The 243,793-nt window shown below is 42.5% G+C and overlaps 1 protein-coding gene across 2 annotated transcripts; it reads right to left on the bottom strand.

The window, feature by feature from the left end:
• Positions 1–8,296: 8,296 nt before the first annotated feature.
• stk10 (serine/threonine kinase 10) lies at positions 8,297–120,885 on the bottom strand. Of its 2 annotated transcripts, XM_068043407.1 has the most exons (19): positions 120,398–120,885; positions 84,793–84,957; positions 72,927–72,975; positions 71,328–71,477; positions 59,341–59,413; positions 57,204–57,398; positions 50,738–50,819; positions 46,137–46,271; positions 43,255–43,917; positions 40,822–40,952; positions 40,296–40,419; positions 38,495–38,674; positions 35,605–35,697; positions 27,503–27,632; positions 25,759–25,883; positions 23,820–24,008; positions 14,131–14,256; positions 12,203–12,316; positions 8,297–8,940 (listed from the first exon to the last, which is right to left on the bottom strand). In XM_068043407.1, exons 1-19 carry the CDS (start codon positions 120,551–120,553, stop codon positions 8,803–8,805), a joined length of 3,018 nt encoding a protein of 1,005 aa, XP_067899508.1. In that variant the 5' UTR covers positions 120,554–120,885; the 3' UTR covers positions 8,297–8,802. The 2 variants fall into 2 exon arrangements, with proteins under 2 accessions (XP_067899508.1, XP_067899509.1); XM_068043408.1 differs by lacking the exon at positions 35,605–35,697.
• Between the last annotated feature and the right edge of the window lie 122,908 nt (positions 120,886–243,793).

Genomic DNA, 243,793 nt, shown 5'->3' with positions numbered 1-243,793 from the left:
AGCTAAAATCACCCCATTTCGTCATCTAATTATTTCTTAAATTACTCCAGGGTTTTCTTTTGGCTCCACTGCTCTCTCTGGAAGTCCATTCCATACATTGATCACTTGGTTAAGAATTTCCTGACATCAATTTATTTTTTGTAACTGAGAACCAGTGCCCATTGTTCTGTCCTCACTGTTTAAAGTAATATTCTGGATTTTACAATTTTAACTCTCTTCAATATTAGAAGCCTCGAAGATTATCTTGTCAGAGCAGCAGTGGGGTCAATTAGGGCCAAATTGGAGATGTAGTGGTGGAGGTAGAAGGCTTGGCTGAGGTACTAATGATTATTTTGCCATCAGTGTTTACCAAGGGTGAGGAATTTGCCAAAGCTACAATAAAAGAGGAGGTTTGTCTGGATACTGGATGAGAAAAAGAACAGATGATACGAGAAAGGCTGGCAGAACTTAATGGATAAGTCACCTGATTCAGATGGGATGCATCCAAGGTTGCTGAGGGAAATCACAGGATTGTTACAGCACAGAAGGAGGCCATTCGGCCTCTCATGTCTGTGCTGGCTCTCCGAAGGAGCAATTTACCTAGTGCCACGCCCCACCTTCTCCTCTTAGTCCTGCACATTCTTCCTTATCAGATAACAATCCAATTCGCTCTTGAATGCTTCATTTTAACCTGCCTTCATCACACTCTCAGGCAGTGCATTCCAGATCCTAACCACTCACTGTGTGAAAAAGATTTTCCTCATTTCGTCATTGCTTCTTTTGCCTTAAATCTTGTTCTCGATCCTTCCCCCGATGGGAACAGTTTTTCCCTGGCTAATCTGTCCAGACCCTTCATGATTTTGAATACCTCTATCAAATCTCCTCTGAACCATCTCTTCTCCAAGGAAAAAAGCCTCAACTTCTCCAATTTATCTACCTAACTGAAGTTCCCCACCCCTGGAGACATTCTCTTTTCTGCACTCTCTCTAATGCCTTAACATCTTTCCCAAAGTATGGCACCCAGAACTGAACGCAATACTCCAGCTCAGGCCGAACTAGTGTTCAATACAAGTTTAACATAACTTCCTTGCTTTTGTGCTCTATGCCCCTATTAACGAAGGCTAGGATGCCGAATGCTCTCAACTGTCCTGCCACCTTCAATGATTTATGCACATATATATCCAGGTCCCTCTGCTCTTGCACCCTTTATTTTACATTATCTATCCTTATTCTTCGTACCAAAATGAATCATTGCACACCTTTCTGCATTAAATTTCAGCTGCCATTTGTCCACCAACTTGTCTATGTCCTCTAGAAGTTCTACACTATCCTCCTTACAGTTCACAATGCTTCCAAGTTTCGTATCATCTGATAATTTTAATTGTGCCCTGTACACCAAGGTCTGGGTCATTAATATACATCATGAAGAGCAAGGGTCCCAACAGTGACCCCTGGGGAACTCCAATACAAACCCTTCTCGAATCCAAAAAACATCCATTAACCACAACTGCCTGCTTCCTGTCACTCAACCAATTTCACATCCACGTTGCTATTGTCCCTTTTATTCCATGAGCTATAACTTTGCTCAAGTTGTACGGCACTTTATCAAATGCCTTGAGGATATCCAAGTACACCGCATCAACATTACCCTCATCACCTGCTCTGTTACCTCATCAAAAAACTCTAGCAAGTTAGTTAAACATGATTTGCCTTTAACATATCTGTGCTGAATTTCCTTAATTATCCCACATTTGCCCAAGTGATTATTAATCTTGTCCCAAATTATCATTTCTAGAAGCTGCCCCACCTCTGAGGTTAAACTGGTGGGGGAGAAATTAGAGGTGCTGGCCAAAATCTTCCTTAGATACAGGGGTGAAGCCAGACAACTAGAAAATTGCAAATGTTATACCCTTGTTCAAAAAAAGAGAAACCTGGAAAATACAGGCCAGTCAATACATCAGTGGTGGGGAAGTTTTTCGAAAATAATGAAAGAGAAAATTAACAGCCATTTGGACAAGCATGGACTAATCGAGTGCCAGAACAGATTTATTAAGGGCAAATCGTGTTTGACCAACATGATGAGTTTTTTGATGAGGTAGCATGGATGGTGAATGAGAGAAGTGCAGTTGATGTTGTATAAATGGATTTTTAAAAGGCGTTTGATAAAGTAGAATATATTAGACTGGTTAGCAAAATTGAAGCCCATGAGATAAAGGGAACATACAAAATTGGCTAAGGGATAGAAAACAAGAGATGCTGGCTTTTCAGACTGGAGGGCGGTATATGGTGGAGTTCCCCAAGGTTCCGTACTAAAAACACTGCTGTTTTTGATTTGTACTTGGGGGTGCAGGGCACCATTTCAAAATTTACAGCTGAGACAAAACTTGGAAGTGTAGTAATCAGTGAGGAACATAGTAATAATCTTCAAGATGGGATACAGGCTGGGAGAAGAGGTGGACCCATGGCAGATGAAATTCAATGCAGAAAAGTATATTTTGGTAGGAAGAATGAGACGACACTACAAGCTAAATGGTACAATTTTAAAGGGGGTGCAAGGACAGAGAGACCTGGTGATGTTCGTGCGTAACTGTCGAAGGTGGCAGAGGAGGTTAATAAAGTACATGGGATTCCAGGCTTTATAAAGAGAGGCATATCGTAATAAAAGCCAGGAAGTTGTTATATGAAAGACTAGATTGGCCACAGCTGGAACAGTGTGTCCAATTCTAGGTATCACACTTCAGGAAGGATGTGAAATTTATTAGAATGGTTTCAGGAATGAGGGATGTTATGTGGCTAACAACTTATATTTATATAGCACCTTCAATGTCATAAAATATCCCAAGGCGCTTCAGAGGAACATTATAAAACAATATGACACCGAGCCAGATAAAGAGATACGAGGTCAGATGACCAAAAACATTGGTCAAAGAGGTCGGTTTTAAGGACTATATTAAAAAGAGGAAAGCAAGGTAGAGAGGCAAAAGGAAGAAAATGAGGTAGAAAGGCAGGGAGGGTGTATGAAGGGTATCCCAGAGCTTAGGCCTTAATCAACTGAAGGTGTGGTCACCAATGGTGGAGAAATTAAAATCAGAGATGCACAAGAGGCCCAAATTAGAGCAACGCAGATATCTTGGGAGGTTTTGAGGCTGGAGGAGATTACAGAGATAGGGACGGGCAAGGCCATGGAAGGATTTGCAAACAAGGATGACAATTTTAAACTCAAGACATTGCTTGACCTGGAGCCAATTTAGGTCGGCAACCACAGGGGTGATAGAGGAACAGGACTTGGTGCGAGTTAAGACATGGGCTGCAGAGCTTTGGATGATGTCAAGTTTACGGACGTTGTAATGTGAGACCAGGAATGCATTGTTCATTGGAAGAGTCAAGTCTAGCAGTAATGAAGACATGAATGAGGGTTTCAGCAGCTGATGAACTGAGGCAGGGGTGAAGCCAGGCGATGCTACAGAAGTGGAAATAGGCGGTCTTAGTGATGGCGTGAATATGAAATCAGAAAATTATCTTGGGGTCAAATGTGACAAAATGGATTAATTTTTTTGAAACAGCCATAGAGACCTAGAGAGTCAGAGTTATACAGCACAGAAATAGGCCCTTCGGCCCATTGTGTCTGTGCCAGCCATCAAGCGCCTAACTATTCTAATCCCACTTTCCAGCCCTTGGCCCGTAGCCTGGTACACGATGGCATTTCAAGTGTTCATCTCAATACTACTTAAATGTTGAGGGCTCCTGCCTCTACCACCCCTTCAGGCAGTGTGTTCCAGATTCCAACTACCCTCTGAGTGAAACATTTTTTCCTCAAATGCCCTCTAAACCTCCTGCCCTTTACCTTAAAACTATGCCCCCTGGTTATTGACACCTCGGCTAAGGGAAAAAGTTTCTTCCTATCTATCCTATCAATGCCCTCAATTTTGCATACCTCAATCAGGTCCCCGCTCAGACTTCTCTGCTCTCAGAAAAACAATCCTAGCCTACCCAGTCTTTCTTCTTGGCTGAAATGCAACAACCCAGGCAACAAGCTTGTGAATCTCCTCTGCACCCTCTCCAGTGCAATCACATCCTTCCTATAGTGTGGCGACCAGAACTGTGGCCTAACTAGCGTTTTATACAGCTCCATCATAACCTCCCTGCTCTTCCATTCTATGCCGCGGCTAATAAAGGGAAGTATCCCATATGCCTTCCTAACCACTGTATCTACTTATGCTGCTGCCTTCAGCGATCCATGGACAAGTACACCAAGGTCCCTCTAACCCCCTGTACTTCCTATGGTCCGACCATCCATTGTACATTCCCTTGCCTTGATAGTCCTTCCAAAATGAATCACCTCACACTTCTTAGGATTAAATTCCTTTTGCCACTGCTCTGCCCATCTTACCAGCCCATCTATAATCACCCTGCAATCCAAGGCTTTCCTCCCCACTATTTATGACACCACCAATTTTCATGTCATCTGCAAACTTACTGATCATGCCTCCTAGATTCACATCTAAATCATTAATGTACACTACAAACAGCGAGGGTCCCAGCACTGATCCCTGCAGTACACCACTGGTCACAGATTTCCAATCGCAAAAACAACCCTTGACCATCACCCTCTGCCTCCTGCAATTAAGCCAATTTTGGACCCAATTTGTCAAATTGCCCTGGATCCCATGGGCTCTTACCTTCTTGACCAATCTCCCATGCAGGACCTTATCAAAAGCCTTATTGAAGTCCATGTAGACTACATCAACTGCTTTATCCTCATCTACACAACTAGTCACCTCCTTGAAAAATTCAATCAAATTTGTTAGACATAATCTCCCCTGACAAAGCCTTGCTGACTATCCCTGACTAATCCCTGCCAAGTGGAGAAGAATCCTGCCCCTCAGAATTTTTTCCAATAGCTTCCCAACCACTGATGTTAGACTCACCGACCTGTAATTACTTGGTTTATCGCTGCTACCCTTCTTGAATAACGGTACCACATTCGCTGTCCTCCAGTCCTCTGGCACCTCTCCTGTGGCCAGAGAGGATTTGAAAATTTGTGCCAGCACAGATTCAATGATTCAAATAGCCTCTTTCTGTGCTGTACCATTCTATGACTACCTGTTAAACACCTTTCCAGGTGGAAAAACCCAAGCTTCTCCAATTCTTAGGCTTTGTCACGAGGGACAGAATTCCTGCACTTAGAAAATTTGAGCACGGGACCATTTCTGGTCCGAATCCTGCTCATTACAACAGTGACTCGCCAGTGAAACCTTATGGGAGGCAGCCAATTAGCAGGCCATCTCCACGTTTGCTGCCTAATTAGGGATGGTGGGCAGGTTCTGGAGGCTGGAGTTTGACACATCACAGACAATTGTTAGGGCAGCCTGCAGCCTTCAAGTATCTCATAAGTGAGAGTGCTGCTGAGGCTCAAGCAGGAGTCGCAGGAACTCATTCTTTACCGGGTAGCAGCTGCCACTGCATCAGTCCCAGCACTGTAGGAGACATCAATCTCCAAGAGATCCTGGCACAATAGTAAGCCTCTGACCTGGGAAGACAGCACCTTTGCCATTTTTTGTAGGTGCATATTTAAAATCCTTCCAACCAATGGCATCTCCAACCTCCAGCTGTGCACCTACCTCCTTCGAGTTGCTGGGGTGCTGACATAGTTCTGGGGATGGGGGGCAGGAGCCATGAGACACTCGGAAGATTATATTGCTTTGGTAAAATCTGTACTAATTGGCTCAAATACCTTAATTGGAGTTCTGCCACTGCTGGGCAGGTTGCCATCACTGCTGCTAACACGCCTCTAGGAATAGCATGGGGAGGTGAGGACATGTTGCGGAACTGGCCTCATGCTTTTTTTTCTTTATTTTCTCATCCTGCCCAGTCTCCAAAGTCACCTCCACGGGCTGGGAAAATTCTGCTTCAGGGGGCAGCCTCATAGCTCTTCTCTGCATTGTCTCAAGCATTTTAATTTTTCCTTTTTTTCTATTAATTCATGGGATGTGGGCATCGCTGGCCAGGCCAGCATTTATTGCCCATCCCCAATTGCCCTTGAGAAAGTGGTGATGAGCTACCTTCTTGAACCACTGCAGTCCATGTAGGGTAGGTACACCCACAGTGCTGTTACGGAGTTCCAGGATTTTGACCCAGCGACAGTGAAGGAATGGCGATATAGTTCCAAGTCAGGATGGTGTGTGACTTGGACGGGAACTTGCATGTGCTGGTGTTCCCATGCATTTGCTGCCCTCGTCCTTCTAGTTGGTAGAGGTCGTGGGTTTGGAAGGTGCTAAGGAGCCTTGGTGCGTTGCTGCAGTGCATCTTGTAGATGGTACACACTGCTGCCACGGTGCATCGATGGTGGAGGGAGTGAATGTTTGTAGATGGGTGCCAAACAAGCAGGCTGCTTTGTCCTGGATGGTGTCGAGCTTCTTGAGTGTTGTTGGAGCTGCACCCATCCAGGCAAGTGGAGAGTATTCCATCACACTCCTGACTTGTGCCTTGTAGATGGTGGACAGGCTTTGGGGGAGTCAGGAGGCGAGTTACTCGCCACAGGATTCCTAGCCTCTGACCTGCTCTTGTAGCCATGGTATTTATATGGCTACTCCAGTTCAGTTTCTGGTCAATGGTAGCCCCTAGGATGTTGATAGTGGGGGATTCAGCGATGACAATGCCATTGAATGTCAAGGGGAGATGGTTAGATTATCTCTTGTTGGAGATGGTCATTGCCTGGCACTTAAGTAGCAAGTAACATTTGCGCCACACATCAGCCCAAGCCTGGATATTGTCCACGTCTTGCTGCATTTCTACACGGACTGCTTCAGTATCTGATGAGTCACGAATGGTGCTGAACATTGTGCAATCAGCGAACATCCCCACTTCTGACCTTATGATTGAAGGTCATTGATGAAGCAGCTGAAGATGGTTGGGCCTGGGACACTACCCTGAGGAACTCCTGCAGTGATGTCCTGGAGCTCAGATGATTGACCTCCAACAACCACAACCATCTTCCTTTGCGAAGGTATGACTTCAACCAGCGGAGGGTTTTCCCCCCGATTCCCATTGACTCCAATTTTTCTAGGGCTCTTTGATGCCATACTCGGTCAAATGCTACCTTGATGTCAAGGGCAGTCACTCTCACCTCACCTCGAGTTCAGCTCTTTTGTCCATGTTTGAAGCAAGGCTGTAATGAAGTCAGGAGCTGAGTGGCCCTGGCGGAACCCAAACTGAGCATCACTCAGCAGGTTATTGCTAAGCAAGTGCTGCTTGATGGCACTGTTGATGACAGCTTCCATCACTTTACTGATGATTGAGTGTAGGCTGATGGGGCAGTAATTGGCCAGGTCAGACTTGTCTTGCTTTTTGTGTACAGAACATACCAGTGCAATTTTGCACAATGCCGGGTAGATGCCAGTGTTGTAGCGGTCCTGGAACAGCTTGACTAGGGGCACGGCGAGCTCTGGAGCACAGGTTTTCAGTACTATTGCCGGAATATTGTCAGGGCCCATTGCCTTTGCCCTTCAGTCGTTTCTTGATATCACGCGGAGTGAATCAAATTGGCTGAAGTCTGGCATCTGTGATGCTGGGGACTTCAGGAGCTGGCAGAGATGGATCATTAACTCGGCACTTCTGGTTGAAGATTGTTGCAAATGCTTCAGCCTCATCTTTTGCACTGATGTACTGGGCTCCCCCATCATTGAGGATGGGGATATTTGTGGACCCACCTCCTCCAGTTAGTTGTTTAATTATCCACCACCATTCACTGCTGGATGCGACAGTACTGCAGAGCTTGGATCTGATCCGTTGGTTATGGGATCGCTTAGCTCTGTCTATTGCATGCTGCTTAGTGTCTTGGCAACCAGATGCAGTGCTCAATGTGTGACCTGACCACAGCATAATTTAGCACAACTTTCCTCCTACTAGTATGCTTCAGTTTTGGATATGTTGTTCAATATTCTACTGGTTTTGTTGATTATTCCTTTGCATTGGTTGGATAGCAAGTCTATTTGGAGTCCTCTGTCATTCTGAACTCCGATCATAAACATTTGAGCTGTCCTTAGGCTATTCAAATGTAAAGGATGCATAAAAGGCCTAGGTGAGATAGCTCCACTTGTAATTGTTAAAACTCATCCTCCGAGGCAACCTCTGAAAATAACAATAAAGGCAAGGAATGAAACTAACGGCCTTCAGCTGCCAATAAGATATTCCAGTTGAGCTTGGGACTAATAGTGAAAGACTGAAGGGAAGTCTTCATTGCATCAGATTGTTGATATGGGTAGGAAGAGCCTTTGAACAATAGTATAATAAAAGTTTAAAAAAAAGCAACCAACGATGCAGATTATAATTTTTATTGGCAGTTTTTTTTTTTTAAACACAGTGGTACATTTGAACAGGATTTTTTTTGCTTGAACCCAGTTCTTCATTAACTCACTAGGTATTAAGAATATTTAGTAAAAATTTGATATATGAACTAAATAACATTAAAAAAAAAACTTGCTTTATAATCTTGAATTATCTTACTTGGTTAGCTGGTCATGTACAAACAAGGAAGCTCTGAAAAACAAGCAAAGAATTTAGAAGTAGGCACAGAAAACCATCCCTCAACTAAATACTTTTGGAACATCTACATGTGCAGATTTTTTTTTCATAGCAAGGTCCTTAGATGAACACAGTATCAAACAGTTCATATTCTTTGAGATATCAGTAGTAAATACAGCATTTCTCTCTCGTCTATCAGAAAACATTAATACAATTTAAGTTTAGAAAATATAAATTAAAGATTTGTTCATATCTCTGTAATCCTGAGTTCCTGGAGAAGTAATGGAGTCCTGATCTTCTTTAGGATGATTCTGAAGTAAAAGGGAAAAATTTGGCAACCTTGTTTGGAGAACTTGGACTCTGACACTCTGCTTCTTCACTAATTTTAAAGAAGATCTCCTGATCTTTTTTTTTCTGGGTCAGTTCTTCTTCCAAAGCCTGCAGCAAACACATCGCTATTAAAACTGACAAAAACATTCAAACACCAAAATCAAAAGAAACTCTTGATGAATCAGGTTCTACTAATCTTTTCATGAGTAACCTTTTACAATATCACTAGCGTCTGATGATGTCAAAAAGGTGAACTAAAATCCGTGAAATCAGACTGAATTTCAGGAGTAGCACAAAATTATTTTGACCCACTGGTCGTAGTTGCAAATTCTTAACTTCAAATCAACTTGTTGGCATCTGAAAATGCGATGTTTTGATACATTTCAACTCTAATAAATGTAGCTAAATAAATGCAGATATTATAAAATCATAGTTATTTGTATAATCTAATCACCTATCACTTACTATATACAAAATCAAGTACTTCATAGCATACAGACTGGTGTTGGGAACTTGTTTTTAGTGGAAGTTCAGTCCACTTATGCATGTAAAGGGGGTTTCTGATGATATACCAGTGGTGGAATGGGAGGACTCTCAAGGAAATTCCTGGGGCTGGAAATACATTTCCTAACATTTCCATTCCTGATCAATGTTCAAATCATACTAGGAATGTATTTACTTTTAAGCATGAAAGCACTCACCATTAAACATTATTCGAAGCATAGTATTTTGAATGGACAGAGTAAATTAATATCCACAATATCTTGAAGAAAAAACATTAAATTCAGGGAAAGATAGCAAAGTAAAAAGCCAAATGAGATTGCAGTTTCAAAAAAAGTTGTAACTTTTACTCAAGATTTCAGAATGCTGATGACCCAAGTTGATGTTTGTATTTCAAAAATAATTAAATATTTGTGCCATGTCATTGTTCTTCAATGCAATGCTAGTTAGGAGAGACCTGAATTTTTAACTCCTGAAAAGGTTCTGAACTTGTAAGATCAGTGCACTTCAGAAAGAATCCTGAAGGCTGTTTAAGTATTTATTTCCTTCAAGCCAAATCAAGAGTTTGACCTGTTAAACATGGACATGAAACAAATTACATTCATGCCTTTGTTCTTGTGTACATCTGGTAATATTGCTCTGTCTACAAAACAGCCTCTAAATTGTAAGTTGCTCACTGGAAATGACAAACATTCACGTGTCCCCGCTTCGGATAGTGAAGAGTAAGTACTATACTGTGTGTGTTTGTGTCTTTGACGATAATCTTTGATCTGCAGTCTGTAAATGATTAATTGGACAGATTTCACTAGATTATCACAGTAAGGTTCACAAAAGAAAAGACTTCACATTTCACTATCTATTCCAGTAGGCCCACATCCACAAGGCTAACTACTCCATTGAGGCTTCATTTTTGTATTGACAGAAAAAAAAACTGAATTGCCCAAAAAGTCGCTGAATACATTTCTCTGGCTGGACAAGGGATTGTCAATTAATCCCAGATACACCCCATGGAATATCCCTTATTATGAGAATTGGGTCACTTGAATTCAGGTTTTCAGGCATTCAATGTCATCACACAATCAAAAAAATGGCATTTGGTTGGCCTGACAGCCTCTTAATAGCTGCTGGACACAAATCCATTTATAACTGATTCTAAGTACCTATGTTTACTTGAATTGACTATTTTCAAAATAAAACAAACAGGTGAACAATGTGATCAAAATATTAGATTAAGGATAATGTTTCACTTCAGCATTCTATAGCTGATTTGGTTTCAAGAACACTTGGTTCAATTAAAGTGCAGTTTCCAGATGGATTGTGGCATTTATTTAACACTACAGTATGAGTTTAAAATGGGTAAAGAAAAAATGGACAATATTCCATTTTTGTCACATGGGGTATTAGTAAACAATCTATACTCAGCTTCACTCAGTAGTGGCACTCATGTCAGAAGCAGATGATCATGGATTCAAGTTCTAATGCAGCACTTCAACAAATAACCTAGGCTGACACTTCAGAGTAGTACTGCATTGTTGAAGGTACTAGCTTTTGTATCAAATTTTAAACCAAGGCCCATCGGCCTTTTCAGGGGAGCAGAAAAAAAAAATCACAAGGTACATTGTGAAGAGGAGCGGGGGAGTTCTCCTATTGTCCTGGACGACATTCATCTCTTAATTAACTCAAAACAAATCAGAGTGACTGATCATTTATTGCACTGCTGTTTGTGGAATCTGTTTGTGCACAAATTGGTTTCTTTGTTTGCCTACATTACAGTAACTATATTTCAATAAGTAGTTCATTGGCTGTGAAGTGATTTGAGACATCTGGAGGATATAAAAGATGCTACATAAATGCAAGCTTTTTTCCCTTTATTCTAGTGTAATGACACCTTAGATGCTGCCAAAACACCTTTGTAATGTTGGAATATGTATCATCTTCATTAACAGTTCTAAACTCTACTTTTACACCATCTGCAGGGAGGAGTGTGAGGGATGATCTGCTGTATGCTTTTAAATTGCACCATTACAGATTTGTAAAATATTTTCCTTATTTTTAGCCAATAAAAGCTGTAGAACCCAAAGCCCTTAAGCAATCCAGTTGTTTCCTAGCATGTTTTGTTGACACGATCATTATTTTCTGAGTCTGCTACTATTGTTCTCCTCAGATTGCTTGTCTACCAGAGCCTAGGGTGTCAGCAACCTGCTCTCTGGACTCTATTGCTGTATCAGGCACTTAATGGTGCATGAAAGTAGACCAGTAGCTACTCTTCCTCAAATCCTCCCTCCCTGGCCTCTGATTAGTAATCTCTCTCAGTATTGTGGCTGGACTCAAAACAAAAGGTTAGCCTCTCATTTTAAGTCCATGTCCCATTCCCAACCAGAGTGATGAATAGACTAACTTCTCTTGGGGGCCCCTTGCACTCCCAATATAGGTGCCTAATGATCTAGGTAGGTCCAATGAGACCTTCAACTGGAAGGAAAAGGGTGATCCTTTTTGGAATTAATTTGGGTTCAGCTGCAAAGACTCCCACAGTTAAACAGACGGAATATTGACTAAGACTTCTGGCACCACCCACAAAACTAACTTTACTCCCCGACTCCACCTCAATCCAACCTCCACAGGAATGTCCATATATGGAAGAGAACTTACTGAAGAAATAATCAGAAGTCAGACACAAGACCCTTTTTTTTCCCTAAAACAATGCAATGCTTAATGAATATGGACTTGTTTTATAAGGATAACAGGTACAGATGAATAGGAGCAGTTTGAAACTTCCCCTTTTTAAGAAACAATATAGCAATGAAAAGGGCTTTAGCACGATAAAACATTAAATTCTTTATTTTATCTCTGACTGTTCACAACAACTTACTATTTTTCTTGGCCTCAGTTTCTCTTGCCATTCCTTGAGTTGCTGGTTATGGTTTTCATCAAGTGCTTTTAACTTTTCAGTCTCGTGTTCAATGAGAAGATGGCACTTTTCATTCTAAAGAATTAGGGATAAATTACTGTAGCCAATCATGTGCTACATATGTTGCCGAAGCAACACTAAATATCAAAATTTACTGTTACGTGATCTCATTTACAGTTATTGACAATTTACAACAAGTAGTCAAAGTAAACCCATAATGTAGACAACATTTACACACTTGACATTCCACATTTTAGCATACAAATACAATAATGAAAAATAGTATTCCTTTTAACTCAAGGAGCAACCACACATTAGCTTCATAATGTTGGCTATACTTGCTTGTAATTACTTTAGAGGTGTACTATGAGAATACTTGGGGAATTGCTGACAAGTTTAATTAATATTTATACAAACTGGATCACTGTTCATAATAGCTCAACAGAATATTATTGTTTATTGCGAGGGGAATTGAATACAAAAGTAGGGAGGTTATGCTTCAGCTACACAGGGCATTGGTGAGACCACATCTGGAGTACTGTGGACAGTACTGGTCTCCTTATTTAAGGAAGAATGTAAATGCGCTGGAGGCAGTACAGAGAAGTTTTATTAGACAAATACCTGGAATGGGTGGGCTGTCTTACGAGGAAAAATTGGATAGGCTAGGCTTGTATCCGTTGGAATTTAGAAGAGTAAGAGGCGACTTGCTTGAAACATACAAGATCCTGAGGGGTCTTGACAGGATGGATGTGGAAAGGATATTTCCCCATGTGGGAGAATCTAGAACTAGGGGTCACTGTTTAAAAATAAGGGGTCAGAGATGAGGAGAATTATTTTCTGAGGGTCGTGAGTCTTTGGAATTCTCTTCCTCAAAAGGCAGTGGAAGCAGAATCTTTGAATATTTTTAAGGCAGAGGTAGATAGATTCTTGATAAGCAAGGGGGTGGAAGGTTATCGGGGGTAGGTGGAAATGTGGAGTAATCAGTTCAGTCATGAACTTACTGAATGGCGGAGTAGGCTCGAAGGGCCGAGTGGCCTACTCCTGCTCCTAATTCGTATGTTCATATTAGACTTCTTTCTAAACTTACTTCTTTTGAAAATATTTACATAAAGGTATAATAGTGTTCAAGTTGTGCTTTGAATCAAATCTTTACAGAGACTATTTACAGGAATCTTTAAACAGAAATTAGAGGGTTCAGTTGTTTTATACATTACATACTATCTCCATTACAGTACACATTTCTTAGCCTGTTTGATTAATTTGGCTCCCATGTTATGTTTTATGCATTTAGATGGCTTACACTGCTGTGATATGTTTCTAGAGAATGAGGTACAATGTTGTAATTATCGCATCAAATTTACTAAACTGCCAAAAAAACAGCTGAATTTCACCTGTGGAGATGGGTTGACATTAAAAGAAGTTAGCCTCATTTTTTAAGTTGCACCCAAGAGCAGACCAAAGTAGATGGCACATAATGATACCAATAAAAATTAATTACAGTACAAAAATGATCTAATGAGCTTGTTGCCAGGATGCACAGCCAGTTTATCGTCACTGCACAAAATGAACATCCCATTTTTCCCTGAAACAGCAAGAGGAAAATGTACCAGAGTTTTGCAGCAACTGCAACCTCGCCTGGACAAATGAGCATGTTATAATGTATTTAAGTCTCAGCTCCTGGATACTACCCAAAACCACAATCAAACAACCAGGAGATTAATGAAAGGTCATCAACCTGAAAAATTAACTCTGATTCTCTCTCTACAGATGCTGCCAGACCAACTGAATATTTCCAGCATTTACTATTTTTATTTCAGATTACAGTTTGCTATCAACAGAAAAACTGAGAAGTGTACCTGCAAAGACATAACAAATGCTAACTTGGTTACCTGTAGCTGCTGGAGTTCCTGGATATTATTGTCACATGTATGTTGCATGTCTCTCATTTGGGTTTCATGCTTTATTTGCTGATTTTGCTTTTCCATCTTTTGCCTTTTCTCTTCTTGCTGTCCAAACTATTTTTGCAAGTAACAGCATGCCATTAGTTAATGAGAAGGAAGTTACATGAATATAATCCACAATATAATCATTTTGAGTCACTTGAGCACCTAAAAGTGCAACGTCTAGAGAATGGAAGTAGATGTGGATTATCTAGTTTTGTTGGGGCACCTTTACACTTCGAACAAAATTCTCCACATACCACAGGCCCTGATGGGTTTCATATACTATATATATTGGAATTTTAAAATAATCAAATTACGATGGTGTGTGGAGAATATAGAAGTTTGAGCAATTGCCCTTCTTGACCCATGACAATATATCAAATTGCAAGCTGAGTAATGAGTAGCCTGGAATCTATTACCTTTGTAAAAAAAAAGTGGTAAAAATGCAAAAACCCATTTTCACCAAACTTGGATTTGCATTCAACAGATCAAATATAAAATTCATCTAAAAATTCCAGAGTGGGGGAAAAAACATTCCCAGCCTGATAAATTTTCAGTTGCTCAGAGACAGCCAGCATGGATTTGTCATACATGCAAAGGTTATGGGCCCTGGTAACATTCCAGCAACAGTACTGAAAACATGTGATTCAGAACTAGCCACACCCCTAGCCCTAGCCAAGCTGTTCCAGTACAGCTACAACACTGGCATCCACCTGGTAATGTGGAAAATTGCCCAGTTACGTCCTGTGCAGAGAAAGCAGGAAAAGCCCGAGCCGGCCAACTGCTGTCCTATCAGTCAACTCCCAATCATCAGCGAAGTGATGGAAGGGGTCGTCAACAGTGCTATCAAGCATAATTTGCTCAGCAATAAGCTGCTCACTGACGCTCAGTTTAGGTTCCGCCAGGGCCACTCAGCTCCTGACCTCATTACAGCCTTGGTCCAAACATGGACAATATGTAGCAGCGATAATATGATTGAAATTTACATTCGGTTTGAGGGAAAGAGTGGATCTAAGATTAGTATTTTAAACTTAAATAAGGGCAATTATGAGGGCATGAAAGCAGAGCTAGCTAAAGTGAACTTGCAAATCAGGTTAAGGGATAGGTCAATAGAGATGCAGTGGCAGACATTTAAGGGAATATTTCAGAATACACAGAATAGATACATTTCAATGAAAAAGAAAAATTCCAAGGGTGGGACCCACCATTCGTGGTAACTAAGACAGTCAAAGATAGTATCAAACTTAAAGAAAAAGCCTATAATTGTGCAAAGATGGGAGGCAGGTCAGAAGATTGGACAGAATATAAAAAGCAAAGAATTACTAAAATATTGATAAGGAAGGTAAAATTGGAGTACGAGAGAAAGCTAGCTAGAAATATAATGACAGATAGTAAGAGTTTCTATAAATATTTGAAAAAGAAAAGAATTAACAAAGTGAGCGTTGGTCCGATAGAAAGTGAGTCTGGGGAATTAATAATGGATAATAAGGAGATGGCAGATGAATTGAACAGATATTTTGCATCTGTCTTCACTATTGAGGATACAAGGAACTTCCCAGTATTAGCTGCAAGTTAAAAAATGGAAGGGAGGGAGGAACTCAAGAAAATTACAATCACCAGGGAAGTAGTACTGAACTGTAGTGGGGAATGGTGCAAGACGATGTTTACTGTAACAATAGCAGTAGTGTTGCTATGAGACCGGATGCCCATCCTGCATTTCAACTAAGACAAACTCAGTCACAATAAGGGATCGATTTGTAGGCTTCGTGAAGGATGATAATGCAAATAAAGATATTCAGAGATCATTCAAAACTGGAATGTTGATGGGGACAGCAAACATTCGCCATTGTGTGACAATGACTTGGGCCATCAAGTTGTCTGCAAAAACAATGTAATATCCACTGTAATCTGATTACTATAAACTAATCAAAAAGGGACAACGTGCAGAAGGTGTCATACCTGACCAAAGGGTTAAGGTAGTCTATAACCTAATATGGAAGGAATGAATCCTCGGAGGGGGCCATAAATAGCAGGTGCTGGGACAACTTGGAGCACACTGATTTTTTCAAGAAGAAACCAACATACAGTCAACGGAACATCTCAAGAAAGATGACAACACCACAGCAGCTCAGAAGGCAAGAACCGAGGACACCATATATCCTGCTGTATAACGGCTGCCGTTAGTAAAGTATTGTTTGTATATTCTTGCTGTACTTAATAAAATCCATCTTGATTAAGAAACCAGTTTGTATCTTGTGGGTCAACATCCCACCTAAACACAAAAAAATGTTACAAGAATGCCCTTGACATCAAGGCAGCATTTGACCGGGTTTGACATCAAGGAGCCCTAGCAAACCTGGAGTCAATGGAAATCAGGAGGAAAATCTCCACTGGTTGGAGTCATACCCAGCACAAAGGAAGATGGCTGTGGTTGTTGGAAGTCAATCATCTCAGTCCCAGCACATTACTGCAGGAGTTCCTCAGGGTAGTGTCTTAGGCCCCAACCACCGTCAGCTGCTTAATCAATGACCTTCCCTCCATCATAAGATCAGAAGTGGGGATGCTCGCTGATGATTGCACAATGTTCAGTACCATTCGCAACTCCTCAAAATACTGAAGCAGTCTGTGTAGAAATGCAGCAAGACCGGGACAATATCCAGGCTTGGGCTGATAAGTGACAAGTAACATTTGCACCACACAAGTGCCAGGCAATGATGATCTCCAACAAGAGAGAATCTAAGCATCTCCCCATGGCATTCAATGACATTACCATTGCTAAATCCCCACTATCAACATCCTAGGGGCTACCATTGACCAGAAACTGAACTGGAGTAGTTATATAAATACAGTGGCTACAAGAGCAGGTCAGAGGCTAGGAATCCTGCAGTGAGTAACTCACCTCCTGACTCCCCAAAACCTGTACACCTGCAAGTCAGAAGTGTGATGGAATACTCTCCACTTGCCTGGATGGGTGCAGCTCCAGCAATACTCAAGAAGCTTGACATCATCCAGAACAAAGCAGCCCACTTGATTGGCACACCATCCACAAACATTCACATCCTCCACCACCAACGCACAGTGGCAGCAGTGTGTACCATCTACAAGATGCACTGCAGCAACACACCAAGGCTTCTTAGACAGCACCTTCAAAACCCCCCACAATCTCTACCAACTAGAAGGACAAGGGCAGCAGATGCATGGGAACACCACCATCTGCAAATTCCCCTCCAAGTCACACACCATCCTGACTTGGAACTATATTGCTGTTCCTGCACTGTCGCTGCGTCAAAATCCCAGAACTCCCTTCCTAACAGCACTGTGGGTACACCTATTCCACAGGGACTGCAGCGGTACAAGGCGGCAGCTCACCACCAAGGGCAATTAGGGATGTGCAATAATTTTTTTTTTTTTTCTACTCAGTCCATGGTCTTGCTGCATTTCTACACAGACTGCTTCAGTATTTGAGCAGTTGCAAATGGTGCTGAACATTGTGCAATCATCAGCAAACATCCCCACTTCTGACCTTATGATTGAAGGAAGGTCATTGATGAAGCAGCTGAAGATGGTTGGGCCTAGGATACTACCCTGAGGAACTCCTGCAGTGATGTCCTGGAGCTCAGATGATTGACCCCCAACAACCATCTTCCTTTGTGCTAGGTATGACTCCAACCAGCAGAGAGTTTTTCCCCCCCAATTCCATTTACTCCAGTTTGGCTAGGGCTCCTGGACGCCATACTCCGTCAAATGCTGCCTTGATGTCAAGGACAGTCACTCTCACCTCACCTCTTGAGTTCAGCTCTTTTGTCCATGTTTGAAGCAAGGCTGTAATGAACTCAGGAGCTGAGTGGCCCTGGCGGAACTCAAACTGAGCATCACTGAGCAGGTTATTGCTAAGCAAGTGCTGCTTGATGGCACTGTTGATGATACCTTCCATCATTCTACTGATGATTTGGAGAGTAGATTGATGGGGCAGTAATTGGCTGGGTTGGACTTGTTCTGCTTTTTTGTGTACAGGACATGCCAGTGCAGTTTTCCACATTGCCGGGTAGATGCCAGTGTTGTAGCTAGACTGGAACAGCTTGGCTAGGGGTGCGGCAAGTTCTGGAGCACAGGTTTTCAGTACTATTGCCGGAATATTGTCAGGACCCATAGCATTTGCAGTATCCAGTGCCTTCAGTCGTTTCTTGATATCACGCGGAGTGAATTGAATTGGCTGAAGTTTGGCATCTGTAATGCTGGGGACTTCAGGAGGGGGCTGAGATGGATCATCAACTCAGCATTTCTGGCTGAAGATTGTTGCAAATACATCTGCCTAATCTTTCGCACTGATGTGCTGGGCTCCCCCATCATTGAGGAGGGGGATATTTGTGGAGCCAGTTAGTTGTTTAATTGTCCAGCACCATTCACGGCTGGATGCAGCAGGACTGCAAAGCTTAGATCTGATCCACTGGTTATAGGATCGCTTAGCTGTCTATTGCATGCTGCTTATGCAGTTTGGCATGCAAGTAGTCCTGGGTTGTAGCTTCACCAGGTTGACACCTCATTTTGAGGTATGCCTGGTGCTGCTCCTGGCATGCCCTCCTGCACTCTTCATTGAACCAGGGTTGGTCTCCTGGCTTGATGGCAATGGTAGAGTGGGGGATATGCCGGGCCATGAGGTTACAGATTGCAGTGGAGTACAATTCTGCTGTTGCTGATGGCCCACAGCGCCTCATGGATCGCCAGTTTTGCATTGCTAGATCTGTTCAAAATCTATCCCATTTAGCACGGTGATAGTGCCACACAACACGATGGATGGTATCCTCAATGTGAAAGCGGGACTTCGTCTCCACAAGGACTGTGCGGTGGTCACTCCTACCAATACAGTCATGGACAGAAGCATCTACGACAGGCAGATTGGTGAGGACAAGGTCAAGTATGTTTTTCCCTCGCGTTGGTTTCCCCTCCACCTACTGCAGACCCAGACTAGCAGTTATGTCCTTTAGAATTCGGCCAGCTCGGTCAGTAGTGGTGCTACCGAGCCACTCTTGGTGATGGACATTGAAGTCCCCCACCCAGAGTACATTTTGTGCCCTTGCCACCCTCAGTGCTTCCTCCAAGTGGTGTTCAACATGGAGGAATACTGACTCATCAGCTGAGGGAGGGCAGTAGGTGGTAATCAGTAGGAGGTTACCTTTCTCATGTTTGACCTGATGCCATGAGACTTCATGGGGTCCAGAATCAATGTTGAGGACTCCCAAGGCAACTCCCTCCCAACCGTAGACCACTGTCCCGCCACCTCTGGTGGGTCTGTCCTGCTGGTGGGACAGGACATACCCAGGGATAGTGATTGCAGTGTCTGGGACATTGTCTGTCAGGTATGATTCCGTGAGTATGACTGTGTCAGGCTGTTGCTTGACTAGTCTGTGGGACAGCTCTCCCAACTTTGGCACAAGCCCCCAGATGTTAGTAAGGAGGACTTTGCACGGTCGACAGGGCTGGGTTTGATGTTGTCGTTTCCGGTTCCTAGGTCGATGTCAGGTGGTCCGTCCAGTTTCATTCCTTTTTATTGACTTTGTAGCAGCTAGGTACAACTGAGTGGCTTGCTGGGCCATTTCAGAGGGCATGTAAGAGTTAATCACATTGCTGTGGGTCTGGAGTCACATGTAGGCAAGACCAGGTAAGGACAGCAGATTTCCTTCCCTAAAGGACATTAGTGAACCAGATGGGTTTTTACAACAATCGACATCGGTTGCATGGCCATCATTAGACTAGCTTTTAATTCCAGATTTTATTAATTAAATTCAAATTCCACCTTCTGCTTTGGTGGGATTCGAACCCATGTCTCCAGATCAATACTCTGGGTCACTAGTCCAGTGATAATACCACTAAGCCACCGCCTCCCCCTGCGCCACCGCCAGCGATGCCCACATTCCATGAACAAATAAAAAACAATTCCTTGGAATTTAGAAGGTTAAGGGGTGATTGGACAGAAGTTTTCCCAAGTATTAAGGGGAACAGATACAATTGATTGGGAAAAACTATTTCCATTGGTTGGAGTGTCTAGGACTAGGGGACAAAGACTAAAAATGAAAGCCAGACCTTTCAGGAGTGAAACAGGAAAAACTGCTACATGCAAAGGGTGGCAGAAGTTAGGAACTCTCTTCCACTAACAGCAACTGATGCTAGAACAATTGTTAATTTTACAATGGAGATGGATCAATTTCTGTGAACCAAAAGTTTAAAGGGATATTCTGCAAAGGCGGGTATATGGAGTTAGGTCACAGATAAGCCATGATCTCATTGAATAGCGCAGAACAGGCTCGAGGGGCTAACTGGCCCATTCCAGTTCCTATATTATTCAGATTATGTTCAGCCTTTAAAAGGCTAACCATAACATAAAAGAATATTGCTTGGTATCAAACTTGGCTCAGTAGTATTATTCTTGCTTCAGAGTCAGAAGGTCTTGGGATCAAGACCCACTCCAGAGACTCGAACACATTATCTAGGCTGACACTTCAGTATAGTACTGAGGTAGTATTACAGCTGTCTTTTGGATAAATGTTAAATTGAAGAATCATCTGATCACTCAGATGGATAAAGATTTCATGAAATTGTTTGAAGAACAGCAGGTGAGTCCACTCGGTCTGCTGACTGACATTTATCCCTCAACTAACACAAAAGGGATTATTTGGTCATTTATCTCATCGCTGTTTTTGGGACCTTGTCTTACACAATGGCCAGAAATTTACAGAACTCCTAACTTCAGGGGTCGTGGCGGGGAGACCGGAAAATGCCTCCAGGAGAGGCCCGCCACGGACCTTGACGCCAGGAAGGCCCGACCCCATATTGTCAGCGGCAGCGAGGCCTTGTGGCGGCCCACCTGCCACTCAATGACAGGAGCCAAATTTAAGTATGTTAATTAATATAAATAAATGAATTGATTACCGTCGTGCTCCTGCCGTGTGTCCTGGAGTGATATTGGTACCAGTGGCCGGCACTCCCGTGGCTTTGGATCATGGGGATCCGAGGTGGAAAACTGGTGGAGAGAGGTGCAGCAGGTATGTTTTTCAGTGCCGGGGTGGGGGACAGGGGGAGGAAATGGCATCAGTCATATCATTTGTATTGGGGATGGTGGGAAAGGGTAAAGTTTAATGTTTATGAACTTTGGGCTGGGGGGGGTGGGTGGGGAGGAGAAGAGAGGTTGTCAGATGCACAAGCCAAGTACTTTGGGTGGGGGGAGGAAAGAGGGAAAGAAATTAAATCTATGGCTGTTGGCGGGGGTGGTGAGAAATGTCAATTAATTTATGTTTTTAAATCCATTCTCCTTTAAACACTTAAATTGACACGTAGGGCGCGAAGCCCTTTAAAAATGGCATCAGCACCTGTGCAAAGGCAGCTGACGCCATTGCTGGGGATGGACTGCCTGCCCGCTCCACGTCATCGGGGTGGAGAGGGGGACAGTCCGCTCTGGCCATTTAAATAAGCCATGTTTAATATCGTGGGGGGACCGCAAAAATCTGGTCTGACCGCAAACTGTGGTCCGCCCAGGGGGACCGCCATTGTTTACGTCCGCCACCAATTTCAGCTGCAGGAATGTAAAATGCAGCCCAATATGTCTGCCACATTTTTCTAAATAACAGCGAACTGCATCGCAAAAGTACTTCGCTGACTGAAGTGCTTCATGATTTCTTTTGTATATAAAATTATGTAAATGCAATTTCTTTCAAGATTAAAAAAAAAAAATTGCAACCATTCCCAAATGCAAATAATTGAGAGAAGTGTAGCAGATTACTTCTTTTGTTGAACAAAAATTTTATAAAATGGGCTGGATTTTATTTTCTGGTGGAAAAAGTGACGGCCCACATGTGCAGGGTAGGTGCTATCCACCCCAATCATGTGGTGGGGCGGCCTCGGTGATGCCATCAACGGCGTCAACTGCCTCTGCGCAGGCACTGGCGCTATTTCTAAAAAGCTGCCAGGTCTGTGTTGACAGATGAAAGTTGACCACCCCACCTCCCCGACCACTGTAACAAAAATTAAAGTTTGACCCGCCCTCCCCAACTACACCGGAAAAGCCTCGATTACCCCTTTTCCATCGCAGCACAGATTTGACCCCTTTCACCCACCCCCAACAGACCTAGGTGCAGACTTCAAATCTTCCCCCACCCACATCACTGACCACGCAGAGTTGATCCCTTCACTCCCCCCGCCCCACTTCACTACAAATGCAGAGCTCCCCCATTCCCCACCTCAGTGGCGCCAGCTTTCCTCGCAGGAAAAAGTGAAGGCGCAGGAGTGCCACACGTCGCTCAGAAGATCCAGAACCGCTGGTAAGATCACTCTGGCTTCCATTTAAATAGATAATTTTAATATTGATACCAGAGACCTGCTGCGGAGTGGCGGATATGGCGCCACGGAGCTTGCCCGCCATTCCTGCCGTCAGATTCTGTGGGGGCCACTGCTGCTCCGATCTTCCGGCCCCTCCCATCACGGAGCCCGTCGCCAGGAGCCCAACAAAATCCAGCCCGATGTGTGCAACACATACCATGCAGAGTTTGTTGGTAATGTTCATAATACAAGGAGTATTAATTAGGCAAATAAAATATTTTCCCTCAGACCTCATTAACTGGGCACGTGTAAGTTGGGCAAGTCCCAAATTTGAATGTTATAGTATTGATGCAAGTGGTAGCACCAGAATTAGATGCCACTGGAAAACACAGAAATGATGATTTCAATACCATGGATCCCATTTTCCTCACAAACTTGAATTTTCAATGGCTAAGTGAAGGAATCATTTTGACAATAGCTTTTCAGTCTGAACTGCAGACCATCAAGAGTGAAAGATAAACTGAGGAATGATAAATTAGAATTAAAAATATTCCTTAAAATTCCCTCCAATTTAATGCAATCAAAAATGACCAGCAAGTTCACAGAGCAAACTAATTGCATGCACGTTGGAATGGGGGGGCTTGATGAATTTTAAAATGGGTGAGTGCATAGGATTGGGTACAGGTGGGGGGTAAAATTGGGAAAAATTCCGAGTGCGTTACCAAGCTAGCACCAACCCACCAATTTCCAAAGTTTTAGAGATGGAACAAGGGGTGGGCAGCTAACCTGGTTCCAGTTGACATTTTAAATATTTCAATGAAAATGGCAGCCTCTGATTTACAGGTTTTACAGTGAACGGCTGGGTTTCCCAGGGCCTGGAAGCTGAAGTGAGGCGAGGGCAACTATGGGGAGAGGGCAATCGTCTTCAAAACGCTGCTTGTAGGCCAGGTGGAACAGGACTGCTCCTCCTGGGCCCCCAAGCTCCCCCATATCAAAAGGTCTCCAGGGTCAGGGAATAGACCTACCTGGTCCCATGGCCTCCTCAGGACGTTCCCCATCTGACTGGAAGCCAAGCCCGTCAATGATGACGACGTCCTGACGGGGAAATTGTCAGGGCCAAAAGTCACGCGCTGTGGAGTTAAAATGTCTCCCATCTGAAACTCCATTTCCTCCCCCTAAATTCTAAACTTGAAAGGAATAAATCTGTTTTGCATATTTTTGAAGCTTTGGTTTTCTTTTGGCTTTTGTGTATTTATAATGGTAGCCTGGTGGGAATCAGAAAATAGCATTTACTGAAATTATGGAAATTGGGTCACACAAACTACCTGCTTGATTTTCTCTCTGTCTTCTGTGTGACTCCCTGAAGAGTTAATGCGCAGACTCTTCTTGTACATCACCATTCTAGTCTTCCCTTCGCTTCTTTGGATTTTGGGAAGTCTGTTCTTTTCCTGTTGCTGTCTGATCTTTAGCTGCTCAATCATTCGCTGATTATAACGCTGCATCTGTTCCAACTCCTTTGGGGGTTAACCATGCAAAGTAAATAAAGAGAGATAGTACATATGTGAAATGCAATATCGCCAAACTCCACTGCATAGAGCTGAACATACCATTGATCACATAACTACAGATGAATGAGATTACCTCACAACAACCATGAATTGGCTTTCCTGTCCTGTGTAACTTATTGCATATTTTCCATTTTCTTCTCCAGGTGCTATACCCATCCTACGGCACTACTCATTAACAGCTTTCCAGTATTTCATCCAAGTGGTCCCACTTCACACAGATCCATGATAAATTATTCAACCCATAGGAGCATCACGGCCAAGATCAGTCATGTCCTCACTGGATGCCCAAATGTGTACCTTCTAGAAAGGGTCTACAGCTAGCTAAATTGAGCTGGATAATTCTTTTCTCTTCAGACCCTAGGCCATTCGGAACTTCATGACATCTCCTTACACAGCATAAACGAAGACGTTTCTCGGTCTATAGGGCTCATTTATCCACACATCCAAACTGCACTCCAGCAAGTTAGCCAGAAAGCAGTGATGACGAAGGTTGTGGTTATGATTCTGGTCACTTGCCCATCCTCTAAGCCAGAGACTGGGGCAGATAAATTCATAGATGGGTGCAACCATTGCTCCAGTCATTTACTCAAGTAAAAGCTATCAGATGATATACATTTGTAGAACACGTGCCAATTTATGTATTGAAAGTCCATGTTTGATTTAAATTGTATACCTTGTCCTTATATAATATAAAATCCTATGTAATAACAATAAGACCAATTTATTCATTTCTAACAGGGACAATGTACAATTTTGTAAAGGCAATTAAGTATTACTAAATAGTTAAAGAAAGTCCTCATTTAGCATTACGTAAAGATTATATCTACTGAAAATGGATTGATGAACACAACACTTAACACTGCAAAAGGGTAATTTGTCAAAATAAGATAAAGCAATTCAAAAATATAACGATTAAGCCAATAGTTGTTCTCCCAAGTAATAGAGATGGTACCTCGTAAGGCCACTTTGAACACTTAATTTCTTTTAACCTGCAGAAAGTGTTTTCTCACAGCACCTGGCAATACTTTTTACAAATTTCTGCTTTTGACTATTGTGGGAAATAATTTGAGATATACAGAAACATTGACATTTTATGATTAGAGATCTCAGAACCAAATAATCTGGTTAGAACTCCTACTTTCATGCAAAAAAGTCTGCCGTAATTCACAGGTTAATTAGACTGTAAATGTCCATTTCTACATGGTACATAGACACGGGAGCAATGGGAACTAAAAATGCTAATTTGAGTTGGCAGGATTTAAAATGCATATTCTTTTCAGGAGCTGACTACAGCAATTTTTCTAGTGCGTTTAGTTCAGAACAAGGAAATGAGTCAGCTTCCACTGATCTAGTCCGCCAAACAATTTTAAATTCTAAACAATGAACTGCCCAAACTGGAATGCATTCCTCAGTTACCAGCTTTTCTCCTGTTAAAAATACTGCAATTAACTTGCTTGAGAATAATTGTCAAACCCCTTCAGAAACAGTTTTTTAAAAAAAAAACATTTAGCATTATTGTTGATATTCAAAAAAGATGTAAAAGATACAAAACTCGGCCAAAACTAGCACATTAGCGAATTTCATGGATCACTGAGAATAAAACTGTCCCATCTTTGCAGACAAACAAAAAATATACAGTCCTTAAGGGTCATACTGATATTTCTGCTTTCCTACATTGAGCCAGTTTTTTTTTTACCTTCTCATGTTTCTTAAGCAACTGATGCCTTTGCAGAAAGTATTGATCCTTCAACTGCTGCTTGAGGAACTGATGTTTCTCCTGCAGATGGTGCTCTTCCAGCTCCCAGATAGCAGCCTCCCTATCTGCAAGAAAAAAAGAGCAGGTTCAGAAAGTCTTACAGCTATACAAGCTGAACTGAATGAGGTCAACCTGATAGCAAACATTTTCGATCATACTGATATCAGTAACCCATTATATACTAGTTCTAATGTAATTAAGATGGTACAAAAACATTTATGTTGGTCTATTCACCCCTTTGCCATTTTCTACCCCTCCTCTCCACCACCCCCCAGCCCACTTGAAAGCATTGACTCAGTTGCGCAGGCAGTGGGGGTCTTCCACCTTGCTTAACTGGCCTTTATTCATGTGACTGCATGGATGAGTGCACTTTTTAAAATTTGCCTTGAGATGTGAAAGCACAGGCAAGGCAGCATTTCTTGCTCATCCCTAGTTGGTCTGGCTTGCTTATCCATTTTAGAGGGTATTATTAAACCCCTAAGCCTTGATTTTAAGCTGTGGGTGGAAAAGGAGGCAGGGGAGAGCCGAGCATGTGACTACTGAGGCAAACTTGCCCAGACGTGCCAGAGTGATACTTGGGTCATTTTAACTCCTTGTGAACACAGTGCAGACCTGACTTCCAGAGAGGAATGTCACATGAGAGGGGTGAGCACGAAAGGAGGCTGCCTCCACGGACACAGGAATGTGCCCCATCAGTTAGATGAGTGGCAGGGTGTGGGGGGCACGATGCTACCAGATTCAGAAAGGGAGAAAGCTCGATGTTGTATTGTGGGGCCCAAAGTATTCCTGCTCCTCTTGGCTCACAAAGAAACAATCAAAATATAATTTTCTGGCCTTACCTCAAGCCTCATCAGGCCAGCCTCCCCCAGGTGTATTGGCATTTGCACAAATCATGCAGACCAAGGTTAAAGTAAAGCTGGAGTCTGAGTGACATCATCAATACCTGGTTTGTGAATGTTTTTGAAGCCCTCGCCTGGCTGGGTTAATTATAATAACCCCGCTGCCCAAAATTCACCCATTAAACTGGGACATGGTGTGAGTGCAGCATGAACAAATTGAGTACTACGCCACCCTGCACATTCCATTCTTGTCAGGCACAGGGGATTAAAACTGGGCTTATTACGTGGAACTGGAGCTATTTGTAGGCCTGACTGATGAGCAGGTTCTATTCCTTGAAGTTTTTAAGAATAATGCAGCAGTTTTCTTAGTAATTTTTCTGATAACTCAGGTTTCTTGAATTCAACTGCACAAACTGTTGTGGAATACAAACTCAGAACCTCTTGTTATTTGTCCAGTACCATAAGTGGTGGTAATCTATTTAACAGCAGGTGGCATTGCAGCCAAAGACTAAATGGCACATATCAAGGTCTGGGGATTGAACTGGAGAAGTTGCTGATCTGTACAGCTCAGTCACTCATTTGGTAACCTCATTAAAAATAACAACTCCACTGCACCAGTGATTCAATGTAAAGCCCTGTGGACTCAGGGGATTTTTAAACAGTCCAGCAATTCTAACTTTTATATATATATATTTTACTCAATGTGCTAATTTGAAATATTTGTTGGGGTGCATAGTAAATCTGAAGTCATTCATTCTATAACTATATTTCAAGCTAAAAAAAATAAATAATTTTTGCTGTTACAATACTATATGACAAAACATGACTCCAAGAAAGCCTCGTACCTCTCATTAGCTGCTGCTTCTTTGCAAGACACACCCTTTCCTGGTCAGAAATTTCCTTCTTATTCTGTGCAATTATTTTTTTCAGTGCCATATCCAGTTCTTGGTGCTGTTTTGATTGAAACTCCTGCCCCTAGACAGTTGCACAAATGTTTTAGTGGATTTAAATAAGAGTTTCAGGCCACCACCTTAATGAGCCACTGGTAACTTCATTAAGATACCTCGATCTCACCGCATTGGTTTTTAAGCCAATTATTTTGCAGAGTAATGGATAATACACCACTTGAAATTCCTAACAAATAGTTTTAATTCTTCTACTCAAAGAAAAAGGATGTTACCATTCCATTCAACGCAATATCTTTACAATGACTTATCAACATTATATTGCAGCTGCTAACAAAATGACTTGAACAGTCACTTTGAATGAGCACAACAGATATTTAAGGTCATAAAGAGGTTTCAAGAAAAAAAAGAGGGCATCAGTTTCCCCCAAGACCCAAGGCGTTGTTTCAAAATCATTCAAGAACTGTGGGAATTATTCAAAAAAATGAATTTTTGCCCATTAAATTAAATCCAAGCAAACAATTTAAAACGTTGCAATATTAGTATTGCATTAGTTAAGCAAGAAAATCATAAGATGTTTTGCTTCTTGAATTTTATGTAAAACAATATTTTGACTGAAATGTTCAGATATAAATATTAGACAGTAGAGGGGAAAACAGAATTGGGCCCCAGCAAGAGTTTGAAAGTTGAATGTGCATCCCCAAGCCATAAAACATAAAGACTTCATTACAGCAATAATCACTAAATAAAACTCAATATTCAAGAGAAAACAAATTCATTGAATGTTGAAGAATGCATACAACTGCTGCTGATGTATGACGGCAGGAATGTAGCTAGTGAATATAAATTTATTTATAGCAAGGGTTACTGTGACCTTGGCATGTCAAAAATGAAGTTCGGGTCATAACTGGAAAATGATTGAGCATGATTTAAATCTTTAAAATAATGTGAAGTACTGTCAACTCTGGAGAAATTCTGGGCAAGTGAGTTTAAGAATGGAATTGAAGAGTAAGGTTGAGGAAATCGATCAAATTCTACAATGAACATGATTATTCACGCACAGATGGCATTTATCAAAAGTGACCGCTCAAAGTATTTCTGTTCATTAAACCTCGGAGTTTAAAGAGTCTAATATTTTCCCAAGTTTAGTTCCCTCTATCAAGATGTTGAGTGGACTGGACTGAGTCCATAAGAGGACAAATGGGACATGGTCTGCTGAGCAAACGGGTTTGATGAGCCAAATGGACAGCTCTCATTCAATATGATTTAAAGACACTAGGGGCTGGATTTTACAGGCTCCCCCCTTAAGGTGAGGTCGGAGGCAAGGGGGCCCATAGAATTGCGACGGGAGGTGGAGGGCCTGTTGCTGCCCCATTGGCAAATAGTTTTGTCGGGGTATGATGGACTGACGATGGCCTTCCTACCCAGAGGCCAACTGCAGCCCCTAAATTGCCTGTTAAGGGCCTCTTCTCACCACCGCTGGGATTCAACCAGTGGCAGGGGCTGCCTCCGCCACGTCGGGAGGGCGCCTTGCAAAATGAGGCACCCTGTCTGCGGGCTTTGGGGAGGGGTCTCTTCATCGTGGGCAACCCGTGTCCCATGGAGGACACCCGCTGGCAAAACCTCCACCTCCCTGGATCTCCCTCCCCCTGGACTTCATAGCCACCACACACCCCCACCCCTTGCTAGGGCCTTCCAGACCTGCCTCCGCGACACCGCTTCACTTACCGGAGGGGCTGGATTTTAATGAGCCCATGGCATCGGGATCCGTGGCGGGGGTGGGGTCCTGAAAATGGCCTGCCATGGACCTAGGTGCCGGCAGGGCCTGGCCTAATCCTCCTGGCCTCAGCGAGGCATTGTGGTGGCCTCCCTGCCGCTGAGCAACGCGATCACAATTTGAATATTTAGATCAATTAAAATAATTAATTTAAATAAACTTGCATCACCTCCTGACGTCCCACTGCGATTTTCAGCCCGGTGGCCAGCATTTCTGTGCCTTCGGATCCCCGTCCGGGGAAATGAGGCGCAACATTGGTGGGCAGGGAGGAGGAATTAACTTTTATTAGTGTAGGAGGCGGGGGTCAAATTAACGTCATGGACGTAGGGGATGGCGGAAAGGATGGTAGTTTAAAGTTTATGCAGCTTGGGGTTTGGGGGGGGGGGGGGGGGGGGGGAAAAGGTGGTCAGATGGTAAAGGTATGTGTTTTTGGGTGAGAAAGGGCAGATAATTAATCTAATTGTGATTGGGTGGGGGGCAGGGGTGGGAGAGGGGCAAACAATGTTTTTACTTAATTTAATTCATTCTATCTTTAAATATCTAGGTTTCCTGGTAGGGCTGACAGCCCCTTAAAAATGACGCCATTGCCGGGGACGGACAGCCCGCCCCCAGCTATTTAAATGAGCCGCCGCGCTTGAAATTGCAGCGGCTTTTTGGCGTGCGGTCCGCATGGACGAGCTGCCATTTTGAAGCTCACCACCACTAATCCAGCCCAATGTCTGGGTCTCCAGCGCTGGGCCCAGGTCCAAGGCCTCTGCAGTACCGGCAGTGGCCACCACTCCCAATGGCACTGCCCATACTGCTGAGCTGTCAGCTCTTGGAGGCAGTAACCCATTTTTAAAAGGGATGGGATTCCCAGCGCCGGACACTTAGGCAGAAAAACGATGTAGGATTTCTCCGGGTTGGTGGGGCTGGGGGCAAATAAAGGCAGAGTTGGAGTTCCTCCTGCCTTTTTGGCCTGGCATTGGGAGCCCCACCTCCTCCACAAAATCCAGCCCTAAATTTGCAAATAGATCATATGCCTGCCAAAACATTTCCACACTGAAGCAAAGCTTCAGTGGGGTTATAATTACATGTTAATTCATTGCATAAAGTCTATCTCCCATTTACTATTACTGTGAATGAAAGTTTCATATGATAAATGGCTCAGATCTTTCTGGATTGCATTTACCCAGAAAAAATGCCAAAATTTACCCTGGTTTCTGTAACAATTTTTCCTGATAAGAATTTATGTCCAACTTTCCTGTGGAGCTTATTTGCCTATGTCTGAATGTAAAAACTGGCATAAAAGGAGTACAAATTCAGCAATATCATCTTGCTGCCTAAACTTTATATTCTAGATGGCAGGACAGTGGCTTAAATTAGTGGTTGCATAGGCCATTTTTAATAGTTATTCAAAACTTTGCCACTTTATTAATTCTCAATAAGTGCAACTAATTCAGGAATCCCAAATGTGAATTTTTAGAAAACCTGATTTAAGTGATAGCTACAACTAGATTATAGGTTTCATACAACCTTTATAATTGTATGACTGAATTGGTCCAGTATTTATAGACCATTACAGCGCAGTACAGGCCCTTCGGCCCTCGATGTTGCGCCGACCTGTGAAACCATCATCCATATGTCTATCCAATGACCACTTAAATGCCCTTAAAGTTGGCGAGTCTACTACTGTAAATTTATCATTTGGATAAACACTGCAATTTCTATTTAGCGGTTAAACTTATTTACATATTTAGAAATAAAACTGGCACTTTTGATCAGTAATTATAAAAGTGTCTCCCTCCCCTTAAAAATGCATCAAATCTGAGAAATGCAGTTAATTTTCCAGTTATGCTGATATAAGGTGACTTGGGCCCTGATGCACCTACATTTTGATGGGTAAATCTGCACCAGCGCATTACCTGCGTAAAGGCAGTTAAATTGTGAGCTAGTTTTTCGCATGGTAAGGTGGGGGTGAGGGAAGCTGTATAAATGATTGGCAGAAAGTTTCAGCAGATGCTCCTTGGAAGGAGCACAAACGATCCAGGAAATATGTGGTGAGTGACAATTTGGTGTTAAACCAAAGATTAGTTACTCGTTCCTTGATAAAAAGCAGCACAATTCCGCTTTCATGTTGCAGATATGCTGATAACTTCCAGGCTAATATTCTAAACAATGTGGCAGAGAAAACGGTCTTCTTGCTTACCTATAACTCTCTGGTGCTAATTTTTGGTTAATCTTGACATTTATACAAAGGCATTAACAATTGGCACTTTCAAAACAATTTGTTCCTGAAGGAATCTGATGGGGTATTCAGCTAAGGTGGCAAAACACACTTTTCAGAAAGGAAATAAGCACATCGTTGAGAAAAACAGAGATCAGTAAATTTATTAGCCATTTAGTTTTTACGGTTAAACGGAAATCCTAGCAGAAATAAACTTTGTGCTCCTAAGTTCAAAGTTGTAGCTCATTTTGAAAAGAAAATTGGTTAAAAATACAACAGAAGCACAGAAATATATGAAAACTTCAGTTATTTTATCAGCACCTTCACCCAAGAATGTTTGTCAAAAAGGTACGATCACGGAGGTCGAGCTCCAATTAGCACAACAAAGATAAAAAGAGCAGTGTCCACCCGTGTGTCAGGCATCTAAGATTAAATGCATAATAAGGGTGCATCCATATTACACAGGCATCATGAACCATAAACACGATCAGAAACGGAGGTAGAAAAAGTTTTGAATAGTAATGGAAATGTTGAAAGCCTGATCAAGATCTTACAATAAAAACTGGAAAGGTAGAGGCAGTGAGATTTGACTGCATAAACTGTGTGGACCATGAAGCTGGGTTTCAAGCAGGTGACGATACATGTAAGAAAATACATTGCAACTACCAAAAGCAGATTATCCCAAGACAACAGATTTAAGATGAACTATGTTCCTTGAAAGCAAAGCGGCTCATACGTTAAATCAGCTGGAAACTGCTGGAGCAACCTGCTGGGAGAAATATCTTATTTCAGCTTTAAGATAATATGTTTAGGTAGTTGGGATAACTTTCAAAGTATAATGGATGAAGTTTTTTTTTTTAAAAAAAAGGGAAAAATCTTAAATGAGTATCGAAACAAAACAATATTGTTATAGGAACAGAGGAGGAGTAGGCCATTCAGCCCATTGAGCCTGTTCCACCATTCAATTCGATCATGGCTGATCATCTAGCTCAATGCCACTTTCCCACGCTATTCCCATATCCCTGGATGTCATCAGTATCCAGACAGCTATTGATTTCTGTCTTGAACATGCTCAATGATTGAACTTCCACAGTCCTCTGGGGTAGAGAATTTCAAAGATTCACCACTCTGAGTGAAGGAATTACTCCTTAACTCAGTCTTAAAATAGCCTACCCCTTATCCTGAGACTATGTCCCCTGGTTCTGGACTCACCAGCCAGGAGAAACATCCTATCTATATCCACCCTGTAAGAATTTTGTAAGTTTCAATGAGATCACCGCTCATTCGTCAAACGCTAGCGAATACAGGCCCACTTTCCTCCAACTCTCCTCATAATACAATCCTGCCATCCATGGGATTAGTCTGATGAACCTCCGTTGCACTCCCTCTACGGCAAGTATATCCTTCCTTAGATGAGAAAACAAAAGCTGTACACAATACTCCAGATGCAGCCTAACCAAGGCTCTACACAATTGCAGCAAGGCATCTTTATTCCTGAACTCAAATCCTCTTGCAATAAAGCCAACATACCATTTACCTTCCTAATTGCTTGCTGCACCTGCATGCTAGTTTTTAGTGACTCATGAACAAGGACACCCAGTTCGCTTTGGGCATCAACACTTCCCAAGCTCTCACCACTTAAGAAATACTCTTTTTCTACCAAAGTAGATAACTTGACACTTATTCACAATATACACATTGTATTCTATCTGCTCTTGAGATGTGGACAATACTGTTCAGTTACTTTCTTGCTTCATAGTCATTATTTTTACAACTTGCTACTTCAGAAGGTGTTAATGAGTCAACCACATGTGGGACTGGTGTTGTTCGTACACCACACTGGATTGCGACGACAGGCCCCCTTCCTGAAGCCCATATATGATCAGATTTCTTGAAGGTAACTTCACAACTTACCAGTTGGAACTGAACATGTGCTCCGGAGTTGCTATTTCACAATATTACCAAGTGAAAACACCCTTTAAAAAGGAACAGGTTAAAGCTCTTCCTCAGCATCAGAGTATGTAAAAGGTTGGCATTTACTTAGTGGAAAAGTGGAAACTCTTTCCAATAATCAAAAATTTAATTAAAAATTACTGAAAAGATCAGATTTATGTCCCTAATTTACTTATGTTAATACCAACATATACAACTTATGCATCCTAATCAGGGCAGAAATCTTTACCACATGTTCAAGGCATGGCATTGAAACAGAATGTGTTTCAGCTAGACCTGGCACATAATAACCAATCTTACCCTGCCTCCCACACTTTCACAATCAAAAATGTGATTTTCACTGCCTTCAGAATATTATGGGCTGAATTTTACTAAGATGGCAGCCCGCACGCGCAACTTTTACTCCGCAGAGCTGGGATATTAGAAGCGGCGGCTTATTTAGATGGACAGGGTGGACCGGACCACACCACCACCTACCCCCCCGCGGCCTGATGGCGTGGAGGGTGCGGGCACTCTGACCCCGGCAATGGCGTCAGTATGCAGGCGCCAGCACCATTTTTAAAGGGCTTCAAGCTCTTGCATTGCATTTGAATTTTTAAGTTATATACATGATAAAATTAAAGTAAAAAATTTAATAAAAGAATCAGGGCCCTCCCCAATGACTAAATAATTTATTAATTGCCCTCTCCTCCCTAAAAAAATAACTTACCTTGTGATCCTGACCTTGCACCCCACCCCCCAAAGTTTATTAACTTTTACCTTCAACCCCTTCCCATCATCCCCTCCACCAATCGCAATAGTTTTCCCTGCTCCCCCTCCCAACCAGTATGCTTCGGAGAACCGAAGATGTGGGAATCCCAGCAACCTACCTGAATATCGCAGCAGGATGGACAACGGGAGCAGGTAGGTCATTAATTTAAATAGTTAGAGCCTGCTCCAGTCGCCGAGTGGCGGGGAGCCACCGAGCGAGGCCTTCCCACTGTTGAGAGCCATGGTGCGCCTCCCCCAGAGGCATTTTCTGGGCCCCCCATCACACCACCCCCCCACCAACATCAGGGGTCCAGTAAAATTCAGCCCTAGGTTTCAAAATCTTTTCAGACCATCTATACGCTCTGTGAAAAATGCTTAAATGTACAAAAGTTTTCTTGCTGGTTTCATTAAATGATTCTTTAAAAACTCTAGTTCAGCCTGGATGTTTCTCATAATAAAGGCTACATGAAATTAAATGGATGGGCAATGGGTTATACATATAAAGGTGCATCATTTTTATACATACCTCCAAACTCAAGGTTGTCCATTGTAGAAATGTATCTGCAATACATCAGTTCCCCAAATGCAATTAAACATTCAAGTGCACACAGATACATGATCCCCAATACTGATTTCTTACAGGACAGTTTGTCCTAAACCAATTGGGTTATTAGTTGCAAAGTTGGCATGGCATTTTAATACTCTAAAGAACCCCGCCCGCAGATGCCACCATTGTTGTGAACCCAACAATACATATATACCACAGGAAAAGCAGGAGCAAGGTGGCTATGGACAGCAGGATTCAAACTTAGGTCTTCGAGCCAAGAATCCAAAATTCCAGTGTTATCATTAGTGGCTGCTTCTAATTCATTTAATTGCACTGAGTCCAGGTCTTCCACGCGACTAAAGTAAAAGACAGATTTCATAAGATATTTCACTGGACCAAGAACTGAATCCCGAATTCAAGCCCAACCAAACTTCAGCAGCGAAAGCTGGGTTAGAACCGAACTCAACCAATAAACAGGTAGTTCTGGTTTCTTTACAAAAAACTAGAGTATTTGAAACATCAAGGGAGATCAATTTTTCAAGACTGCAATAACAAGACTTTTTGGGGGGGTCAAGAAGGATTAAGTTAGGAAAGAATATCCAGGTCTGTAGTGTGGGGTTAGATTTGGTGCAGAATTAGTTACCAACAAATGGTGTAAAGGAAATGAAAAGTTTTAAGCGGAGGATGGGACAAAGAGATAAAAAGAGTCCAATGGGTTTTGGCCAGTTCAACTCAAGAATTGCTGGAAACAGCTTACTTATTCAATTTTAGGCCCATTCTAATTCATTGTTGCTATTTACTGCTGCTACCTGTGTCTGTTTCTTCTGTGCAAATTCTCCCATTTTTTGTTTCATGCTGTCTCTGCGTTGGTTTCTGGGAAGTTTTTCAACCTCACTCTTTACCTAATGTACAACAAAAAAGTACATATTTTAACAGTTAATCTAATAATCTGCATCAAATGCAGAGATTTCAGGATCAAGAAGAGGAGTGCTCAAGCTATGCATGAAGCAGAAGTGTACTTATTTTATGCTATTTAGTCATGGCTAAGTAAAATAAACTGCAAAATTAATTTTGATTTTCAATTGCTTTATAGATGTTCTATTGTACAGAATCAGTTCACAATCAACACCCGAATTTGCACTGCCTAGATGGAATTGCACTCTCGCAGCCAAGATAAGTTTAGTATGGACTTCCTGAGCCCACAAGACCACTGAAGATTTTCTAAACCTCGTCTGACCACCACCACCCCCCCCCCCCTCAGTAGATTCATACTCCACATGCTGCAAAGTTGGGACGGTGAAAGGTGCCCACCCCCAGAAGCAATCACACGTCTGTGTTCCTGAGTCAGATCCAACCTATATTTGTAGTGATGCACAAGTGGCAGTAAAATGGAACCCATGGTAACCTACATAAAGATACAGTACAAGTGTTTTTTTTGTAGGGATGTGGGTCATGTCGAGAAGCCATGCTTCAAAAAGATACTTGGAATGCTCCTACAATTGAAGCATTTCACCACCCCATGGTTCTCTTACAAAATATATTCCCCAATTGACAGTTTTTTTCAATGTACGTTCAGCTGCAATTCATTTTAAAAATGCTTCATAACAATTTTCAGCCAACTAAAGAAAATGTTCTGAATGCTATCAAAGGTCGAATAAAGTTCCTGATAATCATCTTTTAAAAAAATTGTTTCATTGATACTTGAGCCATCATATGGATATTTTTTACAAAAAAAAAATCAGAAACCTAGATGAAGAGCCAAAGCCCATAGTGCATCATAGTTGGAGAGAGTTGAAGAGAAATCTAGTAGTAATTAGGCAATGCCAATGTCGAAGCTGTCAGAAGAACAGATGAAGGGAGGCAAGGAATTCCACAGTTTCAAAGTTGTTGGAAAGATGAAGCAGGAGATGGTGTGACAAGTCTCAACTTCCAACATTAAGGATGCAGGGACGAGGAAGAGTGTAGAGGACAGCATATTTGTAGCTTAAGAGGAATAAGTGAAAAAGTCACATGTAGGAAAAAGAGAGAGAGAGAGAGAGAGAGAGAGAGAGAGATAGAGATTGATTCTAGGCAAGAAATGAATCAGCAATCACAGAACAAACTTGTATCCTGTCCTGAAGAAAAAAAAAGGTTAAAAGAGCCCATTCAGGTGTGAGAACCACCTCTGCTACAATTATTTCTTTACTTACGAGTGGTCAATATGCAGACTTCGCCATCATATATAGCATTGGCATATTTAGGGAAATGTTTGATGCATACGAGAAGGGAATAGAGGAATACAGGCCAGGGTGAAGAGCTAATTACAGTGGGAGTAGGCTCGTGTGCAGCATAAATAATTGCATAAAACAATTGGCCCAAATGGCTTGTTTCTGTGCTGTATATTCCATATATTTTTATTCATGGCTGTAGTATTAAAGATAGGTAGAAGTAGAATATTGCTAATATGTGCGCATGACTTGGAAAAAAGTTGGAATCTGAATAATTGGATGAGTTATTTTTCTCACTTTGCATCCAAAGAGCTTCCCACCTTTCTACCATACCCAAGCCCGAGTTCTCAGCAGACAATATTAAATTCAGTCTCAGGCAGTATACTTTTGCATGATGTAAGGATGACTGGACACGAGAAATCAGGAGTGAATGGTTCTACAGGACTGTATTATCGGTGCTCTCTTTTTTTCCCCCGCAAGAATCCCCAAGAATCTTGCATCCTTTCAGGGGAACCATTCTTGGAGATGAAACCTTTGCGAACACAGAATCAAGTATAGTTACAATAACCACATTATTAAGGGGATGACAATAATTAATTTGCATATCTGCTGAATAATTTCTCAATTAAACAAGATCTAAATAGCTACTGGCATAATGCACTTGCAGGAGGGTGTTGCAGTTACTACCCTCACACTGATGTCCCACAACCTACATAGAAGTCATGCTATAACAAGTCGAGGTCAGGTACTCTCAAGGAATGATGGAAAATCATAGGAGTATCCCTCCCCCCTGGCTGCTCCTACACTAAAATAGCCCAGTTACAGTGAGGCACTGCCAGAGGCACAGGGCAAATAGTTGGTCTACTCTTATGTCTTTGGTGCAGGGCACCCAGCAAAGAGAAAAATCCAAGAATTGTGAACAGATTACAAAAATACTAACTGTAGTCTCTAAACGACTAAACTGTATATGTGATTCCAATCACCATGTAAAAAAGTTACAGTATTTTTCAGGTACAAAGATCAGGACCATATATTACATTAAAATCTTTCGACAGGAAACCTCACATCCTGTGCACGTTAACATTTTATTTGTTTTAACTGAATGGAGGTTAGAACACAATGAAATCAGAAAAGTATCAGAAACAAAGTAACCCAAGCAGGACAAGTTATCTAGCAAAGAATAGTTTCAGTACACTGTTAATCAGATTTTCAAACCATACACAAGAATTTAAACCCAAAGTCCAATGCTCATGGGTTATGCACTCTTCCTGCACTTGAGCTTTAAGTAACTTGCAGGCCTTGTTTATCATGGACAGATTAGAGGTCCTATTGTCCTATTCTAAATAATTGCTATCAATAGTCATCTCAGACATACACGTTGAAAATGCAGCTCATTTTGATCGCATTTCAAGCTTTCACAACATTTCCATGCACATTTAATGGAAGCTTTCAACTTGACAATATACTTTTATTGTACTTTATTAATCTTTACCTCTTTCTTCTGAGCTTTCAACTGATCAATGAATTTGGTATATTCCCTTTCTTGCTCAGCTTTGATTCGTTTGGCCTCATCACGTAGACGGTTTGTATGTTCCTGTTCCATTTTCTCAATCAGCTGCTTCTGCTGTCTTTCCAGATTCTCCAACTCTGTATCAAAGAACTTCTTCTTTGCCTGTGGACACAAGCAGTCCACTGTTCACAGTGCATTCATTAGAAATTGTCATGCTCATGAAACGGACAGTTATGAACTAAAGTGAACTGGAGCAATTATGAACTGTAAAAATGAACTGATGAACTAAAGTCCAAAAAAATGGACATACTTTTGCTGCAGACAAGATGGAGTAAGAGGTCAGGTGACCTCTCCTGTACTGCAAGTATACATAGGGACTGTTGGAGACTAAACCCATCATCACATCTGGACCAGCTGTGGGGAAGGGACATTAAAATGCTAAACAGCCCATCTCCAAGAAATGGGTTGACAAAGGCCTTCACAATCAGGGAGACTCCGGATCCAAAGCCAAGACAATAGATAAAACATAACACCACTTTATCAGGTTAAGCCACATTCAAAACCCCATTGATAGCAATGGCCCCACGTTCAAAGACACTACATGAACACACCGGGGTAGAGTATCTATGGTCATCTCACTGAAACCAAACACGATAAGGTTTTTTTCTTCAAAATAAAACTTCTCTGATAAGAAAGCCAGCCAGTCAGGAAGCAGAAGATCCATTCCAGCCGAGAAGACGACCCTACTTACAACATCTTTAAACAACAGAGATAGAGACACTGCAAGGCGACCTTGAAAACTCCCCACCTGAGAAATCATCACAGGCTTCTCGCCACTGACTTTGACATCTTAACCAAAGGAGTCTGCAATACTTCAGTGAACTAAGAAAAGGAACAGCAGGCCTGCACCGCTGTTAAAGAATCCTCCCAGAAAAATCGAGAAGGTTTCAAAGTGAACTCTTTTTACAACAATCAGACTTAAATGCACACTATCCTCTAATCTCTATCTCTTCTTGAGTGTGCAAGTGTGAGTGGGTGAGGTTGTGGATATTTTCCGGTATTGTTTAAATAATTTTTTTTTAAATCTTATGAGAAAATCTGTTGTTTATTTGACCTCTTGAGCCCTATGGGACTAAAACGGAATTTTCTTTTTTAAAAACATTGTCTACGGTCAGTTGAGGGGTGAAAAGTGGAAGTCATCCACACCATCTCCCCTCTGTCCACAACAAAATGGACTACTGAAAAAACATAGCTAACTCTCAAAAGAAACAGAAGTTTATAACCAAATATCCATTTCCCAAATCATTTCTGAAGAAGTTTTCATAAAGAATATACTAGAAAGAGCTATACAGTGGAACTAAACCTCAACTATTTCTCCTAAAATGCCCTCAGTTCAGGAAACTGAGTTTAAAAACAGTATGCTGCGACAAGACTGGCATCCTAAGCATCTTTGCCACTTTTCATAGAGATTTGCCGAAAAGTGTGATGTTCTGTCACAAAATTTCAACTGCTAGCAGTACACACCTCCCCCCACCCTCCCAACTCATACTGAAAAGTATCTGAGGGTGCTGTAAGCTGAAGTGTGGGCTTCCATATTTGCACACTCAACCCTTGGACAGATCATGAAAATGATTACCCTAATCAGGTGGTTAGCATCTCTCATGGGCAGTTGGCTTTATCCACAAAAACAATTATCCAAGAGTACCACAATTTTGAGCCTCATCATAAAAATGACAAATACAAAGTGCTTAAAAAGAAAATGAGACAGTTCAACAAATCATACATTCATCTCCTGCTCAAAACGGCGAAGCATTTGTTCTAACTGCTGTTGAGATTTGAAATTGAGTTGAGTTTGAGCCCGATGTTCCTCCTTCTGAAGTAACCGTAACTCCCGCAGCTCCTGCCGCCTGTTAATTTAAAAAAAAATCAACGATCATGCAAAGCTTTCAAGTGATGTACTGCAGATCGGGCAATTTCCACATAAGCCTCATTTTTCCAAATTTCACAGCTCTCCTTTGCCACAAAAATGAAAACCACAGCTAATTTTAAAAAAAACACAAAAATATCAGGTAAAAATTTAAAATCATGCAATATTTTTTCGACTTAGCTTCATCAGGCAAAAATTGTGCCAATGACCTATGATTAGAAACTACAGTTTCCATTATATTACGTAAAATTAGAAATTTGCTCAAGGCAAAAGACAAAGCCTGTGAAGTGAAATAAAATGTTTCAAGTAGACTATGAAGTTAATAGAAGCTATTTGTTCAATAGATTCAAAACTTTATAGATAAAAACAAAAATTCTCATGCCTTAGGAATCGCATTTCCTCAGCTTTCTTCTCATCCTCGCCAATAATCTTCGATGTAGTGACACTCACTTCCACTCCATCTACAACAAATTTTCTTGTTCGCTTTAGAGTTTTGTTGTACGCCTTGTTACCCTACACAAAAACACAAACAGATCTATTAATCTTAAGTTGCACAAAGTGATTCACACGTGACTGATTCATTGCATTCTCTCGTTAGTAATCAAGGAAGATCTATTTTTACAGCACTTGAAGCTATTCAGTTTATTCAAACTCTATCACCAATTTTACAGAATTTCCTTAACAGAATACACTGAGTCCTGGTTATTCACATGTTATCATGTTTGCCCATGGGTTCATTTCTCTTACACTGCCCCAATAAGCACTGGGACCAGAAGCCAGCATAGTTGGAGTTTTGAGTATTTTAATATCCGTGGACAATTATCTCAATGTTTCTGCCAAGTCGTCTTTGCTTACTGAAAACTATTGATTCAAATTACTGGACAACAGTGAAAATAGTTATCATTCACTTTGAAAGGTCAGAAAAATCAACAGTAAATGCCTGAATTTCCAATATGGGCTATCGCTGAGCATGGCTCACCACAGCCAGCTGAAATTTGTAAAATTACTCTTCAGCCCCATCCCCGCATCAAAATGATATGCCTTTCATGAAGGATAAACTTCCAGAGGCATGAGGTCAAGACATTCTCTGTGTTACAAATTATTAAAAGGCCTTTTGTCTCGCACATTTTATGGCCATGAGATTGTATTGTACTGGAGAAAATTACTTGTGATGAAACATTTTTGACCAGTTTGCATACCCTATATTTAGCATTTAAAATTGAGAGCAAACCTATCTAAAAATACATTCCACTCACTATTAAAATGGCGAAGGGACCCCCATTAAAATATGTTAATGCCTACTTATCATGCAGGCTGTAGTGATTCAGCCCCCATGTTGCAATCTTTATTCTGGCGGCCAGCAATGCCACGCCTTCGAAACTCCATTCAGGGAAACATGGCGCAACACCCGTTTTGGGGGGTGGGGTGGGATGATTTTCTCTGTACGGCAGGTTGGGGTGGGGTGGGGGGAGAGCTGGGTTAGAACGTTGCAGATTGGCTGGGGTGGTGATGATGGGAAGGGGTAAAGGACAAAGGTTCCGAAATTTGGCAGGGGTGGTGGGGGCGGGAAACAGGTCAAATTTAAAAACACATGTATTCTGGGGGAGCGGGAAGAAGGGCAGGAACGTTGTGATATGCCATGGGGGGGGTGGGGGTTGGGTGAGTGCATTGAAAGGTAATTTTATTCATTTTTGCAGAACTTTACTTTAGCTGGTCGTTTAAATTTTACATGTACATTAAGGGCTGTAAGCCCTTTAAAAATGGCGCCTGCGCATTGGCACCAGACGCTGTTGCTGGCTCGCTCACCCTTCCACGTCATCGCGGCCATGCAAATGAGCTGCCACATTTGAAATTGCGGCGACTTCCTATGTGGCCCCCGTGCAGCATTTCTTTTGCCCACCACTTATTTTGGCAGCAGAGTCTTAAAATGCAGCCCATTAAGTTTTGGGGTGCTTAGAATGCAGGTAATGCTACTTTTCCTTCTTATTAGCATTCCATGCAGCTTAGCTCATATGTTGCAGTATTATTTGACTATGCCATTATTCATTGCATCATTATTGATTGATACATCTATCTGCAAAAGAACTCAAGGTATAAAAACGTGAGAATCTTTCAGTATTCAGCCATTCTGGCTTTGTGGTCGATAAACATTCCACCAGCACTTAGGGCTCTTGCTTTCTATATGCAAAACAAGACTGCATTTGGTTTACTATGGGCAAGAAATTCTTCTACTTTACTCAAAGAAACTACTCAATTTCAAGAAATTATAGGAAAAGCTGGCAGAAGCTTTTCTTGACTATTCATTGGTACCTGGAGAAAGCTTACAACTAGAAAGGATTAATTAATCCACAGCACTCAACATCCAGATCTTTCATATCTTACACAGGTTGAAATAGGAGTGGAAATAAACTTGCTCGTTTATTATAGCTACACGATGAGTTCCAGCATTTAAAGCTTTCTGCCTTCTTGGTTTACAGAAGATGTAATGACAATATAACAATGCCAATATACAATGTTATGCTAAATAAGGTAATATTAGCCCTGTGATAAGAAATCCAAAAATGATACTCCCAGCTTGAGTCTGGTTCACTTGAGGGAATCTGCTGGAAGTGATGAGTAAAAAAAAAACTAACCCTAATGGGATTTTTTGAAGTAATCTGCTGCAAATATATGTTGTGTGCGTGCGTGTGCACGCAGCATTGTGTTAGAGGAACAATACTTTTCAAAAATAGAGGACACATAAGCATATACTTTACTAGGTCACGAAGACAGTGAATTTAACAATATTAAACATTTTGTCAAGAACATTTCTTACCCGTATTGATAGAGAGCCACTCCCCTTGTTTAAAGAGAGATCACCTGAAAGAGAAATGTTCAAGTCAATGCTATCGGAAACAGATACGCTACCCGAATCTGAATCTCTCCTGGACTGTGTGTTGGTAGAATCGACTGTTCCATTGACAGTCAATGAATCTGGAAGCAAAGTGATTGGTTTATCAGATCTACTTTCTTTTTCATTCTTTGAATCAGCAGTGCTCTCAGAAATCTGCATGTCTGTAGGCTGGAGAGTCTCAGAATTGTTGATCAAACTTTGCTCCTGTTGTTTAATGGAATTCTGTTCTGATACTTTGTTCTCTTCTGAAGTTTGTACAGAAGAATTCATGCCCTCATTTGAATTTCCATCATTAGTCTGCAAGTCCATTTTAGACTTGTCTTTTGCACATGGGCTGACCTTACTATCATCAGTTCCAGAGTCTGAGCTGATAGTCTTCACTGAGTTCTCGCTCTCCGCTTTGTCACTGTCACTGCTGCATATGCCCTCATCCAATTGTCCTTCACTGGACTTATCAGCTTGACCTTTCGTAACTTCAGAACCAGTATTGTTGAGTTCTAAAGGCTCTAGGATCTTGGGAAGTTTTTCTGCTTCCAGACTGATTTGGCTCAGTTCAGAGGGACCACGTGCGTGACCTGGAAGGGGCTAAAGAACAACATTTTATTTTAATTAGGTCAGATTTCAGCCCATTAGTACTATTAGTTTTAGAAAGTCTGGTCATAGGTTTACCGCATTTGGGTTGCAAGATGAGTGTAAAGTTTTGTCATACAATGTTAAGCATTTTTGTACAAACACAGTTTCTACTTCACATTATACAACGACAGCCCTAAAATATAACCCACTCATGCAAAATTTTCTGCATCTGCACAAGGACTTTCAATACTCTAGAAGTTACATTCACATAATAATTTAGAAAATTGTAGAACAAAATTAAATATGCATAGAACTAAGGAACTCGGGTGGAGCATTTATTTGGCTAAACTAATTTGGTGGAAAACCACACTGAAGACAAACAAGACAAAAATTACAGAATGAGACAGCACAGAAAGAGGCTATTCAGCCCATCTAATTAATCCTACTGCCCTGCAAATTTTTTCCTTTTCAAGTATATACCCATTTCCTTTTGAAAGTTACTATTGAGTCGGCTTCCACCACCCTTTCAGGCAGTGGATTCCAGATATTAACAACTCAATCGGTTGGATTTTAAAGCCTCTCTGACGCCGGGGGCGGTGGCGGGTTGGGGTGGTGCAATGACGATAGGATTGGACGGGGCTGCCACCGACCCCAATGCCGGCAGACCTCGTACTGATCTCCGTGGCGGTGTCAGTGAGGACTCGTGGCGGCCGCTCCACTGCTCAGCGATGGGACCCGCATTTAAATATGTTAGTGGCTACCTACCTTGTAGGCCACAGCGATTCTGCCAACAGTTGGTATCTTCATTCGGGCGGCTGGCAATGCCGCACCTTCGAAACCCCATTTGGGGAAATGAGGCGGAGCGGGGTTACAAGGTTTCGGATTGGTTAGGAGGGTGATGGAAAGGGGTAAAGGACAAAGGTTCCAAACTTCAGTGGGGGGAGGGCAGGAAAATGCTATTGGAGGGTGGAAGAGGGCATGGAAAAGTTATTTTATTCATTTTTATAATCTTTAATGTAACTGTCCCTTTAAAATTTAAATGCTCAGTTAGGGCTCTAAGCCCTTTAAAAATGGCGCCAGCGCCTGCGCATTAGCAGCGGACGCTATTGCCGGCAATGGCTCGCCCACCCCCTGCACATCGGGGGAGGCTGCCCCTGACATGGTAATGAGCCACTGTGTTTGGAATTACGGTGACTCTGCGACGTGGGCCCCATGCTTGCGGGCTGCACATTTCTATGCCCGCAGCCTACTTCGGTGGCAGGCTTTTAAAATGTAGCCCAATGTGTTAAAAAAAAACTCACTTCCTCTCTGGTTCTTTAACCAATTAGCTTTGTCAGTTTTTTTTTTTTTAATACATTCATGGGATGTGGGCATCACTGGCCAGGCCAGCATTTATTGCCCGTCCCTAATTGCCCTTGAGAAGGTGGTGGTGAGCTGCCTTCTTGAACGACTGCAGTCCATGTGGGGTCAATACACCCACAGTGCTGTTACGAAGGGAGTTCCAGGATTTTGACCCCAGTGACAGCGAAGGAACGGCGATATAGTTCTAAGTCAGGATGGTGTGTGACTTGGTGGAGAACATGCAGGTGGTGGTGTTCCCATGCATGTGCTGCCCTTGTCTTTCTCGTTGGTAGAGGTCGCAGGTTGAGAAGGTGCTGTCAAAGGAGCCTTGGTGTGATGCTGCAGTGCATCTTGTAGATGGTACACACTGCTGCCAGCAGAAACAGTTTCTCCTTATCTAGTCTATCAAAAACCCCTAACAATTTTGAACACCTCTATTAAATCTCCCCTTAACTTTCTCTGCTCTGAGAACAATCCCAGCTTCTCTAGTCTCTCCACATAACTGAATTATTTTATCTCTGGTTATCAAATCTCCTTCGCACCCTCTCCCAGGCCTTGAAATCCGTCCTGAATTGTGGTATCCAGAATTCGACACAATACCCCAAACCTCCTAACCTGTGATAAAAGGTTTAGAACAACTTATTTGCTTTTTTGAAATCATTATAAACACTTTTAAAATGGCAGTCTCTGAAAGATGTAAAGCTAGGTATATCAAATTTATTTTGAAATAGTAAAAGCGGTTTACAAACGTACTCCAAAGATTGCTTTATATTCACACATACAGACCCTTATACAAGCATGTCAGACTACATCACTGCAGCTTTGTCTTAGCCTGGGCCATAATTAACACCACCATTCTGAAAGTAAATGTTATTTCAATTTGCACTTACCGATAATGGTTCTGATGAGTCGTCATCTTCTGCTTCCTCTCTGTTGTCTTCAATTTCCTCCATTACTTCAGCTTTTGCTTCTGCCACCAATTCCCTGAGTGGTTTATTACTACTGACACTGCTCACAAAATTATGCTGTTAAACAAAAAAGATTATATTGGCTATATTAATTCAGCTGCCACTGTGCACAACTGTGTCTACTGAAATCTTGGACCCCACTGAATTGCAATTTTCACTCAGTTCTAGATTATATGTATTCTGCTCATTTTTTTTTCTGGGGGTGTATTTTTAAGAATAATGTGAACTATCGCAATATGTTATTCCATCATTGAGCATCACAAAAGGGAATACTTTCAAGCTTAGATTAAAAGGCCACTGCAGGACAGCCATCCTGTACCCTTGCCCATAAAATGAGAGATCAAAATCACGAGTTATGCTATTAAAAAGATACAATGGCTTTATAAAATGAGTGTATGAATGACCTTTCTTGAGAATTCAGTAAAACGCACATTCACAATATCTAACATATTCTCATTCTTCTAGTGTGATCAAAGATTAAAGACAGGCACTTTAGATTACCTTAACAAGCAGTTAAACAGTAAAATACACAGTCATGACACAACAAAGGGGACAGACATTTAGTATCAACATGACTCATTCTATTAACATTAACCATTATCCAAAAAGGGATTTCAATCTTGATGTCCAGTATGATTTAGCAGGGTCTGAATACATAACATTTCAACAATCCAGCTAACTGCACTAGACGGCGGAGTGAGCCTCTGGCCTAGTGCTGGCAATCCTGCCTCTAGAGTGAGGTGCAGGGTACAAACCCTGCTTCAGACAAAACCTTGTCCCTCGTGATAGAGACTGTTACAAGATCTTTCCTCCCATTAGCTCCTTACTTATCTGATAACTGTGGGATTTTTATAATATCCACCAGCATGAAGACCGATGCAAAATATTGGTTTAAATTATCTGCCATTCCCCGTTATCAGTTCTCCAGTCGCATCCTCCAAGGGTCCCATGCTCACTTTAGCTACTCTCTTTTTATATACCCATAAAAGTTGTTTGTTTTTATATTTCTTGCCAATTTACTTTCGTAATCAATTTTCTCCCTCTTTATTAGCTTTTGAGTCATCCGCTGCTGGTTCCTAAAAAAACTCCCAATCCTTTGGCCTACCACTAGTTTTCACTGCTTTGTATTACTTGGTTTTTCATTGGATACTCTCCTTGACCACCTTTGGTAACCACAAGTGATTCATCCTTCTCAGAGTCCTTCTTTATTTCCGGGATAATTTTTTGCTGAGCATTATGAAATATCTGCTTAAATGTCTGCCACTGCTCATCCGCTGACCTTCCCCTTAGTTTATTTTCCCAGCCATCAGATGAAGTGGAGTAAGAGGACAGGGGTCACATGGATCAGGTGCATATTTGCAATTCATTCTATATTTTAAAGTAATATTTAATTATTTTCACAATAAATTCCTATGGCCACATTAATGATGGACACTGCCCATGTAAACTCAGAGTGCAGCACTGTCCTGGGGGTTGCAAGGTTTTTTTTGGGGGAGGGTGCTTTGGGGGGGGGGGGGGAGGGGAAAAAAGAGGGGGAAAATGATGTAATTACATTGTGACAAGTTTATATAGGCAGCATTCATTATAAATGTGAACATAATTAATAATGGCAAACATTAACAGGAGGTATATGGATACTGAAGATTTTTTGCTACATTGATATAGAAAATTAAAATATAATTCTACAGTAACAGATTCTTTTATTACTATTTACATAACATTTTGCTATGACAATAGAGGAAATAATGCCATCAAAAAGAACTTTTTTTTTTTAAAACATGTTCAGCAGGCTACCAAATCATGGACTGTTATAAAGTTGAACATTTTTAATGACAATGTAATAATTTATATACCAGAACTGCACATGACACAAGAGTGTGCAAGCTTTGAACTTTCAGCTTGGTTAGTAATGCCGGCATAAAGCATTCCTAAAGTGAGCACCTGAAATCTGAAATAAACTAAACACCAACAGTAAGACATTCTGCGCATATTTAACTATTCTGCCTTCCCACACAGGAAGGCCAACAATTACTTGATTTACTGACAGCCATATTTAAAGGCAGTGCTTTACAGGAAGATATATTCCTATTCAATGGAAAAGCTCCAGTTTTTCTCTTCTCTTATCTCGTCACTGCCAGCTAATACAAATCTGCCCTTGTATAACTGCTGTCGTCACGTTGCCACAGATTTGTTCTAATTTGGAATAAGGAAGAGCCACACAGGAAGTATAAGCCTCCCTTCAAGGATCATCAGTAAGCACTCATAAGCTGCTCACTATATGGTGTTCATTTTGCCATTTGCGTTGCCATCTTACCAAGCTGCAAAAAAGTATTGAAGCAACCATAATTTAATAAGAATGCTACGCTCACTGATTTTCATAAAGTTATTAATTTGCTTAACAGAGTCTACAATCAGAAAGCATCTTTCTAAAAACAATTTTCTGGTTCGCGTTCAATTTAAAAATCTTGCAGTGGGAAATAACAATACTTGGCACAGGATTGGGGAGACAAAAAAAAATTGATGTGTTCAAAGTACAGTTGGATGCAAAGATGGGAGGAAAGCTAGGGCATCAGAGGGACATTCTTACATTGAAACATTGTTCCCATAAAAAATTCACACCTGACTTGAAGGGAAATATTAAGCTAAAGAACAAAACCAAAAAATGTATACAACCAGATAATTCACATTAAGGTACAGTTCTGATCCCTAATAAGACAAATGAAGGACAAAAATTAAACCTGTCCCAAGACACAAAAATCAGTGACTATTATAGCAATATCTGTTCAAGTTTGAAGTTGACACCTGTGCCATCACTAATTTCACCTCCGTAACGTTGCCTGATTTTGCTCCCGTCTCAGCTCATCTGCTGCTGAAACCCTCATTCATGCCTTCATTACTTCTAGACTATTTCAACACACTCCTGGTCTTTCACATTCTACCCTCTGTAAACTTTAGGTCATGCGAAATTCTGCTGCCTGTGTCTTTGTTTGCACTAAGCCCCATTCACCCATCACTCCTATGCTCACTGACCTACCAATATTGGCTCCCGGTCAAGAAACACCTTGATTTTAAAATTCTCATCCTTGCATTTAAATCCTTTCATGGTCTCGCCCCCTCCCCATCTCCTCCAGTCCCACAGCCCTCCAAGATATCGTACTCATCTAATTCTGGCCTCTTGAGCATCCCTAATTTTAAATCGCTCCACCATTGGTGGTCTCCAGCTGCCTAGGCCCAAGGCTCTGCAATTCTCTTTACATCTCTCCACCTCATTTTGCTCCTTTAAGACAGTCCTTAAAATCTACCTTGTTGACCAAGCTTCTGGTCATCTGACCCATTATCACCTTATGTGGCTTGGCGTTGTACTTTGTTTAATATAGCTCCTGTGAAGCGCCTTGGGATGTTTTATTACCTTTAAATCGCACTTTTAATGTAAATTGTTATTGTGCATGCCAGTTTTTAATGAAGCTCTACAAGCTTTGAACACAAAAGATAAAAGCCACAAAAGTGCAAACCCATCTGGGTTAAGTGCTTCCTGTTAAGTTTTAGGGTTGTATTCTAGATAGTTTGCTCTTGTACACCACATCATTGAGATCCTACTCCGTAGGATAAGGAGTGTGCTTTTTCCTGCCTAACATTTAGATATGTAGTAAGACCTCAATACTATAATTTAGCCGACAGTTAAACCATGTATCCTCATATGATCTTCCTCAACATAAGACAGTAGAGTGGTGCACTAGATCAAGATTTATGCTATAAATTACAATTTAAATTATTACACAGTAAATTAATAAGATTTGATCGTTACAGCATCAGCTATCCATTCTCAAAAGATGGAAAATAAACAGAACATCCCTGCGGGTTCCCTAATTTCTTGCTCCCATTTATGTTTCTCCGAGATTTCCTACCCAAGATATGATGGATGATTAGGTGACTTCCTGTGGAGATTGTGAATGTCTAGATTTTGGAACCAGTGCATCAAGACCGACAGGGATATTTTCTCTGAGTGAATCTAGTTTTTAAACTGGATATGTACAGTGACAGATACACCACAATACATCACAGACACATCTTTTGCAATACTGGCCCCAACAAATATCTTATCATGTTCAATTTCAGCTGTTTTTCCATCTTTTCCAAACCTATTGATTGTAACTCAATGTGTCACTACAGAAGAATGAAAAATTGAATCAATAGCCATTATAGACTGGATAGCTAGTTGAGAATTTAAGCTTGAAATTTAATCTCAGCATTCTTCTAACATTGAAGACAGAATGGCAACTGCATTTAATAAAAGTCAATAAAATGTCTCAACTTTCCATTAACCAACGCTTTTGTGGGTAGTAATGAACTACAGTAGTACATTTTCATCAATTTAATATGGATAGAAATGTTACAAATAATCCCAAGACATTTATAAAAATGTAATTTTAACTAGTATGATGCATAAAAATAGACAAATACTTAGAATATGCCAAAGGCACAATCAGTGATATGAAACAAGAATACGTTTCTCAAGTTCTTACCTGTAATAGCTGAGCAGCACTTAGACGGGTATCCGGATTCTTATCCAGTGCTTTCTTAAGGAAATCTTTAAAATCTTTAGACCTGAAGAGATGACAGTTCCAAGATGCTTCAAATAATAGTTTCATTTAATATGCACCACTTAACTAGATCAGGCTCAAATCATATTTTTATTGAAAATGGTGCCCAAGTTTTAAATTCAACAGTACTTTATATTAAAAGAGTAGCATGTTGTTAAACCCCTTAAAACTCCTCCCATTAGCAACAAGGTTCCAATCAGGTTCATACTCACTCACCTGGGTGGATGCAGATGAAAAATAAAAGTTGGACATCATCTAGGGCAGACAACTTTGCTTGATTAGCAACTGTACTCAAAAGCCACTCCCTCCATCACTGCCACACTGACTATAATATGTGGTATCTACAGGATGCAGTGCATCAACTCACCTTAACAGCAATTACCTTAGTAGCATCTTCCCACCGTCCCCATTCCTGCAATATATCCCGAGAATGACCGGTGCAAGAATATTGTGGTAACAATCACTTCCAAGTTTCCCTCTAAATCATGCATCCTCCTGACTTGAGCATATATTCCATCACTATCCAACACAAATGTGGGATCATTGTCACAAGGACTGGAGTGTTTCAAGAAGTCTCAAAAGCACTTTCCTAGGGCAAGAAAATGTGGCTTTGCTGGTATCACCCACATCCCAAGTATAATTTTTTTTTAAACTCAAAACAAGCCAAATCATTTCTGAAGCAAAACATCCCCTTTTGCAGTTCAACTGCATTGTTGAACATATGCAGATATGTGTGAGAGAGATATGGTCAATGCTCAGTTAGGTGTGAGACATGCAGAGAAACTCTTCATGTTAGACAGCCTTCAAACCAAGTTACCGAGAAATCCACATGGACAGAGCCTCATAAAATGGACATAATCTCCCTAATGAGACATAACCACTTAACCAAGTTCAAAGAGCTTAGGCTCAAGTTTGCACAGCTAAGGCTTAGCAAATCCCAAGTGTGCACAGGGGTATGGTTGGTGTTTAATCTGATGAAGTAATGCAGCCTAGCAGCAAAACACTGGCATAAACTTCCCATTGTTCGACTAGCCAGGGTCACCCTACTTCTTGGGGCATTGGCTTGCGGGACTACCCAAAGCAGATTGAAAAGAACCTCACTCCCAGTGACAACGATATCCTTTTAGGTTCCACTACTGAACCAGTCTGGGTGACCAATCATTAGAAGTACCCTGCACTAGGGCACAGGCACAGTTTTCACACCCAATACTGCCTTCCAGCAGCTGCCAAAATAATTCTCCATTTCATCAGCTACACAAGTGCCTTTAGTGGTGCAAGGACCTACAGAGAGCAGCTTAACCATCCATCTTGATGTTCTTCATACACAGTTGAATGCCACCCAGTCACGTTAATCATAAATGAGACGCTCATAAATGGCTTTTGACAACAAAAAAAAAATCCAAGCTGCAAGACCTCGAGTCTTCTCCCCTAAGTTGTTGGTAACGGATCAAAGAATTCTCCCTCCCTTTGGCCATTTCCCCTCTTTGCCCCTAATCCACTGGATCTCTGGCATGAACTGGACAAAGCTGTTCTGTTGCATGTTTCATAACCATGCAAGACATGTCACCGTTAGCGATCGCCAACTATTTATTACATTTTCCTGGAAAATATTGCCAGACTAAAAGGTGTCCAAAGGCTTTATTCATCATGGGGAAAGCGGGGTTGTGGAAAAGAGAAAGGAAAAGTTTGAATTAGTTGAGGTGAGGATGTCAGTGACTGGAAAAAAATTCCAGTCCTACTTTTTCAGCCAGTGCCAAATTAATCCTAGATTTACTACACATTGCAGCCACCCTTATAGAATTTGGGGGGGGCGAAGAGAGTGGGTGGGAGAGAAGATTTGTTCGATTACAACTGAACTGTCAACAGCTTTATCCCTCAGATGTACATCAAATTGAAGTGGATAATGTATGAAAAAGCGCATTAGGTTTAAGAATTTCATGGCCAATCAATTAAGAAAAATACAATCTTTTTCCCCCCCCCACAGAAAGTCAAAATTTATGAAAGTTTTTTAGTATACAGTGCAAGTCAAACATCAGCAAACAATAATGCTGCTTCAATAAAAAAAAAGGATTGAGAATGGTCTGGCTATTGGAGCCTTTCCTTTGACACATAGCGAACATTTCTCACCTTAGCCCCTGCTGGGAACAGTGGCACCATTTTCAGGTCTGGAACTCTGCTCTGAACAGCGAGCCTACCAGTTACTCTTTACCAGAGCAATCCAATTGTCATCCTGGCTCTGGGCTCCCCAGCCAATTAGGGAAGAAAGGCAGGCAGGATGACGTGTCAATTTTGTCAAAGGAAGGATTTTTAATGAAAAGGGCCATGGCATGTGTCCGAAAAGCTCACCAGCACTTGGATTTTATGGCAGCAGCAACCACTGGAATGGAGACCTGGGAAGTTGAGCCTCCAGGTGCTTCTCTCTGACCTGGAGGTCCTGCTGAGAGGCAAGTTCTCCCAAGGGTAGAAAGACGAGGACAACCTCTGCAACCAAGAAGGCGTAGCCAAGGAAGTCAGCATCAGGGTGTGCTCCTTGGAGAAAGTGCACCAAGATCATCTAGGATCTCAAGGGCAGGATAAGCGAGTGGAACATAGAAAATAGGAGGAGTAGGCCATTCAGCCCTTCGAGCCTGCTCCGCCATTCATTACGATCATGGCTGATCATCCAACTCAGGAACCTGTTCCCGCTTTCGCACCATACCCTTTGATCCCTTTAAACCCACACTATATCAAACTCCTTCTTGAAAACATACAATGTTTTGGCCTCAACTGCTTAGTGGTAGTGAATTCCACAGGCTCACCACTCTCTGGGTGAAGAAATTTCTTATTTCATTGCTGAAAGGTTTACCCCGTATCCTTAGACTATGACCCCTGGTTCTGGACTCCCCCACCATCAGGAACATCCTTCCTGCATCTACCCTGTCAAGTCCTGTTAGAATTTTATCGGTTTCTATGATTTCTCCACCACTCTTCTAAACATAGTGAATATAATCCTAACCAACTCAATCTCTCCTCATACGTCAATCCCGGCATCCAGGAATCAGTCTGGTAAACCTTCGCTGCACTCCTTCTATAGCAAGAACATCCTTCCTCAGATAAGGAGACCAAAACTGCACACAATATTCCAGGTGTGGTCTCACCAAGGTCCTGTATAATTGCAGCAAGACATCCCTGCTCCTGTACTTGAATCCTCTCGCTATGAAGGCCAACATACCATTTGCCTTTTTTACCGCCTGTTGCACCTGCATGCTTACCTTCAGCAACTAGTGTACGAGAACACCCAGGTCTCGCTGCATATTTCCCTCTCAGTTTATGGCTGTTCAGATAATAATCTGCCTTCCTGTTTTTGCTACCAAAGTGGATAACCTCACATTTATCCACATTATACTGCATCTGCCATGCATTTGCCCACTCACTCAACTTGTCCAAATCACCTTGAAGCCTCTCTGCACCCTCCTAACAACTCACCCACTCTCCCACCCAGTTTTGTCTCATCTGCAAATTTGGAGATATTACATTTCGTTCCCTCATCTAAATCATTATATATTGTGCATAGCTGGGGTCCTAGCACCAATCCCTGCGGTATCCCACTAGTCACTGCCTGCCATTTGGAAAAAGATCCATTTATCCCTACTCTGTTTCCTGTCTGCCAGCCAATTTTCTATTCATCACAATACACTACCCCCAATCCCATGCGCTTTAATTTTACATGCTAATCTCTTATGTGGGACTTTGTCAAAAGCCTTCTGGAAGTCCAAATAAACCACATCCACTGGCTCCCCCTCATCAACTCTACTAGTTACATCCTCGAAGAATTCTAGTAGATTTGTCAAGCATGATTTCCCTTTTGTAAATCCATGCTGACTCTGCCCGATTCTACCACTGTTCTCCAAGTGCTCTACTATAAAATCTTTGATAATGAACTCTAGACTTTTCCCCACTACCGACGTCAGGCTGACTGGTCTATAATTCCCTGCTTTCTCTCTACCTCCCTTTTTAAATAGTGGGGTTACATTAGCTACCCTCCAATCTGTAGGAACTGTTCCAGAGTCTAGAATCTTGGAAGATGACCACCAATGTATCCACTATTTCTAGGGCCACTTCCTTAAGTACTCTGGGATGCATACCATCAGGCCCTGGGGATTTATCTGCCTTCAATCTCAATTTCCCAACACCATTTCTCTACTAACATTGATTTCCTTCAGTTCCTCTCCCTCACTAAGCCCAGTGTTCCCCAACATTTCGGTTATGATTGGCATTACACTTTCAGGAGCCAAGCCTCACACTGACTTGGTCAGCATTCTCCTGCACAGCATGCCTCAGGTGGACACACCTTGTAGCTCCACTCAATACCTTCTCTGCAAGCACCTCACAGCCCCATCCGAGCAACACACACAGCACTCCCCCTCGGCCTATTGCACCCATACCTCATGGCCAGCCTCCACAAATGTTGCCCTTTCCTCCTCTCTACACAAGTCATTATAAGCACTCACACCTCTCTGCTTTCTCTTTGCAGATAAAGCAAGCACACAACTTGGCAAGAGACAGACAGTCCTGTGGCAGGGAAAGGGGGTGGCCCTCCAGTGACAGGCAGCTTGCTGGCTACTGACAATGTGTGCCCACGTCATCTACAGGGGAAAAAAAAAGGTCTTCCGTGAGAGCCTGAGCCTCCTCAGACACTGGTGCTCAGATGTGTCGAGAGGGCTGATAGTCTGTCTATAGACCCTGTGTTAGGGTCCTTCCAAATAAATCTCAAAGTCCATCCCATTTGCCATGTGGCTGAGGAGGGCAGCTGGTGCTGCTGTTAGAGCAGTTGAGTGGTGTGGCTTCTGCCCTGGATCCTCAGCAGAGTTAGGTCAAACTGCAAAAGCTGCTGCCATGCAGTACTGAAGGCTGACAGGAGGGAAATGTAGCTGAAGGTGAGTGAAGTGCCTTCAAGGAAGTTGGCAATCACTTGTCAAGCACTGAAAACACTCTCAGATGAAGTGCTTTGAACAGCAGTCTTGTAATGGACGTCAGTCTTGCCCTCCCACCTTGGCAGTTTCAATGAAAAGGTTCGTCCTGCTGTGCACTTGCCTCAATGACCCTGGCAAGTTGCTGAGAGGTCAGGAAGCAGATTTCATGGCTGGGAAATCTAGGATTCAGGGTGATATCAATTCATAATTGGTCTAACAGCCTGAAGAACTTCTTAATTACATACCTGAAATATCAAGGGTGTTCCCCTGCTCACCTTTCATGCTGCCCTGGGGAAAGCTGGAAGGAGGTGGAATCATGTTGGGATACCGACCGGACATAAATTTCCAGGACTTGCCCACCCTGCTCGCCCCCGAACCCACCTCCAACAGACTGGGAAATTCTGCCCTTTTTAGCAGAATCTTCCCGTTACAAACCAATAGTGCAATCTTTCAGACCTGATTGCATTGAACTGATCACACAACACCAAGGAGCTCAGGAGACCAATTTGTTGAGAAGGTTTACACTATACAGTCTTTCTGAAGGCAGACTGCATTCCAAGGAATCATTTTTCTCTTAAGAGTTAACTTTTTCCTCAACACCTCATATACTTAGTTTTCTCAGTTTGTCATTACATCAAACAAAATACAATGGAGTCAACATGTTGAAGTTCAAGGTAACTGTCAAGTCCAAGATAGCTTTATTAATCTAATCGGATCTCTCTAGCTAGCGTCCCACCTGCTGCACAGACTACTGTGTTTAAGATTCGCCTGGCTTGCCACACTGTAAATCCTAACATAGTTAAACTGGAACAGTCAGTCCTATTCTTACCTTTGCCAGTAGGTTCATTTGTTTGAACTTGGCGAGTGCTGCTCTCTGTGGTGGGTTTTTCCTCTTGGGCTTAACGAATATTGTTTAGTCTTAGCCACCATGAGGTGCCAGTGACTCTAGAACTGAGTGGTACTGGTGTGCTCAGTGATACCTTACTGACTGGGTTTTTCTAAATAATGTGGCCAGCATATGCAACAACTTCTTATGGGTGCTACTGACAGATTAGAGAAATTTGACAGATCAGTGTGTCACCTTTTGTTAACAAATATGATATATAATCATCAGGAATGGCAGAAATCATGAATATACTATTATGCATTGAAATGTTTAACCCTCTAGTAGATACTGGTGCAGACATGCTGATCCAGGTCCTGGTGCTTTCTATGGAAAGAGAACAGGACACAACTTACAGCATCACCCATCTGCAAAAGTCATGTACTGGCTTAGCATGTGACCTTCCTAGAACCTCTCATGGTTATATTGTTATGTATGTGGAGATGGGGGAAAATGAATTAGAATTTTTGTTAAAAAACATTTTTTTCCAAAAATAGGTTTTAGGGTGGGGTGGGGAAAGAGGAGGAAGTGAACTTGTGCAACAAATTATTACCATTTTGATGGATTGTCCAGCGTTGGAGGATCTCCCTTAGCAATTTTCAACAAAACTCTCATTGGATTTAACTCATGATGAGGCGGCTCTATCTGAGCCATTTCAATCAATGTTATACCCAAGGACCAGATGTCTGCTTTATAATCATATGGAGTATCCTTCATGGTCTCACACATCACCACTTCTGGGGCCATCCTAAAAATCAAATCAAGCAATCAATAACAGAGAAAACACAATTTAACAAGATTGCAGAATTCCATTAATTAGGAAATTCTCAATGGTCAAATACAGTCATGTTTAAACACAATTTTGAATACATTTATAGTATATAGTTTTATATATGCAGCATATGTATACAGGTTAATTGTGTATCAATTGTTTAATTATATGCAGGTGGAGAGTGTTAACTGGGGTCTTATGGTTACTTATAAGGATAGTCTTCGGAGACTGGCAGAAGGTTTGAGTGAGGAACTACAGGTTTGTAATCCTTTACTCTGTACAATAAATGTGAAACAGAGTAAAAAGAGAGGCTCTAGCATTATCCTTCCACAATAAGCTTTCTGGAATTTAACATTCTGTATTTTAATTTTAAAAATAGGTGCATCAAACAAGGACAAAACAATTTTTGGACTGCAGTCAAATTAATGGGAGGTGATTTAGAGAGAAAGTAGGAATAATAAACAGAGCAGTTTATGCATGCACCCAAGTTAAAACTGATGGCATATTTACAAACACATAAATGTTACAATTTTGTTTATAGTATATATTACATATACAGCATATATACACAATGCATATTTTTTGTTCTGATAAAAGATCACTGACCTGAAATATTAACTCTGCTTCTCTCTCCACAGATGCTGCCTAACCAGCTGAGTGTTTCCAGCATTGTTACTATTTTACATTTTTATTTGGTTTGGACTGGCAAACATTTTGACAATCTACTAATAGGCAATGTACATATCAGCAAATAAGGCTTTTGTTAAGGCAAAGTCTTAATAAATTACAGATATGTATACATAGAGCACTTAAAGTCTATTGGGTCTAATATGTCAATGCTATTCCACTTAATTTAAAAACTGCATGCCAGCTGAGTCACTCAAAGTCACATCTCCAAGCAAAACAGTCTTAAGTTTTGCAACAAGTTCCATATTAAAAGCAGCTGAGCATATGCTCAAAGTTCTTTCTAAAAGTCCATCAGTAGAGGTTGTGCATGGAAAGTATAGAATGATTTTTTCTACACGTGTCTTGGGACCACAGTTTCTAACCACTCCCCCGTCCCTCCCTTATTACTGTAGGAAGATCGAACCTCATGGGTTTCCTGCCTCTCCCCAGAGATTACATCGCTGTAGGGATGGGTGCAAGTGAAGTGTTTTGTCATTGTGATCCAGTTATCATGGTGTTAGACTTTATGGAGTAGCTGGTCTTTTTCTGCCATCAATTTTGTATGTTCATACATTCAGAGAGTTGTCATATCCAAAGCACAAGATATGGCATAAAAGATGACACCCATGCATTATTGGTAGTACACCATTAGAAATTACATGGCCACAGCAGCTTATAGGGCAATTAAACAATTTGTTTTGCACGATAATCATTCAAATATTTTGCACCAATTTAATTTTAAAATCCAGTTCATTAACAACTTGCATTTGTATAGTGCTTTTAATGCAATAGTATCCCGAGGCACTTCATACAAGAGACATGACTGAGCGTAAAGGCTTTAGAAGAGTCAACCAAAGGCACAGTTGAACGTAGATCTTAGACTTTTTAAAAAAAAAGTTAGGTGGTAAGAATGAAGCCAAAGAGGCTCATGGAGGAACTTCCAGAGGATGAGGGTAAGCAAAAACTAGATTAGTTTGCAATGCTTAGGAAAATCTACCAATAAAACAGACAGCAAATGATTTCCAAACTATTTTATCACAATGCCCCAAATATAAAAAATAGAAAGCATTCAAAGCAAAGAGTTTACTCTTAAAAAGCAAACTCCTCCACTTTATGCAGCATGTACAGATTAAAAACAGATTCTTAGAGAAATGAAAATTAGAGAGTTAAATTAACCACAATGGACTGACAGTACAGTGGGAAGGCAGCACAATGTTTGTACTAGGAAAAGGCCATCTTCATTAGTACTTACCAATAGGGTGTTCCAATGAAAGTTTCTCTCTTTTGTACCGTTTTTGTGTTTTTTGCTGAAACACCAAAATCAGCTGTGAAGGAAGGAACGCAATTGCAGTTTTAATAACTATTGGGAATTTGGCAACAATTCCTGTATTCCAATTGAACACCATATGGATTTAATAGTATAAAGCATTGGTACCGAATATCCGTTTAGCAACGGAGCTGTAACCAATCCTGTAAAACTAACCTCGTGCTTACATAACATTGAACAGTTTCTATCCAGTTGAGATGTTCTTAAAAGAAAGCTCTGTAGTAAAAAGAATTGCATTTATTCAGCGCCTTTCACGACCACTGGATATCACAAAGCGCTTTACAGCCAATGAAGCACTCTGTGAAGTGTTACCACTGTGGTAATGTAAGAAATGCAGCAGCCAATTTGCACACAGCAAGCTCCCACAAACAGCAATGTGATAATGACTAGATAATTTGTTTTATGTGCTGTTGATTGAGGGATAAATATTGACACCGGGGAGAACGCCCCTGCTCCACTTCAGAACAGTGCCATGGGATCTTTTACATCCACCTTAAAGTGCAGGCAAGACCTTGGTTTATTTTATTCATTTAGAGATACAGCACTGAAACAAGCCCTTCGGCCCACCGAGTCTGTACCGACCATCAACCACCCATTTATACTAATCCTACATTAATCCCATATTCCTACCACATCCCCACCTTCCCACAATTCCCCTACCACCTACCTATACTAGGGGCAATTTACAATGGCCAATTTACCTATCAACCTGCAAGTCTTTGGCTGTGGGAGGAAACCGGAGCACCCGGCGAAAACCCACGCAGACACAGGGAGAACTTGCAAACTCCGCACAGGCAGTACCCAGAATCGAACCCGGGTCGCTGGAGCGGTGAGGCTGCGGTGCTAACCACTGCGCCACTGTACCGCCCCGCATCTGAAAGATGGCACCTCTGACAGTGCAGCACTGGAGTGTCAGGTTAGATTTTGCGCTCAACTCTTGGCAGTGGTACTTGAACCACAACCTTCTTATTTAGAGGTGTGAGTACTACCCACTTGAGCTACAGCTGTCACACAAGACACAAGAATGATAGTAGAACAGTCAAAGTTCATCAGTGATAGTTATCATTTACAGTTGTAAGTGTTCAAAATAATAACGGGTACCATTCTAATTAAATAGGTTATCCATCTACGGTGGGTGAATACGGAAAAGGAAAAACGTTTGAAAAGTAGGTATTTAATTGCCAAACCATGATCATTTATGGGCTGAGTTGAAAGCAAAAAGGGATTCAGCAACATTTTTAAAGCCTTAGAGATAATTAAGTGCAGGATACCTTTAGTTTATCAACATAAAGTCACAGTTTAAATTAATTGGGAAGTAGGGGAGCAATTCACTTTTCACCATTTATTAAATTAGAAAATTTTATACTTTGTCACATTGTCATGCCCGTCAAATGTCAAGTTTTAAAAAAAAAATCTTGAATACCCATTCTGTTTTACACCTACAATGAAGGCTTAACTGCTTATGGAATCTCACAAAATGCTACAAATTTATTATGAAACAGGAAACTCCCAGAAAATTGTAGAAGATTCAAAATTTTAAAAAAATGCAGCACGGTGATCCAGAATTCTAAACTGTAACTAAGTTGCTAAAAACCAAACCTAAAACACTATATGCAACACATTCAAAGATTTGCCATCCTCCAATATAAGTCAGCCATTAAAGTGGTTGCACTTAGAGTCCTGCAATTTCCTGTAATATCTTGGTATACAGTTTTAACCTCTTGTAAAATTGTTCTGTACTAAGTTGCACAAGAGTAGACACTGTCCTCTATGATGCAACAACTCTATCTTACGCAAATAACCTGCCCTTCAGAGTTGTACAACAAAAAGAACAACTAAGTGCTGTAATGATCCACTCATTGGATCAAACAAAACCTTGTGCTGCAGTAACACATACACAACAGACTAGTCAAAAGTAGGCAGAGAGATCAGTCGTGTATTTATTTACAATTGAACTGAAGTGTGAAGCACAGAACATTTGGCAAAAATACTAATGAATACAACACAAAACAAATCCATGAAGAAAGGTTTGTAATTGGTTAATTATGTTTTGTAAGAAATATCTTAAACTTTCAGAACAGTAAAGCTTGGGTACCGTTTCCACATGTATGGTATCAACCCCAGATCTACTTCTCCACACTTCTCCCGGCCCATCCACTGCTCCTGTTGTCAGACTGCTTGTCCAATATTTAATGTTGGCTGAGCCACAATTTCTTCCAGTTGAACACTGGAAAATAATTTTCAGCTGTATCCTTTCCCCTGAATCTATCCTTCTCTCCTGTATTGTCTCCAACCCTAGTGCTTTCAATTTAAATTTCTCATCCATGTTCTTAAATCCACTGATCTCACTCGCACGACCACCACCACCACCACCCACGCACCCCACCCCCCCCCACCCCACCACCTCCAATGTCCTCCAGCCTTACAACCAACCCTGCCCAAATCTCTTTCTCTCACTGCCCTCTTTCGTATTCCTCTTCCCTTTCCCCCACCATTAGTGGACGTGCCTTCACCCTCTTTTTTTTTTAAATTCATTCATGGGATGTGGGAGTCACTGGCTAGGCCAGCATTTATTGCCCATCCCTAATTGCCCTCGAGAAGGTGGCGGTGAGCTCTTAGGTTATATGCTCAGGAATTTCCTCCCGCTGTTCCTTTAAAAAGAACCACCTCTTTAAAATTCGGCTCTTTGAGCAAACTTTTGGTCACCTTCTTTGGTTCAGTGTCCATTTTCTGATTACATCTGTATGATGTGCTTTGGGACTTTTTTTTCTACCTTAGAAATACCATATAAATACACGTTGCTGGCAAGGTTCAACAGCTTCAGTCTTCTCATGCTACTTTTTATCAGTAAGGTGTTGAAAGTAAACTTTTCATCTGATTTCACTCTGGAATTTACAAATGTACTACACTTTTTTCCCCAGTGTTGTGCTTTCAACAATGTGAAGTTATCAGACAATTAAGCAATATTACATTTAATACAAATAACTATGATTATATAAACATGGAAATGTGATGTATGGCACAATTTACACCATCCCATCAGGAACATCAAATTTTACCAAGTTCAGTTAAATCAGCAGGTTACCAGACAATCACAACTGATCAACACTGTTTATTCATCTCCCATGCAATAAATTGTTAATGCTTATGTCAATGTTAAGTCACCCAATTACTATGCTCTCAGATCGGTCACCTTGGCTCAGTTGGTAACAGTCCAGCCCGAGTCAGAGGTGATCAATTCAAACCCACTCCAGGCTTTGAACACAATCTTGGCTGATACTTCAGTGCCTTAATTTGAGAGATCTTGACGTATTCAAATGGCTGCCATGTTTACCTATTTAACAGTGAAGATCTTTAAAAGACTACAAAGTGCTTCAAAATGCCCTGGAGACAGGAAGTGCTTTCAAAAAGCAAATTCTTCCTTTCTGAACTCCCAACAACCATTTTCTTGGCTTGAATTGAAAATTAAAAGATCCAAACATCTCTCCAACATCTGATCTGGCTGAAAACAACCACCTATATTTATATAGTGTCTTTAGTGTAATAAAACATTCCAAGACACTTCACAGGAGCATTATAAAATATGACATCGAACCACATAAGGAGATACTAGGTCAGATAAATAAAAGCTTGGTGAAAGACAGTTTTTAAAAAGAGTGTCTTAAAGGCAGAGGGGTTTAGGGAAGGAATTCCAGAGCTTAGGACTTAGGCAACTGAAGGTGGTGCCATCAACAGGATGCTCAGAGGCCAGAATTGGAGGAGCTCAAATATCTCGGAGGGTTATGGGGCTGGAGGAGATTAAGAGAGGCGAGCCCATGGAGGAATCTGAAAACAAAGACGAGGATTTTAAAATCAAGAAACACAATTACTCAAGACATGAGCATTTCTGGAAATCCCTTAAATCTTGAGCGTGTGTGGGCTTAGTTTTTAACTAAATATTTAACTAAAATGTAGTGGGTAATTCTCATGAGTAAACATTGGACCTACACACATCAAACCCATTTTCCCTTTCAGTTTCATCAATTAGTCTTTAACTATGATATAGTGTTACCAATTAATTTAATTTCCCAAAAGAAATTCTAGATCAAAAACTTTGAAGAACATGGATCCAGATACGAATTATTAGACTTGGGACACATTCAACAGATTTAAGTGCTATTTAAGAACACTGCTGGCCATGTGCACTGGAAGGTTCAGCTGCAGAGTTCACGACAGGGCCAGATAGCTTGGGCGGTGCCGTTTTACACTTCTTGTGTCTGCAAAACACCCATGTTATCAACTCAAACAGAAACTATAAAATGCTATTAATAAACTTAAAACTGGCAAATCTGTGCCAACTTGCAAAGCACTGACATTACACTACTTTTTAAAAAAAATAATCTTTTGCTAACATAGAAAGAAATCCTTACTGCAGATTCCAAAGTTACTGGCTCACAAAAATGACCTACACCTACTCTAGTACATGCATTTTAAGTAGATAAACTGCATCACCAACTCGTTCTTTCACACTAAACCCTGTCACCAGGTTTCATGGAGGCACCCAAGATCGCGTCGTTGGCACCAGCTAGACCCCATTGCCACAAGGCGAGCCGCCTTAAACAGTGTTCAAATTACACGCAGCTTCCACAGTGCGGACTGCGACACCGACCACTCCCTGGTGTGCAGCAAGGTTAGACTCAGACCAAAGAAGTTGCATCATTCCAAGCAGAAGGGCCACCCGCGCATCAACACGAGCAGAATTTCTCACCCACAGCTGTTACAAAAATTTCTAAATTCACTTGCAACAGCCCTTCAAAACACTCCCACAGGGGATGCTGAGACCAAGTGGGCCCACATCAGAGACGCCATCTATGAGTCAGCTTTGACCACCTACGGCAAAAGTGCAAAGAGAAATGCAGACTGGTTTCAATCTCATAATGAAGAGCTGGAACCTGTCATAGCCGCTAAGCGCATTGCACTGTTGAACTACAAGAAAGCCCCCAGCGATTTAACATCCGCAACACTTAAAGCAGCCAGAAGTACTGCACAAAGAACAGCTAGGCGTTGCGCAAACGACTACTGGCAACACCTATGCAGTCATATTTAGCTGGCCTCAGACACCGGAAACATCAGAGGAATGTATGATGGCATGAAGAGAGCTCTTGGGCCAACCATCAAGAAGATCGCCCCCCTCAAATCTAAATCGGGGGACATAATCACTGACCAACGCAAGCAGATGGACCGCTGGGTTGAGCACTACCTAGAACTGTACTCCAGGGAGAATGCTGTCACTGAGACTGCCCTCAATGCAGCCCAGCCTCTACCAGTCATGGATGAGCTGGACATACAGCCAACCAAATCGGAACTCAGTGATGCCATTGATTCTCTAGCCAGCGGAAAAGCCCCTGGGAAGGACAGCATTACCCCTGAAATAATCAAGAGTGCCAAGCCTGCTATACTCTCAGCACTACATGAACTGCTATGCCTGTGCTGGGACGAGGGAGCAGTACCCCAGGACATGCGCGATGCCAATATCATCACCCTCTATAAAAACAAAGGTGACCGCGGCGACTGCAACAACTACCGTGGAATCTCCCTGCTCAGCATAGTGGGGAAAGTCTTTGCTCGAGTCGCTCTGAGCAGGCTCCAGAAGCTGGCAGAGCGCGTCTACCCTGAGGCACAGTGTGGCTTTCGTGCAGAGAGATCGACCGTTGACATGCTGTTCTCCCTTCGTCAGATACGGCATTTCTCCTGTGAACAACAGATGCCCCTCTACATTGCTTTCATTGATCTCACCAAACCCTTTGACCTCGTCAGCAGAAGTGGTCTCTTCAGACTACTAGAAAAGATCGGATGTCCACCAAAGCTACTAAGTATCATCACCTCATTCCATGACAATATGAAAGGCACAATTCAACATGGTGGCTCCTCATCAGAGCCCTTTCCTATCCTGAGTGGTGTGAAACAGGGCTGTGTTCTCGCACCCACACTTTTTGGGATTTTCTTCTCCCTGCTGCTTTCACATGCGTTCAAATCCTCTGAAGGAGGAATTTTCCTCCACACAAGATCAGGGGGCAGGTTGTTCAACCTTGCCCGTCTAAGAGCGAAGTCCAAAGTACGGAAAGTCCTCATCAGAGAACTCCTCTTTGCTGACGATGCTGCTTTAACATCTCACACTGAAGAGCGCCTGCAGAGTCTCATCGACAGGTTTGCGGCTGCCTGCAATGAATTTGGCCTAACCATCAGCCTCAAGAAAACGAACATCATGGGGCAGGACGTCAGAAATGCTCCATCCATCAATATTGGCGACCACGCTCTGGAAGTGGTTCAAGAGTTCACCTACCTAGGCTCAACTATCACCAGTAACCTGTCTCTAGATGCAGAAATCAACAAGCGCATGGATAAGACTTCCACTGCTATGTCCAGATTGGCCAAGAGAATGTGGGAAAATGGCGCACTGACACGGAACACAAAAGTCCGAGTGTATCAGGCCTGTGTCCTCAGTACCTTGCTCTACGGCAGCGAGGCCTGGACAACGTATGCCAGCCAAGAGCGACGTCTCAATTCATTCCATCTTCGCTGCCTTCGGAGAATACTTGGCATCAGGTGGCAGGACTATATCTCCAACACAGAAGTCCTTGAAGCGGCCTACACCCCCAGCTTATACACACTACTGAGTCAGCAGTGCTTGAGATGGCTTGGCCATGTGAGCCGCATGGAAGATGGCAGGATCCCCAAAGACACATTGTACAGCGAGCTCGCCACTGGTATCAGACCCACCGGCCGTCCATGTCTCCGCTATAAAGACGTCTGCAAACGCGACATGAAATCGTGCGACATTGATCACAAGTCGTGGGAGTCAGTTGCCAGCATTCGCCAGAGCTGGCGGGCAGCCATAAAGACAGGGCTAAATTGTGGCGAGTCGAAGAGACTTAGCAGTTGGCAGGAAAAAAGACAGAGGCGCAAGGGGAGAGCCAACTGTGCAACAGCCCCGACAAACAAATTTCTCTGCAGCACCTGTGGAAGAGCCTGTCACTCCAGAATTGGCCTTTATAGCCACTCCAGGCGCTGCTTCACAAACCACTGACCACCTCCAGGCGCGTATCCATTGTCTCTCGAGATAAGGAGGCCCAAAGAAAGAAGAAACTTACTTCAAATTGGATTAAAATATTTTCTGACTAACCATAGTAAATTACTTTTTGCACATTCAGAACTTAAGAACATAAGAAATAGGAGCAGGAGTAGGCCATTCGGCCCCTCGAACCTGCTCCACCATTTGATAAGATCTGAATGTGGCCTCAACTCCACTTTCCTGTCTGTCCCCCATAACACTTGACAGACACGAGAATCAAGAATCTATCCAACACAAACTTGAATATATTCAATGACCCAACCTCTACTGCTCTGGGGAAGCAAATTCCACAGACTAACTACCCTCAGAGAAAAAAACTTCTCATCTGTTTTAAATGGGAGCCCCCTTATTTTTAAACAACGTCCCCTAGTTCTAGTCGCACCCATAAGTAGAAATTTTCTTCTCGCATCCACCCTTTCAATTCCCCTTAGGATCTTATATATTGCAATAAGATCACCTCTCTAAACTCTAATGGATACAGGCCCAAACAGTCCAACCTTTCCTCATAAGATAACATCTTCATTCCAGGAATCAGTCGAGTGATCCTTCTCTGGACTGTTTCTAATGCAATTTTATGCTTTAAGTAAGGAAACAAAAACTGTACACAGTACTCCAGATTTGGTCTCACCAAGGCCCTGTACAGCTGTAGCAAAACCTCCCTACTTTTATACTCAATTCCCCTTGCAATAAACGACAACATTGCATTTGCCTTTCTAATCACTTGCTGTACCTGCAAATTAATTTTTTGTGATTCATGTACCAGGCGCCCTGATCCCTCTCTACTTGAGTTCTGCAGTCTCTCTCCATTTAAATATTCTGCTTTTCCATTTTTCCTACCAAAGTGGACAAGTTCACATTTTCCCATGTTATACTCCATCTGTCACATTTTTGCCCACTCACTTAACCTATCTATATCCCTTTGTAGACTATGTCCTCTTGACAACTTACCTTCCTACCTATCTTTGTCTCATCTGAAAATTTAGCAACTATACATTCTGCCCCTTCATCCAATTCATTGATCTAGATTGTAAATAGTTGAGGCCCCAGAAATGATCCCTGGTCACTGCCAGCCTGAAAAATGACCCATTTATCCCTACTCGCTACTTCCTGTTAGCTAACCAATCCTCTATCCATGCTAATATGTTACCCCCTACACGATGAACCCTTATTCTGTGTAGTAACCGTTGATGTGGCACCTTACTGAATGCCTTCTGGAAATCCAAGTACGCCACATCTACAAGTTCCCCTTTAACGACGTTGCTTGTTACTTCCTCAAAGAACTTAAATAAATTAGTCAAACACAATTTCCTTTTTAGAAAACTATGCTGACTCTACCTGATCCCAAGATGATTTTTTAAAATGTCCAGCTATAACCTCCTTAATAATGAATTCCAGCATTTTCCCATGAAAGATGTTAGGCTAACTGGCCTGTAGTTCCCTGCTTTCTTGAAGGGAGGTGTTACATTTGCTATCTTCCAATCCGCTGGGACCTTTCTGGAATCCACACAATTTTGGAAGATCACAACTAATGCATCTACTATCGCTGCAGCCACTTATTTTGGGACCCCAGGATGCAGGCCATCAGGTCCTAGGGACTTGTCATCCTTTAGCTCTAATAGTTTTCCCAGTATCTTTTCCCTGGTGATTGTTTTAAGTTCTTCGCTCCCTTTCACCTCTCGTTTTTCAAATATCTTTGGAATGCTTTTTGCGTCTTCTACAGTGAAGACTGACACAAAACACATGTTCAATGCTTCTGCCATATCCTTGTTACCCATTAATTCCCCAGATTCTCTCTCTAGAGGACCAACGTTCACTCTTTTCTATTTTAAATATTTGTAGAAAATCTTACTATCTGTTTTTATATTTCTAGCTAGCTTTCTCTCATTCTCTAATTTCTCATTTCTGCATCCAAGATCCACACAGGCTTCCAGCACCAGTGGATAGTGATCAGGACTAGACACCCAGGCTTTTACCTTCCCCAACACAGCATTGCCCACTCTCTTGTACAAGTACTGCTTTTTAAAATTTTCCTTCTGATTCTGCAAATCAAGTTCAGAATACTGTAAACAGATGTGATCAGTAGTTCAGCCTATACAAAGTGGTCGAGTGTAATATTTCCTTATTCTGGAAGTGTAGTGGGTTCTCCAGTAAGCAATTTACTGTGATTGGTCTACTCCTCCATGTACCTTTCAGTCCCTCAAGCCTATCCCAATTAGATCACAGCTGATCAGTACCTCCACTTTGCTTTGTATCCCTTGATACCCTTAACAAAAAACTGCTCAGTTTTGAAAATGTTAATCGACCCAGCATTCACAGCCTTTTGGGAGAAGAAAGTTCCAGATTTCCATTACCCTGGGTGTGAAAAAGTACTTCCTGATCAGGGTTAATTGTTAAATAATAAAAGATAGAGCTTTTAGTTTGTAAGAGATACAGGCTAATTATGTCACTGTCAGGCCAGTCATACAGGAAAAATAGGTACCGGATTAAAGCTGAACTGTGAAGTTGGGCACCAAACCTAGAAATTAGGCTCACTAACACAGCAATGAAGAGGATGGAGGAACCAGCTGCAGCCCAGTCACGATGATGGCACATTGTCAGCATCATTGCAATACATATTGCAATCATGAAAAGCTCAATTTGGCAGACACAGTACTCAGTCAGAGCTGCCTCAGCCAAGAAGTGACCTATTTTGAACTGGAAACCTCCTTCAATGATTAAACATTTCTCACACAAAAAGCAATATGATGCAGAAAACAAGGCAGTTCCTTAAACCACATCCTTGCCACGTGGGGCCCCAAAAGAGGAAGTATTGTACAGGGCTTTGGTGAGACCGCACCAGGAATACGGTGTGCAGTTTTGGTCTCCACATTTAAGAAAAGGTATACCTGCACTGGAGGCTGTACAGCAAAGATTTACTAAATTGGTCCCTGGGACGAGGGGGCTGTCCTATGATGAAAAGCTGAGTAAATTGGGCCCATATTCTCTGGAGTTCAGAAGAATGAAAGGTGACCTAATTGAGACATACAAGATTCTGAAAGGGTTTGCTAGGGTAGAAGCTGAGAGATTGTTTTTATTGGTTGGGGAATCTAGAACGCGGAGGCACATCTCAGGATAAGGGGACAATCATTCAGGACTGAGGATGAGGAGAAATTACTACACTCAGTTGTGAATCTTTGGTATTCTCTACCCGAGTGTTGTGGACGCTCCATCATTAGTCATATTTAAAGGCTGGGATAGATAGTTTTTTGGTCTCACAGGGAATCAAGGGACATGGGGAGCGGGCAGGAAAGTGGGATTGAAGCCCAAGATCAGCCACCATCGTACTGAATGGCAGAGCAGGTTCAAATGGGCCATTTGGTCTACTTTTGCTCCTATTTCTTGTGTTCTTATGTATTTCAATAGGAGAGATAGCATTCAATAATTTTTCAGGCAATAACACCTAACCTCATCAGATGCTTGGCTAAAGGAGACCATGGAAGAAGATTGCGCTGTGCATTTACAAGGTCCTTTGTAAAATTTGCAGAAGTGGTTGCTGTTTGAGGACACACAGGTGTTAAACACGACAGAAAAACAAAGACTTGCATTTATATAGCGCTTTACAAAATCTCAATGTCCCAAAGTGCTTTACAGGCAATGGAACACTTCTGAAGTGCTCTCATTGTACTGTAAGGAATGCAGCAGCAAATTTGCATACTGAAAGCTCCCACAAACACATTGCAATAATGACCAGATAATCCATTTCATTGATGCTGGTTGAGGGATAAATATTGGTCAGGACACTGAGGAGAACTTCCCTGTTCTTCCTCGGATCAGTGCCACAGAACCTATTACGTCGGCCTGATACAGTAGACAAAGCTACGACTGGTGTCTCATCTGAAAAGATAACACCTCTGACAGTGAAGCACTTCCTCAGTACTGCACTGCAGTGTCAGCCTAGATTTCATGTTCGAGTTTGCCACTAGGCTGTGGTTAACACTTATCTGAAGCAGCTAAAAAATGTTAGAACAGTTTGTTAATAAAGTGCTTTGTCCCCTTTCATGTGAGGAGGCATCTCAGAAATTGGGTACAGAACATCTCATTCAGAGCACATAAACAAACTTGACATTTTGAAAGTAGTAACTACTTGTTGAAAGTGCAATGATGGGCACTGGCCTCCTCTTGTGTTGTTTCATTCTCTGACTCTAAAACAGAAGAATTTTTTTTTTAAAAAAGGGAACCAAAATCTATTTTTCCGTATTAAGGTCCTGCCCAACCTCATATTCCCTGTGGCTGAGTGGGTAGGAGATCTACTTCAAAGTATTTTAAATATGTTGCATGAAGGCATTCAGTTCAGGTTCTTTTGAAGAGGAATTTCCCTGACTTGGGAGAAACACTTCCTCTCCCAACAGCAGTACAGCTGAAACTGAGAAAGCCAACAACTTTCTACTAATCATCTCAGGTACTTTGAAGAAAAGTTACTCCTGCATATGGGAGCATTTTTACAGAACCTCCCTTTAAAACTGGTTACTGCTGAATACACATAATCTGTGACCACAAAAGGTTGTTTGTGTAAACTTTAGATGCTTATTTTTGGTGCTCTGAAAATGTGTACGCCTCTTTCACAGGAGGATAGATTTAAAAGGCCATGAATGACCATTCAGAATTTATGTAGTTTGATGCCTGCATGTTACAGAAAATCTGAATGTTTTACTGTATTTTGCACTTGGTTTAAAAAAAGTTTAATTGTTTTCTTCCTTTAGACTTTACAAATGTGCAGACTAACTTTTCATGGAAACCTATCTGAAACGAGCAAATGCCTTACCAAGTTTAACATTGCCATCCTGGGAGAGTAGAACATTCCCTGCCTTCAAGTCTCGATGGATGATTTTCTGGCTGTGAAGGTAATCTACAGCTTCCAGCATCTGACGCGCAACAACACGGATCTGTGGTTCAGTCAGTCCACGATCCAATTCTGTGGAAGAAAATGCCACACAACAAATAAGAAAATTACAACTGAGGGGGGAGAATACCCACGAGCAAGTTGGAGCAGGTGGGGTCAGTTAAAAGAGGAAGAAGGAGTTGGGAGAAAAATAAATGAGTGATACGATCTTTGGCTTTTTGAGATGGATTCTTTACAGGAGAACCCTAACTTAAGGCTGGGGGACAACAGCAGCAGAGTGTTGATGCTGTTTAGCTTCTATCACAATACACCTCAAGATCCTGCACAATGGTGGTGGCAGTAGAAATATTTCTAACTTTAGAAGCACACAGCTGCTTTGAAGTTGGGACGAGAGGCGTAGAAAGACTTGTACAGCGGCTAGCGGGGTGTTGACATTGCGCGGTCATGAAGGAAGCTCCAGTGCTGAACAATTACAAAAATGATCGACTGTTTCACAAGATTGTGAATGCAGGTGATGTTCAATTAACTATGACCATTTCACTAAAATAAAAGCAAAATACTGCGGATGCTGGAAATCTGAAATAAATAAATGCTGGAAATACTCAGCAGGTCTGGCAGCATCTGTGGAGAGAGAAGCAGAGTTAACGTTTCAAGTCAGCGACCCTTCTTCAGAACTGGCAAATATTAGAAATGTGAAAGATTATAAGCTTATAAGCTTTCACATTTCTAATATTTGCCAGTTCTGAAGAAGGGTCACTGACCTGAAACGTTTACTCTGCTTCTCTCTCCACAGATGCTGCCAGACCTGCTGAGTATTTCCAACATTTCTTGTATTTATGACTATTTCACCTTAGTTTCAGGTTTTGGGGAGCCAATACAGTTTAAAGAGTTAGTCATTAGCCAACAGAAGCAGTAAAACTATTAAAATGTATATCTATTTTGACTTTAAATGGCTATCTGAATGCTTGGTTTTTAGAAACAGCAGCTGATATGCAAATTCAAAGTTTTGTTAATATTTAAAAGCTCAACATTTTATTCAGTGCTGCTATGTGATGCACAAGACTGAGTGTATGCGACAGGCAAGTTGCGACACACTTGACATCAAAAGCCATCATAGCACCACTTACAGATATAATTGGTTCTGGGTTATGGGAAAGGCTACCATGAAACTTAATAAAATGCATGTACCAAATTAAATATATGCTAGGGTATTGATTTTATATTGGTGGCATATTTGGGAACAGTTTCCGCCATTAAATCCCACTGTGCAGAGGCTTTAGAAGCTGATGTCAGCATTGGGAGGAAGCGACAAGTCTGGGGCCGGGGAGGCAGAAAGGCTCTTTGCAAGGCTTTGGGGGCCAGGAAGGGGGGGAGGGGCGATGGCACTGTTGCTCCAAGGATTCCAGAAAAACTTTTTTTTCGGAATTACATAACTACCAAATTTTCAAGCAACTAATTTTTCAAATATTGAAAGCACAAAATAGCAGTTTGCTTTTTAAATCTTAGACACAGAAAGCCTACCCAACATTGTTGCATCCACTGCGCCGCCAGGACAGAACTCAATCATAATCTTTAAAAGGAGAAAAGAAAACAAGATGGATGAACATTTTGGGTCAAAGGGAAGTTTCTGACAATGATATTTTATGCAAAGTTATTCCAGAAAACCAATTATATTCCTATTGGTGCTTCTCCTGCAGATAGTTTTATCAATCCAACAAACCATATCAGTAACCTTTCACTTGGGTGAGGTATAGTGCAACTCGAAAGCATCAGCTTCCTGATGATGCTATGCAAATTGATGGTCCTGTGTAAGGAAGGCCCATGATGCAAATTCACTTATTTGGTCTCCATTAGACTCTTTGTGAAAAGGATGAGTGTCAGGTTAATAATGTAATTCTAGCTTACACACCCGTGGCTGAGTAAACTGTTGTAAATTGTGCTAAAAAGCGCGAGTCAGAACCATGTTCCACAGCACAAAGAATCCTCTCTCAACAACTGAAGTAGGGGTCAGGAAAAAGGGTGGCTTAGAAAAGTTAACATTTAAAGACCATGCAACATTGCGCTTTGAAGAAATTCCTATCCAGGTGGCAAGGCTAAAAAAAAAAAGCATGGAATATTCCAGATGCAGAAGTGTGTAATAGCTGAAAGAGCAGCCAACTATTGTGGAGTGGAAAGAAGGGGGGCAAGGAAAAACCTGATTCTAGAAAAAAAGTGGGTTTGCGCTGCAAGAAATACTAATTATTAAAAACGTGAATTTTGAATCAGCTCATTGGAACAGGAGAAAGCAGTGGAATTTGGAGAGACAAGAGGCCTAGCGCTGGACGACGACTTGGACTTCAGCATTTGGAATGTGCTGAAGCCTGGAGGCAACCTAAAGAAATCAAGCCCAGAGATGGAGGAATGATGGGACAGAGGCTCGTCGTCAGAACTTGATAAATAACAGTGCAGGTAAGCAAGGCTGGGAAAGAGAAACAAGCAATCTTAGTAATGGAGTTGATAATAGGAGGAAGCAGCACTCAGGATTGAACAGAACTCAGCAAAATGTTAGCGGGAAACCAGTAAAACAGAAGTTTATACCTTAGCACCCAGAGAAATTTACAAGTCTCCATATACCCAATCTTTCTGGATGTTGTCTTTAGCAAATCCAACAAGATCAGAGTGGGGTGTCTGCTAGGTACATAAGGCCCATATTTGTGAAGTACCAGCGCAAACAGACAAACTGATACAAATATAAAAGCATCTAATGATGCTGGAAAACAGAAAATACTGCAAAAAATTTAAAAACATCATGGAAAGAAAACCTACAAAATACACCAGTCAACCAAGATCTGCGGAGAGTATTAACAATCTATGTTTTAGGTAGCTTACTTTTTATGGATATTGTTACGACCAGGTGAGAAAAGTGTCTAGGGTTCCCTTTCAGCCTGCACCTGGTCTTACTGTAACAGGGTTTAATTTTAACCATATTTTGAGCTCCCACTTGGTGAATCTTTGTTCACCGCTTTCCAATTATAAGAAAGAAATAAGCACAAACAGGCTTTCTTAGTTTTAAAGAAGAAAAGTGAAATTTATTAAAACTTAAGCTCTAATTCGGTTAACGCCTACAGATACAAGACACGCTAGCATGCATTTGCGACACACATGCAGATAGGGACAGAAAAGAGAAAAAAATAAAGTGGAGTGTTTTGAGGCAATATCAGAAGAGTTTCTTGTAGAATCCTTTTGTAGGTAGTTTTGGCTTGTAAGTAATTCTTGCTTTTCATTTGGGGCCCAGTATCCTTCTTAAACCTGGTTCACTGTAGGAGACTTTTCTCTCCTGGGGTTCATGTGTCTTCAATGGATTCCAAAGCTGGAGAGAAAGAGATGGGAGCAGACAGGAGAGAGATGTTCTCAATCCAGGAGCTTTCAGTCTTCAAACACACGGTTTCTCCAATTTAAAACTCAGTTCAAAACTCTGCAGCAGCCAGTTCGTCATGTGACTAAACTGGTCTGACCACGTCCGTTCTGTATATTGGGAGCAGGGACTGCTTCCTTTGTTCCAACACTATCTGCTAGTATGCAAAAATGTCTTACTGGATAGGGGCCTGGCCATTCCTTGTAATAGGCCCTCTTTTCTTCCCAGCAACAATTTGAAGTGTAATGTCCATGTGGCGAAATTAATGTGCCTCATTCTTGGCAGGCAGGGGTCTGCATGACAATATGTTTCCTATTGTTGGTGACTGACCCATTATGTTTCTAGCATTTATTGGTTTTCTATTGATGAGACTACATCAATTTCAGATAGGCTACGTGATGTTCAGTGGCTTGACTGCAGTTTGAAAAAGTAAATGCACATTGGTTCAAAAACAGGCATTTCCCACGATGAGAACTTCCTTGTATCAAAGCAGCAGCAAAGACCACAGTTCTGTGCTGATAAAAAAGGTTCTTTTTCCTTGCTAGTGCTAACAGAGCATGCCAAACATCCTGTTTTGTCAGTACACAGCAGCTACCAAACTAGTTACTGAAAGTGAAATTAGCATGCTGTAGTCCTAAATCATGAACAAAAAAAAAATCTCAATTATTGCATGCAAATCATAGTTATGAACTGGGCAAGATAGCTTGCAAATGCAGACTCTCTTTCCTGATGCTTTGCATAAAGGCAATTTAAAAAAAAAATACAGCATAACATATCAGTTCATTATAATTAGATTTTAGATGGTTTAAATCTTGACATGTCACCACAAAGGCTTGGCCTGCTGCCTACAGACAAAGGCAATTAAAGACTCATTCCAGTAAACAGGTTCCTACCTGGTTTACATCTAGTATGACAGTATGGCAAGCCCTTACACATACATTCCTGAAGATCAAACTTGATGCTGAGTTTACTCTGGTACTACTTAGTAAAATAGGTAAAATTTAATGACTATTTTGAACCTGGAAGTCAAGTTGTCAGTTACATCTACTTAACTAGAACCTTCACAACTTAAAACATTGCTCAATACAGCCCAAAGCCACGAGTAACTCAACTCTTTCCTCACTTGCGGCATTCAGTCGTACAGACATACTATTCCTTACATTTCTCAGCCTCCAAACACAACCCAATTCTGGGATACTGCTGGAAATAAAATATTCAATTTTCTTTGTTTGGAAGAAGAAATATTTGAAAATATTGGGATGAGGCATGCTTATGAGTACCAGACTACAGACATGCCACTGAGCTCCCTGGAAACAAGCCTCCTTCATCAATCACTTTTCTAACTGGTATCTTACCTAGAATGAACAATGAATCCAAAACAGATAAGCAAGCGGGGTTTATCACAGCCACATAACTGCAGAGATATTATTTCATTGGGAAGACTCTGCGAAGCAGTGGTAACCTTCACATTTCAGTCACCTGAAGTACATGCAATACAATATATTGATTAGTTGGGACTGCAGGTGACTGGCATTTGTGGACCAGCTTCCTCAATTTACATAGTTAAAACCAGAACTCTTTCCCCAATGTCATAACAATGAAACCAGCCAAATATGGATCTGCAATTCTGCCACTGGGACAATGGGATCAACCGTAGCAATATAAGTATAGCGCGCCAGCATACAGACACCATTTTCCCACAATCCAAACTTTTAAAAAAAAGTGACCATGTAGAAGCCACTTAAGAGCATTTTCAGATATTGGGGTAGGCAGCTACATAGGTGTCTGAAAATTACCAGCGTAGAAGCTGGCCAAAATTGGGTTGAGGGTCATCAAAACATGGATTTACTTCACTCAAAGCCAAGCCTGCAGCAAAGGAAAAACATAGTTCCTCTTAACAGAAGGATGGCTATCTTCCCTTGCTCTCCTTTTAACACCAAAATTATCCAGTGGCAACTTTAGATTTTTTACATTTTGAGGCTAGCTGATGGCACACTCAAGAGTAAGGTGCAGAAAACTCTCTCCTCATTTGACTTAGTCAGCTGCCCAAGGTCTGTGCTTGGGATACTGAACGCAGACAAAAAGCACTTTCAAATCCATTACCAGTGGTTTTCACCATCTTAGCATCCCAATAAAAACTGCCACAGTACTCCAAACCAGATACTGTGGAGAGTTGAATGCAGATAATGATGGGAACTTGACCCTTCAGCTTATTGACAGTAAGTGGAGTTACAGCAATCAGAAAGGGCTCCATGCTGTGCCCTCAAGCATTAATCAATCTTCCAGAAAAGTCAGAAACAAAAAAAAAAATCAGCTGAATTCCTGGACATAAATACAGACAGTATAGAAATGAGCACTGGAATCTCCCACACAAGCAACAGCACAGATGTCCTAGGTATCATACACAGAAAGGCTACAAATGTAAGCCAGCTGGTACTTGCTAGCTTATGGTGCTTATTAATAGAACTCCAATGCAGTAAAATTCAAACAACCTTGTCAGATACTGTACTTATTTCTGCGGGAAATGAACTATATAATCTTTGCAGCAACTTTAACGCAACACATAGAATTCAAAGCAATGCAAGGAATCGAACACAGTTTATTGCAGGTAAATGTACACCACAGTTATATATGCAAATTGGGCCATCATCTAAGTATTGATGGCCTGCAAATCTGAGGATTTGACTTGCATAAAAATATAGGCTGTCTTTTTATGGTACCTCATCATTTAAAATAAGATTAAACTTCACATACTGAAGTAATACTGAAAGCAGTACCAAAATTATGGCAATGGAGAAACTGAGCAGCTATATCTTTCCAACAGCTTGGAACACTACAAGACCAAAGTGCTCACTGGATTCAGCTGTCGAGAAAACATTGAGAAAGTATGCAAGCTTCTGCTGATTCCTTGCAGATGGTGTCCAGAAGACAGCTGCATGTTAGCCCAGTAAGTGGCCCCTGCACAAATCGGCAACTTATATTTTCCCCTCAAGTTCCTGCCCCTCCAGGCAGGGAGGTTTATAATTCCAATTTTATTTGCTATCATTACATGTGTTATTTGTCTGTCGATTTTTTTTCCCACGTCCCTTCTTTCCACAGAGAAGTAATCTTTTACTCCCCATCGCTGGGATACCAGACATACAATCCCAACTGAAAACAGAGAATGCTACAATTCAGCCTTCTGTTCAAAATTCACATCTGTAGATCCCCAGGAACTGTGGAAGGGGTGGGGGAAATAAGCAGAGGCAATACATATTTCTATTCATGAGAGCCTTATTCATTGATAATGTACATAGAACAAGAGATGGTATTGGCTGCTGCCTTTATTCCAAGATATTAAGATGGCAGAAAAAGATTTATCAATATGAATGTGGAAAACATCTGTCGTAGACTTGGGTTTGCTTAAAATAAGTGGTCAAAAGTATTAAGCAGATTTAGGAAAACACAAATCAGTTTGAGATCTAAAAATATCAATTTATGCAATATACTGGTTTTAAGTCCAGTAAGTTCTGTGACAGAAAATGTCTAAACATCAACTTGAAAAACCTCAAAGATGCTTTGAAATAATTAATTTATACAACTGGAATAATGTAGCTCATCTGTTAGACACCCATCATAGCTCATACTGAGAAGTATTGATTTTCAATGTGAACCTCATTTTAAACAAAATTTAACTACTGCAAATTTGGGAATGTGATTTGTATAGGATTTTACAGTACTTCACAAAATAAGTCAAAGAGAATGGACAGGTGAAGGGGCTGGGAAAAAAAAAACTTGCATTTATATAGTGCCTTTCAAGACCGCTGGACAGCCCAAAGTGTTTTACAGGCAATGAAGCACTTTTGAAGTGTAGTGACTGTTGTAATATAGGAAACAGAGTAATCAATCTGCAAACCACAAGCTCCCACAAACAGCAACGTGATAATGGCCAGATAATCCAGCGAAAGAGAAAGAACGGCAATATAGTTCGAAGTCAGGATGATGTTGATGAAGTGGAGGGGAACTTGCAGGTGGTGGTGTTCCCATGCATTTACTGCCCTGGTCCTTCTAGTTGGTAGAGGTCACGGGTTTGGAAGGTGCTGTCTAAGGAGATCTTGCAGATGGTACACACTGCTGCCACTGTGTGTCAGCGGTGGAGGGAGTGAATGTTTGTAGATGGGGTGCAAATCAAGTGGACTGCTTTGTCCTGGATGGTGCAGAGCTTCTAGAGTGTTGTTGGTGCTGCACCCATCTAGGCAAGTGGAGAGTATTCCATCACACTCTTGACTCGCGCCTTGTAGATGGTGGACAGGCTTTGGGGAGTCAGGAGGTGAGTTACATGCCGCATGCTCGTGCAGCCACGGTATTTATATGGCTACTCTAGTTCAGTTTCTGGTCAATGGTAACCAGCAGGATGTTGATAGTGGGGAATTCAGCAATCATAATGCCATTGAATGTCATGGGGAGATGGTTCAATTCTCTCTTGTTGGAGATGGTCATTGCCTGACACTTGTGTGGCGTGAATGTTACTTGCCACTTATCAACCCAAGCCTGGATATTGTCCAGGTCTTGCTGCATTTCTACACAGACTGCTTCAGTATCTGAGTTGTCGTGAATGGTGCTGAACATTGTGCAATCAGCGAAAATCCCCACTTCTGACCTTATGATTGAAGGAAGGTCATTGATGAAGCAACTGAAGATGGTTGGTCCTAGGACACTACCCTGAGGAACTCCTGCAGTGATCTCCTGGAGCTGAGATGATTGACCTCCAACAACCAGAACCATTTTCCTTTTTGCTCGGTATTAGAGGCCTGCTCAGGTCGGAAAAAAGGAACCCAACCGAACCACAGCAGACCAGAGCCTGACCCAGCCAGAGTCCCTCCGATTTAGCCCCGGGCCCGACCATCCCTTTACTTACCTTCCTGACACAAAACCTACAAGAAGCTGCAGCGCATGTGTGATGACGTCATAGTGACGTCACTCGCTCAGAGCACAGACTTAGTTTGGTCCCAGACTCCCAACTCAGGTTAAGTTTTTTAAAAATTTCAATACTTACTAGCAGAGCACTTCGTGTGTGTCTGGCCCAACCCGACCTGGACTCGGCCTGACCGGAGCCCAAATGCCGGACCCTACCCGACGACATGTGTCTGGCTCGGGTCCCGTTGGGTTCGGGTCAGGTAGCAGGCCTCTACTAGGTATGACTCCAGCCAGCGGAGAGTTTTCCCCGATTCCCATTGACTTCACTTTTGTCACGCAATATATTTAATATATAATTAATATATTTCAATTAAAATCAACAATACCATTGCGAAGCATCCAAGCCAATAAGTTTAATATCCATGAGGTGGAATTCACTTTTACTGAATGAGAATCTAATAACTCTTCCCCCACATCACTGATAAGAAAATTTAAATCCATTACTTCTTGTATCACATTAAGGCAGTGTGGAGAAGAAATGAGCCCTTACAGAATTCAAATATTCACAGCAGATTTTGAATAAAACTGCATAATGAGAAATATGCAATACCGTCCTATGAATCCATATCAAATACAAAATGGCAGGAATGCCCACTAAACTTATGACTACATTTTACTGTTTCCATCCTAAGAACATTCCTGAAACTTGTTAATCATTTGTTCACACATACATTACTGCTTATGAACTTCACGGTGTGCTACTGCAGGTTCATTGTTTAAACATGGTTTTTTCAGGGAGGTTATAAATAATTTCAGTCACTGGCCCATGCTTTTTTTTAAAAAAAAAAACAATGTAACCTGAAGATAAAAGTTTGATGAAACCTGCAAATCAGAAAACACCTCTTCTTTCCAAAGATAAAAACATATGCACAGTACACAGTGATGTTGTGCTTTTTAAAAAAATTTGTTCATGGGATGTGGGTGTCGCTGGCTGGCCAACATTTCTTGCCCATCCCTAATTGTCCTCAAGAAGGTGGTGAGCTGCAGTCCATGTGGGGTAGGTACACCCACAGTGCTGTTCGGAAGGGAGCTCCAGGATTTTGACCCAGCGATAGCGAGGGAACAGCGATATAGTTCCAAGTCAGGATGGTATGTGGCTTGGAGGGGAACTGTTGAAGGAGCCTTGGTGAGTTGCTGCAGTGCATCTTGTAGATGGTACACACTGCTGCCACAGTGTCCCAGTAGCGGAGAGTGAGAATGTTGAAGGTGGTGGCTGGGGTGCCTGGATGGTGTCAGCTTCTCGAGTGTTGTTGGAGCTGCATGCATCCAAGCAAGTGGAGATTATTCCGTCATACTCCTGACTTGTGCCTTGTAGATAGTGGACAGGCATTGGGGAGACAGGAGGCGAGTTACTCGCCGCAGAATTCCTAGCCTCTGACCTGCTCTTGTAGCCACTGTATTTATGTAGCTGGTCCAGTTCAGTTTCTGGTCAATGGTGACCCCCAGGGTGTTGATAGTGGGGAATTCAGCAATGGCAATTCCATTGAACATTAATGGGCGAAGGCGAGATTCTCTCTTGTTTGAGTTAGTCATTGTCTGGCACTTATGTGGTGTGAATGTTACTTGCCACTTATCAGCCCAAGCCTGGATATTGTCCAGGTCTTTCTGCATCTGAAAACTGATTGCTTCAGTATCTGAGGGGTTGCAAATGGTGAACACTGTGCAATCATCTGCGAACATCCCCACTTCTGGCCTTATGATGGAGGGGAGGTCATTGATGAAACAGCTGAAGAGGGTTGGGCCTAGGACACTACCCTGAGGAACTCCTGGGACTGAGATGATTGACCTCCAACAACCACAACCATCTTCCTTTGTGCTAGGTATGATTCCAACCATTCATTCCCATTGACTCCAGTTTTGCTAGAGGCTCCTTGATGCCATACTCGGTCAAATGCTGCCTTGATGTCAATGACAGTCACTCTCACGTCACAGAGTTCAGCTCCTTTGCCCATATTTGGACTAAGGCTGGAATGAGGTCAGGAACTGAGTGGCCATGGCGGAACCCAAACTGAGTGCCAGTGAGTAGGTTATTGTCGAGCAAGTGCTGCTTGATAGCACTGTTGACAACCCTTTGACAATCACTTTGCTGATGATCAAGAGTAGACTGATAGGGTGCTAATTGGCTGGGTGGGCCTTGTCCTGCTTTTAGTGGACAGGACATACCTGGACCATTTTCCACATCCCCGGGTAGATGCCAGTGTTGTAGCTGTGCTGAAACAGCTTGGCTAGGGGCGCGGGTACTTTTGGAGCACAAGTCTGCACACAGTACTATGCTGTCAGGGCCATAGCCTTGCATGAACTGTAAATAATTAAAACAGAATGTTATTTACAGGTAACCAAATTTAGCACTCTCTAAAATGTAGAGGTGGTTTGCTTATTCATCCCAATCTGATTATCGTGAATCTCTTCCCAGAGTTGAGCTCGTCTTGATGGCTCCTCTGAGATTCTGATGACTCAGAACTCTGGTTAGCATGTTCTTCCTCTGTGCTCGTAACCTCTGTACATTCATCTTCAGATTTTGTCTTTTACTGCATCCGCGATGCCACAGGGTTGTCACATGTACTGTTGTCGTCATGTATCTTTCTAAGCTGGCTCCAGTTTCATCAGAGAATCACACCATTAGATGTCTGGACCTCATATGATCTAGGCTGGTCGCATATTCTCACAACCTCTGCAGGATACCTAGTTCCTGACGCATGATTAAGGACTCTGACCTTCTTCCCGATCCGCAATCGAGCTAATTCTGGTCCTGCTTGCCTATCATATGACGCCTTGTTTAGACAGAAGTATATCCTTTACTGTGGAAAATTGAGAGATGATTATTGGGCAAGGTAGTTCTTAACTGCCTTCCAAACATCACCTCTGCAGGCAACAGTAAGCCCACATCTGATGGAGTAGCCCAGGAGGTGCAGCATTGCAACCTTGAGATTATGACCAGTCTGCCTACACCTTAAAATACGCGATTTGCCTGCTGTACTCAGAGTACTGTCTGTATCCTGGCTCGCTGCAGTGTTGTGGAGTCTCTTATTGGATCTTCAGCCACTCAGGTAGGCAGCTGCTTTCCTTTGTTCTCTCACTTGATGTGTTCTTCAGGAAAAATCAAACGTTGCACGACGTGATATTTGGTGGTCTTCAGAAAACATAAATCCCAGATGCTGCCACCATATGTTACTTGTCTCTTTGGTGTGTGATCTGCTGTAAGACTCACAGGACTGCAAGTAATATCCCAATAAAACACAAGTTTTATTAGAACAGAACTGAAATGTATCTATACAAATAGTTACTGCACGAGCTAGATTTGAATACCTCTCACTTTGTTGGGCTCCACCCACAACTGCCTGGTCATGTGTGACATCACTTCCTTTGGTAGCTTCATTTGCAGCATGAGATGGTCCATTCTTAAGTTAGTCCTTTCTTAAGGACATCCCACAACAGAGGGCAGTGACATCCGACAAGAGATGGCAAGTTATGACAGAGGCTGTTACGACCAAGGTGGGAGGAGTGCACTGTTTATTCTAGTCCCAACATATATTTTAAATTTTCCTCACTTACTGATATGGTCAATCATATACTCTATTTTTCTCAGAATAGGACACACTAACCAGGTTTCTTTAATGAACAACAAAATTAAAACACTATAGAACAAGTCTTAACTAGTATTGATGTAAAGCATAAACACACACATTAAAATTTTCAAGTCCCAACATTAAATTTTAAAGTTCCCTTTTTTAAACACACACACACGCACACTCTAGCCTCAGAGTACACCTAGGCAGGTCACTAGAATCTTCCAGAACAGTTATTTTCAGGCAGCGTTGAGAATTATTTTTAGCGGGCTTTCTTCAAAGACAGAAGAGATGAATTGACACAGTGGACTTCTCAAGGTTTTTGTGATGTTGGAAAATGAAGTTGGGTTGTGGTCCTCTCTCCTTCCTTCACTTCTTTAACAGCAGGCTAACATTTTCAGCCACTCACTCCAGAAGGTAAAACACATACACGGACTCTACAACCAAAAGCTTGAGGGTTTTCTGCCCTCTCAGGTGCGCGTTGCTGCTGCCCGACTTGTCCAATGAAGAAAAGTAAGACTTTTCTGCCCACACCTTTCCTGTTACCAGGGTTTCTGTTCTATTTTTAACTGGAGTCATGTGACAACCAAAAATTATCAATCTCGTTCTTTCAGTGCCCTCTTGAAAAAGAAACTGGTCCAACATTTATTCAACTTAACGATGAATTCCTCAAAAAAATGTTCACAAAAAAAATCTTTCATAACAGACTGAAAGCACTAAGGGCGAGTGGAGGTCACTCGATGCAGCAGCTGAGGGAGGGAGATGGTAGATAACAAGGATTTTAAACAAAAGGCAAAGGGGTGGAACGAGGCAAGGAGCTCAAAGTAGGAAGAGGAAGTATCAGAGGAGTAGGGTGAATACATTTCTAAATGCTGGCCAAGAAGGCCTCTTACCGCAAAGATGAATCATTGGAATGTGGAGTTAACGATGCCAACAATTATGCCAAGTTTTGAGCATGAAAGAACTAAAATTAGCAAAGAAAACTGCATACAACTGACCATTTATTACCTATTCTCACAGAAGAGTGTTCAAACATTACTTTTCCAAACACTAGTAAAACATCAATTGTGTTTCCAAATCTACTCCAAAAGAGATACTGATGAGGCTCTGAAACAATTCTGACTGGCATGTCTGAGAGGGGGAATTAAATTTGTTTTTCTCTTTATAGATCTGATTGTTTGTTCAGTTTTAATAACATACTACTCTAGCCAGCTCCATGATCGACATTCTGGAGTATGGGGTGAAAATCCACAATCATTTACTCAAAATCTGGCCATAACCGCTGTGGAAAGCAATCCAGGAAGGAAAAAGGTGGACCAATGCATTCAAGACAACACCCATACATCTCCCTGCAGCCTTCATTAGAACACTAAAGTGACTGACAGTAGGTTCCCCACCTTCTCAGCCATAATTTATCACCTGCGAGTCTTACTCTCCAGCAAAATAAAAAGGAATATGTGCTCTTTCTTACCCATAACTTATTCTCATAAAAGAAAGCATCCAGCTGTTTAACAATGTAAATATGGTCACAGGAGGCCAGAATCTCAATTTCCACCATGTAATCTTCAAGTTCTTCTTCACTCTTCACCTCGATAACTTTTGCAGCAGCTAAGACTCCAGTCTCTTTGTTTATGGCCTGTAATACATAAATGTAAAATATTTTCATACACAGCACAGGATTATATTGAAACTTGGCAAATAACAAAAGAAAGTAATCACCATTTAATTTGTCAACCCCAGTTTACCATTCCTACGTTGAAGCTGTTAACTATTTAACACCTATAACAAGATTTTCTAGCTTATAGAATGACACCATATGCCATGAATTCTGTTGCATGGTTTCTAATAGCAGCACTAAAATCAGTGGCAGTGTGTAAATACACTGGACCAGATTTACTGTAAATGGCAAACAAATGGCACCTGCCTTGCCCACAAAGTTTCCATGAGCTTTCGCACTGAAAGCTGCTGTAAGTTAGAGATCCAAATAGTGTGGTGCCATCTGGGACCTAGGTGAATAGGGTAAGCAACTGTGTGCATCCTTAAGCAATCAGACTGAAGAATCATGATTAAAAAGTGTAGTGTCTGAAGCAGGAAGTGCCAGTTGGAATAGTGAAATCAATGTCAAATCAGGGGGAAAAGTGAGGGAAAGATAGATTGAATTAGAAGTTTAGTAGTACAGAACTTGGGAATTGCTGAAAATGGAGACATGCTGTCGAAGGTTTTCGTCTTGCACTCATCAGAACAATACACAAGAATAACCAATGTCGAGGAAAACAAAAACTTTTTCAGCAAAAATTGAAGAAAAAGTTTTAAAAATTGCAATTAAAAAAAAAATCACCAACGTTAAATGAAGAAATTACACTCCATAAGAGTAAAGGGTAATTTTCAGTGCCAGAGAGGTTATATGGCAATAATTAAGATTCAGCGTGTTGTTAAAAAGGGTACTTAGTCTGAAAAGGGCAAGTCCTAACTTTTTATGGAACACCCTAAACTTGCCACAGAAAGTTAGGAACTTCATGTCACTCAATATATTTGAAAGGGGAACCAGGCAGCAAGATACCATTTTTGTGAAGCTGGCAGAAGAGCAGTACATCTTTGCTAGCAACTTTGGATTTTCACATTTAAACTACGCATCTGCACTTGCTGCAATTGCTAACCCATTTGTAAAACGTTCATGAAACACTGGTTAGGCCCCAGCTGTAGCACTGCGTCCAATTCTGGATGCCATACTTCAGGAGCTACGTCAAGGCCTCAGAGACAGTGCAAAAGAGATTTACTAGTACGATACCAGGAATAAAAGACTTCACTTATGTGGAGAGACTAGAGAAATTCTGATTGCTCTCCTTAAAGCAGAGAAGGTCAATGGGACATTTGATAGAGGTGATTAAAATATGAAGGGTTTCAATAGAGTATGAAAAGACTAACTGTTCCGGCGGTTGGTCAGTAACCAGACACAGACTTGGTGATAGGCAAGAGAGCAAGAGGCAACATGCAGAAATTTTCTCTTTAAAAAAAAAAGTTGTTACAATTTGAAATGCATTGCCTGAAAGGGTAGTGAAGCAGATTCAATAGCAACTTTCAAAATTGGATTTGATAAATACTTGAAAGGGAAAAATTTGCAGGACTATGGGGAAAGAGCAGGGGAGTACGAATAATTGGATAGCTCTTTCAAAGAGCTGGCAGATGCAATGGGCCGAATGGCCTCCTGTGCTGTATCACTGATTTCCTGATAAATAATGGAATGTGCTATTCGCTTTATAGTTACTTTGACAGTAGAAATAGGAGCACAAGATGAGTAGGCCATTCAGCCCATCGAGTCTGCCCACCATTCAATATGATCATGGCTGATCTTCCACTTCAATGCCTTTTTCCCACATTATCTTCACATCCCCTTAGGTCATTTGTATTTAGAAATTTGTCAATCTCTGCTTTAACCATACTCAAATGACTGAGCATCCACAGTCCTCTGGGGTAGAGAATTCAAATTATTCACAACCCTCTCAATAAAGAAATTTCTCTTCATCTCTGTCCTAGGTGGCTTCCCCTTATTTCGAAATTGCGTCCCCTGGTTCTAGACTCCCCAACCAGGGGAAACGTCTTACCTGCATCTACCCTGTCTATCCCTTTAAATATTTTGTAGGTTTCAATGAGATCACCTCTCATTCTTCGAAACTCTCGAGAATATAGGCCCACTTTCCCCAACCACTCTTCATAGGACAGTCCTGGGAACAAGTCTGATGAACCTTCGTTGCACTCCCTCCATGGCAATAATATCCTTCCTAAGGTAAGGGGATCAAAACTGCACACAGTAATCCAGGTGTGGTCAAACCAAGGTTCTATACAATTGATGCAAGACTTCATTACTTCTTTGCTCAAATCCTCTTGCAATAAAGTCCAGCATACCATTGGCCTTCTTAATTTCTTGCTGAATCTCCATGTTAGCTTTCAGTAACTTAGTGATGAGGAAACCCAGGTCCCTTTCTACATCTACACTTTCTGATCCCTTAGCATTTAAGAAAAACTCTGCACATCTGTTCCTCCTAACAAAGTGGATAACCTCACATTTTTCCACTTACATTCCATCTGACACGTTCTTGTCCACTCACTAAGTCTTTCCAAATCCCCTTGAAGCCACTTTGCATCTTCCTCACAACACACATTCCCACCTAATTTTGTGTCATCCGCAAACTTGGAAATACTACATTTGGTCCCCACGTCCAAATCATTGAGATGTATTGTGAACAGCTGGGGCCCAAGCACTGATCCCTCTGGTACCCCACTAGTCACAGCCTGCCAACGCAAGAATAATCCGTTTATTCCTACACTCTGTTTTCTGCCTGTTAGCCAATCCTTAATCAACGCCAGTATATTACTGACCTGCTAACCAACCTCCTGTGGGAGACTTTATCAAAGGCCTTTTGAAATTCCAAGTATACCACGTCCACCGACTCCCCTTTATCAATTCTGTGAGTAACATCCTCAAAAAACTCCAACAGGTTCGTCAAACATGATTTCCTGTTCATGAATCCATGTTGACTATGCCCAATCAGATCATTATTATCCAAGTGTTCATTTATCACATCCTTTAGAATAGATTCGCACATTTTCCCTACTACTGATCTAAGACAAACAGGTCTGTAATTCCCTGCTTTCTCCCTCCCTCCCTTCTTAAATAAATTCTGTCCTACAGCCTAGATCAGCAGTGCCACATTCTCCGCTGTACATCTAAAAGGAAGTCTCTGGATGGACAGACTACAACTTGTGTTGACTAACAGAAGGCACAAAACATGGCTCAAGCATAAAAGTTGGCAAACTCAGTTTGCATTCACTATACAGACTTTTCCCCGCTGAAGAATGTCTGCCAGGCAGAAAACGAAAGCCAAAAATTGAGGTTTAAAAGCAACTGTGTAAGTATATGAAGACACAAATGTTCACTTGTTGCTCCAATACATTTAGCCACCTCCCCTAATGTTACTGCAGCTCTGTGTCCGATCTTCCTTCCCCTCTTCCGCCTCCCCTCCCCCCCGACTCACCCTTTGACATTTTGCTATATTAAACAAGTGCAAGGATAAACTGTGCACAGCCGAAGCCAACATTTCAAGACAGTACTGAAACCATACTCTGTTGTCAGAGGTACTGTCCTTTTGATGAAATATTAAACCCAGGTGCTGCCTACCTGCCCTACAAAATTCCCCTTCTGTACTGACCAACATTCGTGTCTCAACTACCACCACCAAACGATCACCTGGTCACTTGATGTTTGTGGGACCTTGCTATATTAATTTGACTAACATTGTTGCATACGTAACAAGGACAGTAATTCACTGGCTGTAAGGGCCTTTAGGATGTCTTAAGGACATCAAAGAAACCATATAAGTGCAAGTTCGTTACCAAGACAAGCTGCTAGTCCTGAAGTGAAGCTGTAATTATGAGGAAGGCATTGAATTACAATTCATTGTACCTGCAACTGGACCAGTGAGCAGAATAGTTAAGATCATGTGAAACAGATCACACTTCAGCTTTTTATTCTTGACTGTAATGCTACCTCACAGCTGCAAATTTGAAGCCTTTAGCCTATATAGTGAAATAGAAAACTTGCTCCTTTGCAGTTGTTTCTGTCTGAATGGTTTAGCAGCACTTGCAGCAGTGTTCCCATTCTAGACAGCTATATCTTCCAACTAAAAGGAGAACATGGCAGCACAGGTGCAACATAACAGTGGGAAGGGACAAATGAGAAATTAGAAAAAAGGTAGGTAATGCTTTGATGCTCTGGCATCACCTGGTTTGGAACCACTCCCATTTTGGGAGATAAACAGCATCATTCCATCTGCAACTTTCAGGAACAGAATGAAGTTCGCACCCAACTATTTAGAATGATACAAGCTCACAGTTCACATCAACAGTTTCAGTGCTTTCAATCAACAACTTCCATTTATATAGAATCTTCAACATAAAAAAAACCCAAAGTGCTTCACAGAAGTCAAAAAGAGTCAGAACCAAAAAAGCTTTGTCAAAGAGGGTCTTAAAGAGAGAGGGAGGTGCAGAGGGATTTCCAGAGCATCCAGACTAGGTGACTGAAGGCATGGCCCCATCAAGGTTAGGACAATGTTGCAGGGCAAAAGTCAGAATAGTAACTTGGAGGTGGGTAGGGGCAGGGTTGTAGGGCTAGAGAAGGTTGAAGAGTTAAGAAGGGCACAAAGGGATTTGGACATGAGGCACTGGGGACCAGAAATAGATGTAGGCCAGCAAGAAAGTGGAGAAAACCAAGCTGCACTTGCTGTGAGAGGGGATACAAAGTCAGAATGAAAATAGAGCCCTTCTTTCTTGTTGCCTATAAATACAATTTTTGGAATATGAAACTCAGACTACAGAATGTCTATGTATATATGTATAGCTGAAAGACACAAACTGTCATCCAAAAAACACAGGAAACGCCATGGTAAAAACAAGCGAATTGGCACACAGGCAAAGCAATGCCTGTATACGGTACAGATGTGCAAGAATATAGGATTTGAAAAGAAACTTGGAATCCAGACATTAAATAGCAATATGCAGAGTTACACTAAAAATACCATTTCACACCAGCAGGCTTTCACAAGCTCATATTACCAACTATGACACCAGCTCCAATGTTTGAATAATTAGGCCAGCCTCTTAATTTTTCCTCTCATTTTTAATATGTCCCAACTGGAAACTGTAGAATGCTACACTAGCAAAGATTTGGCATGGACTTTCTGGTAACAGAGCCTATTAGATCAGATCCGGTTTATCTAATACATGTACATGTAAAAGCATGTAAACTTTTGGGTGGATAGTTTCTGTAGCACGAGCAAGGCACGATCTACAGCACTGATCAGCATAATGCATCAGCAACAAGACACGAAGCAAAAGAGAAGTGTCGACAGAACTCAGACACTGCATACATTGCTCCTGGTATGAGCTGAGCAACTGGTTAAAATAATCACTTTTCAGCCAATGGACCACTTTGTGTTAGTGACTAGCTCTACAATTAATCCTTAGCTGCTCTGTAGATGAGATTGGTTTCAATTTTTCAGCATTACTGAAAGTAAACTGTCAACGTACAATTAAAAACATCTTCAGAAGCAGCAGTTTCCTGTTTCAAATCAGAAGAATGTTTATATGTGCACAAAATGAGCCTGTAATGAGCGCTGTGCTTGTTGTTGCTGATTCATTTCCTGTTTAAAGCTCCACCTTGTTACAAAGCATGAAATATATTAGATCAAGCAACATTTGTTTTTTTGAGAAAAAGTCTAAGGAATTGGTTGGTACTAAAGCAGTAATGAAACCTACAACTTCTGCTGATAAAAAGCTTGTAGTCTTACATGGTAGTGCAGGAAATAGCTAAAGCAAAAAAAAACACACGATCAATGAAGAGTCGATAATGCTGTGCGCCATTGAAATCGTAAGGAAAATATTTGGACAGTAAAAGCCCAAGGAACTGGGAAAAAAAATACCAATGTCAAATGACACTGCCAAACAATGGATTGATTTAATGTAAGAAGGCATAGCTTTGCAGTACACTGAAAGGCTACATGATAATGCCTTTGCTATACAACTTGATGAATCCACAGACATTTCTAAGATGTCCCATTTACTCGCCTATATTCGGTATGTGTGGAATAAAGAAATAAAAAGATTTTTTGTTTCGTAAAGAACTCAATACAACAAAGTCAGACGATATTTTTGAAACATTGGATGAGTTCATAATTTCAGCAGAAATCAGATGGACAAATTACATTGGGGTCTGCACTGATGGGGCTGCAACAATGACTGGAAAGCACTCTGACGTTGTGCAAAAAAAGCCACTGCGTCTCGTGCCATTTGCACACATTGCTTTTTACACCAAGACATGTTTGCTGCAAAAAATATTCAACCAGGTCTTCATGGCGTTCTCAACATAGCGGTAACTCATTAATTTTATTAAATCTGGAGTAACAAACTCCAGATGTTTTGCTGCACTTGAGAGATAGTGAACCCAGAGCACAATTCCGAGCTCGTGCATACAGACATGAGATGGCTATCTCCATGCAGAATGCTTACCTGTATATTTAATCTCAAGGGACAGGTATATACTTTTTTAGCTGATGAGAAACCTGAACTTGCCAAGATGCTGAATGATGCGTGGCTGGCTAAACTGGGTTACCTTGCACATATTCAGTGAAACGAACAAGTTGAATAAAACTATGCAAGGTGGGAGAACTTTTTTTTTTGCCCAGCATGAAAGAATTGATGCATTCAAATGGAAACTGCAAATCTGGAACATTCCGATCTCTTACATTCTTTCATTCAAGAAATAAAAAGTTGATTTTGATGTAATCAAACCACACCTGGTAGTGCATCTTTATGGTCACCACAACCAATTTAATGCTTACTCTCTGGAACTTAACGGAATAATCTGCTACTAACCCCTTTAAGCGAGAATGCTGAAGCTACACGGTCATCCTTTGCCCAATGAAAGCTAATAGAAGACCAGTGACATTTCATCACACAGCTCACACAGAACAAGTTCAGTGAATGCTGTTCCATTGAATACTGATTCTTCTGCAACACTGGAAAGTGTTGGCCCCATTTAGTACAACTTATGAGTGTAAAGCTGCATTTTTAGCAACACCACCAATAAATACAAAGTACCAAGTCAGGATGAACATCAACCATGACATGCTTCTTGAAGATACCTCCATGTTTTGACAGAATTGTGCTCAGCACCAGCAACAATTTCCACACTAAGAAAATTATATATGCTTAATTGTATAACTAATTTTCATACAGAAAAATAGTCATGTTGTGTTACAGGGTGTGTTCGCAGAATTGTTAGAACATGGAAGGGGGCCCAGAAGCAAAAGGGTTGAGAACCCCTGATGTACGGTACCTGCACATTATTGAATGAAGAGCAGAATGAATAGAAGTCTTATCTTCATTAGGAAAAGCAGAAAGTAAGAATTGTGGTGAGGGGATGTTACCATTTCGCTTCCTGATAAATGCTGACCAGAAGTCTTCAGAATGAAGCTTGGGTCAATCCAAGACAGCAAGTAGGCAGCAAGCTGCCAGGACTCTCCAATGCCATTCAGAACTGCATACACACTAATTACAGAAAACTTTCCCTCAAATTTTCTCTCCAATGTGGCAGATGTATGGTAACCAAATTGAAATTCTGTGCATATGATAGGTACACAAACTAAACTGAGAATCACACTATTTAAGCATGTATCCAGGATGCATTCAGAATATCAATTATTTGCTTCAATATCTGAAAATTCATATGTTAACCTTAGTGAAAGTGACAATATGGATATAGAATTGCTTCAGTGACAGGGAACAGAGGGTGGTAATGGATGGGCATTTTTCAGACTGGGAGGTGATCTGCAGTGGTGTTCGCCAAGGATCCATTTTGGGTCCATAACGCTCTTCAAATTTTATTCATCGACCTAGACTCAGGTGCAGTGAACAGCATTATAAATGTTTGCAGATATGATGAAACTTGACAACGTGGTTAATAAGGATAGTTGTAGACTTCAGGATGATATAAACTGGATGGTGAAATGGGCAGAGGTATGCCAGATGGAGTTCACTGCGAAATAGTGTGAAGTGGTGCGCATTGGAATGACAGCATACTATAATAGCACAATAGATGAGCAGAAACACCCTGATGTCCATTTTCTTTTTATTCGTTTGGGGGATGTGGACATCGCCGACGAGACCAGCATTTAATGCCCATCCCTAATTACTCTCGAGAAGGTGGTGGTGAGCTGCCTTCTTGAACCACAGCAGTCCTTGGGATGTAGGTATACCCACAGTGCTGTTAGTAAGAGTGTACCAGGATTTTGGCCCAGTGACAGTGAAGGAATGGCAATATAGTTCCAAGTCAGGTTAGTGTGTGGCTTGGAACTTGCAGGTGGTGGTGTTCCCATGCATCAGCTGCTCTGGTCCTTCTCGGTGGTAGAGGTCGTGGGTTTGGAAGGTGCTGTACGCAAATCCTTAAAGGTAGCAAGGCAAGTTGATGGTGGTTAAAAAAGCATATTTATAATTTGAATATAAAAGCAAATAGACCATGCTACAATTTTGTAAAACTGGTCAGGTTTCAGTTGGAGTACTGTGGACAATTCTAGACACCACACTTTAGGAAAGATATAAAGCCCTTAAAAAAGGTACAGAGAAGGTTCACCACAACGTTACCATGGATGAATGACTTCAGTTATGAGGAGTAATTGGAAAGGTTAGGACCATTCTTCAAAGAGAGAAGATTAAGAAGTGACCAAATAGATGGTGAGAGGTGCTAATAGATCGGGAAATAACAGTTCCTCTGGCAGGTACTCTTTCCAATGCCCTCACGTCTTTCCTAAAGTGTGGCACGCAGAACTGTGGGCAAGGCGGTGGCGTAGTGGAAATGTCACTGGACTGGTAACCCTGAAACCCAGGCTCCTGCTCCGGGGACGTGGGTTCGGATCCCACCTTGGCAGCTGGTGAAATTTGAATTCAGTTAATCTGGGAATTAAAAAGCTGGTCTAATGGTGACCATGAAACCACAGTCTTTTGATGCAAAAAAACCCATCTAGCTCACTAATGTTCTTTAAGGAAAGAAACCTGCCATCCTTACCTGGTTGGGCCTACATGTGACTCCAGACCCACAGCAATGTGGTTGTCTCTTTAAAAAAAAAATGCCCTCTGAAATGGTCTAGCAAGCCACTCAGTTCAAGGGCAACTCAGGATGGGCAATAAATGCTGGCCTAGCCAGTGATGCCCACATCTCAAAGCAATAAAAAAAACAGATGGGCCAATAACCAAAGGTCATAGATTTAAAATCACTGGCAAAAGATCTAGAGGGCGAAAATTGTTGGGATGTGAAAAGTTCTACTTGACAAGGTGATAGAAGCAGATTCCATGAATAATTTTAAAAAGAGAGTTGGTCAGGTACTTGAGGATGAGTAAGTTAAAGGGCTACAACAAAAAGCGGGATGTGGGACTAAGCACAACTACTCTTTCAAAGAGCTGCAACCTGCCAAATAGTCTCTTTCTGCGCTACAAGTGTATGAAGCAAAGTGCCAAGTTTTAGTGGCGTGGAATGGGACAGCTTTTACTCAGAAACTTTAACTTAGTTTTATATTTAGAGAAAATTGAAGTGTTGCAACTAAAGTGTACTTGTGGTTTGAATGCACTTGTGATTTTCCCTGAACAGGACCACACTGAAGCTCATTTGTTTTATTGAAATCACAGAGATCACTTTCCAATGACATTGTCTACTGCCTTTGTTACAAGCCGGTGAGAAAGGTACCTAGGGGTCCCTCTCAGCCTTCCCTGGTCTTACCGTAACACGGTTTAATTTTTTAAGAACACCGTGTTTTTAGCTCCCCCCTGGTGAATCCTTGTTCACCGCTTTCCAATTATAAGGCAAAGAAACCAGCACAAACCAGTTTTAGTTTAGTTTAGAGATACAGCACTGAAACAGGCCCTTCGGCCCACCGAGTCTGTGCTGACCATCAACCACCCATTTATACTAATCCTACACTAATCCCATATTCCTACCACATCCCCACCTGTCCCTATATTTTCCCTACCACCTACCTATACTAGGGGCAATTTATAATGGCCAATTTACCTACCAACCTGCAAGTCTTTTGGCTTGTGGGAGGAAACCAGAGCACCCAGAGAAAACCCACGCAGACACAGGGAGAACTTGCAAACTCCACACAGGCAGTACCCAGATTGAACCCGGGTCGCTGGAGCTGTGAGGCTGCAGTGCTAACCACTGCACCACTGTGTTTAAAGAAGAAAGGTTGAAATTTATTAAACTTAAACTCTAATTCAGTTAATGCCTATGGATACATGACGCGCCCAAGCTAGCATGCAAACACGATAGGCACATGGAGATAGAGACAGAATAGAGCAGAAGAAATAAAATGGAAAAGTTTGAGGCAATCTCTGAAGACAGTTTTTGTTATGGATCTTCGAGTTCACTGTACAGTCCTTGATTGCTTTTCGTTGGAGCCCAGTATTATTCTTAAACCCTGCTCGCTGTAGGAGACTTTTCTCTCTTGGGGTTCATGTGTCTTCAGTGGATTTGGAGTTCCGTGAAAGAGAGATGGGAGCAGACAGGAGAGGTCTCTTCAGTCCAGGAGCAAACAGACACGCTCAGTTCAAACTGTTTATACAATTCAGAAAAACCCAGATTGCCAAGCAGGTTAGTCATGTGACTAGCTGGTCTGACCACGTCTGTTTGTGGATTCTCTGGTCTTAGCTGACGCTGGAATGTCTCCTCTTACACACAATACCTCGCGCTCAAAGTCCATTGTGGGTTAAATTAGAGCAGGGAATAACCCCTTTGTCCTCCCAAACACTGGCTGTTGGCATGCAAAATTGTTTTCCAGCCATGGGCCTGGTGATTTTTTTTTTTTAAAACAAGTCTTTTCTTCACTTCAGCAACAGTTTGAAATTTAATGTCCATCTAATTTGCCTCATTCTTGGCAGGTGGCGGTCTGGCATGACACATAACACTCCAACCTCACCCAAAATTCCAGTTCTGTAATACTAAGTTAACTCACATATGCATTGTGTGGAATTATCTATCCTGAGTATAACCAGATTCCACCCAATCCCTATCCAAAGCTTACCCCACGACTAGATGTTGCTTTGTTCAGATAACTGCTAATGGTTTCAGTTTCTGAAGCTCACTGGTAACCACACACCAGTGTATGCAGCGAAGTGGTGAAAGTTCCCATTATGCCTAGGCAGCTCCAAGTCAAATGCACTTATGACATTTGCATAGTTGTCACCAGATTCATTGAAATTGTTTAAACAATTTTCACTTAACATCTCGCAGAGGAAATGGTCTACTGTTTGTTTTGCATCAAATAGTTCCCTCTTTCAAATTGCCTTATCAAGATGAAACTTTACACATGCTTGCAACAGTTTACTCACTCGCTTTTTCAGTCAGACATCACAGACCTCAAAACTGAAGGGGAGGTTGAAAGCTTTCTTTTTAAAAAAACTTCAGTGTATAACAGATACTCAAATAATACTATGGCTGCGCAAGTTTTACTGGATGCTAATCACAATACGATTATTTGTAACCACAAACGCAGCTACATTCTTAAGACAACGGACCTATATTAAACACTTGCAATAATCCTGAACATAAGAAATAGGAGCAGGAGTAGGTCATTCAGTCCCTCAAGCCTGCCCCACCATTCAATAAGAACATGGCTGCTCTGTCCCAGACCTCAACTCCTCTTTCGTGCCAGTTCCTCATACCCCTCAACTCCCCGATATTTCAAAAACCTATCTACCTCATCTTTAAATACTTTCAGTGATCTAGCCTCCACAACTCTCTGGGGTAGAGAATCCCAGACATTCACAACCCTCAGAAAAAATTCCTTCGCATCTCAGTTTGAAATGAGTGTCCCTTATTCTGTAACTATGTCCCCTAGTTCGAGATTCCCCCATTAGTGGGAACATCTTCTCAACAACTACCCTGTCAAGCCCCCTCAGAATCTTGTCTGTTTAGTGAGTGACCAGGTCAGGTTACCGATGATTTATTTGTGATCATCTGACTGAGTCTTTGAATCTGGTTCCACTTTCTGCTCCATTGGTGCTTCTCTGACTTAAGAACTCAGGAAAAAATACTTCTTTAGTTGGAATAAATCCTGACTTATCAAAAGAGGGAACTAAGTATCTTCTCCAACTGAATGATTTTTTAGCCAAATTTGAAGTGAAAAATTCAAAATATTCATGCCAGAGTCATTTTGCCAGTTATATGGAAATTCTAATCGTGCAAATTTTTAGTGAAACAAGAATTGTTGGAGGTGGGGGAGGGAGGTGGAAATCACACATACACGGGACATCAGAATTGTGCACCATACTGGATCTCCAACCTGCAGGGATTGCCGAGGCACAGTTTCCTATCTGCATTTCCGACATGGACTCCCTCATCCTCAGGGATTCTGGCACCATATAGAGGTGAACACACAACTTCAGACTCAAACAATCCATATAAAGTTATCACATTCAAACAGACTTGGAATGAATTGGTCATTTGTCCATATTACATAGTTACAAGGATCATTTTCTGGGCACTGCAGCATGTTGATAAATTGAAAGCCTTTATGACAGATGAAAAACACTGGATTGGCTGCCATCATTCATATCTCCATTCTCCTGTGCATGCAATCAATCTCACCCAATATTCTACCACCTAAGCAGCCTCAACATCTGGTCTGGTTGGTACATGACAGTAACAATGTTATAAAATTGATGCTAGGAATGACCTACCAGTCATACGAACGGTTGCTATGACTCTCAAATATACAGCAGCTGGAATCATTAATAGTTATATTCAATTCCAGCACTGCACATACTTGGGGCAATGTACACTCCATATATACTCCTCTGCCAACAGGGCTAAACATAAAATGCAAGACTCTCCAATTAGGCAAGACTTCTTCCTCATAACCTGCCTTGTTTGTCTTCACCTTCCATTCTCCCCACTCCCCATACAAAGTTATGAGTAGCATTACAAAGTTATGAGCGGCATGGACAGAGTGGATAGTCAGAAGCTTTTTCCCAGGGTGGAAGAGTCAGTTACTAGGGGACATAGGTTTAAGGTGCGAGGGGCAAAGTTTAGAGGGGCTTGTGCAAGGCAAGTTCTTTACACAGAGGGTGGGGAGTGCCTGGAACTTGCTGCCAGGGGAGGTGGTGGAAGCAGGTACGATAGCGACGTTTAAGAGGCATCTTGACAAATACATGAATAGAATGGGAATAGAGGGATACGGTCCCCAGAAGTGCAGAAGGTTTTAGTTTAGACAGGCATCAAGATCGGCACAGGCTTGGAGGGCCGAATGGCCTGTTCCTGTGCTGTACTGTTCTTTGTTCTAACAGTATTATTGTAGCTAGTGATGCAAACACCTTACTTGGTGTTCAACGTGTGCACATACATTTGTTTGTTCAAGTCTCGTCAGAAACACAAGAACTTGGATCAAGCCTAATAACATGTAAATTTTAGTCCACCAGCACAAACAACTTGCATTTATATAACACCTTTAACGTAGTAAAACGTCTCAAGATGCTTCACAGGAAATATTGCAGACATGTTAAACCTACAAACAAATATGCAAACTTAGATAGAACCATCTATGGTCAGGAGGAAAAAAGACACGATACACTGAACATCGAGGGGCAACTCAGTGATGTTTTCCTTCAAAATATGATCATACTGTACAGATATTTTCCAACACTAAATCCTCAGTTTGGGATATCAAAATTGCTCCATGTACCAAAGATTTAATAAGGAACTTAATTAAACTGACATGATTCACTGATGCATCTAATTAAAATACTTGTTGGTATTATTCATTGAAGATGTGCAGGGTAAATCTAAAACATTATTTTTAAATTTTCCTTGTATTCACATTACGACACAAGGCTGAATTTTTAGGCTCCACTGCGGTGGGGGTGGGGGGGGGAAAAAAGAGACAGAAAATTTCAGCAGGTAGCCAAATGACCCTTTTAATTGCCTATTAAGGCCTATTGTCGGAGGCCACCTGCAATATTTCAGTCGGCCTCCAGGTCCCATCGAGGAATAGTTTAGCTGCCTGGAGGCAGATCAGGGAGGGGTCAGTGCTCCAGGCAGGTTTAGAGGCTCCCCCTTGCCTGCCTGGCTTCAGCTGCAGGCAGCCCTGTGGAGGGGATTCCCCCCAACACCCCACAGTGGTGGCCTGGCAGCTAAGGCCGTTTTTTATTTTAAACTTTATCAGCCCTCCAGCTTTGGGCAGTTACCACCCCCGCCCACTGTTCTTAATTGGGCAGTGAGCCCACCCTCTGGCCACTGTTTAAAAATAAGGGGTCGCCCATTTAAGACAGAGATGAGGAAAAAAATTTTCTCTGAGGGGCGAGAGTTTTTGGAATTTGCTTCCACTGCCTTTTGAGGAAGAGAAGACTTTGAATATTTTTAAGGCAGAGATAGACAGATTCTTGATAAGCAAGGGGGTGAAAGGTTATTGGGGGTCATAGAATCATAGAAAGTTTAAGGCACAGAAAGAAGCCACTTGACCCATCGTGTCTGTGCCGGCTGAAAAACAATCCACCTATTCTAATCCCACCTTCCAGCATTTGGTCCGTAGCCCTGCAGCTTACGGCACTTGAGGTGCATATCCAGACTCCTTTTGAATGAGTTGAGGGTTTCTGCCTCAACTACCCTTTCAGGCAGTGCGTTCCAGACCATCACCACCCTCTGGGGTGAAAAACTTTTTCCTCATCTCCCCACTATTCTTTCTACCAATCGCTTTAAGTTTCTGCCCCCTCGTCACTGACCTTTCTGCTAAAGTGGAGACCCTTCACCTCCAGTCTACCCAGGCCTCTCAAAATTTTCTACATTTCAATCAGATCTCCCCTCAGCCTTCTCTGTTCCAAGGAAAACAACCCCAGCCTATCCAATCTTTCCTCATAGCTGCATTTTTCTGGTCCTGACAACATCCTCATAAATATCCTCTTTACCCTCTCCAGTGCAATTACTTCCTTTCTGTAATGAGGTGACCAGAACTGCACACAGTACTCAAGTTGTGACCGAACCAATGAGTTATACAGTTCCAGCATAACCACCCTGCTCTTTATTCTATACCTCAGTTAATAAAGGAAAGGATTCCATATGCCTTCTTAACCACCTTATCAAACTGTCCTGCTACCTTCAGGGATCTGTGGACATTCACTCCAAGGTCCCTTACTTACTCGACACTTCTCAGTATTTTCCTATTGATCGAGTATTCCTTTGTCTTGTTTGACCTCCCCAAATGCATCACCTCACACTTCTCCAAGTTGAATTCCATTTGCCACTTTTCTACCCATCTGACCAGACTATCAATATCTTCCTGCAGCCTACAGCTATCCTCCTCGCTATCTACCACACAGCCAATCTACGTTGTCTGCAAACTTCTTGATCATGCCCCCTACATTTACGTCCAAATCGTTAATATACACCCCAAAAAGCAGGGGACCCAGTACTGAGCCCTGCAGTACGCCACTGGAAACAGCCTTCCAGTCACTAAAAGTCACCAACAATTATCCTTTCCTGCCACTGAGCCAATTTTGCATGCACCTTGCTGCATTTCTCTGGGTAGGTGGAAATGTGGAGTAATCAGTTCAGCCATGAACTTATTGAATGGTGGAGCAGGCTCAAGGGGCAGAGTGGCCTACTCCTGCTCCTAGTTCGTATGTATTAATGTGTCAATTCGGGGAAAATCACAGAAGAGTGACTGTTGCCCACACAGTTCAGGCTTCTGACCGCCATTTGAGCCTGACAGCCGTCCTGAAGCACACAGGGAAAATCTTGCCCACAAGGTCCAAACAATGCTGCAAGATAAACATCAGAAGGACTCAACTGCAAGTTAAATGTATTTCGCAATACACGCATTGTAAAACAGGAATTTCCCTTACCCCTCCCTTAATTGCCGCATATTTGTTTAGTAGCCAACACTTGAGATGCTGTGCACAGCGGTTTGTTACAATTGTGCTGCAACCACCTTCCCACAAAAAGCATTCCATGTTCAAAATTAAAACTCCAGTGGAAGGAAGCCACAGGATTTGTTTGCACATTAACCTACTGGATACCACTAGTTTAAACAAAATCTGCAAAAGCAATCTCAAGTATCAACACAAAGACCTGCAACAAAGTGTGAACACATTTACACGTCCACTGGACCCATCATAAGCCCATTTGCCCTACGCCCTCTAAAAACAAGTTACTTTATTTAATTGGATAGAACGCTAAGCATTTTATGAGTTCAGTGATAAATATTTAATGGAATACCTCAAATTTTCTGTTTATATCGAAAGATTGTTACACACTCCATGCCCACATGTTCTTTCCTAAATGGACAAAGTTGAATAGGCCACTTGGTCTATACTGAAAAATAAGTAGATAGGTGCAGCATAGTGACACATAACTAGAAGGGCCCAGGTGGCACCACTGACCTGCGCTGAGTTAACAGACTGGGAAAAGTGGGAACTACACTGTTCTGGTGAGCAGCCCTAGATTAGGCGAGAGAGATGGTGGGGGGGTGGAATGTGGGCTGGAGAGACAGGGAGAGAGCAACCGAACAAGGACATTATGCAGGCCACAAAGACATAAAGCTAGGTCATCTCTGGTCTATAAATTTCTAAATTATATAACTGGCTGCTAGGAAATGGTGTTCAAACAGCAATCCACTGCCTCCAAGTGCCTTTCTCCATTTGCTTTTCTTTCTCTTTCCACTTCAAATCAAGACTGAACAGCTGCAGTGGCCATAGCTGAGAGGGAATCTATTCCCAGGAAATGGCACTGCAAGACAGATGGAAATGTAAAGTCTTCTTTTATGCTAGGAAGCCTAATTATGCTCCTCTCCCATATTTACCTTTATGCAGTGCAGCTGACCTCACCATTAACTGACTTCTAATTTATTCCAGGTGTTTCTGCAAAGCATGGTGCTAGTATTTTGTGTTAAACAGGCAGATGTCCATTCACCAAAATGAGGAAGCCAATGACAGTCTCTGATCCACAACTATTTTATTCTCAATTCATAGTTCAGTCCAAGTATCAGTTCCCACTCTTCCCTTCTGGACTAACTTTGTCCAGATGCAACGCCCCCACTGGGCGAAAACTCAGCCCTTAAATGCAAAACTATAGTGAGCATCACCTGCTTTCTATTAACACTGAAATGACACCCGTTTAATTAAAGGGACCAGCATTTTCAATATTGTTATTTTAAACATGCACACAGACCTAATAGTCTTCATGGTGATATCCAACGTTCTAAAGTTCCAAGGAAGCGTTAAATTGGATTAATTTGGCTTTATAACATGCAATCCCAAAATCATAGGTTACGGTAGCATACCGCTTATGTTACTGGACCAGTAATTCAAAGGACTAGACTAATCTAGAGAAGAGTTCAAATCCCACTATTGCAGCTGGGGAACTTAAACTCAATTAATTAAATCAATCTGGAAATTTAAAAAAAGATAGCATCTGTAATGGTGACCATGAAACTACCAAAAGGCTCCAAGAACCCATCTGGTTCACTCATGTTCTACATTTAATTCCATTCCCACAGCAGTGTGGTGTACTTCTTAACTACCCTCTGAAATGACTTCACCACCCTCTCAATTGCAAGTAGGGATGTGCAATAAATACTGGCCTGGCCAGGGATGCCCACATACCACAAATTAATTTTTAAAAAGTGCATGCATCAAAATTTCAGCCAAACATTATTAAACTGCACTTTAACAATTTAAAATATCAAACTACTACTTATCATTTGTGTGACTGCATTTAAGATGTAAACAGTTTCAGCTGGAAAATTGAGTTGGCTTCATTTTCTGTTTTTCACAATTCTTCCTCTAATCTGCCTTCTTTCTCACCAGTTATAGAGAACCAGGTTTAGAAAGATTAAATGAGGGTCAGATTGAATCACCATTTTGAATCACGAAATTAAACATCATAATCAAAAGCCAATTAAATGAGTGAACACAAAAAAGAGCCAAGGAAGATCCAACAGAAACTTGTTAAAAGATATGACAAAATTAAAAGAGATTTTATAATAGCACTACAGTACAGACTGGCCAAGAGAGTGTGGGAAAATGGCGCACTGACAGGGAACACAAAAGTCCGAGTGTATCAAGCCTGTGTCCTCAGTACCTTGCTCTATGGCAGCGAGGCCTGGACAACATACGTCAGCCAAGAGCGACGTCTCAATTCATTCCATCTTCGCTGCCTCCGGAGAATACTTGGCATCAGGTGGCAGGACCATATCTCCAACACAGAAGTCCTCGAGGTGGCCAACATCCCCAGCTTATACACACTACTGAGTCAGCGGCGCTTGAGGTGGCTTGGCCATGTGAGCAGCATGGAAGATGGCAGGATCCCCAAAGACACATTGTACAGCGAGCTTGCCACTGGTATCAGACCCACCGGCCGTCCATGTCTCCACTTTAAAGACGTCTGCAAACGTGACATGAAGTCCTGTGACATTGATCACAAGTCGTGGGAGTCAGTTGCCAGCGATCACCAGAGCTGGCGGGCAGCCATAAAGGCGGGACTAAAGTGTGGTGAGTCCAAGAGACTTAGCAGTTGGCAGGAAAAAAGACAAAAGCGCAAGGGGAGAGCCAACTGTGCAACAGCCCCGACAAAAAAATATTTCTGCAGCACCTGTGAAAGGGCCTGTCACTCTAGAATTGGCCTTTATGGCCACTCCAGGCGCTGCTCCACACACCACTGACCACCTCCAGGTGCTTACCCATTGTCTCTCGAGATAAGTTTAGTTTAGTTTAGAGATACAGCACTGAAACAGGCCCTTCGGCCCACCGAGTCTGTGCCGACACTCAACCACCCATATATACTAATCCTACACTAATCCCATATTCCTACCACATCCCCACCTGTCACTATATTTCCCCATCACCTACCTATACTAGGGGCAATTTATAATGGCCAATTTACCTACCAAACTGCAAATCTTTTGGCTTGTGGGAGGAAACCGGAGCACCCGGAGAAAATCCACGCAGACACAGGGAGAACTTGCAAACTCCACACAGGCAGTACCCAGAATTGAACCCGGGTCGCTGGAGCTGTTAGGCTGCGGTGCTAACCACTGCGCCGCCCTAAGAGGCCAAAGAAGACAGTACAATAAATCCCACAGTTGGGAGAGACAATTCATACCAGCAGTTACGGACGTGCAAGGTAGTTTAGAAAATTTGTTACTACTGTTCTCCAACACTGAAATTCTAAACTTTAACTTTTTCTTCAAATTTTGAGTATCAAGAGGTCTCCATGTAGTGAATTCACTGATTTGTCACAGTCAGATCTTCACACTAGATCAGCTAAATTTAGAAATAGCTTCATTTTTAACAATGAAGCATCTGTTTGGCAGAAGATTTCCAGTTAGAATTCATACAAATATTGCCCCAGACAGTCCATGCTATACATATTCTGACCTCTAAACAATCAGAGCTACTTTAAATACAGGCACTGAATGCAGGCAAAAACAAGTACCATATCTGACATCCTCAAAGCCCAAATTTGGGGGCACGGGACAGAGAGGGACATAGAATTATAGGGCTGGAGGAGGTTACACATAAAAATGATGGTTTTGTTATTTCCAATGTTAAACTAAAGGAAATTGCAGCTTATTCAAGACTGCATGTTGGACAAACAGTTTGACAACAGAGACAGTGGAAGGATCGAGAGAGTTAGCGGAGAGGTAAAGTTGGGTGTTATTAGCGTACCAGTGGAAATTGATCCACGTCTGTAGACGATGTAGCCAAGGGACAGCATATAGATAAGGAAAAGGAGGGAGCCAAAGGTTGTTGGGGAACTTCAGAGATAATGGCAAGAAAAGAAGCCATTCCTGGAGATGCCCCAGCTATAATTTAATAGGTAAGAGTCCACTATGATGGGCAATGGAATAGGAGATTCAAAGAGGGAAAGTGTGGTCCACAGTGCCAAGATAACAGAGGATGAGGAGGGAAAATGCACTATGGTCACAGAGGATGACACCTTCAATTTGGAGAGACAGGATAAACTGCCACTTAGAAAGGCACAGATTAATCAGGAATAGTCAGCATGGATTTGTTAAGGTAAGGTCATGTCTTACTAACTTGATTGAGTTTTTTGAGGAAGTAACAAGGAAGATTGATAAGGGAAGTGCAGTGGATGTGGTCTACATGGATTCTAGTAAGATATCTGACAAGGTCCCAGATGGCAGACTGGTCAGTAAAATGAAAGCCCATGGGATACAGGGAAATGTGGCAGGTTGGATCCAAAACTGGCTCAGTGACAGGAAACAAAGGGCAATAGTCGACAGATGTTTTTGCGAATGAAAAGCGGTTTCCAATGGCATTCCACAGGGCTGTGTTGGGTCTCTTGCTGTTTGTGGCATATACTAATGATTTGGACTTAAATGTGGAAGGCACGATTGGGAAATTTGCTGATGACACAAAAGTTGGCCATGTAGTTGATAGTGAAGAAGATAGCTGTAGACTCCAGAATGATATCAATGGTTTGGTTAAGTGGGTGAAGAAGTGGCAAATGGAATTCAATCCAGAGAAGTGTGAGGTAATGCATTCGGGGAGGGCAAACAAAGTGAAGGAATACACAATAAACGGGAGGATATTGAGATGGGTAGAAGCAGTGAGAGCCCTTGGAGTGCATGTCCACAGGTCCCTGAAGGTGGCAGGACAGGTAGACAGAGTGGCGAAGGTGGTATATGGAATGCTTTCCTTTATTGGCCGAGGTATAGGATACAAAAGCAGGGATGTAATGCTGGAACTGTATCAAATGCTGGTTAGGCCACAGTTGGAGTACTGCGTACAGTTCTGGTCACCACATTACAGAAAGGATTGTTCTGGAGAGAGTACAGAGGAGATTTACAGGAATGTTGCCAGGGATTGAAAGTTGCAGCTATGAGGAAAGATTGGATAGGCTAGGGTTGTTTTCCTTAGAACAGAGGAAGCTGAAGAGTGACTTAATTAAGGGGCCTAGTTAGAGTAGACAGGAAAGACCTGCTTCCCCTAGCGGAGGGGGCAATTACCGGAGGCACAGATTTAAGGTGATTGGTAGAAGGATTAGAGGAGACATGAGGAAAAACTTTTTAACCCAGAGGATGTTGGGTGTCTGGAATTCACTATCAGGAACAGGGGTCGAGGCAGAAACCCTCAATTCTTTTAAAAGGTACCTGGATATGCACCTGAAGTGCTGTAACCTGCAAGGTTACAGATCAGGTGCTGGAAGGTGGGATTCAATTAGGCGGTTAGTTTTTTCGGACGGCGCAGACACGATGGGCTGAATGGCCTCCTTGTGTGCTGTAATTTTTCTATGATTCTATGGTTGTGACTTGGATTAGGGCTGTTTCAGTGTGGAAACCTGATTAGGGAGAGATTCAAACATGGAACTGCAGGAAAGATCAGAAAAGATTTGAGACACAACACATTCAAGGACTGGAGAGGAAAGGGAGATTGCAGATAGGGCTGCAGTTTGCAAAGCCAAAGGGGTTGCGATGGTCAGCAATTCAGGGCCTGGGATCAAAGACGCAGAAGTTGAGTTTAATGGAGAAGAGGAGCCTGGAGGTTTAAACTTATTTTTTTTTTGTATAAAGCAATTCCCTTAAGAAAACTCAAAAATGGGCACAACAGCTGATCAATACAATGCTGATTAAGACAGTGCTCTCTAAGAATATCTCAGAGCATAATGGATGTAGTACATTCCCCAAGGCAGACTCAAGGTTAAAAATTGCTTCCAATTACCTTATAAGCCCATGAACTCCATCAACTAATGACTCATAACATGAGAACTTGTTTTATGGGTCCATAACCAAAATAAATAGAAATGCAGCATCTTAGAACATTTGGAGCAGCTTTTATCAATTGTAAAACATAGAAGATTTTTCATATTCAGATAAAAGTAATGTTATTTGAGACAGTTTGCAGAAATTATACAATTTAGGTTTCAGAGTAATTAGACTGAACTACTCTCACCACCTTCCCCTACAATCGCAGGAGGTGTAATACCTGCCCATTTACCTCCTCTCTCCTCACTATCCCAGGCCCCAAACACTCCTTTCAGGTGAAGCAGCGATTTACTTGTACTTCTTTCAATGTAGTATACTGTATTCGCTGCTCACAGTGTGGTCTCCTCTACATTGGGGAGACCAAGCGCAGACTGGGTGACCGCTTTGCGGAACATCTCCGCTCAGTCCACAAGCAGGACCCTGAGCTTCCGGTTGCTTGCCATTTCAACACTCCCCCCTGCTCTCATGCTCACATCTCTGTCCTGGGATTGCTGCAGTGTTCCAGTGAACATCAACGCAAGCTCGAGGAACAGCATCTCATCTACCGATTAGGCACACTACAGCCTGCCGGACTGAACATTGAGTTCAATAATTTCAGAGCATGACAGCCCCCCATTTTACTTTCATTTTTAGTTATTTTTTCTTCCTTTTTTTTTTAACATTCTTTTTTACAATCTTTTTTTTTTGCATTTATTTCATTTCATCTTAGTTTGTTCAGTTTGCTTACCCACCGTTTTTTTTCAGGTTTGCACTTGCTGTTCAATATTCAGTGTATTAACACCTAATCTGTACTAATGCTTTGTCTTTCAACACATCATTAACATATTGTTTGCCTTTGCTCCGTGACCTTTTGGTCAGCTATGTGGTCTGGTCCAATCTAGACCTCCTTTGTTATCTCTTGCCCCACCCCCACCTCACTTGCTTATAATCTGTGACTTTTCTAATATTTGTCAGTTCCGAAGAAGGGTCACTGACCCGAAACGTTAACTCTGCTTCTCTTTTCACAGATGCTGCCAGACCTGCTGAGTGATTCCAGCATTTCTTGTTTTTATTTCAGATTTCCAGCATCTGCAGTATTTTGCTTTTATTCTCACCACCTCATTGGTGAGCAAGAGAAATATCAACAGTGGAGTGGGATCGGGTGATCCCGCTATTGAGCCTGAGCCAATATTATGAGGTACTTCAGCCTAAGAGGAATCACTAGATGAAAATGGATCAACAGCAACAGCACAGAATACAAGAATGCAATCCTAACTGCGCCTATCATTTCCCCCATACAACAAATTCACAACCATACCATTGGGAGAAAAGGGGAAAAGTCAGGTGCTGCCCAACAAGGAAACAACCAGCAATATCCAGACTGAAACATTTTAGACCCGATCAATGCTAAGACCATTTATATTAAATGGGCTATACAGTAAGACATCCCGACATACTTTACAGGAGCGTTACAAAGCAAAATTTGACACCGAGTCACTTAAGGAGGTATTAGAGGTAGATGGCCAAAAACCTAGTTAAGAGGTAGGCATTAAGAAGCATCTTAAAGAAGGGAACAGAGGCAGAGAAGCTTAGGGAGGGAATTCCAGAGCTTAGGTCTTGGCAGATAAAGGCACAGCCAGCAACTGTAGAACAATTAAAACTGGGGATACTCAAGAGTTCAGAATTAGAAGAGTGCAGATATATGGGGCTGGAGGAGATTGCAGAAATTGGAAGGGGCAAGGTTATGGAAGACCGGAAGACAAGGCTGAGAATTTAAAATTGAAGAATTGCTCAACCAGGAGCCAACATTGGACAGAAGAGCAGTGATGGATAAGTCGGACTTGGTGCGAGTAGTGACATGGACAGATGAATTTTGCATCACCTCAAGTTTAGAGAGGGTAGAATGTGGGAGGTCGTCCAGGATTGCGCTGGAATAGACAAGGCAAACTTGGATTAACAGGACAAGTGTATTATATTCAAAATGAATGCAAAGATAAAACTGTACACATGTAGTCCTGATAATTAGCAATAAACATCCATCACAGGTATTTGGAACCGAAACTTAGAATAGCCCAGAATAATGTGAAATGTACAAAAAAATACAACCTTACAAGTGAAACAAGGTAACGTGGCTTCCCAATTAGGAATCTGTCTTCACCGTATTTCCGATGTTTGATAGGTCTCTGACTTACCTACCCCAGCTTCGAAGACCATTTCCCAGACCCCATCCCACCCCCATCAAACAAGTTGAGGTTCTCATTGATAAATAAGATGGGAGAAAGACATTTTCTTTCCCAATGACACATTTAAAATTAGGGAAAATAAATTTGTTAATCATTTTAAATCCTCAACATGTTTACTTCTAATAATTGCATAGTTATGAAAAACACTTGTCAAGCTTAAGCACCGGATACCCGCTCACCATGCAAACATGTACTTGACTAGTGGGCACAACCATGTCAATCAAACAATATTTTTTAAAAAAGGTCAGTTGCCTTAATTCTCATCGTGTACAGTGTCTTCGTAATATTTTCCAAACCTACAGCTCAACTGGGCACTTATAATTGGTTTTAGGAAAAATTTTGGAAGAGATCCTTTGCTTCAGCCTATAACTGACAAATTAAACAAGCTACTGGAAGACCACCATTTCACATATGAAGTGTTGAATACTTGCTGAGGACTGGTTCCACAAGACTCAGGACTGGATTTTAAAAGCCCGCAGTCCGTCCCAGATTTTTAAATGGCAGCCAGCCCTGCCGCCTAATTTACATTTTTAAAGACAAAATCCCCCAAAATTAAATAAATAAATTTCTAACGCCCCTTTCCCATCCCCCCAATAACAATTATTTTAACTATTTGCCCGCCCCCCCCACACCTCCAAAACACTTCTTTAACATCTGACCTTCCCCTCCAAACTGCACAAAGTTTACAGTTCAACACTTCTCACCATCCCCTGCATCCATTACAGTTATTTGACCCAGCCACCCCCACCCCCAGCACCGAAAGTCGTACCTCCTCGCCCCGCCCCACCAGTGCTGTCACCTTTCCCCAGATGGGGATTTAAAGGCGCGGGAGCGCCAGTCACTGCGCCGAAAATCATGGCAGCCCTCAAGGTTCATTTAAATCTGAGTATTGATAAACACATTAGTATAAGAAGTTTCTGTAAGATTCATTTTATTGATTTGAATTTTTTAATTGTGGTCCCATCACCCACTGGCAGGGGGGCCACCACAGAGCCTTGCTGCCGCTGGGAGGATCGGACTGGGCCTTCACGGCGTCGGGCTCTGTGGCGGGCCTCATCCAGAGCCATCTTCAGGTCCCCCACCCCCGCCACGGAACCAGACGCCTGGGGGACAACAAGATCCAGCCCTCAGTTTCTCTTTGGTACCTCACGAAAATGGCAATTTTTCATTGGCAAACCCAGACTATGAACATCAGCAAGCTTCTACTCCATGGAGGGAGTGCTTCCAACAGGGGTTTTTAGATACCAATCCATATCCAAATCCATAAACACTCCACAAACCCTCGCACTACACCAAACCCCCACCCCCTGTCTCAGGACTACAGAAGTCAATCAGTTAACTGAGCAAATAATCAAACTTGGGAGCTTCCCAGTCTCTACGGCTCAGTAACTCACCAAACGAACCACGAGAAGAACAATTAATTACTTATTTAATATGGATTGCGCAGATTATTGCAGCATTACTGGACACTAGGCAGGAGACCAATAAATGTGCTTTTGAAATGTTAAACCAAAGCACAATGTCTTTGAAGATTTTAAACTTGAAAGCACTTCCAACTATCAGTTTAGCTACTAATTAACAGGGATTGAAGAAGTTAGTCTTTCTACACTGACCTACAGTTAATTCAAACACATGAGCGATGTGCAAAGCACATCATTTGTTATTCGGCATTCTGTCTGACCTTACAGAAACTCCTTATACTAATGTGTTTATCAATACTCAGATTTAAATGGCAACTGTTCAGGTAGCATTTGTTTCACTTAAGGCACTGGCAGGATGCAATTATATTGATATTCTCTTTGATAGAAGTGATTCTGACAGTTTAAATACTGTACTTTAAACCCACAATCTCTTATTACAGATGCAAACGGAGGACTAATTGTGAATGGATAATCTGTGATGCAGACGCACATTCAATGTTCATCCGCCACACAGAGCAAACAGAATGGTCTCTCAACATGCATCCTCGATAACAGCTGTCGGGTTGAAAAAGGTAAGAATTTTTTTGAGAAAATCCTTTTGTAGTTACATTTATAGCCAGCATGAGAATTAAGCTGCACACATTAGAAACAGAGAATAATACAGCACAGAAGGAGACCATTCAGCCCATGCTGGTTCTTTCGTAGGGCAAACCAGTTAGTCCCACTACCCCGCTTTTCCCCATATTCCTGCTTTTTTTTTCCTCCAATTATTTTTATCCAATTCTCTTTTGAAGGTTACTGGTAAATCTGTATCCACCACCCTATCAGGCAGTGCATTCCAGATCCTAACCACTCAGTGCATAAAAAAGCTCTTCATGTCGCCTCTGGTTCTTTTGCCAATTATCTTAAATCTGCAGGCCACTGGAAATAGTTTCTCTAAAATCATAAACGGTTTAGATGGAGTAAATAAATCTGTCAAATCTCTCCTTAGCCTTTGCTGCTCTAAAGAGAACCACCCCAGCTTCTCCAGTCTATCCATGTAACTGCAATCCCTCTTCTGTGGAACCAATCTACATATTGCTAAACAAGGTGGTGTAATAAATCATACTAAATTATGTATTAAACCTACAAAGAATCACTGCTGCCTCTATTTAAAATTATCAGTTCGAAGTTCAATTTCGTATGGGGTGCATATACTGCAACCCAGCATTGCCAGTGATGCAGAATAACCAGGTCAGAAGTCAACAGGATGAAAGAATGACAGACAATAGTCTTCTAGCTATTCAAACTGGAAGTTCTGTTTTATACTAAACTCAATCAAATTCAACCAAACTGCCTTTGCAATCTGTCTCACTTAATTGGCAACCAACTTGTCTCATTCAAAGGTATTAGGTTACTGTTGAACTCTCAAAAATGAAGGGAAGCGTTTTCTGTTACACCCACCTCAATAGAAACACTGATACTCCAACAAAATGCAAGAGAACTTAAGATAGCGTGGATACGCTGTGAAATGTACTTTATTCTTTCAACCACCTACCTAACCTATTCTTAAATGTTGGCATGACCTCCGCTTCATCACTAACTCCAGTATTTTATTCTACAGCTTCATTACCTTCTGTGTAACAACAAATTTTCCTGCCTGTCCTAAATCTTTTATATTCAATCTTATTCTAGACCTCTCAATCACTGAAAGTAGTCTTCCCATCTATGCTGTTCCATCAGTTCATGATTTTAAATGCCTCTAACAAATCACCCGTAATCCCCTCTGCTCTAACAAAAACAGCCCCAATTTTCCAAGTCTTTCTTCATATTTGTATTCCCTCAAAGCAGGCACCTTAACTGAATCATCACCATACCCTCTCTATTCCATCAACATCCTTTCTGTAATGTGGATCCCAAAACTGCACACAGTACTCCAACAATTGGTCTATAGGCAAGTGTTAACTTTAAAAAAAAACTTTAAACTTGAAATGGGGAGAAACACAGTCACTGCAGTAGGAACCTCAGAGTTAACTTAAGCTCACAATTCTTTCTTTTTTTTCTTCTTTTCTTTTGGGCCTCCTTATCTCGAGAGACAATGGATACGCGCCTGGAGGTGGTCAGTGGTTTGTGAAGCAGCGCCTGGAGTGGCTATAAAGGCCAATTCTGGAGTGACAGGCTCTTCCACAGGTGCTGCAGAGAAATTTGTCTGTTGGGGCTGTTGCACAGTTGGCTCTCCCCTTGCGCCTCTGTCTTTTTTCCTGCCAACTACTAAGTCTCTTCGACTCGCCACAATTTAGCCCTGTCTTTATGGCTGCCCGCCAGCTCTGGCGAATGCTGGCAACTGACTCCCACGACTTGTGATCAATGTCACACGATTTCATGTCGCGTTTGCAGACGTCTTTATAACGGAGACATGGACGGCCGGTGGGTCTGATACCAGTGTCTGATACCAGCTCACAATAGAGCTAGGAATAATCTGCACTGTATACTCAGCCACAAAGTGAAATATTGCTTGTTTCGATAACTGCATTTCTTGCTGCACAAGGTATAGTACGGAACTATTTTGATGGAGTAGGAGCGTTTAACAAACACTCAAAATCTCTATTTACAGATGAGGAAGACCATTTAGTAAGTTTTAATTCGTCCAGCATCCATTCATGCCTTAAATGGTTCCAGTGTTTTTACTTGCATTACTCTGAAGAATTTCCTGAAACCAGTCTTAAAATTACTTTTTATTAGTTTGAACTTGTGTCTCCCAGTTCTACATAATCAACATGAATTTATGAATGGGAAATCATGTTTGATGAACCTGTTGGAGTATCTTTTGAGGATGTTACTAACGGAATTGATAAAAGGGAGTTGGTGGACGTAGTATACTTGGATTTCCAGAAGGCTTTCGATAAAGTCCCCCACAAGAGGTTGGTTAGCAAAATTAAAGCACATGGGATAGGAGGCAATATACTGGCATGGATTAAAGATTGGTTAACAGGCAGAAAACAGAGTAGGAATAAACAGGTCATTCTCGCGTTGTCAGGCTGTGACTCGTGCAGTACCGCAAGGATCAGTACTTGAGGCCCAGCTATTCACAATATCTATCAAGGATTTGGATGTGGGGACCAAATGTAATATTTCCAAGTTCGCAGATGACACAAAACTAGGTGGGAATAAGAATTGTGAGGAAGCTGCAAAGCGGCTTCAAGGGGATTTGGACAGGCTTAGTGAGTAGGCAAGAACGTGCCAGATGGAATATGTGTGGAAAAATATGAGGTTATCCACTTTGGTAGGAGGAACAGACGTGCAGAGTATTTCTTAAATGGCAAGAGATTAGAAAAAGTGTAGATGTACAAAGGGATCTGGCTGTCCTTGTCAATAAGTCACTGAAAGCCAACATGCAGGTGCAGCAAACAATTAGGAAGGCTAATGGTATGTTGGCCTTTATCACAAGAGGATTGGAGTACAGGAATAGCGCAGTCTTGCTTCAAACGTATAGAACTGTGGTTAGACCGCACCTGGAGTAGTGTGTGCAGTTTTGGTCCCCTTACCTTAGAAAGGATACTAATGCCAGAGGGAGTGCAACAAAGGTTCACCAGACTTATTCCCAGGATGGCAGGACTGTCCTATGAAGAGAGATTGGGGAAACTGGGCCTGTATTCTCGAGAGTTTCAAAGTATGAGAGGTGATCTCATTGAAACCTACAAAATACTTAAAGGGATAGACTAGGTAGATGCAGCTAAGATGTTTCCGCTGGTTGGGGAGTCTAGAATCAGGGGACACAGCTTAGGACAGAGATAAGTAGAAATTTCTTTACTCAGGGGGTTATGAATCTTTGGAATTCTCTACCCCAGAGGGCTCTGGAAGCTCAGTCATAGAGTATGTTTAAAGCAGAGATTGACAGATTTCTAAATACCAATGACATAAAGGGAAATGGGGATAATGTGGGGAAAAGGCATTGAAGTGGATAATCAGCCATGATGGTATTGAATGGCAGAGTAGGCTCAATGGGCTGAATGGCCTACTCCTGCTCCTATGTTCCTATGTACACACTCAGTTTAGATATATTCTGGGCTAATATTTTCTATACCCTTAACAATCCTACACCTCTATATTAATCTCATGGCTATTCTCTGTACTGCCTTCAGCACTAGTATCTTTCTTGTTTCAAAGCAACCACATTGGATGCACTATTTAAGGCGTGGCCTGACCGACTACTCTAAAGTATGATAACTTCCTCCTTTAACTTGTACTTCTATTGTTTTGACAATGACGTTCAAATTACCATTAGCTTCGCTGATTATTTTTTGGAAAATGCATAGCACGAAACTGGTTATGAAACTTATTTGCTGCTCCCTAGGATTCCATGCACAATCCAGTGAGTACATGCACCACATGCTGCCGTGACCCATACAGACCAGTTCAGTCACAAGTTCAAACACTGCACTGTGCTGAATTGACTGATCTCTGCCAATGCAACAATGAGGTTGCACTATCTCTATGCTTGGGATGGGGTGGGGGGTGCCCGGGGGCAGAGTGGGGAGGAATGAGAAAACACCAGCATTTCTGCTACTGATCATCCAGTTACCTGCTGGAAAGTCCATGCATCGACATGATTCAGAGTTCAATGTGTCTGTAGTACCTCCCCCAGTCAAATAGCTCACCAACACTCAAATGAAAAATGGTCTCTTGGGTCATGACGTACTTTGGAGGTTTGATATGACTGGTGACACAGAATCATACACTTTTAATGAAGGAAAGAAAAAGGAAACTGACCACACCTCCACACTTATTGGACATTCAACATTAACAAATGCGGGAATAGTTAATTGACAGCTTCTTTATGGAGATCAACTGAAGTAAGGAAAATGTACTAATAGTCCTAGTAAGCACTCTTAGATACAACTGGCCATATCTTAGGCAAAAATATGCTCCAGGGAAGGCTCAGTAAAACAGCATCTCTGAAACTTCAGTTATGATATGCAAATACCAAGCTTAATTATTTAAACTTTAATATACCAACATCTGTTGTCCCATATACTCACCACCACTATCTTTTCCATGCTTCAAGCGATGAAATAGTACAATGAACAGGTGATTGTTAACAAACCCTCAACTTGAAATGAAACTTCATTTCAATAGCATGCGGCCTTATGAGCATGTTCAGGGCTCATAATACTTCAACATCATAACATGCCACTTCAAGCAGAGGCATAGCCCCAACCATCCCAACAGATAATCTCAAACCATTCTATGTTTTATAAGCATGTTAAAACTTATCTAGCAAACGTTCCCATTTTGTGTTCACTTAAGTTCACGTGGTCATTCCATTCTTAAGTGAACATGCGACAGGCAGTTTTTAAATAAATTTACTCTTAGTTACAACAGACAATTAAATTTCCAATTACTATAGAAGCCGCCTTGCTTGCAGGTTAATTTACATATAGCAATACACATGTGCTAAAGCCAACATAACTTTAATCAGCCATTGGCACAGTAAGAATAGTTTACAGCAACAAAACTCACACTATTGCTCTCAACTAAAAAGCGTCTACACCCTAAAAACAGTACATTGCACGTAGTGACTTGACATTTTTTCCTTTCCACCAATCCAGATATATGTACATATCATTCCACAGCTAGGTCAAGGCATCTGTACCACCAACAGATTCTGAATGCTTAAACCATTTACCTGAAGTTCCTCTCTGCAGTACATGAGAACATAAGCAACAGGCGCAGGAGATGATCATATGGCCTGTTGAGTCTGCTCTGCCATTCAATGTGATCATGGCTGATCTTGGGCTTCAACTTCACTTTCCCACCCACTTCCTCTATCCTTTGATTCCCTGAAACACCAAAAATCGGTCTATGATTTTCACAACCATCTGGGGTAGAGAACTTCGAAGATTCACAACTCAGTGAAGAAATTTCAGCCCGAAATAATCGGCCCCTTTTCCTGAAACTGCACCCCTTTGTTCTGGATTCCCCAGCCAGGCGAAACAACATCTCAGCATCTTCCCTGTCAAGCCCCTTCATAATCTTGAATAATTCAATGAGATCACCTCTCATTCTTCTAAACTCCAGAGAATATAGACCCAATTTATTCAGCCTTTCAGCACAGGGCAATCCTCTCATCACAGGGACCAATCTAGTGAACCTCCGCTGCACTGCCTCCAATGCAAGTATATTGTTCCTTAAATATGGAGACTAAAATTGCACACAGTATTCCAGGTGCGGTCTCACCAAAGCCCTGTACAATTGTAGCAAGACGTCTTTATTCTTGTACCCCAATCCCCTTGCAATAAAGGCCAACATGCCATTTACTTTCATAATTGCTTGCTGTACCTGCATGCTAACCTTTTGTTTTCCTTGTACTAGTACACCCAAGTCTCACTGAACATTAGCATTTACATGTTTCACACCTTTTAAAAAATGTACTGCTTTTCTATTCTTACAACCTAAGTGAATAACTTCACACTTCCCCACATTATACTCCATCTGCCACCTTGTTGCCCATTCACAACCTATCGATGGAAAGAGAAGCAGAGTTAACGTTTCGGGTCAGTGACCCTTCTTCAGACCCAGTTCCGAAGAAGGGTCACTGACCCGAAACGTTAACTCTGCTTCTCTTTCCACAGATGCTGCCAGACCTGCTGAGTGACTCCAGCATTTCTTGTTTTTGTTTCAGATTTCCAGCATCCGCAGTATTTTGCTTTTATTACACAACCTATCGATACCTCTTTGCAGCCTCTGTGTCCTCACTGCTTACATTCCCAACCAGTTTTCTCTCATCAGCAAACTTAGATGCATTACTCTCTGTCTCTTCATTGAAGTAATACAGATTGTAAATAGCCAAAGCCCCAGCACTGATCCTTTTGGCAGTCCACTAGTCACAGCTTACCAACTTGAAAATGCCCCATTTATCCCTACTCTCTGCTTCCTGTCCATTAACCAATCCTCTATCCATGCTAATATATCACCCCAACTCAATGAGCCCTTATCTTGTGTATTAACCTTTTGTGCCGCATCTTATTGAATGCCTTTTGGAAATCCAAGTATACTACATCTACTGATTCCCCTTTATCTACACTACTGGTTACATCCTCAAAAAATGCAAATAAATTTGTCAAACAGGATTCCATTTTCGTAAAACCATGTTAACATATTCCAATCACACTATGCTTTTCTTTGGGGGACCTGATTGAGGTGTACAAAATCATGAGAGGTATTGACAGGGTGGATAGCAAGAAGCTTTTTTCCCCCCAGAGTGGGGGATTCAAATACTAGGGGTCACGAGTTCTAAGTGAGGGGGGAAAAGTTTAGGGGGGATATGCGTGGAACGTTCTTTACGCAGAGGGTGGTGGGTGCCTGGAACGCGTTGCCAGCGGAGGTGGTAGATGCGAACACGATAGCGTCTTTTAAGATGTATCTAGACAGATACATGAATGGGCAGGAAGCAAAGAGATACAGACCCTTAGAAAATAGGCAACATGTTTAGATAGAGGATCTGGATCGGCGCAGGCTTGGAGGGCCGAAGGGCCTGTTCCTGTGCTGTAATTTTCTTTGTTCTTTAAGTGCATTGTTAAGGCTTCTTTAATAATAGATTCAACACTTTCCCAACAACTGATGTCAGGCTAACTGGCCTGTAGTGTTCTCTCCTTCCTTTCTTGAATAACGGGGTTACATCTGCTAACTTCCAATCTGCTGGGACCATTCCAGAATCTAGCAAATTTTGGAAAATCATAGCCAGTGCATCGACCATCTCTGCAGCCATCTCTTTTACAGCCCTAGAATGTAGGCCATCAGGTCCTTGGGATTTGTCAGATTTTTCATTCCTAGAGTTTCTCCACTACTTTTTCTCTGCTGATATAATTACCTTAATTTCCTCACTCTTCTTAGCCCCTAGGTTACCCTCTATTTCTGGTATGTAACTTGTGTCTTCTGCTGTGAAGATAGGCACAAAATATTTGCTCAATGTCTCTGCCCTTTCATCATTCCCCATAAGTTCTCCTGTCTCTGCTTCTTAAATGGACCAACATTTACTTTAGCTCCTCTCTTCCTTTTTATATACTTGTTAAAGCTTTTACAATCTGTTTTTATATTCCTGGTTAGTTTACTCTCATATTCGATTTGTTCCCTTTTTATCAACTTTTTTGAGGCTTTTTGCTAGTTTCAAAAACACACCCAATCCTCAGACTTACTACCATTCTTTGCAACATTATAAGTCTCTTTTAATCTAATACTATAATTAACCTCCACAGTAAGCCATGGATGGATCTTTCTCACTGAGTTTTTGTTTTTCAATTGAATGTATTTCAGCAAAGGCGTTTAATTTAAAATAGCTCCAAAAATGCTTTATATATTCATGTACTGGTATTCCATAACATAATCTCATGGTCAAAATGTTTATAGCCTCCTTCCTACTGGTTTCTGCTTCACCACATTAACTCAGCTCTTCTGCTCATGACATGATAGATCATGAATTCACTATATGGGGCAACGAGAGATACAAAACCACATCCTACCACTCAGTTGCCCAGCCCATAGGTTCATCCCAGCAACACAAAATATAGAAGTGAAATCTTCAAGATAAAATTTTGACAAACAATATGACAGGCAGATTTCGGATCAGCCGCTGTTTAACTACAATCAGTGCAAAAATTCCTAAATTTCATTCACAAAATTTTGAATGTTAAATGAAGTCTTGAAATTCTTGGGAAAGCAATTTTACATTGACAGAATGCAGCTGTCAACAGATTCACTACTTCCCACCGTCAGTTATACTCCTTAAGTAAAGGATGGTGTTCTCAGGATGACCCAAAGCACTTCAAACATAATTAACTATTTTGAAGTTCAGTCAATTATGTAGTAAAACTGAGCAGCCAATTTACGCACAGCAAATGAAGAATTGGTAATCTCTGTGTTTATTTGAGAGAAGAATAGTGCTTTCAGATGCTTTACACCCACTTGAATCACCAAGTCAAGTGGACAAGGCCTCTTCAATATCTCATCCAAAAGACTGCACCTTGAAACATACTGCACTAAAACATCAGCCTAAATCATTTGCCAAAGTCAGCAGTGGAGTTTGAACTCAGGACTACCATCCAATAGATAAATCTGACTTTCTGGGAATTGTAACAGTGCAGATCCACAAAGCTATGAAATGAGGCACCTATTGCTGTGCAAGGTAAACAAGGAGAGTTGGTCCAATGTGGTTGAACACAACAACTGTGTCTTGGCTGTTATGCAGCAGACCTCTGAAGTCCAATAATTGAGGATAAATATGAAGAGAGCAACATTAGGAGAACGAAAATGCAAATATAAAAAGTGACATCAGATTACTGGTAAGCAGTTCTGTCTGGTCAAAGCACGATGTGAATCTGGCAGTATAGCTCATGTCTGCTAGTTCCACACCAAAGGTGGCATGAAGCTCAAACCAGAACATACAGGAACTTTAATTTCTACTCTGAGGTTTACCTATATGAGTCTCTTGAAATTCCACGCCACTTATAAGATGTGGTTCAGCCATTCTCCACATTACTTTCCCCAAAAGACATCAGAGTAGGAATACGTCAGCAATGAGAGAACTTGGTGACCACATTTCACACCAACTAGGTGCGTCAGCCGGAAATTGACCTCAAAATTACCAGCAAAACAGAGCTACATCGTTACCCAGATTTTGCAAAGTATTTTCAAAATATTCCTGTCGTTATGAAAATCCGCATACCAAACAAAGAATGGCTCTTCCGCCATCAAATTGTCAGGGACATGAAAAAGCGTAAAACAGGAAAAAAAAAAGTGTACTTCTACTTTCACCTCTCCCACACTCACTCCAAAAGCTAACACTCGATTATTTCGCAGAAAATAAACACGTGCATTACACTTACAAAAAACTCGATATTAACGTATCACGCAAATGCTCCCCCACCCCCTCAAAGGATGTGGAAAGGAAAGGGAGAAAGCCGTCGTGATTAAGAAGCTACTGAGATGGACGGCAACAATATCCTTGACCGCCAGTAAAGTTTAAATACTGGAGTGACATGAAAGAGACACCCTCTGCTCCCCGACACCCAGACTGCAGAGAGTGAGGAGAAGCTCAACAATGTCAAACAAAGCAAGTTCCCTCTTCAATGCCTCACCTTATAAACCTTGCCAAAGGCGCCATCGCCCAGCTCCCCGATCAGTTGCCAGCTCTCCTCGGGGTTGCAGTCTCTGCGGACGTGCTCGTACTGTTTGCATTTCTTCTTCTCAAAAGTGGAAAGTCTCAAAATCCGCCTGAAATTAGCGAAAGCCATCCCTCGGCCGGAAAGAGAGACACGAGGATCAGCGGCACACAAGAGGACAGGAAGCCGGCAGGCAATCTGTGGCAGTGAATCCTCCTCCTCCTCCTCAGCCCAGGGAGCTTTCCCTCCCGGGGAGCCTCCTCCTCCTCACTATCCCAGTCAGGGTACACGGTCCATCCTCTTCAAACCTCCTGCAAGTGTTTAACTCAATCAGAAAGTTACCAACTGCACCTTACAAAGTTCCTAAAGAACGAGCTGAAAGTTAGCTTCCGCCCGGTACCTACAACTTATGCTCCATCCACCTGCCAGCTTCCTCAAAACTTTGTATCACTTGAAATAAACTCCGCCGGCCCCGACCCCAGCTCAGCGTCCATTGGTCCGCGGACGTCCGCCCCGCCCCCCCCTGTTCCGTGCCCATTGGCCCGCTCTTGTCGGCTCCGCACCCGGTTTGCGTCCATTGGTCCACGGCCGCCTGCCCCGCACTGTTCGCGAACGTCAAACTTCATTGCTGACTGTCGATTGGTCCGTTTTGACGTCCATTATAGCCAACCCCGCCCCCCAGCCCATTGTCGGCGAACTCAGGGCGTTGCAGTTTTGAATGCTTAGCTCCCAGTAACAAGTTGTAACAATTACAGGAAGAGTGATGTTACATGTTGGTCATGAGACATAATTGCAATATGTTCATTCACAACGCCATGATCTACGGGAGTAATGGTGGTGGGAGTTACTAATCTTCAGAGTTCTCCTTCACTCTCCAGTAATTAAAGGTTGATGGCTTGTACGCTGCTTCAACACATTGCGTGTTTCCTTCGTTTTCTTTCAGCACTCTTGTTTATTTTCTTCACTGAGTGAAGTGAATTTTGCTTGATGACACTCCTGTGAAGCGCCTCGGGATCCATTACTGCGTTAAAGCATTATATAAATCTAAGTTGTTGCAATCAGTGTTTGGGTGCTTGATGGTCAAGCATTGGAAGTGTTCAAGAATAGATCCAGAAATAACAACTGAGGGAGGGGCACTGCAAACCTCTGGGTTTGTCTCCAGAGATGCTGCCAGACCTGCGGAATATTTCCAGCATTTCTTGTTTTTATTTCAGATTTCCAGCATCTGTAGTATTTGGCTTTTATATTACTGCAAACTTCTGGTTGCTGTCTACTGTTCTGAGGCCTTACACCAAAGTGGATAACCTTGGAAAAGGATCTCTAAGTGTCCACTAATATGCTTTAAGTATATCACAACCTGAATCCACCACTGGATACATAATCCATTATTAATATTTGTGATAAAAGCAAAATACTGCGGATGCTGGAAATCTGAAACAAAAACAAGAAATGCTGGAACCACTCAGCAGGTCTGGCAGCATCTGTGAAAAGAGAAGCAGAGTTAACGTTTCGGGTCAGTGACCCTTCTTCGGAACTGACAAATATTAGAAAAGTCACAGGTTATAACTAGGTGAGGTGGGGGTGGGGCAAGAGATAACAAAGGAGGTCGAGATTGGACCAGGCCACATAGCTGACCAAAAGGTCACGGAGCAAAGGCAAACAATATGTTAATGGTGTGTTGAAAGACAAAGCATTAGTACAGATTAGGTATTAATACACTGAATATTGAACAGCAGCAAGTGCAAACCTGAAAAAAAACAGTGGGTAAGCAAACTGAACAAACTAAGATGAAATGAAATAAATGCAAAAAAAAAAGATTGTAAAAAATGTAAAAAAGAATGTTAAAAAAAGGAAGAAAAAATAACTAAAAATGAAAGTAAAATGGGGGGCTGTCATGCTCTGAAATTATTGAACTCAATGTTCAGTCCGGCAGGCTGTAGTGTGCCTAATCGGTAGATGAGATGCTGTTCCTCGAGCTTGCGTTGATGTTCACTGGAACACTGCAGCAATCCCAGGAGAGAGATGTGAGCATGAGAGCAGGGGGGAGTGTTGAAATGGCAAGCAACCGGAAGCTCAGGGTCCTGCTTGCGGACTGAGCGGAGATGTTCCGCAAAGCGGTCACCCAGTCTGCGCTTGGTCTCCCCAATGTAGAGGAGACCACACTGTGAGCAGTGAATACAGTATACTACATTGAAAGAAGTACAAGTAAATCGCTGCTTCACCTGAAAGGAGTGTTTGGGGCCTGGGATAGTGAGGAGAGAGGAGGTAAATGGGCAGGTATTACACCTCCTGCGATTGCAGGGGAAGGTGCCATGGGACGGGGACGAGGTGGTAGGGGTAATGGAGGAGTGGACCAGGGTGTCGCGGAGGGAACGATCCCTTCAGAATGCTGACAGGGGAAGGGAGGGGAAGATGCGACTGCTAGTGGCATCATGCTGGAGGTGGCGGAAATGGTGGAGGATGATCGTTTGGATATGGAGGCTGATGGGGTGAAAAGTGAGGACAAGGGGAACCCTGTCACGGTTCTGGGAGGGAGGGGAAGGGGTGAGGGTAGAGGTGCGGGGAATGGGCCGGACACGGTTGAGGGCCCTGTCAACCACAGTGGGGGGAAATCCTCGGTTGAGGAAAAAGGAGGTCACATCAGAAGCACCGTCATGGAAAGTAGCATCATCAGAGCAGATGCGTCGGAGACGGAGAAACTGGGAGAATGGAATGGAGTCCTTACAGGAGGTAGGGTGAGAAGAAGTGTAGTCGAGGTAGCTGTGGGAGTCGGTGGGCTTATAATGGATATTAGTAGACAACCTATCCCCAGAGATGGAGACAGAGAAGTCGAGGAAGGGAAGGGAAGTGTCAGAGATGGACCATGTAAAGGTGATAGAAGGGTGGAAATTGGAAGCAAAGTTGATAAAGTTTTCCAGTTCGGGGCGGGAGCAGGAAACGGCACCGATACAGTCATCAATGTTACGGAAAAAGAGTTGGGGGAGGGGGCCTGAGTCCCCTCTTCACTATGGACGTCCAATCGCTCTACACCTCCATTCCCCACCAGGATGGTTTGAGGGCTCTCTGCTTCTTCCTGGAACAGAGGCCCGACCAGTCCCCATCCACCACCACCCTCCTCCGCCTGGCTGAACTTGCTCTCACATTGAACAACTTCTCCTTCAACTCCACGCACTTCCTTCAAGTAAAAGGTGTCGCTATGGGTACCCGCATGGGTCCTAGTTATGCCTGTCTTTTTGTGGGATATGTCGAGCATTCTTTGTTCCAGTCCTACTCAGGCCCCCTCCCCCAACTCTTTTTCCGGTACATTGATGACTGTATCGGTGCCGTTTCCTGCTCCCGCCCCGAACTGGAAAACTTTATCAACTTTGCTTCCAATTTCCACCCTTCTATCACCTTTACATGGTCCATCTCTGACACTTCCCTTCCCTTCCTCGACTTCTCTGTCTCCATCTCTGGGGATAGGTTGTCTACTAATATCCATTATAAGCCCACCGACTCCCACAGCTACCTCGACTACACTTCTTCACACCCTACCTCCTGCAAGGACTCCATTCCATTCTCCCAGTTTCTCTGTCTCCGACGCATCTGCTCTGATGATGCTACCTTCCATGACGGTGCTTCTGATATGACCTTTTTCCTCAACCGAGGATTTCCCCCCACTGTGGTTGACAGGGCCCTCAACCGTGTCCGGCCCATTCCCCGCACCTCTACCCTCACCCCTTCCCCTCCCTCCCAGAACCGTGACAGGGTTCCCCTTGTCCTCACTTTTCACCCCATCAGCCTCCATATCCAAACGATCATCCTCCGCCATTTCCGCCACCTCCAGCGTGATGCCACTACCAGTCGCATCTTCCCCTCCCTTCCCCTGTCAGCATTCCGAAGGGATCGTTCCCTCCGCGACACCCTGGTCCACTCCTCCATTACCCCCACCACCTCGTCCCCGTCCCATGGCACCTTCCCCTGCAATCGCAGGAGGTGTAATACCTGCCCATTTACCTCCTCTCTCCTCACTATCCCAGGCCCCAAACACTCCTTTCAGGTGAAGCAGCGATTTACTTGTACTTCTTTCAATGTAGTATACTGTATTCACTGCTCACAGTGTGGTCTCCTCTACATTGGGGAGACCAAGCGCAGACTGGGTGACCGCTTTGCGGAACATCTCCGCTCAGTCCGCAAGCAGGACCCTGAGCTTCCGGTTGCTTGCCATTTCAACACTCCCCCTGCTCTCATGCTCACATCTCTGTCCTGGGATTGCTGCAGTGTTCCAGTGAACATCAACGCAAGCTCGAGGAACAGCATCTCATCTACCGATTAGGCACACTACAGCCTGCCGGACTGAAAATTGAGTTCAATAATTTCAGAGCACGACAGCCCCCCATTTTACTTTCATTTTTAGTTATTTTTTCTTCCTTTTTTTTTTCATTCTTTTTTACATTTTTTACAATCTTTTTTTTTTGCATTTATTTCATTTCATCTTAGTTTGTTCAGTTTGCTTACCCACTGTTTTTTTTTCAGGTTTGCACTTGCTGCTGTTCAATATTCAGTGTATTAACACCTAATCTGTACTAATGCTTTGTCTTTCAACATACCATTAACATATTGTTTGCCTTTGCTCCGTGACCTTTTGGTCAGCTATGTGGCTTGGTCCAATCTCGACCTCCTTTGTTATCTCTTGCCCCACCCCCACCTCACCTAGTTATAACCTGTGACTTGTCTAATATTTGTCAGTTCCGAAGAAGGGTCACTGACCCGAAACGTTAACTCTGCTTCTCTTTTCACAGATGCTGCCAGACCTGCTGAGTGGTTCCAGCATTTCTTGTGATTAATATTTGTGAGCTGTCCACTTTAAGGACAGCTGGTTATGCCGCCCAAAAATCAGAGCTTGGATGTGAAGGGTAAATATTGGCACAATTGGGTGGGCAGAATGACCAGTTTACATGTTATAACTTAAGTGCCTAGAATTTCCTTGATGTGATTGATATACACTGCTATTGCCCCTTCAAGATATTATTGAGTCCACCAGTCAGCAACAGAAGGAATTACAAGGTTCCAGAGCAAGTTTATTTAATATGCAAGGATGCAAGAATTGGTGTAAAACAGGCATAAGCAGCTGAACCACAAGGAAACCTCTGTGCAGTCGATTAAAAGCAGAGTCCAGCTGCAGTTAGCAGCTAAGACGGGATCAGTGCTTCACTCTTTTATTGCAGGTCTTACCAAAATGTTGATTACACATGGACAGAATTATAACCACTTATTGCCATTTATGTCCAGAGGGTGAAGGACAAAAACAAAAGCATCAATGACAAGAATTCAGAACTTCAGTGATGTTGCCCTCCAAGCCCTACACAATGAGATTGAAGACTGGAGGAACAGACTCCTGGGTGTGCATTTCACGAAAGCTGCCAGGACTGTCACTCATGCAAACTGGTGGGAGTTGATACTGAGCACCAACTCTCTCACCCCAAGGACTGCAGAGCAGTGCTGCAAGAATTACGATGGCATGGTCAGTTCTCAGAAAGCAATGACCATACTTTCCCTTACATTTTTGTACACCTTGGACACTAGCACACTCCTCACCCTCTTCAAGCAACATTTACACAAATTACACTTCTCACTGCACTCTGCTTAAGGGTGGTTCTATCTCCTTATCTCATGTTATGGCTATATAGCAACCCTAGACATAAGAACTGCTTTACACAACTCCAAAATATGTTGTCATAGAAGTGTTTTGTTTAAAAACTAAAGGGGGTCTGTGTGCCTTTATGACTGGCAGTTGTTTGTCTCTCTGAAGACAGTGTGTGCGAGCTGCAAGCCTATTTCCTAGGCAACAACAAGAGAGAGAGAGAGGTCACATGCCATATTATATCAGTTTGACTGTGTGTAAGACTGGCTAGAACCAGTTTGATCTGGCAGACTAGCAAAGTGTACTCTCCTTGAAGGAAGCATTTGCCTCTCTCAGCAGAAAATCTACATTAGCCTACAGGCTGTGTTTAGCCTTAAGAGGAAAAGACCCCCGGAAAGGAATCTTTGCATTATTGGAGGTAGCAAATTCTTTTTTATGCCCGTCTCTAAGAAATCTCTGCCTCAGGAGTGACTTTCTGTTGTCTTTTGTGTTTCTGGGAGTTTTGGAAACTCAGCAAAGTTTCTAATGATAGACTGCTACTTCAAAATCTAAATAGACCTGTTATACTCCTTGTTGAAAGATGCTGAAGTGCCTTAAACACCTATCCATTACAGACTGTTTATCAACTCACCTGGAGAGTTCGAGTGGCATCTGACTCTGGGACACCTCACTGATCTGAGAAAGTAATCAACCAGGACTCACAACCCAATTGTTTAATTATTCCGAAAACAAAGCTCTAATTTTTAAAAACATCATTTTAGAACCAGTTAACGGTTGAATTTTGAATGTATGTGTGCGTGCATGAGGGTTAGGAATAAAAAGTTATAAAGTCTTTTCAGACATGCATTTATCTCAGTATTGTTTAAGATTTAGATGATTAATAAATAGTTAATTTGTTGTTGTTTATAGATACCTGGTTTGGTGCGTTTTATTTTTGGGGTTAATAAAGTGTTTAATTTGGCTAATTTCTGATAGGTGGGAAACTTTAATAATTTGCTGTGACCTGTGGAGTAGTGGGACTGAATTGACAGTGCATTAATCCCGCTTCAGTCGTAACATATTAACTGGAGGCTCGATTGTCCGGGATCCAAATCCAACGCCAATTATGTCAATTATAAGGGGAGTAATAATTTGAAATAGAAAAAATAACATTAACCAGGTTTCCTGTATAATAGGGTAAAGGCTATATCATCAGAATGGCATTAGCAGTTGCTGCAGAGTTTCTGAGAAAGGAGACTGTTTCCTTCAGTGACTTGACAACTGTAATTAAGGTTAAATTAAAAGATTTGGCTGAAAAATTGGGGTTAGAGTTGAAATCAGGTTCTAAAAGAGCAGACATATTTGATGTAATAGTCCAACATTTAAAATTGGAAGAAGAAGAAGAAAAGGAACAGGAAGATAGTAAGTCAGAGACTGATGCAGTGAAATTGGCTAAGATACAGTTAGAAATGATAAAACATGAACAGTAAAAAGAAATAGCAATAACAAAACTTGAGACTGAAAAAGAATTAAGAAAACTTGAACTTGAAAAAGAAGAAAGGGAGAAAGAGAGGAAATTTAGATTAAGAAAGATCGAACTAAGACAAAGGAGTGGTCTTGACTCCAGGGAAAATGCTGGTTAGGAAGAAACTGAATCCAGCCCAGGACTCAGTAAAAAGTAGTTTAAATTTATACAAGCTCTTCCTAAGTTTGAGGAGAAGGACATAGAGGCATTTTTCATTTCTTTTGAAAAAATATTCAAACAAACAAAATGGCCAAAAGAGAGCTGAACACTGCTTATGCAAAGCAGATTGATGGGCAGAGCTCATGAAGTTAATGCCATGTTTCCTGAAGAAGCTTCTGCAGATTATGAGATGGCAAAAATGGCTATTCTCGCTGCACATGCGATAGTCCCTGAAGCTTATTGTCAGAAGTTTCTGAACTTATGGAGATTGGCGGGGCAGACGTACATTGAATTTGAGAGGGTGAAGCAAATTAATTTTGATCATCGGATATGGGCATTAAAGATGGAAACCACGTATGAGAACTTTAAAGAATCGATTCCCTTGGAAGAGTTTAAAAATTCAATCCCTTCAGCAGTGAGAACTCATGTGGATAACCTGAAAGTTTTAAAAGCTAGGCAAGCAGTGGAAATTGCTGATGATTTTGAGCTTGTGAATAAGCCAAAATCATTTGCCCATCACCCCCATAAACCCAAGAAGGATAGAAAATGGGAAAGTGAAAGGAAGGCAAGTAGCTGGGGACAAGAAGGAACAGCTGGGAATCCCCAGGCTCAGCTCCTCAGGCCAAAAAGGAAGGTGCTGAGTGTAGAAGTGAGGTCTGCAAGCTGACGTGTTATCATTGCCACAAGGTGGGTCATCTTCGTTCAGAATGCTGGAAGTTGTGAGGTAAACCCATAGGACTTGTTGGGGTACACAAAGCTAATGCAGAGAAAAGGGCTCTGACTGAGAGTATAGCAGACCAAACTATAGCTTTAATGACAGCTATAAAAACCAGATACAAAAACTAAATTGAGTTTAGATGTTGAGAATAAGATACTCAAAAGTTATAATGAATTCTTGTCAAAGGGAAAAGTAACTCCACATCCTTTAAGTGAGGCAGAAAAACCTTTCATTATACGTAGGGATACAGGAGCAACCCAAACACTTTTGCTGGGAAAGGTATAATGTTTCCACCAGAGAGCACCCTGAATGCTAAAGTTTTAGTTAATGGAATTGGCGGGGAGTAGATACCCATACCTTTATTTAAAGTGCGCCTGGAGAATGACCTAATATCTGGGATGGTAACTGTAGGAGTTGTCCAGAGTTTGCCAGTGGAGGGAATTGATCTACTCCTAGGAAAATATTTGGCTGGATCAAAAGTATTAGTTTCTCCTATAATTACAGAGAAACTAAGTGAAGTTAAAGAAATGGAACAATTACAGGAACAAGTTCCGAGAATATTTCTTGCGCGTGTAGTAACCCGAGAAATGGCGAAACAGGATCCATTGTTATAGGTAAAATTGGCACCACAAACAGAGAGCCAAGTATCTGAAACCTTATTTGGGGATTTAGATAATTCAAATGAGATGTTTAACAGATCTTCTATAAGTGCAGCACAGCAAGCTGATCCAGAGTTATACAGAATAGCACAGTCGGCTCAGACAGAAGCTGAGCAGAAGGAGTTCCGGAAGGCGGGGTTTTGAGGAGGAAATGGAGACTGCCTCATAGAGCTGCAGATGAAGACTGGACAGTTGTTAAACAGATAGTGGTACCACCTAAATATTGCCTGGAATTGTTACAATTAGCACATGACATTCCTTTTGCAGGACATTGGGGGATTCAGAACACTAAATCATGTATAAGTCAACATTATTACTGGCCAGGCCTTACAAAGGACATGAGAGAATTTTGTAGGACATGCCATACATGCCAAATGGTGGGAGAACCGCAACCTACCATAAAACCAGCACCACTAATTCCCATACCAGTGATTGAGGAACCATTTAGCAGGGTATTAGTAGATTGTGTAAGACCCTTGCCAAAAACAAAAGCGGGACATCAATACATACTTACTATCATGGATATGGCTACTCGATTTCCAGAGGCCATTACTTTGAGGACAATCACTGCTAAAGTAGTAGTAGAGAAGTTAACCCAATTCTTTACAAGATATGGATTACCACTTGAAGTTCAATCAGATCAAGGTTCTAATTTCATGTCTAAGATATTTCAAGAAGTCATGGGCAATTTGTGTATCAGACAGTTGAATTCTTCAGCATATCACCCACAGACACAGGGAGCTTTAGAGAGAACAAAGAACAAAGAAAATTACAGCACAGGAACAGGCCCTTCGGCCCTCCAAGCCTGCGCCGATCCAGATCCTCTATCTAAACATGTCGCCTATTTTCTAAGGGTCTGTATCTCTTTGCTTCCTGCCCATTCATGTATCTGTCTAGATACATCTTAAAAGGCGCTATTGTGCCCGCGTCTACCACCTCCGCTGGCAACGCGTTCCAGGCACCCACCACCCTCTGCGTAAAGAACTTTCCACGCATATCCCCCCTAAACTTTTCCCCTCTCACTTTGAACTCGTGACCCCTAGTAATTGAATCCCCCACTCTGGGAAAAAGCTTTTTACTATCCACCCTGTCTATGCCTCTCATGATTTTGTACACCTCAATCAGGTCCCCCCTCAACCTCCGTCTTTCTAATGAAAATAATCCTAATCTACTCAACCTCTCTTCATAGCTAGCGCCCTCCATACCGGGCAACATCCTGGTGAACCTCCTCTGCACCCTCTCCAAAGCATTTACATCCTTTTGGTAATGTGGCGACCAGAACTGCACGCAGTATTCCAAATGTGGCCGAACCAAAGTCTTATACAACTGTAACATGACCTGCCAACCCTTGTACTCAATACCCCGTCCGATGAAGGAAAGCATGCCGTATGCCTTCTTGACCACTCTATTGACCTGCGTTGCCACCTTCAGGGAACAATGGACCTGAACACCCAAATCTCTCTGTACATCAATTTTCCCCAGGACTTTTCCATTTACTGTATAATTCACTCTTGAATTGGATCTTCCAAAATGCATCACCTCGCATTTGCCCTGATTGAACTCCATCTGCCATTTTTCTGCCCAACTCTCCAATCTATTTATATTCTGCTGTATTCTCTGACAGTCCCCTTCACTATCTGCTACTCCACCAATCTTAGTGTCGTCTGCAAACTTGCTAATCAGATCACCTATACTTTCCTCCAAATCATTGATGTATATCACAAACAACAGTGGTCCCAGCACGGATCCCTGTGGAACACCACTGGTCACACGTCTCCATTTTGAGAAACTCCCTTCCACTGCTACTCTCTGTCTCCTGTTGCCCAGCCAGTTCTTTATCCATCTAGCTAGTACACCCTGGACCCCATGCGACTTCACATTCTCCATCAGCCTACCATGGGGAACCTTATCAAACGCCTTACTGAAGTCCATGTATATGACATCTACAGCCCTTCCCTTATCAATCAACTTTGTCACTTCCTCAAAGAATTCTATTAAGTTGGTAAGACATGACCTTCCCTGCACAAAACCATGTTGCCTATCACTGATAAGCCCATTTTCTTCCAAATGGGAATAGATCCTATCCCTCAGTATCTTCTCCAGCAGCTTCCCTACCACTGACGTCAGGCTCACCGGTCTATAATTACCTGGATTTTCCCTGCTACCCTTCTTAAACAAGGGGACAACATTAGCAATTCTCCAGTCCTCCGGGACCTCACCCTTGTTTAAGGATGCTGCAAAGACATCTGTTAAGGCCCCAGCTATTTCCTCTTTCGCTTCCCTCAGTAACCTGGGATAGATCCCATCCGGACCTGGGGACTTGTCCACCTTAATGCCTTTTAGAATACCCAACACTTCCTTCCTCCTTATGCCGACTTGACCTAGAGTAATCAAACATCTGTCCCTAACCTCAACATCCGTCATGTCCCTCTCCTCGGTGAATACCGATGCAAAGTACTCATTTAGAATCTCACCCATTTTCTCTGACTCCACGCATAACTTTCCTCCTTTGTCCTTGAGTGGGCCAATCCTTTCTCTAGTTACCCTCTTGCTCCTTATATATGAATAAAAGGCTTTGGGATTTTCCTTAACCCTGTTTGCTAAAGATATTTCATGACCCCTTTTAGCCCTCTTAATTCCTCGTTTCAGATTGGTCCTACATTCCCGATATTCTTTCAAAGCTTCGTCTTTCTTCAGCCGCCTAGTCCTTATGTATGTTTCCTTTTTCCTCTTAGCTAGTCTCACAATTTCACCTGTCATTCATGGTTCCCTAATCTTGCCATTTCTATCCCTCATTTTCACAGGAACATGTCTCTCCTGCACGCTAATCAACCTCTCTTTAAAAGCCTCCCACATATCAAATGTGGATTTACCTTCAAACAGCTGCTCCCAATCTACATTCCCCAGCTCCTGCCGAATTTTGGTATAGTTGGCCTTCCCCCAATTTAGCACTCTTCCTTTAGGACCACTCTCGTCTTTGTCCATGAGTATTCTAAAACTTACGGAATTGTGATCACTATTCCCAAAGTAGTCCCTTACTGAAACTTCAACCACCTGGCCGGGCTCATTCCCCAACACCAGGTCCAGTATGGCCCCTTCCCGAGTTGGACTATTTACATACTGCTCTAGAAAACCCTCCTGGATGCTCCTTATAAATTCTGCTCCATCTGGACTTCTAACACTAAGTGAATCCCAGTCAATGTTGGGAAAATTAAAATCTCCTATCACCACCACCCTGTTGCTCCTACATCTTTCCATAATCTGTTTACATATTTGTACCTCTATCTCACGCTCGCTGTTGGGAGGCCTGTAGTACAGCCCCAACATTGTTACCGCACCCTTCCTATTTCTGAGTTCTGCCCATATTGCCTCACTGCTCGAGTCCTCCATAGTGCCCTCCTTCAGCACAGCTGTGATATCCTCTTTGACCAGTACTGCAACTCCTCCACCTCTTTTACCTCCCTCTCTATCCCGCCGGAAGCATCGATATCCTTGGATATTTAGTTGCCAATCATGCCCTTCCCTCAACCAAGTCTCAGTAATAGCAATAACATCATACTCCCAGGTACTAATCCAGGCCCTAAGTTCATCTGCCTTACCTACTACACTTCTTGCATTAAAACAAATGCACCTCAGACCACCAGTCCCTTTGCATTCATCATCTGCTCCCTGTCTACTCTTTTCCTTAGTCACGCTGACTTCATTATCTAGTTCCTTACAGGCTTTAGTTACTACCTCCTTACTGTCCACTGACCTCCTCATTTGGTTCCCATCCCCCTGCCACATTTGTTTAAACCCTCCCCAACAGCGTTAGCAAAAGCACCCCCAAGGACATTGGTTCCAGTCCGGCCCAGGTGTAGACCGTCCAATTTGTAATAGTCCCATCTCCCCCAGAACCGGTCCCAATGTCCCAAAAATCTGAACCCCTCCCTCCTGCACCATCTCTCAAGCCACGCATTCATCCTGACTATTCTTTCATTTCTATTCTGACTATCACGTGGCACTGGTAGCAATCCTAAGATTACTACCTCTGAGGTCCTACTTTTTAACTTGGCTCCTAACTCCCTAAATTCTGCTTGTAGGACCTCATCCCATTTTTTACCTATATCATTGGTGCCTATGTGCACAACGACAACTGGCTGTTCACCCACCCCTTTCAGAATGTTCTGCAGCCGATCTGAGACATCCCTGACCCGTGCACCTGGGAGGCAACATACCATTCGGGAGTCTCATTTTCGACCACAGAACCGCCTATCTACTCCCCTTACAATCGAATCCCCGATAACTATAGCCCTTCCATTCTTTTTCCCGCCCTTCCGAACAGCAGAGCCAGCCACGGTGCCATGAACCTGGCGACTGCTGCCTTCCCCTGGTGAGCCATCTCCCTCAACAGTATCCAAAACGGTATACCTGTTTTGGAGGGAGATGACCGCAGGGGACACCTGCACTGCCTTCCTGCTCTTTCTCTGCCTTTTGGTCACCCATTCCCTTTCACCCTCAGCAATCCTAATCTGCGGTGTGACCAATTCGCTAAACGTGCTATCCACGACCTCCTCAGCATCGCGGATGCTCCAAAGTGAGTCCATCCGCAGCTCCAGAGCCGTCATGCGGTCTAACAAGAGCTGCAGCTGGACACACTTCCAGCACGTGAAGGAGACAGGGACATCAGCCGTGTCCCTGAGCTCCCACATTGAGCAAGAGGAGCATAACACGGGTCTGAGATCTCCTGCCATTTTCAATCTTAAGCTTAAGTTAGTCTTAACTTAGATAAACGAAAAAGGAATGAAAAGTTTTCCTCAATCACAGGAAAAAAAAATAAATAGAAAAAGCCTTACCTTATCTGCACACCACCGAGTCCTTTTTTTTTGGTTCGAGGAGGAGGGCGGGTGGGAGACACTACAGATGTAGTGTCTCGGGTTCAACCGCTGCCCAAATATATAGGACTTACTTACCCAGCTGCCACCTCGCTCTCCCTGTCGCCGCTGCAAAAAGAGAGGTACCATCAAACTCTCAAAACAATGATTAGCACATACTGTCATGAATATCTGCATGACTGGGATAAAGGGCTAGGCTTTCTTTTATTTGCCACCAGAGATTCACCAAATGATTCTACAGGTTTTAATCTTTTCGAATCGGTTTACGGACATGAAGTAAGAGGTCCTCTAAAACTCATCAAAGATCAGAACTAAGGAATGAATCTTCAATACTCGATTATGTATCTGTGTTCCGGGAAAGGGTCACGAAAGCTTGTGGTGAGGCTCAGGAGCACCTTAAAGCATCCTAAGCCAATTTGAAGAAATGGGCAGACAAGAATGCAAAGACCCACAATTTTCAACCAGGGGATAAAGCATTGGAATTGTTACCATTACAGGGTGAACCATTAAAAGCATGGTTCAGTGGCCAATATTCTTTCTTCTTTTTTTTTCTTTTGGGCCTCTTTATCTCGAGAGACAATGGATACGCGCCTGGAGGTGGTCAGTGGTTTGTGAAGCAGCGCCTGGAGTGGCTATAAAGGCCAATTCTAGAGTGACAGGCTCTTCCACAGGTGCTGCAGAGAAATTTGTTTGTCGGGGCTGTTGCACAGTTGGCTCTCCCCTTGCGCCTCTGTCTTTTTTCCTGCCAACTACTAAGTCTCTTCGACTCGCCACAGTTTAGCCCTGTCTTTATGGCTGCCCGCCAGCTCTGGCGAATGCTGGCAACTGACTCCCACGACTTGTGATCAATGTCACACGATTTCATGTCGCGTTTTCAGACGTCTTTATAGCGGAGACATGGACGGCCGGTGGGTCTGATACCAGTGGCGAGCTCGCTGTACAATGTGTCTTTGGGGATCCTGCCATCTTCCATGCGGCTCACGTGGCCAAGCCACCTCAAGCGCCGCTGACTCAGTAGTGTGTATAAGCTGGTGGTGTTGGCCGCTTCAAGGACTTCTGTGTTGGAGATATAGTCCTGCCACCTGATGCCAAGTATTCTCCGAAGGCAGCGAAGATGGAATGAATTGAGACGTCGCTCTTGGCTGGCATACGTTGCCCAGGCCTCGCTGCCGTAGAGCAAGGTACTGAGGACACAGGCCTGATACACTCAGACTTTTGTGTTCCGTGTCAGTGCGCCATTTTCCCACACTCTCTTGGCCAGTCTGGACATAGCAGTGGAAGCCTTATCCATGCGCTTGTTGATTTCTGCATCTAGAGACAGGTTACTGGTGATAGTTGAGCCTAGGTAGGTGAACTCTTGAACCACTTTCAGAGCGTGGTCGCCAATATTGATGGATGGAGCATTTCTGACGTCCTGCCCCATGATGTTCGTTTTCTTGAGGCTGATGGTTAGGCCAAATTCATTGCAGGCAGACGCAAACCTGTCGATGAGACTCTGCAGGCACTCTTCAGTGTGAGATGTTAAAGCAGCATCGTCAGCAAAGAGGAGTTCTCTGATGAGGACTTTCCGTACTTTGGACTTCGCTCTTAGTCGGGCAAGGTTGAACAACCTGCCCCCTGATCTTGTGTGGAGGAAAATTCCTTCTTCAGAGGATTTGTGTGGCCAATATAAAGTGATCAAAAGAGTGGATAAAGTTGATTACTTGATTAACACCCTGATCGCTGGAAGAAGAACCGATCGTGCCATATCAATATGTTAAAGTAATATTATCGCAGGGAGGAGGATAAGCCGGTACAGATATGTTAGATAATGGTGACTGTTGAGAAGGAAAAGGATAGTGAGGATGAGGCAAAAGGATGCCTAGACAATTCTCAGATTGAACCTCCAACTGTCCAGTTAGCGAATACATAATGGCTAGGAAAATTGGATAACATGCTTTTGTACTTATAGGCAAAACAACGTGAAGACCTAATCAGGCTTTTCACAACACTTAAAAAAGTCTGTAGGGATATAAGCCAGGATTACAACCTTCGCCATACATGATGTGGATATAGGGGAATTTGTTCCTTTAAAACAACATCCTTATCACTTAAGTTTGGACAAACAGGCCCAAGTAAAAGCAGAAATCCAATACATGCTAGAAAACAACTTAATTGAACCTAATCAAAGCAGCTGGAGTTCACCAGTAGGCTTAGTGCCTAAACCTGACAGGTCAACCCGACTTTGCATAGACTTCAGAAAAGTCAATGCAGTAATGAAGGCAGATTTCCACCCAAATCCTCGCTTAAATTGTCATGAATTTAACCTTATTAAGTTACATAAATAATGATGGTAAGTAAAAGAATTTTTCTTTGTACCAGTAGCGTGAATGGGGCATGAATATGCAAATACTTTTAGAGTGTTTTTCCAGTTTCTGTTTTGCATTGTAATGAAATGCATTTTAAGAATGGCGTTTCGTTTTGTCATGGAAGTGGTTTTTTTGTTGTTTAAAAACTTAAGGAGGTCTGTAAGCCTTTACGACTGGCTGTTGTTTGTGGCTCTGAAGACAGTGCATGCTAGCTGCAAGCCAGTTTCCTAGGCAACAGCAAGAGAGAGAGAGATCACATGCCATATTATATCAATTTAACTGTGTGTAAGACTAGCTAGAACCAGATTGATCTGGCAGACCAGCGAAGCATGCTCTCCTTGAAGGAAGGATTTGTCTCTCTCAGCAGAAAATCTACATTGGCCAAGAGGCTGTATTTCACCGAAAGAGGAAATTACCCCTATAAAGGAATCTTTGCATTATTGGAGGTAGCAAATTCTTTTTTATGCCCGTCTCTAAGAAATCTCTGCCTCAGGAGTGACTTTCTATTGTCTTTTGTGTTTCTGGGAGTTCTGAAAACTCAATAAAGTTTCTAATGATAGACTGCTACTTCAAAATCTAAATAGACCTGTTGTTATAGTCCTTGTCTAAAGATCTGTGTGACGCCTACTGCAGCCGAAGTGCCTTGAACGCCTATCCACTACAGATTGTTTATCAACTCGCCTGGAGACTTCGAGTGGCATCTGACTATTCGAGTCTGGGAAAGTAGCCAACCAGGACTTACAACACAGCTGTTTTATTATTCCGAAGAAACAGCGCTAATTTTTAAAAACATCATTTTAGAACCGGTTAACCATTGATTTTTGAATGTATGTGTGTGTGCATGAAGCTTAGGAGGAATAAGAATTCATAAAGTCTTTTCAGACATAGATTTATCTCTGTATTGCTTAAGATTTAGATGATTAATAAATAGTTAATTTGTTGTTGTTTAAAGATACCTGGTTTGGTGTGTTTTATTTTTGGGGTTAATAAAGTGTTTAATTTGGCTAATTTCCAGTAGGTGGGAAACTTTAATAATTTGCTGTGACCTGTGGAGTAGTGGGACTGAATTGACAGTGCATTACTCCCGCCTCGATCATAATAGTGTGATGTAAGGAAAAACTTTTTTATGCAATGAGTGGTTAGGATTTGGAATGTACTCCTTGATATGGTGGTGAAATGAATAAATACTTGAAGGAGAAAAAAATTGCAGGGATAAGGAAAGAGCAGCAGAGTGGGACTAACTGGATCACTCTTCAAAAGAGCAGGTGCAAACTCAACGGGCTGACTGGCCTCCTTTTGTGCGGTACTATTCTATGACTCTCTGATAAGTTTCTAAAACCTCTTATCCCACTTTAGCATCTTCATAACCCAGCACCTCTTACGTCATTTCTCTTATGCCACTGGGCGCACACTCAACTGCCAGCCAAACCTCATGTACTTACCTGTTTGCAAGAGAAAATGACACACAATGGCTGGAATCTTCTGGACTTAGAAAATTTTCGGGCGTTGTGTTCCAATCCCACTTCTGTCAGCAGTGCACTCTCTGGTGCAATCTTACAGGAGGTGGCCAATTAACAGGATGTCTCTGTGTTTGCCGTCTAATTAGGGATGACGGGTAGGATACCAGGACGGCAGCACAGTTGGGAGTTCTATATTCAAAGGGACGTCGGCAGCCTGTGCAGTGTACCCACTGGTCCCAGTAATGATTGACTCCCTCAAAAATGCCCATGAATGCTTCACACGCCTGCTTCCTCAACTCTCTCCCCACTCTTGGAGAAGTAACCTATTTACGGAAACTTACTTATTTTGAGCCCTTTTAGTCTGCCTTGGGCTTCCAGCTGACTTATGTTGAAGTTAGTTCTACATGGAGTATTGCTACTGAGGGACAGCATATTGCTCATTATTTTCTCCTTGTATTCACTAGGAAAGGAATCTATTATACTAATTATCTCAGGATTATTCTCAGATTCTGCTTTGCTTACACCTCTTAACCTACCTTCTTACTGTCGTACTACTGAAATACTGGGTAGGATGTTGTCCTTTCGGTCGGGACCCTGACATCGGGGCCAAATGGAGGTCACGACCATTCACTGTGGGGGAAACAGTTAGCCAGCAGTAAGTTTCGCTGAACTGGTCAATTAGTGGCCCGAGGGCAGGCTCACAGTTCAATTAAGGATAGTGGGCAGGCTCTCAAAGCTCAACCTCCTATTAGCCCTCCAGCTTGGAAAGAGCAGCAACCTGCAGTTCAGGTTTGAAGGGGGCCCTCTCTCCAACTTTTTCAACTCTTAAATTTGAAAAATCCCTCAGCAGCCGGGCCAGTGTTATGGAGGGGGAACCCCTTCACAGGGTGACCTGCGGCTGCTGCTGCACCCAGGCAGGCGGGGAAGGCCTCAAAGCCTGCCAAGAGTGCTGGTTCCCGCCCTCCACCCCAACCGCGGTCTGCAGCCGTGAGACCACCTCCAGGTAGCATGCTTAGATTCCGACGCCTCAGGGGGCCTGCAGGCCGACTGGAAAATTCCAGTTGGTCTCTGACAATAGGCCTTTAACTATCTAGCCCCTTCTTCTAAAGGCAGACCAGCAAAGGAGCATCCACAACTTTAATCCCTCCACCCCTCATGAGGATATAGTTATGTAGCTTGTAGACACTCACCTATTGGTGTTCAACATGGGGGTGGTGGTGGGGGGAGTGGTGATAAAAGCAGAAACTCAGATCTACAGGTTAACAAGTGCAGTATGCTAATAAGACAGCGGGGATTCAACAGGTGTTGCAAGGGTCAAAAAGCATGGCAAAACCTGGAGGAAGTCTTTTAACAGCTCACAAGCAGTGCATATCAATTATACCCATATTTCCAGTCAAATAAAATCCTATGCTATTCCAGCAGCACTAATGATCTGAAACCAGCAATTGAATTAACACCCCTCCTCCAATGTATATGTGTGTGTTCTGTTAATTTGCAAAATGGTTTAAAGCTCTAATATGAGATTCAAAACTTTCATGGTCATACTTTTCTTGCAAATATCCTTGTGCTTTCTGTTTGAGTCCATGTTCATTTTTGCTTTGCTTCTTGCTGATAATTATTTTTTGTTTTATTTATTTCACAGACTTCCTCTTTTGTTGCTGTGTGCACATTGGCTGCCACATTCCCTATATTACAACAGCGACTTCAAAAGTATTCCGTTAGCTGTAAAGCACATTGCGATACCTTGAGGTCATGGAAGATGCTATATAAATGCAAGTCTTTTTCTTTTCCCTTGCTTCTTATCTTTTATTTTTCATACTCACTTGCTCAGTTTTTGTCATCACAAATCCTTAAAATAATTAGTAGTGTGAACTCTGCAACAGTATGGCCACCAACATTCTCAAAGAAAGAATAAATCACAGATATTCTCTGAGCATCTTAAGAGCCTGCTAACTGGAAAGCCCATGGGAATGGATGTTTGCAGAACTTCCTTCCCAGATCAGTTTTCCTTTCATTGGCATTCCTGTTGAAAACAGAAATGTCTTTGTACACAGGAACACAATGTCTAAGCTAACAAATCAACCCCCTCATTCCCCACCCACCCGCCTTAGTCTGTGACTAATATTTTTTCCTGCCATAACCAGCAATTCAGTTGCAACAAGTTTTATCTGAGGCTAGCCTTTTAAGTTCTTGTACCACTTTTAATCTCAAAGAGAACTGTTTATAACAAAAATAAGTGATATGAAAAAGACTATAGGAATACAGGATCCTAAGTATGAATTTGTGAAGGGTGGGATAGATTCTTGATGCACTAAAGGCAAAACATATCTTTGAATTTCCTGCAAATTGGGTTTAAAGGGATGAATCACAACACTTTAGTATAAATACAACAAGCCATGATATAAACAATTGGCCCTGAATTTCCTGAAATGGCGAGATCGGCGACGCACATTGTAAATGTATGTAAACATTCACTGGATTTGTCATTTTAAACGTGCTGCAATGATCATAACAGCAATGCAGTCAATGGTCAACATCATTTCAGGAATAATGTACAATCAACTTGATCACAAAATCTCCCATGGGGAGATGGTGGCATTGTGGTAATCCAGAGGCCCAGGCTAATATCTTGGGGACATGGATTCAAATCCCACCATGGCAGCTGGTGGAATTTAAATTCAATTAATTAATAAAAATTCTAGTCTTAGTAATGGTGTCACAAAACTATCATTAATTGCTGTAAAAAGTGATCTGGTTCACTAATGTCCTGTAGGGAAGGAAATCTACCATCCTTATCTGGTCTGGCCTACATGTGACTCCAGACTCACAGCAATGTGGTTGACTCTTTACTGTCCTCTGAATGGCCTAGCAAGCCACTCAGCTGTCAAGGGCAGTTAGAGATTGGCAATAAATGCTGGCCTTGCAGTAAAACACATATCCCATGAAGGATAAAAAAAATGACTGATAGGTAGGCTAAAGTATAGGTTTGACTTTCCTTTTCAAAATATACTAAGCTCCTATTTCTGATTAAAAGAATAGTTCATGTAAAAATGTCAACTTTATTCACAAACCTTGACTAAGGTCTAATTATAGAAGAGTCACCATTGTCTGTTAGTAATTGATTAATTAGTTGTTCTGTGCATAGTGGCTGTAATTCCAAGGTTAAGTACTACTTCACAGGTAACAAACTTTTCAATAAAACACACCTTAATCAAAGATACTGGGCCCCAAGTTCATTCGTACTCCAAACAGACCATTGTGCACAGTGGTGGTGGCCAGAACAGGGGAGCCCGACAAACCAAATTAAATTCATACTTGGGTCTCATCATCATAATTCAGGTGAGCTGTAGATGCCAATTGGAACCCTGAAGCTGTTTGCTTGTCAAAGCCTAACTAATTTCAACAGGCGCCATGGCCTACAGTTAAGTCCATGGGTTTGGGGGATGGGGTTGTGGGGGGATGGTTGTGGGGGGAAGGTAATTGGGATGGGGGCAAGGGTAAACTGGTATGGCCTGTAGTTGTTTTGTGCAGCCAGATGGTGCACTTCTGCGCATTCCAGCTCCAGAAAAAATAAGATTTCATAAGTTTCGGGACAATTATTTGAACAGCATCCAGCAGTTGCATTTAGGAGATAAAATAAACACAGAAAATGCTGGAAACACTCAGCAGGTCAGGCAGTGTCTTGAGAATAAAATGCTGAAAGGTCTGAAGGGGCTAGACAAGAGTGAGTGAATGGAGTAGAGAAATTGAGATGGGCGATGCCACAGCAGCTGTTCCCAATGAAAAGATCAAGAGAGATAAGAGGCCAGAGGGAGGCGTCTAGGTTGAAACAGGAACTTAAGGACTGTAGCTCAAGAGTCAGAAATAATAATCAAAGCTTGTGCTTTGACTTATCTAATCAAATTTAGGTGTTCTATTCTTAAATGGGTACTTAAGCCTCATTTCAATATAGCAGTAACCCAAACATCCATGCAGATTGGGCACAGACATCTTGAAATCATATATGGGTTCTTGTTCTTGTAGAAGGGGAATGACAATGTTGAATTTTGATGCCATAGAACTGTAAAAAACCAACCAGGCTATCACAGAAAGGATGCTGCATTGCAAAACATTCCATGTTGAGGTTTCTAAGCCACAGGTTGTGGAGCAGGTTTTGACAGGCTTTCCTGGTGTTTGAAATACTAGTACAGCTAAACACTAAGCCTTTATTGTCTTGAAAGGGCTATGAGTCAGGCTTATACAATGTTATTGGTTGCAGTGACTTATTAAGGATCATGATGGATGAATCTTCAATTTCCATGTGTCTCTGTAATCTTTTAAAGAATGCATTAAAGATGCCAGAGGCAATCAAAGACACTTCTAACTCTGTCAGACAAATATATTACTGCTCCCATTGTCATAACCAGTTTGTCTCACTGGCTGTAGTGAAAAGGCATATAATTTATTTTATTTTTTACTTTTATAGAGATACAGCACTGAAACAGGCTCTTCGGCCCACCAAGTCTGTGCCGACCAACAACCACCCATTTATACTAACCCTACAGATGCCCCTCTACATTGCTTTCATTGATCTCACCAAAGCCTTTGACCTCGTCAGCAGACGTGGTCTCTTCAGACTACTAGAAAAGATCGGATGTCCACCAAAGCTACTAAGTATCATCACCTCATTCCATGACAATATGAAAGGCACAATTCAACATGGTGGCTCCTCATCAGAGCCCTTTCCTATCCTGAGTGGTGTGAAACAGGGCTGTGTTCTCGCACCCACACTTTTTGGGATTTTCTTCTCCCTGCTACTTTCACATGCGTTCAAATCCTCTGAAGAAGGAATTTTCCTCCACACAAGATCAGGGGGCAGGTTGTTCAACCTTGCCCGTCTAAGAGCGAAGTCCAAAGTACGGAAAGTCCTCATCAGAGAACTCCTCTTTGCTGACGATGCTGCTTTAACATCTCACACTGAAGAATGCCTGCAGAGTCTCATCGACAGGTTTGCGTCTGCCTGCAATGAATTTGGCCTAACCATCAGCCTCAGGAAAACGAACATCATGGGGCAGATGTCAGAAATGCTCCATCCATCAATATTGGCGACCACGCTCTGGAAGTGGTTCAAGAGTTCACCTACCTAGGCTCAACTATCACCAGTAACCTGTCTCTAGATGCAGAAATCAACAAGCGCATGGGTAAGGCTTCCACTGCTATGTTCAGACTGGCCAAGAGAGTGTGGGAAAATGGCGCACTGACAAGGAACACAAAAGTCCGAGTGTATCAGGCCTGTGTCCTCAGTACCTTGCTCTACGGCAGCGAGGCCTGGACAATGTATGCCAGCCAAGAGCGACGTCTCAATTCATTCCATCTTCGCTGCCTTCGGAGAATACTTGGCATCAGGTGGCAGGACTATATCTCCAACACAGAAGTCCTTGAAGCGGCCAACATCCCCAGCTTATACACACTACTGAGTCAGCGGCGCTTGAGATGGCTTGGCCATGTGAGCCGCATGGAAGATGGCAGGATCCCCAAAGACACATTGTACAGCGAGCTCGCCACTGGTATCAGACCCACCGGCCGTCCATGTCTCCGTTATAAAGACGTCTGCAAACGCGACATGAAATCGTGTGACATTGATCACAAGTCGTGGGAGTCAGTTGCCAGCATTCGCCAGAGCTGGCGGGCAGCCATAAAGACAGGGCTAAATTGTGGCGAGTCGAAGAGACTTAGTAGTTGGCAGGAAAAAAGACAGAGGCGCAAGGGGAGAGCCAACTGTGCAACAGCCCCAACAAACAAATTTCTCTGCAGCACCTGTGGAAGAGCCTGTCACTCCAGAATTGGCCTTTATAGCCACTCCAGGCGCTGCTTCACAAACCACTGACCACCTCCAGGCGCGTATCCATTGTCTCTCGAGATAAGGAGGCCCAAAAGAAAGAACAGTAATCCCACATTCCCTACCACCTACCTACACTAGGAGCAATTTATAATGGCCAATTTACCTATCTACCTGCAAGTCTTTGGCTGTGGGAGGAAACCGGAGCACCCGGCAAAAACCCATGCAATCATAGGGAGAACTTGCAAACTCTGCACAGGCAGTACCCAGAATCGAACCCAGGTCCCTGGAGCTGTGAGGCTGCAGTGCTAACCACTGCGCCACTGTGCCACCCTAATTTTTACTGAAATATTTGTATATGCTGGGTGGCTTTTATTTTGCCCCTAGTTACTTTTGTAGACTGTTACAACCAGGTGAGAAGGGGTCTCAGGGTTCCCTCTCAGCCTGTGTTTTTAGCTCCTCCCTGTTCACTGCTCTAATTGTAAGCCAAGGAAATCAGACAGGTTTCCTTAGATTTAAACAAGAAAGGTGGAAGTTTATTAATCTTAAACTCTAATCTGGTTAACGACTACAAATATGCAACATAACCACACTAGCATGCATACGCAATAAACACACATGCAGATAGAGACATAAAAAGTCGAAAAGAATAAAGGGGAAATGTCTGAGGCAATATTGGGGATTATAATTACAGTTTTTTGAGTTCAATATGGAGTCTTTGGTTGCCAGTAAGTCCTGCTGTTAGTTAGGGCCCAGTTCACGCTTCAACTTGTTTTGATGTCGGAGTCTTTTCTTTCTTGAGGTTTACGTGTCTTCTGTGGGTCCGGTGGCTTGGGAGAAAGCGAGAGACAGACAGCCAGGAGAGAGGCTTTCATGTTCCAGTTTCAGTTGCAAATGCTAGTCTCAATTCAAACAGTCCTGTGTCTCATTCAAAAGCCTGGATCAGCCGGTTAGTCATGTGACCAGCTGGTTTAACCAGTCCTGTCTTTTGTGGATTGTATCATCTTAGCAGTCCCTGGAATGTGCTTCCTTAAACGTTCAATGTCTGATGATCAAAATCCATTTGGGTTAATTGGATCAGGGAGTAGTTCTTTGTCTCCACAAGCACAAATTCAGTATGCAAATGTCCTCCAGTCAAAGGTCTGGTGATCTCTTTAAAAAATAATTTCTTCACTCCAGCAACAGTTTAAAATCATATGATGAAATTAATATGCCTCATTCTTGGCAGGAGGGGGTCTGCATGACAAGACAAAAGTTAATCTTTTAACTCAGTGTTTATGGAGCTGCTACCCTTAGCTATGCTGAATATTTCTGGAAAATTAATCCAATATATTAATCACTTCCTGGATACATCTTTAACTAGAACAAACTAATGGGAAGGAATAGGTCCAGTGGCAAAAGTAAAGGTGTCTTTCCAACTGTTTATGAAGTATTTGCATTCTATCCTTGCTCACAAAAACACCTGCATGTAAATATGACAAATTACGTATGTGCATTGCCTGCCAATTGCTATTGTGAATTGGAAGACACAGATTAAATAGTGACGAAGCGTGGCACAATGCATGTTTCCATCCTTTGACCCAATGTGCTTGCCTGTCAGCATCTTTTCCTTCCTGTGTGTGTGAGCTGCATGACATTCCTGTGCCACTTGTCCTCTAGTAAGTGTGTTGCTGTGAGCCAATTGTGTCCGTGTTAATGGATGTTTTCAATACCTAGCAATGATAGCAATGATTGGGGTGGCTTACCTATAAATGTGTATGTGTGTGTGTGAGTATGAATGTAAATGTGACACATGACATCGGTACCCCAAGCTAATCCTTTGCACGGGGCTCTTGCAAAACAAGTACAGCCTTTGTACCTTGCATTACATAGTATTTACAGCAGAGAAACAGCACATTTAGCCCAATAGGTCCACACTGTTGTATGATTGCCTTTAAGAGTGATTTCCTCTTAGGATCTTAGTCTGCTAATGAGCTCAGTACCAGGATGCAGTCATGTGACTATAAGCCAGGGTCACACTGCAACACCTAGAGGAAAGTTCTGTAAATAGTTTGCTCTGTACTGTATATAATAGTTTAACTGTAATAAACCTGTTTGAGATCTTCAGAAAACTGGACTCCACGCATCTCATTAATGTTGCATCAGACAACATAAAGAACTCATTACACACACCAGTGTCTTTGGTCCACACAAGCCTCCTCCCACTGTTCTTCAACTAAACCCATTAACATATCTTTCTATTCCTTTCTCCTTCACGTGTTTGTCCAGCGTCACTTTATCTCCTTCTATGCTAGTTGCCTCAAATACTCCTTGTGGTAGCAAGTTTCATATTCTAACCACATTCTGGGAAAAGAAGTTTCTCTCAAATTCCCTTTTAGATTTATGAGTGATTATCTTATATTTATACTCTCTAGTTTTAGACTCCCCATAATTAACATTGGAAACATTGACCCTGATATTGAGAGGCAGGTTTTCTGAACCAGGGGGTGGGGGTGGGGGGAGTGGGGGGAGGTTGCATGGGTGGCTTGGGGGGTTGGAGTTTCAATTAGGAAATCCTTTATTCTGGGTTTCGTCACATGCTGAAGTTTTAACTCCACAGTGTACGTTTGTTTTTCGACAGGATCACTGCCAGGAAGTTAGTCTGACTGATGGACTTGACTAACAGTCAGGTGGGAGCACGCCAGAGCAGACTCCAACCACAGGTAAGGAGCCTGAAGCCATGAGTGGGAGCATGCGGAGGAGGGGAGGGGATCCAGTCCCTTAGGGATGGAAGATCTGACCCCCAATCCCAGGGATAAGGTGGGGGTTATGCCTGATTCCTGATTGGGGGTTGGTCTTTGGAGGTGGGGAGGACATTTAATGAGGGAGGGTGTGATCCCAGGGAAAAGTGTAAGCTTAGGTGGTTGGTGGGAAGCATTCCTGCTCCTCCTGGCCTACAAGCAGTGTTAGGTGGCCGGCAACTCTTGGAGGTGGGACTTTCTGCCTCAAAGAGGTGGAAGTCCTGCCCAAATCTAATTAAGGGCCTGGGGAGCGTATAATCCTGCCATGGTTCTCAGGCCCGGTGGAGGCAGGTTCGTGCCTGACTTTTTGGCCGGTGGGTGGGGCCTCCTGACCAACATAAAATTCCAGCCTCTGTTCTGATCTCAGTCATGAGTGCACTATGCAGTACCTTAATGAAGACCTTTTGAAAATCCAAGTACATTACATATGCTGCATTACCATTGTCTAGCCTTTCTATTACTTCTTGTCATGCACACAAAGGGAACAATGATGAAATATGAAATGAACTGGAGGAATTATGAAATAAAAGTCAACTGTTGAAGTGAACTACAAGAAAATGGACACACGTGGGCCACAGACAAAATAGAGTACAGGTCAGGTGATCCGTCCTATACTGTTCAATAGACACATTTGTCTGTTGAAGACGAAACACATTATACGCGTTTGAATTAGCTTTGGGGAAACACATTTAAATGGAAAATAACCCATTCCATGCTAATAACATATCTGCAGGAATGGTGCTAACAAAGAATTTTACAGACAGACTGACTTCGAAGCCAAGGCCAAATAATAGGTGTGAAGTAACACCTATTTATCAGAAAGGACCATGGTCAGATGCCATCATATAACAATAGTTCCCATATCCTGGAACATAGTATGAATCTCCCCAGAGGAGAGAGTCCTTAGTCACCTGACTGTGTGGAGGGGAACTTGCAGGTGGTGGTGTTCCCAGCATCTGCTGCCCTTGTCCTTCTAGCTGGTAGAAGTTGTGAGTTTGGAAGGTGCTGCCAAAGGAGCCTTGGTGAGTTGTGGCAGTGCATCTTCTAGATGGTACACACTGCTGCCGCAGTGCATCAGTGGTGAAGGGACTGAATATTGAAGTTGGTGGATGGGGTGCCCTTCAAGCAGGCTGCTTTCTCTTGGATGGTGTCAAGCTTCTTGAGTGTTGTTGGAGTTGCATCCATCCAGGCAAGTGGACAGTATTCCATCATACTCCTGACTTGTGCCTTGTAGATGGTGGACAGGCTCTGGGGAGTCAGGAGATGAGTTACTCGCCATAGAATTCCCAGCCTCTGACCTGCTCTTGTAGCCACAGCATTTATGTGGCTGGTCCAGTTCAGTTTCTGGTCAATGGTGACCCCAGGATGTTGATAGTGGGGGATTCAGCGATGGTAATGCCATTGAACGTCAAGGGGAAATGGCGAGATTCTCTTTTGTTTGAGATGGTCATTGCCCGGAACTTATGTGGTGCAAATATTACTTGCCACTTATCAGCCCAAGCCTGGATGTTATCCAGGTCTTACTGCATCTGGACACGGGCTGCTTCATTATCTGAGGAGTGGCGAATGGTGCTAAACATTGTGCAATCATCAGCGAACATCCCCACTTCTGACCTTATGATGGAGGGAAGGTCATTGATGAAGAAGCTGAAGATGGTTGGTCCTAGGACACTACCCTGAGGAATTCGTATGACTCCAACCAGCAGAGAGTTTTCCCCCGATTCCCTTTGACTCCAGTTTTGCTAGGGCTCCTTGTTGCCATACTTGGTCAAATGCTGCCTTGATGTTTCATTTCCAATCCTAGGACATAGTTAGGATAGAAACGTGAGTGTATTATGCTATAAATGTACATTTTAAGTTAGTTATTTTGTATTTCCACCATCTCCTTTACAGTTTCTTTTTTCCCCTTTCTGATGTAGTTCACACAATTTCACAATTTAGAGGTTTAATTACCAACTTGTTTGAAAACCAATACCAATGTTGCACTGGCCACTTGTAAGTGTAGAAAAGAAGCTTGTGTAGACTCCACTTCCAATCTTTCTTTCAGTTTATTTGCAAGTACCAAGATTCTTCTCAGCACCTCTCTTTGACTGCCCAGACAATAACACATCTCATCATTCTAGTGAACTGCAAATTAGTATACCAATGTGCTGGGTCAGTCATTGAGATCATGGAATTTAGATGGGAATACCCTGTGCACCTGTCAACCTCCTGTCAACCTGTCAACCTGTCACGGAGGTAAATTTGATTGTTACAAGTGTGACTCTGGTGCTATGAACACTGGACTTTATAGTGTGATTATGTTTTAAAAACTGTGATTTTTAATGCAGTGACCTCACACCAAGTCTGCCCAGAAACAAGCCATACAAGCAAGGAACACAAATCAAAGACCCTTTTGAAAGCAGAATGCAAGGCTGTAACATCTGAGGAACAATGGGTTTCACTCTCCCAGACTCTCATATCATAAAACAAGGAGCTTGGGGCTGAAGGTGAAATTTTTAACACCTGGAAACAAAGGAAGGCCTGGGTGGTTCTGCTACGGCCAGACTTGTGGGCTCTGCATATTGAAAAGGCAAATGACTATTGACTTGATCTTGGATAAATTCCACAGGCTTTCAGAAGTCTGGAGGCTGTAAGGAAGACCAAAAGATGTAAAGACCAGTAGTGGCAGCCTCTGAAGGGAGAGAGAGAAAAATTAGAACACTGATACAGCAAAAAGCTGCTAAGACTGAAACCCAATTCGATAATTGAGGTTTATGGAGGGATAAAGGCCGATCGGGTCACCAGATTATTCACGGAAGTCCAAGTCAAAAGTGCTTGGAAGACTTGAATGAAGAAGACATGGACTTTGAGAAGGACTGAGAGCAACTGGGAGGAATTTAATACTTTTAACTGCAAAGGATATTGCTTCAATGAGGACAGTTTGTAATGTATAAATGTGGTGTGGGTTTTCAAGTGTTTTAATAATTTAAAGAGAAATACCTTTCTATGGAATTTAGTGTATTAGCTACTCACAAAGTACTGTTTAATTAATGTTGATTTTTAGTTTAGTTGCTATAGTAAAAGTCTTAAAATGTGACATTTTGTCTTGTACCTCTTTAAATTAGTCTGGGGCGTTCATATCTCTTGTTTTAATGTTAACAGTCTCACTGAGGTTGTAACACTGGGCATAATCAGCACCACCAGCTCAGTATCCCAAGTACAACGCTACATTCATTGGTGATAACATAATTCATCTGTACATTTCAAGCAGATTATTCTGTATTTCTTGGGTAGTAAAGTTGTAATGCTTTGGGTAGGTGAAGATCATTGCTCCACTTATTCCACCACGAGAGGGAAGACCTTCTCCCGAGCCTGGGCTGGATTCAAACTTAGGTCCTTTGATGATAAGACTGTGTTCTGTTTTTCCTTGCCAAATTTCTCCACTCTTCTCCCAAAGTAGTTGATTCCTTGTCGAGCTACGGTTTCATGGATGCAGGACACCCTCTATTGCCTTGTCCAGGTGACCATTTTTCATGTGAGCAACAATAGAGAAAGTTGGATGTCAATTCAATTTTAAATGACAATTAACATTGGCCAACTCTGTCCTTGCTTGAATTCCACAAACACTTCTTGCGTGGATCACTGGACAGTAGTCAGGAGCAAAAATGCTTACTGTTTCCTCCCCTCCCTTCCACCAACCCACCAACCCAGGGGCACTTTAGTTATTTGTAGCACTCCTATAGCCCAGGCCAAGATCAGCCACGTCAACGCAGATGAGCTTGAATATGGGACAGAGTTTAAACATATAATGGGAGGCCTTGCGAATGGGCAGGAACTCCTCAAGATATTTTATCCATCCACACAGTAATAGATGCTGGCATATGGATCAAATAATATACAGGTCTCTTTTCTGGAAACAGAATGAGAATTTTAGCATACTAAATGGCTTTTAATATCTTATTTTTTTCTATATCATTACAATTCCTTAAAACAAACTTCCTTAATTATTATCCAACCTTACGAAGATGACCAAAATTTCTACAGTAAAAGGCATTTTTTAAAAGTTTATTGAGAACTTGTACTTGAGAACAAATTTCTGACTGCAAGTTAGGCTATTTAGAGTTAGAATCCAATAAATCTGGAAGAGGTACATTCTGAAAGGATACCTCTGCTTATTTTAGCAGCTCAAATAGATAAGACATTCTGCTGGTTTAACAATGCTCGAAAGATGTGGTTGAATGTGCACACATTTGGTTTCCCCACACTAAGTTTCTTGGTTAGACCAATACCAAGTGAAGTTAAAGACCTTACCCAGAGGAGGTGAGAGGAAATGATTGATGTCAAGCTAGCGTGTTCCATTTTCTCGCATGACATGGAATTTGATTGCCAGCTATGCTATTTGATTTGTCTGATTTTTTTTCACAAAACAGTATTTTCTTTCTTGTCCTTTGAGACAGAAGAAATAGAAGACAGGTACAGACCTTCTTATAGGGTGAAAACAGATGGGTAAGTTAAAACAGCTTTTGTATGGGTAAGAGACCTGCATTCCACCAAATGTTGTCTTTCTTAATGTGATAGTTCCAGTGTTTGTTGCATCATTCAACATTGTAAACACTCTAATTTTGTCTAAAAAGATTACATTTCTATCACAAGCTTCCCTTATTTTGTTATTTGTTATTAACACATTAATAAAGAACAAGAGAAAGTCCTGGAAATACTCAGCAACTCAGGCAGCATCTGTGGAAAGAGATACAGAGCCAATACTTCAGGTCAATGACCCCACCCCTTCTACCTTCACCATCCTGATGACCTGAAACATTTACTCTGTTTCTCTGTCCAATGATGCTGCCTGACATGCTGAGTATTTCCAGCATTTTCTGTTTTTATTTCAGATGTCCACCATCCAGAGTATTTTGCTCTTGTACATTAATAAAGAAGATGTCTGTGATTTTGCTTTGAATAGCAAGGAGGAAGACTTTTCCTAATGTGTTAATTTTATTTGAGCACCAAGTTTCAGTTAGAAAAGTAATACTTCAAATACAGGATTGGGACTGTTGGATCCTCCAGTAATGACACTTAACAAGACTGAGATTTAACTTGCTTCACGACTTTATTCAGCCACCTTCACTCCACAGATACAGGCCTTCAACATGTGCTATTTGACCTTGTAACCCCCAGGTCAGATGACCTCCTAACTAGTACTTCATGAACCGTATTGTATCTAATATGTGAGAACAGTATTGTATTTAATATGAGTTACCGTATTGTATCTAATATGTGAGCACAGCATTGTATCTGAGTTACCGTATTGCATCTAATATGCAAGTCCACATAACACCCCGTTATCATCATGACATCCCTCCCTTATAAGACTGAAAACATGTCCATGATTTTCTGGCATTATGCAAATAAATACCTGCACATTAGATAAAATCCTCATATCTCTTGGGTGGTCTCCTCTAATGCCTGGCTCTGCCTGCCATCTCAGGAACTCTGGTTATCATCCCAGAGCTTGAGGGTATCATCTTCCTTTCAGGAGCCTTCATCTGTGCCTCTGGACTGCAAGCTGTCAGCCTGTTGTCAGAAACTCTGGAGTCTCTGGTTCCTGCTGCCATCTGGACCTCATCTCAAAGTCGAACTGCTATTTGCTGTTCCACCATCTGTGTATCTTGATCTGGAACCAGATTTAGCTCAGACTCTGGGTTCTGCATTATAAAACTACTACAATGTTGATATTTCTTGTCATATAACGTATTTTATTCCTTCTGATGATCTCACAGTCACCTATTTCCAGTCTTAGAAATAACATTATATGTATCTGGAAGGAATGATGTGTGCATCTTGCGCGGACTCTCTCATCTAACCAACACTTCATCACATGGCATAATATCAGACTCTCTGGCACCCCTTCTATGATCTGCATAAAACTTTGACACACCCTTCTTTTCAGCATCATGGTCTCGAACTTCCTAATTTTCTTCCAGCATCTTGGTGTGGATTTTGCATCCAAACAGCAACTCTGCTGAGTGGAATTGATCTGTACACAGCCATATATGACAGAAGTGCTTCCTTCCAATCTTTGACTTCTGCTTGGGCAATTCCCATCTATTTCTCTAGAGATTGGATCTGACGTTCCACCTCTCCATGAGCCTGTGGCCATTTTGGCTTCACTCTGTGGTGATGAATCCCCGTAACCCGCATGTAGTCAGCAAACATCTGCGAGATAAATTGCAGCCCATTGTCTGAGTACAAAGTAACTGGCAAACCATGCCTCACAAATATCTCAGTCAGTGCTGACACTGTTTTTTCTACTGTTGTAGGCTTTATCACAACATACTCATAGTACCAACTGTAATAGTCAATCACAACCAAAATTGACTCTCTTGACAAAAGTAGGCCTAAAAAGTCTATGGCTACATCTTCCTATGGTCCAACTGGTAGCAATGTCCTGTGTATTTGTTCAGGTGGGTTGGGTCGGCTAACAATTTGACATTCATGACAGGATTTGACAAATCTTTCTGCATCGTTCTCCATTCCAGCCCACAAAACCTTGGTTCTCAGGTTCCGCTTCATACCGACCGCTTCATATTGACCTACATGAGCCAATGCCACCATTCTATTCCTTAGCTGCCTTGGCACTACAAGTCTGTTGCCTCTGAGCACACATTTCTCCATTGTGAACAGTTCATCTCTCACAGCAACATAGGACTTGGGTACACACTACTCCCACTCTCCTGCCTGATGTCTTCTCGTTCTGGATCTCTATCTGACTCCCTCTCTATCTCCCTAGTTGTCATTGCTCTAGGTGTCAAGTGTACCGCTTCAAATCGCACAAACAATTCTGCTTCCTTCTCCAGCGTAGACCACCTTCAGTAGCCTTGATAGCGAATCTGCAATGTTTGTCTTCTCTGCAATGTAACTAACCTTGTAATTGTATTGCTGAAGTCTAAGTATCCACCTTTCACTCCGAGCACATGGTTTTGACCTCAGAGAGTATATCGCCTCCAGATGTTTGTGGTCTGTCAGCAACTCAAATTCAATGCCAAACAAGAATGCATGAAATCTTTCACATGCCCAGACCAGTCCCAAGGCTTCTTTCTCTGTCTGAGAATATCATCTCTCCACATCTGTCAAAGATTGGCTTGCATAAGCAATGACTCTTAGTCCTCGGGTGTGCATCTGTACTAGCACTGTTCCTAGTCCCACCGGATGGCATCAGCAACGACCTTTGTTGGTGATTGGGGATTGTAATATCCAGGAATGGGAGTACTCATCAAACTTCCCGTCAGTGCTCTGAATGCATCCTTCTGCTTTTGGCCAAACACAAATCATTCATTCTTCCTTGTTAACCTCCTCAATGTATCAGCCATTGTAGCAAAGTTTGGTATGAATTTTTCACAATAGTTTACAAGACCAAGAAAGCTCCTCACCTCACTGGCATTTTGTGGTTCTCTTGCCTCTGCCACTTCCTTAATTTTCTCTCTTGCTGGATTAATTTGACCCATAAATTTGACCAGCTCTGACACTCCGAATAGGTATCTGTCTGCATTCACCATTAAGATCTGCTGCTTGCAACCTTCCCAAAACTCATCTCAGCCTCTCAACATGTTCTTCATGAGAGGCACCATGAACTTTGATGTCGTCTGAAATATTGGCTGCTCCTGGGACACCTTGAATTACTTTATGGATCTTGTGCTGGTAAAACTCAGGTGCTGCATTTATGCCAAATCACAGCCTTTTGTATTAGTACAGTGCAAAGTGTATGACAACCGTTGTCACCTTCCTAGAATCTGGGTGCAACTCTAGCTGATGGTACCCCCCACTTTAAGTCCAACTTGGAAATCACCTTACTTGTCGCCATCTCCTGGAGTATTTCATCTATAGTTGGTATAGGATGGTGTAGGATGGTGTTCTCTAACCACTGCCTCATTTACTTGTCTCATGTCGATGCACAGCCTTATGTCTCCATTTGGCTTGGGTACTACCACTACTAGACTCACCCTAGGTGTTGGTCCTTCTACTGGTTCAAAAGGTTGATCAATGAATTCTTGGATCTTGGCTTCAACCTTGCTCTTCAATCCAAAGGATATTCTTCATACAGGCTGAGCTACTGGCTTGATGTTGTCATCAATGGTCAGGTTCACCTGACAATCACAAAGTTTACCTATTCCTTGGAAAAAAGGTTTGAATTCCTCCTGCTGTTCATATGATTTCACCAAGTTCACCTTCATTCCAAATGGAACACTCCTACGGTTTGAGCTGTCCCTATGCCCGTGAGTTGTTCCCCTTTCTCTTCGATAACCACAAACTCTACATCTACCTTTTCATCACCTACTTGCTCTACAGCCTTGAAACATCCCACAGTTTGAAGCAGTGTGTAGGATGTGTATGGGTACAACATTTCCGTGATGCGCATTTGATTCTCTTCTTCTTCAATTCTTCCCACTACGTATCAATCACATTGCTTTCACTTCCGGAATTCACAATGATAGCCACCTCCACCCCCACCGCCTGTCCCCCTCCCCCCCCACCCCGCTCCCATCCCAATCAGCACTGGAGTTTTTCCATGTTTCCCATCATTGGCTGCAAACATGTATCCCTCATCACATTCACCATCATTCTTGCCATCATCCTCTACTCGGCATACATTTCTGCGTTGTTCATTCCTCAGTCCTCTATTTTCCTTTCCAGACTTTTCTTCTCAGTTTTGCTTCTGTATTTCCTAGCAAAGTGATCCTTTCCTGCACAATTTCTTCAGGTCTTGCCTTTAGCAAGGCAGCAAGAATCCTTCCCAAAATGTCCCAAATTTTCACATTTCAAACACTCTTTCTCGTCTTAAATAAAAACAGAAAGTGCTGGAAATACTCAGCAGGTCTGGCAGCATCGGTGGAGAGAGAGAAACAGAGTTAACGTTTCAGATCTGTGACCTTACATCAGAACTCAAGTCTTACTTCTCAGTCTTACTTGGGCTACTTCTACCTTGCCCTCTGGAGGATCTAAGCTTGTTCACTTGGCTTGAGTTTGATCCAGGACACCCTGAATCTGAAGCATCTGCATCCAATTTCATCAACTGGAATTGAGCTTCCACAGGTTCAAAAGAAACTGCCACCCTTCTGCCAAGGTTAACACATATCCCTTTTCAAGCAACCTGCACTTCAAGTAGTTCGACTGACAACTTTGTACAACTTGATCTCTGAGCTGATTATCCAAATCATTTCCATATTACATCCCTTAGATGCTTGGTACAACCTCGTGTCAAATTGCACAACAGTTTCTCCATCTGCCTGCTTCATCGGCCGAGAAAACATGTCGCTGACATGTTGCATTCATTTTCGCCACATAATGATTGTTTAATGGATCCACAGCCTTGTCATAATCATCCTGTTCTCCTATGCCATTAAGCGTTTTGAATGCCTCGCAACGATGGCCCAGCATTTGTCTAGCAGCAGAGCCCTCCACTGTGCTTGCTGCATCGATGTTGCCATATTGAGAAACAGGTCCTCGCTGTCCGCATAAGACACAAACTCTTCCAGCCATGTGACCCATCGTGCACTCACGAAGCTGTCTTCGCTGCTGGGATCAAATGGATTTACACCTCTAATTCCAGCAGATTCCAATCCACCAGAAGCCATGTCTGACTGCAACGTTCAGTCCAATATTTTAGACCTCATCACCACTGTTGGAACCTCCAGTAATGACTCTTAATAAGATTGAGATCTAACTTGCTTCACAGATTTTATTCAGCCACCTTCATTCTACAGATACAGTCCTTCAACATATACTATCTGACCTTTTAACCCCCAGGTCAGATGACTTCCTAACTAGTACAGCATGTACCATATTGTATCTGTGAGGACTGTATTGTATCTAATTTGCAAGTGCACATAATACTCAGTTATCATCATGACAGGGACTAGTATTCCTGTGGAGCAATAATCTCTAATAATCAACTTTTGCTGTACTGCACATAGTGAACAGGGAATTGAGGCTAAGCAACGATACAAATATTTACCTGCACGTGTACACTAGCTGTAGTATTTCTTTCATCATTCACCAAAAAGTAAAAAGTGGGATATTTAATTGTTGGAAAGGTTGAGTAAAGTCCTCATTAGTGTCATAGTTGTCATCCTTAGGATGGTAGTTATCTCATGCTCAACATGCACATCTGCAGTATAGATTTTTCTTTTATTCGTTTGTGGATGTGGGCATCACTGGCTAGGCCAGCATTTATTGCTCATCCCTAATTTCCCTTGAACTGAGTGGCTTTCTAGGGCATTTCAGAGGGCATTTTAAGAGTCAACCACATTGCTGTGGGTCTGGAGTCACATGTAGACCAGACCAGGTAAGGATGGCAGATTTCCTTCCCTAAAGGAGTGAACCAGATGGGTTTTTAGTCAAATTTAAAATCTTACTAGTGCAATCACAAAATCGGAGAATGGAGGTATGGACATGGAGGGAGCTTTTGTACATGGAGAATGTAATAGGAATACAGAAACGGGAGTAGGCCATTCAGCCCCTTAATGGTTGATCAGTACCTTAACTCAATCTAACTGCCTTGCTTCCGTTTTCAATTGGCCTAGCCTCAGCAACTTTTTGGGATAACGAGTTCCAGACTTCCACTGCCATTTGTGTGGAAAAGTGCTTCTTGATATCACTGCTGAATGGCCCTGCTCTAATTTTAAGGTTATTCCCCGTTGTTCTGGACTCTTTCACTGGAGCAAGTAGTTTCTATCTCCCCTATGAAATCCTTGAATCATCTTAAACTCCTCAATTAGATTATCCCTTAATCTTAATCTATTGTCTTTAATCTTCCACCCTTGACCCTCAAACAACCATCCCATTTCCAATCTCCCTCTCCTCTGCAAAGTCCTTGAACGTGTTGTCATCTCCCAAATCTGTGCATATCTTTCCCGGAACTCCATCTTTGAATCCCTCCAATCCGGTTTCTGCCCCTGCCACAGTACTGAAACGGCTGTTATCAAAGTCACAAATAACATCCTGTGTTACTATGATAAAGGCAAACTATCACTCCTCGTCCTTCTTGACCTCTCTGCAGCCTTTGACACAGGTGGCCACAACATCCTCCTCCAAAGTCTCACCACCATGCCCAGCTGGATGAAAGAGCACTTCCCTAGTTCCATTCTCATCTATCCGATCACAGCCAGCAAATCACCTGCAACGGCTTCTCACCCAGCTTCCACGCCATTACCTCTGGTGTCCCCCAAGATTCTATCCTTGACCCAATCCTGTTTCTCATCTACATGCTGCCCCTCAGCAACATCATTTGAAAACACAGTGTCAGTTTTCACAAGTACACTGACAACACCCAGCTCTACCTCACTACCATCTCTTTCGACCTCTCCACTGTTTCTAAATTGTCAGACTGCTTGTCTGACTGCTTGTGGATGAGCAAAAATTTCTTTCAATTAAATATTGGGAAGACTGAAACTATTGCCTGTTTCTACCTTCATGACATTGCCCCATTCTGCCCTTGTCTCAGCTCATCTGCTGCTGAAACCCTCATCCATGCCGTTGTTACCTCTAGTCTTCACTCTGCCAAAGCACTCACCGGCCTTCCACTTTCCACTCTTGAGATCATCCCAAACTCTGCTGCTGTGTCCTAACTCGCAACAAATAATTTTCACAAATCACCCTTGTGGTCGCTGATCTACATTGGTTCCCTGTTAAGCAACACCTTGATTTTAAAATTCTCATCTTCTCATCCTTGTTTTCAAGTCCTTACATGGCCTTGCCCCTCCTTATCTTTCTAATTTCCTCCAGTCCCACAGTCTCGACATATCTGTGCTCTTCTAATCCTGGCCTCTTGAGCATCTCCAATTTTAATTCACCTTTGATGACCATGCCTTCCGTTGCCTAGGACCTAAGCTCTGGAATTCCCTCCCTAAACCTTTCAACCTCTTTATTTTTCCTCCTGTAAGATGCTCCTTAAAACCTACCTCTTTGACCAAGCTTTTGGTCATCTGCTCTAATATCTCTTCACGTGGCTCGGTATCAAAATTTGTTTTATAATGCCCCTGTAAAGCACCTTGGGATGTTTTATTGTATATATGTGGGACCTTTAACACAGGTTGTTTCATTCAAGGGAATAACGCATCTGGACTATGGTAAAGAACTTAATCCTTTCTTTTGTAAATTTTCCCATACAAACAGAAATAATCATCTCTCGTATGGTGCTTAATACTTTTTTGTCTCTATTCTGGAAATCTTTCACCATTGTGGTGTATATTTAATACATTCATCTCTTCCTATAAGCAAATAATATCGGCAATTAAACTTTTCCCTAGACAAAACTAGAAAGTTTAAACCATGCTGTATGATGAACCACTATCTCCAGTTTATAATGCTGCTTTATTTTGGTCTTGTAGTGATCAATGGGGAACATTACATGAGATACATATTTAACGACACAGAATCTGGTAAGACCAGGTAACTTTTCATGTGCATCAGTTTTCTGTTGCTATTTAGCATTGTAACACAAGCATTCTGAAGTACTGAAGCTGCTCCTTTTGTTTAGCAGGCAAACATAGGAGCTAGCTGCTCTGCTGGCAGATTGAGACCCACACAAAAAAAACATCTGTCACCAATGCTGTTGTTAAAAAAGATTCTTTGATTTAAAAAACAGTCTCACATTAATTAAGGTTCAAAACTGCCTTTTGTGAAAGGGAAGGAAAAGATGAAGGAGGTTTCTTCTTCTACCCACCCTGCCATTCACTTTGTCTGACCTACTTGACCTTGGACACAAACACACTTTTTGTCTGAAAGAGCTATTGTTTGGTTCATTGGATCTCTTGTGGAAGAATGTTTGAATGTTCTCCTGGAAGTCGTGCCTGAAACTGTACTAAAACTCAGTTGGCGCTGTTTATAATTGGCTCCCCGATTAGCTTTTCCCTCCCTATCCTGGAACTTGTATTTAGCACAGATATGCTGATTGAGTGGCCTGAATGTAAACTAATTTCATTTAATGTTTCCAGTATCTGTAATTCCCAACTTCAGAGCAATAAAGGAATCACAATCCTGAAAGAATATAACTTATATCCTGGACCATAAATGTGCTCAAATACTTGATTAGTAGTCAGAAGATTTTTCTTGTATGGTACAACCCTCAAGAGTGAGCCTGCAGAGTCTTTTTACATTGTTGCTGCCATGCTTGCCTTCAACTAGACAAGATACCTGCCTTGAATGACTGAGCTTGGAACAAGCTTGGAAGTCATGCAATATTGGAAACACTGTAAGCAAGCGTTATGCGTTTCCATCACAGAGAAGGATCAGTAGCACTCACTACAAATCTTAAATCCTGAATCTGAACCCTGTTGACCTTGACCAAAATTCCCAATGCCACCCAAGCAGTCCTGTACACCACTGCGGTTCAGATACTTGAAATAAATTGGAAATGCGTGACGATGAACACACTTTTAATGCTGGAGTTGGTTACTAATTGGAAAAAAGAACAGAGGGTAAGAACAAAGCTAGATTTACAACTGCATGGGAAGAGGCCTCTGACATCCATAAAGATTTTAAACTGTCCGGATGGCTCAGTGGGTAAATGTACTGCCTACCAAAAGATCAAGGAGTTAATTGCCCAGTGTGTGTTGCACAATGATTGGTTTTCATCTCAGCATCCCAGGGTAGAGACAGGCTAAAAAATAATCCAGTCCCATTCCTTCCCTTACTCCTGGAGGACAGGATTGATGAGCTATGGTCCCATCATTTATCAGCATCTTCAGGAGAGAAGGTAAAGTTTTAAAAGCAAAACCTCTTCTGGGTGCTTGTTTTTTAATTATTGTTAAAATGTCCTCGAGGTGGGTGGACATTGAATTTAAAAAAATCCAAATGATTTACTCTTCAATGAGGGATATTACCTGAAAAGATCTATCGCAATATATAGCAATACAGCAATATGAGGTCCCCAGCATCACAATTGCCAGTCCTCAGCCAATCTGATTCACTCTGCATGATATCAAGAAATGGCTGAAGGCACTGGATACTGCAAAGACTATGGGCCCTGACAACATTCTCGCAATAGTACTGAAGACTTGTGCTGCAGAACTAGCTGCAGCCCTAGCTAGCTGTTACAGTACAGTTGCAATATTGGCACCTACCCGGTAATGTGGAAAGTTGCCTAAGTATGTCCTGTACACAGAAAGCAGGGAACATTCAACCCGGCCAATTACTACTCTATCAATCTACTCTCGATCATCAGCAAAGTGATGGAAGGGGTTGTCGACAGTGCTATCAAGTCCTTGCTCGGCAATAATCTGCTCACTGATGCTCAGTGTGGGTTCGACCAGAACCACTCAGCTCCTGACCTCATTACAGCCTTTGTCCAAACATGGCCAAAAGAGCTGAATTCCGGAGGAGAGGTGACAGTGACCTTGGCATCAAGGCAGCATTTGACCAAGTATAGCATCAAGGAATCTTAGCAAAACTGGAGTCAATGGGATTTAGGGGGAAAACTCTCCGCTGATTGGAGTCATACCTAGCGCAAAGGAAGATGGTTATGGTTGTTGGAGGTTAATCATCTCAGTTATGGGACATCACTGCAGGAGTTCCTCAGGGTAGTGTCCTAGGCCCAACCATCTTCAGCCGTTTCATCAATGACCTTCCCTCTATCACAAGGTTAGAAGTGGGGATGTCCACTGATGATTGTATGATGTTCAGCACCATTCGCAACTCCTCATTTAATGAAGCAGCCCGTGTCCAGATGCAGGAAGACCTGGACAACAACCAGGCTTGGGCTGATAAGTGGCAAGTAACATTCGCGCCACACAAGTTCCAAGCAATGACCCTCTCAAACAAAAGAGAACCTAACCATCTTCCCTTGACATTCAATAGCATTACCATTGCTGAATCTTCCACTATCAACATTCTGGGGGTCACCATTGACCAGAAACTGAACTGGACCAGTCATATAAATGCTGTGGCTACAAGAGCAGGTCAGAGGCTGGGAATTCTGTCGCGAGTAATTCATCTCCTACCTCCCCAATGACTGGCCACCATCTACAAGGCACAAGTCAGGAAGTGTGATGGAATATTCTCCACTTGCCTGGATGGGTGCAGCTCCAACAGCACTCAAGAAGCTCGACACCATCCAGGAAAAAGCAGACCACTTGATCGGCACCCCATCCACCACCTTCAACATTTACTCCCTTCACCATCAATGCACAGTGGTAGCAGTGTGTACCAGCTAGAAGATGCACTGCCACAACTCACCAAGTCTTCTTCAACAGCACCTTCCAAACCCACGACCTCTACCATCTAGAAGGACAAGGGCAGCAGATGCATAGGAACACCACCACCTGCAAGTTCCCCTCCAAGCCACTCACCATCCTGACTTGGAACTATATTGCCGTTCCTTCACTGTTGCTGAGTGAAAATTCTGGAACTCCCTTCCTAACAGCACTGTGGGTGTTCCTACACCCCAAGGACTGCAGTGGTTCAAGAAGGCAGCTCACCACCAACTTCTCAAGGGAAATTAGGGATGGACAATAAATGCTGTCCTAGCCAGCAATGCCCACACCCCATGAACAAACAGAAAAAAACAATACTTATGCCATGGCAAAATCTTGAGTCATGTACAGGAAACCAACCAGACCTGGTCACGGATGAGAAGAGGACTGATGAATGATATGAATACTCATAAACCCCTTCGGGTTTACTGAACCTTTTCATTATTTTAAAGTTTCCAACATAGTTTGTGACCATTGTGATTGTAAAAACTTGTTCTCCCAACACACAAGATAAATACAATAACATTGAAAGGAAGTTTTTCTTGCATATGCCTATTGAAAGCTGTGGGTCGAGTTTCGAGATTGGTGAGATGTAATCGAGGTCCTTAAAATGATAGAGATTTGGTAAGATAGATATAGAGAAACTAATTCCCCTCATGAGGGAACCCAGAACAAGGGGGCATAATCTTAAGATTAATGCTAGCTTATTTAGGAGTGAAATCAGGTAGTGCTCTTTCACACGAAGGTTAATGAAAATCTCAAACTTGCTCCCCAAAAAGGATGTGGATGCTGGGTCAACTGAAATTTTTAAGACCAAGATCCAAAGGTAGATTATTGTTAGTAAGCAGGCACAAAGGTTGCGGTTCACAACTGAGTGCAGCTCGAGACAGAGTGTGAGCTTGGGAATTTGGTAAGTGTGTGAATTTTAAGGGTTAATTGTGTTCTAAAAGCTAGTCAAGTTTGCATTTAGCATTTAACTACAATTTACTGTTAAAGTTAAGTTTCTTTCAGGCTTAGTCGGGGATAAACAAGCTTCCTGCTGGAGAGGCAGCTATAGTATTTAATTAGGTAACTAGTTCGAACTGGTTTCTCTAGCTAGCAATGCATGACTCAGATCTGTAGAATTTCAGCTAGTATAAATACAGGTGGTCTTGCTAAGTGCACAAAGTAAGCAGGCATGAAGATAACAGTTTGTGACAGTGCAGCTTGAGACTAAGTGTGAAGTTGGAAATTTGGCAAGTGTAGGAATTTTAAGGTTAATTTTAAGGGTTAATCTTGTTGATTGATGAGTTCATAGAGTGTATTCCAGATAATTTCTTAGAGCAGTCTGTTCAGGTGGCAACCAAGGAGCAGGCTATATTATACCTGGTAATGTACAATTAATGATCTCATAGTAAAGGAGCCTCTAGGCAACAATAACCATAACTTGATAGAATTTCACATTCAGTTTGAGAGTGTGAATTGTGGGTCTAAGACTAGAGTCTTAAACATAAATAAAGGGTATGAAAAGCAGTGGCAGATATTTAAGGAGATATTCCTTAACTCTCAGCAAAAATATGTTCCACTGAGAAAGGAAGACTCTGTGAGAAGGATGTACCATCCATGACTAACTAAGGAACTTAAGGATAGTATCAAATTGAAAGAAAACGTGTACAATACTGAAAAGATTTGTGGCAGGTCAGAAGATTGGACAGATTTTAGATACCAGCAAAAAATGACTTAAAGAAAGGAGGGAAAAATTAGAGTATGAAAGAAAGCTGGGTAGAAATTTTAAAATAGATTGTAAGAGTTTCTACAAGTATTTAAAAAGGAAAAGAGTAATTTAAGTGAGTGTTGGTCCCTTAGACTGAGACTGGGGAATTAATAATGGGAAACAAGGAAATGAAGGAAGCGTTGAACAGGTATTTTGTGTCTGTCTGCACTGTTGAAGATACAAAAAAATCCCCAAAATACTTGAAAATCAAGAGGTAAAAGGAAGGGAAGAATTTAAACAATCACAATCACTAGGTAAAAGGTATTGGGAAAACTATTAGAACTAAAGGCTGACAAGTCTCCTGGACCTGATGGCTTGCATCCTAGGTCCTTAAAAGAAGTGGCTGCACAGATAGTAGATGCATTGGTTGTGATCTTCCAGAATTCCCTAGATTCTGGAAAGGTTGCAGTGGATTGAAAAATAGCTAATGTACCACCTCTATTTAAGAAAGGAGGGAGGCAGGAAGCAGGAAACTATAGACCAGTTAGCCTAACATCTGTCATCGGGAAAAAGCTAGAATCCATTATTAAGGAGGATATCAGACCCACCGGCTGTCCACGTCTCCGCTTTTTTAGAATTAGAACATTACAGCGCAGTACAGGCCCTTCGACCCTCAATGTTGCGCCGACCTGTGAAACCATCTGACCTACACTATTCCATTTTCATTCATATGTCTATCCAATGACCACTTAAATGCCCTTAAAGTTGGCGAGTCTACTACTGTTGCAGGCAGGGCGTTCCATGCCCCTACTACTCTCTGAGTAAAGAAACTACCTCTAACATCTGTCCTATATCTATCACCCCTCAACTTAAAGCTGTGTCCCCTCGTGTTTGTCATCACCATCCGAGGAAAAAGACTCTCACTATCCACCCTATCTAACCCTCTGATTATCTTATATGTCTCTATTAAGTCACCTCTCCTCCTCCTTCTCTCCAACGAAAACAACCTCAAGTCCCTCAGCCTTTCCTCGTAAGACCTTCCCTCCATACCAGGCAACATCCTAGTAAATCTCCTCTGCACCCTTTCCAAAGTTTCCACATCCTTCCTATAATGCGGTGACCAGAACTGCACGCAATACTCCAGGTGCGGCCTCACCAGAGTTTTGTACAGCTGCAGCATGACCTCGTGGCTCTGAAACGCGATCCCCCTACCAAAAAAAGCTAACACACCATATGCCTTCTTAACAGCCCTATTAACCTGGGTAGCAACTTTCAGGGCTTTAAAGACATCTGCAAACGTGACATGAAATCCTGTGACATTGATCACAAGTCGTGGGAGTCAGTTGCCAGCGTCCGCCCGAGCTGGCGGGCAGCCATAAAGGCGGGGCTAAAGTGTGGCGAGTCGAAGAGACTTAGTAGTTGGCAGGAAAAAAGACAGAGGCGCAAGGGGAGAGCCAACTGTGTAACAGCCCCGACAAACAAATTTCTCTGCAGCACCTGTGGAAGAGCCTGTCACTCTAGAATTGGCCTTTACAGCCACTCCAGGTGCTGCTTCACAAACCACTGACCACCTCCAGGCGCTTATCCATTGTCTCTCGAGATAAGGAGGCCAAAGAAGCAGGACATATAGAAAATCATAATACAATCAGGCGGAGGCAACATGGTTTTGTGAAATGGAAATCATGTTTGTCTAATTTATTAGAGTTCTTTGAGGAAGTAATAAGCAAAATGGATAAAGGGGGAACCTGTAGATGTGGTGTATTTGGTTTTCCAAAAGGCATTCGATAAGGTGTCACATTAAAAGTTATCACACAAAATAAGAGTTCATGGTGTAGGGGTAACATATTAGCATGGATAGAGAATTGGTTAGCTAACCAGAAGCGGAGAGTAGGGATATATGGGTCATTTTCAGGTTGGCAAGCCGTTAGTAGTGGAGTGCTACAGGGATCAGTGCTGGGGCCTCAAAAAATTTACAATCCATATCAATGACTTGGATGAAGGGACTGAATGTATGGTAGCTAAATTTGCAGATGACATAAAGATAGGTAGGAAGGTAAGCTGTCAACAGGACATCAAGAGTCTAAAGGATTTAGATAGGTTAAGTGAGTGGGGAAAAATTTGGCAGATTGAGTATAATGTGGGAAAATGTGAACTTGCGTGGGGCTCGCTCAATCACGTGCTGGAGGTGCGGGAGGTGAGACACCAAATACGGCGTTAGATGAGTCCGGAGCAGGTGCTGGCACCATTTTTAAAGCCCTGACATCCCTATTTGTATTGCATCCTTGCATTCATTTTCTGCCATCAGCTCAAAACTGACCTGTTTTGCATTGACTCTGGACCTCCCAACCCCCCGAAGTGGACCCACAGGATGGCAGAGGCAAGACACAGGGTGGCCCCATGGTTTAACAATGCCTCCCTCCAGATATTACTCCAGGCTGTAAGGGAAAGTAGAAGGTCCTCTTCCCCAGCAATGGCAAGAAGAGGTCTTCCGACCTGACCAAGCAAGCCTGGATGGAGATCGCTGAGGAGGTCAGCAGCTGGGGGCCACCTCCTGGAAGAGGGTACAGTGCCACAAGAGGGTGAATGACCTCCTTCATTCTGCCAAGGTGAGTGCTCCTCACCTCTCTCCTTTTCCGTGATTACATTGGCTATGCAGGAAGAAGTGAGACATGGGAAGGGGGCATCACAACGGTGATGGCAGAGGGGGTTAGGCATTACCTCATCCTGACAGATGTATGGCAGCTTCTTTTACAGCTCACCTCCAATAATTCCCCTGAGAGTGGATGGAAGCATGAGCTATATGTGAAAGCCCAGTAGGGTACGAGGGGCTGACGCTAGCAGAGCTGTCATGTTGATCTCTCTTTGAAGTATGACTATCTCCCTCTTTTCACTTATAGGACAAGTGGGCCCACAACAGGAGGGAGACAGCCTGGACTGGCAGAGGCATACCAGATCTTTGGATGCTCACCACAGCTGAGGAAGAGGTGTTAGAATTGGCAGGGACACAGGGCGACTGCTCCATATCTGATGGAGAGACTGGAGTCTACGCGGAGGAGAGTGAGGCTTGGCTTCTATCAACATAGAGTTCACTTCTAGAGATCTACATCATGTTTGGTTGGCATGACGAGATCCCCACACGTTTTTGTTCTTTCATGCAGGTCGGCATCTGCAGGAGACTCAGACAGAAGGAGGGCAGACATCCACCTCTGAGGAGGAGGAACACTGAGGACACATCGTCCCATGACTCTCCTGCTCCTGCCACCAGCGCAGATACTTTCACCTTAGTGGATTTCCTCTCGGCTGTAGAATCAGGGTCACAAGCTGGTGAGAGCACCATGCATGCGACAGAGCAGCTAGCTGAGGTGGAGACAGCTGAGGCCTCTGTTAGTCAGAGGACTGTGTGGCCAGGCCCATGTTGAGCCCCAGGTTCATGACAAGCCTCTGGTGTCGACAGCACAGGGCATACTGGAGTTGCAGAGAGAGGTAAGAGAACTGTTACAACTGAAGTGGGAGGAGTGCACTGTTAATTCAGTCCCACTTCTCCACGGGTCATAGCCTATCAATAAATTTTCCCACTTACCGAAAACAGCCAGTTAGATATTCTATTTGCCCCCAGAATAAAGCACACCAACTAGGTTTCTTTAATCAACATAAAAGTAACTATTTATTATAAGCCAAGCCATAACCAATAATAAAGTAAGTCTATATATGAAGTGAGATAGTAAAGCTCTTTATTTTTCCCTAACCCTCAAGCGCAAACACACATACATCCAAAAACCGGTTAACCAGGGGGGCAAAAAAGGATTTTGGTTTACAGATGTTTCATAGGAATGAAAAGAATAATAAAAAAAAGCTTAATCTGTCATGATCTGGGAGGAAATTCTTCAGTTTGCTGAGGTGTCCTAAAGTCGAATAGTTGGATGCCACTTGAAGTCTTTCCAGGCGAAGTTGGTGAACAGTCTGTGATGGGTAGGCATTCAAGGAAATTCAGCTGCCGCAGGCTTCACATAGGTCTTCCATCAGGGATGTAGCAGCAGGTGTCAGTTCTGTTACACATTCAATTCAACAGTACTTTTTAAAGAGACAAGATTTCTGCAAGCATTCAGGGTTTCTTAAAAATGCAGGCGGCAACAGTACAGCTTGGTGCAGGGATTCTTTAGAGACAGGTTATACTTTTTCTGCGTCTTCTTCTGATCTCCAGGCAGGTCAGAATCAAATTTCAGAATGCTTGCTTTTTGATCAAACTCATTGGCTTTTTAAAGTTCAAAACTGAAACTGAAACTTCTCTCTTGTCACTCTAAGAGTAGCTCTGAGGTTAAACCCCTTACTGGTTTCTTTGAAATTACCTGCTTTCCTGTCCTTGTTTACAAATTCAGCTTTTGTTGAAATTCCTTTCAAAACTGTAATAAAGTTCAGGTGTCTCACTGTCCACTGAAATCCTTTTTTCAGTTTGTCAAAACACACAGAATCCTAAGTTTGTAATACAAAAACAAAATACTTGTAACACCACATCTGGTGGAGATGCCTGAGGCAATGCACAGCCATGAGTGGATGATTGAGTACATCCATGCCATGAGTGCTGCCATGTCTCAGGCATGTGAGTGCATGGTTGGTGACCCTCATGCAGAGCCAGATCCCACAGATATGTGAACACCTTCACACCATATCCTTGGCCATGAGCTCAATGCATGAGTGGCAAGGCGAGAGAAGGACGAGGTGCATGGAGTCTTCTCCAGCTCCTCGTCCCGGTCTGGTGAGCAGGGAGGTTCAAATGAGACTTGAAAGGGAGGAGGAGAGACTTACCTCCAAAGCTGGGGGGCTTCCCTTAGGGCACTCAGTGTGTACAGTGGCTCCTCAGCCCCTTGCCAGCACGCCCAGCTCCAGTAGCTGCGACCCCTGCGGAGAATCCTGCACCAGTGCAGGAAATTTTTCGGCAGCTGCGGCCTTCCAGGACTGAGGCATCAAGAGGATGGCAGTCGAAGTCATCTCGGGCCAAGGGGCAGCCTGTCTCCAGCCCAGCTGCTAACGATGTGTTCACACCTCATAGAATCACTTGCAAACGAATAAAGGAAAGCACCTAGACACACTTGGGGGTTCATGGGTGTTTGGTATCTGACATGTGATGCTTCATATAAAGTTCTTTTGTTCAAACCATTAACATTCATTGTGTACAAGTGAGTATTCTATCATGCCTTAATTGTGAACTGCTGACTTCCCCCTTCCCCCTTAGTGGAATGCCAATGTAAGCACAGCCCTCATCCCGTGGGCACTAACATGTGTTGCAGCTGGGCGCTAGGCACAGAACACAAATGGAAAGGAGGCAACATGCATTGAGGTCAGCCTTTATTTGTTTCTCCGAGTGGAGATCAGGGAGGCTGGAAGCAGGTAATTGAGACTGTCTCTTGCCTCCTTGGCCCGTTGCTCAATCTGCCTGGCCTCCAGTGCAAGGTCTTTAACATCCAGTGCTGCTTGCTCATCCCCCTCCTCTGTGTCCTCCTCCTCGGTGGAGGAGTGTTGCTCAGGTATCTCATTGTCATGTAAGGCCCCCCTCCTCTGCAGTGCTAGATGTTTCAGAGTACAGCAGACCACCACGCTATGCGAGACCCTTGCAGGGCTCCACCAGATCAATCTAGGTAGCGGAATCACATCTTCAGCAGCCCAATGGCCTGCCCGTTGGTCACTCAGGTGGAGCTGTTGGCAATTGTTGTACCTCTCTTCTGCTGAATTGTGAGGGTTCCTCACAGGCATCAGTAGCCATGTCCCCGAGAATCATCCCTAAAAGCAAGTGAACATAAGAACATAAGAAATAGGAGCAGGAGTAGGCCATTCAGCCCCTCAAGCCTGCTCCGCCATTCAATAAGATCATGCTGATCTGCCCCAGACCTCAACTCCTCTTTTGTGCCAGCTCCTCATTGCCCTCAACTCCCCGATATTTCAAAAATTCATCAACCTCCTAAAAGTCTGTGGCACGTTGGACTGTCAAAGTACATGGGCATTGTTGCTGCTTCCCAAAAAGTGGCACACACCTGCAGGATATGCTTTTGGTGGTCGCAGAACAATTGAATGTTGATGGAATGAAAGCCCTTCCTGTTGATGAAGGCAGCTGACTGGTCCCTGGGAGTTTTGATGGCCACATGTGTACAATCCATCACACCTTGAACCTGGGGAAATCCAGCCAAGGCCCCAAATCCCGATGGTCTTCTTGGCCTGACTGTCAGGGTCAATCTGGTAGTACACATAGTCACCAGCCCTCTTGAACAGGGCACTGGTCACCTCCTTAATGCAGTCGTGAACTGCTGCCTGCGAGACCCCACACATATCCCCGGTGGATCCTTGGAATGATCCAGACATGTAAAAGTTTATTGCCACTGTGATCTTCAGGGCCACTGGCATAGGGTGACTCCCAAATCCTGGAGGTTGCAACTCATTCTGCAGCAGTGCACATAAATCAATGACAGACTCCCTGGAGAGGTGCAGTCTTCACTGACAATGCTGTTTGGACATTTGGAGGTAGCTGATTCAAGTCTTCTACACTCTCTGGTATAACTGGGTCCTTCTTGGCACGGCTGGCTGCTGCTGCTCTCGTCGTGGATCTTCATGGGCAGGCGCAGCTGGCTCTTGGCCCTCTCTCCGTTGAGGTCCAAAAAGACTAGGCGTATGAGACCCATGTCAGATAACAGTGGGTCTACAGAGCGCTTTCGATGCAGAGATGATCCTGCCTTGGCAACTGAGCTTTCATTACTTCTCCCAGCAGAATCCCTGATGGCCCTCAGTGCCCAATCTTGCTGATAGACAACCCTCTCATCCAGCAATATTGGCAACCACACATCTCAGCCAACAGTTTGTTCATCCAATACAGCCAACTAAATTAGATTCGCTAGATTCTGGAAAGGTTCCATCAGACTGGAAAGCACTTAATATTACCCCTCTATTCAAGATGTGTCAGTGGGGGAGCACTTTGGGACCAGTGACCAGAACTCTCTATTAGCTTCAAGATAGTAATGGAAAAGGATAGGACTGGTCCTCAGGTTGAAGTCCTAAATTGGGGGAAGGCTAACTTCGATGGCATCAGACAGGAACTCTCAAAAGTTGAATGGGAAAGGCTGTTTACAGGTAAAGGGATGTCTGGCAAGTGGGCAGCTTTTAAAAGTGAGATCAGAAATGTTCGGGGCCGGCATGTTCCTGATAGATGGAAGGGCAAGGCTGGCAAGTTTAGGGAACCTTGGTTGACGAGGGATATTGAGGGTCTGGTCAGGACAAAGAAGGAGGCATATGTCAGGTATAGGCAGCTGGGATCAAGCGAGTCCCTCGAGGAGTATAGGGGATGTAGGACTATACTCAAGAAGGAAATTAGGAGGGCAAAAAGGGGCCATGAGATTTCCCTGACAGATAAGATAAAGGAGAATCCTAAAAGATTCTATAAGTATATTAAGAGTAAAAGGGTAGCTAGGGAGAGAGTAGGTCCCCTTAAGGATCAATGTGGTAATCTATGTGTGGAGCCATGGGAAATGGGCGAGGTCTCAAATGAATACTTCTCGTCTGTATTTACCGTGGAGAAGGTCATGGAAGCTAGTGAGTTCAAGGGAGGGAACACCGGTATCCTGGAGCATATCAACATTACAAAGGAGGAGGTGTTGGAGGCTTTGAAGTGCATTAAGGTGGATAAATCCCCAGGGCCTGAGCAGGTGTATCCTAGGATGCTATGGGAAGCAAGGGAGGAGATTGCTGGGGCCCTGGCAGAGATGTTTGTATCATCGTTAACCACGGGTAAGGTACCAGAAGACTGGAGGATAACTAATGTTGTACCTTTATTTAAGAAGGGCAGCAGGGATAAGCCAGGGAACTACTGGCCGGTGAGCCTTACATCAGTGATGGGAAAGTTATTGGAAGGGATTCTGAGAGACAGGATTTATATGCATTTGGAAAGGCATGGTCTGATTAGGGATAGTTAACGTGTTTTTGTGCATGGGAAATCATGTCTCACGAATTTGACTGAGTTTTTTGAGGAGGTGACCTAGAGGATTGATGAGGGCAGGGCGATGGACGTTGTCTACATGGACTTTAGCAAGGTCCCACATGGTAGGCTGATCCAGAAGATTCGAACACATGGGATCCAAGGTGAGCTGGCAAATTGGATACAAAATTGGCTTGGTGATAGGAGGCAGAGGGTGGTAGTGGAGGGTTGTTTTTCAGATTGGAGGCTGGTGACCAGTGGTGTGCTGCAGGGATCGGTGCTGGGCCCTCTGTTGTTTGTCATATATATTAATGACTTGGATGTGAATGTAGGGGGCATGATTAGTAAGTTTGCAGATGACACCAAAATTGGTGGTATAGTGGACAGTGAAGAAGGTTGTCTAAGGTTACAACAGGATATAGATAAACTGGGAAAGTGGGCAAGGGATTGGCAAATGGAATTTAACGCAGACAAATGCGAAGTGTTGCATTTTGGGAAGTTAAACCAGGGCAGGACATTTACAGTGAATGGCAGGGTCCTGGGGAGTGTCGTTGAGCAGAGAGACCTTGGGGTGCAAGTACATAGTTCCCTGAAAGTGGCAACACAGGTAGACAGGGTGGTGAAGAAGGCATATGGCATGCTTGCCTTCATTGGCCGAGGCATTAAGTACAAGAGTTGGGACGTCATGTTACAGTTGTACATAATGTTGGTTAGGCCGCATTTGGAGTATTGTGCTGTTCTTATCACCGCACTACAGGAAAGATGTGATTAAGCTAGAGAGGGTGCAGAAAAGATTCACAAGGATGGTGCCTGGTTTGGAGGGCTTGAGTTATAAAGAGAGATTGGATAGGCTGGGTCTGTTTTCCCTGGAGCAAAGGAGGCTGAGAGGGGACATGATAGAGGTATATAAAATTATGAGAGGCATAGATAGGGTAGATAGCCAGAGTCTGTTTCCCATGGTAGGGGTGACTAAAACTAGAGGGCATAGATTTAATGTGAGAGGGAGGAGGTTTAAAGGGGATCAAAGGGGTAAATTTTTCACACAAAGAATAGTGGGTATCTGGAATGAGCTGCCTGAGGAGGTGGTGGAGGCAGGAACAGTAGCAACATTTAAGAGGCATTTGGACAGTTACTTGAATGAGCAAGGCATAGAGGGATATAGAATTACTGCAGGCAGGTGGGATTAGTATAGATTATGGTCGGCATGGACGCGGTGGGCCGAAAGGCCTATTTCTTTGCTGTACGACTCTATGACTCTCAGAAGGCGAGGAGGCAGAAAACAGATAACTATAGGCCAGGTAGCTTGATGTCTGTCGTGGGGAAGGTGTTAGAATTGATCATTAAGGAGGTTGTAGCTGGGCACTTAGAAAAATTCAAGGTAATTGGGAATAGTCAGCATGGTTTTATGAAAGGGAAATCATGTTTAACCAATTGGAGTTCTTTGAAGGAGTGACGTGCTGTGGATAAAGGGGAGCCCGTTGACGTGCTGTACTTTGATTTCCAGACGCATTTGACAAGGTGACACATAAAAGGTTATTGTGCGAAGTAGAAGCTCATGGTGCAGGGGGTAACATATTAGCATGGATAGAAGATTGGCTGGCTGGCAGAAAACAGAGAGTATGCATAAATGGGTCCTTTTCTGATTGGCAGGATGTGACAAGTGGAGTCCCGCAGGGGTCTGTGCTGGGGCCTCAACTTTTTACAATTTATATCAATGACTTTGATGAGAGGAGCATGGCATGGTAGCAAAATTTGCAGATGACACAAAGATAGGTAGAAAAGTATGTTGTGAAGGGGACATAAGGAAGTTGCAGACCGATATAGATAAGTTGAGTGAGTGGGCAAAATATGGCAGAGGGAGTATAATGTGATGTTGTACACTTGGCAGGAAGAATAAAAAAGCAGAGTATTACTTAAAGGGAGAACGACTGCAAAATTGTGAGGTGCAGAGGGATCTAGGTGTTCCAGTGCAGGAGTCACAAAAATTAAGTATGCAGGTACTGCAAGTAATAAAGAAGGCTAATGGAATGCTATCCTTTATTACAAGAGGAATTGAAAATAAAAATAAAGATGTTATGCTTCAGTTATACAGGGTATTGGTGAGACCACATCTTGAATACTATGTGTAGTTTTGGCCTCCTTATTTAACTAAGGATGTAAATGCTTTGGAGGCGGTTTAGAGGAGGTTTACTAGATTGATACCTGGAATGAGGGGATTGACTTATGAGGAAAGGTGTGACAGACTGGGCTTGTTTTCACTGGAGTTTAAAAGAGTGAGGGGAGACTTGATTGAAGTTTAAAAGATCCTGAAAGGTCACAGAATCACAGAATAATACAGTGCAGAAGAGGCCCTTCGGCCCATCGAGTCTGCACCAATGCATTAAAACACCTGACCTGTCTACCTAATCCCATTTGCCAGCACTTGGCCATAGCCTTGAATGTTATGACGTGCCAAGTGCTCATCCAGGTACTTTTTAAAGGATGTGAGGCAACCTGCATCTACCACCCTCCCAGGCAGGGCATTCCAGACTGTCACCACCCTCTGGGTAAAAAACTTCTTCCTCAAGTCCCCCTTAAACCTCCCGCCCCTCACCTTAAACTTGTGACCCCTCGTAACTGACCCTTCAACTAAGGGGAACAGCTGCTCCCTATCCACAGACTATCCCTGTCCATGCCCCTCATAATCTTGTACATCTCGATCAGGTCACCCCTCAGTCTTCTCTGCTCCAGTGAAAATAACCCAAGCCTATCCAACCTCTCTTCATAGCTTAAATGTTCCATCCCAGGCAACATCCTGGTGAATCGCCTCTGCACCCCCTCCAATGCAATCACATCCTTCCTATAATGTGGCGACCAGAATTGCACACAGTACTCCAGCTGTGGCCTTACCAAAGTTCTGTACAACTCCAACATGACCTCCTTGCTTTTGTAATCTATGCCTCGATTGATAAAGGCAAGTGTCCCATATGCCTTTTTCACCACCCTATTGACCTGCCCTTCTGCCTTCAGAGATCTATGGACAAACACGCCAAGGTCCCTTTGTTCCTCGGAACTTCCCAGTGTCAGGCCATTCATTGAATACTTCCGTGTCACATTACTCCTTCCAAAGTGTATCACCTCACACTTTTCAGCGTTACATTCCATCTGCCACTTTTCTGCCCATTTGACCATCCCGTCTATATCTTCCTGTAACCTAAGACACTCCCCCTCACTGATAACCACTCGGCCAATCTTTGTGGCATCCGTGAACTTACTGATCCTACCCCCCACATAGTCATCTATGTCGTTTATATAAGTGACAAACAATAGGGGACCCAGCACAGATCCCTGTGGTACGCCACTGGACACTGGCTTCCAGTCACTAAAACAGCCGTTTGTCATCACTCTCTGTCTCCTACAGCTAAGCCAATTTTGAATCCACCTTATCAAGTTACCTGGTATCCCATGTGCATTTGCTTTCTTGATAAGTCTCCCATGTGGGACCTTGTCAAAGGCTTTGCTGAAATACATGTAAATTACATCAACTGCACTACCCTCATCTACACACCTGGTCACATGCTCAAAAAATTCAATCAAATTTGTTAGGCATGACCTCCCTCTGACAAAGCTATGCTGACTATTCCTAATCAAATTTTGCATCTCCAAGTGGAGATAGATTCCTTCAGACTTTTCTCCAATCGTTTCCCTACCACGGACATGAGGCTCACTGGTCTTGACAAGGTGGATGTGGAGAGGATGTTTCCTCTTGTGGGTGAGTCCAGAACTAGGGGGCACCGTTTTAAAATTAATCATGAACCCAAAGGCACAAGTGTCGCCTGCCCACTACTTAATCCCAGGCCCCCCATTGAATCGCAATGAATTAGACTCAAATGCATTGAAATTAACTGCTCTGCAACTTAAAATTCTTTCCCATTGTGTCGGGGCATTGATTCCACCTTGGTGCTTTCCCATCACTGACTAAATCCAAAACCGATGTCACGCCACTAGATTTCCGGGCGGAAACTTCTGATGTGATTACCCCTCCACACCAGCATTCGTACTTCAAACAGCCGCACAAAATTCTGCCTACTGACAACTATTCAACTGTGGCAGGCACATCACCCAAGCACATTGCAGCACTCTCACTGACACACTTACCTCTCTGTGGCAGGACAAGATGGCCCATAATAAGCGGCAACAGCAGCTAACTGACAGTGGGTAGGCACAACTGCATGTGCTCACCCCCATGGAGGAGGGAGTGCTGACCATCATTAGATCAGCCGTCACTGAGACTATGGCAGGCGGCGGAGCTGAAACCATAGAGGATGATGGTATGTTGCTGCCAAATCCACCTTCTCAAACCCCACTACACCCTCGCCCCGCGGCTTGTTATGATTTACAATCGAGAGGTGGTGTACCATGCACCTCTTACTTTCCCCCTTCCATTTTCTTCACTTCAAACCTGCCCTTGCGCATTTCTGATTTCAGATACCCAAGAACTGCTACCTGGTCAGGCAATGGTGAGGGAGGCTGAAGGCCTAGATAAAGAAGAGACACCATCACTTGATCTCACACTCACAGCCACCTGCTCAGAAATTGGCACTGCACGCAGCTTCGAGGGTAGCATAGCGGCAGAATCTGCACATGGTGAGTGAGCTACAACCAGGCCGGAGGAAAAGGATTGCATGCATGCTAGCTCTCCGGAAAGCGAAGTCGCAGATGAGTTCTGCTGCAGAGCACTCAGATGAGTGTTGCCATGCAGTGGTGCATAGAAAAAGGCTGATTGACATGCATACAAAAATGCTTGGTGCATTGACAGGCCTGCCAGAAAGCCTGCGCTCATTATCAAGATGTGGCACAGTGGCGCAGTGGTTAGCACTGCAGCCTCACAGCTCCAGTGACCCAGGTTCAGTTCTGGGTACTGTCTGTGCAGAGTTTGCAAGTTCTCCTTGTGACTGTGTGGGTTTCTGCCGGGTGCTCCAGTTTCCTCCCACAGCCAAAGACTTGCAGGTTGATGGGTAAATTGGCCATTGTAAATTGCCTCTAGTGTAGGTCGGTGGTAGGAGAATTGAGGGAAGGTGGGAATGTTGCAGGGAATATAGGATTAATGTAGGATTAGTATATATGGGTGGTTGATGGTCGGCACAGACTCGGTGGGCTGAAGGGCCTGTTTCAGTGCTGTATCTCTCTATGACTCTAAGCATGGAGGAGTCTGACACCAACTTGGCACAGATTGTTGCACAAAGATTGGAACCCATACTTTCCAGTGTAGAAGTGATGGCCAATGTCTCAGCTTCCATTCTAGCACAGGCAACAGCCATGCAATGTCTCAGTACTGCAGTGAAAGCTCAGACTGATGTCACAAATCTTAGCTAGTTGTCATGTAAGTGCAACTTGGTGCCATGTAGGCTCAGGCTGCAGACACCAGTGCTGAAAGTGGCCTTGCAGGATCTGACAGCAGTCTCCTTGAATTACTGAGGCACTAGGAAGTGGCAGTGGCTCTGTTGAAGAATTATTTGTCTTCTCACCGCTGCCACTCTGCAAACGCCCTTGCTGTAGCCTGCCAGCTCAGAATGCTACTGCCTATGCTGGGGGGTGGTGGTTGTGGGTGTAGTCTGAAGCCTAGCCTTCTCAGCTCAGAGCTGCTCGAAGGTATCCTGTAAGGCCATCTACAGTCTCCCCCATTGAATGTCAGCAGCCTTCCACCAGCCATGCTGTAGCCACTGTGGTAGCACTATGCAGGAGCACTAGGCAAGGCAAAGGCACCCACAAGACTGGCACTAAGAGAATGACACAGGGTGATTAGTTGAGCATTATATGGAGTATTGGATGTTTTCTTAGATAAAGTCTGTATGGAATTGTTTTATGGTGGCCAAGAGGACGTTGTGACAGACCATCACAGAAGGATGGTAAGGTTTGGAACTGTTGAACAAGGAAATCTGGGTTTTTATTCAGGGGAAGCAGAGTCAAACGAAGTGCTCACAGACAGCCTGTCAGAAAGGTAGATTTCAGGCTGCCTCCTGTCCTCCTCCTCCTTCTGCTTTTCCTCTTCTCTTTCTCCTCCTCTACCTGAGGTGCTCACTGAATTCCTAGTGGCCAGTGCTGTGCCCTCATGATGTGTAGGATGCAATAGACCACCACAAATCAGGCCACCCACTCTGTCGAGTACTGGAGGACTCCTCCAGACTGATAATGTAATGGTACTGTTGCTTCAGCACCCCAACCGTCTGCTCTATGATGTTCCTCGTGGCAGCATGAGCTCATTATTTTAATGCTGGCCATGAGTAGTGGGTTGCAGGGGGAAATCATTAGCCAGGTGCAGAGTGTATGGCTCTTGTTGCCCAGCAGCTGCCCTTTTGTTTGATGTGGTGGATAAAAGACAGTGGACTGGTGCTGGATGAACGCATCATGACTGTTGCCAGAATAGCAGGCATTCACTATTAGACACTGACAGGCGCAACTGCCTACTCTGCATGTTTCTGGCGTATACACAAAATGCCTACACTAGTGCTCTCTCCAAGATGGCATTCAGCACTTGTAGTGCTGAAAGTGGATAGAGGTGTCATGGAAGCCATTTGCTACTAAACCAGCACCCATAGCACTAAAACTATCAGTGCTACAGAGCTGAATTTTCCAACCAAAATGTTTGATAGTGAAATTGTTCCACTGTGTCTTTACAACAAAATCATTACCATTGTAGAAATAACTAACAATGAATGGCACTTTTCATCTGAGGACAATGTAATAGCTCCTGGACTTCATTTCTTTTAAAATTGCAGGATAGTTGCATCCATTTCCAGAGGTTAGATTTCAAAAGTCTCCAAAAGCTGGCATGCATCAGTGTAGACCCAGCAATGGTTTTTGTATAGTCTGCATTAAGTGGATCAATTTATACACTTGACTTATTTTTGGTTCCTGTTAATATTTGTCAACATTCCAATTCCACAGTTCTTTAGATCAATCATTAATAAAATAAATGCTCACCAATGGTACTGAGAGTTAAAGCTGCTATTTTCAGACCCTATCCAAATCAAGTCATTGGTGGAAAATAAACCAAGGGTAACTAATTGAGAGAAAGATGACTCCCCAATGGAGAGATATTCACTGAGAGTGAAAGCGAGAATAAGGGAGTTAAGTAAATTGAAAACATGGCCTGTAAAATGTTCAGAGAATGGCAGGAACGCAAATTCATTCTGACATTTTCAATCTTGCAATAGAATATAAACATAATACAAGCCAGTACAAACTTATTTCATATGGGATATATTGGCACAAAATACCTTCAGATTTCTTAGGATTAGCCTTTCTAACACAAGCCCCATACTGCTAACCTCCTCTGACTCTGCTGGTATATCATTTCCATTGGTTTGTTAGCAGCCTTCCATCCAAAAAAGATGATGGACATGCAGCAATCCATTTAGGTGGGGTGTCTTCTCTTGGTGCACCTTTGCTGGCGGCTGTGAAGGCCAATCCTTGAGAGGCAGGCTCTGCCACAAGTACTGCACGTGAAGCTGCCAAGTGATGCTGTGAGTTGTTGATTTTGATGTTGGTGCCTGTTGCCAAGGTGCTGTAGCAACTGGTCATCGTGGTAGTGCACACCAGTCCACAGGATGTGTTGCCATTTCCCTCATTCACCAGCTAGTGACTGCCAGGTGCGATAGTCGATATTTAGGGTCTTCATGTCACACTTGCAAGCATCCTTGAAGTGGTGCTTTGGGTGCCCCACTGGCCATCTGGCCCTGGCCATCTCACCATACAGAAGGTCCTCGGGTATGCGATCGTCTTCCATCCTGTGGACGTGTTGACCAGTGGCCACCTCATGTCTACCCTGCTCTATATGGCCTTCCAATGTTCACTCACTCACAAACAAACTTCAATGATATCATTATGGATGAACCATTAGACATTCTGGTACTAACAGAAACCTAGTTTACTGGAAGCAATTCCTTCCTGCTCACTGAATATGTCCCATCTGGGTACAAGTTTCATCATTTTTCCCTGCCCCTAACACCACAGTGATGGTGTAACTCAAAGCCATTTCCCAGCTTGGCCTTTATACCCACTGCTCTGGCACTTTCTCCTCCTTTGAGCATGTCATCCAGCCCTCCACTGGTTCATTGAAAGTTTTTCACATATACTGCCTTCAAACCCCACCCTGACTCCCTCACTGAGTTCTCCGCTTTCTTCTGCCCTTAGCCACTGTCCTGGGCAACTCATCTTCAGTGACCAGCCCACCTTTAAACTCCCCTAGTCTGCTCTCCTCCAACTGCTCTTTCCTCCTAACAATTTCATGCGAATAAAATTGTCCATTCACCCCCTCAATCGTGTCATCTTTCGCCGACATGGATTCAGGGCCCGGGAAGGCCACCTGCCACCACGAGGCAGGCATGCAGGCAGTTAGGCTCATTAAGAGCCTTGTTCAGCAGGAATTAAGGAGGCTGACTGGTATTTTCCAGTTGGCCTCCAGTTTCCCAATGTGTTGGTGGAGTTGGGGGGGGGGGGGTGGGGTTGGGGTGCAAGTTAACTGCCGAGAGGACACAGCGGCAGTCAAGTATGCCAGTGTTCCAGGCAGGCCTGCAGGCCCTCCCTGCTGCCTAGGTGGGGGTGCAGCCAAAGGCTGCCTTGTAGAGGGGCTTCCCACCCCCATACAGTGGTGGCCTGACTGATTTTTGTATTTTTTAACTAAAGTTTTTTTAAAAGGTGTCTGAGAGGGCACCCTCTCAATCACTTACCATTTACTGCAGCTGGGTGCTTCTATGAAGCTGGAAGGCCTCTGATTGGCCTTCCAGCTTTGAGAGCCCACCCACTGCCCTTAATTGTACAGGGAACCTGTTTCCATGCTAATTAAGGGAGCCCCTGGCCAAAGTTCCAGGTCAGTGTTCCCCCTAGGGGTGGCGTCAGGACCCGGAAACAGTCCCAGCTCCTGTTTCCCGCCCCCGAGGTGAAGTTGCAGCCCAGTGTCTCTGATCCCAAAGTCTCAATCACAAACAAGACCACCTCCAACACTTTTGTCTTCCTTTCTATTCACATTCCCCTACCGTCACACAATCTTCATCTGTCTGTGGGTGTAAACATTTTCTTCCCTTTCCCTTTGAGCTCCCTCATTTAATTTACTCTCAAACTCCCTCTCTTCTGATCTCTACCTATGACATCTCTGCTGCCAGCTAAATGTGCCCTTGCTGCCGCCTTAGAGGGATTCATTCCTACCCAATTAGTCACCATTCCCCAGTCCTGCTGTTCTTGCCAGTACAGTCCTGATTATTATGCCATCATGACTAAGGGTGAAAACAAAATGCACACGGTGCACAAGTGGTCTTGTCATTTGTCCTCAGATCTGGTTTGACTATTTGAGGCCTTCGCTCTGCCCAGCCAAAATCCTACTACTCCAGGAGAATCATAGAGGACAAGGAAACCCTTTTGTTACCTCTAGATTCAATTATTATTTTGCCCTCCTTGCTGTCCTTTCCCCCTCAATAATCCACAAATTCCATCTTCTTCAAAACTCAAATGCCTGTTTCCGGTCCTATTGTGTCTCACTTGGCCTGCACCCATCTGCGGTAGCCTACATTGACTCCCTGCCTCCCCAACAAATTAAATTTAAAAACCTCACCTTCAAATTCCTTCATGCCCTTACTCTAGCCTATCTCTGGAGCCTCCTCCAGCTTGGGTTTTGCATCCCTTCCTTCTTTTTCTGCACCCTGGTGGCAGAGTCTTTAACTGCCTCTACTCTACTTTGCATTTCTCTCTCCACTTTTCAAAACCTACTCAAAGTCCATTTCTCAATTGCACATTCTTTACCTTTCCTCATCTCTCTCCAGGGCCAATTTCCCTATCAGATGTCACCATGAAGCAGCTTGGGACAATTATTTTCCAGAATAAGGATGCTATTTAAACACATGATGTTGTTGCAAAGCTGGCTGTAATTTGTGCCAACAGCAAATCGTAAATCTAACCTCAGAGGAATGAGCACTTGATTAGCCAGTTCACTGTTTTAATGAGCCAGTTACTCTGTTTGACAATGCCCATTTGTTGATCTTGCCTCAATATTCAGACAACTTTCATTGTATGTACTGAACTGGATCTAAAGAGTTATTAGTATTGTCTTTTCAGTAAAAAACAAAATCTCCATTCTCTGTGACACTAACTAGGCCAAGTCACCTGCTATGGGTGTTATGGGAATCATCAACTCTGCAAAATTAATAGCAGTGTCACAGCTGAATTGACAAGTCAAGCAGATTTGCTTTCATGATCTGTGCCGCAAGATCAAATTAAAATACAGTTATATAATTTAAGCAGGATTTCAGAGGATCCTGGGCACTAGACTGCAATTGTGAAACACAAGTACCTTTAGTAAATGGAATCACTTTCTGTAGCAGAAAAGGCTATTCACTGAGTATGCAGACAGCTGGTTTGTAATTCTAAACACAGCACACATGTTTTCTTTATGTCAGGAATTCTGACTTAACTCCTTTGTGCTGTCTTATTTCTTCCTCCACGGGAGCTTTCTGACAGTTTATCCCACTAACTTGCATTTTTCAATAACCTTTCCTTAACATTTGCTTTACAGTGTGACAAAAAGCATCCTAAAGTGAGCAGGATTCTGGTATAAAATTCATAAAATAATTTAATTTAATTTCAAATTGTGATCATCAGTTCTCTTGGCTGCCTCAATGAAAGCCAATGGAAAGTATATATAATCCTCATATCAGTAATTGAACAAATTGCCTTATGGCATATAAAATAGTCTGTACACAAACATACAGCATAAAAGAAAAATCCATAAACATAACAATGCTTTAATAAAAAATATTAGACTGTGAATCACCTTGGAATTTTCTTGCCAGATTTAGGGCACAGTGTAGTTTGTGATGTTTAGTCACACTGCTGATCTTATCTGTCACTGAACTTCTCTAGGTGGTTAATGTTTAATATTATGAGTTCATAGGTAGAAGCATCCACTTTCTCATATTATAGAAAGGTTATCAAAATAAATTTGTAAATTGTGCAAGAGATCCAGTGACTATCTGGGCACTTTGCACTGGTTGGAGTGAAACTGTAGTTCACACTGGGTACAAGTAGTAAGGGTCTACCTACTTAAGATGGAATTAAATCTCCTGCTTTAGAGCAATCAGATTGTTCACTTAGATCCTGAATGACATTGGCACTTAGACTAACAATGTATACCCAAAAGTATTTCACATTAATGTGACAGTGGCAGTATAGCTGTGCCCTCACCTCCAGTAGTTTTGTGAGTTCAATACAGCAAATTTTATGCTTATGTCTCCTTGGACCCAGGTAAGTGAGAAGATTGTTCTGCCTGGAATTATCCAGTGCTGTTGACATTGTCATGCAGGCCCCCAACTGCCAAGAATGAGGCACATTAATTTTGCCACATGGCCATTACATTTCAAATTGTTGCTGGGAAGAAGAGAAGGCCTGTGACAAAGGGTTGTCAGGCCCCTGGTTGGAAAGACATTTTTGCATATTAACAGAGAGTGCTTGGAACGAAGGAGCTATCCTCTGCTCAAATAAAATTCACAAACAGACTAACCTGCTTGGCAGTCTGGGTTTTTTCTGAATTGTACAGTTGGAACTGAGAGCCTGCAGAAAGCAGAATGCGCCTGGACTGAAGCAGACCTCCTCTCCTATCTGTCTGCTCCCATCTCTTTCTCACAGAACTCTAAAACCCACTGAAGACACATGAACCCCAAGAGATAAAAGTCTCCTACAGTGTAAAAGGTTTAAGAAGAATACTGGGCCCCATTGAAAAGCAAGATCTACCTACAATCAAGGACTCTACAGCGAGCTTGAAGCACAGTAACAAAAAAACCCCCTTCAGAGATTGCCTCAAACTTTTCCACTTTATTTTTCTTCTAATCTTTTTTGTCCCTATCTGCAAGTGTGTATCGCATATGCATGCTAGCTTGGGCATGTCGGGCATCCATAGGCATTAACTGAATTAGAGTTTAAGTTTAATAAGTTTCAATCTTTCTTCTTTAAACCTAAGAAAACCTGTGTGAGTGCTGATTTCTTTGCCTTATAATTGTAAAGCAGTGAACAAGAATTCACCAAGGGGGAGCTAAAAACATGGTGTGTTTAAAATTAAACACTGTTACAGTAAGATCAGGTGATGGCTGAAAGGGAACCCTAGACCTCTTTCTCATCTGGTCATAACTGAAATTTGGGTACCAGCGTTAGAAATTTTACCCACAAACAAGAGAAATTGGATGTGGGAAGCCAAATTGTTCCCAATCAAAAAAGAGCAAGATTTCAATACAGGTTTTCTTGTGGTTGTGTCTGATTGAATACTAACATGTCTGCAACTGAAGTGAGTAGCTCTCCAAGCAAGGATGAAGTAACTTGGGATAAGTTAAAAGCACTGTCTATGGACGAGTTGAGAAAAATTGGCTGAGCAGCGTGGGATCACTGTATGTGGCAAGGCTAGGAAGACTGAACTCCTAAGGCTGGTGGCCAACCATTTTTCCTTTGAATCTGAAGAAGCAGAAAAAGGGTGAGAAGTAGAGTCCGACAGGGTATTGTTAGCAAAGATACAATTGGAACAGAGGAAACTTGAACTTGAGGAGCGGGAGAGAGAAAGAATATTCCGGAAGGAAGAGAGTTAAAGCAGCTTGAGTTAACTAGGGGGCGACAGGGTAAGCCCAGTGAAAGCATGGCCAATATGGAGGAGTGTAATTCGGGGCTGGGTACAGAATTGCTAAAAGTAGCCCAACTAATTCCAAAATTCAATAAGGAAGATGTAGAAGAATTTTTTATGTCCTTTGAGAAACTGACAAGACAGCTAAAATGGCCAGCTGAGACCTGGCCTTGTTTACTGCAAAGCAAGCTAACTGGAAAAGCCCATGGTTTATTCCCTGTTGCCAGATGAGAGTTCATCAAATTATGAACTGACCAAAAATGCCATCCTTGGGGCACATGAATTAGTACCCGAAGCCTATTGCCAGAAGTTTAGAACCCTCAAGACGCAAACTAATCAAACTTATCTGGAGTTTGAAAGACGTAAGCAGCAGGCTTTTGACCAGTGGCTGAGAGCTCTTAAAGTACAGCTCAGCTATGAGAATCTCAGGGATATAGTTCTATTAGAGGAATTTAAAAACTCACTCCCACTCTCCATAAAGACTCATGTAGAGGAGCAGTGGTTTCAGAGAGCCCGGCCGTTCGAGCTGATGAGTTTGCTTTCCAAGGGGAGAACCTTTCCTAATCATCCCCACAAATCCGAAAAGGACAAAGGGTGGAAAGGTGATAGCAGCCCAAGAAGTCCTGGAAGAGAAAAGAAAGCAGGAGACACAGGGGGCCCTCCTCTAGCCAAAAAGGAAGTTGCTATGAGCAAGAGTGAGACCCGGAGACCTGTGAGCTTCCATTGTAATACAGCAGGGCATTGAAAAGCTGACTGCTGGAAACTAAAGGGAAAACCTGTTGGGTTAATCAGGGCACACTCGCTCAGTGAAGAAGCGAATCTGATGGAAAGCACAGCAGAACAAGCTGTGGCTCTAATGGCAGAAAGAGTGAGGCACAGGAAGCTTACAGCTTCAAGTGCAGGAAAATTTAATAGGATTCTTGAAGGTTATCAGGGTTTTGTGTCTGAAGGGAAAGTAACCCCATACCCCTCGAGTGGGGCAAGCATGTCCATAGTGATTCTCAGGGACACAGGGGCCACTAGATCCCTTTTACTGGGAAAAGGCCTGACCTTTCCCCCAAAGAGTGCAGTGAGCACCAGAACGGTGGTGAATGGTATTGGAGGGCAGTGTCGGCCTGTACCTGTACACTGGGTGCACCTGGAGTGCGACCTCGTTTCAGGACCGGCAACCATGGGGATTGCCTTTAGTTTGCCTATGGATGGAATTGACCTTGAGGGTTCTAAACTTTTGGCGATAGGCTTCAGGTACTAACTCATGTGCCCCAAGGATGGCATTTTTGGGTCAGTTCATAATTTGATGAACTCTCATCTGACAACAGGGAATGAACCTCATGGGCTTTTCCGGTAATGAGCTGGGGGGGAGTGGGGTGAAAGTGGTAGCCCCCCAGCAGTGAAAGAAAGATTGCAGGAGGTCAGAGAGACAGGGCAGTGGCGGGAGATGGACCCCTGCAGTTTTCCTGAATGTGTAGTGGATCAGGCCATGATCAAACCAGCTCCCCCAGAGGACACTGAATTAGCACTGCAGGCAGGTGACCATGAGGGCTGCCTGCCTGAGACTTTCTTTGGAAAGTTAGGAGACCCAGTGAATGAATTAAATGGATTTTCCCTAGTTGAGGCCCAGTGAGCCAACCCAGTACTGAGAGAGCTAACACAGGCTGCCCAGTCTGAAAGTGAAGCAGAGGGAGTCCCTGATTGCTACTATTTAAAGAATGAGGTACTGATGTGTAAATGGGGTTCTCCTCACAGACCCAAGAGCGAGAAGTGGACAGTAGTTCACTAGTTAGTGCTGCCGCAGAGGTACCGGAGAGAAATATTAAGAAGAGCCCTTGCGACTACAGTGGCTGCACATGCCAGTATATGAAAGACCAAAGCCCGCATAAGACAGCAGTTTGACTGGCCAAAACTCCACAAGGATGTGGTGGAGTACTGCAGGAGTTGCCACATGTGCCAGATTGAGGGGAAACACCAACCTGTAGTGAAATCTGCACCCCTTAGTCCTGTACCAGTGTTAGGACGACCCTCCAGCAGAGGGCTGGTGAACTGTAAGGGACCCCCGCCGAGAACAAAAGGAGACAGGCAGGCACAAGGCTGACAAAAGTTTAGAAAGGGAAGGGGAAAATGTGACCAAGAGGGCAGGTTAAAGGAAGTCCTGGAGGAATCACAGATGAAAACTCTTACTGTCTGGTCAGCCAATCACAGGAAATGAGAAAATTTAGACCCCACATCCTCCTATGTAAATGCAGATTCTAGAAGAACCCCACCAGAGTTGCTAACAGCATTTACAGGAACCTGCAGAGACAAAGAGAGACCTCAAGGGGGCAGAGAAGCAGTGAGGGTGATTCCTCATCTAGTCAAAGTGCCACAGGGGAGTGCAGTAGCATCTGCATAAATACCTGCAGGCAGGAGTGTCCCCTGGGACAAAGGGGAGATGAGCAAAGAATCCTCCCCCACAGTTAGAAATAAAGAAAACCACCCATCCCCCAAAGTCAAAAGACTTTGCATGACTGAGCAAAGCACTGAAAGAGAGTTCAGGATAGACCCACCCACTACTGACCCTCTTGAGAAAAAAATTCCATCTTTGGTCTAATTAAATCTACCCCGCCCTCCCCCACCTTTTCAGATCTCAACAGGAACAAAGACCCTAGGCAGCCATGGAAATGGTTAAACGGAAGAGTTTAAAAAAAAAGACCCACATGTTTATTGGGATGCCAAAAAGGGGGCAATTAAAGCAGCACTGGCAGCAAGAGAAGACAAGCTGTAATAAGTTTTTAATTTATGAATGAATGGGAATGAATGAGAGAAATGCATGTTTTTTCTGTATCTTACATGTTTCTCGACCTTTTTAATGAAATGCATCTTTTCTCAAGTTGCATTTCATTCAGTTGGGTGTGGAGCTGTCTTGCAGGCCCCCACCTGCCAAGAATGAGGCACATTAATTTCACCACATGGACATTACATTTCAAATTGTTGCTTGGAAGAAGAGAAGGCTTGTGACAAGGGGTTGTCAGGCCCCTGGCTGGAAAGACATTTTTGCATATTAACAGAGAGTGCTTGGAACAAAGGAGCTATCCTCTGTTCCAATACAATCCACAAACAGACATGGTCAAACCAGTTTGTCACATGACTAACCTGCTTGGCAGTCTGGGTTTTTTTTCTGAATTGTACAGTTTGAACTGAGAACCTGCAGAAAGTAGAATGCGCGTGGACTGAAGCAGACCTCCTCTCCCATCTGTCTGCTCCCTGAAGCTTGAAGCACAGTAAGAAAAAAACCCTCTTCAAAGATAGCATCAAACTTTTCCACTTTATTTTTCTTCTGCTATTTTCTGTCCCTATCTACATGTGGGTATCGCATATGCATGCTAGCATGGGCCCGTTGTGTATCCGTAGGCATTAACTGAATTAGAGTTTAAGTTTAATAAATTTCACTCTTTTTTCTTTAAACCTAAGAAAACCTGTGTGTATGCTGGTTTCTTTGCCTTATAATTGGAAAGCGGTGAACAAGGATTCACCAAGGGGGAGCTAAAAACATGGTGTGTTTAAAATTAAACCCTGTTACAGTAAGATCAGGTGCAGGCTGAAAGGGAACCCCAGACCTCTTTCTCACCTGGTCATAACAACATGGATAACTTCTACTTATGTTTGAGGCATGCATCATTTATAGATACACAAAGAATGATTTTCAGTTTCTTATTTGGTGAGTGATATAATCAAACTTGCATATAATTCCGCAGCATTACATAAACTTCTATTGTTTCAGAGCAGGTTTTGTGCTTAGAATGAATAAACTCTGGGGTATTTATCCAAAATTTTATATTTTTTCTCTTGTTGAGGCTTTGAGTTTCTCATGATGAAGAACATGTTTTCTAAGTGGTGACAGCATCAAGTATTCCCAGGCCAGGGATGCTTTAAGCAGCTTCAGAAACATTCTCAGTACCTTTTATTGTACCAGTGTGATGCTTCTAATTCCAATTATTCTTATAATCTTGAGTGAGTGACAATTTCTCCCAAATTATAGATAGTGTTATTCCATGGACTGGAACTTATTTTACTTGGGTTGAAATGGCCCAAATTCATTAATTTTAGATCTTCTATCTTTTCTAGCTGTCAGTCTTAATGTGAAATAAGTTTGTATAGGCTTAACCTAATTCCCAGCTCCTGTCAAGGAAAAACTCCTCCAGCTAAAGGAAAAATGAGACTTTCATATCATTACTCTGGGCTGCAATAAAACCCATGCTCCAGACGTGAAAGAAAAGTTCAGAGTGATGGTGTAATTTTAAAGCAATACTTAAGTGCTGTGATTGGAACCAAGTTCTTTCTGGATGGATGCATTTTCCTCATTCCTTGTGTATTAACCCCCCCCAGTTCCACTTGGTTCCTGTTAGTTTTTATTCAGGTATTGCATGATGCAGCTGGCAGAGTATATGAATATATGTAAAGAAGAGTGGAGAAAAAACATAAGGGCCAACAAGCCTGCAATTTCTAAACATAGTATAACCACACATACTTACCCCAATCATGTGATCTCCTAGGAGGGGAGAAAAAAAGGGAGAAAAATAACCAGTTCAGGAAAAGTTTCTGATAACCTAACTAACTAGAATTTTACGCTCTACAACTGGAAATGTCACCAGCAACCTATTAAGTTTCCATTTATTTTTTTTCTGCAGACCTTCTAGTCTTACCTTTCCTAGCCCAAATAACCTATCCAAACTGATTGGGCCAAATCTTAGTTTTGAAGACCTTGTTAGGACCAGGTGAGAAAGAGGCCTAGGGTTCCCTTTCAGCCTTCACCTGGTCTTACGGCAACAGGGTTTAATTTTAAACACACTGTGTTTTTAGCTCCCCCTTGGTAAATCCTTGTTCACTGCTTTCCAATTATAAGGCAAAGAAACCAGCACAAACAGGCTTTCTCAGGTTTAAAGAAGAAAAGTTGAAATTGATTAAACTTAAACTCTAATTCAGTTAACGCCTACACATACACGATGCACCCACGCTAGCATGCATACCTGATACACACATGCGGATAGGGACAGAAAGAGCAGAAGAAAAATAAAGTGGAAAAGATTGAGGCAATCTCTGAAGAGGGCTTTTTGTTACTGTGCTTCGAGCTCACTGTGGAGACCTTGATTGTAGGTAGATCTTGCTTTTCTTTGGGGCCCAGTATTCTTCTTAAACCTTGTTCACTGTAGGAGACTTTTCTCTCTTGGGGTTCCTGTGTCTTGTGTGGGTTTTGGAGTTCCGTGAGAAAGAGATGGGAGCAGGCAGGAGAGGCTGTGGTGAGCCAGCCAGGAGAGGTCTTTTCAATCCAGGAGCAAACAGCTTTCAGTTCAAACTGTACAATTCAGACAAAAAAAAACAGACTGCCAAACAGGTCAGTCATGTGACTAATTGATTTGACCACGTCTGTTTGTGGATTGTATTGGAGCAGGGGATAGCTCCTTTGTTTCAAACACTCTCTGCTAATATGCAAAAATGTCTTTCCAGCCAGGGGCCTGGCAACCCCTTGTCACAGGCCTTCTCTTCTTCCCAGCAACAGTTTGAAATTTAATGTCTATGTGATGAAATTAATGTGCCTCATTCTTGGCAGGTGGGGGCCTGCATGAAAACCTCAACTATGTTCCCTCCAAAGCCCTTGATCCTGTACTAAATTCTCAGTAGCATGCAATTCCAACATATTACTTTAAGCTAAAATTAGTATACAAACATTTCAAATAATTCCATACATACCTTACATGGTTCCGCCAAATTACTTTGTTCATCATAGTTACCATTCCTGGAATTTTTCTTACCATCAGTTGTCATTTGTTTCCTAGTCCCAGCGTAGTACGAATTATATAAATCCCAGTGCCAATAGCCCTTTGGCCATTCAGAGACAACTTACCATCTTCAAAAGATGTTTTCCAATTGCCCACAAAGGCTAGGTTTGCTTTCTTGCTAAACACTGTTAGTCAAATTATTGAGACCAAAGATTCTCATGTTCCTTTCTAATGATCATGGAATGACAAGAAACAAAGCACAAAACACATTCCTAACTTACTTATTTTTAAACTTATTTTTGATCATTCTGTGATAATTCTCCTTTTGAAAAGGTCAGATTTTCAATGCATTATATTGTTGCTTTATATCTCTAAGTGCAGATTTTAACTCTCGGTCAGTTTGTAGCAAACTGGGGGTGGGGGTGGGGGGGGGGTGGTGCTTGTTGGTGAGGTGAGACGGAAACCTCCGTGATGAATTGAACATGATACTCAGCCCATTTTAGCTCCTGGGCCTTATTTGAACTTGACGGAACTATCTTCCAGATTGATATCTATATCCTTCACCTTAGCTCCTGGGAAACATAATAGCTCTACTGAATCCTCTGCATAGTATACTGTCAGCATATATCATAATGGAGTTTCCAACAAGGCTCAATTATATACTCTTCTCACCTTTGGCTTCACTAAGTTTTTGGAAGTTCCAGCTATTGCAGTCCTGAACTAATTCATCTTTTTAGGGTAGTTCAAGATTTTGAAGTCGAAGAGGTAGATACATCAATCACTGAAGTATTGCAAAGCTGATAGGCATCCTCAGCTACTGGGAACTGGCTACGTCAATTATTGCAAATTAAGTCACATTTAGTAGATGTGCAGCAATGGAGGGAACGTGAATCACATACCAATTTACCAAGGAAAAAAATCAAAATACACCAAATAATTTAGCCAATTTTCATGTTTTGGAAAAAACTACATTCACTCACTTCTTATCTGAAGGAACTTTAAAAAGTATACGTACCAGAATCTTTCTATGACAGACATTGTCACTTAGCAGAGCTATCACAGTGGCCGTAATTCCATTTGAGCTGTTCAGAAAGGGGAAAAAATAAGTAAAACTAACTAAGGTACACAAACTCCCTTTGACTACTTCCAGTTCAGCATCTAATCAGAGTGCAGGATTTGACCCTGTACCCCAACTCCCCCCCAGATTCCTTTTTCATTGTTTCAGTGTCCCTTTAATGCATTATAAAAATTAGTATGGTTAAAACAGTTAATTTGCATTGTTAATGTATGCATTTTTCAGTCTGATCGCGAGGCCCGGTTCCTCTTGGGCTCCTTGAGAATATTTGATTTTTTCCCCCTTTCGTTCCAGGTTGTGGACATCACTGGCAAAGATGGCAACTATTGTGTTCTTGCCCAGAATTTGTATAACGGAATGGCTTGCTAGGCCACTTCAGAGAGCAGTTAGGAGTTAACCACGTTAATATGGCACTGGAGTCACATAGAGGCGAGACTTGGTAAGGGTGACAGATTTTCTTTCTGAAAGGACATTAGCGGACCTGTTGGGTTTTTACATGGTCATTTTTATTGCTATCATAAAATCATAGAATAGTTACAATGCAGAAGAAGACTGGTCAAACCTGTGCCAGTGCTCTGCAATTGAAATTAGCTAGTCCCACTCCCCAGCCCTTTTCCTGTAGCCCCTTCAGGTACTTAGCCAATTCCCTTTTGAAAACCATGATTGAATGTGCCTCCACCACCCTTGCAGGTAGTGCATTCCAGATTGCAACCACTCACTGCATTAAAAAAGGCTTTTCCTCCTGCCGCCTTTGATTCTTTTGCCAATCATTTTAAATCTGTGTCCCCTGGTTCTTGACCCTTCTGCCAATGGGAACAGTGATACCATCTTTTTAAAAACTGAATTCAAATTTTCAAGCTGCCTTGATGGCATTTGAACTGCCATTCTTTAGACTATTAGTCTACTGGATTACTAGACCTACCCACCACACTGCTGCATACAGGTTATCCAGGTTGAGAACTGTTGTGTTTTCATATGCTGATATTTTCCTTTTATGGATTAAATTGATGGTGACATTTTTTTCTTCATTATTCTTGTTATTATTAACTTTTTAAAAAGGTGGCAAGATCTCAAAATTTCAAATCATGAGTCAACAAATTAGATTTTACATGCATCATTCCATTCATACCATAAGTGAAAATTAGAAACGTCTGTGATGGTCAAAGTTAAAAGATATGATTGAGGTGTTATGAATAGAATAAAATTGTTTAGTGTATGATATTATCGCATAACTATTAGAGGCCATCTTATTTTGTTATGTGTCTAAAACAATAGGATCACCAAGTCCTTAGATGCCACACTTGACTCTCACAGCGGCAAATCACAGTGTGCAAATATAACACGTACACGTAGAAATTGCAAGAACTTTGATACTATGTACACCTAAAATGTTGTTACGACTGACCGCTCCAGTCAAAGCCCCAATCAAAATATATGATTCTGATTGTGGTGGGACCAACGCACTGTTAATTCAATCTCATTGCTCCACAGATCGGCTAACATATCATTTAAAACTTTCCAAGTTAAAGAAAGACCCAGCCAAATTGTACCATCTATTAACCCCCGAATCAGGCTAACCAAACCATGTGTCTTTAAATCAATTAATTAACTCTTTAATTAGAAGAACTAAATTCTTAACAATATGAAGATATAAACAACAGTTAAAATAGAAAAATTAGAGTCCTTGTAAATTTACAGTCCAATGTTGCTTGAAGTCTTCACAGAATGTTGCCTGAAGTACCCACAGAATGTTGCTTGAAGTCCTCACAGAATGTTGCTTTCCTTCTCAAGCGAATTTCAACAATTAACGACTTGCCAACACTTTCAACAGAGTCAATCTGACTTTAGAGTTTTTGAGGGATAAAAGATTGTCACAGTCTAACTTCCCTTTCTTCAATTTAAATTACCAGAGATCTCTGTTTTGGCTTGACTTTTTCTTAGAATTTTGAGAGATAATAAACAGACTAAAATCCTATTCCTTCAGTTAAAATGGTTGCAAGCTCTTTTTCAGGTGTGCTAAACACAGCTATGTCCTCTGTGTCTCTGTGTTCTGTTAGAACAAACTGTGTTCAACTCAAAGCAAGTTCAAAACTGAATTGTAACAAATGTATCACATGACACTCACTCCCAGTGGCTGTGTCTATGGTAAAGAGAATGCACCCTTTGAATCACAGTCTCCAAATGGCTGATTCTAAGGCAACGAAAATGCACCTTCCTATAACTCCTGAGGTTCTTAAAGCAATACTGATCCCCTGCAAGCCTTAAACGCAAACTGCATATTCCTGAAAAAACTACAGGACCATGACAATGTCAATAAAAATATAACTTTCAGCATGCTGCATTGTCTTTTTATTGAAAAGAAAATAAATCTGACAGTTGTTAAATCAAAAATAAGCTACAGTTCCAAGAAACCATAAAATGGGAACATTAGTCTGACTTCCATTGCAAATGGAAAATAACACAGTTTAAATTTTAAAAAATTATTTTGTTGGATGAAGCTGACACAAGCAAACATTTTTATTGCCCTTCCTTGCTCTTCTCCTTGAACTGCTGTAGTCCTTATATGATGGTGCTCCCATGATGGTGTTAGGTAGGGAATTCCAGGGTTCTGATTCAATGTCGAAGAAGCATGTCCAAGTAAGGATGGTCTGTGTTGTGGAGGGGAACTTAGAGGAGATGGCAAACTCACAACACTGTTTCTCTTGTCTTTCTTGGTTGTAGAACTCCCAAGCATGGAGGTGCTGCTGAAGTAACCTTGGGAAATAGCTGCAATGTCTTCCGTAGATCGTACATACTGCCGCTACAGTGTACAATGATGTAGAGGGTGGATATCATGTCCGGTGGCAGGAAAATCAAATGAGAAACTCTGTCTTGGATGGTGTTGAACTCCATGAGTGCTATTGCAGCTGCACATCCAGGCGAGCGATAAATATTTTGTCACACTCCTGATTTGAGCTTTACAGACGGGAGAGACTTGGAGGGGTCAGGAGGTGAGCTGCATGTGGTAGAGTCACTTGCCATAGTGTACCTAGGTTTTACCTTGCTCCTGTAGTCACAATATGATACGGTTGCTCTAGTTCAGCTCTGGTCAATGGTGACTTAGAAGATGTTGATGGCGAACTTTGTGATGGTCATGCTGTTGAAGATCAAGGAGAGACGGCTTGACATTCTCTCATTTGAATCTTGTGTGGTGCAAATGTTACCTGTCAAATGTCAGTCTAAGCCTGAATGTTACCCAGGCCCTATACTCAGTTGACATGGATACTTTATTTCTGTGAGGACTCCTATGGGAGCCTAGAAGATATCAGTGGCATTCAAGTTCAGGGTAGTGGCTATCTTCACTTCAACCCGTAAGGCAGTCCCTCTGTTTGACTTGCTGCATATCATCTTGGATCAGGCAGTAGACTTAGTGATTGCACCCTTTGTTTATCTCTCATCAAACACTTCTGTTCTTTAAGATCCACTAAGCTGCAGAAGCATCTGATTCTGGTTAGCACAATATTCATTTCTCTACATCCTTAACATTTCCTGCTGTAGTCTCCTTCATTTGTTTATACGTAGTTTGTTGGATCAAAATTGATACAACAACTTGAAAAAGAAGAAAGGGAATAGGAAAAAGAAAGGGACAGACAATTTCAATTTGAACTGAGGAAACTTGAATTCGAAAGAGAAAGGGAAGAGAAATAAAAAGAAAATGAGTTACAAATAGAAAAGGAAGCCAGGAAATTTCAACTGGACAAAGAAAAACTTAGATTATGTGAAAAGGGAGTCACAGGAAGGTTTGAAGATGAATCCGATTTAACTCCTGGTTTTGATTTGGCAAGGAATATTCACTTAGTGCCGAAATTCAGTGAGGAAGGATTTGAAATGTATTTTGTTTCCTTTGAAAAAAATTGCAACAATGTTGCAATGGCCAAAGGAAAGTTGGACAATTTTATTGCAAAGTGTGTTAGGGGGAAAAGTGTAGATGTATATTCAACACTTTCATAGAAACACAGAAAAATAGGAGCAGGAGTAGGCCATTCGGCCCTTCGAGCCTCCACCGTCATTCAATACAACCATGGCTGATCATCCAAATTCAACACCCTGTTCCCGCTTTCTCCCCGTATCACTTGATCCTTTTAGCCCTAAGAACTATATCTAACTCTTTCATGACTCAACTGCTTTCCCTGGTAGAGAATTCCACAGGTTCACCACTCTCTGGGTGAAGAAATCCCTCCTCATCTCAGTCCTAAATGGCTTAACCCTTATGACCCTGGTCCTGGACTCCCCCGCCATCGGGAACATCCTTCCTGCATCTAGTCTGTCCAGTCCTGTTAGAATTTTGTAGGTTTCTATGAGATCCCCTCTCATTCTTCTAAACAAGGAACAGTCAAATGATTACGAAGTCGTTAAAGTTACAGTTCTCAATGCTTATGGTACTAGAAGGTTACAGGCAAAAATTCAGCAACTTAAAAAAAAGAAATAGGGCCAGATATTTATGGAATTTGCTAGAGAGAAGGAAATGATATTTGTTCATTTGTATAGGTCTCTTAAGATTGTGTAAGATTTTGAAAGCCTTAGGGAAGTAATCCTAATTGAGGAACTTAAAAATAGTACCCCTTCAGGAATAAGGTCCCAAGTGGAAGAGCATAATGTTGGTAAAATAAGAAATGCCACAGAAATAGCAGATGATTACAAATCGACCCACAAAAGCAATAATTACAGGCCCCAGTTTGGAAGCTTTCAGAGAGGTTGGAAAGATAGGAAGGTGAATAGTAAGAAGAGATTTGGGTCTAGTGAGAGAAAGGGTAAAGGAGAGGATACAATTAACCCTCAGAGTGGTAAAAAAGATAGTCAGAAGAATAGGGTTCAGTCAAGGGACCAACACGTTATTTTTGTAATAAAAGAGAGCATATAAAACCAGACTGCTGGAAGTTGAAAGGCAAGCTGGTAGCAAGGGTAGGTTTATCAAAAGCCTGTCCTGAAAAGGATGCCACAGTAGTTGGCACTAATGTCAAACCAGTGGCTTTGGCGACGTTGGATAGTGAGCATAAATGTGCGCCCCTATGTGCTAATGAATTAAGTCAGGTCCCTGAAGTTATAGAAGTTTTGTGTTCAGGAGTAAGGTGTCCTCATATTTGTCAGATGAAGCAGGCAAGTTGATTGTGCTGCTCAGAGATACAGGGGCAACAGGGGCAACTGGATATAGATGTTTTACCTGAATAGTGCTATGAATGTGAAAGTCATGGTGCGGGGCATTGAGGGGGATATTTATCTGTTCCATTGCAATATGATTTAGTTACTGGTCCAATAACAGTGGACATCATCCCAGATTTGCATATAGAAGGGGTGGATATGTTGCTAGGGAATGTCTTAGCTGGGGATAAGCTATTGGCATCTCCAGTAGTTTTGGAAAAGCCAGTGGATGTTGCTGAAATGAAAGTTTTACAGGAGGAATTTCCTGGAATATTCCCAGATTACATAGTGAAAGATCCAGGCTCATAAGATTTAAAAAGCTGAGAAGGTTTCAGTTGTTGTGGAGGGCAATTCGGGTGTTTGGTTGGCTGAAACCTTTTTCAAGGATTTGGATTGGGATGTTGGTGAAAAAGGCTCCAATGCTAGCAATGCTGAATTGTTCAACAGATCGTCTTTAATTGAGGTACAATAGGCAGACCCTGATTTAAGACAAAAACAAGAAATGCTGGAATCACTCAGCAGGTCTGGCAGCATCTGTGGAAAGAGAAGCAGAGTTAACGTTTCGGGTCAGTGACCCTTCTTCGGAACTCAATTGATTTAAGACGTTTGTCTGAAACAGCATGTTCTGAGGAAGAAGCTGGAAAGGTCACTGAGTGTTATTATATTAAGAATGACTTGCTAATGAGAAAGTGGAGAACCATCCCCCCCCACCCCACCCCCAACCCCAGAGGCCCATTGATGAGTATTGGGCTAGAGTTCATCAGGTTGTTGTTTTCCTGGGGTACTGTAGTGAAATTTGAGAATTGCCCATGAGATCCCAGTGGCAGATCATATGGGTATTTGAAAAACTCAGGCCAGGATATGACAGCATTTTTATTGGCTAGGCTTGCACAAATATGTGGTTGAATTTTGCAAAACCTGCCATACATGTCAAGTAGTTGGGAAGCCACAGCCTTCAATTAAGCCAGCCCCATTGATACCAATACCAGCTTTTGACAAACCGTTTAGTAGGGTTCTTGTGGATTGTGCTGGACCCTTACCCACAACTAAATCAGGTCACAAGTTTCTTCCAACCATTATGGATTCATCTGCTAGGTTTCCAGAGGCAATTTTAGCATAGGAAGAGGAAACTACCCTCTCAGATTATGGGCTTAATTTTATCAGCGCACCACGCTCCGCAGCAGCACGCTATGAAGTTGACGGCCTTCCGACACAGAAGTGCCACCACAGAGCCCCCACGATATTACGTGCGGGGACTCATTTAAATGGAGGGGATGGAGTGGCCTCCCCCGATGACGTAGAGGGGGTGGCAACCGTGTCCCCAGCAATGGCGTCTGGTGCCACCGAGCAGGCGCCTGCGCCATTTTTAAAGGGCCTTAAGCCCTTAGATGAAATTGTAATATTTAAAGGGGAATTTGTGTACATTTGTTATTGAAATTTTATTACAACCTGGAAGCCCTTTCAACACCACCCCCCCCCCCTCCCCAATGTCTGTTTTAGGGCTACTGACCCTGAATAAACTGTATTGCCATTGCGAACATCCCGAACCTTGTAACATTTGCCCTTCAACCCCTTCGCACCATCCCCACAGCCAATAAAGAGTGTTTTCCCTGCTCCCCTACCCCTCCCGCCCTGAAATCTATGCTCCTTCCCCTCCCCACCAGTGTCTCGCCTCGGAACACCGTTTGGAGTTCCGAAGGCATGCGAGTTGCAACCGACGCCTATAATATCACCGTGGGATGGCTACCTGGTCCAGGTAAGTTCATTAACATTTATTTTAATGCATTTTAATATTGAAATGAAGGCCCCGCTGCTTGGTGATGGGGGGCCCACACTGAGGCCTCAGCACCGGCGGAAATATGAGGCGGGGCCTTCTCTACATCGTGGGTTGTGTTGGGTCTCTCCCACAAGTATTTTACAGGCCTCCCCGCCACCATCCATGGCATCGAGGGGCTGGTAAAATCTAGCCCTATGTGTCAGAGTTTCAAGAGAGATTCTCAAATGCTTGTGAGATGGCCAGGAAACATCTCCAGGTTTCTCAGCAAGTGATGAAAACCCAAGTTGATAGAACAACAAAGGCATGCAGTTTTCAGCCTGGAGACAAGGTTTGTGTTGTTGTCTTTGCCTGCAGAACCATTGAAAGCTAGGTTCAGTGGACCTCACTTCATTTGAGGAAACTCAATGAGGTGAACTAGTTGGTTAGTACCCCAAACAGATGGTAAAGGTAAAGGGTATGTCTGTAAATATGTTGACAAGGTACTATGACCATGAACCTTGTCAGTCAGTAAAAGTATGTCAAATGACAGAGAGGAAGTTAAGGATAGTGTTACTTTTGATGAACTGGATGAAGGGCTAGAGACTGAGAACTCTCAGATTAAACTCCCCACTGCGGTGAAACTGGCAAATACAGAAGTGTTAATAAGTTTAGATACAGTTCTACACTATCTTTCTGAACAGCAAAAAAGGACGTAGCTGGGCTGCTAAAAGAGTTTAAAGCCATATGTGCAGATAGGTCAGATCGAACTCCTCTGGCTAGTCATGGGGTTGATATAGGGACTGCTATATCCATTAAACAGAACCCTTATTGTCTCAATCTTGAGAAATTGGCTCAGGTCAGAGAGAAGATTCAATATATACAAATAATGATCTAAATGAACCCGTTGTAGTTGCACCAAATTTTGGCCCATTGTTTAAAGTAGCTATTGATGCCAGTGATGTAGGAGTAGAAGCAGTGTTACTCCAGGATAATGATACTGGTACTGGTCAACCAGTCAATTATTTTTCTAGAAAACTCTATAAATATCAGAAGAAGTACTCCACTGTTGAAAAGGAGCCTTTCAATCTTGTATTAGCTCTTCAACATTTTGAAGTATATGTCACTAATGGTCAAGGAGAAATAACTGTTTACACTGGTCATAATCCATTGAAGTTTTTAGAAAAGTTGAAACCAAGAAAGCCGGATTATTTTGGTGCAGTTTAATGTTACAACCATTTACCCTAAAGATTGTACTTGTTACAAGAGCAATGTAATTGCCCATGCTTTATCCACAATTTAAATAAAGGGTATTATGGAGGCAAACAACTCAGATATAAAATGTTGTTGTCACCTGTGTAAAGTGTAAAATATTAATAATAGAAATGTTTAAAATGTTATATGTGATTATGTTACTAAGGAAATAATTTTTCTATTTTTAGGGGGGGGGGGATGTGTTATAAAGGCTGGACTCTGTGACATGATTGTGTTTTAAAAGTGCGATTTTTAAAAGTTTAAGATGGAGTCAGAGAAGTCAGGTGGCCTCACATCAACTCTGCATAAAGACAAGACAGAAATCTTGGTTACCAAGAAAGCAGAAAGACAGATCAAAGACATTTTTGAAAATCAGAGACTGCAGGGGTATAATAGCTTAAGAACAATGGGTAAGGAGACAGTGATTCTGAGGATGCAAATGTGCATGGCAGCTGCTAACAGCTGGAAACAATGAAAAGCCTGGATGGCTCTGCTGAAGCTAGACTTCTGGATTTTGCATATGAGAAAAGGACAATGAGATCCAACACACTGTAACTGGGAGATGTTTGGGCCTTTCAACTGCAAAGATTTTACCATCAAAGATGAATGTGTGGTATGAGTGTGGTGTGAGCTTTTCCAGTGTTTTAATAAATAAAGAAAATACTTTTCTTCATAATTTGGCGTTATCAACTCCTTACAAAGTGCTATTTAATTAATGGGAATTTCTTTTAGTTTAGTTGTTATAATAAAAGTCTTAAAATGTGACAATATTGAGTAATCCTTTAACATGGTCTGAGGGTTTATATCTCGTATTGTAATGTTAACTGTTTCACTGAGATCATAGCAGGTTGTAATAGGCATATATTGAACAGCCCCATTCTGAAGCCATGCTTTGTGACAAAATAAATTAAAATATTTTCCAAAGTGTATTCCATCACTTCACAAAGCATGACATCACAACCGTACATTGTTCATTCTTTAACTGTAGTGTTTATTTCTAATTGTCACAGACATATCTGGACTACTAATTTGACAGCAGTGAAATTATTTATATTCCTGCAATTAAACCTTTCAGTGCTACTTTCAAAATGAAATTGAGGCCTGGATTTATTTTCAATTTTTTGTATCTTGACAAGATTCATGTTTTAATGTCAGTCAGAAATACTACGGTGCTCTTGGAGTATTTTAAACTTTTGGATGTTCATGACAGCAATACTTTAAATGGTAAGATGAAGATTTATGGAAGTATTGATTATGTTCAGTAGTGGAAGAATGATTGAATGTTGCTCTGACAGAGTTTTCTTAAACTGGCTTAAACTTCGCTCAGTTGGCAGCACTCTCACCTTTGAATCAGAAGTTGTGGATTCAAATCCTTCTATGGATTGAAGCATGAATTCTAGACAAACACTTTAGCACAGTACTGAGGAAGTGTTGTATCGTCTGAGGGACAGGCTGGGATTATCCTCCCATGGGCAGTGTTATGGCAGTTCGGGACTTCCTCCTGCCACTTTGGGACAGGGTTCATTCCATATGCACAATCGCTCTCAGTAGGATACCTGCTTGCAAGGGAGAGCCCGCCATTGCTATAATGTGTTTGTAAATGCATGAGTTCATCATTAAAGTTATATCTCCAAGGTTTATTCTTAAAGTACAAACTCTTCCAGAAGAATGGATATTATAAACTGATTTCTATATATTATATATTGAAATCCAATGATCTGCTAGAATTTTCATGGTAAAAGCTTTGCATGAGACATTGCTTCATCGTGTTGTCCATTAACCAATGTTTCGAATATAAATCAGCCTCACAGTTGAGAAAGGTTAATTTCAATATATATAATACAAATTTAGATTGTATTGTTTTTGTCTTCATTCCTTGCTCAGAAAATTGCTACACTCCTGCCAATTCCTACTAGCCACCATCTGAGGGTCAGGGAAAGGAACAACCTCTTGTCATGGTAGATAATGGAGATTTAATTGCATAGAAATGAGAGATTTGCAAACCAGAAACATTTTATCATGCTTCACACTACATTTTATTGCTCTTCACAATTGTCTTACAGATGTCCAATTTTTTCATTTTCTTCGCTGTGTCACAGACATGAGCCAAGCGCAAATAAAGACGGCTTTCAATATGTTTGATTGGAGAGCCTCTGGGGAGATTGGATTTGAAGAGTTTTACATGTTGATTTGCATCATAATTGCCAACAAGGTATGAACTTAAATTAGACACTATAGAAAATATTTTCAAAATACCAACGGTTCCCTGGACAACACCTACCTGTCCTCTTGCTTCCCCCGTCCAACAACCCAACCCACAAAGGTGCAGAGCCAGAATGCTGAAGGAAATTGATATTGTAAAGACATGAGAAAATGAGTAACTGCAAGCATGACCATCAGAAAGATAGCCTCATCACACTTCTCCCAAGACTGCTAGGCCTAGAAATTGGTTCATACCCAATATGAACTGCTATGCTGAAACTGATGAACAAATGTACAAATTGATCCTCTTGATCACCAGGACGCAACCAGTACACTGGGGATTCCAGCTGTACTACAAAAGGTAGTGACTGGTTGCAAAGATGATTGGCCAGCAGGGACACTGGCCCTGGACTCACCGTGTGTCTGGGCGGGGTGGGGGTGGGGTTGAAGGAGACTTGGAGGGGGTGAATGGTAGCCAGCAGCAGCCCACAGTTTTAACGTGGAGATAGCGGCATTCCAATTAAATTGAATGAAATTGATGTGAGAGTGATGTCATAATGCTTCCTGTGACATTTCTGTCTATCCTCAAGATCGTCCATGAAAACTGAGCATTCAAGGGTGCAGGATGGCTCATTTAGATTAGAAGATCTATAAAAGGGAGCTAGTTGCTGTTATGTCTTGTGATTCCCAGAGCTTCTTGAAAAATGTAATTCCTAAGTAATTTTGAATAATATCAACAATTCATTTCTTTTAATACTCTGTTGCCAAAACCATTAAATGAAGACGTATGGTGAGGGGCGGGTGGGGACTGAGATTCAACTTTGACGGGCTCACAAAACTGCCAGTAATAGATTGGCCACCACCTGATTCGTCTTGCCATTGATGTCAGCCATCAAAGTTGAATTGCACCCCCACTATTTTGTTATGGAACACCAGAGGTCACCCACATTGGACATAGAAAGAACTGAGCAGGTTACTTTCTAAATGGTGAGAAGTTAGAAGCAGTGGAGGTCCAAAGAGACTTGGGGATCCTGGTACATAGATCATGAAAATGTCTTGAACAGGTACAGAAAATTATCAAAAAGGCTAATGCTGGCCTAGAATACAATGGGGTAGAAGTCCTGCGTTAGCTATTCACACCTGGAGTACTACATGCAATTCTGGGCAGCACACCTTAGGAAGGATATATTGACCATGGAGGAAGTGCAGCACAGATTTACCAAAATGATACTTAGACTCCAAGGGCTAAATTATGAGGAGCGATTACACAAACGAGGGTTGTAATCCCTGGAAAGTAGAAGGTTAAAGGGTGATCGATCAAAGTTTTCAAGATATTAAGGGACACCATTAGGGTAGATAGTGAGAACTATTTTTTACTGGTTGGGAAATCTAGGATTGGTGGCAGAGTAAAAAATATTAAGTCGTAGATGTTTTAATGGTGAAATTCAGAAACACTTCTACATGCAAATAGATGCAAGATCAATTGTTAATTGTCAACCAAAGGTGTTAAGGGACATGGTGAAAAGGTGGGTATATGGAGTTAGGTTCCAGATCAGCCATGATCTCAGTGAATGGCAGAACAAGCTTTAGAGGCTAAATGGTCTAATCATGTTTAAATGTTCCTTTGAGATTGATTTCTAAGTGTTTAAATAATATAGCTTTTGCTGACTTGGTTCCCACTGCTGACACTCACGATTTTAATACCCCATCAGCCAGGGAAGTGCAAACAGAACAGCCAAGTGGGTCTCAGCTAACTTTGGAGCAGCATCATCTGGTGTGCTTCCCCCAAACTTTCTTCCTCTTGCTGGTGTTCTGCCATCACTAGGAAAAAAGAGAATGGGTGACCGCCAGACAGTCAAGAGAAACAGGCAGGTAGTGCAGGAGACCTCTGAATTCGTCTCACTCTCCAACCGGTATTCAGTTCTGAATACTGAAGAAAATGATGGTTCATCTGGGCAGTGCAGCCAGAGCCAAGGCCATGGCACCACGGCTGGTTCAGCTGCACAGCGGGGCACAAAGAAGATGGGAAGAGCGATAGTGATAGGAGATTTGATAGTCAGGGGAACAGACAGGCATTTCCATGGTCACAGATATGAATCCAGGATGGTTTGTTGCCTCCCTCGTGCCAGGATCAAGGATGTCACTGAACGGCTGTGAGCACCCTGAGGTGGGAGAGTGAACAGCCAGCAGTCGTGGCCCACCTTGGTACCAACAATATAGGTAGGAAGAGGGATATGGTCCTATAGCAAGAGTTTCGCGAGCTAGGTAAGAAATTAGCAAGCAGAACTTCAAAAGTAGTAACCTCCGGATTACTCTCAGTGCCATGCACAAGTGAGTATAGAAATAGGAGGATAGTGCAGATGAATGTATGGCTGGAAAGATGGTGCAGGAGGGACAGCTTTAGATTCCTAGGACACTTGGACCAGTTCTGGAGGAGGTGGGATCTGTACAGGTCGGACAGGTTGCACCTGAACAGAGCCGGGACAAATTTCTTTGCGGGGCAATTTGGTAATGCTATTGGGGAGGGTTTAAACTAACTTGGTGGGGTGTGGGAACCAGGGGCAAGTATCAGAGAGGAATACCAAGGTGCACAGAATACTGGGAGAGATAGATAGCAGTAGATTAGCAAATAGTAAGTTATTAGGTAGGGTCAGAGTAAGGGAGAAAGTAAAAAAGTCTAAATCAGGGTTAATGTGCATGTATGTGAAGTCATAGAGTGTTGTTAATAAGACTGGTGAGTTACGGGTGCAGATTGACATGTGGAAATATGATATTGTGCTATAACAGAGGTCTGGCTCAAAGGGCGAGTCTGGGAATTAAATATTCCTGGATACAAGGTGTTCAGGAAAGATAGGAAAGGGAAATAAAAGGGGGAGGGGTGGCAGTATTGATTCAAGAAAGCATTTCAGTGCTGGAAAAAAAGGATGTCCCAGAGGGGTCGAGGAAAGAATCTATTTGGCTAGAGCTAAGGAATAAAAAAGGTGCAGTTACATTGCTCGGTGTTGTCTGTAGGCCACCGGCTAGTGGGAAGGATGGAGAGGGACAAAGTTGCAAGGAAATTACAGAGAGGTGCAAAAATTATAGGGTAGTTATATTGGAGGACTTTAATTATCCAGACAGAGACTGGGATAATAGTAGTGTAAAGGGCAGTGAGGTGCAAGGGTTCCTAGAGTGTGTTCAGGAAAATATTCAACAGCAGTATGTTTCTAGTCCAATGAGAAAGGAGGCACTGCTAGACCTGGTTCTTAGGCATAAGGTGGACCAAGTGGATCAAGTGTCAGTAGCAGAACATTTGGGGACAGTGATCATTGTATCAAAAGGTTTAGGCTGACTCTGGAAAAGGACAAAAACAATCCAAAGCAAGAATAATTAACTGGAGGAAAGTCAACTTCAATATGCTAAGAACGGATATGGGATGAATAAATTGGAGTCAAAGGTTGGCAGGAAAAACAGTAGAGTCATAGAGTTATAGAGCACAGAAACAAGCCTTTCCGCCCATCGTGTCCGTGCCGGCCATCAAGCACCTATCTATTCTAATACCATTTTCCTGCACTTGACCCGTAGCCTTGTATGCTGTAGCGTATCAAGTGCTCATCTAAATACTTCTTAAGTGTTGTGAGGGTTTTCTGCCTCTACCACCCCTTCAGGCAGTGTGCTTCAGATTCCAACCACCCTCTGGGAAATTTTTTTTTCCTCAAATCTCCTCAAAACCTCCTGCCCCTTTACCTTAAATCTGTGCCCCCTGGTTATTGACACCTCTGCTAAGGGAAAATGTTTCTTCCTATCTACCCTATCGGTGCCCCTCATAATTTTGTATAGCTCAATCAAGTCCCCCCTCAGCCTTCTCTGCTCTAAGGAAAACAACCCTAGCCTAGCCAGTCTCTCTTCACAGCTGAAATGCTCCTGCCCTGGCAACATCCTGGTGAATCTCCTCTGCACCCTCTCCAGTGCAATCACATCTTTCCTATAGTTTGGCGACCAAAACTGTGCACAGTACTCCAGCTGTGGCCTAACTAGTGTTTTTTACAGCTCCATCATAACCTCCCTGCTCTTATATTTTATGCTCAGCTAATAAAGGCAAGTATCTCATTTGCCTTCCTAACCTTATCTACCTGTGCTGTTGCCTTCAGTGATCAAGTACACCAAGGACCCTCTGACCCTCTGTACTTCCTAGGGTCCTACCATCCATTTTATATTCCCTTGCCTTGTTAATCCTCCCAAAATGCATCACCTCACACTTCTCAGGATTAAATTCCATTTGCCACTGCTCCGCCCATCTTACCAGCCCATCTACATCGTCCTGTAATCTAAGGCTTTCCTCCTCGCTATTTACGACACCACCAATTTTCGTGTCGTCTGCAAACTTACTGACCATACCTGCTATATACATGTCTAAATCATTAATCTACACTACAAACAGCAAGGATCATAGAAACATAGAAAATAGAAGCAGGAGTAGGCCATTCGGCCCTTCGAGCCTGCTCCGTCATTCATTATGATCATGGCTGATCATCCAACTCAGTAACCTGTTCCTGCTTTCGCCCCATACCATTTGATCCCTTCAGACCCAAGAGCTATATCTAACTCCTTCTTGAAAACATACAATGCTTTGGCCTCAACTGCTTTCTGTGGTAGTGAATTCCACAGGCTCACCACTCTCTGGGTGAAGAAATTTCTCCTCATCTCAGTCCTGAATGGTTTACCCCGTATCCTTAGACTATGACCCCTGGTTCTGGACTCCCCCACCATCAGGAACATCCTTCTTGCATCTACCCTGTGAAGTCCTGTTAGAATTTTATAGGTTTCTGTGAGATCCCCCCTCACTCTTCTGAACAGCGAATATAATCCTAACCAACTCAATCTCTCCTCATACGTCAGTCCCGCCATCCTCAGAATCAGTCTGGTAAACCTTCGCTGCACTCCTTCTATAGCAAGAACATCCTTCCTCAGATAAGGAGACCAAAACTGCACACAATATTCCAGGTGTGGCCTCACCAAGGCCCTGTATAATTGCAGCAAGACATCCCTGCTCCTGTACTTGAATCCTCTCGCTATGAAGGCCAACATACCATTTGCCTTTTTTACCGCCTGTTGCACCTGCATGCTTACCTTCAGCTACTGGTGTGCGAGAACACCCAGGTCTCGTTGCATACTCCCTTCTCTCAGTTTATGGCTGTTCAGATAATAATCTGCCTTCCTGTTTTTGCTACCAAAGTGGATAACCTCACATTTATCCACATTATACTGCATCTGCCATGCATTTGCCCACTCACACAACTTGTCCAAATCACCCTGCAGCCTCTCTGCATCCTCCTCACAACTCAATCTCCCACCCAGTTTTGTGTCATCTGCAATTTTGGAGATATTACATTTAATTCCCTCATCTAAATCATGAATATATATTGTGAATAGCTGGGGTCCTAGCACCAATCCCTGCGGTATCCTACTAGTCACTGCCTGCCATTCAGAAAAAGATCCATTTATCCCTACTCTTTGTTTCCTGTCTGCCAACCAATTTTCTATCCATCGCAATACACTACCCCCAATCCCATGTGCTTTAATTTTACATGCTAATCTCTTACGTGGGACTTTATTGAAAGCCTTCTGAAAGTCCAAATAAACCACATCCACTGGCTTCCCCTCATCAACTCTACTAGTTACATCCTCGAAGAATTCTAGTAGATTTGTCAAGCATGATTTCCCTTTCGTAAATCCATGCTGACTGTGCCCGATTCTACCACTGCTCTCTAAGTGCTCTGCTATAAAATCTTTGATAATGGACTCTAGAGTTTTCCCCACTACTGACGTCAGGCTGACCTGTCTATAATTCCCTGCTTTCTCGCTACCTCCCTTTTTAAATAGTGGGGTTACATTAATTACCCTCCAATCTGTCGAAACTGTTCCAGAGTCTATAGAATCTTGGAAGATGACGAAGTTATGAGCGGCATGGACAGAGTGGATAGTCAGAAGCTTTTTCCCAGGGTGGAAGAGTCAGTTACTAGGGGACATAGGTTTAAGGTGCGAGGGGCAAAGTTTAGAGGGGATGTGCGAGGCAAGTTTTTTTACACAGAGGGTGGTGAGTGCCTGGAACTTGCTGCCAGGGGTGGTGATGGAAGCAGATACGATAGCAACGCTTAAGAGACATCTTGACAAATACATGAATAGGAAGGGAATAGAGGGATATGGGCCCCGGAAGTGCAGAAGGTGTTAGTTTAGGCAGGCATCAAGATCGGCGCAGGCTTGGAGGGCCGAATGGCCTGTTCCTGTGCTGTTCTTTGTTCTTTTTTATGACGTCCAATGCATCCACTATTTCTAGGGCCACTTCCTTAAGTACTCTGGGATGCATACCATCAGGCCCTGGGGATTTATCAGCCTTCAATCCCATCAATTTCCCCAACAACATTTCTCTACTCATACTGATTTCCTTCAGTTCCTCTCTCTCACTAAGCCCTGTGATCCCAACATTTCTGGTATGATATTTATGTCCTTCTGTGTGAAGACGGAACCAAAGTATGCATTTGGTTGGTCAGCCATTTCTTTGTCCCCCATAATGAATTCCGCTGTTTCTGACTGTAAGGGACCTACATTTGTCTTCATCAATCTTTTTCTCTTCACAAACCGATAGAAACTTTTACAGTCAGTTTTTATGTTCCCCGCAAGCTTGATCTCGTACTCTATTTCCCCCTTCTTAATCAATCCCTTGGTCCTCTTTTGCTGAATTCTAAACTGCTCCCAATCCTCAGGTCTCTTGTCTTTTCGGCAAATTTATATGCCTCTTCCTTGGATCTAATGCTATCTCTAATTTTGCTTGTAAGCCATGGTTTGGCTACCTTCCCCGTTTTACTTTTGTGTCAGACAAGGATAAACAATTGCAGTTCATCCATGCGCTCTTTAAATGTTTGCTATTGCCTATCCACCATCATCCCTTTAAGTAACGTTTCCCAATCTATCATAGCCAACTCGCGCCTCATACCTTCGTAGTTTCCTTTACTAAGATTCAGGACCCTAGTCTCAGAATCAACTGCGTCACTCTCCACCCTGATGAAGAATTCTATCATATTATGGTTGCTCATCCCCAAGGGGTCTCGGACCACAAGAGTGTCAATTATTCCTCTTTCATTACACAATACCCAACTAGGATGGCCTGTTCTCTAGTTGGTATTGGTCCAGAAATCCATCCCGCATACACTCCAAGTAGTCCTCCCCTACGGTATTGTGACTAATTTGATTTGCCCAATCTAAATGCAGATTAAATTCACCCATAATTACAGATGTTCCTTTATTGCATGCGTCTCTAATTTCCTGTTTAATGCCATTCCCAACATCACCACTACAGTTTGGGGGTCTATATACAACCCCCACTAACATTTTTTGCCTCTTAGTGTTTCTCAGCTCTACCCATACAGATTCCACATCGTCAGAGCTAATATCTTTCCTCACTATTGTGTTAATTTCCTCTTTAACCAGCAATGCAACTCCATCGCCTTTTGCTTTTTGTTTGTCCTTCCTAAATACTGAATACCCCTGGATGTTCATTTCCCATCCCTGGTCACCTTGCAGCCATGTCTCCATAATCCCGACTATATCATACCCGTTTACATCTATTTGCTCGATTAATTCATCCAATTTATTGCATTTGCACCGTGCGTTAAGGCACAAAGCCTTAAGGCTTGTCTTTTTAACATTACTTGTCCCCTTCCCACTATTTTTCACTGTGGCCCTGTTTGATTCTGACCCTTGATTTCTCTACCTATCACTTTTCTTATTCCCCTTAATGTCTTTTGTTCTTGTCTTTGATTCCCCCCTCCTCTGACTCCTTGCAAAGGTTCCCTCCCCCTGTCATTTTAGTTTAAACCTTCCCCAACCACTCTAGCAAATACTCCCCCTCGGACATCAGTCCCGGTCCTGCCCAGGTGTAACCCGTCCAGTTTGTACTGGTCCCACCTCCCCCAGAACCGGTCCCAATGTCCCAAGAATCTAAAACCCTCCCCCTCACACCATCTCTTCAGCCACGTATTCATCCGATATATCCTGCTATATCTACTCCGACTAGCATGTGGCACTGGTAGTAATCCTGAGATCACTACCTTTGAGGTCCTGCTTTTCAAGTTACTTCCTAACTCCCTATATTCTGCTTTTAGGACCTCATCCTTTTTTTTTTTTACCTATGTCGTTTGTACCAATGTGTACCACGACCACTGGCTGTTCACCCTCCCCCTTCAGAATGTCCTGTAACCGCTCTGAGACATCCTTGACCTTAGCAACAGGCAGGCAACATACTATCCTGGAGTCTCTTTTGTGGCCACAGAAACACCTATCTATTCCCCTTACAATTAAATCCCCTATAACTATTGTATTCCCACACTTTTTACTCCTCCCCCGTGCAACAGAGCCAACCGTGGTGCAACGAATTGGGCTGTTGTTGCTTTCCCCTGAGAGGCCATTCCCCCCAACAGTATTCAAAGCAGTTTAACTGTTTTGCAGAGGAATAGCCACTTGAGATTCCTGAATTGCCTGCCTCGTCCTCTTGCTCTGCCTGGTGGTCACCCATTTCCTTCCTGCCTGTGGAGTCTGAGCCAGTGGTGTGACCACCTCTCTATACATGCTATCAACGATACTCTCCGCCTCGATCTCCCAGCATCGATCCCGGCAGTATACCACTGGTCATAGGCTTCCAATTGCAAAAACAACCCTCGACCATCACCCTCTGCCCCCTGCCACTATGCCAATTTTGGATCCAATTTGCCAAATTGCCCTGGATCCCATGGGCTCTTACCTTCTTGACCAATCTCCCATGCGGGATCTTATCAAAAGTCTATTTCAATATGATAAAACAGGATCTGGCCAAAGTCGACATGAGCAGCTACTTGTAGGAAAGTCTGCATCAGACCAGTGGGAGTCATTCGAAGAGGAAATAATGAGAGCTCAGAGCCAACATATACCCATTAAGGTGAAAGGTAGAACCAACAAGTCCAGGGAACCCTGGATGTCAAGGGATATAGAGGATTGGATCAGGGAAAAAAAGGAGGCTTATGGCAGATTCAGAGCGGTGAAAACAGAGGGGGCACTAGAGGAGTATAGAAAATGTAGGAGGGTACTTAAAAAAAAGTAATTAGGAGAGCGAAGAGGGGACATGAAAAAACACTGGCAGGCAAGATAAAGGAAAATCCGAAGGCATTTTATAAGTATATTAAGGGCAAGAGGATAACCAGGGAATGAGTACGGCCCATTAGGGACCAAAGTGGCCATCTGTGTGTGGAACCAGAAGAACTAGGTGAGGTTTTAAATGATTATTTTTCATCTGTATTCACTAGGAAGGACGATGTAGGTGTAGAGATCAGGGAGGGGGATTGTAATATACTTGAACTTATTAGCATTGGCAGGGAGGAGGTATTAGCTGTTTTAGTGGCCTTAAAAGTGGATAAATCCCCAGGCCCTGATGAGATGTATCCCAGGCTGTTATGTGAGGCAAGGGAGGAGATAGCAGGGGCTCTGACACAAATTTTCAAATCCTTTCTGGCCACAGGAGAGGTACCAGAGGACTGGAGGTCAGCAAATGTGGTACCATTATTCAAGAAGTGTAGCAGGGATAATCTAACATCAGTGGTTGGGAAACTATTGGAAAACATTCTGAGGGACAGGATTAATCTCCAATTGGAGAGGCAGGGATTAATCAGGGATAGTCAGCATGGCTTTGTCAGGGGGAGATCGTGTCTAACTAACTTGATTGAATTTTTTGAGGTGGTGATATGATGTGTAGATGAGGGTAAATCAGTTGATGTAGTCTACATGGACTTCAGTAAGACTTTTGATAAGGTCCCGAATGGTAGACTGGTTAAGAAGGTAAGAGCCCATGGGATCCAGGGCAATTTGGCAAATTGGATCCAAAATTGGCTTAGTGGCAGGAGGCAGAGGGTGATGGTTGAGTGTTGTTATTGCGAGTGGAAGCCTGTGACCAGTGGCGTACTGCAGGGATCGGTGCTGGGACCCTTGCTGTTTGTAGAGTACATTAATGATTTAGACGTGAATATAAGAGGTATGATCAGTAAGTTCGCAGATGACACGAAAATTGGTGGTGTCATAAATAGTGAGGAGGAAAGCCTTAGATTACATGATGATATAGATGGGCTGGTAAGATGGGTGGAGCAGTGACAAATGGAATTTAATCCTGAGAAGTGTGACGTGATACATTTTGGGAGGCCTAACGAGACAAGGGAATATACAATGTATGGTAGGACCATAGGAAGTACAGAGGGTCAGAGGGACCTTGGTGTACTTGTCCATAGGTCATTGAAGGCAGCAGCACAGGTAGATAAGGTTAGGAAGGCATATGGGATACTTGCCTTTATCAGCCGAGGCATAGAATATAAGAGCATGGAGATTGTGATGGAGCTGTATAAAATACTAGTTAGGCCACAGCTGGAGTACTGTGTACAGTTCTGGGCACCACACTAAAGGGAGGATGTGATTGGACTGGAGAGGGTGCAGAGGAGATTCACCAGGATGTTACCTGGGCTGGAGCATTACTGCTGTGAAGAGAGACTGGATAGGCTAGAGTTGTTTTCCTTAGAGCAGAGAAGGCTGAGGAGGGACATGATTGAGGTATACAAAATTATGAGGGGCATTGATAGGTTAGATAGGAAGAAACATTTTCCCTTAGCAGAGGTGTCAATAACCAGGGGACATAGATTTAAGGCAAGGGGCAGGAGGTTTAGAGGGGATTTGAGGAAAAACATTTTCACCCAGAGGGTGGTTGGAATCTGGAACACACTGCCTGAAAGGGTGGTAGAGGCAGGAACCCTCACAATATTTAAGAAGTATTTAGATGAGTACTTGAAACGCCACAGAATACAAGGCTACGGGCCAAGTGCTGGAAAATGGGATTAGAATGGATAGGTGCTTGATGGCCAGCACAGACACGATGGGCCGAATGGCCTGTTTCTGTGCTGTATAACTCTATGACTCTATGACAATGACATACCTACATTCTCCAGCTCCATACATCGATTGCCACTTTGGTCCCTACTCTTTAATAAAAGCAAAATATTGCAGATGCTGGAAATCTGAAATAAAAACAAGAAATGCTGGAACCACTCAGCAGGTCTGGCAGCATCTGTGGAAAGAGAAGCAGATTTAATGTTTTGGGTCAGTGACCCTTCTTCGGAACTCTTTCCCTGGTTATCCTCTTGCCCTTGATATACTTATGAAACACCTTGGAATTTTCCTTTATCTTGCCCGCCAGTGTTTTTTCATGTCCCCTCTTCGCTATCCTAATTACTTTTTTAAGTACCCCCCCCCCACCTACACTTTCTATACTCCCCTAGGGCCTCGGCAGTTTTCAGCCCTCTGTATCTGCCATAAGCCTCTTTTTTTTTTCTTATCCAGTCCTCTACATCCCTTGACATCTCGGGTTCCCTTCACCTTTACAGGAACATGTTAGCCCTGAGCTCTCACTATTTCGTTTTTGAATGATTCCCACTGGTCTGATGTAGACTTTCCCACAAGTAGCTGCTCTCAGTCCACTTTGGCCAGATCCTGTTTTATCATATTGAAATTGGCCTTCCCCCAATTCAGTACCTTTACCTCCGGTCCATTTTTGTCCTTTTCTATAACTACCTTAAATCTTAGAGTGACGGTCACTATCCCCAAAATGCTCCCCCACTGACACCTCTACCACTTGTCCGCCTTCATTCCCTAAGATTAGGTCCAGTACCGCCCCTTCTCTTGTAGGACTTTCTACATGCTCGCTCAAAAAGATCTCCTGGATGCACTTTAAGAATTCCACCCCCTTTAAGCCTTTGCACGAGCTGAACAACGGGCTGCCTTCAAAGAAGAGAGAGTTCAGGCACAGCCGAGCTATGTCCCCTTGAAGGGGAAAGGTAGGGTAAACAAATCCAAAACTCCTTGGATGACAAAAGAGATAGAGATTAAGATAAAGAAGAAAAAGTGTGCTTATGACAGATGCCAGGTAGAGAACACTATTGAGAACCAGGCTAAATTAGAAGGTTCAGAGGGGAAGTGAAAAAGCAAATAAGAGAAGCAAACAGAGACTATTAAGAGAGACTGGCAACTGACATAAAAGGGAATTCAATTTTTTTCTGTAGACATATAAATAGTAAAAGGGTAGTAAAAGGAGGAGTGGGTACAATTAAGGTCCAACGAGGGGATTTCTGCATGGAGTCAGAGGACATAGCTGAGGTATTAAATGAATACTTTGCATCAGTCTTTACCAAGGAAGAAGATGCAACGCAGGCAATGGTGAAAGAGGAGGTAAGTCAGGCACTAGAAGGGTTTAGAATTGATAAGGAGGTATTTGATAAGATAGTCTGTTTGTAGTTAAAGTGGATAAGGGGCCAGGACCAGATGAGATGCATCCAAGGAAACTAAAGGGAAGTGGAAATTGTGGAGGCATTGGCCATAATTTTTCAGTCTTCTTTCAACTCGAGGTGGTGCCAGAGGACTGGAGAATTGCAAACATTACACCCTTGTTCAAAAAAAGGGTGTAAAGGTAAGCCCAGCAACTACAGGCCAGTCAGTTTAATTATGATGGTGGCAAAACTTCTAGAAAGAATAATTTGGGACAAAACTAATAGTCACATGGACAAATGCGGGTTAAGTAAAGAAAGCCAGCATGGATTTCGTAAGGGAAAATCATGTTTAACTAACTTACTGGAGTTTTTTGAAGAGGTAACAGAGAGGGTTGATGAGGGCAATGCTGTTGATGTGGTGTACATGGACTTCCAAAAGGCATTTGATACAGTGCCACACAACAGACTTGTGAGCAAAGTTATAGCTCATGGAATAAAAGGGATGGTAGCAACATGGATGCGAATTGGCTGAGTGACATAAAACAAAGATCAGTGGTTAATGGATGTTGTTCAGGTTAGAGGAAGGTTTGCAGTGGAGTTCCCCAGGGTCAGTGTTGGGACCCTTGTTTTTCCCGATATATATTAATGACCTAGACCTTGGTGTGCAGTGCACAATTTCAAAGTTTGCGGATGATATGAAATTTAGAATAGTGTGAACTGTGAGGAGGATAGTGTAGAACTTCAAAAGGACATAGACAAGTTGGTAGAATGGGTGGACAGGTGGCAGATGAAGTTTAATGTGGAGAAATGTGAAGGTGATACATTTTGGTAGGATGAACATGGAGGGGCAATATAAAATAAAGGGTACAATTCCAAAGGGGGTGCAGGAACAGAGGAACCTGGGTGTATATGTGTATAAGTCATTGCAGGTGGCAGAACAGATTGAGAGAGTTGTTAATAAAGCACATAATATTCTGGGCTTTATTACTCGGGGCACAAGTGCAAAAACAAGGAGGTTGTGCTGAACTTGTATAAGACACTAGTTCAGCCTCAGCTGGAGTATTGCGTCCAGTTCTGGGTGCTACACTTTGGGAAGGATGTGAAGGTGTTAGAGATGGTGCAGAAAAGATCCATGAGAATGGTTCCAGGGTTGAATGAATCACAAAAGGTTGGTATGCAGGTCCAGCACATAATTAGGAAAGGTAATAAAATGTTATTGTTTATGGCGAAAGGAATTGAATACAAAAGTAGGGAGGTTATGCTTCAGGTATACAGGGCATTGGTGAGACCACATCAGGAGTATTGTGTACAGTATTGGTCTCCTTATTTAAGGAAGGATGTAAATATGTTGGAAGCAGTTCAGAGAAGGTTTACTGGACCAATAACCTGGAATTGGCGGGCTGTCTTATGAGGAAAGATTGGACAGGCTAGGCTTGTATCTGCCGAATTTAGAAGAGTAAGAGGCGACTTGATTGAAACATATAAAATACTGAGGGATCTTGACAGAGTGGATGTGGAAAGGATGTTTCCCCTTGTGGGAGAATCTAGAACTAGGGGTCACTGTATAAAAATAAGGGGTGGCCCATTTAAGACAGAGATGAGGAGAAATTGTTTCTCTCAGAGGTTCGTGAGTCTTTGGAACTCTCTTCCTCAAAAGGCGGTGGAAGCAAAGTCTTTGAATATTTTTAAGGTAGAGGTAGATAGATTCTTGATAAGCAAGGGGGTGAAAGGTTATCGGGGATAGGCGGGAATGTGGAGTAATCAGTTCAGCTGTGAACTTATTGAATGGTGGAGCAGGCTCGAGGGGCCGCATGGCCTACTCCTGCTCCTAACTTGTATGTTCGTATGTATGTTTGTACGTATGTATAGATTGGAGAATTTAGGACTGTTTTCCTTGGAGAAGAGAAGGCTGAGAGGAGATTTGATAGTGGTAATCAAAATCATGAGGGGTCTGGACGGAGTAGATAGGGAGAAACTGTTCCCACTCGTGAAAGGATCGAGAATGAGAGGGCGCAGATTTAAAGTAATTGGTAAAAGAAGCAAAAGTGACATGAGGAAGATTTTTTTCATGCAGCGAGTGGTTAAGGTCTGGAATGCGCTGCCTGAGAATGTGGTGGAGGCAGGCTCAAGAGGAATTAGATTGTTACATGAAAAGGAAGAACGTGCTGGGTTAAGGGGAGAAGGTACGGGAGTGGCACTAGGTGAATTGCTTATTAGGAGAACCGGTGCAGACATGATGGGCCGAATGGCCTCCTTTTGCACTGTAACAAGCCTGTTATTCCGTTAGAGGAATACCCCTGTGGTCAGGGAACAGTGATCTGAAGTTAAATATGAATTGTTGGCACCAGATCATGCTCAAAGGCAGTTTATAGAAGCACTCCTGTGCTGCTCAAATCAATCTTTAATTATTCCAGAAAGTCCAAGATATTCTAAAATTTTGAGAAACTGTGAAGCAGCCTGAACAGTTACTTCCACTCAAACCTACTAATACTGGCACTCAATGCTTTATACTGGTATGAGGTAAATCAGGTGTAGTACTGGTTGAAATTATAAGATTTCTGATAGATGAGAGTATACTTTCATTGTGGAGCCAGGGGTGGGAGTTGGGGTGTGTGGGAGTTTCTCAACATACTTCCCCCAAAATCTTTGCTTGCCTGCAATAGGGGTGGATCATTGACTTTTGATTTCTGCTTCATTCCCCTCGTTTCCCAACCAGATGTCAATTGTAAAATTTCTGGGCTATATTGAATACAATTGATTAAAAAGAACCAAAATCAACCTTCAGTGTATTCGTTTTATGGTGATTGGATTCACTTGTGAACAAAACCAGCCAACTTATGAGACAAGAATGACTGTCATATCATCAGAACCTTAGACTAAGCTTCAGAAAACTGTACCATTATATTAAGTCGTTAGTTCTCTTTCAGCAAAGTTAAATTCTATTATGCAACTTGTTTTTGTTTTACTGTAATGTAGTTCTGCAAGACTAAATAGAGTTTAATATCAAATTACTGCCTGTTTTCTGGTAGTTGGCACACATAGACACAGTCACTGTTTGTATTAATTATTACAGGATAAAATGGAGCAGCACTTTCTTTATCGCCACTCTCGTTCCATCTTTGACCTAATTGACATGGATGGGGGGCATACCATCACTCCAGCAGAATTTTATTCTGCAGGATTTCTCTTCAACATCAAAGGACGTGCTTATTTGCAGATGTTTCAAGATTATAGTGGAAGTGGTGGTGAGGTAAGTGGCAAAATTGTGGCAGTGAAATTCCCTTTCTCCCAATTTGCTCCTGATCAGTCCTGGAATCAATGACTCTTGCTGGATAAGGGTTCCTTGAGGTCATGTGGCACTCAGTACTTCACCTAGGTGGGCATGGTTCGTGGTTTGAGCACACTGAGTATCTGCAGGCTATCAACTGTGAGGCACTTTACAGCCAAGCCTAATCCTGCCCTCACCAGATATCTAGGCCTACTTTTAAGCTGAATAGTAATCACTAGTAGAACGCCCCACCGCCTCCCTGGTTGATATTTTGCTTATTAAAATGGGGAGGGGTAGACTGAGGCCAACCATAGTGTCCCTGCCTTTGGACCAGCTAAAACAGAATCTGGGATCTTCCTGGCCTCATGTATTTACCCATGTAACAATTAGGAAACCCATTTTTCATACTTACATATGATTTAGTTTTATATTAACTACAATTTTGCTCCTCTTGAAGCTACAAGATACAAAGAAATCTCAATTTTTGATGCCAATTGTCAATCCTTCTGAATAAGATTTCCAAGTTATACTGAAAGGCCAGTTTATAAGAACCTAAGTACATAAGAAATAGAAACAGGAGTGGGTCCTGCACCCCATCAAGCCTGCTTCAACACTCAATAAGACCACTGCTGAACTTTTATATCGACTCCACTTTCCCGTCCTATTTCTTGATTCCCTTAGTTCCCAATAATCTATCAACCTCTATACTCATCAACTGAGCATCCACAGCCCCCTGGGGTAGAGAATTCTAAAGATTCACAACCCTCTCAGTGAAGAAATTTCTCCTCAACTCAGTCCTAAATAGCTGACCTGTTTTTCTATAAACTTTCACTCATGAGCAAATATATAATTATGGATAAAGGTCAATTCTGAGATTTGGTGCTGGTAAAGAAGGTAACACAACCCATGTCAAAAGAAATGGCAGTGGGGGGTGGGTGCGAAGGGACCTATATCCTTACCCCACCTCCAAATGCTTGTGCCTTGGTCTACTAGGAGAAGGATGCAGATTACATAGATGATTTCATAAAACTAGGCCCTACCAAATTTATCGTCAAACTTTACAAATTTCACAGTCACATCATTTTAAGAATCATGAATTTCATGATTTCACGTATTTAGATCATAAATTTCAGTGTCAAAACAAACCATGAAAATGATCTATTTAAAAACAAAAAACAAAGACAAGGGAAGTTTCTGGTTTCAAATGGCATTTATTGTATACTCAAAAACTATTGTAAAAAGCTGTCTACAAACAGATCACATTCTTTACTTACTGAAGTCAGTGGTTGAATGTGAGCATGGAGACTCACATGCATTAATCTGAGGCTGCATCTCCTCACAATGTGGAGCAAAAACCTTCAGTAGGTAGCCCTGTCGTAGTTTATTTGCACTTGGAAAGTAACCGCCATTTTGCACATTATGTTGAATGAATACTCGCAGCTTTGGGTGAAAAAGTTTTTCAAATGTTATGTCAGTGCTTGCAGAAGCATCCACAAGTTCCATTGTAACCAAGTGACAATTTTCTAAGCTCTCTGCCGACTTCTTGAAAAGAGATAAAATTGTTGCTTTCTTTTTTGCGTGTTCGCTTTCCAGCAGTGCGGTATCGGATGCTGTCTTTCTGAAACTGTGATGGCTGAACTGTTGCCCATCATGTGTGATCCAATGAAACATTGCAGCTTGTACAAAACAGTATTCCAGCACAGACATGCAGAAAGCAGCTTCCAAATTCTTCACTCAATGTACTACAGTAATGTTTGTGGCCATTTTTGATTTGCTCATTCTGACATTCTCACTTGTCTACTAATACTTGAGACTGTTACTCTCGAAACTGCACTGGAAGCCCTCCCTCATCTACCAGCGAGTTGAGCCTTGTGTCAATCATTAAAATGCGCGATGCTTGCAACATGCTCAGCAATCAGCGAGGTGAGCCTTGTGTCAATCACTAAAATGCACAATGTTTGCACATTGTACAGAGTATCTGAGATTTCATGGTCTTTGATCCATTTTTCATAGCCTTGAATTTGGTAGGGCTCTACATGTAACATCCAACAAGCTAGAAGAGGCAAGTGATTTTTATCCATCAATCAAGATTGGATTCAAAGCAAAATAATCCAAATGCTAGAAATCTGAAATAAAATCAGAAAATGCTGAAAATGCTCAGCAGGTCAGGGAGCATTTGTGGAGAAAGAAACAGAGTTAATGGTTCAGGCCAGTGATCTTTCAGAACTGGGAAAAGTTAAAGATATAACAGATTATAAGCAAGCACAGAGGTGGGGAAGTGGTGGTGGGGGTTGTTTATTACGAAGAGAAGGTCTTCCAATTTCCACCCTTCCCTCACCTTCATATACAAACATACGAATTAGGAGCAGAAGTAGGCCATTCAGCCCCTAAAGCCTGTTCGGCCATTCAATAAGTTGATGGCTGATCTGTTTGTGTTTTGAATTCCACACTCCCATCTACACCCGATAACCCTCGATTCCCTTGCCTAACAAGAATCTATCTACCTCCACCTTAAAAATATCCAATGTTCCTGCCTCCACCACCTTCTGAGCCAGAGAGTTCCAAAGTTGTACAACACTCAGAGAAAAAATTCCCCTCATCTCTGTCCTAAAAGGACATCCCCTAATTTTAAAACAGTGCCCCCTAGTTCTGGACTCACCCACAAGAGGAAACATCCTTTCCGCATCCACCTCATCAAGACTGTTCAGGATCTTATGAACTTCAATCAAGTCTCCCCTCACTCTACTAAACTTCATATGGTTCATCTCCAATTCTTCCTTTCCTCAACTTCTCTGTTTCCATTTCAGTGGATAGATTATAAACCAATATTCACAATAAGCCCTCTTACAAATACCTTGACTACACTTCCTCCCACTCCACTTCCTGTAAAGTCTCCACTTTACTCTCTCTACTCTCCCAGTTTCTCTGTCTCCACTGCATCTGATCTATGTCACCTACCATACTAGTGCTTCTGATATGTTTCAAGATGATCTTTTTCTTGTTAGCTTTGAGCATTCTCTTTCTTTAAAATCAATTTAATGTTTACTGTTTTGGTGCTGAAATATTTTGAGGTTTGGAAATCCTTTCAGCAGGTCAGTGGATTTCAATATTTTGGTTGTAGCAGTTGTTTAGATGACAGCAGTGAAACACATTGTGAATGTGATTAACGGAGTGAAAACTAAAACGTTATACATGAGTATAGCTGGAGTAAGAGTTCTACTCCTGTGTAATCTTTTCACACTCATTTAATATATATGTTAACCACCAAAATGACTATGATAGCTATTAAGTCAAGCTTACCTTCTCCTTGATATAAAAAGAAGAAAAATGTGTAAAGCAAGTGTGATGGAAATCACAGCTTCCAAATGGAAACATACTAATTTGGTCATATGGGACACTAATTGAAACTTTTTACTGGACATTGCAAAGAGCTGAGCAGCTGGAAATATGGTTGCACATTTGCATTCTCAGAGACATGAATGGAGAGACAATGGGGGTGCTCCTTGATTCAATTAACAATATTGGTCTGGACAATAGTGGTGATCAACATCTTTTGGCTATTTAAGAGCCAGAACTTCACCCCTCACTGAGTCTGTCTGGAAAGTTTTGAAATCCAACAACCCTCCCAGAAGCTGCTGTTTCAAACAAAGAGATGGTCACATAACCTACCTGCTGGCCAGACTGGGGCTTTTTTGAAATGTGCCTCACAGAAAGGAAAAGACTGCAACTGGACTGGCAGAAGAAAATTCCTCCCCTCTCTCTCTCTCTTTCTGTCTCTCTCTCCAGCAAAGTCCCAGGAACCCACGGTGACAGCTTAGACTTCAAGAATACAGACAAAGCATCTCTTCGAACTTCTGGTACCAGAGAAACAGGTCTGAAATTGTGCACCGGACCCCAGCGAGGACTCCCAGACCTTACCTTCAATCAAGGACATAACATCAAGGACACATAAGACAGTACCTGTATTCCATTTATTGCCAACTCTACTTCAACAGCCCCCCCAACCTTATTCTTTCTCCCCCTCTGTATCTATTTGTGTGTGTGTGCCTCTTGTATACATGCAAACCGGGTTAGAGTGATAAGGCTAATAAACTTAGATCTTTCTTGTTTAAACTCAAGAAAACCTGTCTGATTAATTGTAATTGCAAATGAACCAGAGTGCAGTGAGCAAGGGCTCACTGAGGGGTAAGCTAAAATCACTGTGTTTTAAAAGATAAACTCTGTTATGGCCAAACCAGGAAACGGGCAAGAGGGGAGCCTGAGATCCCTTCCTCATCTAGTCGTAACACAAATAATAGGATCCCTCACTTAGGGATCTTTTTGCTTTGCCGTAGTCATCTGGCCTGCATCAGGAAGTAAACAAGGGCGAAAGCCACACAATGACATCAATATTTATCCCTTTTCTGGAAGGGGAATGTGTGGCGGCATGATTGAAATAGCCTACTTACCACCATGTTCCCATCAACTTCTGGATTTCCATCATTCTGAAATGACCTTGAAATGGTTACTCCATTTGCCTGCTAGAAACTGCTGGGAATCTCATTAGGCCATGAAAATCTAGATCATATCTATAGGACCATTAGGTAAAGCGTGCACCTCACACATTCTGCCCATTGGTACTTTGCATTGAATGGTCTCAGCAGTGATTTTCAAAGGGATTGTTGCAGTCCACTCAGGGAAAGGGGGAACAAGGTTTGTAAATTATGTTTCTCAGTTCAGCAGGAGCATTAATGCTCCTGTTGGCCTCATATAATTTGACTCCTACAATGCCCAACCCGCCTCCACTATTGCCTCCTAGTTTGCTTGAACTGGGTTCCACAGCAGTGCTGCTGCATTTTCAGCTCCCTCCAATCAGTGAGCTGGTCCAAATGCCAGTGCGATAGCAGTGAGGCCTGACCATGAAAATTGTCTGTTGACAAACCCTGGGCTCATAATTACACATTGAAAAATAATTTTGCCTAATGTAGAAATAATTATAACAATCTTACTTCTCCAGTACGTTTATTAGAAAAACTGAGAACTAGTAAAATAACAGTTCAGTCTTTTGCTTCACTTCCTGTTATTGCAGATTGCATATGCAATTTGTTTCAATAGTTATCAACAAGGTTGGTATGTGGGAACACAAATCTCACATGGTTTGTGTATCCTGGGAAGAAAACACTGGTGTAACCTTGGTACTTATTCATTGTGAGCAACAGTCACAATCAGTATGCTAAAACTGAGAACACTCCACACTGCCGTAAGAGGGAAATGGGAAAGTCAGGCACTTGCTGAGCAGCAGCTTGAAATAATGTCGAAATAATCTGAAGGCACTCAACACATTTCAAAACTGTGCAATGTTCCATGTTTTGTTTTTGCCTTTTCCTTCTCCTAAAAAGAGGTTGCACTAAGGAGCTGAAATGTGGGTTACAGGAGAAAGGTGAGAAAAATATAAAATGACCAAAAAATCCTTTTAAACCAACCAGCATAATAATTCATTAGCAAATGTTGAAAGTATGGAGTCATTTCATCATGGCAAATTTTAATTCCATCTGAAAATCATTATGCTTAGCATATTATAACTGGACCATGATCTAAATATTGTTTTGTCAAACTCATTTGGCATTGTTTATTTATGTGAACTAGAACCTGACTTACAATGAATTCAAGATGTTCATCATGGCCTGCATAGATAAGCAAGAAAAAATGAATGAAGATAAAAGGAAAATGAAAGACAAAGAGAAAATGAAATGTAAACATCCACACGCGAGGAATTCTCTGTTACCATTGTAATCTTGTTCTATTGAAACAAACTGGCACTCTTCAAAGAGCAATGAGAAACATTTAAACAATATTTGCAAAAAACATCTACTTGCTCTGTGGATTTGCACCGAACATATTTAATATTAAAGTTTTAATAAATACATTTTAACTAGAAGTGTTTCTTGTAAAATTATTTATCTTATAAATTGTTAAGCAGGTTAATATGCTGCTGTGTCAGGCTTAATTCTTAAAAAAACATTCACCCCAATATGCAATGAACAAAAAGACTTGCATTTCTACAGCATCTTTCATGACCTTAGGATGTCCCAAAGTGCTTCACAGCCAATTAAATTTTTTTGACATAATGTAAAAAATGCAGTAATGTGCATACAGCAATATCTCGCTAACAGCAATTTGCTAATACTGTTCAATGATGCTGGTTGATTGATAAATATTGGCCAGGACAATGGGGAGAACTCCTCTGCTGTTCTTCAAAATCGTGCCGTGGAATCTTTTATGTCCAGCTGAGAGGGCAGATGAGGCCTTGGGCTCAAGTCTCTGGAGTGGGACTTGAACCACAACCTCTGACTTAGGCGAGAGGACTGCTACTGAGCCACAGCTGACACAACTATACAATTAATAAAATTATTTTTAAGCTCCCCGATATTGCAATGAGATTTTGAAGTGAATACCATAGCCATAGAGACCAGGGGCCGATTTTAACTCTGTGCAAGTGAATGAGTTTTGAGTGGGTTAAAATCTTGCCCCAGGTGTCAGATTCGATCTGTTACGTGATCCTAGCCATAATGATGGTAGGTGACATGCAATTGGCTTCAGCTTGACATCCTGTAAGCTGTCCCTCTCCCAGTAGAAGTGAGCATTGGTAGATATGACAGGTGAAGACGGTATCATATTGGACTGTAATTCCCCTCATAGAGTTTGCCACCACTCACCATCACAACTCATATACAAAATAAAACCACTTGGGAAAGATACTGGTGTTTATGGAATCATACCCCAGAAAGGAGGGAGAGGAGGGGAGAAAACTGTCAGTAGGAAAGCTGTAATAAAAACAAGAAATGCTAGAAATACTCAGCAGGTCTGGCAGCATCTGTGGAGAGAGAAGCACAGTTAACATTTCAGGAAAGCTGTTGCTGAGTAATTAAGGGCAGCTTTTGGTGATGGAAGGTGCAGATTTTTGAAAGTTAACCCTGCCATGAAAACTGGACTCAATAATGAAATAGTGTAATAGTGGAATCCAACAACTGCAAATACAGGCTCTTCATTTCATTCATGCACTGAACCTGTGTGCAATTGTTACTGCGAATGAAGGGATATCCATGGCTTGAACTGAAGATTGTAGATAGGATGGGGAGGGAAAATCAATAATTTATTCAAGAAATGTCTGCAGCGTTGGGTAGAGCGACTCTGTGATCATGAAGAGCTTAGGCTCTAAGTTCCCTCAGTTTGTAGTTTCAGTGTAGATGAGGAAGTCTGAAATCTGCTGGATTTTACCAGTCCTCTGGAGATGGGCTGGTAAAATGGCAGCAGCAGGTGTCGGGAGGGGAGCCCGATGTCTTCCCGCCACCACAGAACATTACCAGCGGCGAGAATTGCAGTTGCAAGTCTGCCCACTGGGCAGCCAATTATGCCAATTAATAGGAACATAGAAAGATAGGAACAAGAGTAGGCCATTCAGCCCCTTGAGCCTGTCCCGCCATTCAATGAGATCGTGGCTGATCCACGGCCTAACTCCATATACCTGCCTTTGGCCCATATCCCTTAATATCTTTGCTTAACAAAAATCTATCTATCTCAGATTTAAAATTAGCAACTGTTCTAGCTTCAACTGCTGTTTGTGGGAGAGAGTACCAAACCTCTACCACCCTTTGCATGAAGAAATGCTTCCTAACATCTCTCTTGAACGGTCTGGCCCTAATTTTTAAACTATGCCCCCTAGTTTTAGAATCTCCAACCAGTGGAAATAGTTTATCTTTATCTAGCCTGTCTTTTCCTGTTAATATCTTGAAGACTTCGATCAGATCACCCCTTAACCTTCTAAATTCTAGTGAAAACAGGCCTAATTTGTGTAATCTCTCCTCGTACCTTAACCCCTGTAGTCCAGGGATCATTCTTTGTAAACCTACGTTGCACTCCCTCCAAGGCCAATATATCCTTCCTAAGGTGTGGTACCCAGAACTGCTCACAGTACTCCAAGTGGGGTCAAACCAGGGTTTTGTACAGCTGCAGCATAAACCTTGTGTCTTTATACTCCAATCCTCTAGATATAAAGGCTAGCATTCCATTAGCTTTTTGATTATTTTCTGCACTTGCTCGTGGCATTTTAAAGATCTGTGCACCTGAACCCCCAAGTCTCTTTGGACATCCACTGTACTTAACCTCTTCCCATTTAGAAAGTACCCTGCTCTATCCTTTTTTGGTCCAAAATGGATAACCTCACACTTGCCTGCATTGAAATCCATCTGCCACAGTTTTGCCCATTCACCTCGTGTGTCAATACCTCCTTGCAATTTTATGCTATCATCTAGACTGTCTACAATGCCACCTAACTTTGTATCATCAGCAAATTTGGATATATCACTGACTATGCCATCATCCAAGTCGTTAATGACTTTTCACCAGCATTGGGAAGTGCTGCTGCTGTCTGGTTCCTAGGGTGGAGTGGGGGAGCAAATGGCCCTCCTTTATGGCTGCTCCTTGGCACATGGAGGGACGCCCTGGAAGCAATGGCTGCCCCGGAAGCAATGGCTGCCCCCACGGCTACGGCACTGCTGCTGGAAGGTGCACCTCCCAGATTGCTGGGACTACTTGCCTGGTCCCAGAAGGTAAGAAAAAAAAAAAAAAAAAAAAAAAAAACTTACTTTGTCTTGGAGGGTGCCTAGGCATGGGGGTGCCTTCTCCTTCCTGCAGCTTCAGCAGCATCCACCTCTAACAGTGGTGCTGCCAAAGCTGCACTGCTGCCAGCCCTCTGATTAGGCCAGCAGCTCTAGGAGGTACTTTTAATTGGCCACCCCAGGTAAAATGCCACCCAGGTACCACCACCTGCCTGTACGGGCTCGGGTCCTGTTTTTAGTCCCGGTGATGGGACTACTTACCTTCTGAGTAAATCCAGCTCTATGATTGTAGTGAGGAGGAAATTTTTTCTCACCAATACTTGCAAATTATATAATGTACAATTAAAGACGGAAGTGGGAAGAGATCAGATGAGATGTACAGGACAGAAATCTGGGAGACTTTCAGTGTAAAGGAGATTCAGTGTCCATTTGTCTGACTCTCATTGCTCCTGGATAGACTGGATGCCTTTCTCATCACCAGCTTTGTATGGATTCCTGGATGGACACCATTGAGCATGATGAAAGTAGTTTGCTAACATACAGCAACAAGTTAGCAAAAGATAATCAGATTTCAGTCTGCATATTGCAGCAGAGCAAGATTTAAATCAAATCAAACTGCAATCAGCTAAGTACTATATGGAATCACAGAAATTACTGAAGGCCATTCAACCTGTTATCCTATGCTAAGTTTTTTACTAGAATTGTCCACTCTAATCCCTTTTCCATGTCCTTTCTCCATATTTGTATTTTAGCACTTTTCCTCTTCAAATATTTATCCAATTCTCTTTTAAATGACCTTATACTTTCTGCCTCAATAACCACTTGTAAAGTTTTCTATGTTCTGTCTCTGCAAAAAAAAAACAAACTCCCCCTTTCATTCTTTGAGTGACAATGCTGAGTCTACATCTTCTTGTAATTGATAAGGTCTTCTTTGGCCTTCTTGTCTCGAGAGCCTGGAGGTGGTCAGTGGTTTGTGAAGCAGCACCTGGAGTGGCTATAAAGGCCAATTCTAGAGTGACAGACTCTTCCACAGGTGTTGCAGATAAAATTGGTTATCGGGGCTGTTACACAGTTGGCTCTCTCCTTGCGCTTGTCTTTTTTCCTGCCAACTGCTAAGGCTCTTTGACTCGCCACGCTTTAGCCCCGCCTTTATGGTTGCCCGCCAGCTCTGGCGATCGCTGGAACTGACTCCCACGACTTGTGATCAATGTCACAGGATTTCATGTCGCGTTTGCAGACGTCTTTAAAGCAGAGACATGGACGGCCGGTGGGTCTGGTACCAGTGACGAGCTCGCTGTACAATGTGTCCTTGGGGATCCTGCCATCTTCCATGCGGTTCACATGGCCAAGCCATCTCATGCGCCACTGGCTTAGTAGGGTGTATAAGCTGGGGATGTTGGCCGCCTCGAGGACTTCTGTGTTGGAGATACGGTCCTGCAACCTGATGCCAAGGATTCTCCGGAGGCAGCGAAGATGGAATGAATTGAGATGTTGCTCTTGGCTGACATATGTTGTCCAGGCCTCGCTGCCGTAGAGCAAGGTACTGAGGACACAGGCTTGATACACTCGGACTTTTGTGTTCTGTGTCAGTGCGCGATTTTCCCACACTCTCTTGGCCAGTCTGGACATAGCAGCGGAAGCCTTTCCCATGCGCTTGTTTAATTCTGCATCGAGAGACTGATTACTGGTGATAGTTGAGCCTAGGTAGGTGAACTCTTGAACCACTTCCAGAGTGTGGTCGCCGATCTTGATGGATGGGGCATTTCTGACGTCCTGTCCCATGATGTTCATTTTCTTGAGGCTGATTTATAGGCCAAATTCCTTGCAGGCAGCCGCAAACCTGTCGATGAGTCTCTGCAGACACTCTTCAGTGTGAGATGCTAATATAGCATCATCATCAAAGAGGAGTTCCCTGATGAGGACTTTCCGTACTTTAGTCTTCGCTTTTAGACGGGCAAGGTTGAACAACCTGCCACCTGATTTCGGTGGAGGAAAATTCCTTCTTCTGAAGACTTGAACGCATGTGAGAGCAGCATAGGTGCGAGAACACAGCCCTGTTTCACGCCACTCAGGATTGGAAAGGGGTCTAATGAGGCGCCGCTATGCTGAATTGTGCCTTTCATATTGTCGTGGAATGAGGTGATGATACTTAGTAGCTTTGGTGGGCATCCAATCTTTTCTAGTAGTCTGAAGAGACCACGTCTGCTGACGAGGTCAAAGGCTTTGGTGAGATCAATGAAAGCAACGTAGAGGGGCATCTGTTGTTCACGGCATTTCTCCTGTCGCTGGCGAAGGGAGAACAGCATGTCAATGGTGGATCTCTTTGCTCGAAAGCCACACTGTGCCTCAGGATAGACACGCTCAGCCAGCTTCTGGAGCCTGTTTAAGGCAACACGAGCGAAGATTTTCCCCACTATGCTGAGCAGGGAGATTCCACGGTAGTTGTTGCAGTCATCACGGTCACCCTTGTTCTTATAGAGGGTGATGATATTGGCATCGCGCATGTCCTGTGGTACTGCACCCTTGTCCCAGCACAGGCAAAGCAGTTTGTGCAGTGCTGAAAGTATAGCAGGCTCGGCACTCTTGATGATTTCACGGGTAATGCCGTCCTTCCCAGGGACTTTTCCGCTGGCTTAGAGAATCAATGGCATCACTGAGTTCCGATTTTGTTGGCTGCACGTCCAGCTCATCCATGACTGGCAGAGACAGGGCTGCATTGAGGGCGGTCTCAGTGACAACATTCTCCCTGGAGTACAGTTTCTTGGAGGCACCCAAGATCACGTTGTTGGCACCAGCTAGACCTTATCGTCACAAGGCGAGCCTCTTTAAACAGCGTTCAAATCACACGCAGCTTCCACAGTGCAGACTGCGACACTGACCACTCCCTGGTGAGCAGCAAGGTTAGCCTCAAACCAAAGAAGCTGCATCACTCCAACCAAAGGGCCACCCGCGCATCAACACTAGCAGAATTTCTCATCCACAGCTGTTATCGTAAGTTTCTAAATTCACTTGAAAAAGCCCTCCAAAACACTCCCACAGGGGATGCAGGGACCAAGTGGGCCCACATCAGAGACGCCATCTATGACTCAGCAATGACCACCTATGGCAATCGTGTGAAGCGGAATGCAGACTGGTTTCAATCTCACATTGAAGAGCTGGAACCGGTCATAGCCGCTAAGCGCCTTGCACTGCTGAACTACAAGAAAACCCCTAGTGAGTTAACATCCGTAGCACTTAAAGCTGCCAGAAGTGCGGCACAAAGAACAGCCAGGCGCTGCGCAAATGACTACTGGCAACACCTATGCAGTCATATTCAGCTGGCCTCTGACACAGGAAACATCAGAGGAATGTATGATGGCATTAAGAGAGCTTTTGGGCCAACCATCAAGAAGATTGCCCCCCTCAAATCTAAATCAGGGGACACAATCACTGACCAACGCAAGCAAATGGACCACTGGGTGGACCACTACCTAGAACTGTACTCCAGGGAGAATGTTGATTAGGTAACCAGACAATATTTTAATATTTCTCTCAACATTTCAAAACATTGAATACCTCCATTAGATCCCCCTTAATCTTCTCTGTTTCTGTTAAAAATCCTAAGTTTTTCTGAGTCTTTCATTATATCTATAATCTCCCATTTGTGCTGCTCTAATGAATCTCCTGGATCCTTTCTATGGCTCTAATGGGGTGCACAGAACTGCATGCAATAATTCAACTGTGGTTTAAAACAATATTTTGTACAAATTAAACATCACTTCCTTGTTTTTCTATTCAATGTTGTTACCACCAAGGTGGGAGGAGTGCAAATTAATTCAGTCCCACTTCTACACAGTACAGTCAAATTTTCCCACCTACCGAAACAGTCAATTAGATGCTCTATCTTCCCCCAGAATAAAGCACAACAACCAGGTTTCTTTAATAAACAGCTAAATCATCTGTATTATAAACCGTCTTAACCAATGATGAAGAAAAACATACATGTGAATTGAAATTTTAAAGCTCCTTATTTTTATCTTAGCCCTCCCACACACTCACATACACAACTCTTTGTAAACAAAAATGCTTTTTTCTTGTTAGCTATAACAAAGCAATAGAAGGAATAAAAAATAACATACTAAATAGATGTCCTTTGTTTTGGTAAGATGTCCCAAAAGCGAATAGGTGGCTGCCACTAGGAATCTTTCCAGGTGATGTTGATGAACAGTCTGTTTGGATAGGCGGTCAAATAAATTCAGCTACAGAAGGCTTCACATAGGTCTTACATCAGGATTGCAGCATCAAAGGTTTCAGTTCTCACACATTCAATGCAAAGTTTTTTTTTTTAAAAGATGCAAGGTTTTCTGCAAACATGCGGGATTTCTTCAAATACAGGAGGCAACAGTATAACTTCATACAGGATTTGCTTTCAAGAGCAGGGATTCTTCAAAGATATACTTAGAGAGGTAACAGTTGTCTGGATTTACTGTCCTCCTGGCAGGTCGATAAGCAACCTCCAACTGCCTCTTTATCCAAATGACAGCTAGCTTTTTTAACAGTTCAAAATGAAACCAACATTTTTGCAGGCAAGTCCTATGACAATCATAAACCCTGTCTTGCCAATGTGAAAAATAGCTCTTTAGTCAAAACACAACCCCCTGCTTTGTTTACTTGAAATCTTGTGCCTTCCAGAAAAAAACCTGTTTACTGGTCAATCTTCTGTTGACCTGCTTTTAAAAAAAGCACCCACAAAGTTCAGCAATTTCCAGACGATTTAATGTCCAAGTAATACTTTTCATTTCAAAAATAAAATTCTTAAGTTTTCACAAAAATGGAAACCTTTGTAACAATGTCGGTTTGTATAAAATCCAGAACCTAATTTGCCTTTTTCACAGCCTTTTCAATCTACATCAACACTCACCTCCTGACTCCTAAAGCCTGTTCACCATATACAAGGCACAAGTCAGGATGGAATAATATTGAGGTTTGCTTGGATGAGTGAAGCTACAACAATATTCAAGAAGCTTTACATCATCCAAGGCAAAGCAGCCCACTTGATCTGTCCCCATCCACCACCTTAAACATTCACTCCCTCCACCGGCGCACTGTGGTAGCAGTGTGTATATCTAAAAGATGCATTGCAGCAATTCACCAAGCCTCCTTCGACAGCACCTTCTAAACTCCTGACCCTTTACCATCTAGAAGGACAAGAGCAGCAGACACATAGTAACAGCACCTCCTGCAAGCTGCCTTCCAAGTCACTCACCATCCTGACTTGGAACTATATTGCCATTCCTTCACCATTGCTGGGTTAAAATCCTAGAACAGCACTTCGAGCGTACCTACCCTACATGGACTGCAGCGGTTCAAGAAGGCGGCTCACCACTACCATCTCAAGAGCAATTAGGGATGGGCAATAAATGCTGGCCTTGCCAGCGATACTCACATCCCAAGAATGAATAAAAAATAATGTAGCTTCATCAATATATGTCTCTGTTCCTTCACGCTTAAAATTTTATTGTTGAGTTTAATTTTGTTCATTGTACTTCTTTCCTAAATGTAATACATCAATTTTGTTTCTGCATTGAACTGCATAATGTGCCCATTCCACTAACCTATCTGTATGTGCTTGCAATTGACTGCATTATTCCTCAATTTGGCTCACTGCCACCTTCAAGAGCAATTAGGGATGGACAATAAATGCTGGCATAGCCAGTGATGCCCACTTCCCATGAATGAATTAAAAAAAATTCCATGCCCCTTAAATTGGCATCATTGGCAAACCTCAATATTATTTTGTTTGTACTGAAGTGATTTATGGCTTTAACCCCTTATGGGGACGAAACCAAATCAGGCATACATCCCGATGAACCTCCCTGAATTAAGTTCAAACCAAATTCTTATAGACACTTATTTGGGTCCAAAGATTTGAACTAGTTTTCCCTCAAAGAAAGAAAACTAACAGAGAATATTACCATCTTTTGGATAGTCTATATTTAAAAATAATTACGGCTAAGTCATAAATATCCCAAATATTATAAGGGTCTGGGAAACTCTCTTCAATATTTATCTCTCCACTTGAAGAGACACAGAGAGGGGGTTCTTGTAGTTGTAGAGAGAATGTTACATTAAACGATTTATTAACTTTTATATATTTATTAAAGAATTGAACATGCAATGCACTTTTAAGTAGATAAGTATATCACAATATCAAATATTAAGAGATGTAACACATAATAATATTTCTAAAATAGAATCCAAAAGTTTAACCCTGCTAATGTTACAGCAAAATATCTTAGACTATCCATCAAAATTTAAAGTAAACTTTTATCTTAAATTCCCCGAGTAAGCCATAGGGTGAGAAGTATTGATGAGGAATTCAACACTTCTAATTTTTGCTACAGAAATTCTCATGTTTATACTGTTTCTAAGGTATCATCTGACCTTTTAGCATATAGGTGTTACCTTTCTGTGTGTGTTTTTTCCTGCTCTCGAAATCCATATATGGTAGTATTACTAACTAACATGTTCACTTAATATTTTGCTGGAATTCCCCCTGCTCTTGAAGTTGTGAGCATTTATCTGGTCAAAATGTTTATATTCGTGTTTACTTGACATCTATTCCTGTAAGTACTATTTCATTTATTATATTATCTATAATTGTGTTTTTATGGTATCTTGAAGCAACCTTTTGAGTCAATCTGTCTACAGTTTACCAACGCTATCAATTAAGTTTATTGCTACCTCTTACTGAAGTCACACAGGATGTTTCAATGTGTGTTTATCCTCCAATTCCCTGGCAACAGAAATGCTGAAATGGATTTTCCAACTTAAAAGGTCTTTCTGGTTCACATTCTATTATAACAGGGACCTCGAAAGACCTTGAAATTTCTAACTCTACCTTCTTAAAGGGGTATGTCAGTGAGTCTTGAAAACTGACCATTTATTCAATCTTTAAGTCTAAATGGTATTATATATGAACTATATCTAAATTCTACCTTAGTAAGCCTATTATACCTATGTTTCATCACAGTACTTCCCTCCAAGTCATTTTATTTTATAAACTATGTCCTAGATTCTGCTGGAGCAGGGCATCTTGCACATGTCTCGTTAATTAGACTTGTTCATCCATGTTTAGGTTTTTATGTTTTTGGCCACAATGTTGCTGGAAATGTAGGTTGATAATGGTGCAGTGAGGGCCTTGGGACCTTGGTGAACAATGGGACAAACAGTACATCTCCTTAACCAATGCAATTCAAACATTGCGAAATAAACAGAGGAAGGACTGAAAAGCAGGGTGAATTAGAGTGAATGAATTCAATGACAAACCAGGTATGGAAAGAGAAGTAAAGAGAATGAAAGAAATATTGGATTAAGAGAAAGAGAGACAATAAAGAGACAGCAAGGAAAAGTAAGAAAAATAATAAAAAACTAAAATTTTACATTTTAAAAATCTCCTACATCAGTTCAGAGCCTGAAGGAATAAGCACCACACTTACAACTGTTGCTTTCTGGTCAAGAGAGGTTAACTAATTATTTTATTGTTAAGTGTGCTTATACTATTAATTACAAGACTTAATATTATATGACAAATTTAATGGGAAATTAATACCCAAATGCAGCAATGTCATGAAAATCATGGGAAGGTTAAGCGAGAGATGTCATTTTCACAAAGCTAATGATGGGGTGGAGAAAATCGGTCAGCAACCTCTGGCAATTCACAATTCCTGGGTATCTCTTCTGCACCACAAGTTGCTGGCTGATGTGTGCATTAATGGTGAACAATATTCAGGCATCACTATTTTTTCAGCACAATTTGGTCCAATAACATTTCTGCGTCTTCAGGTTAACTCTCTGCCAGTTGCACATAATAATATATGTTAACAACTAAATATTCTTTTGAGACATGTTCTGGAAGGGACAGATATATTTAGAGATTGAGCTCAGGGAAGGGAAGATATAGAGAGCCCCTGGAGAGGCACCAGCAGTCATATCCGAGGTTCTGCTGCAAGTTGTCAAATAAACTCTACCAGGACAAACATATAAGATGACCTTATTTTCCCCCTACAGTAGCTATACTCCAGCAGGCTCAAAGTCTGGCTCGAGTTTAAGAGTTAAATTCATGACATTGTCCTTGTCTGTTGAGAACTGCAATAGTTATGCAATTGCCTATGCAACAAATCTTTTCATTATGGGCTGGAGTATGCTGCCTTCTTACAAGCTGAGGTTTCTTATTAACTTCCTAAATTTAAATTGTTGCTCTCGCAAAAGAACTCAAGTCCAAATGCTCATTACTATTTTTAACATGTAAAACTATTTCCAAAACAGAAAACAATTGTGAATTAAAGAATTGTGAAAGTTTTATGGCTCCTCAGCGCCAGAAGCTTTCTTAGTAAAGATGTACCAGATAATGGAATCAAATCATATTTCTCAGAGAATGCTGTATTTGTACTTTGCTTAGTGGAAGATTGCAACTGAACAAGGTTGCCTTGTTTGCAAGATGAAAATAGATCCTCGCTTGAAGCATAATATATGACACAGTTTATTCAGTTTGCATAGCCTGAAATAAAGAGAAAGGTGCTTGATAATGCTCTAACTTTTGCTGGAGTGTAATTTGAGAATAAAAAAAAGAACATCCAAAGCACGTTGAAAGCTTGTAAAATACAAATAGAAAATGCTGAAAATATTCAGCAAGTTAGTCAGCATCAGTGCAGAGAAGAAATTTAGCATTTCAGGTGTAGATCCTTCATCAGAACTTGAAAGCTTGCAGAATTGGTTCAGAACTTACAATATTTCAGCATGAGAATCCAGATGGTGTAGATGCTATATTCATATAGTACAGAATAAACTCTTTTTATGAGGACAATGATCCTGCGGAGAATCAGCCTGATGCTACTTCTCAAGATGAATGTTTGGATAAAATAGCCACCCTACTTCACAAATTCTCGCAAAATTCTCTGTTGAGTGGGGTAATGATACAGACCACGACAACAATTATAAGGGTTACACAATACAGAAAGAACATGCACTATCACACCAATTCACATTGCTCGTTTGCTTTCCAGAAGTTGTCTAAAAATAGGAGCTTTTGTGTTATAGTCAACACATTTAGTGAAACACCCATGCTTCACCAATCTCGACCAAAATGAATATCACTTGACTCAATGATTAAGCCTGATCACTAAGATTCAATAACTACATTGAAATTGAAAGGAAGGAATGAAACCAAGTATTAAAAAACAATCACGCAGAGTGTGAGCATCGTTGGCAAGACTGGCATTTATTGTCCTTTTCCGTAGTTTCCCTGAAGTTGACACAACGGAGTGGCTTGCCAGAACACTTCAGAGGGCAGTTAACTGTCAACCTGATTGGTGCAGAGCTGGAGTCACATCTGGGCCAGATTGAGCATGGATGGTAGTTTCCCTTTCATAAAGGACAGTGGTGATAAATTTGCTTTTTAAAAAATAAGACAATGGGGGAAAGGTTCGTTCATGCAGTGCCACTCCAAGCAGCACTATAAAGGCTACATCAATTCTCCAGGGTAGACAGCACTGTGGACTGCTACCTGCGCAGCTTCTTTCAATGATATCAATGAGGAATGTCAGGCAGGTGGTATGGCGCTGCCTACCCCCAGAGAATTGATGTAAGTCTGCGTAGTGCTGCTGATGTGAACAAATTTTCCTCCCAATATCTTTATGGTCTGAATTCTCAAACTTCATAGTGGTAATTTCAAGGCCTATTCTCCAGATTATTAGTCCAGGTTTCTAGATTGCTAGTCCGGTAATATAACTACACTGCTGTATCCAAGGTGCATCACGATTCATACCAGGAAGGATTAGACACTAAAACAAGAAATGCTGGAGTCACTCAGCAGGTCTGGCAGCATCTGTGGAAAGAGAAGCAGAGTTAACGTTTAGGGTCACTGACCCGAAACGTTAACTCTGCTTCTCTTTCCACAGATGCTGCCAGACCTGCTGAGTGACTCCAGCATTTCTTGTTTTTGTTTCAGATTTCCAGCATCCACAGTATTTTGCTTTTATTATAGGATTAGACACTAGGTTGATATAAATACTTCTCCACACGGACGAAGGAGAAAAAGCAGTCATGCACCTCCTAGTGGTGTCAGGCTCTAATGTGCATTAGCCATGGCTTTGAATAAGTTTCCTCCTTTGTATCTTAAACAGGGAATGCTAAGTAGCCTGGAAGACACTAAGAAAGAAAAAATTTAAACAGAAATATAATGTGGATAAATATTTTAAAATTATACAGCAAACATAGTAAATGTAGCCAAAATGTTTAACCATAGTGAACATCACAGTTCAGCCTGAACTTATACTCAGCCATGTTGAAATATATACTCTTCCGGACAAGAGTCACTGCATGGGAAGCAGGAGACAAGGCTGCTTTATCTCAATCCCGACCCCAGAGTTAGTTGTCATTCTCTGCCCTGGTGGCAGTAAGACAAGTGAACTTAAATCCATAGTGCAGGATTAAATTACATTTCTTGCAAAACGCAATACACCACGCCTGTATCTATTGAACAATTTCCCTGGCACATATTTTGTTACATACTGCAGAGCATATTTATCAGGGTTCCAAAACAAAACTGGGAAATGCAGCAAATACCACAGTCATAAGATTATACAACCAAAACATTGTGCTGCAGCACTATGGGAAGATTGAAAAAGTGAATATCCAGACAAGTGTGATAAATCTAAAATTAGAAACAGACAAACAAACAAAGCTGCAGTTTACTCATGAGATTCATGAACCACAAGTTTAATACTCAATAGTTTCTGGATGTCCTCTGCTACCCAAGATAAAATTACAGCTTTGCACTCACTTTGACCATCTAAAATTTATAAGGTGTAATTTTAACCTCTCCACGATGGGTGGGAGATGGGGGTGGGGGGGGGGGGGGGGGTTTGTGGGTGGCAGTGGTTAAATTAAAAATGTGAAACCCAAACCTAACCCACCGCAAATGCTCCTACCTCCGGTTTAACTGTGGTAGGTTTGGGATTTGCTGAGTAACCCACTCTGAAGAGGCAGTCAGTAATTATAACATTTACATGAAGCAATTCTTGTTCCTGTGATTTTGGAATCTATTTGAAATTAATGGCTCGGGAAACCCAACAGCTAAAAAGGAGACAGGAGCTACCAGATGCAGCAGCTTTCCCAGACTGGCTTGTTGACCAGGAGGAGCAGGACAGCTTTCCTCAGCCCCTCAAGCAACTGTTCTGCTGCAATTCCTCCCTTCCCACAATCCGTCCCTCCCCTCTTTGCTGCTGCGCTCTGAGCCCCCTCACCAACTCCTAATCTTCTCTGATTGCTGGGGGCCGTCTCCAACTGTCCTCAGCAGTGGCCTCCTACTGCAAACAGCCAGCCAGCCTTTAATCTATCTGGCTGCTGGGCTGGGAAGGGAGTGAAAAATTCTAATGAGGTCTTGCTGTTAAATTCGGCAGGTCCTCTTCATTACCGGCATTTACGCGCTTCGCCTGTCACAGATACTGGGGCCAGAGTGTCAGTAAGATTAGAGGAGTCAAAGAACTTAAAACAAGAAATGCTGGAAATACTCAGCAGGTCTGGCAGCATCTGTGGAGAGATTAGCAGAGTTAATGTTTCAGGTCAGTGACCCTTCAGAACTAGCAGATATAAGAAATGTGAAAGGTTTTAAGCAAGTAAAGCAGGGGTAGGGCAAGATAACAAAGGAGAAGGTATAGATAGACAAGGTCACAGAGAATAACTGACCAGAAGATCATGGAGCAAAGGCAAACAATACGTTAATGGTGTGTTGAAAGACAAAGCATTAGTACAGATAGGGTGTTAACGGACTGAAAACTGAACAGCCACAAGTACAAACATGAAAAAAAACAGTGGGTAGGCAAACTGAACAAACTAAGATAAAATAAAATAAACACACAAAAAATAAAAGTAAAATGGGGGGGCCCGCCATGCTCTGAAATTATTGAACTCAATGTTCAGTCCGGTAGGCTGTAGTGTGCCTAATCAGTAAATGAGATGCTGTTCCTTGAACTTGCGTTGATGTTCACTGGAACACTGTAGCAATCCCAGGACAGAGATGTGAGCTCAGTCTGACAGGCCCCCATTTTACTCTTATTTTTAGTTTTTTTTCTTTTTTCTTTAAAAATTTTTTTTATGTTTATTTTATTTCATCTTAGTTTGTTCAGTTTGCCTACCCACTATTTTTTTTTTCATGTTAGTACTTGTGGCTGTTCAGTTTTCAGTCCGTTAACACCCTATCTGTACTAATGCCTTGTCTTTCAACACACCATTAACATATTGTTTGCCTTTGTTCCATGACCTTCTGATCAGTTATTCTCTGTGACCTTGTCCTATCTACACCTTCTCCTTTGTTATCTCTTGCCCCACCCCCGCTTTACTTGCTTAAAACCTTTCACATTTTTAATATCTGCTAGTTCTGAAGAAAGGTCACTGACCTGAAACATTAACTCTGCTAATCTCTCCACAGATGCTGCCAGACCTGCTGAGTATTTCCCCTGAGATCTCATCCCCACATCACAGTTGCTCCATAATTCTCCACATTTCAATCCGTCTTTTACAGACCATCACAGAGTCCTCTTGACCAAAATAAAAGACATCACCAAAAAATCCATCCCATACCAACTTTATGCAACAATTCCAACAAAACATAAAACTGAACTATTTACCTTTAGGGCATTCCCAGCATGGCTGCTGACTTTCTCTGCTAGAGACTGCAGATGACCTTGCAGGAAGAGCTTGAGAAGCTCTTGGCCTTGAGAGCCTAGCTTTGGACTGCTTTGCCTTGGCATGGGAAACAGCAGTTTGGGCTGGCTGGCTGAAAGGCAATAGTAAGGGCAATGGCAGAGTGGCAGTGGTGGGAGTACGAATGCTGTCATCTTGAGACAGGCAGCAGGGTTGTTCAACATGGAGCTACTGCCACTCCCATGGGATGGCACCTCAGCAATCCTGGCAATCTGTTGGAAGACAGATTGCTGGACTGCTGTGAGAGCCTATATGCCCCTTTGAGCATGATGGCAGCAGTTTGAGCCTGCAAGGCACCAAGCTGGGCTTGCATGGCAACACGGATCTCATGATCACAGTCTGAGCGGCCACTACGGCACTCAGATGTTGGGTAGCTTTGTGCGTGCTGCAATGGAAGCGGAGACATTGGTGACCAGATGTTGCATCATGGTTGGGTCCACAAATGCGGTCATGGAGTTGGCCACCAATCTTTGCATGATGCTCTATGCCAAGTTGGAGCTAGACTCTGCCATGCTCCTTGACAATGATGAGGGGCTCCATGGCAGGCCTGCCAATGCACCAAGCACGTCCATCAGCGTTTTCCTCTATGCCGCCCATCAAATTCCACATCTGAGTTCTCTGCAGTCGATCTCGTCTATGACCTCCGTCTCCAGTGAGCTGGAACTATCCTTTCCCCCAGCTTAGTGCAGCTCACTCCTGCCTGGTGACTCACCGCAGGCAGACCCCAACTCTATACTACCCTCTAAGGTATATACAGCATCAGTATTTGAACTGTGGCTCTGATCATCAGAACGAGTCATCAGAGGTCAAGTGTTTTTCTCGCCCTTCCTCCTAAGGCTGCACTTGCTGGCCAGCTGGCAAATCTTGGGTATCTGAAAACAAAAATGCAGAAGGGGAGAGTTGGGGTTTGGGTCAAAAGCTAAAGGTCCATGGTCACACCATATGCAGCTTCATGCCAGATAGCAGGATGAGGGTGAAGTGGAATTTGAAAAGTGGCATACGGCAGGAACATACCATCATGCTGCAAGTTCTCGGTGATGCTAGATTTAACATCTTCAGTCATAGCCGGTCCCATGATGTGGAGCATCAACTCCTGCAAAGGACTCAGGAGGTGCACGCGTGCCTACCTTTCACTGATTCTCTGCTGCACCCTGCTGTCACGCATGAATGTCAGTGAATGTATTGCAATGAGATTCTATGATGTGCCTGCCATAGCTGGAGGTATGTGGAAGCTACAAGAGGTGGGTGTGAGGCTTGCAGCACTGATAAGTGTGTGAGGGTGACGTGGAGTCTCTGAACGTTGGGCTTGAATTTGGATTACTGATGAGTGAGTGATGGGGGTGTAGTTCATTTAGCAGCATGAAAAATTGGTGGTGCGGTGGGTAGAGATGTCCTTTGGAGATGCATTCACTGGCGTTGACCACCCGTGTGGAGGTCATTGAATTCTTTCCAGCAATGCAGCCAGGTTCTCTGGGCCAGACTCTGGGAATTGACCTCTCTGGACACCTACCCCATTTCTTTTGCAGGGTGCATTGAGGGCCTCTTGTGGAAACATCGTATCTCTTTTTAAAAAATTCATTCATGGGATGTGGGCGTCGCTGGCCAGGCCATCATTTATTGCCCATCCCTAATTGCCCTTGAGAAGGTGGTGGTGAGCTGCCTTCTTAAACCGCTGCAGTCCATGTGGGGTAGGTACACCCACAGTGCTGTTAGGAAGGGAGTTCCAGGATTTTGACCTAGCGACAGTGAAGGAACGGCGATATAGTTCCAAGTCAGGATGGTGTGTGACTTGGAGGGGAACTTGCAGGTGTTGGTGTTCCCATGTATTTGCTGCCCTTGTCCTTCTAGTTGGTAGAGGTCGCAGGTTTGGAAGGTGCTGTCTAAGGAGCCTTGGTGCGTTGCTGCAGTGCATCTTGTAGATGGTACACACTGCTGCCACTGTGCGTCGGTGGTGGAGGGAGTGAATGTTTGTAGATGGGGTGCCAATCAAGCAGGCTTCTTTGTCCTGGATGGTGTTGAGCTTCTTGAGTGTTGTTGGAGCTGCACCCGTCCAGGCAAGTGGAGAGTATTCCATCACACTCCTGACCTTGTAGCCTTTTAGATGGTGGACAGGCGTTGGGGAGTCAGGAGGTGAGTTACTCACCACAGGATTCCTAGCCTCTGACCTGCTCTGGTAGCAATTGTATTTATATGGCTACTCCAGTTCAGTTTCTGGTCAATGGTAGCCCCTAGGATGTTGATAATGGGGGATTCAGCGATGGTAATGCCATTGAATGTCAAGGGGAGATGGTAATTGCCTGGCACGTGTGGCGCAAATGTTACTTGCCACTTATCAGCCCAAGCCTGGATATTGTCCAGGTCTTGCTGCATTTCTACACAGACTGCTTCAGTATCTGAGGAGTCACGAATGGTGCTGAACTTTGTGCAATCATCAGCGAACATCCCCACGTCTGACATTATGATTGAAGGAAGGTCATTGATGAAGCCACTGAAGATGGTTGGGCCTAGGACACTACCCTGAGGAACCCCTGCAGTGATGTCCTGGACCTCAGACGATTGACCTCCAACAACCACAACCATCTTCCTTTGCACTAGGTATGACTCCAACCAGCGGAGGGTTTTCCCCGATTCCCATTGACCTCAGTTTTGCTAGGGCTCGTTTATGCCATACTCGGTCTTCTGTTCGGCCTCCAGCAATGCATCGGAGAACCTAGGAGCCTTCTCTCTGGTCTGTTGCTCCATTTGTTAGCCTCTACCTTTTATCAAGGCCTTCCTGAGACTGTTCAAGCAGCTGCTGCTGCAGCATGAGTGCAGCTCCCCTTCAAGAGATTCTGGCTGCCTTTAAGAAGTGCAGGTTAGCTGTGTGTCGTGCTAGCCTGGGTGCTCTGCTGAGGGGGCAGCCTGTCTGCAGCATATTTTGTGCTCGGCTGCACTCCACAGTTATGTAGATGAGCAGACAGCACAGAGTTTGCATGTTGCCTTCCTCAGTGCAACCAGACACGGTGTAATCGCATATTGTGATGCCCTTGCCTGATGTTGATTCAGTTTTTTGGCACTTGCAAACATAACTATTATGAAAATTTACAGCAAGTAAAGTGTCTGAAAAGGAAGGATATAAATGGATGGAAAGGTTAAGAAGGAAAATAGATAGCTCCAGGTGAACTATTATGAGCGCAGGCATCCTGGGCTGATTGGGCCTCATGTGTGCTGTCATTTCTCATTATATGAAATGCTGTAACTTGTGTTTGAAATGTAAAATATACAAAACAATAGATCATGTCCAAAGTGAAGTAACCATTGTCATTTTGCAACTTTCTCACCTGGTCATAACAAACCATTGTCATTTTGTTTTGTTTTGTTTTTCTGCAAAAATATTCCTGCACCTTCAGGTCAGTAAAAGACAATCAGAGATATCACAGTAATTGACCTAAGTTTAAAACTGAACTCAATCTAAATCCCAAGAATTTTTAAAGCAGTGTTATTTTCCAGTAATCTGTTGCAGTTTCCTTGAAACTTGCTGTGGTATCCAACAATTGTTATTTACAACACTATTGTATATAATGAATAGATAGGAGTGATTACAATGAAATAACCTTATCACTGGGTTTATAAAATTACATCGAATCTCTAGCATAGAAACAAGCCCAACCAGTTTATTCCAGTGTTTACAATCCACACGTGTCTTCTCCCACTCTAATGACCTTGTCCCACACTGGGGGAAACTGGTGCATCACAAGCAAATTGATAAATCCTCTCCTCATTCAGCAACCATGAACAAACACAGCTAATAGGGGTTAGTGAATAAAAATCACAATCAAGAACGCTAGACCGCTCATTCCCCACCTGAGGTAACAGAAACCAATACTGTGCAGTTCCCCCAATTGTGACCACATAACTCAGCACAGATAAGAAGTTGAATGCAAGAACTCCTCCTAGTATATATGACTCAAAACCAAAGGATGCATTGTTATTTTAATTCATTGACAGGATGTGAGCATCGTTGGCAAGGCCAATATTTATCGTCCATTCTCAATTGTCCCAGAGAAGATGGTGGTGAGCCGCCTTCTTGAACCGTTGCAATTCATGTGGCATAGGTGCTGTTAGGGAAGGAGTTCCAGGATTTTGACCCAGTGACAGTGAAGGAATGTCGATATAGTTCCAAGTTAGGACAGTGTGCGACTTGGAGGGGAACTTGCAGGTGGTGGTGTTCCTATCCATTTTCTGCATTTGTCCTTTTAGGTGGTAGAGGTTGTGGGTTTGGAAGGTGCTGTTGAAGAAGCTTTGGTGAGTTGCTGCAGTGCATCTTGTAGATAGTACATGATGTGCCAGTGGTAGGGGGAGTAAATGCTCCATGGGGTACCAATCCAGTGGCCTGCTTTGCGCTGGATGGTGTTGCGCTTCATCAGTGTTACTGAAGCTGCATTCATCACGGCAAGCGGAGAGCATTCCATCACTTTTCTGACTTGTGCCTTGTAGATGGTGGGAAGCGTTTAGGGAGTCAGCTGGTGAGTCAATTGCCACAGAAATACCCAACTTCTGACCTGCTTCTGTAGCCTCAGTACTTCTATTTCTAGTCCAGTTAAGTTTCTAGTCAATGGTGACACCACTCTTCCCCTACCCGCCCCCCCCAGCCATTTCAGGATGTTGATGCTGGAGGATTCAAGGGGAGATAGTTAGAGTCTCTCTTGTTGAAGATGATCACTACCTGGTACTTGTGTGGTGTGAACATTACTTGCCACTTATCAGCCCATCTGAATCTTGTACGGGTCTTGCTACATGCTGGCATGGACTACTTCATTATCTGAAGAATGCAAATGGAACTGAATACTGTGCAGTGAAAATCCCCACTTCTGACCTTATGATGACATGAAGGTCATTAGTGAAGCAGCTAAAGATGGCTGGGCCTAAAACACTGCCCTGAGGAATTCCTGTAGTGATGTCCTGGGGCTGAGATGACTGGCCTCCACAACCATCTTATTTTGCACTAGGTATGACTCCAGCTAGTTGAGTTTTTTTCTCTGGATTTCCATTGACTCAATTTTAATGAACTCCTTGATGCCACACGAGGTCAACTGCTGCATTGACAGCAAGGGCAGTCAGTCTGACCCCACCTCCGGAATTCAGCTCTTTTATCCATGTTTAGACCAAGGCTATAATGAGGTCTGGACCTATGTGGTCTTGGCAGAACCCAAACTGAGTATTGGTGAGTATGTTACTAGTGAGTAAGTGCCGCTTGATAGGATTGTCAAAAACACCTTCCAACGCTTCGCTGCTGATTGAGACTAAGCTGATGGGATGTTAATTGGCCGGATTCGATTTGTCCTGCTTTTTGCGGACAGGACATACCTGGGCAATTTTCCACTTTGTTGGGTAAATACTTGTCTTCCAACAATTGGTTCGACTCCAAAAGGAAGCATTTTTTTTTTTTTTTACAAAAGATATGATGATTTGCTCAAAGTTTGATAAGAATCACAAATGGCTTCAATCTGCAGTAAAAAGATTACAATGTTGTACGGATGTGCTGGAATAAAAGTAGAATTTTGCAGTTTCCCATTAATTCCATATGAACTAGTTACATAGTCAAGAAAACCCGATACGCCAAATGGGTAATTTTTAATTAATCGGTGGAAAACTTACATTAAACTTTTAATGGGAAAACCCCTGGTTAACTGTTTAAAAAACTGGCAGCCAAGATGGCCCCGCAGTTTGCATCTGAAACATCTTTTCATATTCAAAAGACCCGGAGCCAGAGGTTTGAGCAGCATGGACCCAGGACAATGGCTTGC

Source organism: Heterodontus francisci, chromosome 12 (assembly GCF_036365525.1).
Source record: "Heterodontus francisci isolate sHetFra1 chromosome 12, sHetFra1.hap1, whole genome shotgun sequence".
NCBI lineage: Eukaryota > Metazoa > Chordata > Chondrichthyes > Heterodontiformes > Heterodontidae > Heterodontus > Heterodontus francisci.
The sequence above is the reverse complement of the archived record's forward strand: the minus strand, read 5'-3'. Positions and strand labels throughout refer to the sequence as shown.

Excerpts from the sequence above, each read along its gene's own strand:
- stk10 (XM_068043407.1), bottom strand. The coding sequence starts at position 120,553 with ATGGCTTTCGCTAATTTCAGGCGGATTTTGAGACTTTCCACTTTTGAG. Across the intron at positions 72,976-84,792 it reads TTTATGAGAATAAGTTATGG|ATTATGATTGAGTTCTGTCC; the intron begins GTAAGAAAGAGC and ends CTCCTTTTAAAG. Across the intron at positions 8,941-12,202 it reads AACTGAGGCCAAGAAAAATA|GCTTTGGAAGAAGAACTGAC; the intron begins GTAAGTTGTTGT and ends TGTTTGCTGCAG.